Raw genomic sequence first — 287,032 nt, 5'->3', positions numbered from 1 at the left:
GTGGGTTATGCTAGTGTGTACAGTCCCATTGGTCACTCTGTGATGGGCAGAAGGGAGACCCAAGGGAGAAGCATCCTCCATGCTGGGCAGATGGAAGCCTTACTGGATGGAATTGTAGGCTTTTTTATTGTTAAATTCATAAATTAATGGTGAATTAGTGTCAATTTGTTATTGTAATGTGCTGTGGTGAGGAAGTACTGCCTGCCACAGGCATCCAGATGAGATAAGAGAGTCTTCCAGTGTTGAGGGTTATCATCTGGCTTTCTTGAAGGAGCCCATTTTTTGGCAAGGTCATAATCTCTTGCATCTGTTGACAAAACTGGAGGTCTTCCTTGTGGCCTATTGGATGGTGTCTTCCCTGCAAGGGAAGACAGTAGAACCTGTGAGATGCAACGGTGTGATTATGCCAAAGACATAGCATGTTTTCCTTCAACTTCTGCCCTGAACCTGAATGCCCAAGCTGACTTCAAAACTCTTCAGTCTTGTAGTGGTCAGGGTCAGTAAGTGCAGCACTTCTCCGTGCCTGGGATACCACAGCAGCACAGAGATGTTTTGTTCAATGCAGTGCAGTGACCTCTTCTCATGACCACATGTAAACAAGGTCACTCCATCATTCCCATCACTGCAAACAATACTGGGCTTATAAGTAGTGGTCGTTCAGTCTTCTAGTGTCATATATTTGAACTCAAAGGACTCGTTCCTGAGTTTCCAAGAAGTTATCAGTAGAGAATTTGTTGTTTACTAAATAAACTTATGTTAAGCTGCAGAAAAAAAAATAAATAAAAAATCATAGTTTGGGATTTATATTCGACTGTCCTCCCAGAAGATGATAGAAACAGTCAGCCTTGGGGACCTGGGCTCCTGTCTATTTGGCAGAAAGTATGATATGTTCAAGCTGTGCTTCTGTTTTCCCAATATCCCTTCCTGTTCCAAATCTCAATTAGTCACAGTGCGTCTGCATCGTGCTTTGGACTGCTCACGTCTGTTGAAGGCTTAGGACTGGCATTTATGTCAGAAAGTCGTGTACCTGAGACCGAAGGGTGGTGTTGGTATGGGAGTTCAAGTCTCCTGGATACTATTCATTACGCTTAGAATTTCTTTGAAACTTGAAGAATGTATATGGTGGTATTTTTCTATGGTGTGTAAGGCATGTAGATACTCCCAATGGTTTTATAATCCTAAGAAACTTTTTCTGCATTACTGGCTAGATAAAAGTACTTACTACAAAAGAAATGCAGGCTTCTTTAGACTGTGCAAGCAGGAATCTAACATTTGGAGAAATAAATAGCTCTGGATCCCACAGAGGAACCAGTACTGTTCTCTCTGTGGTAATGAAGAACAGGATATGTTGTAGGCACAATATTATTAATAAATAGTGAGCAATGCAATACAACTCTGTAATTCAATTAAGGATTTCAGCTGAAATTGCTCTTTGGAGTTATAGATGACAGTAAGCTTTGAAATTGAGTTACAGTCCAAGCAGGAACTGAGTCATGTGTGGCCATGTTCAAGAGTAGGATCACAATCAGGACTGGGCAAAATGTCACTGACAGTAGTGTATTCACTGAAAAATGGCATCTGGGGGACATAAATTAAATTAAACTAGGCTTATAAATAAATGTCAGACAGCAAAATAGGGAAAAATCAAAGTCAACATTTCTATGTATTGATTTTAAAATGGCAATTTTATTTTAAAAAAAACATTTCATGTTGAAAAACAATTGTTTAAAGGTTTCATTAATCTGAACCCGAGACATGACATTTTGGAGGGGAAAATGCTTAATGTTTCAGTTTGCATCAGAATATATATTTTTTAACTTTCCTATATATCTCCTAAATTTGTATTTTAGTTTAAGCCAACCAACCTGTTTCCCCTTCAGTTTTGCGGTTCAGCCACTGAGCTGAAGATCCCTTTTTCTTTTAGCCATAATAAAAGCTGATGTCCTTTATAAGGGAGGAAAGACTGATTGCTTTAAACTTCACGAGCTGTCCTCTCTAACAGAAAAGACCGGTGTAGTGAGAGCTAAATTCTGCATGAGTTTAACAGGAAAAACAACTCACAGAAGAGCTAGACAAGAAGAGAAGAGTACAGCTGATGCCAACCTCTACTTTTGCCAGAGCTCTCAGATCAAAGGTTATGAAGCATATCATAAGCACCAAGCAGCTCTTCTGCCCTCGTCTGTTAGTTGGTTTTCCTTTACTTTCCAGGTTTTTTGCCCTAGCCTTCATTACTCTGCTAGGAAGCAACAGACAAGATATTTTTTTAAGAAATACCAAGTCATGGTCAGCTTTCTAGTTTGCAGCAGGAAAGGAGCAAAAGGAAGGTGTAGAAATGTATTCACTCTCTGTGCCAAGCAACTACAAATGCAGCTTATTGTTCAGAAGCTATTCAGTGCCATTTTTTCCTAAGCTAAGATAATATTAGTTCAATACTCTGCTATCCTATAATCAAAAATAATAATAATAATAATAATAATAAAAATCCTTCATAAATAAATAGAGATACCACTTTTCCTAAGATCAATCATTCCTATTAATTCAAGCAATTACTGCTTAGATACAACAAGATCTCATAGCTTTTTCCCATACCATCATCATCTCAGCCTTAGCTCTTTTCTTGCAGGCAAGGCAGACAAGGGTTTCGAGTCCCCACATCACACATTAGTGTCAGCGTCCAGGGCTGAAATGAAGAATGTTCTGCAGTGTTTGAAAATCATTATACAAATCCATTTACTTCTTACTGCTTCTCATGATTTTGGGACTGAAAAAAAAATAAAAAATCCCTACACAAGGCAGTTTTTTGCTCTGCAGATTTGATAGCTCTGTATTTTTAAAGCACAGCTGTGTTGCCATGAGTAATGTGCTAACTGTAAAAGCCACATAGAGATACATCTTCTTGGAACTGCCTTTAATGAGGTTAAATCAATTAATTTCAGGAAAGTGTTCATATGCCATGATAAAAGCTGTTAAATAAATAGGATTTTCAAGCAGTAAAGAACAAGATCTGTTTCTTCTGAAGCACTGGATATTGCCTAGAGTAATAAACTGGTGATCCAATAAGATATAGTTTGTAAGCACTGAATTAAGTCTCTAGTTCAGTTCTCTTCCTCTTTTTTTTTTTTTTTTTGACTAGATCATCCTGTAAGAAATCACAGCCACACTACTCTACCTTTTTTCCTGCCAAGTAATCTGGAAAAGCTTGTCAGACAACATAGGACCCTGAAATTCAAGGCTAAATTCAAAGAGCTTGACAAGATCATCTATCTTCATGTACATAATCTACTGTCTTACAGCTGCTTCCCAAAGGAAATGAGACCTGGCAACAAGCTGGAAGAGCTGTGGGTGTGTTTTTGTTATTGTTGTTGTTGTTTTTGGTGAAGGATAGGGAGAGAAGTCTCTTCTTAAACGAGCCAAGCACCAAGTAGGCATTATTACTTTTTTCCGGTTCCCTAGTGAACTTTTCACATGTTCTAATGGCAGGTCATAGCCACTTCGTTAAATGTTTTAGTGACAGTAAACACAGCAAAAATAATTGTCATGAATGCATTATGCCTTAAAGCTCTCTCACTAGGTTAGGAAAATTGTGGTTAAAAACTGTGGCATTTGGATGACCTTCCTTTTGCTGTTCTTCCAGCTAATACTAATACTCAATTCTAATATAAATAGAGGCAAACATTTGTGATAATAAACTTTCAACCTCAGTCACTGACTTGTTTATAGCGAGGTTGGTACTTGAGGGATCCAGTGTAATTTAAAAGGCAATAAATTGAAACAAACTCACTCCGTTTTGGAGGCTGCTTATGAACTCTTTTAATTTGGTGTCATATTTATTTGGGGAGAATCAGATTATCCTATTCATTAGATGCAGTGGCTGGTGATGAATGAAACAACATTCCCCATCAATGGCATTAATTGAATCCTTGCAAGCACGGATAATATCCCTGCAGGAAACAGGAGAAGATGGAAAAGTTCTCCAAAGGTCTGCAAATACTACAGCAAAGAGGGAGCACTACTGGGCAGCCGTGGTTGTTGGCAGCAGTTGAATTCTTTTCATTTTTTGTGAGACTACTTAACAAGTAGTTATGATCTCTAGGCATACAACGAAGACCAGATCCCGTGCAGCGAGGCATTGCACGAGTGCATGTTAAGGGGAAGCTCCTGCTTCAAGGCTGAGTTTAAATAGAAAGATCCCCCAACGTATGGGACAGGTGGTAGAGCTAGCCACACAGAAAGTAAGGGGTTTAAGATGTGGTTTGATGATCCAGTTTAGCTGCTGTGGTAGCTTCCTTCACTCCGTCACTTCCCTGAGTTGGCGATGAGCTGGTTCTGGGGACAAACCAGCAGAGAACCTCTCTCAAGATCTGTAGCCAAAGGATGCAGATTTGTTCCAAGGGGCTGCTTGAACCACCTGAGGCAGAACCAAGGAGAGAGCATAGCTCTCCTGAGCTGCAGGTTAGTGCCATAGCTAAATCCTTTGCCTTGGGGGAAATGTACTTTATCTCAGAGGGGAGCCATAATCAGAAAGACTGGCAGACCTTCAATAAAAACACTTCAAACCTCATGTTTTGTAACCAGACCCAGACTATTTTCTCCTAGCTCATCAGTAATACATGCTTGGGTCTGTTGAAAATTTCTCAGAAATGTGTCATCCTTCCAGGGAGCATGTCCTATTGATGGAACCATTAGCCAGTGACAATCAATTAGGGCATAACGCAGTATTCAAAAATGAGCAGGAGCTATCTGATTCATGTCCTTGTTCAGATTAGAAGTTGTTTGTTACTAGCAAATTACTTTATTGTCAATGAAAGGTGAAAACCAGTCTGAAATATTGATGGGCTTAGGTGCAAAAAGGGAATCCAGACTTTACTAACTTGTGAGTTTCCTGGTTGCTTCCTATGGAAGAGATTCTGCTCCCTTACATCCCAATGGCACAAAGCAGTGAACAAAGGCAAAGTGAAAGAACTCTTCCCTGGGAGTATAGGACCCCCAGAGATCCCCGATGTGCCCCATGAAGCCTGTCCCTGTATTCTGGCCAGATCCTTGCCATCACTGGCATGCTTCCAGTTCTGGGGTCTGCAGGCAAAGTGCAGTGTGTGCCCTAAGCTGCGTGTGCACCAGAACGGTTCTCTTGGGGAATTCAGGGGCAGCAGGTGGAGGCATTTTTCCTGAATGATTTGAACACGTGCCCAAAACCCTCCTGGAGAATAACTGAAAGGGGCAAGGAAGCACTTGTCAGGACAGTACTCATGCAAATAGGAGATGCCAGAGCTGGTCACCAGGATCACTGATGACACTGAGGTCTCCCATTGCATGTCCTCATCTAGGGACAGACATAGAAATGGAGACAAGTGACAGGAAGCAGTGGATTAGACCACAGATCATCAGAGCCCCAGGGAAATCATCCACCCAGGGATGTCACCTTTTCTCTCCACTTGCGCTGGACTGTATTTCTTTCTGACATGCTCCTTCAATAACACAGTCCTGAGAAGATTCTCTCAGCCAAGGTCTCGAAGAGGTTAAAGCAGTAATAGCCACAGAGGGAGCAACATAGGCATCTATAAAACTAACCATTTCAGAACACTAATTTCATCAGCAAGCTAATTGCAAATATTGTATCTAAGAACATTTCCAGCCATCTGCAGGAAGGGAATGTCATAGTGCTTGGAAGGCATGATGTTTTTATGATTGTGTCTTGCTGATAAATAAATGTGGTGCAGTGAGTTTTGGATGTCACGATGATAATCATGTAGAGCAAACATCTCTTGCTGTTAGCTGGAGGTGTTTACATAACACCTTTACTGTGGTATCTGAATACTTCCTGGTGTGTGTTTGTCCTCCCAATACTTCTGTTACATTTTACTTCTGTTTTAGAGCATAGAACTAAGTGGATGTGGGGACTGTTGCTACTCCCTACATTAGGGCTTGGCTGTACCTGTTGTCACATGGGAAACCTGTGATACTGCTAGGAACAAAATCACAGGTTCCCAAGGCTAAAGGTACTTTGCCAGCTGTTTCTCATACTTTTACTGTGGAACCAGCTAAATATTTGCAGTCTTTAAACAACTTCCATTATAATTAGTCCTAATCTGATATGAGGGGGGTGAAGAAAAGGTCTGTGTCCCTTCCCCAGAGTAAGAACAGCAGCAATGTCAGGACAGTGGAAGTTTGTGCTGTCCCTGTCCCTGTGATTCCTGCATTCTGGGTAAATCGAAATCCTCACTTGCTGAAGGTGGAGGTTTTGTCAGACATCAAGTCTGCTGGAAGGTAAGCGATGTTTACAAAGCATATAGGGCAGAACTTACCGTGGTTCAGCTTGGTTTAGTTTTTGGCTCTCTTTGACTGGGGCAATGGAGTTTGAACTCCAAAGAAAAATGCTGCAACGTTGGGTAGAGCTGTGGCAAGATTTGCCTTTCTGTCTACTTGGAATCTGCTCTTTAGGCTTGTTGCTCCCTGGGAACTGAGTTCTGATGTTTGGATTGAGCCTCACATACCTCTCAAATTATCTTGGTTCATAACCACCCCATTTCAAGGACTTGTGTATAACATATAAATAAAATTAGTTATGCACCGTTTTCTTCTCCAGTGCAAAGGTGATCTGTAGTGCCTTGATATGATGCCACCTGATGAAGTGGCAATGCAGCAAATAACCTGTAAAGCTCTGCAGACTCACCTCCTGCCTGCTCACCAGTGAAACAAAGCAGCAGCGACAGCACAACCTTGCAACAACAAATAACTCTGTCTGCATATAGCCTATGGCTTTTGTGGGTTGCCAGCCAAAGAACTGAGAGTTTAACACCACAGGCCCTACTTTGGGAGAGCCGACAGCCTTTCAAAGAGAAGCCAAAATTATTTAAAAAAATATTTGTTGTGAGTCATTTTAATGAATGAGGTTGTCAGCCTTTCCAAGATCTGCAGTAATGATCAATGGGACACTTCCCTCACCTGAAGACCACTGGAAACATTATATTCTGAAGTTTCATAAGTTTGTGCTGATGTGGACAGCCTGCCAAGCACAACAACATTTTTGCTTTGAGGACAGGGTGAAGTTACTACATCTAGGGTTAAGGCTAAGTAATCCCAGGGGTCAAGACATTCAGGACTTGCAACATAGCTCCTAAAATACTTATAATTTTCCTCTAGAATAAACTGGTTTAAAAAAAAAAAAAAAAAAAAAGGCAGAAAACCTCATGTTTCTTGTTAATTTTAGCACGCAAACATCAATTAGACCTTGATGTTGTATGCAAAGGAAATAGAAACCTTACCACAGAAATAACTCACTTTAAAAGGACTCATTACCATCCCAGCTTGTCTGGGCTCTAGTCCTGGCAGGTGAATTTCTCCACACAGATTCAGCTCTAGGGCTGAGGACCATGGATTTTGTTGAAGTTAGGATACTGCAGTCCAGTCAACATCTTCTCAAGATCACGACGTATGGTCATATGCAGAGAGGTGCACGGGACTTTATTTTCTCATTGATTTTAATAGCAGGTGTGGAGGCTAAGCATCTTTACTAATAAAGTGTATGTATATAAAGTGCTTATCATAATAAATGAACAGAAGTAGATGCCAAATTACTGCAATATGAAGGGGCCCTCCAGAAGGATCTGCTAGTGCAACCTCTGGCAGATCACTAGCTGGTCCTGCTTTTCCTATAGCTCGTGTTATATGACTTCCCTATAAACACACACAATATGAGATTTTGACTTCTAACAGTCTAAATGTGGATACCAGGACATGTCCCTAAACGTGTTTTCCCACTCTGTGACTTTGTCCATGCACTGAGAGCTCAGATTCTCTTGTTCAAGGGTCCCATGGGTTATTGTGTGGGGACAAAGCCTTTATGGTTTCTCAAACACAGTGTGGAGCTTGCTTTAACTTCTAACGCACATCTTGGTTTGTCTGAGTACAGCACCAGACCTGCCAAAATCTGAACCCAGGTCAGTAGAAAATTCACATTAGAAGCATAGTTCATGCTGGCTGAAGTTTTGATTCAGAAGAAAAGCTTCTTCTAGTCTTTCATGTCTGTTCCCAAGATGACCACTGTACTAGCAGTGTTTTTGTTGTGGCACATGGAGGAACGAGGCCCCATTTTGCCAAGGTGTGTAAGGCAGGCAGGAAACTTCACCTCAAATTTTGAAGCTCTTACAATGTAACAGAAGGCCTGTTGAAGAAAACAGGGCCTGCACAATGTCTTTTATAATATAATAATGGAAACATTAGCATTTGTCCATCCTACAAGACTGGTAGTATTACGAGGAGTCAACTTTGATCTTTAGACCATGAGACAAGAGGTTGTCAGGAGAAAAAATTCAGCAGGTTCACATGAATGGTGAAGGGTACTCTTAGGGTTACTCCCAAATTATAAGGTAGTTTCTTCCTTTGAAAATTAAATCCTGATTTAAAGAAAAAAAATCATGATAGTTGTGGAATCACCTAGCAATACAAATTTGAGCAAAATTCAACTTCTAGCAGGTGGAAAATAATCACTATTTTGACAAAACAAAATAAGTTTGTAACACAGATACACTTGGTACGTATATGTATTAAAAATAACCGGTTTGTTCATGCCTGAGTTTCCAATTTAGGATGTCTCTGTGAAATGAAGAATGAAATAGCCTGCTAACTGTGTGTGCTTCAGGATGATTCAAAAACTGGTTAGGTCTGGGCCTAACCAGTATCTGAGCTCGAGCCTGCTTCCCCCTGTGGAAATGACATTGCAGAGCTGCAGAGGCCATTTCCACTTAACAGGAGTGAAATGTGTTTCACTGGCTCTGGTGGTGCTCTGCTGCTTTACAGCAGCTGAAGCTCTGCCTTTAATTCAGCCAAATGTTAATTCCCAAAGGCTGGGCAAGTTCTGAGTGCCTGGAAATAGGCTTTGGAAAATAAAATACTCTTCCAGCCTCCCCTACTGGGGTAGCTGCCACTTCATCTATCATAACCTTAGCCCTGCTTTCAAGACTGTTGTGAAGCTTTCTTCATGCTTCCAAAAATGCCTCACGCTTTGCAGAAAGTAGCTTTTAAAGTATGGTGCATTTTTTACTACTTTTTTAATGTAGAAAACAGTCATAAAATCAGGAAGCATATTAATTTCAATTTATTGGGAAGACCTGGGTATAAAATCATCACCTGAGACCTCAGGCCATGGAGAGGTGAGAAAAATCAAACTTTGTGTAACTCCAATCTAAGATAATTAAGCTTGAGTAGTAATTGCTAGGGAAGGTCCCAGAAGATTTGCCCTTTATTTGTGCTATTTCAGGGGCTGGGCTTTGGCTTCTTAGTTGAGTTGTTGAGGAAGGTGAGTCTGAAAAGAAGCAGGAAGCTAGTATAGTCTTTACTACAGAAGTTTAGTGTATTTCCCAATAAAGTAATTATTGTTGGAGATATAACTAAATAGTTTTTTTTTTTTAATGTTTTTATTTCAAAGTCCTGTTCTCAGACACTGGTTGCATACAGCAATATTCATCTGATGGTCTGGAGACTTCGTATGGTTCTATCTAAAGGAATTTACTCTGAAGAAAAATCTTCTGCCCTTACTAGGAGTGAAAAGAGAGTGGTTATTGTGCTGCTGTTGAGAACTGCTAAAAGACTTACACTATCTCCTTAAAAAGGAGGATATCCCAAGCCATTGCTGTTCTGGGGAAGACTGGCCACAGGTGGCTTCTGCAAAATTAATGTATGTATTGTCTGTACATATTAGAAAGACATGGGAAGGTATGGAGCTTTTAGTGACTTGTCAGGCTGGGTTGAAGGAAGGCAGGGCTGACAGTGAGACTGTGCCAGTCAGTCTGACATCCCAACCACTGGGCAGCAGAGCACAGGACTGTAAACTCTTTTAGCCTCTTTTTGCTACATAGAATTGCTGTTTCTCTGATTTTAGTGATATTACTTTGCAGCTTGTACTGGTTTCTGTAGCTCTTTCTTCAGTGTCAACAACTGTGTACTGCATTTTGCATAAAGTCCTAGCACAATGCCATTTTTGTCAACTATTTCACATTTTTTCCTTTATGTATCTTCAAATTGCATTTGCAATTCTCACAGCTGCCTTGTGTCATGACCCCACAGTAACGCTGGGATGGCAGTGTTTTCCTCATACCCTTGGCAAGGTCTGGCTGCTGAGCCTTCTGCCCTCCTTCACACAACTTACTTAAAAACAGCTCTAGGATCTTTGTTTAGGCTTTGCACTTTCCATTAAGTTTCACGGTGTTCTCAGTTGTGCCTTTTCTCAGTATTGCCCTATCCTTTTCCATGTTGCTGATGTCTCTAACCTAACTGTCATCAGCAGGGCTTACTTACACTTTCCCAGGTCTAATGTCACAGTCACAGTAGATAATCTTAAATAAGGTTCATCCAAAAGATCACTCCTGTGGGGGTGTGTATCCAGCCTGTAGTTTTATTTCTACATAACCCCCGGCATCTTGAACTGTCCTTAATAGTTGTACAGTATAGGGATTTGTTTGCTTTATTTTTTACTTAAATTCTCATCTTTCTCCATATTCCTATTAGTCGTTTCTCCTGTGAAACCCTATATAATGCTTCATGTACTTGCAAAGACACTAAATTTGCCACTCTGTCCTAATAAGGTTAGTAATATCGATTAGGCATGCCAGTTAATTTGGCATGTGTTCCCTGTGGTAAATTTGTGTTACGTTTTTGCCTCTTCACCTCCAGGATCAAACTTTACTTTTCTTCAATACTTGCTTAGAAATGCTATATAACACTGAAGCTAATTTTATAAATATTTGAATTGTTTGTGTCCCTGGTTTGGAAAGGATCTACGCATGTTTCATGTGCCAGCTCTTTTATTGCTGAGGGATGGAGACGGTCAGATTCTCCTCTCTTCTGAGCAATGCTAGGTTAGTTTTGTGTGAACTTCCAGACCACTTCTCTTGTGGTAATTTCTGGCTATCATAATAGGCAAAAAAATGAGATGGTTAATCTGTGCCGCACTGCTATTCATGATGAGAAATAAAGTAAAAGCCTTACTTTGTTTTTGGCTCAGGAGATACATACATTTCTTTAGTTTCTGCATTTTCCATACTGGACAGCAGTCCTTGCATCTTATTCTGGGGTTTCTATTTGTATTTATTTATGGCAATAAAATGGTGTACAACATTTATGTGCTTGTGGGACAAATACTGTTGTTGTTTTCCCCTCCAGGATGCTAAATAGATTCAGGGTATTGTTGTTCTTGTCTGATCTGTGTAAGGGCCATTTGTGCTGAGAAGTCTCCTGGGGATTTTTGACTTCTAAGCCCCTTCTGGTTATTGACAATCCAAATGGCTGGCGTTTCTGAGGATATTAAAAGGGTATGGATGGGTCAAGAGTTAGTGTAAACTACTGCAAGATCTTTGTTTTCCCACATACAAAGAAAGTGCTCTGAGGAAAGCATGTTTCTGCAGTACTTCAAGAACACTCTAAATCTATCTATGCTATGTATACAGGATGCATATTGCTATTGCATATTGCTATGTGTAAAGAAAGTGTTTTTTTTTTTTTTTTTTTTTTTTTTTTTTGCGGGAGACCAACAGCAAGCTTGGTACAGCATGAACAAGGAATTGAAGAATTGTTCTCTGGGAATTGCATTGTACTGATCTTATCTGAGGAGATGGCTTCAGTTCTCTAGCTTGGTGTTGTGGTCTGCAGCACCTCAAGGCACCTTGTGTGCTCACCAGTCCACAGAGGGGTCAGACTCTGCTTCTCATAGTTATGGTGCTAGCTTTAAGCCTCCAGGCCCACACGATTACAGCTTCAGAACCTAGCTGAAGCACTGGAACTGCTCTTGCATAAAGGGATATGGCAGAATCGCTTGAGCATTGAGATGCTCAGACGTGATAATGGCAGTCCAGTTAGGAGAGTTGTAGAGAGTTGTTGGAGATACTCCTTGATTTGTTGTAGTCTTTTCTAATTTTCCTGTTTTCCGATAATTTACCAGCTGATGGCTGTTCATGTCTACATTAATTCAGTCTTCATCAGCTAACAGTTCTGAGCCTTTGAGCTTCGTATTGACTGTTTGTTTCTGCTCTTTTGTTACTGAGGCCAAAAAAGTAATTTTAATAACTACGAATGTTTGTTCAGATTTGTTTGTCTGGCTCTCATTACTTACTAAGGGTCACTTAACATCCCTGTAGTGTTATGTAGGACAAACTAAGAAATGAGGTTGTCCATAACAGAGCTGTGTGCCAGCAAAATACAACTATGCCAGCTGGATCATGAACAGCATTGAAAATACACAGTAGAAATTCTCCTTGGTACAGTAGCACTCAAAAAACATACATTTACAATAACTATAGAGGGTTGGGATCTTGGATTTACAGCTCATTGGTGAAAATGGACTTGCTAGTATTTTCACATTTGTACTTATTACCAGACTGTACCTGGCTTCTTGTATTGCTCTTTCAGTATTGTAAGCAGAGAAAAGTCCATGGTATTAACACAGGAACAGGATATCTTTTTTTGGATATTTGTAAACCAAAAGTTCAACATGAGGCACTTGTCCTCCATTTAATATGGAACTTAAACTTTTACAGTAGAGGCTTCTATAGATGCCACTTCTGGGTGCGCTTGTGGTCATATGCAGCATTCATAAATACTGCTACAATTTTGCTGAGAATAGCCAAAATACTTAGTCCCAACTGTTGGCTAAGTGCCTTCTGCCTTATCATAATATTCTCTGTGTTGTCAGTATGGTGCAGAATTGTTCATTTCCTGCCCTGAAAGACTGTTTAGTTCTACTGAACATTGTTAAGCAGATGTAGCATTTCACCCAAGAGCTGGTTGTGTTTCAATTCTGGATAAAGTGGTTCCTGTAAATAAGGCTTGCAAAATGCTTTCTGTCTGAACAAAACTATGGGCCAGTTTTTATTACACGCTATTATTATAATTATAGGATCTTCTGCTTAATCAGGATGTGCTTAATTAGGATAGCCATTTAATTGGGACATCTCCCAAGGAACCAATTTAGCTTAATGACATTAGTACTATCTAATCAGGGCAGCTTAGGAAAAATTTTGCTTTTAAAAAATAAGACCCCAGCAGAGGAAAAAATAAGCTGACATTTTGCTGGTCTGATGCATCTAGTCGATTTCCTAAAGTTTTGGGTTACAGCACAGCACATGCAGCTGCAGGGATAATCTCCTTATTGTTGCAGAAGATGAGGAAGATTGTCCTCTTGTGAAAAGTACCCAACAACACATTCACTACTGCTGGCAGCTGCCATGTTCTTATAGCAGAATACTGTGGCAAATGAGGCTCAGGAACTCATCCTGTGCCCAACAAGAAGGAAAAAATAAGAATAAAAATGGTTGACAAATATTAATAGCAAAGTGGAAAATACCATGTTTTAATTGTGAAGCTTTTCATGTGAATCTGGAGTAAAGACACAAGTAACAGGTCTTAAACATGGAGTTGTTCAGAGATTCTGACTGAAACTATTGGTCACTGAACCTTCATCCATACCTCAGGATAGAAAACCTCTTTTCTTATTCTAGCTTAGCTTTTGAAATTAATCTTATTGTGGTTGTACATTCAGTATTGAGTGAGATATGACTATCAAGGAAACCCTGCTGCTGTAAAGAAGCAGGATTATGCAAGTTAGACCTAGATTTCAGGAAGTTTGAATGGACTATCTTCTGCCATCAGGCTGAAGACCCTGTCTCGGCCTGTGGACTAGCCACTGCAGTTCTATGAAGCATGGTTCTGGCCATGCTTCCCTCAGGACAGGTGAGGAACAAACCCCCAGACTGAGTGCAAGACACAAGGCTGACTTCAGTGGCGAAGCTGTCTTAAAATTCCAGTTCCTAACATTCTCCCTCCTCTGCTTGTTCCCACGCTGCAAGGTCACTGTCTCTAGTTTTGGTAATACAACTATTAAAGTATTAGCTGGATCAGTGATAAAACAAGGTTTAAAATAGATATTTTCCTTTTTTTTTAGAATGTTTTTTTAATGTTATTTTTAATTGCCTATCAGTCCAGCTGTCCACTTGCCAGCTTTCCTGGGAGGTACTGTCATGTCTTGTCTCACAGAGTGATGAATGAGTGGATGGGGAGAAAGCTGGAAAGAGACCAGTATAATCCCTGAATCCAACATATTGGAAAACTGTATACTGACCTACCCTGTCTCACTGAAAGTAGGAATGGCTGTTACCTGATACTAATTAATTTAAAAACTCAGGTCTCTGTCTTCATCTGACTGTACCTCTTGGGTGCTCTTCATATATGGGCAGGCAGAACCAGGTATTCTTTTTTCAGTGCATCTGAGGAGGTCTAACAGTTAACCAAGTAAGAATTAAAATTGCATTAAAGTATATCCTGCAAGGTCTGTGCAGGTATGTGTTCCTCAGGGGCTTGATGCCTCATTAGCAGTACAGAGCCTGCAAGAAGTAAACTCATTCAAACTAAGTTAATTACAAAATCAAGAGACTCCCCGAGAAGGATGAATGTTCTAATTGTGTGACTGCCCATCCTTATTTGGGTCACCTTGTACAGCCTCATCTTCTTTTCAGTGCTCTTAATCCGTGTGTGCCTCTTCTTCACTGAAGATGCTGGGGCTGCAGTTTTCAGAGGTTGATGCATGTTTAAGGTAGAAGCTGGCTTATTAATAAGTCGTGGCAGGTTTGATGCCATGACTACTCCATTGGAGAGCCTGTCCCAGTGCCTGACCACCCTCTGGGTGCAGAGCCTTTCCCTAACCCCCAGCCTGACCCTCCCCTGTCCCAGCTCCATGCCGTTCCCTCAGGTCCTGTCACTGTCCCCAGAGAGCAGAGCTCAGCGCCTGCCCCTCCACTCCCCTCATGAGGGAGCTGCAGGCCGCCATGAGGCCTCCCCTCTGCCTGCTCTGCTCTGCGCTGAACAGATCAAGTAACCTCAGCTGTCCCTCATACATCTTGCTCTCTGGACCCTTCACCATCTTTGTAGCCCTCCTTTGGATGCTCTCTAATAGTTTTATGTCCTTATACTGTGGTGCCCAAAACTGCACACAGTGCTTAAGGTGAGGCCGCCCAGTGCAGCGGAAGACAATCCCTCCCCTTAGCTGGCAGGCCACGCTGAGCCTGATACACCCTAGTGAACAGATGGCCCTTGTGGCTGCCAGGGCACACTTGTGACTCCTGTTCAAACCCCAGACAGCTTTCTGTGGGGCTGCTCTCCAGCCTCTCATCCCCTAGTCTGTATGTACAGCCATGGTTGTCCTGTCCACATGCAGAATCTGGTACTTGTTAAGTTCCATAATGTTGGTGATTGCCCAGCCCTCCCATTTGTCAAGATCTCTCTGCAAGGTTTCTCTACGTTCAAGGGAGTCAACAGCTCCTCACTAACATATTTAATTTGATAGTTCATTCTCTTCCTGGGAGTTAATTACCTGCACATCATTGATATTTCATATGGTGAAGAGCAAGAGCTCTGGAGCTGTGTCTGCAGCTCTGAATGCATGTGCATCTCCGTGTGTGTGCTTGTGGCATGTAGGAAAATGTCTAGTCCTGTCTGAGTTCATGTGCTCCTGCAGCTGGAAATTGAGTTCTCTGTAGCCATTTACACTTAATTTCTGTGTATCATGATGGCACAGAGGGGCTTGGAACTCATTGTGGGCAGGTGTTTTTGGTAGTTATTAACAATTAATACACACAGCACAGGATTCAACATAAGGGTTCTTTCCTAATAGGGAAGTGATTTGTAAACCTCTGTTAAAACACTTGATGGTGTTTTCCTTGATAGGTATTAAAACTGTTATTAAAAAAAAAAAAAAGTTTGATAAAGAGTAGGTATTCTTGGGTGTTGGTACTACTTAGTGGCCTTATACCTCTTATTAACTTATAGTTAGCTATAAAAGGAAATATTAAACATATTTTGCTCCTTAGTATAAAATGGGGGGATTGCCACTGAGTAACACACTTAGAATAAGCATCACACTGCTTATTTTCATTCCCTAAATATAATAACAGACTACTCAGACAAAAATGAGTACAATCAGTCTAGCTGATGGCTGAATCATAGCAACAGCATCAATTAATTTGTTTCCAGGTTTAAAAAACTAATAAAGACTTTACGTAATCTCCTAGATACAAGTCTTAATGATAACATCTTAAATCTGTTCTTTATGCTCAGATATTCTTTGTACACATAGATGCCTGCTACTACCCCTTTCATGTGAACTCTGTTTGTAAAAAGTGATATTGAGTTCAGATAGTTGAAATAAAAGTATGTCCCTTCTATATTATACTTAAGAGAAGCTTAATATCTGGTCTGTATTGCACAAAATCATACCACTTAATTATAGACCAGTCACAATAGTGCTTTCATGTGTGCTCTACAGTCTTCGATGCGGATTGTTTTATGAATGATTTTAAAATATGTATAGTGTACATTTATTATTCCATGCCCCCAGATCCTGAGAAATAATGTGGTAATTATATACATTAATCCTGGAATGCTTTGCATATTGTTGTTCTAACTATTTGTGTTTTGTGGAAAACAGATCAGTGACAATGTCTTGAACTGTAAAGCCTGCCATTGTCCTCACTTAAAGGTTAGCATTTGCAAATCTGGATTGTTCATTCATTTTGCAGTACAAATAATTGAGCATATACTGGATTAAGATTTTTGTTAGCAAATATATTGCCTTTTGCTCTGAGTACAGGTAAAATATTTCCTCTTGTTTCAGCCAAATAGTTCCATGACTCCTTCTCACAAATAGTAAGATGCTCTTTACTAGTACTTCTTTGCCCAGAAGTCTGTAAGCAACTCAGAGAATGCAATTAAACTGCTGTGAAGCTTGCCTTTGCAATGCATGGGGAATACATTCATCCTATTAATATCTATATTCATGGGCTTTTTCTGAGATAGAGGAGCTATATTAGCAGTTTGTAGATTTAACAATCCATTTTGGTTTGCTAGTGACAATTAACTTGCTTGATGTGAAGCTATGCATGCCTGTGTGCATTGTTCCATGTGGGACTTCTGTGATGGCTTGTGAAAATGCAGATTATTGGGAAAGGACACTTTACAATCTGCAGTAGTTTAGCTGTATTTCTGACAAATGAAGTTAGATACATGCTGAATTTTAAATGGGAATGGTGTGGTTAGATGACTTCATCAGCTTTAAAAGTATTATCTGCAGTGCCAGCCAGCGTCTGCGGCCTTTGAATCCCATGAGCCTTCCCAAAAACACAGGGCAGACAGTATATCCACATTATGGTTCAGAAGCAGTCTGTGCATTTTGCAATTATTTTTTTTTAACAAAACCCTATACTTGACTATATTTGCTGTGAGTTTAACATATGTGCTGAGGAGACCAGAACCTTCCAGTATTTTTCAGCTGTCTTCTCTGCTCTGAATGCAGTGTTTTTCAGAAATTGGTCTTTAGAACGTCAGGACCACTTCTAATGTCTGCATTGAAATGAAATAAATACTTGGTACACATAATTATTTTTAGCCATGAAATCAGCTTATCAAGCAGATGAATCAGTGGCTCCAACTCACTATGAGCATAACACAGGATAAATGCATTCTACTTGTAGTCCTGCTGTAATAAAATAGATTCAAGACAAATATTTATGAATGATGAAGTAGTGGTTGCCTGCTAGCTGTTGACAAGGAGGCTTTATACTCCCATAGTCCGGAGAGAGGACACAACAATTTATGAGCTACAATTATAGTATTCAAAAGACAGAGATTTTTACCTGAGAAAGGCCTTAAAGATAAAACAAAGCCCTATTTTTAGGGGGTAATGTGCAAATTTCATGTTCTGAATGTCAGCATAGCTTGCAATTAAAAAAAATTATCTTTCTACTGCCAGGGTTGCATCTTGAGCCTAATAAAATGAAGCTGCACTTGCACCTGTGATATTCTACAGAAAACATTTACTGTTATTATTATGTCACCATGTCTAATATAACCCACCATATTTTGCCAATTAGTAGAAAAAAAATGCAGTGCCATATTTTTCGTGTACCATGACTAAATCTCTTTTCAGTACTACAGCTGATAATCTGTACTATAGTTGCTACTGGACCAAGTATTTTCATGTATATGGGATGAATACTACAGCACTCTATAACTGAATGATTCTTACAAAAGTGGAGTAGAGTCTCATCAATTTAAGATCTAAATAAAGAAACCACTGGTGTTCAATTTCATCCTGGCTTTCCATCATATAATCTCTGTGCTGCTACTGGGCTTCATGTTTACTAAGCATTTATTGGAAGGATAACAAAACAATTCTGACTAAGGCCTAATGAGCATTGTCTGGCAGGAAAAGGCATTATACAAAAGTATAAATCTCAGGCTTATTCTACTTATGACTTCCTGAGTTCAAAGAAGTGACTTTGTTAAGCAAACTGCGATAGTGAGGGAAGGTCATAAAAGCTCTGTGGATGCTGCTGTTCATAAAATTTAAACTCAGGTTACTCATGATGCTAGGCAACAATTTCTATTGAAATCAATGTTCAATACATTCTGAATATCAGCCAGTATTCCATGGACTAGAAATTTAGAAGATAATAGCCTATAAAAGAAATATCAGGTTGAAGTGTGAGAAGACACATAGGTCAAAGTAAAAGCATCCCTTAATGGGTTCTTAGGATGCGATGTCTTAATTTACCATAAGCTGTGTTAGACTGCAACAGTTTGTATGGTTGTGTACAACTGCATTTGAAAATAGCAGACCTGCAGTGTCTACCCTTAGTGACATTGTTACCAACTGCTGCTGCTATCATTTCATGCCATATATCAATAACCCAGGCATGTAACAGGTAACACTGTCATACTTTTTTCCCTTGTGTGTGTATGTAATAAACTGTATGAGTCACTGATTATGTTTAACTTTTTTCTCTTGAAAAACACTATTTGAGAACCAAACATTATATGCTTCATATTATGATTAGTATTATGCTATTTTGTAGAAGCAGAGACAAAGTAACAGAGGTAATATTATTTTATTAGTTATTACAAGATTTCCCAAAGTGTGCCACTTATATTACACCAATAAGTTGTTTTCTTGCTCTGAAAAATCTTACTATCTCTTTACAGCATGTCACAAGAGGCAGGAATGTAAAAAGCATTTTTTTTAAAAACAAACAAACAGAAAATCTGGGAAAAGTCTTCGAAGTGTACGAACTTGTGGTTTACATAGCTCCAGCACGTTTCCCCAACATCATCTTTGTAACTCAGTAGCATGACTTTTTAAAGAGCATACTAAAAAACTGCCATAGGACAAGGAACACAGAAGTGCTTGATCCTTAAATCAAGTTACTAGTTATTTACAAGTGAGTAAAATGTATGTAATCTATTTGTGTCCTGTTACCCTCTTCCATGACTAAAGAAACAGATCCCTTCTTGGTTGTGTTTAAGCCTCAAAGCAACAAATGAAAAGGCTCTTTCAAGAGCCATGCAGGAATAGTTACATCCAGTCTGGTGCCTTTGCCTTCAGAGGGGACAGAGAACAGTTGCTAGAGCTCTTTGTGAAAGATAACAGTGTAATATTTTCTACTGCTTTGTGCACAGCTACAATCTTTGCACCATTATGTCCAGAATGAAGATGTGGTGATAAAGGCACCTTTCCTGTTAGGGCTAATTGTGACAGCATTTTGCCCAGCATGTAAATGAAGATAGAGCTTATATGTGGCAGATATGGTTAGCCCCTTGGAACTTAGGTGTTTGTTTGTTTGTTTGTTTTCTTCTGGATTTACTTTATGTTTAGTTACCTAGGGAATTTTAGATGTGGAAGCATGTGCCTCGGGATGAATAGGCAGCAGCTGACTGGGAATTTTCAGGCTCTGCATTTTGTGCTTAGATGTTTGAGTGGAGTTTAGTGGGTTTTAACGTCTAAACCCTTTAGTTTATCCAGCCCAAAGTCCATTAGCAGTAAACGGTACTTGACTCCAAGCTTGACACTTCCCTTCTTCACTAGAGAAAGATACATTCCTGTTTGTGTCAGTATGGGTTAATGTAAAATTGGATCTGCTTGCTCTGCATACTTACTTGTGACCGTGTACAAATGGCTACATAAATCACAGTTTAAGAAAGAGTCAGATACTTCTTGCCATTGCAGGAAGAACTGTCACTTTATGAACAATGAAAATATGGTATGTCAGAGACCTGCTGTAAGAGCTATGCAAGTTTTCTATCAAAAAGTTTTCACTTAGAACTAGCGCCAAAGACATGCTCATGGAATTAAAAAACCTTAGGGTAATTGTGTTTCCATTTCAGAGTGGTGCTTGAAAAGCTGTACATTTAAGACTATAAGTCAGCTAATCTTCTATGTTCACGTTTAGCAGGGTAGTCTTACTATAACTTGACATGCACATTACTTAATTAAATGTTGAAATTACAAAAAAGAGCAGGAAACAGGCAGAATTACTTGAGTAATTGGGTGAAATGGACCCTGAATATAAAAACACCACAAAATTTAATCAGTATTTAAGCTCTCGAATAATACAATACAGTTTTGGTATAAATAAAATCTATTAGGAGAAATTAATATATTTTTACTACTCAGCATTGCATGGTTATGTCAGCTCTGGTTTCAGTTATAGTAGGAAACTTCAAACTGTGGTTGAGATAAAAATGAGTCCTCTTGTTCTGTGTTTCTAATGGGATCAATGTCCACTCTAGAAATGACACTGAATACAAAGAAATCAAGAGAAACTACTTCTCATACTGCAACAAGTAACAACAAAAAATACAATACAAAAGAAAGCCGAAGTCCATGTGAAAGGAGCAACCGTCTTGCCAGATAACTGAAGAAGATGCAGAAGGAAATCACACAAAAACTCTTACTGAGATATACAGGTCCTGCCCAGAATTAGAAGGGTGGCTGTGTCAGACCAGCTTCTTCCTTAAGACTCTGCATGCAAGAATTCAATGTCCAAACCTGAAGCTTTGCCACCAATTTCTGTGTCCCAGCTCATGGCAAGGGATTACTTGCTATCTCTGCCAGTTGCAGATATGAATTCATCTTTGTTGAAAGCTCTTGCTACCCCACAGCGTAAGAGTTTGATCTTGTTTTCAGATGCTTTGTCCATATTGCTTGTCAGACCACAGCATGGGAAGCTCACCTAATTGTTTACCAGTCATCTAATTGGAGAGCTTCCACCTAAGGGAAGCTTTCTGCATAACTGTACATTAGATAGCTTCAATTCCATGCAATCCCATTGACTACAATAAGTAATGACTACTTAGAGTAACATAATTCGTGTTAGAAGTGACCTCAGTTGGTCACTTAGCCAGTCTTCTGCTAAGGTTAGTTTAACAACACAGGACAGAATATAGTTCCCTATTTCTTTACTATTAGCCTACAGCACCTTAAATTAACATGTTGATATTCTTTTATACAGTTGCCTTCTAATTTATTTATATATATATATTTTTATTTCATTTTTGTTCCTCAGCATGGGTTTCTTGGGCATAACTACTTCTTGGTTTCTCAGCAGTTACTGAGACAGTTTGTGGACAAAGACTAAAAATACCACACATCTTAAAAAGCATGACCCTCGCTTCAGTAGAGCAATTAGACAAAATAGACAATACTATTTATTTACATGTAGCTTGGCTTTAAGATTTGTGTTTCCACCTGACCTGGATTCCACCTTGTGCTATTTTTACTGACCTTCTATTGATTTGTCGGAGCTTCAGCTCCATCTTTGTTGCTGATGCCAGCAAGTGGGACGGGTGTCTGATATCTGGTTTTATTTTAACAGGCAACAGAAAACCTCCATGTGTATGCTTATTTCTTTGGGAGTGTATGCACTCAGAAAATACAGGGCTTCCACAAACAGTTTTCCATGATCATTCAGACTTTCTGAATGAGACACCCTGCAGTTAAAGTACCAAAGAGCTAATTAGTATTATGTTTCTGAAGCAGAATTGAGATCTTGCTATCGAGGTCTGGAACAGTTCCAGTAATCCAGCCACTTCTCATCATCATGGCGTGTACTTTTAGCATTGTGGAGCTCTGTGACTGGCAGCAGCAGGAATTGCAAAATCAACCAGATATGTTTCCACATAGATCTGCAACTGTTTTTCATTTGCTTAAAAATAGTGCTCTGCATCATGTCTGTGTGCTTCAGGAGTTTAATCCACAGAGTAATGTTTTTGTTTGCCACTATTCCTCTATAAGTAACTTTCTTCTTTATGTAATAGGATTGTTGTTCTGTGTCCCTACTTGGTATTGCCAAGTGGCTATTCCCAGGCCTGTATGATGAGAGAGAGAAGTTCCAGGCATCCAGCTTGATGTGAACTAGATCTGTTGATACATTACTGTTACCTAACAAGCTGTCAGAGTTGGTAAAGCACAAAAATGTATATATTTACATATCTCTGTTCCACTGGTGTGTCATCAGTGCATAAAAATCTTACTAATACTGAAAAATGAAGCCTTCACTAATGCGGCTTTTGGCAGCCTGTAGAACTGATATTGGAAGCCTGAGATTCTGTCTCAGTCGTGGTGGAGATGTGAGCTTAGCTGATGAACCCCACGTCAGTTTATGTGCAGCCGCAGCTTAGTTACTGAGCTGGTAGAGCAGCCTGCTATACATCAGCCCAGTCTTCTCAACGTCTGTACCGCCTCAATGATGTGAACAGCTTGGGCATCACAGGAACTACTGTATACGTTTATGAACTTCCTTTGCCTGTTCTTCCAAAAATCAGGCAGCAGTGGGCTCCTGTTTTCATCCCAGCTATAGCATCATCAGTTGCTTTTTATACTCACAGGTACTGTTGGTGTGTGGTGTCAATGCAACCCTCTGAAATGTTTTCTGCTAGCTAAATAGAATTATGTCTGCAGTTCAACATCAGTGAGCCCTTGGAGATTTCAGTCTGCATGGTGGATAAAGGTAAATGATCGTATTCTTCCATGGATGCAGTTACTGAATTATGCTGGCAGCTCAGAATCAGTGACTTCACTTCTTTTTTGAAGTTGCTGTTTAGGAAACCATAGATAACGGGGTTGACACAGGTGGAAGCCATGGCTACCAGGTGGCACAATGAGAAGATCAGATTGTGATGGCAAGGTGAAATGATTTTGTAATTCCAGTCCACAATGGTGTTGAACACATGCAGTGGTAACCAGCAAACAGCAAAAGCAGCAACCATGGATGCTAACAAAATATTTATCCTTCTCAGCTGAACTGCTCGGTTGCTGTATTCGCTCTTCTCAAACATGTCTTTTCTTTTCTGTAGGCGTAAGTAGATACGCAGGTAGCAAAGTATAATGAAGAACAGTGGGATGCAGTATTGCAGGAGAAGTAAGGTGGTGGTGTAGATAAGTCTGTGTTGCTCAGAAGGCCACGAGTCAATGCATATGGCCTTGTCATTGGAAAAATTCATGATGTGTGAAAGTTGCTGGTACACATCATTAGACAAGACAGACGTGGTCAAAAAGGGCAAGGACATGAGACATGCTAAAGTCCAAATGACTCCAATTCCTAGGTAGGCTTGGGAGATACTTGGCCTCCAGCCAGTTGGGTTTATGATGAGCTGGTGTCTTTCCAGAGCAATGAGGACAAGGGAAAGTATTGACACTGTCACAGATGTGCACTGAGTGAAAGAGGTCATTTTACACATGACCTCCCCAAATATCCAGTAGTCCATCATGGTGTAAACAATGGTGGAAGGCAGGCAGACAAGACACATAAACAAGTCTGAAATTATTAAGTTGGAAATTAGGATGTTGGTGACGTTGGTCTTTTCCTTCTGCCTGGCTATGACAGCAATCAGGCAGATGTTTCCCACGATGCCTAGGACTGTCTCCAAGCTATAAGAGGTGGCCAGAAAAACAGTGAGGTCAGTGACATTCCTGCACTGATTAGAAAGGTGTGAGGGGAAGCTTCGGTTTGAGCTCAAGTTCTTACTGTTCAGGAAAGGAAAACCATCATGAACAGACCTTGTCTTATTCATCCTGGACCCCAAAATGTTTATCCAAAAAGGCGATAATCAAATACAGTCTGGGTCTTCTAAAAAGGTTTTATCTTCTAAAAAAGGTTGTATCTGTTCTGTTTGGCTGCAGAAGCTCTGGATATGCCTGCAAAGGAAAGGAAAAAGATTACTTAGTTATGCCACAAAAGACTAGTCAAAAGGGTAGTGGAGGGCAGTGGGACAGAGAAGCAAACTCCAATGACTCCGTGTATCTTCAGCTCCTTTTCATATGGCTTATCAGATCATGACATGGAACAATTTGCTAGAGTGTGATATAGAAGTCTGTGGGAATCTATAGAAATAGATTAACTGTGTTTGCTGGTTATGAGGTTACCCTAGGGATTTAATAATATTTTTACTTCATCACTTAACTCAATGCAGTATCCTAAACATGACAAATGTAGTAGAAAGTTGGATCAAAACACATCTGAGAATAAAAGTCATGTGTGATTCTGGATTTGCGAAGTTCTGATCCCAAACTGAGTGGAAGGCCCTTTGTTAGGGCTGCATTTTCCTTCAGTCAAGCTAAACATCAATGCAAAAACTAAGGCACATTAGCTGCATAAAGTTAACACTATCATATTTTAATGTGAGTTAATTTGTGCACTGAAATCATAATTGCAGCCAGAAACCACATTTGCTTGAGACAGGATCACCATGCGAAAATTCAGGCTCATATCCTCAGGAAGGATAACATGGGACAATTTTGAAAGAGTCTGAAGGAAATCAAAATTCATTATTTTCCAGCTTCTGTGCGGCTGGAATAGGTCATGGGAACTGCGGTCCAAATTCTCTGCTTTCCCTTTCTGGATGAACCCCAGTGTCCACAGGGCACTGATACCTTCTTCTGGGTGGCCAATGTGGCCATCGCAGGGCTTATCAGGGATATATTCCAATCTCCTGATTTTGGCTTTAAGAATGGGTGGTTTTGACGACTTCTCTTACTTTCCTGCAAGAAGCTTCCTTCCTCAGCAGAACTATTCACTTTTTATCTAGGACAGTTCAAGTGTTGTAGCAGCATGTGCTATCTACTGGATGCTGTTTCTGCATAGGCATTTGGAACTGCTGCTTAGCCATGGCTGCAACCCCTGAGCTGAGATTTTCAGCGGGCTTGGGGAACCAACCGCACAGAGTTAATTGGGGCTGTATGTGTTTGGAAATCTCCACCACAGGAATGCCTGGACTCTACCAGAGGGCTTCTGGGAGGCTGCCATGATCACCTGGCACCACCTGTCCTTCCCAGCTCCCTTTCCCACTCTGCATGGGGGATAATATCCCCTTTCGTCTTTGTTACTAGCTCCTTCCCTTCAGCCAGGCATTGGGGTACATTGATGTGACTACCCCTTGCCATAGCTCTATAATCCTGACTTTCAAGTCCACATCTTCCTTGTCCAGGATTAGAAGAAAAAATCTGACCCTGCCCTTCTCAGGTCGGAGGCAGTTACATGCTGTACGAAGGCTTGTAATGTGAAAAGTAAATAAATACACAGGGAATGACACTATTTACCCATTGCACAAGCCTTTCCTCAGCAATAAAATGCTACTCAAACAAGTTTGTGAGGCTGTGATAAATTTCTCAGAGCTTCAGAAAAACAAGTGGTCAGAAAATTAATACATAAATAAAATGGTATAGAGAGCTTATCACTGTTTGAGTAGCATTAACTGCTGAGCAACTACATGCATAAAGGTAACTAACACTCTAGAAAAAAGTCTCCTCCTGCCATGCTAGCCTCTTTTGTTTGCCTTGGTTTTCTTTTTACGAAGCATTGCATCTCCAGAACTGACAACAAAGGCATAGTGTACAGTAAATATAAAGGTGTTTTGTGATGTTGTTCTGTTTGATCAGCAAAAATTAGTAGAGGCAATCCCCCTCCCCCCTTGTTTTTAGACTTGCTGATTTATCTTTCTTTCTGTCATCTATCTGTATCTACCTGTCAGAGATGGTTGACGGAGTAAGATATTCTAACCTTTTCTTACACTTGCTCCTTTATTTTCTCAGCAGTTTAAATTGTAATTAAAAAGGATGAAGGATCTTTTCCAGATTGTGGGTATAGCTGTGACTCTTCCTATCCACTTACTTTTGTGCTGTTACTCAAGCCCTGTGAACAGGCTGATTAATTTTCTGAAACTAAAAGCAGCAGTGGTGATGTGTAGATTGCATAGTTGCATATGCGGAGGGTTAGTGAGAATCTGTCTCAGCATGAAGATGGTGACCAAATGAAAAACCAGTATCCAGGCCCTTAGTTTTTAGTGACTGCTGGCCAGTGGAGATGCTGCATACGGAACAGAGCAGAGGGATCAGCAGCCTGCAATATGGTTTGGTACCAGTTGAAGGAGCTCAGTCTTGGCATTTGGACAGTACAAACAGACTGTGCTGTAAGTGAACACATGGGCCTTTTACTACAGTCCCAGCCCAGTATCCTTAGCTACAGTATCCCAGACAACAAATACATGGTTCTCATGTTGCTTGAAAAATGTGTGCTGTTATTACAAACATCTGTGCCCCACAGAGTAAGCCCTCTCAGGGGTGCCAGACAGCTTTGGACATGCTGAGGGGTCAGTAAGGAGAACTAATAAAGTTTAAACAAGGAAATGAAGTATTGGAGCAACCTGAAAAGTGGAAGCTAGATCCCACAGCTTTAAGGGGCGTATTCCCAAGAGGAACACCAAGGAGAGAGTGGCTGTGCATTCATTGCAGATGGCACTCCCATGTCTCTGAAGGCTCTGTGATGCATTTTGTTGGCTTAGGAATTCCCTCTTTAGTACTTTGCGTTCTGTGGTGTCTCTCACAAAGTGACTGGCAAACATTTCCTGGTCATGCATTCTCATGGTATTGCCCACAGGTATATAAGGAATTATCACCCTCTTATCACAGACCAGGGGACTGATACAGGGAGGTGAGACCCGAGTGTCTCAAGGAAATCTTTGGTACAATGTGCAGGGCTTAAAACTGCCTGTCAAACCTTGTGTATTTGGAAAAGTCAGAGCCTAGATCACCTACATGCAGAGCTCTCTATATCTCTTGTTCTGGCAACCATGATGTAAAAAAACATTTATAGAAAAACAGGAAAAAGAAGTATTGTGGTGACTTATGTGTCCTGTTACAGTATCCTTAAATGACAGGTTCTTGGAGTCAGTTGTTGCAAAATTGCTTGTCATCTCAAAATGTTTGATTGCCATTTGGTTTGGTCTAAATTAAGAGCTAATAATAATCAATACAGACCTACTCTGTTTAGACAATTCAGTCAAACGTTAGCTAATAAACTAAATCACCAATGCACGTGGAAAAGAGTGTTAGCTTCCCTTGCTGTATTAAATGCTTGTCAATTACCCACTGAAATACAGAAAAAAAAATTTACAAAGACAACATTTTTTTCTCCAGAACCTTAGAAATACTGAATTGGATTGTAGGAGTAACAAACCTCGTAAATCAGTTTGGAGAGGGAGTTGGAGAAAGAGTTAGTTTTTTTGTTTGTTTGTTTGTTTTTTAAAGAAGGAAGGGTATAAATATGAATGAATATATATATTCAGAGCCTTTGAACTTCAGGAAAGAGGTCAGTTATAACAGCTAACATGCTCCAAAAGCAAGGTTTTCTAACTGATGCAGCAAGAGGGACATCTCAGAAAGGTGGGCATGACAAAAGTTTGCAGCAACTTGACTGTATGCAAAAACAGAAAAAGGACTTTCCAATTTAATCTTTTTGTAAGTTAGATTCTCCATTTCTGTCTTTTACAAACATTCATCATCCTGTTGGAAGCAAGGAAATAGAGCAGCCAAGGTATGAAGGATTTGCCTTACCGAATAGCACAGCCCTCTAAAGGTAACAAATATAATTCAAAAGGTAACAAATAAAGGTAACAATATAATCAGGCTATATTTAAAAAAAAAAAAAAAAAAAAAAAAAAAAAACACACACACAAAAAAAAAACACAAAAAAAACCACAATAATTACTCAGTTTGAAAGTTAAAGGATAAAGGGATATCCTATATGTCCAAGAAAAATTCATCAAAAGAATGGGAGTTCTGCAGAAATGGCTCAGAGAAGAAAATGAACTCCCCAGTGGGTTTTAAAGAGAGATTACTAGACAGTAAGTGATCCCAGGCAGTTAATACATGACTGCCCTTTAGAAAGACCCATGGACTTGAAGACATGCCATTTAAATCTCTATAAAAACTTCTCCTGGAGGCAGGATGAAGCATGGCACTACTGCTAACATTGCGTTCTGTTGCTAACTGGGAGTAGGTCCTTCTTGCAAAGCTAATCAGCATCAGCCCCTCCCTGCAATCAAAAGTCAGTCTCCATATAGCTGTGATGGACAGAGTGGGTTGATTTCCCCTCCCTGCAATCAAAAGTCAGTCTCCATATAGCTGTGATGGACAGAGTGGGTTGATTTCTACATTAGATATAGGCAGAAGGAAAAAAAAATATACTTGCAGTGTTTGGCATCATTATTTGGTACTCAGAAGGAATTAATTGTCAAGGGCTCGGTGCTGGGGCCGGTCCTCTTTAATATCTTCATCGATGATCTGGACGAGGGCATCGAGTGCACCCTCAGTAAGTTCGCAGATGACACCAAGTTAGGTGCGTGTGTCGATCTGCTCAAGGGTAGGAAAGCTCTGCAGGAGGATCTGGATAGGCTGCACCGATGGGCTGAGGTCAACTGCATGAAGTTCAACAAGGCCAAGTGCCGGGTCCTGCACCTGGGGCGCAATAACCCCAAGCAGAGCTACAGGCTGGGAGAGGAATGGTTGGAGAGCTGCCAGGCAGAGAAGGACCTGGGAGTGATGGTGGATAGTCGGCTGAATATGAGCCAGCAGTGTGCTCAGGTGGCCAAGAAGGCCAACGGCATCCTGGCTTGTATCAGGAACAGCGTGACCAGCAGGGCTAGGGAGGTGATAGTCCCCCTGTACTCAGCTCTGGTGAGGCCGCACCTTGAGTACTGTGTTCAGTTTTGGGCCCCTCGCTACAAGAAGGACATCGAGGTGCTTGAGCGGGTGCAGAGAAGGGCGACGAAGCTGGTGAGGGGCCTGGAGAACAAGTCCTACGAGGAGCGGCTGAGGGAGCTGGGCTTGTTCAGCCTGGAGAAGAGGAGGCTCAGGGGTGACCTTATCACTCTTTTTAGGTACCTCAAGGGAGGCTGTAGCGAGGTGGGGGTTGGCCTGTTCTCCCACGTGCCTAGTGACAGGACGAGGGGGAATGGGTTTAAGTTGAGCCAGGGGAGTTTTAGGTTAGATGTTAGGAAGAACTTCTTCACTGAAAGGGTTGTGAGGCACTGCAACAGGCTGCCCAGGGAAGTGGTGGAGTCACCATCCCTGGAAGTCTTCAAAAGACGTTTAGATGTAGAGCTTAGGGATATGGTTTAGTGGAGGGCTGTTAGCGTTAGGTTGGAGGTTGGACTCGATGACCTTGAGGTCTCTTCCAACCTAGAAAATTCTGTGATTCTGTTCAGAACTTGATCAGTAGCTCAAGCACTATTTGCTGCTTTCAGTCCAGAAGTCTTCATGAGAGAAGTGATTCTTACAGGCAAGTCGTTATATTACTTATTTACAAAGTTATGCAAATTATCCCGAATAAAGTAGCTATGGACTGTCTCTTATAAAGTAGAAACAAATATGCAGGTTTGGAAATATGCATATGGAAAGGTTTACCAGAACTTTGAAATCCATATTGCAGATATTAATGGAGATGGTGGTAACTAACAGTGGTACCCCATTTTTGTCTGCAGTTATGTTATCTCAGTAAAACGGAATTGCCCTGTTTAACCTTATATCTTGGAGAGGGGTTAAAAATCAGGTGGATTTCGTTATAGGCTCACTTGAAGGCAACACTTAACTAGAAAAGAGAACCTGTCACTGAGTATGTACAGACAGGTCCTACAGCAATGTAAAGTGTGTAAGGGATTTGATATAATGAGATTTAGTGGTGAACATTTTGTTAATCTTCATCTTTGTTAAATTCTGTTCCAAAAGTCTTGGGATTAATGATAACCAGAAAGTTTTTTTGGCACACTGCAAGGTGTCAGGGAGCACACCCAAGCCTCAAAGATCTCCCAAGAAGTTGCCATCTCCTTCTTTGACCTTGAAAGTTTGCAAAAGTCCCAGTGTACAGGGGCTGGACCTTTCATGATAAGTAAGACTGGATCAATCTGTCAGAAATAATCACCTGCTTGGTGGCACATGGTGGTTGTGTACCCATACTCTTTGAACTCAAATCCATAGAATAATGCCAGGGTAATTTAAAAAAGTTGTAGTGTAGGTAGGAACTCTAAAACCAGTAAGACATACCACAAAACAATGGGAAAGGAACATTTCATGGAGCTGACAGATGTCCATTCAAATGCTTTTTTTTCTGAATGGGATGGAGGAGAGAGAACTCAGAGGATCACCAGCTCCACTGGGTTAAATACCAGGTTTGGTATCACCATATCCTGTACCAAGCTCAAGTTCTTTAGTTTATTTAAATTAAAAAAAAAAAAAAAAAAAAAAAAAAAAAAGGAGAAGTTCACAAGTTGATTAAAATTTTTTTGCCAATGAAATAAAAGTAACATTCATACCAAAATAACCTTTTTTTTTTTTTTTTTTTTTTTTTTTAATTGCATATGAAAATGTCTTCTTTCCTTTCAAAATTATGCTTTTAATGTTTTGGTTCAGGCACTGACTGATAAAAACAATTGTTTGCACAACCTTAATCAAAGCTGAATGATAAAGTTAAGTATTTATTAAGGACTCCCTCACTTTTATAAACCTTGCTAAATTATTACCATTAATAATGATATTAATGTTTACTGTGGTGGTGTTGAAAAAACTAATTGAGAATAGGTCATTTTGTGCTTGGTGCTATACAGGTCTAGGGGAGGAGACAAGTCTATCTCTTGACAACAGATGTGGACAAGAGTTGGGGAAAGAGCTTAAAAATATGCAAACAGAGCAAAGTATTTATTACTGTTTTTCCTTACCTTGTGACTGAATTCAGAGCGCATTGATCCCAGTGGACTTTGGATCAAGTTCACTTCATATTTCTGCCCTTGTTTCTGTATGGGTTTAAAACCATCAAGAAATCCACAACTTTTTGTGGAACTGGACTATGTAAGAATCTTTTGCTTTTAGGAATTCAGTCTGGGCAAAGCCTCTGAATCCACAGCTTCTGCTAAATTTAAACTTTACATCTCTGTCAGTTCCAATGGCTCAATTTTAAAATTCAAATGCAAATTGAATGCTTTTCATTCTTTCCTGTTTACCCTTATAGTTAAATGAATGAACAATCATGTCAAAACTGGTTTTAATTCATATTCTCACATTCTTGTAAAACTTGTTTATTTAAATTATATTAATGTAATAAGTACTCAGCAACTCTCCTGTAAAAATTTCTGATATACAGTTCATGCCTCACATCCTAGGTTAAATTTTCAGGTGAATCCTTAGTTAACTGACTGATTTCTGACCAGAAAATGTCCTCTAAAACAGAGCAAGATCTGAGCACAAAGGGAATTAATAATGATGGCATCATCTGTCAGCCACTCAAGTGACAGTTGAACAATTTTTGACAATCAAAATTGATAAAGAAATCTGAGCTCTTACAATGCTGAAATAAATACTTTATGAAACTCTTACCTCTCACTGATGGAGAAAATGACTGCTGCTGCCCATTTCTGTCTTGGAAGAAGAGAGGACTGTTGTAGCAGCAAAGCAAGATCTTCTGTGTTTTAGCAATCCAGAGGAGACGCTCTACTCGCTGTTTCTGTAGGTAATTTGGATGGTAGTTCTCTCCCTCCCCCCCTTCCCTCTGTTCAGTTTAGCCAATGAATCCCGTTTCATGGTGTTGGTCTGACTTAAAAGTTCTGGCTCCCTCTGCTGTTCCAGAAATGTAGAAATTCTACAGATACGAGAGATGAAATGCAGCTCCAGGAAAGAGCTATGAAACGATGTGAAACACTGTGTGGACCCATGCTGCACACAAGCATGTACGTGAGTGGAAGGAGAGGGATGAAGTACAGGAATAAATCCTCATTCTGTTCTCCTTCCTGAGGCAAGATTTCTATAGGTTTCAAAGACAGTTTATCCTCATACATATAGAAAAAAGTTGACAGTATCATTTTTTTCCCCTCTCCCCACCCCAGCCCCCATGCCCCCAGGCCACCAAAGACCAGAATTGAAATTTTATTTTAGAATGATCCAGGCTTCAAGTCTTTAAATATCCAGCTTGTGGAAGGGGAAGATGTGCACTGTTACCCATGCAAAAAACTCAGAAATCTGAGAGCACTGAGAAATTTGGAAATGGAAGAAAAGAAGGATTTGCCAAAGTACTAGCTTTCATTGTTTTTCTTTGTTGGTTTTGTCTTGTTTTGTTTGTTTGTTTTGTTCCACCTCCCCTCCCCCCTTCTTGTGAAAACCCAAGTCAGAAATCAGAGTTGCAAATTTTTACCTTGCATTGAGAAAATACACAAACAGAATATTTTCAAGGGCCATACCAGAATAACCTAATTTTTGTCTTTAAGTGTGTTTTAAGCTATGGTCAGCTACTAACCTAGTCTAAGGTAGGTCTACTCTACCTACTGCTGTTCTGGGGCCCTTATAAAGGTGTGATAAGTAGTTGTAGCAAATATGTATTTTCATTTGTAGGCATGTAGTATTTCAACAGAAATAAAACATTTCAATATCAAAAATAACTACAAGCTCTTATCAGCTAAACTATGAAAATAGTCATTTATTTGTACTGTATTCATTTTTTTCTAGTATCAGCTACTAGAGGAGATGTGCCCATCTATTAAGCTCTTAGCTGACATCTTTCTTCATTAAAGAAATACAGCAGAAACAGAAATATTTGAAGTTTTTCTAGCATATTTTGGCATTTCTTGTATCTTATGATGCTGAGAGGCTTAAAACCAGAACCTGTGTGATGAATGATATCAGCCAGCGTGTGGTCCTTAGTGCCTCTTTCTTCAGTGCATGCCTCAGTTGTTTATTTTGTATTATTTATTCTTCCCAGCCTCTTTTTCAGGAGCTTTATTTACCAGTTAGCTTTAAACATCATTTCCCTTTTACCCAGGCCCCTCAGCAGGAGATGACCTTTCTGATCTTCCTAGGAAGGGGACATGAAGCCTGTGCTTCCAGCTGAGAAGTCAGCAGCCCGTGCAGATCCTCAGCCTCCTGCCAGCTCCTTAGGAAGTTGAGGCTTCCTATCTTACTGGAGCCAGAAAAGCAGAAATGATTTGTTTAGCTGGCCTGTTCACTTCTGTTCCTTCCTTAATTTATTTATCATATGTTTATTTGCTCTGCTGTTCAAAGCATTAAAGAAAGGGGAGGGAAACCACTAGGAAACAGACAGTACTTTTCCTGGGGAATATTTTGATTTATGGTGCTGTTCTTCCTGTCCCCTTCAGCTTGTGAAAGTGGTCTGCCAGTGGTAACTCCACACCTCCCAAACAGTTAAAGACACACTGTGTCACATTTATTCTCTCACTTCAGACCTTTGGGCAGAGCCTCCAACCAGCAAATTAACATCTGCTCTCTTCTTATAGGCAAGGAAGAACAGCTGCAGCACGCTTCCTGAAAGGCTGCTCAGGCCTATGCAGCCCAGGGATCGGGAAATGACCTGACTATGGATATTTTCCTATGGTATCAGGGTCTTTCCTCTTGACAGATTTTTGGGATGAACTGATGTATCAAAGATCTGGCCATTTTTAGTGAGGTGAATGGGGCTGCTCTAGAGTGCTATCTGGTACTATACGATGGGGACCACTGAGCTGTTATTTGTGGAGAGTGTCTGTGCAGATCCTGGCCTGCTAAGGCTTTTTGACAAGCAGTACTTGTAAGAGGGTGCCCAAGCATGGAAATTCCTTCTTATCCAGGATACTTGCTGCTGCAAAGCTGCACAGGAGTGCGGTAGGTCCAGCTACTGCAAGTCACGGGCTGGTCAGACTGGCTGTTTCTGTTCCTATCAGTTGGTTTACATTGACTCTAGCAACCAATGGACCAACCTCTGTTTACTGTTGATAGGAAATGGAGTAAAAATGCGGCTGGCATGGCGTTGGCCTGCCCTCCTACCCACAGAGCGATAAGAACACGTGGGCCCATTTGCTGTCCACAGCACGTGCTCCTGTTATGGGAAGGCACTTGGGAACCAAACTCTTTTCTCTACAGGTGTTTTGTTTTGCTTTGCTTTGCTTTGTTTTATTTGAGACAGTTGGGCTCCACAGAGACAACCTGTTTCAAGGGAGGTGCATGGGACGTGGTCCTCTTTGTGATGGCCAGATAACTCATTTCTGCAAGAGGTTATGGTGATAGCAAAGTCTCTACCAAGAAACATTCACTGGGTACAGTAAACTTTCCCTGGAGAAAAAGGAATTGACATAGCACTGGGACTATGACTGCACCTTGGATGCTTCGAGGGTGTCCTCCAACATTCTTGTGTGAGGCTTCCAGCCATATCAGCCTTCTTGGATGGAGCACTGAGGCTCTGCCTTTCTCTCTTCTGAGCCTGGAATGTCAGAGGCCAATTCTCCTATAGTACATTTAGGAAATCTAATTGTGGTCCGTCATCTGTAGTCTTGCTCTCTCTGGCACTGGTAAACAGGCAGCAAACAGTATCCACAAAGAATAGGATGGGCTATTTGATGACAAAAGTATTATGGAAAAAATGCACCATAGTCCATCTATATGCTAAGCTTAACAGGTCTACATTGCATCTTTGTAGGAATTTTGAAGAAGTTTGGTTTTGCTTGGTTGCTTAGTTTTGTCAGAATCTCTCTCTCTCTCTGAGGAAGAATTGATATTTTAATCATTTTCATCCTTCTTCACGTTGTTCATACCCCTCTTTCAACAGCGGGAGCTAGTGAACCTGATTTCCCCCACTCTGTTAGCACAGAAGAGACAATGGGCAATAAATCTGGGACTAGGCTACAAGAGCAGCACACTGGCTGTGGGCTCCATGCCTGAAGATGAAAAAGGCACCCAGTGAAGGTTGGTCAGGGTAAAGATCTGAGCATGGATCCTTCTAAAAACCCAGAGCTATACATGGACATTCGTGATAGGGATTTTGTTTGCAAAAATAGAGGGGCTGTGAAGACTCACAGAAACACATTTTTCAAGAGAGCTGTAAAAGAAAACAAAAATGAGGAACTGAAACAATTTTGCAATATGCTCAATGGGATCTAGTGCACTGAAATATGTAGATATTGGGTCTTCAGTGTCTTTTCGAGGTCTTCAGGCTTCTGAGAGGAAAGTTGTTACTCCTATTCAAATAACTGCTAGCCAGATCTCCAGTTGAACTATCGGGTCATAAACTGGATCACCCAAAAGGTATCTGCTGCAGCAGATTGATAGAGATTTGCTGGGAATCAAGTTTCCAATAGGAATATTCCCCAGGGAGATTACATGAATTCCCCAAAGTTTCCCTCAGCATCAGTGGTGAGACTAGACTAAGCTCACAGTGTTTCCAAGTCCTGCACTCATGGATGCTGTAGGAAACAGGATATCAGGCAGATGGACTTGGGTTTAGCTTTGACTTGTTCGTGGCCTTTTCTTCCTTGCTTACAAAGCAAGAGCAGAGTACTCAGAAATTCCCACAGATAGGTGAAATCCACTTATCCACACTCAGCAAGTAAAAAAGTGAGGGCCTCTCCAGTGTCCTGCTACTTAGAGGTTGGAAGGGGCATAGCCAGATCCATGATATCCACTCCCTTACTCCCAAAAAGGCACTGGGAGATACTGTCTGAAGGAGTTGCTAATCCCAAAGGCCACAGATTTAAGGAGCTACAATTGTACAATTGTATTTCTCATTTTACTTACTTTCTCAAATCACCTTAATGACTTTCTGGTAATCACCTTAATGACTTTCTGGTCGTAGACGGAGTCATGGATGGATTTTCTTCTAAAAACTGGTAAGCTGTTTTCCTTAGTATGTGCACTGCACTTAAAAATAGACCACAATAGTTATGAAAAATATTTTGGTGTTTCCATCAGCTGAAATATTTCTTTGTAATACACTTCAGCAAGATAGAAGAAAGGACATGAAGAGAACAACCATGATGTCACCGTTAAATAAACTCACTCAAATTTATCTGGGCCTTTAAAGTTGTACAGTGCTCTTGTTATAATTGCTTTTTATATTGTATAAATATGTTTTATAGGATATTTTTATATAAACCTGTCTCATGGACTTTGTACCACGCACAGTGTAGCGCCTAAAGTCTACTCTCCAAACATATTTTATAGTCTGGGTTTTCTATACAAACAGCTTTCACAGGGTTGTTTGTCACTGGACTTTGGTCCAAGCAAGATTATTGCAGGAAATTCTACCCCAGTATGGAAGGCTACGGAGCTATTTATATGGCATTTCTTTGCAATAGGTTGGACTCCCAGGAATGAGCTTGCCATTTTTGTAATACACCAGTTATCTCCTGAAAAATATGTTCCCTTGTACATCTGCACTAATGGATTGACCTACAGAAGGCACCAGGTTGGGGGAGGCTTTCAAAGGGCTGTTTTCTGCTTTGTTTTATCCTGTTCTAGTGTACAAGTCCTCGGGAGAAATGTCAATGGGTGTAATAGCATAATGAATCTGTTTGTCTGGCAGCTTTGTGTAATATCTGTTACTCTAATTGCTAGGTGATTTCTAAATCAATAATTAGCTTTGCAACCATGTTTTTATAGACACCATGAATTCTTCTGTTTTCAACAAGACCGCTCAGTAACTACTTGGAAGGAAAAGAAGTAATATGGTATATGTGGAAATTTATTTAACTCTGGATCCCAACAGGAATAAAGTCACAAAATTATCTATGGTAAAGCTTTGTTACAAATGTTCATATAATAAGACAAACCCCCTAGTGTCAGAAATCAGACAGACGTGCCATAATTAGAGCTGGGAAAGGCATGAGGTGAACCCATTCCTTCTGAAACCATGTTGCTTTGATGATTTCCTCTAAATGAGAGATCCAAAACATATTCAACTTCCAGGGACATGCAGAAGAGGAGAAACACATCACATGGACTTAACCAACTCCATTGTAGACTTTGCAGCTTATGTCAGGGTTTGTCTTCTTCACTACTTTGATTGAACAGCTTTTCTTGTGGAACAGACCAACACAGTTCGCTCTGTCGTAGTTCTTGGGGATTACAACCCTGTCATTTGAAAAAGGCAAAGAGAAAAAACAGAAGTTAAGGTATGGACTGAGATATGGATGTTAATTGAGCCACAGCCAATCTGGGGAAGATATGTTATGGTTTGGTTTGTCTTGTAGACTCCATTAATGTAAGCACTAAGAATTATAGTAAGAGAAATAGAGAGCCCTGATCATGTCTGGTCACAGATGAAATGATTTACTTGTGTCCTCAAGTCTTCAAATGCATTTCTCACTGGTCATTCTGTTATGGATTGGTACAAATTCTCGCATATAGACAAAGTGGGGATTAATTCTGTCTTTCTCCTTCAAACTAAGGCTTTTTTGTCGTTATTGTGAAGAACAAACCATTTCAAGAGTGCTGAATCACCCTAGCATGAATACCTTCCAGATGAGGTACGTCACCTTGTCTTATGGCTCAGAAAAGCCAGAAATATTCCCCACCACAGGTTCCTCAAATTGTGTCCTTCCTTATAGACCCTGTATGGGACTCTATCCTTCACCCCCAAAAGTTTTTTTAGCCTTTTGGAGACATAATCAGTCCACCCTATTATACTCAGGAAGATTTCTGTCCTTGATGTGCCACCTGCTATCTATGAGATGGGAACACACAAGAAGATTTAGAAACCAAATGATCAGAGCAGAGCATGTGTGTCCTGTTGTGCTAAGCAGGAATGATGAGCTCAGCAGCACAGGGAAGGGTGTGGAGCAGCACTGGCCTGATTAAATGCTTGCAGGCAGGCACTGGTCTGGAGCACAGTTTCAGGAGTCCACATGTATTTGTGTTATGTGTTTAGGTACCTATAAACAAGCTGCTGAAGACAAGGAGGAAGAAAAATGAGGATAGAGAGAATCGTACATCCAGTTGTCATACGCCCATGACCCCAGTGTCAGAATCAAAAGAAGGACTGGATGATATCCCAAAAAAGTCTGTGTGGTTGGCGAATAATTCTGCTTGGTCATATTTAGAGCTAACTGAGAAACAGAAAGAGGAATTTTGTTGAAGTGAGTATGAAATTCCAGAGCATGCTGTCATTGAGTCTCTTCAAGTCTGAAAATTTTAACCAATTCCTGAATAAGAAAACCCAAATAATAATCTGGGGGAACTTACAAGCTGCAGCAAATCATTGCATTCATCTTACACCTGCATTGGTAACAATCTTCAGTCTTCCACACCGCACCAAAAACATAAAGGTTTCTGTTTGAAAGGCACCCTACATGCACACAGCAGAAAATAATAGTCAGTATGTCAGTACGAATATATATTAATAGACATAATCCACAGTGTCATGTTTGTGGACTGGCAATCAAAGCACTGATTTCCATAGAGTCACATCAGGGAAGAATGTGACACAGTGCTCTGCAGAAAGCATACCATGTCTTTGCTTCTGTAGTGTGTGAGTGTATGACGTCACTATAACGTGGTAGCAATCACATACAAAAGAAGCACTATTCTTCTAGAGAAATGCCTTAGCTGATGGCTATTGTAGGATTTTTCTGCCCTTTCTCATGCTCAACATCCAAGTTTAGACTGTAATTTCTCCTTCCTCCTCCCTCCACAGCTTTTATTAAGCTTCAACTTGTTCTGCTAAACTGATTTTAAAAATCAGTTGTATAGTTTTTGCTTTGATTTTTGTGTCAGGTACCCACTCAGGTTAGTCAGCACTGATTGAAAGTATACGGTTTTTGCCATGTGGGCAAGAACTTCAGCTATCCATCAGATAGTGTTTCTGTCCAGAGATGCTTCCAGATGGGTTGGTACCTGAATGTGTAGCTGTTTGGATCATTCTTCAACACAGAATATGTATTATACTATTCCAACATTTCTAACATATTTAGGCTTTGAATCTCTGCTTCGGGGTTGTCAGGTATTTTTGCCATTACCGTATTTGCTGGATGGTCTAAAGTAACAACGAGCATCACACAGAGTCCCTGAGAAGAGAAGGATCAAGCAGAAGACCAGCAAGAATTTCTACAAAAGAAACAGGAAGCTTTCTTTAAAACTAGGTGGTTTTGAAAAATACTCACTGTATGTACACACACACACACACACAAACATATATAGAGAGAGAATATAAGCTGCTGACTTACCATACTTGCAAGGACTGTTAACATCTCATAGTGAGGGGCAGTTGTCTATTTATATACAGTGAGGAAACAATGGTCAGTGCAAAGGGAGGTGATGTAAATGTGAGCACCCGGGGTGCCAGTGGACACTCTAACCTGTTCCTACCATCAATCAGAAGGTGTCACCTCAAAAAGCCTGCAAAGGCTTGTTTTATGCACTGACAGACATCGGCATCTTGATCTCCACTGTGCCAGTGTAAATCTTAAGAAACTCCAGCAGATACACTAGTTACTCCACATTGGCACAGGTGTCATGGGAAGAATTTGACCCCCCAAAAGCTATGCCTTCAGAGCTGGCAGGCCATCAAGAAGCAGTGGCGAAAGGGCACATGTGAAGCAAGGCAGCCGCACACTATTGTTCGCCTGACCTGCTGCAAGGAGATCACCCTTGGTACAGAACAGGTCATTCATACAGTGCAGTGGTGTGGAGACGTGGCCACTGTTCTCAGACTGATTTATTATAATTTCTATTATTTTATATGCGACACATTATTTTGTCCATACTTAGTGAGCTGCAGGGCCTAGCTGTAGAGTGCTGTATCTCTCAGTTGCTGATGCAAAGCCAGGCTGAGGAGGCAGAGACAGATCACCATGAACAGATAGCACCTTTTTGACAGCAAAAGTGAGATGAGCTGTGTGTGCATTGCCTTGGTCCAGAACTGAATGGAACAGTCAGGATGCTGGTTACTCATAGATTCCTGACAGCAACAATAGTGATGCTAAGGACTGGGGAAGGCAAAGGAAGAAGAGTTTCAGTTTTCTTCTACCTTATGCATGCCCTGCCTCTGAAACAGCTAGGATCTTGCAGCATTATTTCTGGAGATCATGAGGACATTTTACCATAGGTGTCCAGGGCTTTCACAATTAGACTGTTGCAAGACACAGTATGTGAGGCTACATCTCAAAATTAGCCAGGAAAACTTGCACAGATTCCAGACTGTCTGCAGCTGTGTCAGGGACTGTAGGAATCCACTGCTTTGCTGAGCTGAAGCACAGGCATAACAAGTTTTAAAAGTTACCAGGGAATTCCCAGCATAATGAGTTGCAATAATTCTATTAGCACGGGTCTTTCAGCAAGCCTTTCCTTGATTAGACACCTTGGTTACTCATCAGCTTCCACCGACTGACAAACGGAGGAAGCAAAGCTGCCCTGGAAAGGGTTTAGGGATAAAAGGCACAGTGGCAGAGCACCTGCCTTCTCTAGGGGGGTCCAGAGGAAAGGAATGAATGTGGGAAAAGTGGCTGCTGCTTGCTGTGACAGAGGATTTGATTTATGTAAGTTGTTTGTTTTTGTGCACTTAGAAAGAAGTTTTAGAGCTTTTATAGTAGTTTACTTCTGATCTTGTAGCGCAGCTGGTATTTTTGTGTTAACCTTGTGATTGTGGTAGATTACACTCTGTGTGGTTCTGCTTTAGGAAATAGTTGTGGTATCTAATGAAGTGTCTTAAGGAAAAACTTCTTTTGTAATCCTTAAATGAATGAACTTCAGTCTGAAAAGAATGGTTTGTTCAAAATGACTTTGACTCTTAGAGGAAATCAAGTGAAGCAGCAATTTCTCTTACGCTATTAAACCCTTAAACATGGGATCATATTCAAACTTCTGGCCTGTCCCTGATGTAACTCTTAATCTTGTACTGTTTCTTGATGGTTCCCTGTTAAGGTGTATAGTATTGGTAACAATAGTGTAGTTGCAAGGACATGTGATAAGCAACTTCTGACTCGAAGGGCATGGTGCATTCTAAATGATTCACTTAAAATAATAAGTTCACTTTTTTATTTCTTGAAAAGAAGTAACGATGTAAATGACTGTTTTATTACTCCTGTTGTTTCTCTGATAGGCAAGTGCAGTGTGATCAAAGCTATTGCTGTCAGAAGTGCCTGGTAGTGCTATTTCCTTAACCTGGTGTGTACATTTCAAGTGTGCTCTATGCCTTTTTCCATTTTTTTATTATTTTTTGTTTTTATTTATTTATTTATTTATTTATATAAAAAGGCAGCTTAAGGCCATTTTGATTGTAGACTTGAGAATGAAGAAACCAAATACTTCTGAAAGTCTGTAACATTGAGAGAGTCGTTTATGGGATTTGTAACAGAGTAGGGACTGAACCTGTTTCTCTTTTAATGTTTGTGCTGACCTGCTCAGAAATCTTCTCTTGAGGCAAATAAGGTTTTCCAGGTCAAGTACGTAATGAAGGAGCAGAAAGGGTTCTCCATTGTGTAGGTGTCAGTGAACAGTGCCTCTCAGGGCTGTAGTACTATGTCCTCTGTGGGTCCCTCCATTAAGGGATGGCTTAGTTTAGCTTGCCTGGCTAAGGACTGCTCCTCCTCTATGATGTGGCCCTTGTCTATGAGAATATACTCCGTTGTTCATCTGAGTGCAGTAGCACTGGAGTGATCACCCCTTGTGGCAGGTGGTGCCATCTTCCCTCTGCAACAAGGATTCAGGATTGACTTCCTGATGCTTTCAGGTTATGCATGTGTATGCTGCCCAAATCCTGTCCCTAAAGGAAATTTAAAATGAACATTTTTCTAGCTCTAACTTATTCTCCCTATTAGTTCAAAACTCTATTAGTTTGGGGCAGATAGAGAAGGTTTTTGTGTATGTGTGGAGCACAGTGTGTTGTTTGTTGTGTGTTTTTTTTTTTTTACTGAGTTAATTCCAGTTGTTCAGCCTATGAGCATACTCCGTTTTGTCCAGCATGCCGGTGTGTTCGAATGCTCTTTGAAGCAAGAATTGAGTTTTCTAATTGCTGCTCTTGCAATAGGCCTGACTCTAAACTGATCAGCAAGATAACATAAATATAATGTAATAACTCCACTTTGAAGAGAGGTAAACTTTGGCTTTTTCCTTCCTTCAGTTCTGGGCTTGGTAAGGGGAGAATTTAGGCCTCAGTCTACAAGTGTGTGTAGATCCCAAGATTCTGCTTGCCTTCAGCAGGAATTGGCCCTCACATAAACACTGAGTCTGAGTCCAAAGCAGCTCCCTCTTATTTGTTGGTTTTGCTATACTTGTGGCTCATTTCTCCCCCTCTCCTGGACAATGGACTGCAAAGCCCAGGGAACTCCAGCTGGAACAGGCACGTGTGCGTGTCTGCAAGTTGGTGTTATGTGGCATTATGGTTATTGGCAATGCTTAGATGACAGTGCTTATGGGTCACTGCTTAGGGATGGATACTGACTGAAATAAACATCCGTTTCCCTGTTGGATAGGAAAAAACTACTGGAGGAATGGAGTTGCTTTTATTGCATCTGTTACTATCTTTGGTGTAATCTAGCCTGTATGACCATACAAGGGACTAACTCTAGCCTTGGTTTGTCATGGAAAGCTTGTTTGTGCCAGTGATATCAAAGTGCAAAAGGAAGAGAAAAACAAGCTTAAATATTTCCCACCCACCTCTCTCTGACCTAGTGAACAAGAGCTCTGCCTATTCAGCATAGTAGTCTGTAGGTATCTGACCACTGCTTGCCTTCACACAGAGGAGTGTCTCACACCCCTTCTAGGGGGCTCCAGTGGTGGGAGCAGTACTCTGGTTTCTCTTCAGATCATATAAATCATCCCAAAGACAAGAGCAGCCCATACCCTTGAAATGTGGCTGCTTTGCAGGGAGCTGAAAGTAAGTCCTGGTGTCAATGGGATTAGATGCAACTGGTCCTGAACTCTGCAGGAACCAGTAACAGCAGCTCTGGGCAGATGTCCTTGACTGAAGAGAGTCTTTAAACCTTTTGGGTGTGACTTGTTCCACATGTGACAAGGGACTGTGTACTGGCACTGCCATAAAGTACTCAAATAGCTGGACTTTGAGGAGCTCCTTCTTTCTCTAATCTTTCTCTAATGTTACCCAGACATAATTTCCCTTCCCAGACTGCTCCTGACTCAGGCATGGATCTCTAATCTTAATGCTGAGGGAGGAAAATTACTCCTAAACTGAGTCTCCCTTCTTCTCATTGATGCTAGGCAATGAGGCCTTTTTATAACTGATTTCCTGATGCTGGAGCAGGAACCTGTAATATCCTAATACTATCCCTTAGTTTGACAACTTCCAACATTTCAGTACTTATTTCAGTATTTGTCAGCTTTCCTACACTTACCAAGCATGTGGTAGAACCAGGGAAGTTTTGGTCTCTTGACTGACTAGGAACGAAGCCCAACTGCTTTGTGTGCTTGCATACTCACATGTTCCATCCTCTGTGTTGCACATGCCTAGGATCTTGGGTAGATGCAGGTGGCCCCAAATGATTAAGGAATTAAATCCTTTCAGGAAAGAAGCTGAAGCAATACAAATTCTCATTAACAGTGTGCTAGCTCTCTACTAGATGATACCTAGGTAGAAATACAGAAGTCATTGAGCTCATTGTACTTGTACTCCATAGTTCTGACCGTGAGGATCTCAGTCTGTCTAGCAGAGCAGCTTCCTGTAGACTACTCCCCTCACCCCCCACCCCACCCACCCTTCCCCAGTGAGTCTAATCGCCTAAGGATGGTACAGTCAAAAAGGAGTATACTAAAACTACAGTTCTTGATAAGAGGTCTGCAAGAAGGAAGTCTGTCACTGCATGCTTTAAAGCATGGGATCAGTCCCATCAAGCTCTTTAGTCTTTTTTTTTTTTTTTCCCCCCTCTGGTAACAATTAGAGATGATAATACATCTACTCCCCGAATAAAACTTTGTAGTGTTATTATTGAGCTTTCTTTCTCCGCTATCAAGGATGCTTTAAGTTTTTGGACTCTGACAGACTGGCCTACTTAAATTTATTCAGTCCTGTCCATGACAGCTCCTTGGAGTTTTTCCCTTTATTAATAGATTAAGAATACTTCTAAAAAGATGCTTGCATTCCTAAACCTCACTAGAACAAATGAAGAAGCTCCAGTCCGCCAGCAGCATCAGGATATAAGTTTTCGTGGTATCTGTACATCTGGCTTGTTCAGCCTTTCTTTCCAGTACAGGAGCACCGCTGCGGAACTAGGATGCCATCTAGTGACTCCCTGTTTTTTAGCAGAGAAGAGAATGAAATTCCAGATCTGTCACCTTTGTGCATAAACAGCTGTACTAATGTAGCTGAGCTGTAGCTAGCTCAATCTACTCTGCCAAGTTGTTGATACTTCCCACAACACTTTCTGGAAAAGCTAGGTACCCTCTGAAGTCCTTGGCTCCCAATGAGCGGCACCAAAGTGGTATTGGCTTGATACTCTTCATTTCTGATACAATTTTGGTTGTTCTAAGTTTTTAACCCCTTTCTACTGAAGAGGGTTGGAAGAGTCCCCCGGTTCCAAGTGATACTCAGAAGGGAGTGAGGGAAGATGAGAAATATTGACTGATAGAAAGAGACTATATTCTAAAAACCTAGGCTTGATGCAAATGATGTAGCCAAAGTAGATAATGAATTTATAGGTGTTATACTCACAAATGTTCCTTTCAGAACCCAATCTTACAGAACTGATATCTTATTTAACTTATTTTTATCATTTGCTGTTAATATTAGGGAATAATGCTAATACTGCTTTGAATTAACTTGTTCAATAGCCTGCCTTACACAGCTGAATACTAGAAAAAGGAAGAAACAACTGAGATGGAAGGGGAAGAAAGAAGCCTTTAAGAGGTTAAATAATCCCATCTGAATTCAGATATCTAAAGGTTTTCTGAACCATTACTTTTATCAGCAAAACAAAACTGCTTGTTTTGGTAGATTTGTTTTGTCTTTCGTGGGCTAGGATAGAAATGGGAGACCTCTCTGGACTTAGAAACATAGGAGGCTGTTCTTAGAGGCTGACTTCTTCATGGTGGTAAAGGAGTGCAGTTCATCAGTGTTCTATAATGGAGATCTACCTGAAGTAATGATTATGCAAGAGCGCTGAAATCCTGATGTGTAAAAACCCATGTTAGTGGCTGAGAACTACATGCTGTAAGAAACAAAATATTGAAGAATTTGGATGTGGGGGATAAATGTTAAAGTAACCCAGTCTTATTGAGTGTTTTAGATTGGTCATATGACTTACGTGTTCTAGAGTTTCATATAAATTACTATTATAAAGTCCATTAGTTTGCCCTAAAATAAACCACAGCTTGGCTTAGTGAAACATGTGCACAACAATAGATTTGAACAGAAACTTTCAGGCTTTCAAAAGGTGCCAAGGCAAACTTTCCTGCATACCAACAGAAGCATTAATTAAAACCAAAGTGAACATGCTTAACAGTATCTTAAAAAAGGCAGCACAAAGCAGAATGTGAGCAGGAAATTTCTAGCTTGTAATATAAATAAGATATGTACATTCCTTATTTATGATTGTTTAAACTGGATTTTAATTTTAAGGCTTGTAAAAATCTTAATGGGAACAATAAAAAAGGGTGTAAAAACTATTAGGATTTAAGTGATTAACACTCCTTAATTGGAAAATTTCCACCAGATTATGGCATGTGTTCTGTTGTTAGGTTCAAATATATTTGGTAGGGTAAGCATAATATTTTGGCTTTAGGGCAAGAATGTCTTATTGGTATTTAAAAGTCTTGCATCAGAAAGAATTACTGGGATTAGAGGGATCAGGATCAGCCACCTGAAATTCATTTCTTTTTCTAGTAAGGCTAGTGGAAGTGTTGCATTCTTACAGATAGGGAGATGGTAATGGGCGTAGAAGAGAGCACAGTCTCTTTGTTCTGCCTGGGGCTATGCTTGGACTCCCAAGGTTTTGCAGTCTGTTTTAAAATTTTTACATGTCAGGATAATGGGGAAACTCCTATGCAAATGTTTCCTTTACTCTACGTGGAGCTAGTGGTGTTATTACCTAAAGCTTGAAGGCTGGGACTGAGAATGTATTCTTTGTAGGGGACTGTAGCTATGTGGATTGAAGTAGAGAAATGGCAAGACAAAAACATTATTTGGCAGAAGTGGGAGGAGCAGAGGTTTTATGCTCTCTGTCTGGAAGGCTTTATCATCCTGCCCCAGCTAGGTTCTTTGCTGCAGAAGGCAGCCAAGTTTCTGCTGTGCTTCTGGTGTTCTGAAACTAGATGTGATAAGTAACATTATCCTTTCCCATGCTGAAGCTTTGAGCAGAGAAGAGGAGAACAGACAGCTCCCTGGAGATATTTTGGTTTAGATGGGAGTCTTATTTTTGCATAGTAGACAGGGTAGATCCACATAAAACAAAAATTGTCAGATGCTAGAGAAAGGTGCTTGAATGCATTTAAAATATGGTTAAATTAGTTTGAATCCAGTAGGAGTACTGGTAAGGCTGGCTTTTCTGGAGTTTGGGTACATAAGTCATTAGCCTTTAAAAGGAAATTAAATCTTTGGTCACAGCTTACTCAAAACTTGATGTTCTCTATGGACATGCCTTACAACTGAATCTGGAGGTCTCTTGCAGACAGAAAGATGTCCATGCTGCTACCTGTCCTGTGTCATCTCCTATGGATGAAACTACAAAGAGTAACCCTACAATATCCATTGTGCAGTAGTTTTTTTTAGTATCCATTTCTGGGTCCTCCAGACTCAAACCTCAAGTGTTGGAGTTTGTACTGGACATGGTGTCATTAGAAGATACCTTCAAATATGCTTTCTCTTAGCACAGGTGAGTAAAGGGAGGTAAACTGGCTCATGACCCTCATGCTATTGGGGCTGGTGTCTTCCAAGCAATGCCACTGAATGCTGATAGATTATTTTGTGGATGGGAAGTCCTGAGCTTTCCAAGCAGCTGAGAGAGTGGGAAGCAGAAACAGAAGAGGGAAGCTGGTATCACTGCTTGCAGTTACACTATCAGCTAAAGTTTCCCTGAGAAACAGAAGCATGTGGTTTGTGGTAGCTGAATTGAGATTGCATGTGTAAGAGTGCGGGTGTGGTTTTGAAGTAGTTCTGGCCCAACTTCAGTATCCTTGGCAGGTGCCGGAGGAGCTGGGGCTAGCCACCTAGCGCAGTGAGTTGGAGCCCAGATTGTTGGAAAACACAGTCTGGGTGCTGGAGTAAGGCAGGCAGGAGCAAGAGGCAGGCAGGAAACCAGTGGCCTGCACTTGCAAAATTAAAGTGATTAAAGTGAGCTGAAGTTTGAGGTAAAGGCCACTTCATCTTTCAAGGACAAACCTGGTAAGAAGACTGGTTCCTCCTGTGGATGGGGCTCAAGTTGAATCTTTTAAAGATTAGAGAATTGGCTGAGGACTGGGTTTGCTGTGTTGTAGGCACACAATACAGGGTAGGTGTTGGATCATGAAGTCCGTAGGTTGGGCAGGCTTCAGGGAGCCAAGTAGGATAAATGATCGTCATATGAGACACTGTCCTAGAAAAGTGTTCAGAAAGACTTTTAAGCTGCTTTTCATTGTTTTCCCATATCTTTTGGACTGTTAATTCTTTAGGTTTTCTTTCTCCGAAAAAAAAAAAAAAAAAAAAAAAAGTCACATGAATGTTTGGTGCTTCATCTGATTTTATTTTTAGCTTTAAGATACAGCTGTGTGAAGATAACAGAGCATACTCCTTGACAGTGATGTGTGAAGGGAGAATAATTAAAATTAGCAGCTACTGATGATACTTAAAGTCAGCTTTAATTTCAGATGTCAAGGAAAGTATAAGTTCTAACTCCATGGAGAAGAGGAAGGCAGAGAAACTGAGGAAATCTTTTGTGCATACATACTCAATCTTATCACTTAGCAAGTTCTTGAGTAGATTTCTCTTGATGGCTGCATTTTTCAGTGTTTTTGAATTTGTGAAAAAGAAGCCTTGAAATGAGGAGGAAAAAAAAAAAAAGATATTGCTCAAATCTAGAGCTCTTCTGTGTTAGCCCACCATCTCATGTACTGGGCATGTTTTTGAGTGATCATTTTTCTCCACTACTTCATAAGTGCAGGTCTCCTTGTTGAAAATGCTTACACATTTCTCTTTATCATAACCAACTGGTGTTGAATATCTGTCATTGGAAAAAGAAAGAGGTGATGAGACCTAGAAAAAAACAGCTTCTATTTGAGGTTGTATCTACACACTTCTAATATGAAGACACTATACTGAGGCAGTGTTTAGGGGCAGAAAAGGGAGCTCATGTGAATCTCCCAGATAAAAGGTGACTTACCCTGCTGCTTAAACAGGATGAAGAGAGAGTTGTAGCTTACTGATCTGATTTATGACCAAGGGATGTTTGTGTTTATTTGTTGCTCCAATATAAACAATATCATTGCCTTTTCTATCTAGCCATGACATGGAACAAGAATTGCATGAGTGGTTAGGTGTCGCTACAGCAAAAACTACAGGCAAGCCAGTGTATCCCAGGCTGTCTCTCAGAGACAAAAGAGGGGCAATATGTGGCTTGGGAAAGACCTGGATTAGCAGCAGTAGAAAATTCTTAAGCAGCTAAATGTTTCCTCATGAATCAGTATCTTACCTGAAACTTTAGCCCCAAGAAAAAATCACTCTTTTTTTTTTTTTAAAAAAAAAAAAAAAAAAAGGATTATTTTTTAAACATGGGTTTTGTTTTTTTAGAGCAACTTCTTGCATGCTTAGTGATGATGTTGGGTTAATAAGTTACTTTGTGATATGAAAGGAGTGAGAGAAGAGTCATGGTGGTTTCTTAGGGACCCCTTCATGAAGGGAAGCGCTTTGTGCTGTGCTGTGGCAGCAGATGAAACCCCACAGCTGCTCTGAACTCACATGGTGCAGCAGTCAATTCCCTCCCTGGAACAGGAGCACTCAAAGCAGTCCGCAGTCTTCCACTCGGAACCGAATTCGTGCAGCTCTCCCTTTGAGTCATAGCAGCCTGAAAATGTAGTACACAAGCATCTGTTAGTGTCAAACACATTGCACTGACAATGCTATTGCCCGCACAAAGCGTATAGGAAATCTGCTGGCTTTTTTCATTAATGTAGTGGGACGATTATTATATAAAAACATGGAAAAGGATGTCCTCAGCTGCTCTGTTCCTTGTTGTTCTCAGCAGAACAACGAACTTCCAAAACTTATCAAACTTTCTTTATCTCAACCCCTGAGCTTTTACGTTTTTTTTTCCCCCCAATTCTTTCCCCTGTCCCAGGAAGGGAGTGAACAGCTGTGTGATGCTTAGCTGCCTGCTGGGCTAAACCACAATTGTGTGTCCAAATAATTGAGTATTGCTTTTGAACACTTATTTTCTTGTAGCAGCAATCACAGTAAAAACAAGAAGTATGACTTCATGCAGATGAATAAACTAAGCCTATGCTACTTCCCTAGACAAAATCCATGTGCAATTTGGCCTGTGTCATGCTTCTTAGACAAACTTTTCTCTTTTATAATATATTATAAATCCATTACTCTCCATACCCCATTTTCCTCATTTCACAGTGGTTCCTTTCCACTCTTTCCAATTATTTCTAAATTGTGATGAAATGTGCTGAATAGATAAATCAAATCAGGCAGTACTTGTGGTAGTGTGTGTCAAGTTGAGGACAATTGACTTCTTACCTTTTATCTCATCACCAGGATTCACTGGCTTCAATTGTTCAAAGTAGCAAGCAGCATTGGACACTTTCACACTAACAGAAAGAACAAGAAGGCAGGCCAAGAAGGTTTTCTGAACAAGAAAGCAGAACTGTGAATACTTAAGTATATATTAAAACTTCCTGGTTGTAAATACTATTGTTAGAGATGGAAAAATATATTGTGCTTTTGAACCAAAATCGAATTGTCTTGTGCATTTTATACACTTTAACATACAATCAAGAAGCCATTTAGATGAAGCAGAGCATCATTTGAGAAGATAGTCTGTCTTTCCAAGGTGTTAAAATCAGGCACTGCCTGATACAGGATTGGTAGATCCAGACACTGTCTGTGAAAGTAACCTGAACAGGGAATGTATTTTAGTCCTTCCTCCTCCACATTCATTTTTCTTGTAATTATTTTCTCCATAGGATTGATCACCAACTGTCTCTGCCACTAACTGCATATTTGTTTAAAAAAAAAAATCTTCTTCACTGGAGTCTGAAGAACTGAGCGGATGTTTCAACCTAATATTGAAGGAATGAGCTGAAGAACTTTACTCAAAGTTAAACCTTCATGATCTGGCCCTGTTTTAAGCAGGAGTTTAGACTAAATGACCTGCAGGTGTCCCTTCCAACCTAGATAATTCTATATTCTATAAAATTTCAGAAAAAGCTGTTGACAAAGTTTAACTTAAATTCCTCGGTTAGTCCATCATCCTTCAATGTTAGACTGAAATGTTTGAATGGCTTTCAGTGAGGACATGAGAGAAATAAGTGCAAGAACTCTGGGATGGAATTATCTGTGAGTTTAAAATCTTGGTAAGAGAAAAGATAGACGAGAAGTAAACACTGTTTCTCTCTCTCTGTCAGAGAGAGTAGAACTGATGACTTCTTAGAAAAAGAAGTCTTACCTTAGATATGGAAGGAGGGATAAACAAGCATTCAGTTTTACAAAGGTGAGGTTAAAAATCACCAGCTTGTTTGATGGAGGTGGAGGGACAAGTTAAAGAAAATAAACCAATCATCTGGGCACTGAAAACAAGGGACTTATTTGGAGAACAGGAAATCTACAAAGACAATAGTTATTTAAATAATGCAAACTTTGTGATCATTGTTTCCATAACATTTGCAGTGACGCATAGGTATGAGCATCTGGTCACCATAAGCAAGTCAAGTACAAAATATTAACATGTCCTCTGTGTTCACAATCTGTACTCATTTCTAGCTTTCCCAGTAGACCAAACTCTGTCATAGAAGGGATCAGATAGTCTTGAAACAGGAAAAAATTACAAAGAAAAATAAGCCGAAAGCTGCTGATGTTGTTTATGGTCTGGCCCCAGAAAGCAGTATTTTGGTACAGATTTGCAGAACCCTGCTAGAATGGTATTAGTTATCAGGTAGTAGGTATCAGTCTGGTAAGCCTATGAGTACACTATAGAGCTGTGAGCAGTCATACTAAGCAGTAGGTGTTGGATCAAGATTTTAAGCATATCTCCGTCAAATATTTTTTTATTTCTTGAAAGAAGAAAACAAGATTCTAGTACTTAGAGATGAGTTATTTTTTGTGGGGAGAACTCTGCTATATTTGAGCTGAAAAATGACTAAAAATCAAGATAACATTTTTTGAGTTTAACTAAGCACTTGTATGTTACCCAAACTTTTCATGAAAATGAAGGCCAGTGCTAGGTTGAGGCAAAACAGTTGCTTTCTGCCAGAAAAGTGATTACATCTAAACATTCATATAAACATTACAGGAATTGAAAACAGAAAGTTATAATAAAAACTTTCAACTGGAGTCCTGTTAGATGACACCTTCCTTGTAAATCCTGGAATCTTTTATCCAGGGTTCTTACCTGCCTGTACTTATCTTTCTGACTTTTGTTCTTAAAAACACAGTTTCTACTTTCTCTGAGTCATTTAGAATTCTGAATACTCAGAAAAACCCAGCAGAACCTCTTCTAAAATCTGTGGCAACATATCATTGTCATTTACAATGTAAGATGTAGGGACTCACCATTCTTGTAGAATTATGAGGTTTCCAGTAAGGAGCCAGCCTGAAGGAAGTTCATCTTGTCCAAGAACTTATATAGAGAGGCAACTTCTGATACCAGTTCTTGAGCAAACTGAACATACATGAATAACTCCAATAAGGTTTCTGCAAAATGACCTCATGCAGTGGAGATTATTAAAATAAGCCAATTATACTCAGGAACGTTTGGTTCTGAAAGGCACTGATGAAATAGGTGTGGCTTTTGTTCCACTCCACATTTAGAAGGGAGCTATTGGAGGTACTTCAGAAGGAATTTCAAGCCTGAGAGGAATATTTAATGCACTGAAAAACCCATTAGGGACTGTGTGGTTGTGGCTGTTGCTCACACCAATATTTTCATGCTTAATTTGAACCATCTAGATTTTAAGAGACAGATTTTGAGCAATTTTTCATCTTTCTTGTTCATCATATGAAGGAGGGCTCTTGTGGAAAAGCAGTGGTGGTTGAAAGGATTATGTGGAAAGATGGGTTTCTGTGAAGAGTAGCTGGCATCTATGAGTCCTTAAAAAAAAAGGTGCTAGATGACTATTTTCTTCAGTATTTACTTTTCCATCATTTAGAAGACCCAAGTGCTGAGGCCCTCTGTGTGTGCGGTAGGCAGTGTCAGGACAGACACTCTTAATTTTTCACTATCAGTAATTTGATAACGAAGGAGTCAAGAACAGATCTCTTTTGCTTAGTTTTGGTTTAGATCATTCAGGTATTGCACATTGTGTAGCTCTGATAGGAATGGGAAGGTTTCTTGTTAACAGGGCTACACAATTAGCAATACTTCAGCTAGTCTGGCTGCCTAACTCTTTTGCCTCATTGTGTGGATTTGACAGTTGAGGTTAACTCCATGCTGGGGTGACTACTCCACTTCTACACAAATCCAGAGTTGAGAGCTCACTCAGGATGCCCATTTGAGAAAGCCAGCATTATTGCAATGCATGTCACAGTGTGACAACTCATAGGGGCAACCTTTGCTGGCTTTCAACTTGGTAGGCTGGGTAAATTCTCACTGCAGCATGAGAAGACAGTGTTTTTGTAACTTCCCTGCTCCCCCTCCCCCTTTTTTTTTTCTTCCGGTGTTTGTGTTTCTTTAGTTACAAGATCTTTCTTCAGGATGGGAGAAAAGACCTACAGAGTTTTCAGGTATTCTTAGGTTTGATAAAACTGCCCAGAATCAGCTTATAATTAATAAGCTGGATTTGGCAACATCAATGTATACACTGTCCTGAAATGACTAGTACCACAGCCACATGGTTAATGTCCTTGAGCTCTAATCATTAATAAATCAACAGAACATGTTAGTCCATGAGCATAGGTACTGGAAATTTCTTTCCTGACATCAGCAGAGTACAAATATCCACTTTGGAAGTGTCACAAACATATATGAAACCAATTTCACAGTGTCATTGTGGTCTGGGATAATTTTTCAGAGAAGGTATTCCAGACCAGATGCATTGTTCTATTGAAGGAAATAAAAGACTCTGTAGGTTAACAAAAATATATATCCTGGTCCTTGGCCAAGGCCTTCGTTTGTGTTGGTTACAGTGAAGATGGAGAGAGTTCACATTCTTCCTTCCATTGTCCTGTCGCTATGTTGCCTGACCTAATTGCTTGCATCTGAGATGGCTGAGGGCAGGTACTTGATTTGCTTGCCTGTACTTTGCAATTTCTACGTGGTGGGTAAGTAACTATTTGACCTTGGCTGAGAAGGCTGTGGGAGTTAGAAAGGTTAAAGGAGGAAGTATTCTGTGATAGTTCGTAAGAAAAGGACCATCAAATTATATCATCTTGATTCTGTTAGTCTTAGTGAGTCATTTATATTTTTTCTCCTTTCATAGTGTGGAAGCTTGCACACAACATTTTGCTTGATGGATGTCCTGCAGCAGGTTTCGTATGTGAACAAAACTCACCACCAGACATACTGCAAATTGTGACGCAGGTGTGCGGGAGTGAAACCTGTGGAATCTGTTACAGCCAAGACCCATTGAACTTGCTGGTTTGGTGCTGAGTGACAGAGAATGTGTTTATTGCTCTAACTCCAAAAAACACAAAATGGGTGTGTGCAGTCTGTCAACCTTTCAGACAAGTGTGGACTGCCCAGCCGTCCCCATTGCAGGGCCCTTCCCTGATTTTTAGGCACAAGCTATGCCAGGAATGGAGAGAGGCTCTTGCAAGCCTCTTTGGAATGCAGCAGGGTCTGATCTGTCTAAGCCTGTGCAGTGCCTAGGGACAGTGAAGAAGCTTTTTGCATGATCACCTCAGTTTGCAGGATCACCTCAGGTGACCCTTAAAACATGCTGTGTTTCTGACACTGCTCAGAATAGCAAATTTGAAGTATAGTCCATTCATTTATGCTTACTGAGGTCGTCGTACATGTATATGGCCCATACTATGTTGCATTTCTTCATGCTGCTTGTGTGCAGGATGATAGATGCCGTGGGGAATGAACAGATATCTACAGCAGATACTACTCTGTTGAAATTTCCTGTTGTCTACTCAACCAGTTTATTTCTTCTTAAAAACATTCAAAGAATATATCCGTGTTCCACCCAGTTCTGTGCCCTCTTTGCACTCACACTGATGAACAGAGTATCCTGTGCCTTCCCCAGGGAGGGGGGGAAGGGGAAATCTTGGAGGCTTTCTTGAAGATCTATCTCACTATTTTAGTTGGTCATTCCTCACCTGGAGTTTCTGAATACAGGTCACTGATGACCACTGAGATAACTAGGGTAATGCACCCCCCATCACCCTTGTTTTTGTCTGTATTTTTCAGTGGTAGGCAGTCAACAGAGAAATACAGCATTATTTCAGAGCAGTAAAGTTCTTAAACAACCAAAAAAAAAAAAAGTTAACATCCAAGAACAACTTCAAGATAAAAAGAAAGCAGCCCAGGAACCCTGTTTCTTAGCACACCATTTCAGTACCACCCTCACTTTCTTTAGAATGCTCTGCTTTCTGCAGGGGAGAGACTATGTGCTGTACTCCCTATGGAAGACAAGTCACTGCTTTACTCACTGGATATGTGAAGTTGACTGGCACTGCAATTCGAAGGGAGAAAGCAAGAGGAAGTGTGAGGCATATCAGCTCACAGATCATAAGTAAACACCACTTTACAAATAAATTCATGGTGATCTTAAGTGGACAACGCTATGTGTAGTGTATGTTGGCTTTAGAACTGTTGAATGATGTCTTCCACATTTGCATGTGAAACAAGACAATTGTTTAAGGAGAAGTATAGTTAAACAGCAATAAAGAATATGGTGAGCTTTTGACACAGTAAATCTGTTAGAAGGAAGTTTTCTCTTGGTGGGAATGTTTTTGTTAACTCTGAGGCTTATACACACACAAACCTCAAAACCTGTGCCCTCAGATCCCTCCTGTTCTAGGCATTGTCAAAGAGATGTATAAATGTTATAGTCAAAAGACTGATGGTGTGAATGGCTTTACCAGGATGGTATCTGGCAGAGCAAAAATTTGAATTGAAGTCTCAGTTCAAGCTGGAAGGCTTAAGCTGGAGTCAACAACATCATCTCTTCCCTGACTTGAACACCCTTTTCTCCTTCCATACGTAACAGAGTCCCTATCACTGGGCCAAATTTCAGTTTGAATTCAATGTAGTTTCAGGAAGGTGAGAAACACTTCATTATTTCCCGTTTAGTTCTGTGGGAAAGCAAAGATCCCTCTTGCGAAGGCACATGTTTTAAAATGCATGGTAATTCTTCAGCTGGCCCAGAAAATCCTGTCCTATCATGATCGCAAAAATAAAGGATCAGTGCTAGGTAAAGAACATAAAGACAAGAAGATCTAAAGGACAAGCTGTAAAGCCCAGGCTGTGTTTGCAAGAAGGCTACCTCTGTCTCTGCAGTGTGGGCAGCACTGGGGAAGATAACCACAAATACTATGGCAGCAAGGTTAAAAGTCCAGGAGCAGAAAAACAGAATGGTTAAGAGTGGCACAGTCAGCCAAAAAAAGAGCTTGAATTTATGGGAAATGCAGTATTTCCTACACAGCTAATTTTCAGTTCAAGCCATGTGGTAACAAAAATATCTTAGAAATCTTCTGCGAACCAGAAAATCAAAGAAAAGCTTATTCCAGAAATGAGAAAACACAGTATTTCCATAAAACAGATCGTTATCCAAACTCTGCAGTTGATTAAGCAAATGAAGATCATAAGTCCGTGAAAAAGCAAAGATTTTTGATGGAGGTGTGACCTAAGCAGTCAGCTATGAGAAGGGAGACAGGTGGGAGTGTTGCTGCCATTCCTGCCATGGGTGCATTTGGCTTGGTGGAACTTACGTGGTGCAACAGCAGATTCCCGTCTGGCTACACTGACTTTGGAAGTACTCCTTTGGTCTTCCAGATGGTGCCAAACTCAGGCAGCCTTCCACCTTTAACATAATCTGTAACGTATGCACAAATGAAAGGAAATATTCCTGTTTAACTTCAGTTTTGTGCTGTCAATTACTTAACTCAGCAATCTTAGGGCCAGGGCCATTTTTGGGAAAAATTAGTTAATTCTGTTTATATTCTACCTGCACTATATTTCAGCTCTATTTTGAGAGACTTGAGCTTGTTTCCATTTTTTAAAATCTGTTAGTCACTGATTCCACGAAGATAAAAACTCATTGCTTGGATATTATTGCTGCATGGACTCATAACAGTCTGGGGTGGGGAGGGCAGCCACAGAGTGCTTCAGTCAAACTCATGGGATATCTTGGCTGTCTGGATGTTTTCTCTTTTCTTTCTCTGCTGTTTTCAACTGTAATGTATAAAATCCTGCTTCATCCAATTTCCTATTCTCTACATGTATACATTCTCTCTGTTTCCAGTAGGCAACAACTAGAAAAGAGTAACCTAAAGAGGGCTGTTGTGGCTCTTCTGGCAATTTTCACCAGAATTGCTCCTGGGCTATGTAGTTTATAATAACAGCATACATTGCATAGTGATGTGAAGAAGCCAAAGGCAAGAAGGAAGCTCAGGAAACACTGCTGTAAAGAAGCACACACACAGTGCCTATGACTGTTTATAGGAAGCATTTTAACAGTGAAAGCATACTTGTGCTAGAAGAATTGTTTTCCCTCTCTTTGAGAAAGAAAAGGGGAAGCACCTGTAGGGTAGGACTTGGACATTACTCTAAGCTTGTGAAAGTGATAGCATGATGCATATTTTGCAATGGTAAAGAACAGTGCTCAATGACTCGGGATATCATCTCTTCCAGCCCTGTCTCCATTCACCATCTTGCCACTTCTTATGAAGCAGGTTTTGCATAAAACCTGCTGTCTGTCCTGCAAAGCTTGCAGCTACTGAGATCTATCCATGGTTATGGCCGTAAATACATTGAGAATGTTTTACCTGGCATAAAGAACTTCACTAAGAATAATAAAGGAATGCAAGATGAGAAATGGATAATGAAACAACAAAGATATGCAAAGTACTAGTAGCCACATACAGTGCCTTCCATCTGCAACTTGAGGAATAACATGCTTAAATCAAGGGGTAAAGGTCAAGTTTAAAAAAAAAATCATATGCAAATGTACATGCTGGAAAAAGCTGAACCGACTCTATTTCTGGCCCCTCACATTTTCTTCAACTTCACAGGAAGCAATTTTACAGAAACATGGAATTATTGACTGATATCCAGCCCACAGTGCAGAGGACTTTAAAAGGCTAAGAATGTAATACCAGTGTTTGCAAACTGCTTGGATGTTTTTCCCAAAAAGAGGTATCTCAAATGAAGCCATAAGAAAGCTTTAAAACAATGTTCATAGGCAATTTACCAAAAACAACGCCAGAGAAAACATTCCACAAATCCATCTGATTTTATTAATGGCCAGCAGAGTTTGACACAGGTTTTCTTGAGAAGCCAGTACCTCTGCTGAATGAACATAAGGTGACAATTTATTTTAGGCCAAGCAAGGATCTCTGTCCTACCTAAGAATGCTCACTTTTACAACACAACAGACTCTTCATGACTGTGAAGTATCATTAAACAGTGCACTTACCCTGGAAGATGTGTGTGTTTTCAAACCACACACCGCTTAACCACAGACTTTTTTTTTTTTTAAATCAGTTCTGGAGACAAGAGACTGTGCAGAAGCAGCATTTTGGGGGGGTATTGTTGCCTGGTCTCTTATTTGTGGGCAGATGTAGGCCATTAATTAGTGGGAGATTCTGTTAGAAGCCCATCAGTGGCTGAAATTCTATCCCCAGTGATAGGCAGAATCCAAAATTCTGGACTGCAGAAACACAGGGATTTGGGAGGCCCCAGGCAGGAGCTTTGCATGTAGCAGGAAACTGGGTTTGAGGTGGCCTTGGCAATGGGTTCACAGGCAGGACAGGGAAGCAGAAGCTAGTGTCAGGGCATAGCACAGCTGTTCAAATGAAACAGGCAGAAGAACACCTGCTGTCTGGGGAGCGTAAGGCAGTGTCATGATAAGAAAAGAAAAAGGAACAAGAGAAATGAAGCTATTGTTCCAGTACAGAGGGCAAATGGTGGCAAGGCAGAAAGCAGCAATGCTCAGCACTTCCTACACTATACAGGAAAAGGTTGCCCTTGGTGAAACTGTGGTACACAGTGGATTAACTCACCTTGCAGCATGTTTTTCTTGCTATTTCCCTTGTCAAATCCCAGCCACTCATTAATTTTGTGTTAGTTTGTCCATTCATGCAGACAGGATTTTACCTCCCCAAATTCCAGCCCAGTGTAAGTGTCATTCAGCAAAAGTCCAAGTTTGAGTTTTACAGGAGGAGACTCTTATTGTTCCGATGGCTACATTAAAAACCCAGAAAAGACATTCTCAATGTGTTACACAGGACTCCAGCACGCAGCTGCATTGGTCTGTAACTTGTCCTTGCAACCTACCCTGTCAGTCAGAAGGTTGTTTCCACCTCTCTGCTATCTTGGAGATTCTCCAGTACCAAATTGGTCCTAGAACCTGCAGGCTGTATTTGAATTAACAAGGACTGCAGTGTTTACCATTTTTCCTTCCAGAAGATAGAACATGGAGCAGTAGCTGGGAAGACACAATTTATACCTTGTCAGAAGTGGAAAATAAGATTAACTCCCCTCTGCTTTCCCATCTGAAGGGTATGTGATGGATGCTAAGTCTAGATCTATTGCAAATGTGCATGGTGAACATATTTAGGCACACAGATTCGCTCGTTTTAGTGGGAAGTATTCAGGAAGAAAATCCCTGGTTCTTATTAGCAAAGAACTACCTGCTCATAGAAGAAAACCCTATGCCATGAGGAAGCTGTGGCTCAGCACGTCTCCAGGAGCTGACCCAGCTCTCTTTGCAGTGTGGGCAAGAACCATTAAGCAGTGCAGTGTGTACAGGCTTCAGGAGTGGAGCTTGGAGGAGGACACCTGGCAGCAAGTCAGAGGGGGCTGTGGAGAGGAATAGTGACTGCTATTGGGTGGTGATGTTGCTGGAGAAAAAAGCGAGAGAGAGAGGGAGGAGGAGAAAAAGGGCAATGATCTGTCATCCTCACTGATTTTTCAGAGGTCATGGGTTTTAGCAGCATGGGTCTTGCCAAAACTCCTGCAGCAGTGCAGATGACCTCCACGGGCAGTTCATGAATGCTTTAGGGACTTAGGAACTCACAGTGTGTACTTGTCTGAGCTACAAGGTCCATTTTATTTTACAGCTTGTTACTCCCTGGCTGGCCTGGCTGCAGTTCCTGTGAACTGGAACCAGAAAGTAGTTTGTCAAACTGAAGCAGACCATTGTTGAATGCTCACAGCAGCAGACCTAGGTACTAGGTCCCCCCAGAATGAGCAGGGCAGGTGGAAAGGATGTTGCCTTGGAAAGTGAGTCCCTGGCTTTGGGCTGATCCGCGAGTTAACTGTCAGAGGAGTGGCAGGTTGTGAAAGAAAACTGGTTGCTTCTCTCCGCAGCCTCTTCTATCTCCTTGTGTCCGAAGTCTGGCTGAAATATGGCAATGAGCCAGGGGGAAATGTGTCTCCCTCTACTCAGCAGACATTGCCCCAGAAGAAAGAAGATATAATAGGAAGACAATGGCTCAAAAATCTGATGCTTTCTACTTGATTTGTAATTGCTGGTGTTTTGCCTACTACATAATAGAAAGGCTTGTTAGCTTGGCTGAGTGTGACTCCCTCCCAAAGAATTACACTGTAGTTTGAAGGCTTGCACTTCTGGCTTTGGTAGTAGTGGTAGGAGAGTGTATGTTTAATTTAGCAAGGTGTTTTCTGGATCTTGGCAGTAGACAGTTCATGTGCATGTCCAGCTCTGGCAAAGATGTGACACAGGCTCTGCATCCCAAGAGCATACCTTGAGACAGCTAAGATTATGCTGGCATTGGGTTCTCTTCAAACTCTGTGGATTCTCAGTGTCTGGCAGGTGGGATCCAGCTGTGCCAGTCACTAACAAGATATTGAAAGGTTACCCTCAGAGATTGTGACATGAAGGAGAGAGCATACTGAAAGGAATCTGGTCCAGTGTCCTCCTCCATTCCCTAGGCCTGGTGCCTGGTGTAGGAGTTGTGGCAGAGCATATCCCAAACAGTGCTTCCCCTCTAAATTTTGACACATGGGGAGCTAATATGGCTGCTCTGATGCTTGGCAAGAACAGAAGCTGCAAAGCATGAGTGCAGCTTCTGCCAGGGCACTGGTGTATGGCACATTGAAGTACTGAGACAAATGCGTTCCTCTCTCAAAGAAGGTGATGTTCCCCAGGATTATTACATAAAAAGAGCCATCATTATGAAGCATTTCTGGATGTTTCATCTGGATTTATTGCATTCAACAAAGCTCAGTGATACCAAAACAAGTAATGACAGAAATAAGACTTTGTATCTGATTATGCATCTTGTTTACTGAATTAGAATAATTGGGAGATTAAAAGTGAGCTGCTGAAGCACTCTCTTTCATAAGATCTGCCATGTCTTTGAGCATCTTTGATGGCAAAGCGTCTGTAGGCTTGGAGCAGGTGCATTGTTAACCCACACGACTGTGGACAAAGCACTCCTTGGAGGGGTCATTCTTCTCCACAACATCATAGTTGCAGCTTCTCTTGTTGAAAACAATTTTACATTTTTCTTTGTCATAACCAACAGGAGTATGAAAGCTACCGTTGATAAACAGAAAAAAAAAAAAAAAAAAAAAAAAAAAAAAAAAAAAAAGAAGGAGGAAAAAAAAAAGAAAAAAAAGTTAGACTGAAAGCAATAAAAGATTCAATAATTCAGTGCTTTGGTGACTATATATTGAACTACCGAACTAGTGCAGAGTCAGAAATCTCTGAAACTGTGGCTTAGACCAACCTAGCTAGCTTGAGCACCCACAGCTACAGCTTCCAGCACCTCAGCAGATGTCCTTCTGCAATGACATGTAGATGTACCAGTATGGGAATTCTTTTAGCACAGCACTCTACAATGTGAGATAAGCATGGTCTCAGCATGTTTTATCTCTTTTCCATCAATTTTCATTATTTTCAGTATGCTTAGAGTGTGGTTTCCATTTCCTGAAAGTGGGTGTCACCTGAGAAAAGGCAATGATCATAATCTAGACATTTTGGTATTTTGAGAAGGTGGGATAAGAGGAAAAGAGGATGTTGGAAAGAGATACTTCAGAGCAGAGCCATGCCACTCTAATGTCTGCATGTTCAGTGAAGAAAAGCATCTCTGAAAAGGGATTCAGATCATCATGATTTCTCTAGAGGATCTGCACTTAAGCAGCTTGTGGAATGAACTCCTTTCTACTTAACTACAGTGTAAGAGGGGCTCACAGGTGGCTTAGCATTAAAGGCAAGCACCAACTGGATGTGCCTGGAAGGGCCTGTGTCCACCCCCAGTCAGCAGAAAGTGAACTAAGGTAACCACAGCCAAGGAGTCAAGTCATCTGAAGCCGTATGTGGCTTTTATCCCTCTGTGAGAGGAAAGGCTCTCTTGTGCCTTTAGAGCCTCATTTATTCCCAGCAGATGGAAACCTGTGGTCTTCCTATGGGCAATGATGCTGCCAGTGAGTTCAGACTTACAGGGAGCAGCAAGATATTTGGCTTTGGGTGCAGGTGCATCGGAAGCAATCATCTGTCCTTGAGATATGTCCAAATGGGTACACTTTTCCATCCAGGACACAGCCTGCATAACACAGGAACAAAACAAAAGATGTTCTTTAAGCCTCCACATTAAAGATGAAAGGTTTAAAAATGCCTGTATATTTTCTGAAAATGTTTTTCCTGATAATGATTAAACAGAAGTCATTTTGTCCTCCTGGCTGTTACCTGGACGATTTTGAGAGCCTGAACTTGTTTCTTCTTCTTAGAGACAGTTTCAGTGTTACAGACCTGGGGTGAAAGTGAGCAACCAAACAGCCAGATTTGCCATCTAGAACCACACTGCAATCAGAAACGCTCTCAACTCCAGCAGCAGCTCTGTGTGCTGGCACAGCACTAGCAACCCACCACCAATAGCAGTAGTATTGCTGCAACTATACCCAGTCCAGGTGAAAATTCCATTTTTCCCTAGTTTTGGAACCTTAGTGGTGGAACATCTTATTCAGGTCTTTCTGACAACTTCCACCTCCCCGATATTTTGGGCCCTTCCCAGCAGTTCTATATAGAGCTGAGCCAACAAAAAACTATCAAGTGAGAGCACTTTCCCTGTTCTTACCTTTGTCAGACTCCCCTGGCTTGTTTATTTTTGTAAAGCAGTATGCATCACCAAGTGTCACAATGATGCCCATTGCAAGAAGGAACGTGAGAAAGCTTTTCTGTAAAAGAGACATGGAGCACATGGCATGAATTTAATTCAACTTTGATTATCTTTGTTTTGAGAAGCTAAGTCATTGAACCTGAAACAAAAGCTAGAAAGAACCTTATGTGCACACGAAAATGTTGGAAAAGGGAACTCTAGATACTTCACTGCATTTTTCTTGTGTGGGAAGAGACAAAATGGTGTAATATAAATGTGTCTGTAGCATGGCTCCCTGTCAAAGTCCAAGCTCTATAAATCACCAAAAGCTTCCACAGTAGCGCAGACTTAAAAGCCCTGTCAGATTCTTATTAGTGCTTTATTTATTGCCTTTGAGTCAGATTTAGCTATTTCTCCTGTAAATCACTGTCTGTGTAGCATCCCAGCATCACTTCTGAGCACAGCAATTTCACCAAAATTTTGGAAAATTTGGGGTCTTATAAGATTAGATTCTGGTAAGTTTTGTGAAATAGGTGGCCAGATAGGGAAGAGACACAAATTAGTGCCTTGGGGCAGAATCCCTGTGTTGTACGTTTGTGGTGGTTTTACCGTGCTAGGCAGCTAAACACCACAACCGCTCTCTCACTCCCCCTCCTTAGATGAGGAAGGGGAGAAGTAAAGTAAAGAACAACTCTCAAGTTGAGGTAAGTTTAATTTAATTAAAGGGAAAATAATAATAATTATTAAGGAGACATTATTATTAACTAAACAATTTAACTAAAGCTGCCTGCTTTATATTAGTTGTCCAGAGCATGCTGGTGGTGGTGCTTCCTCTGAACTGATGCAGAAGTTTGCAGCTGCACAGGCTACTTCTACCAGAGGTCTGAGTGCTGTACTCATGTCTTTATAGTACTGACTAAAATTTGTCATTTGCTGTCCTGGGCTGTCTTCTGTGAATGTTTTGTCTTTAGTTTGCTCCAACATCTGTCCTTATCTTGCTATTCAAAGAAATGTCAGTTAGGTGAAACTGGGCACACTCCTATGTCTAAAGAGCAAAGTTCTGGACCCTCTATTGGATCAGAACAGAAAGAGAAGGGGAAGTGTGTGTTGTCTAACCACTTCTGAACTGACCTTTTTCTGGAACAACCAACGGGTACACCAGCTAAGTAACAGTTAGCTAGCAGTAAAGGTCCCACATATAATCAGGCTGAGCGCAGAAGATATCAATGAGCAGTGCCAGAAACAATACCCTTTATTAAAAAATAGGTTACTTTATTAATGTCACAATAATGCCAAGGATTTCTAGTTCAACATAAGGGTTGCGTTGTTCTGGGTTTTCAAGAGCAAGGCACATCAGGGAATACTTTTTGCTTGTTTGCTCTCTTAAAAAGGGAATGCCACCAGTCACATCTTGCAGAGCAAGATCTTCTGAACTGGATTTAATGGCCTTTGCAACTGGATGAATTAATGTGAAATGAGGTGCCAGATCACCTTGTCCAACAAAATCTTTTCCAACTGATTACAGACAAGACAAGCCCTAAGAAAAGCTTAGCAGAGAAATAAGTAGATGATAATTTCTTCCTTCATCTCCAAATCTACATGTATTAAAGAAACTGCTAACTCTTCTTTAAAACTTATGCCATTCCCTAGACTATTGTCAGAGGTAGTAATTGATGTCTGTAGTTTTGGGGACTAGGTGAGCACAAATTAGAGGATAACTGGGCCATAGGGCTTTGTCTATCTATTTAGCAATACCTAACTGTTGATTCAGATTCTGCAAACAGATTTGGAGGCTTGAAAAGCTGAAACAGGACATTGCTTGATAAGAGAAAAAAGAGAAAAACAGAAGGAGTACACTGTATTATACATTTTTCTTGTAAAGAGGCTATGCTTTATGCTTTATTTCATATCTATACCTTACAAAATTCTGAATATTATCACAAACGATTCTGAGAAAAGGATAACAGCAGGAGAAATACCCAGAGAGATATATGTAGTTGTTTGTTTTTTTGTGTGTTTTTTTTTTTTTTCCAAATCATTACAAAGCAAAACCCAAATTCACAGTAATCTTCATAAATGTGTCTTTCTTTGCATCTTCTGTCAGTTTTTAATGGAATACATCCATATCTAATAGGGATGTAGATATAGGCATAATTAGGTGGACCTTTCAAATATCCTTCTTTTGCGGTTTTAAAACATATAGTGATCTGTACCTTCCTTTTAAAAAAAGCGAAGCCTTTACTCACCATTGTGTAACGTGTGGCTCCCAAAGAGCTCCACGTCCCCAGAAGATCTCCGCAAGTGCTTCGTTGTAGAACCTGAAAGCAAATGTTTTATGGTGCGTTTATGTTGAGCAATTTAAGTCTAGAAAAATAGCTTGCTCAACTCAAATGCACTTATGTTGAAATTTCTGAAGAAATTACTGAAACTTTGCCAGCTGGCAAAGTTTGATTCTGTACAGCACCAACCTGAGTAAAGAGTTGAGCCCAGAATCAAGTATTACTCGGAAGCATTATGATTAGAAAAAAATGTCCTTCTGACAAAATTCAAGTATTGCTAGGTAAGCTGTAGGCAGAACTGTACAGTTAGTCCAGGTAATTTTCAGGAGTGGGAGGAATGCACACCAATCATTTCTTCTATCAGGGGGCTGGAACATGCTTAGAATAGAAAACAAGGAATTAATAGCTTAGAGATCTCTTGCCAGATCGTTGGATATGCATATTTAATGCTACTGTGTGTACTGCAAGATAACCAAAGGTACTTGGAAATACCACTATTAAAACCTCTTAACATTCAGATGTTAATCAAAGCTGGATCAATTGCAACATTTCTTTCTCCTTAACTAAAAGAAGTATTTTCTAACAAATCAAAAGCCACCTGCTGTTCTTGTGGGACTGTTCAGGCTTTGATTTGAGTAACTGTGATAAGAGTATGTGACCACTTTCATATGTGCAAAATGCTTTCACAAGTGAAAAATGTTAGAGTGCTAATCAAATACTCTGCTTTCTCTTACTCCTGCAACCTCTTTTCAGAAAGAAATAATAAGCTGTGGCCTACCTATGTTTTAAAAATAAATACTTTGCTATGGATGATAGCAAGCAATAGAAAATTCATTCCCACATGAGAGTGATCACCAGATAAAAGAATTTAGCCTATGGTTTTAAGATTACATTTAGAAAGTTTGGAATAGTAAATAAAATTTGGCTATACTATAAGCTAAACAATTTGGGGCTTATTTGTTGTAAGAGTCAATTAAACTATTCACAGAGTTTTAGATATTTTGGAGTGGTAGCAAGAGAATTTGTCATTCACATACCTCCACGTACTGTGTATTTCTGAGTACTATTAATAATTAATTTAGCTTTTGGATGTGTTCATTCCAAAGAATTCAGCAGGAAAAACAATAACAAAATTGTAGTACATCACATCATAATTCCACAATCCCCTTAGAGTAAATGCTGAAGTTGAAGTCTGTGTGGGTTTAATAATCACTTAGTAAAAAATACATAATTCACGAAAAGTTCATAAGGATTCAGTTTTACAGACTATGCACCTGTCTCTTTTTTGTTGTTGTTCTGCTATAATCACTACATGTTTTAAAACTTTCATTTCATGAAAATCCTGTTTATGTTGCTGAGAAAAAATGAATAACTTTCATTTTTCATCCTTCGCTTCCTGTATACCTGATAATAGTCTTTTATCATCAAAATCTTCCTCCTGTCTGTGCTTATAGGCTGTCAAGTCAGCTTATAACTTCTCTCAGATGAGTACACTGTTTTTAGCCATCAGGTGTGCAGGTCTGACTTCCTTTCATTCCTGTAACCCATTTCTGAAGTTTCCAATTTGACAGTATCTCATCTTAAAACTGAATAGAGAAAAAGACATGGAAATTTGCCTGTGCTGTGAAAATAACCCCAGATATTAAGGAAAGACATAGTGCCTTTGCTGTATCACCACTGCTATCTTAAGCACCATATTTTTCTAGGTACCAAACTTTGGGTTTCCATCCCTGAACTCTTTTCAGACCAACTGATATTCATGCAAAATTCCCATTTCTACAAACTGTAAAAAATCTCTAAAGCATTAAACAAGCACAGTTTATTTCACCATCAGCACAACTTTAATCAGTATTTGACTCATTAAGCATTGTTTGCAAACTCTACCAAAAACGAATTTGTTTTCACCCAGATCACTTGATATAGATGAATCACACAAGTGTAGAGGAACTATTGACCATGTGTACCCACCTATGGCTTGCACCAGATTACATTACATTATTCCTACCTTCACCTACCACATTCAGGCTTTGCTAACCCTAGGTCACCTTGGGCTTGACAAGAAATTTTATGCCTGTCCTTTTGTGATTTTTCATAGACAGCTCAAAGCAAGACTGCTTTTGCTTTCAAGGCACTTGTTAGGCAGAACACCTTATTCTTCTGTCAATGAGCTCTTGATAAACACGTTGGAGCCCTGCCAGCCATGCTGCTCATTGTCTGCTGGTAGGCTGGCATTCCTCCGAGTGTCTTTGAACCTCCCGTTTCAGGATCTTGCTTTAAGAGAATTGTTTCCCTAGTCTCTTCCTCAAGTCTTAGATCTTGCTACATTTCTAGTGAGATTATTTTAACACACTTTTTGCAAGAATGATTGCTTCCGTAATACGGTGCTAATTTGCTTTTCACCAGTTGTCATACAGGAAGAAGAGAGACAAAACTGCCTTGAAGGTTGGCCCAAGACTACTAAAAATCAGGAAACATTTGTAAGGCTTTGCTGGTATAACAACTGCTACTTGGACCTTTCTTAGCTTCCCAGTTGAATGCTGCTAAACATGTCTGGTCTCTTTCAGCTTCTCATGTCTCAGCACTTTCTCAGAAGTGTTGACACTTAGAGAAATACCTGAAAAGCTCATCCTGCCCAGCTATCATGGTATTATTTTTCTAGATGTTACGAGTACTTCTCTGGGACCTTCCAGTAGGCAGCCCAGTATGACCCAGTATTTATCCAGCCTGTTGTGGACCAGCAGCAGGTATTCAGACCGTCGTTTGCCTTTGCCTGGGCAAACTGAGGCTGGACAAGAAGGTCTCCCAGAGCAACCAGACCACTCAAGGGGACTCAAGAGACAGCAAGAGACACAAGCCAGCAGCAACAGTGGAGAGCAAGGTGGAAGGGATTCAGTACAAAGGAGCTGAATTCACCTTCTTTCAGGGGTGTATGAAATCCTACCGGTCTGATTTGGGGTGATGGAAAGAGGGTGATTTGCTGCTGTTGTGCCATTCCTGTGTGCCAGGATTGATGCATACACTGCAACAGCAATCTATTAACAGCAATTAAAAAGCCCTTTAATGATCCTTTAATAGCAGTGTTGCTTATATGAATATGCATATACAGAACCTAGCATGAATTCTTTGGTATGCTTCTAAACTATCCTGTAGCTTTATTCCCTTTGTAGCTGCTTTCAGCTTCTCATCTAAGTATGTATATTTTTGATGTATCCAAATTCACTTAAAAAGCAATATGACTTTCCCTTCTTTTTAAATGTAAGCTGCATGTTCTTACTTCCTATCATCAAAGCTTTCACTTTCAGCTTCTGCCCAACCAGAGGACATCTGTCCTTGTTGGGGGCTAATCCTCGATGGGAGAGCAAGGATTTTGCAATGCTCACTGCAGATTCCATCGAAGATATATATACTATACAGACAAATATTTGTACAGAAGTCATACAGAGAACTAAAGTTTACATACGTTGGAAATAGCAGTTTTAGCTTAACTAAGTTCCAAGTCCACTGAAGAAGGCTGGAAAACACCTGTTAACTTCTGCATTCTTCAGATTAGATCTTAGGGCTTGAATCGAGCAAAGCACTTCAATATGCCCCTGGCTTTAGACATGTGGGTAATTTAATTGTCTCCAGTGAAGCCACTCCTTGTTCTCAAGCATATGCTTGGTAAAGGCTTTGCTGGATCAAAACCAGGGTCATAAGGTGGGAATATAAACTCACAGTTTTCCTGCATCCTTGTTGCTTTATCAGGTATGATATATCAACTGATATGGGAAGTATGATTTCTTGACCTATTTACAAAACTGGGAGGTTAGAAATATTTTACTACTCATGTGAGTTTCATATTTCCATTTTTTGATAAAGAATGAACAGGACTACCATGGGACTATGATTTAAGAGCTTTTTTTTTATTATTATTTGTTGATTCTAATATTGACCTGATGTATTACTTGGGGTGGCTTGCTTAAGCGTGTCAGAGGTTACAAGTTTCAGAGCTTACTACCTGACCATAGAGGACTTCGGACCCCAGAGATGAAGCCCAATACTCACCTTCCCCCTTCCTCCTCACACTAGGCGATCCTGCCCTACTGCGAGGGAATTCCAGGGTAATGGTCATCCTTCTAAGACCACGGTTTTACCATGAGAGGTGAACTTTTAGGATCAAAAACCACATGAGATAATTGATGAGCCAGCAAAGTCATGTGTGTCTGAGCCCAATTTCTTTTAGAGGGCTAGCAGTTCTTCTCTTTTTACTTCTTTAGGACTTCTATTTACCTGAAATGAGTTTATCAGCCCTGTTGTTTTTTTTTTTTGTTTTGTTTTGGTTTGTTTTGTTTTGGTTTGGTTTGGTTTGGTTTGGTTTGGCTTTTGGTTGTTGTTTTGTTTTTCCTGCTTGTATGACAACTCATTTTATCAAGAAAAATCCATTTAGTTTGACAGAGTATCTGGCAGCAAGGTCTTTTAGGTAATGGGTAATCACAGTCTGCTAATTTCTGACACACGGGTTATAATTAATTATTTTAAAGGAAAGGTCAGCTGGTTTTGGATTCCCTGAGATAAATTCTCTGATACACAAGTGGTGTAGTCTGTCATGCATTAACCAGGAGAGGTGGAAGGGGGCTTCAGGCAGGTCCAGTGCACGTACTTATTTCTAGCTATAGACACTCCTTTCTACACTGTGCGCCAGGCACCAAGGCATCCTCCAGCCCTGACTTCAGTAGCCAGCCCCAAGTTCTAGTAATTGCAGGGCTTTTAACTGCAATTACTGCATCTCAATCCATGTCTGTACCAACCTACACAACACAATATATGCAGAAGAATGAGGAGTGGCAGGAAAAATAAAGAACAATGCATGAACTGTGATTTTTTTTTTTTTTCCTAGAATGATAAAGGAGCTTATCTTCTTATTGTAAATGAACTGTTTCTTTTGTTTGCATCCTGTTCTAAAAGTATAAAAAACATATTTACTTTGTGTTAGGAAAGCTGGTTGTGGTATTCTTTTTTCTTTTTTTTTTTTTTTCTTTGTAAACATTTGTGAGATTAACCAAATGCTGTGTCTGTTTAAGCTTTTGTTAGCATTTCAAATTTAAGGCAACATAAAGCAGTACTTATGTCAAAGGTTTTACCTACAAAAAAAAAAAAAATCCAGGCTAGCTGTATGGCATATAGTTACCTCGGATTCTCAAGAAGAGAGAATTATATTTAAATTGATATAAAATTTCACATCAAGATCCTAAATCTTTGTCTACTATAAGCTGTAAATTCTTTATGAGCAAACATTAATATGAATTTAGCAAATGCTTCATCCAAAGAGTTTAAAAATAAATAAAAGAAAAAAAAATCAGACGATCCTTTTAATAGTCCTGTACCAACTCAGAATATATATTTTTATTTCATAGTCAGCATATGTGGTTTAGAAATTATTCTGTGCCTAAAAGAGTTGCTTATGGTCTAGAAGCAAATAAATACAGCATACACAATATCTCCCTTAAAGCTGGCCATGTTGCTTTTGGGATATTTTCTGGATAAAGCAACCTATTACTTGCTCTGAGAGTAGTCGGGATCCATTCCAAATGGAAATGTTTGCCCTCAGCTCTGTAGAAGTTGCGCAGAAGCAATAACTGTGGTCATACATATCAAGTGCAAGCCACCGGCCTCCAAATGATTTTCAAGGTTCCATCATCTTGTCTTTAGCCTTCCGCAGCTGCAAAAAGTCCTGTGCAGTTCCATGAGCCTGTGGAAATCATTGTGTATGCTATTGAAAATGAGTTGTCAGCTTGTGCAAGAGTATGAATTCTGTATTTTCTCCTTTGCATTGCAGTTGCTTTTTGTACCGATGCTTGCAGATATTTCTTTGTGAACATAAAGAACATGCTTTGTGGTTAGGATAACCAACACTTAAACTGGTGGATTAAGGAGTCTTACTGTGCTCTTTGGTCTGAGTACCTCCAACCATTTCTCATACTTATCCCACCCTTTTTTCTCCCCAGCCTATGCCTTAGTTTCCAGAGGAAGGAAGTTTAGGGACCTAAGCCAGGAGAAAAGTGTCCAGATTGCTACAGCACAGAATACTAATGTGTGCCAGGATGAACTCTCCACTGCTCAGTCTAAGCTCAGCTAATTTCATTATCATATTGAGGAGGCAAACTCCAGACACATATTTACATCTGTGTCTCCAGCTCAGTTTGGGAAATCCCCAGAGCCAGCTGTAATTTCATATTCCTGGTGCCAAGTCTGTATGTAAGCAAGCTTCTAGATCAGAACAGCAAACTTTCATTGCTATTGCCTCCAATCCTAAGTGTTGTTTTACTAGAACCAACCAGAAGATTCATGAGCTGGCAGCAGTCTGGGATAGTAAACGTTTAGAGACAAGGCTAACAAGCAGTTTCCGGATGGTCAGTGACTTTTTCTGCCATGGAGCTTCACTACAGAAAACAGAGTGAAATAGGACCGGGAAGAGGTCCGTGAAAGTTTGTTTCCTCTTGCATCGTGTCTGCGTAAATATAGCAACCTGTTATACTGTGCCAGTTCTTCACCAGAAACTGGAAGGATGTCCATGAGAAGAGAGCAGCAGTTGCAGTGTGTGCTATGTTTCTCAACTCTGTTTTGCACATGTTTTCTTCAAACTTTTTGTGCCCTGTATTCTGGCCCACCTTTGCAATTCACAAGGACTGCAGTAACATTCTGACTGTTTGACCCCACCTTAGACACTTCCACTGCAGCCTTTCAGAGCCCCACCAGAAGACCTCTGGCATTTCTCACACCACTGCAAATGCACAAAACAGACCAGTGGGACTGCAAGAATGGCAAGGAGCTGTAACTTCTGTCCTGGTGACCATGCAGGAAAGAGCTTGCCCCCCAGCCCAATTCCAGAAGCACTCTGCCCTGCTCTGGAAGGTCCTAGGGAATCTGAAGTACACAGATACAGATCTCAACGTCACATAGAAATAGCAAGCTATGCCACAGAGCTCAGGCATGCCTGTAAGCATGGGTATCAGGCAGCTCAGATCTGTGCAGTCTTACATGGTCAGTTTCTTATCGTGTAGATCAATCCCTGATGATAAATGTGATTATTGGTACATTTACATTGTATACTTATATGTAAAGTTCTGAGGAGAACAGCGAGTGATTTTTCTTGTTGTCATCTTCTCTTTAACCTCGACAAGGAATATGGCAAAATTCTTCTCCAAAAGGAATTTTGGGATTGAAATGTTCTTTGGGTGCCTGACAATAATGTTTAGGTTGGACCTTCTAGAAGGCAGATTTTTATTGTGCTCTTTGTAACCCCATCTGCTCAGAGATCGGTGTACGTGTCTCAGAAACAATTTTCCCTAAGGAACATTTAGCTTCCATGTTGTTGTCTTTTTTCCCAGTGGAACCTAATCCACAAGGTCCTCAGACCTGAAGCTGCCTGATTGTAAGATGCCCATTTTTCAGCATCACGACACAGAGAGCGTATAAACCCCACGTTTTGTAACGCACACAGTTCTGTGCCAGGCAGACAAACACTTCACATTAACAACCAAGAACTTGTTGGATTTAATCCCACATTTCAATAAATATGGAAACTAACTAAAGGCTTTGCTGCTTTTTGGAATGCTGCAGAGGAAGGAACTGCGGCAAAACACCAAGAGCCTGGAGAATAATTTTAGATTAATCCCATCTGTGTAGCATTTTTACAACCTTGCTCAGGACATTGTTGTGAAACGACCCCGAACAAACATTTGTCTCCTTGCACTTTTTTTTTTTTATTTTATTTTCTGCTTTATTACGTGTATTAAAATTCTTGAAGTGCTACGGTTTGGGCCAGCCTAGTGGTGGTGTGTTTATATTACAGAGCTGGCACTGAGGAGGGCGGCTCGTTCCCCTCAGCCACACGCCCCGAGGCCTGCGGCCCGCCTGCTGCCGCCCGCCCCGCGCCCTGCTCCCGCGGCGCCGCCGCGCCCCCTGCCGGCCCGGCCGGGCCTCACGCAGGCCTCGCCCGGCTGTGGCGGAGGCTCCGGGCCCCGCCGGGCCTCACATGACCGCGCTCAGCTGACTGCGGGGAGGGGCCCGGCCCGCGGTCAGGGTGAGCGGCGGGGAGGCTGGAGGTGGCGGCCGCGGCCCCCCGGCCCCTCGGCTCACGGCCCTTCTCCCGCAGATGATGAACGGGGCGCGGGACGCGGCGGAGCCGGCGGCGGTGTGGGAGCGGCCCTGGTCGCTGGAGGAGATCCGTAAGGGCAGCCAGAGCTGGTCCTTGGCCTCGGACGCCGGGGTGAGCACCGGGGCCGGGGGTCGGGGCCGGGGCTGGGGCCAGGCGTGTGCGTGGCGGTGAGGGCGCGATCGCAGCCGGCTGTGGCGCTGGGGGGCAGAAGGAGCTGCCCCTAGCGCTGCCTTCCCCTGTCCCCGGCAGCTGCTGCGTTTCCTGCAAGAGTTCTCGCAGCAAACCATCTCCAGGACGCACGAGATCAAGAAGCAAGTGGACGGGCTGATCAGCGAAACAAAAGCCGCGGACTGCCGCCTCCACAATGTCTTCAACGACTTTCTCATGCTGTCAAACACCCAGTTCATAGAGAACGTGAGTATGGTGGTGTGTGGCGCCGAGCTTGTGCTTCAAACCCTGGTGGGTCCCCGCGCTGCAACGGGTAAAATGCTTTCGCTTTGTGGCAAGTGGTGGTTTATAAGCCACTCCATCTCTAAACACTTTGTTTTAAAAGGCCTCCCAACTCCTTTGTGAGTGATGCACAGTCCAAGATGTGTGGATTCCCTTTTGCCTCTTCTGCATTACTTGCCATGTTTACATGTGATGTGGTGACTGGGATTTCCTTTCCATTTCTTGGTGTATCTTTACAGGTAGCGTGAATGCAGCGCTTGGCTGCACTCGGTTGTCTGTCTAAGTATAAAGAATGCTGTACAGTGCTGTAGGCTTGCTCAGTGCTATTACACAAACTGCTTTTAACATAAAATTAAAGGTGCTAGTCTGCAGGTGGTTGTCTATTAATATTTGGTCAAGAAGAGCTGCCTGTTAATGAATTGTACCATTTTGTGATTGTTGCTATTTTGGAAGGGTTACAAGAAAGATGTGAAAGCCCCTTGTGATACTGTATTGCTAAAAGCTAGTGTGTAATTAAGATGTAGAGCTTTAATAGTTTTACACATTTGTGGGTTTTGTTTTTTTCCCTATCACTGGCCTTTATCAAGTATTTTGTTTTGATCAGCATTCCTCGCAAGCCACATGTATCTCCTCTGAAGCCATGATGCCATTATTGGAAAGATGCTGGCAGAGGACAAGGCAATGAAAATCTGGGTTTCTGTTGTGGGTGGCTTTTTTTCTTTTCTTTTCCTTTTTTTTTTTTTTTTTTTTTTCTCAGTACAGCAGTGTCTTTTCTGGCCTACCTTCACTGTTCAGCGTAATGACTTCACTGAGAACAGTTTGTACCAAATGTCTTAAGTCTTGGGTGCTTCAAAATGTTTGTGCCCAAATTTAAGTGCACAGAAATGGGTCCTCACTTCTAGTTCTCAATTTAGCAATAGAAAGAGATCTGTCTCTTCCAAGAGGATAACTTCCATCTGTGCTTGAGAGATTCAAGGGGTACTCTTTATTTCGCTGTGTCTCCTTGTAGCTGTTCCTACAAGAGAGTGCCAAAAGTGCTGGATGGAGGAACCATCAGAACAAACTGAAGGCTGAGGGAGGATGTGACCTTTCTCTGTAAGAACGGGAGAAAGATACAAAAAAAGGAGAAAAGCTGCTGGGTGACCAAACCTGACTGACCATAAATAAATTTAGTCTTGATTTTTGAAGGCTTCTGGAACAGCTTAATAATAGAGGGTTAAACAGTGTTGTGTGTATTTTTTTCAAACATATTTAGGTCAATCTGTGAATGGGATTAAATGCTCAACTTGTCTTCTTCTACTGTAGTGACATTTGCAGTCTTGAATCACCTCAGTTGGCTTGAGAGGCTGCATGATAGGAACTTGATAATGACTGCAACGCAGGAAGGAAGCTATGAAGATGCCTGGCATCATCTATGGTTTATTTCTTTTTTTAATATTTCATGAATTAATGTATAGTTTAATCACATATTAACAGTGTATTTTATTTTGTTGGCAGTGCTCATGATTTAGCCCTTGCAGCAGTACGTTGTTCTTGAGTTATTTGTGCTTGAATTTTTAGCGAGTCTATGATGAAGAAGTGGAAGAGCCTATTCCCAAAGCTGATGTTGGAGACAAAACAGAACAGGTAGTTAACTTAAGCTTCCATGAGTATTTACTTCTATGAGCTTACAAAGCAAAGTGTTTCCTTTCTCCTTGAAGTCTTTCTACTTTATAAGCTTATGGCATTCAAGCATAACATTGAAAAGTAGTATTGAAGCTTATGATAACCTGTTAGAGCCCCCCCAAACTCAATATTGTAATCTAGTAGACAAGACTTGTGTTGATATCTCAACAGCTATGCATATTTCTTCAGCAAGAGAATTGAGGCCTCAGGCCGTATTGAATTCAGAGGTAGTGAACTAGGGAAGCAAAATCTAACAACAATTCCCAGGGAGAGAAACTCAGAGCTTTTTTATATATCTTATAGTCTTAGTGTGTTATACCACAAAGGTTCCCTTGATGAGCTGGAAGCCCAAATAGGATAGTGCTTTGCTGGTGTGGGTCTTTAGAATGTCTCAGTTCACCAGGTTGATAAAGGTGAATTAAGGGGGGGGGGAAGCTCATGAAGGTCTTTCTCCTGCATATAGTGAAAAAGCTTTCTCCATACTAATCTGACGTTAAATTTTTGCATACGTGTTGCAGTGAGATTGAGTCTTGAATAAAATGCAATGACAGTGTGTGTTTTCTTGTTGTTAAAGGAAAGGACACGGGAACAGAAAGAAGCTGATCTGATTCCCAAAATCCAAGAAGCGGTGAATTATGGGTTGCAAGTTCTAGACAGTGCTTTTGAACAACTAGACATCAAAGCAGGCAACTCTGACTCGGAAGAGGAAGAAAGTAATGAAAGGGTGGAACTGATACTTGAGCCAAAGGTAGAGAGACCTGTTCTTGCTGGGAGCATTGCGTTTGAGTTTGGTTTTGTTGGACTTGCTCTTCACTTCTGCAAGCAGTGTCACTATGTTGATATAAAATTGATATTTTTTATCTAAAAAGAGGATTTGGTGACTATATCTAAAGCAGAAATGCTCGTTGCTGAGCTATTTTCTTGTGTAGCCTGCTTGTCTTGCAGTTGGGTTTATCTTTAAAGAATGTCTCACTTTATGGAATTATTTCAACAGCGATGAACTTGGAAATGAAAGTCTGAGTTCTGGGTGGAAGGGCACCTTTAAATGTCATGCTTTTTAGGTACAAACAGTGTCTTTCTAGTCATTTTTTACTGTACCAGTAATGAAGAATCCTAGATGTAGGATTTGCAAAGATATTTTTATGTTGTTAAGACATCTAGAAAATGTGCTGGGACCATACAAATAGAAGTAGCCCATGTTCTTTGACAGCGTTAAAAGGAATAAATCTCAGTTGGCCCACCTAACTTGAAGTGTATGTCTGGTGGGATTCTCATGAATCTAGTTTGTATCTTCCTTGCCTTAAAATAAGGGTTGTAGGATTCATTAGCAATGTAGAGCTGTTCCTAGATATCAGAAAGACTTCATGTTGTCTCTTTCTAGGATCTCTATATTGACAGGCCTTTACCTTACTTGATTGGCTCTCAGCAGTTCATGGAACAAGATGATGTTGGTCTTGGAGATCTGACTAGTGAAGGTATGTGCTGGAATGACCTTTTATTTCAATGGGAGTAACTAGCTCCTAATTTAAGACTTTGGTCTTTGGTTTTAATTTAATAGCTTTTGTTATGCTGCATAGTGTTTTTGCACGTTTAGATGCATACTGCAGTTAGCTGGCGAAACATGCACTAGGCTGTAACAACCACCTTTCCAAATATGTGAGTTATCAGTACCTTGTGCTCTGTGTTTTGGAAACACAAAATGCTAGAATTTCAGCAGACTACAAAGCACTTTCAAACCGCTCTTTTTAATCTGATTTTTAGTTCTCATCGCAAAGCCTTTAAAGTTGCAGTAGGTGTGTCTGCTGACCAGCAAGCTCTGTGTGCAGATGTCACGTCTGATCTTAACTTTTCTGTTTTCATTTAAACTAGAAGGATCAGTAGATAGTGATCGTGGAAGTGTGATTGACAGCGAAGAAAAGGATGAAGAGGTAAGCAACAGAGTACTAGCTACTTTGCATAGGTATTCATGAGTCCTTGTTTGCCTGCGAGGCCATTACCTACCTTGGTTTTCCGTGTGTGGTATCAAGACAGTATTGCAAGGTATGCTCCCTGTGTCAGTTGTAAATGTATTTTTCTGTTACTATTCTTACACAATAATTTCCTCTGCAGCCTTTCAGAAGAGCAGTAAAGTGGTGTTGGCTCTAACTGCTGTTATAGTAGAATATTTCAGACTGAAATTTTTTATTCCAGTTTAGTTTCACGTTGTGAAGCAAACTCAGCTTGAAGCTTTTGCAATGAACAATTGAATTGATGGAGGGCAAATTTGTTGTAAGTTACAGTGACAAAGAATGGAATGGAAACTAACAGGAATATATTTAAACAGGTTTCAGTAATGCACCTCCAGGCTTTGCCTTATGAATCCACTGCATTGGAATAACAAATTCTGATATTTTGTCTGCCTTAGCTGGAATGTTTCTGGTTTATGCATGTGTTGTAGAAGCACTCCCTTTTTCCTCAGGAATTTGCTTTTGGTATCTTTGTTCAACTAAAGTTTAATCCCTTTTGGGTTACTGAAATGGAGCTTGCTCTCTTTGCTAACTCACTGATGCTTTACTGAGCTCCTTTCATGAAGGTGGTCAGTGGTGGGCAAACAATCATGTGTTTGCAGTGAAGAGATGTGAATTTCTAAACCTAAGCAAGTCCAAAGTTTCTGAGCCCTATCCCTTAGCCACTGAATGAAGCAATGTGTGATGCTTGTCTTTGGTCTCTTATGTTCCAGGAATCAGATGATGAATTTGGAAACCCTAGTGAAGATGACCAAAAGACGGTATGATTATACACCTTGGTACCACCTGAAAGACTCACTGCTTGAGACAGACTGAGAATGTAATAAAGAGATCAGAGCTCTAGACAGTTAACTATTAAAAGGCTTGTTTAAGCCTGGTTTGTATAACTTTGTATGGGTAGGTTGTCCTGACTAGGTGGCACTATATTGTGCAGTTGAACCTGTACTGGGGTTAAAGACATGCTTGCAAGCCATCATTAGATGAAAAGCATATGTGCAATAGCATTGCCTGATATGTGTTTTCCTCAGCAATAACTTTGGTTCCAAGAGAGTTGAAAGAATCAACCCTAGGAAAACTAGGTTTCTGAGGGATTATTATGTCTAATTAAAGTTCTGAACTTGCAAAGCAAGTAGTAAGGAACAACGCAGTCTGGGTATGACATGAAATGAAAGATAAGAACAGTATGAAGCATTTGGAAAGTGTGACTATTTGGGTAACAAATGAAAAGAGAAAAATAAATGTTTAGGTTTAGAAATTCAAGCCTGACTTCAACTGTTGGTGCTAGGGGAAGGAATCTTATCCATGTTAAACGTATCAGTGAAAAAGAGACTTATACTGGGGACCCACCCGCTGAGAAGATGAGGGTCAAAAGAACAGTGTTTCAAAAACTAACCCTTTTTTAAAATTGTTAAAGCAATGTTACAAAAGCACTCAGATGTTAGTTACATGAAGTTGTATTGGTCTTCATAGGGTAACTTTGTATGCCTGATGTATTTTTAAGTACTTAGTAACTTAGTACTATATTTAAGATACTGCTATCTACGTTTGGAATAGCTCAAAATGGCAAAATTTTGTACTAGCTAATCTCAGTGTTCCAGATATAAGGCGTAATTACTAGGTCTTTGGTGGAGAGCAGTTAGTAAACTAAGGGAAACTGGGCAGACAAAGCAGTTCAGGCTTATGTACGGTAGCAGTACGCTCCTTGTGAGGACAGCCTCATTGTCCTCAGTTGATCCTGATTGAGAAATGTTTGGTGATGCACCATAGAGCTAGTGTACTAGAGAATACATTAAGTTACTTACAGCTAGAGGCACTCTGTTCTTACCTCTAAAAAGTTGTGTGGTACCTCAAACTGGCTGAATGTTTCCATCCTTTCAGTAAATTTGCTTTGAATATTTTATCGAAGCAGGTGGATTTTTAATTTTTTTTTTTTTTTGCTTATGCTTTTGTATGCCAACTTCAGGAGAACACAACAGAGTATTTATTTTTTTTCTTAGAGGACGGCACAGATGAGTGATGAAGATGATTATGATGGTGGTGATCTCTTTGACTCTGAAAAAGAGGAAGATGAGGATGGAGACATAGAGGTAAGCACAAAGACTGTAAGTAAATGTTGCCTCTTTGTGGGAATAGATTTTTTTACTTCTATCATGAAAAATCTGAAAGGTGTGATTATAACAGTAACTCTTGGTTACATGAGATGGGATCCTATAGAGAGGGCCTGTAAGAATCCTGTATGGTCTTTCAACGTGATTGTTCCAGTTTTGCTTCTTGAACCCTAAATTGGCATCAAAGCTGTCTCTAAATGTCATTAAGAAATTGTTGCATTTGTGTGTGGCAAATGCTTCTTGCTGGTCATGTTCCCAAAATAAGGTGATATTAAAAACTATTATCATAAAGGACTAGAAATGGCTTTTCCTTGATTCACACACAATCTCCTAATTCCTTTCTTAATAGAAAGTTACATTGCCTCTTATGAGTGCTTCAATCAAATTGTGGATAGGAAATTGTACAATTGAGGCTGTAGAATACAATACTTGCAATTGCAATTGCATCAAACTGGTAATGGGACTGCATATAAGGAATATGCTGTTATTTTCCATACTCCTCAGAAAAAGAAAAGACCGACATCATTTGCCGATGAGCTTGCAGCCCGAATCAAAGGAGAAGTACTGGTCAAAGAGGATGAAGACCGTTCGTGTAAGCTAACTCTTAAGCTTTGATACGTGATTGTGAAATAGTGGGATGCTCCTGAGAGTGTTGGACAGGAAACTTTGTGTAACAATATTTGAAATTACACAGATCTATTTTTGAGCATATATTGGGTGAAAGCCTGACAGGAGGAATTAAAGACACTATTATAATGGTTTTGTGCTCTGAGAAACATTTTGGTCATTACTTATAGGAATGAACACAAACCTACTGAGAGTTATAGTGGTAAACTTACTGCTTTCAGGTGAGAAAGGTCACTCCCCAGGTGCATATATTATAGTACAGGTTTTCTCTCTAATCTGATTCTCCACTGGTATGTAAAACTGCATGTTTGACCACATGTGCTTTGTGCGGTCTCTGTGCGGTCTTTTTTTTTGGTCTCTATAGTCTCTATGGTCTTTTGGTCTCTATACTTTCTGTGGTCGCTGTGGTCTCTTGGTCTCAATAGTCTTTTGGTCTCTTGGTATCGATAGTCTCTGTGGTCTCTATAGTCTTTTGATCTCTATATTTTCTATAGTCTTTTGGTCTCTGTGGTCCTTATAGTCTCTACAGTTTTTTGGTCTCTGTAGTCTCTATAGTCTTTTGGACTGTGTAGTCTCTATACTCTCTTGGTCTCTATGGTCTCTGTAGTCTGTACAGTCTTATGGTCTCTGGCCTTTTTTCGGTCTCAGTGGTCTCTCTAGTGTTTTTTTGGTCTCTGTATGGTCTCCTTTTGGCCTCTGATCTCTGTGGTATTTTTTTGGTCTCTGTGGTCTCTATAGTCTACAGTTTTTTGTTCTCTGTAGTCTCTATAGTCTTCTGGTCTGTGTAGTCTCTGTGGTCTTTGGTCTCTGTAGTCTCTGTAGTCTGTACACTCTTTTGGTCTCTATGGCCTTTTTTTGGTCTCTGTGGTCTCTATAGGCTTTTGGTCTCCTTTTGGTCTCTATGGGCTTTTTTGGCCTCTATGGTCTCTGTGGTCTTTCTGCTCTGTGATCTCTATGGTATTTTTATGGTCTCCATAGTCTCTATAGTCTCTGGTCTCTTGGTCTCTATAGTCTCTGTGGTCTTTGGTCTCTATACTCTCTACAGTCTTTTGGTCTCTGTGGACTTTATTTGGTCTCTTTTTTGATCTCTTTTTTCTGGTCTCTTCTTTGGTCTTTTTTTTGGCCTCTGTGGTCTCTACCGTCTTTTGGTCTCTATGGTCTCTACCGTTTCTTGGTCTCTGTGTTCTTTGTGGTCTCTTGGTCTCCATAGTCCCTATAGTCTCTGTGGTCTCTATAGTCTTTCGTTTTCTATAGTCTCTATAGTCTTTTTTTGGTGTATATGGTCTCTATGGTCTCTGTAGTTTTTTCGTGTTTATAGTCTCTATGGTCTTTTGGTCTCTATGGTCCTTACAGTCTTTTGGTCTCTATATGTATTTGTTCTTACTTGGTTCAAGCAGTCTACCTAGGATTTTGGATGTTGGAGTACTAAAAGCTATCAGATTAGCTTCTTATTGAGTTAGAGGCAAGTCTTCTGTTTATTGAAATAACCTTGTTGAGTGATGAGAGAGAGGGAATAAAACTTACAGATTTGTAACTGAATCATGGGATGACATATGTCTGGAGCCATTTGAGGTGCTCAAAGGTTCTGTATGCCCCGTGTGGGAGCTGTACCATCTGTAATGCTGCATTGCTCTCTGCCGTCTTGGGTGACACTAGTCAGTGTGTGGGCAACCATGTTGAACCTATAGTGTCTGCCAGAACGATGCCATTATGATTTCAAGTGTGTATTTTAGAATCTGTACCTTATAGAATTGCTTCAGTGGGTTGATTATACATATGTGAAGACATATAATCCAGTTTGATTATATTACTTTTTAAGGTTCTTTTTACTATAGGTTGAGCACAGGTTATAATGAATTTTCATTCATTTGAACTTTTCTTCTTAAAGCCCTGTCACCAGAGACTAAAACAAGGAAAACCGCAAAAGAGAAGAAGGAAGCTAGAGTTCCATCAGATGGTAGGATTTCCTCTTGTTTTTCAGTCATTGGCAGGGTTGTAAGACACTGCTTTAGAAAATGTGGTATCTGCAGTAGAAACTGGGTGGGATATCAGTGAACATCCTTCAGGGTGAGTGTGTACACAAATCTAGGTTGTGCTGCATGTGCAAAACAGGGCCAGAAATAGGCCTAGTGAGAGTTTCTTAAATGGGACATTGTGGAGTAACCATGTACAACCTGATCCATCTACAGCATCTTCTCTGTATGTATCATCTTTATAAGAGGGAGGGGCTGGAATTATACTAGTTTTTGTTTTGGCTGTCCCTTTATCCCATTTCCTCAAATCAGGTCACAGCTCTTGGTTCTTGTGCTTTCTAGATGATGATGACGACATCTTCAAGCCTCCTAAGCTGACCGATGAAGACTTCACACCGTTTGGTTCTAGGGGTGGACTCTTCAGTGGTGGGACAGGTCTCTTTGATGATGATGAGGTGAGAATGGAAGAGAGGACAGGAATAGCAATGTGTGTGTGTCTTACAAAAAAAACCACAACCTCAGAACCCCATCTCTGGACAGCAGTGAGATGAAGCAACATTTTGTTGCTTGGTAACATTCAGGCATAATAGAACAGTGTTATCGTTCCAGTGGAGAAAGAAAACCACACAAGTAAGATGCTTGTGTTCCCTTTGGCGCAAAGCCCTCTCTTCTGCAATGGTGCTGATAGAAATTCAAATGTTGTCCTGACATTACGCTAGAGTGCTTCTGATTCCAGCAGAGTATGCTCAGTACCTCACTTCTGTCTGTGGAAGTAAACCAAACACCATATGGTTTGTTCATCTTAAAACAAAGGATTTATATTAAAATTAATAAGGTTTAAGAATCTTACTGTAAAGCTGTGTAAAATAAATTATTGCATCTGATTCTATCATGCAGCTGATACTACTAACACTTCAGCTTTGTCCAAAATGGTAGGTAAATCACTGCATTTGCGGGGTGTTATATTTCTAGTTATAACTAGAGGAACAAAAGTTATATTTTCCTTGGAGCCAAGGAGGCTATTGGACTGAATTTGGGAGGAGACCTCATCTACAGCTGACTTAAAGCTTACCGTGCCAATCTGCTGGAATATATCCAATAAGCACTGGTCAAGGGTGTTGTGTGATGGGAAGAGGATAGTTGTGTGCAATGCTTTCCACTCAGGTGTGGCCATTATTTGGAGGAAAATTACCAAAACAAAACAAAACACAACTAGCAGGCTTTCTTTTTAAGTGGCAGCTAACAGCTTTAAAAAAAATAAATCTGGTACTGTTAGCCAGCTTTATGTCAGTGCAAATTCAGATGAAGGTATCGTTAAACTCTATTGCTTACTTATTATCAAGACGGTTTTCCTTATCCTGCTAGATACAGGACAGCCCAGTAGACGTCTCTGAGTGTTGCCTGCCCACATATACATAGTATTTTTCTGTTAGCTGCAAAGTGATCGTCTAGGATAACATATCTTCATTTACCTTATACAATGGAGGAGGCCTTACTGAACCAGAAGGCAGACACAGGTTTCTTCTGGGTTTGGATGTACTAAAAATGGGTTTGTTTCAGTTTAGCTGCTGTTCTGTGTGCTGTAAGAGTTTGCTACCCTGGGTTGTGAGGAGAAGGGGAGTGACCTGTGATGTGTGCTGCTCCTCAAAGACTCTTATGCAAGGGTCTTGCAATGTTCTTGAGCTATAATGTATATATCTGCACCAAATTAGTGTTTTGGAGACTCATTGGCAACAATATAAATAATTCATCCTATGTGCATGAAATTCAGGAGTATTTTTATGTGTGTCATGACCTGAATTCTTCCTTTAAACCTTACTGTGTAAGCCTCAATAGGAAAGGTTGGAGGAGTGTAACCAGGACCTAAACAGCTGTAGTTTAATTAGTGCAAGCCCTTGAAGAGGTGCAAATGGAAGTTCATTCTTTCTCTTTGGTAAACAGACTGATAATCAGAGTGAATTGTAGTGTAAATTAAACTTTAGAAAAAGCTACCTTTCTGAATGTCTGTGCTCAGGTTAACTCTTGAGTAGCTGGGTTCAAGTATGTATGTGCAGACATACCATTGGGAAGGGAGTGGTGGTTACCTCTGTCTTGGCTCAGAAGGGGATATTCTGTGTGGAAAAGTTGACATCTGTCTTCTATAACAGACAAATTCACCACTCATTTTTGTCTATTACTAGAATGATCTTTTTGCTGAGGTACCACAAGGAGAGGAATCAAAACAGCAAGAGGAACAAGTCATGATAAATGAAGGTAAGAACCAACTCTGCAGTCCTGTCTATGCTGGGATTTATCACAGCTAGCAGGTAGTGTGTTGTTCTTTCTGAATTGGGAAGTCTGAAGTAGCAATTGTTGGCAGCTCTCTTCCCCAGTCTTAATAGAGAACAGCTATGTTTTCTTTGAATTTTACACATTTGTTCACTGTGATCGTTTACACATACCAGTTCTCTTGGAGCTAAAAATGAGGTCTTTGCTGGTGTTGGCAGAGCTGCATACAACGGGTTCCTGTTGCTGAATAGTACTTTGCAGTGTCTGGTGGTGGGTCTGAGTGGGGTCAAGATTGATCCTCACAGCTTGATGAATGTTTAAGTTTCACATTAGCTATATAGCCAGATTCTTCAGGAATCTGATGCATTCTGTACTGCAGTGGCTTTTGTTGAAGCATTGTATTAGTTGAATTTTCATATATGGCTTTGGTGACTAAGCCATTTTGGTTTAGGCACATTGTGTTGAAGTGGTTTCAAATATGTGAATGTCAACCCTTGTAAATACTGCTGTGTGTAGATGTGCCCCATATTTGTAAGCTTTGGTTTCATAGGCAAGTTTTAATGGACCACGGAAAGCTAGACTGTTCTTATATGTATCTGCAAAAAGAAAGAGGTTCAAGGAGAATGTCTAAAGACTTCTGGGCCACTGAGCAAAAACTGGAGCTCAGAAGACTTCTCAGATTCCTATTTCTGTGGTAGAGTTCTAAAGGCTTTGACATTGTAAAGCAAGTACATCCATGTATTGTACTTCCTATGATTTCAGCATCCTCTACAAAGTCCTTAAAGAAAGTTCCTGCAGGTGCAGTGTCTCTGTTCCCAGGTATGACCTGTTCAATAGCAAATTGCTTCATGCACAAAATGCTCTTTTCTTTAAACCATACTGGAGAGCTCTTAAAGAAGAAAGCTGCGAAAATACAGCAACACTGCATTGCTTGATCATGTGCTTAATGACCAATACAGGCGCTTCTACCATGCTAAGCCTAACTTGCAGCATGCTTTGTTTAATCAAGATTCTGTAGGAGCTCTGAAGGTAGGTGTCAATGATGGGAGATAACTTTGGAAGCTGACAGCTGCTGCTATGCTAGCTTACTCTTAAAGATGTGTGTTGCTTTAACTAGTAATATACTGTTTAAATCTGCAGTACACAGTTACACCTTCCCTCTATACTTTGTGAAGGAAATGCATTTTGATTTTTCAGACTAGATCATATTCCCTGAGATTATAAATACAGTATTCAAGTTCCTGTTTTTGTGACACAAGTAAATAAAATCACTCATGTTTCTTCCATTTTGATTATGAGGATCTGCATACATGGAGAAGGAGCAGATCTGTAGCTTAGAGCTTTCCAAAACCAATCAAACAAACAAAAAATAACAAAAAATACAACAACAAAAGGCTAAGGTGTGTGTTGCATATACAACTTCAGTCTGAGCCATGAAAAGAAGTATGTCCTCAGTCTTTCTGAATTAACTGAGTTACTGTCTCTGTGCAGGGTCTTTGCCTGAGTTAACTCAGCTTTAATTTTTCCCATTATTAATAAAGGCCTGGTTTAATATAACAACTTTAGCGAACTGAGCCTTCAGCACACTTTAGAGTAGGAAATATACAAGTACAGCCTTTTTACTCCAAGATCAAAGGTACATGTCAGCACTGGTCATTCTACATAATTGTAAGACTTGATAGCAAAGCTCAAAACAGCAAATAGCAATTTTCTTTATCCTTTGCTCTTTCTTGGAGGTACCATTGCATAAGCAGTGAATTTGCCATCATTCTAATCATGGTCTGTTCATTAAGTTCTATGTAGTGTTTATTCAAAGTGTTCTGTTGCATCTTTTCAGTACCTTGTAGACAGGTTAAAGTCACCAGCTCATTTACTCTTCAGAATCACTTCATGAACGCACTCCCAGTGAACAGCCCGTTTAGGAACAGAAGAATATATAATAACTATCTAAACAGGTTCCCTGACTGTATTCCTGTAAATCCTGTGGCACTTTCTAGTTGTGATATTTATTTTTTTAAATGATGAACTGCTGCTGTGATTCTAAATTCATGCAATCAGCAGAGTTCTAACCAGATAGCAGTTCTACTCTTTCTACCAGGCTTTCAATGAGTCTCTTTTTTTCACTGTTTCCAAATATCTATATATAAGGAGCAAAAAGATGACTTAGAACCAGACTGCTTATTTTACCAGAAAGGCTAAAAGTGTTTGCAGACTATCTGTCTAAAGTATTCAGGGATCTTGGGACCAAACTCAACCAGTGGTAGTGGTATCAGTGATTTTTACATGACAAGATCTGCTCCTTGGAAGAGCTCAGTCATCTACCCTCTCCTCTCCCCAGGTACCTTATCACTTCTATTTGTCCACGTTTTTGTAGCTTACTGGTTTGTAAAGTACGGTTCTGCTTTGGGAAGTCCATGTAGAAAACAGAGTGGGACTGATGGGTTTGCTACTTTTAACACAGGAGCTGACTGTTGTTTTAGGGGAGATAAGCAGGTGTTAGAAAGAAGTGCTTGCAGCGTGAGTGAGAGGCCATCAGTCTGCAACTTGATTTTACCATGAAATTTCTAGTTAATGCTTTTTGAAGAGACATTGTTGCAGGAATGCATCAAAAGTTGCTGTGATGGAAACTATCAGCCTGGCTTCACTTAGGAAGGAGTAGCTTTTCAGTAACTGGTAATAATTGTGTGTGTTTTTTCTCCCATCTGACCTGCAGGAGGGAGTGATGTCTTTAGTTCCCCTGTAACTGTGGAAAAAAACAAGAAACCTGCAGCAAGGAGCACAGAGAAATCTCCAAAGCAGCCTGGGAAAGTTGTTCTGTTTGATGACGACGACGATGACTTCTTTGGGGGAGCAAGTAAAAAGCCTCCAGATCCAGGTACCTCTGTATGTGTGTGGTGGCAGGTTAAACATTAAGGGTCATCAAAATTCAAACTGATAGGAACTCAGTGAGCTCAGTGCTTATCTCCTGTGCTCAGCACTACGTGTTAGCAGGCTCTAGGCCTTTAGAGGTGCCAAGATAATGCAAAACACTGTATTCAGGAATTTAGAGGTGCCTGCTGACTACAGCTCAATGGATGTTGACTGCATTGTCTGTTACTAGTGCTCTCAGGTAAATGATGTTTCATTTTGAGATCATGGCTAGTTTTTTCTCTTCAAGATCTCTGGTATTGGTCAGCTTTAAAAAGGGAGCATGGTATCTTTTACAACTGCTGTCTCCTCTTTTTCAGTAGTGGCTGTTCTGTTCTATTAATTCCCTTTTTGTTTTGTCTCTTAATGCAGTCAAGTCTACAGCTGACCTATTTGATGATGATGATGAGGGTGACTTGTTCAAAGAAAAACCTGCCATTTCTCCTGGGGCTGCCAGCACAACTAAAGAAACAGAAAGTCACAGGGAGACAGTCACGGCAAAAAAGGTAATGGAATATAAATGGATCATATCCTCAAGGTTTGAGGAAGAAGTTATTACTGCAGCTGAAGTCATCTTTCCATGTAAAATGATATGCAAGTGCCATATTTGTGAGGCAGAACCGTGTTCATAGGGTCTTCTGTGACCAAACTGCTTCAAGTGTCCATAAGTTACTTTTGCTTCTCAGATTTTGGGTTTATTTAGGTTGTTTGCAGGGCAGACAATGATTAGAAGAATATTGTTAAAGCAGGACTGAAGTGAGAGCAAAATGAGGAGTCTCAGTTTAAGGACAAATCAATGACAAAAACAGTTTATGAAGTTCATGGCTGGAAAAAAGCCAGCCTGACTTAAGAACCTTTGGTGTCATGGTTCTGTGTAGAAACTGTGTTTGCACTTATACAGACCACAGATAGGAACTTTACTGGTAATCTGTTGCTTGTATATATTTTAGAATAGGAGTGTGGGTGTCACAGTTTTACTGAAGCATATACAAAACTTTGAGTGTTCAAAAAGATGCTTTCAGCTGAAAACTGTAAGTTTTAGAAAGCCTTAAATGCTGTCCTGAGGACACGTGTATGGAATTTTAAGACCTTCCTAATTCACACTCCACTTTCCTTTTCAGAGCAGTGTCTTGAGAAAAGCGGTAATGCTCTTTGTTTCTGTAACAAACTGTATGTGTTCATGCTGACTGTCTAAGCAGTACACGAGCATAATGAGCTACAGTGACTCTTCTCCCCTCCACACTGAGAAGTATACAGAGCTAGGCGTGTGTGATGCAAATTGCTGTAGGACTCTCTCCATGCAGCCTTATAAAAAGCACTTGAGCACAAGGCCCAAAGCCAGCTTCTGTTTCTGATGTGTTGTGAAAGTATCCGTGGTCAGTGGAGCAGGAGCAATGATGGGAGGTCATCCATAGCCATTGCTCAGATCTTGTGGCACTTCGCTTTCCTCCAGGAGAGCATGACAACTGATTCAGCAGCACTGTCAGGAAGCAAGGGCTATTTTATCTTCCAGGCTTGTTGACAGTAGCGTTTGGGTCTGGAATCATTCTGACTTTAATGGCAGTATAGCTGGTGGCAGGCTTGGGCTGCACACTGCTAATAAGGGAAATGATGGTTGGCAGAAACTGCCCTCTTTCTTTGCTGAATATGGCTTTAAAAAATAATTTTCCCTTTAACGCACAATGTGGCCTGATATGAGTTGCTGCATGCATTCTCTGCTGAGAAGTAAGGTGGAGGGAGAGCAGGCCTATGTCAAGATCTGCTTTTCACCTTTACATAGTTCTGGCTGAGGAAGAGCTGTTCACATAGCACGTGGGACTTGAGCTCTAGGATGGCAAGCTTGTGTCCCTTTGACTGCTGGGATGCCGTCCTGTAGAAAGGGACATACAGGGTGCCTGTCCTTACTAACCTCAAATGGGTGCAGATGGAGTTTCTCTTTTTTTGTCTTAAAGAGTCAGCCATCTTCAGGTGATGACTTCAAGCCTTTATCTGAAGCACCTCAAAGGAAACAGAGGGGCCTCTTCTCTGATGAGGAAGATTCTGAAGTGAGTATCTCTTAAATCACTGCAGAAATCCTTGGGATCTGGGTCAGGCTAACTTCAGTTCACTGGTATCTAGGGGACTCTTAGATACCATAAGGTATCTTTACCCATAAGGTTGAGGACATCTGTGCATCTATTCCCGGTCTTTCTGAAAGTTCACTTTTGCTCCAAGGGTGAAATCTGTCAGACTTTGTTCCCCAACACTGGAAACCTGAACTTGTGTGGTACAAACAGGTATAAATTAAAAGTCTGATGGGGACAGGGGGAGCAGCAAGTCAAGAGCAAGAAGCATGAAAGACTGCATGTGTTTACCCTTGTGTCCTGGACTTCCAGCTAGCAATTAATCTGCAAGGCTGAAGGAAATCCCCACGGAGTTTTAGATCATTGGCACACCTGAAAAACAGTCTTTCCTGACTTCACAGGATTACTAAACATTTTTTTAAGGAAGAACATAAATGTCCTTTTTAGAGTTCTTAAGTGTATAGCATGGCTTTACAAAGTGATGTTTCTTTGTGATGTTTTTGTGCAGGACTTGTTTTCATCAAGTAAAACTGTGAAGCCTAAAGCTCCATCTCTTCCCACCAGCAAGTCCATGACAAAAGCTCCGCTCTCTTTATTTGATGATGATGAAGAGGTAAGTGCCGCTTCCTGATCCGGCCTGTGTATGGGAATCCTCCTGACCAGCCTTGCAAATGCAGCAGGAAACAGTCAGGTGTTTAAAAATGCTAAATTTGGAGCACCAAATTGGTCATCTTACATTGTGTAACAGTTCTGTGCATGTGGACAGCATCACGGAGGAGAATTGAGCAGGTACTCTTTTGGGTTCTTAGTATTTTAGTCACTGCATATTGTTTCTGGACCTAAACACTAAGGATACTGCCACTCTTGTGTGGCTAAGGAGCACTGAGATATAGAACTGATAAGAACTTGGAGAAGCTGCTTTATCCTGGCCTGTGGTAGCTAACCATATGAGGACTTCTTGCTTCCTGTTTGTTGTGGCTTTTTTTTCCTTTCTTTTCAGTATGTAAAAATTGTGGCCGCTAGTGCAGAGACTGAGATGAGAGCACAGTTTGTGCAAGAAGCTTTTCAAATCTGGATTAGTGTGTGTTTTCCTTACCTTTTGTACCCTCTTCTCCCTCACAAACGCTCTCCAGAGAGATTTCAACTCTGGACCTGCAGCCTTCATGGTGACTTAAGGTTACTATATAGTTTTAACATGAGGCAAACAGGAGGCCTGTTCAGAGCTGTAAGACCAGGAACATCTGCATACTTGAGGTAATGGTCTCCTGTTCAGGGAGGGGCTGCTTCCAGCTCACTGCCTTTCTGACTAGGGGCTGTTTGCAGAAGTAACTGGCAGGGTAGTGAAACACTTTCTAATGCAGTTGTCTCTGCCAGGAAGGTTCCACTATTGAACTGATGTTCAGGTTGAATGGGGCAAATCATAACTGAGTGTTATGTAGCGAAGTCAGCATCTGTTTTTGTATATTCTGATATTTGTATAATAATTGGCATGCATGTCTTCAGGTGAAAGTTGCGGTTCTTGCTCAGTGGTAGTGGTTCAGCTTGCCCATTGACCATCCTTGTAAAATGGGATTCATTCTCCATACCACTGCATAGATGTAGAAACTGTCTATCAAATGCTATGTGCACGGAATTCCCTTAACTACAATATACTGTAACGTGCTTGAGAAAGCCTTCAGAAAGGGTTAATGAAAAAGATGTTTGTCTTTCATATGAGACGTAGGTGGCAACAGTGTCTTGCATGCTAATGACTTCTCAGTGAGCTTTCCATCATGGCTTTGTTTTTTAATTTCTTTTAAGGATCTCTTTGGTGTGGTACCTGCCAAGAAACAACAGGAAAAGCCTCTGGAAGAGAAAGCAAAACAGTCAGAGCCACTCAAGAAAGCTTCCAGCTTACTGTTCAGCAGTGATGAAGAGGTAGTGAAGAGTGAGATTTGGGTGAAAGGAGTTACTAGGTTTTATTAATGGACAAAGCATAAAACTGTTGAGATAGGAACCACAGCCAGACTCTGATTGTGTTCATGTGCCATGGCTACCTCATTCCTCTGACTTGTTTGCAGCCAAGGAAGCTGATTCTTGGCTCAAATTAACTCCGGATCTGGGTAACAGAAGTTATGTGGAAGAGATAATTGTTATTTTCAATGTAATTTATAGAAAGGTCAATAATAAATGGAGGAGGCTGCTGCCAACAAACCTGACTTTAAAATATTGAAAGAGGAAAAAGTGGGTTTGCTTCCACTTACTGCCTTAATTTCTGTGAGGAAAGTTTAACAGTTCTAGATAGTCAGGGTGTTTGTTTGTTTGTTTTTTCAAGTGTGGGGATGGGAAAAATGAAATATAAATGACCAGCACTCTTAAGTGGTGTCCTACAACTTAATTGAAAATCAGAGGCACTAATAACTAAAAAAAACGGTCTGGAAAGCCTCTGAATTTACTCACATGAGTAGTATGACTGCAGTTTGCACCGATCTCACTTCTTGAGAGCAACTCTCAAGAAGTTGAACTAAAGTTGAAGAACTAAATATAATAGTAAAATATGTGTACACTGTTGTGCTGACAAATACTATATACCAAAAGGTGGCTGGGCCCTCTGCAAAGCGTGCACAATGTCAGTAGCTAACACAAAGGCAGGAAAAGAAACTGGTAGAGAGATGCAAGGACTGCCAAGATGTTGAACTGTTTCTGTTTGTAGAGAAGATGTGAAAGTGGCTTTGACCAAGACAAAAGAAACTTAAATGTTCCTTATTTTTCAGGAACACTGGAATGTCTCCAAGCCTTCTAAACTTCCTCCTTCAGAAGATAACCGAAAAGAGGGACCTACAAAATCAGCTAACACCATCAGTCAAGCTAAAGCTGTGAAGAAGACGAGCCTCTTTGAGGAAGAAGATGAAGAGGATTTATTTGCAATCACTAAAGAGAGGTGAAAATCCTTTGGGAGGAAACGGGAATGCTTTTTCAGAACAATTCAGCACTGTCCTCAAAACCTGACGGAGTCAGACATATTGAGTGTTGTCTCCTGTTAGTGTTATTGAGGAGGAAGTGGAGATGCTTGAGTGGGCTGGGCTGGGCTCTTTCACCTCTTTTATGTCTATGATGGATTGCTTTCCTCCCTACCACTGAACTGGGCAATCCATTTTCCTGCCTTTGATACCTTTTGATACTCTCCTCTCTTCACAAGAAAGCTGTGCGGATGAGAGGGGTGGTGGTACAATTGTTGACATGGTGAGGAAACATAGTCCTAGATCTGAGACCAGACCCTGCAAATGAAGTTATACTTAAACAGATGCAGTACATGGGCCCTGAAACTTTTGCATTGATCTTCAACTTTTCTCTTCCTCACCTGCAGCCAAAGAAAGCCACAGAAGGTATCACTGCTGTTTGAAGATGATGCTGTTAATGGAGAGTCACTCTTCAGTTCCCAATCAACACTGCTTCCCTCAGCTTCAAAGGCCACAGTGGTACCTTCTCTTTCTTTTAAAAATAATACAGAACACTTGCACAGTGTTTTCATAGGATATCTTCCTTGATAGATAATGTAAACCCAAACTGTTCTAGACAATAGTAGTTCTAGCAAACTTGGAAGGGGATCAGGGCAGACTGAATTCATACATGTAAAAATTTCTAACATCAGCCTAAAAGATTTCAAAATTGTCTTGATCACCAACCCTACACTTGTTTAATTTATGTTAAATGCATGTGCGTGTGTTAAGAGTTTTCAGCTGAAAGGTACCGCTAACAGGAACAGATAGCTTACTGCTGACTGTGAAGCTGGGATTTCATCCTTTGTGCCACCTTGGCCCAAGCTGACTGGCCCTCTGTGGAGGGCACTTACGCTGTCCTCTGTCTTGTGAGCTTAACCCACAGTGTGCTGTCTGTCTGGTTGTGCTTTGAAATATCAAGTAGGAATTGCAGAAGTTGAATTCAGCTGTATCTGTTGGACTCCCTGAACTTGTGTGCCCCTGCTCCCCAATTTTGCTTTTCTGGTTACCAGGAAGACAGTTGCGATGAACGTAATTATAATTCCAGGCCCTGTCTTTTTCAGTTTGGGTTCAGCATAGGCTTGGGAATAGAAAAAAAACAAAAAAAACAGGCAAGCCATGGTCTGGCTGCTGGAAGTCTCAGGAACCAGTGCAGTAATTAAACAGGTTTCCCACAGCATCTGCTCTAAGCTTGCAGCTGCACTCTTCTCCTGGCACTCTTCATTCAGTCTTAAGAGACTATAGCAATAGAAATCAAAAGTCACAAATCAGAAAGCCCCATGGGAGCAAAGTAAGAGATGTCAAGCATGTTACCAGTGTCCACATAGACCCCTGCAGATAGCACACTGGGAGTCTGCTATCCCACAGCAATAAGTGCATCCTGTACACCAAGCAATTTTGTGTCAATAACGTTCTCTTAATTTTGCAGGAGAAAGTAAAACCAGCACAAGCACCACCTTTGTTCAGTGATGAAGAAAAGGAGGAAAAGGAAGATCTGCCAGATAAGGCAAAGTCTAACCAGGTAGAAGATACCTTGTGGTCTTTAGAAGAGCCTGGAGCAGTTCCCGTGTCTAGAGGAACAGATGTTGCAGGGCAGCATACAAAGGAAAAAGTGAGCGATTTTCTTACATTAATATGAAGCTTGGCAAACGTTCAGTTTCAAAATTCAGTGGTGCTGCTTCGGGACAGAATTATTTTTCTGTATTGTGTCTGCTATTGCTAAAGAGAGAGTAATTCAATCTTTCTTTAGCAGAATTACTTGATCAAACAGACCAAAAATTGAGTAAATTACTTTTAAATTTGTTTTCCAGCTGGCATGCATGAGAGATTTCTGTTTGGCGTTTGTTTTTTTCCCCCTCCATACTGGACAAGGCAATCTTTATTCACATTCGTAGAGCTCTCCTTTCCGAAAAGCAGCCTATACTGATGCATAGGCTTTGTAAAGCTCAGTAACTTTATTTTTTGAGCATACTGTTTGGTGAATTATAAATGGTTTGGGTAGCTGTAGAAATGTGTCTCTTGGAATCGTGAGTTTCTCCTGGGTTCCACTGTTTACAAAATGAGATTTTAGTGCATTATTGAAGAAGCTTCAGCAGAATTTACTCTTGGGTATTCTCCTACTGAGTGATTGCTGGAGAATTACCAGCTGATGGGTTTCCAGGGTGCTATTATCACACTGTGTTTTCCTGATCACATTCGGTGTTCAGGTAGTGCTGCCTACTCCAAGGAATCTCAAGTTGCATGAACTCGGTGCCTCATAGATAATATCAAAACTGTTGTATGCAGCTTCGTGGAGCAGAGACAGCCTGACTTATAGATGGGGAGGAAACCTTATGCAGAAAGCTGCTTATCAACAGCACTGTGGTGTTAAGGTACCAGGAGGAAGCCTTTGTTCCTTTCAGAGCCATAAAGTGTGTCCTTTATATTGAAATCTACCTTGGTAATCTGCGTATTGCTATTCTGTCTGTTTAGGAAAAATGAATTGAATTTAGTAGTCTGATATGATACCAGATTACAGAACTCTGACCACTGCTGGCATTTAAACAGTAAAGTTTAGTTGTTTGGGGGGGCAAACCTGAACTAAATAAAACTTGATGTTTTTATTTATTTTGGTGGAGCCTTTTGCAGCAACATCTTTGGAGCCAGAGAGCAATTCAGATTTGTTTGCAACATCACCACCAGCTCTGGAGAAAGATGTCAAGACCCAAGCTAAGAAAGTGTTAAGCTTGTTTGATGAGGAGGAAGAGGAGAGACTGGAAGATGATGGCACTAAAAATGCACAGAAAGAAATTGGTGTGGTGAGTCTAGAGACGTTCTTGAACAGAGAAACAATATTTCTGCCTCTATACCTCTCCTATTATAGGCAAGGTTTTGTTTTTACCCTCCCTTCTCTGCAAGTCATTAAGTTCAATCTCTTTCGAATTTTAAACTTCCAAATTCTTGGATGATAAATGATTCCTATGCTTCCCTATGATCCCGAATCTCTCAAAGCTTTCCTGGAAAGCATTCAGCAGTCAGCATCTAACATCCATGGAGTGATTAAGGTGCTGAAATGCATAATCATGCAAAAACCACAATAGATGATTTAGGAACCTAATCTTTTTAGCAGGGAAATCTGAAAGGTACGACTATTTTGAGTGTTTGTCTCAGTCTAGCATGTGTTTTGTGTATGGATGCTACTAGACCTGTATCAGGTCTACATATGTCTAGGCATACACAGCACATCTAGCTCTCTAAAAATTTGACCTGGCTTTTGATGTAAAGTTAAAACTGATGCATGGAAAGGCTGAGAATGGAGCAGTTATAAAAAAAAAAAAAATGTAGAACAGGAAGAGTGGACCAAATATGATATGCTGGAAGCTGCTTAGATAGCAGCTGATACCAGTTGGCTTGCCAGATCATGGAGGGCTGATAAGGTGCTCTATTTGACTGTCAACCTTCCCTACCACTCAGCAGCGAAGTTGAAAGTACATGTTTTTGCCAAAGGCAGATGTTATGTTATTTTCTTCATGATGGGGGTGCTTTTGCTTTAAAGGGAGGAGAATGGGAACTCTGTCAACCAGAACAGCTTTACAGGACTTTGTCTTTTGTCTTTCTTCTCCTTTTTTTTTTTTTTTTTTTTTTTTTTAATTAAAGGTAGCTCAGAAAAATAATTACCCAGATTCTCTTCTTTTCACTTCTGTCCTGCACCTTCATCTGAACAATTCAAGGCACAAAAGTGTCTTGCTAAAATATAAACCTTCCTGTACAGTCATGATACCATACTGAAAAAATTTTCCTCCTCCTAGGGACATGTAATGAGTAAGGAATAGAAGCTGGCTTTCAGGTCAGCGGACAGGGACATTTTGGTTAATGTCTTCTCATAAAAATGAACTATTAATACATGTATTTACTTTGTAGGTTTTTCAAATTTAGTCAGTGAAAAATGCAACTGATAGTTAACGTATTTTTGTTGCTAAGGCTGTAGTGCAGCCTCGAGTGAATTATAAGCTGTCTTATTACTAGGCAAGTAAAACCATGAACTAGATGCCCTCAGCAGGGAGGGGTTTTTTCATAGTGCGGACCTTTCTCTTCCTTTCAGCCTTCCAAGAAAAGCACTCGTCCCAAAAGCACTGGAGTCTTTCAAGATGAAGAGCTTCTTTTCAGTCACAAACTTCAGAAGGACAATGATCCAGACGTTGACCTCTTTGCCAGCCCCAAGAAGTCGGTGGTGAGTTCAAAGCCCTCCTCTAAACCTTCTACTTAAAAATGGTCTTTGAAGTGTGCAACCTACCAGTATTGCTTGTTTGTACGTAACTTAAAAGTCCCTGATCTCCAGGGACGGCCAAATGCTAAAATCAGTTCAGGCATCACAGGCAGAAGGAGACATGCTTTTGATCAGTGACACTGTTATTTATTTATTTTTATCGTCTCTCTCTTCAGTCTGCAAACTGTATCCTGAAACCATCATCTGGAGGAGGGCTTTTTGGGGATGATGATGAAGATGATCTCTTCAGTACTGCTAAAACAAGCCCTCCGGTATCTGGTCCTCTATTATAAATGACTTTTGTAAAAGACTTTGGAAAGACGTGTATAAAAGGGATTTTTTCCATGTGTGTTTCCACAAGAAATGAAATGAATTAATCTTTTTTAAGAGAATAGAAATGTCTCCTGTGACCCTGAAGACCTAAGTAACAAATAGATGCAACAAATCTCCCAAAATTGGGATGTGAGGAGTAGATTATTTTCATCTTTGCATGCCACTGGGATGGGCTTAGGTGTTAGAGAATATACCTGAGCAGAAATCATAGTGGAGTTATGTTTGTATTATTCAGGGTCTGACTGGTTTAACAGGCAGGGAGATGGTAGGACTTCAGCTTACACCTTCTCTGCTCCAAAGGGCAACGAGGTTCTTTAGGCTCAGCATGCTTTGTGGGAGAGCTAGCACAGATGGCCAGACTCAAATCTGCCTTTCCAGGTTACAGATTGCCTACAGATATAGCTTCACAACCAAACTGTGGAAAACAGATTAAAAAATTACACTTCCTTCCCTGAGGCATTCACTATTTGTATGACACCTGATTTGTCACTGCAATAAGAAGCAGCTTGAACCGCTTCTATAGTAGTTCAGATAAACCTGTTTTAATTTGCACTGTAGTGGACTAGCTGTGTAGTTACCCTTTTAGATGGATAAGGGCTGTAACCTTATTCTGGTCTATCTTCCTGTGACCAGCTTCTTCAAGGAATAGCTACGCTTTCACCAAAAACTACTGAGATTCACATACTTGCATATCACTGAGAGGTCTCTTTGAGTAGACTTAATTTTTTTGTTAGTTTCTTATAGAGTTTAGAACTAAGGGGTTTTACTAACTTTATAAAGGTAACAAGGGGAAGCATCTGTTACTTCAAAATAACCTTTTAAATGCGAAAGAATAGACGTGATTATGTTTTTCTTTTCAATAGGCATAACAGTTTGGATAAGAAATCATGATTGAATATCTAGTACAGGAACTGCAGATCATTAGTACAGTGGCAGATTGTTGATCTTAAACCATAGCTGCCTGGCAGCATTGTTCTGGGGAAAAAAATAAGCTGACTTTCCTACCCTGAAGAATACAGACTGTAGAGAGCTCATTTGTTCCTTTCTATCTTTACTGTTTTGTCTATTAAGTGCAAGAACCCACATTCAGTAACTACTGCAAATGCCCTGGTTTTAGAAACAGGCCATTTACGGAACAAAACTAGATCTCTACTTTTCCATCTTTCATTGTGTTTGTCTACCCAATGATATTCTTGCCAACTTGTAATATTAGCAACTGAAGTCTCACTTTCTTCCCTGTGATTCATGCATGACTGAGCCTTACTTGATAACTTATGCTGTTAAAGTCTGCAGATTGGTTTAATTTAAGGTAATGAATGTGTTAAAATGTTCTTGATCACTGGATTGTTTTTAGAGTGCAAGCAGCTGCAGTAATGAACTGGGCTGCATTACGGGTGGTTTGAGGTCAAAGTCCTAACATGCGTTCTAAACTGCTACTCTAAATGTATTTACAGTTTAATTTAATCTATTTTCAGGTTGTTAGCTGAAAGTTAGGCTGGAAAACTGGCAATATTTCCTGGAAACTGTTTCTCTGAGGACTGTAGAAGGGGTGGTCTTAGTTAATTAGTGCTTGGCAGCTAAGTACAGAGCCTGCTTGCTTGAATCCATAAAAATAGCAGTGTTGCTTAGCTATCTTTGTACCTTTATTTTCCCCACTGTCCTGTCTATGAGGACAGCATATATATGCATTCAGAAGCATATCCAAACTCACTTTATTTTTTAGTATAGACAACAAAGGCATGGGTAGGTTAAAAGTATGGTAGAGTGGAAGGCCCTTGCTATTGTGACCAAAAAGCAATGCCTGTGCATTGCAGACTCAAAAGATGTTGGTAGTTTTCTTTGCAAATGGAAATGAGATTGTAAAAATCTTTGCTTGTTTTGTTGTTCTGCTGATTGTGCTTTTTACCAATTCATGTGGATTTGTGCGCTTAATGTTTTCAGAAAACAGTGGAGAAGAAAACAGTTAAAGCCAGTTCGAGCCCTCCCTTGGAAGATGCTTTAAGTGCCAAACAAGATGAAGGTCCGAAGACAGTTACTACAGAGGCAAGTACTGAAATCTTGTGTCTTGAACAATATGCACAGGATAAGGAGATGTTTTAAGATCAAAACTAATGCCTGAATTCACTGGCTACAAAGCTGCAGAAATGCAGTAATGCATGGCCATACTTATCTCTGCTTATCAACAGCAGCATAAATTTAAGTTAACTGCTAGAAGTTGAAATGCTGTTGACAGTGTTTTATTCGTTACCCACATGCTTATGAGGGCAAAGTGCAGGGTGGTGAAGAACTAGGCTTCAGGTGCAGTTTGATAGAAAAATGTGTGATTTGATCACTTAGTCATTCTTTGAATTGCCAGTGTCTGATGGAGTGAATGTTATCTTTAAAGTACAGGTAGGCTTCCTCAGAAAGGAGATTATGGCATATGGTACAAATCTGTGGCTGTTGAGAATCTTTTCTTGAAGGCTTTATGAGGAGCAAACGAGACTCCTACTCCTGTTCTTAATCTTGCAGAAACAGCATATCACAGAGAGGCAGTCTGGATCTGAAGTCTGTCTTGTCTCATCAGAGATGCTTGTTTGATTTCCAGCTGTAGGAAACGAGCTTTTCATCTTCTGGGAAAGGGGGTGGCTGTATTTTGCCTCCTGGGTTGAGGAACACAGAGCAAGCCTGTCTTCCCTTTTGGTGAAGTACTCCTTGACGTGGAGAACCACACTTGTCAGGCCTTTTTTTGTAGCTACTGGTAAGGTTCCTGTGCAAGGTTCAACCAAATCCCATGTGCATTTAAATGGAGAATAATTTCAGGTAGCAGGGTTCTTCTGTCATGCTATGAAGTCCCCCAAAACAGTGTACAAACCCTCAGTGACCAATCACACCAATGGCAGTATGGCCCAGCTCATAAAACCAGTTAGATCAGACACTTGTAGCGAGCAAACCCTGGACAAACACCTCTGTTGATCTGGTTTATCCCCAGGTCCTAGAACTGATTCAAATCTTCAGACCACCAAGCTGCTCTTGCTCATTTAGTCTGCTGGTCTTATTTCTGGTACTGATGGTCTGCCTTCTGTAGAGGAGCACTCCCTTCTTAGAAGCTGTTTTCCTTTTGAGCTAAGAGGTTTTATTCTATAACCCTCTTCGATTCTAAGTGTGCTGCATTAAAGTCTGTGGCCCTATTATAGCTGGTTACAAAGAGAAGACAAGTTCATTATATCATGATCTGGCAGCATGGCCTCAGAGGATCTTAGGGGAAGGAACAAGCAAGGAGGAACAGTGGCTGTCAGAATTTGATTTGACAAGAGTCATGTGTGACATGGAGAAGATGGAAGTTGTAGAGTTACTATGGTAAAGCATAATATCAGATTCAAAGAGGGTGGAACAAAGATGCCATAATGGCCATAGGGCTATGATGTTGGGAACTGAGAAGTTGAAAATTGAATGACTATAGCTGTGGTACTGGGATGTAATGAGATGCCTCGATAACAAGGTATTCCAGAAGAAGCTGGTAAGCAGTGAGCTGGTTTCTTTATTTAGATATATTAAAATGTAAGCTATGGTCTGGTTGAAGATGTTGATATTAACTTGTCCAGCTGTTGTTTAATCCAGTGTAATTTTGTGCAGAAATCTACAGGTCCTGTTCCCATTAAAACCAAAGAGCCCTCATCTCGGATTGGAAAGTTACAAGTAATTACTTTATTGGCATTTTGACTTTCAAAAAAAAAAATTTAAAAAATCTTCCTTGCCTTACTGATGGCTCTCCCTGAAACAAAATCTTTTTACTTCCTTTTACTTCCCTACCTTACTCTTGCAATTTTTTTTCAGATTACGTTCTATATTGCTACTTTTTTTCCTGTATTGCATGTTTAACATTATTTCCCCCTTCTCACCTTTCAGAGTTGACTATGAGCAATGCTATTTAACTCTATCTGGGGGCAGAGGGTGGGCTGCTTGTTGGCCTGCTAATCTACTCAGCACTACTTTAAGTATGTTCAGAGACTTTTAGGGGTTTTGAGTTTTGGTTGCTTCCCTCTCTGATATGAAAAATCTAATAACTATCTATATTACTGTATCACTAATGTCAGAGCCAGTCTTTTCCTCAGACAGGATACTGAGACACATAGATTTTTGCCTGATGTAGAGTGGCCATGCTGTTCTTGGAGCTTTATACAGGATAATAGTGTTGAGCACTCAACAGATTTAGTGAGACAGATGACGTGGGAAATGCAGAAGTGAGTAGATATGAGAGAGAGGCCAGGTACTCTTAGGAGTAGAACTTGAATGCCTAAGCACGCTTGCTGCTTCTCTGGAGCCATGCCTGCTCTTGAGCAGTATTAACATGATTTCTTTGTGTGTGTTTGTATGTTTTTTCTCTATTTTGTAGGCTAACTTAGCTATTAACCCTGCAGCCTTACTTCCTGGTGCAATGCCTAAGGTCTCCAACATAAAGTCCCCCTTGCCGGTTTTGGACACTCCACTGAATGAACCCAGCGATGTACAGAACAGTGAAGCCTTCCCTGCTGCAGGAAACAATGAGGAACTGGGTGTAAGCTTTGATCAGCCTATGCAAGCGGATACCTTGCACAGTGCCAATAAGGTAACCTCGGTATTTAACAGGATAGAAAAGGGGATTCAAAACAGGCTGTTCTCTTTCGGAAACCTATGTTTTGCCATGCAAATTCTGCTATCAGTGTAGTCTATCTGAATAAAGGTGTGGAAATCTAATCCACTGTACCAGGCCAATGAAGAGAAGCACAAGTTTACTGCATTCTTAGCTCTGTAAGGGACTTACACATATGCCCAATTCAGTCCCTTTTTAAGGCACATGCATACAGCACCCAAACACATTGTTGTTCCCTATAGGTTGAAGGTATTTTAGTCTAATACCTTGTACTGTCTTGAAGGGTGCCAGCATGAAAAACATAAGGCATTTCTCTAGGCTAACTATAAAATACATTATAGACAGCTGCTGTAGCAAGATGTCAAGGACATGTTACTGCTGGAGGTTGAGCTTTATCCCCTCTGTGGATAAACATGTTGTGCTGTCCTGAACTCTCAGTCATAATTCTTTTTCAGACAAAAGTTCAAAAAAAGCCCTTAAAGACAAAACTCAAAAGAAAATAAAACAACAACAAAAAAATACCACACAACCCCCCTAAGCAAACAAAACATGCAAACCAAAAAACAAACAAAATAAACCCAGCCACAAACAAAGAAGTTACAGCTTTTGAAATGGTAGATCTGTCTCCTGGCTCACTTGTTTTTTATTCCTACCTTTTTCTTAATGGACTGCAAAAGACATTCTACTTAAGGATTTAACGGTTCTTTAAAAAAATCTTGAATCATACAGTTAAGACTTGGTCTGGGTGTTAATAACAGGGAAGATGAGGTTGAACTGATGTTTACTACTTGTGTGCCCATGTGGTGTATCATAGAGGCTATAATGGAAACTTGCAGGAGGATGTGTTTTCATAAAAAGCAATGAAATTAAATGGAAAATGTAATTAGTCATGACCTAGACTAACTGTGCACCACAGAAGTTTCTGGATTAGCAAAGTGTCTGATTAAAGTAGTGCCTAAAGTCAGAAGGTTAATGTGATTTGCTGACCTGTGTTGTGACTCTCTTCTTTCAAGTCCTATTGCTTTTGCACCCCCGTTCTACCTGCTGTGGAATGACTAGCAAATCAAAAGTCCTGAGTTATTTTCAGAATATTTTCTTACTGCAAGCTACTCCGAGCTTGAATGTCCAGATTCCTTCCTGCAAAATAGGGAGGGTGGATAATGCTGAGATGATGATGGTTCTTGCTGCTTCTCTCTCTGAGCAGATAATGATTTAGTTTCATCATTCCTTGCTCAGAATTCACAACTAAACACTTGCTTAAATGTACAGGTAGCTGCTGAAGTTACGTAAACCAGCATTATAAGCAAAACTTGGAGTTAATTTGGTTTCAGTGTGCTAGTATGAAACGGGTACTGTGTTAATTGGATGTGTTATGAAGGCAGAAAATGTTATAAGGGAACAAAATGTGAATCCTAATGTCTCTTTCATAAATTTGTTGTTATTGGTGTTTTTTTTTTGTTTTATTTTGTTTGTTTGTTTGTTTGTTTGTTTTTTTGTTTTCCTTTATATATAACCCTGCTCTTTTCTTGCAGACCAGGATCAAGGTTACAGGAAAACGAAGACCTCCTAGCAGAATGGCCCGCCGTCTAGCTGCACAAGAGTCTGGTGAGAGTGAGGAGGTAAACAGCGCTAAAGAACTGCAATTCTCACTACCAAAACAGAGGTCACCAATAGAGAACGTAAAGGAGCCTCTTGTTACTGAAGGAGAGTCCAAGGAAAATGGCTTTCTCTCTGGCTTGTCACTACCGGCTCATGGCAGCGTTCTTTCTGCTGGGACAAACAAAATCCTTCCTCCAGAATCCACGGATGAAGGAGATGATATATTTGAATCAGAAGACCTTTTTGCAAGCAGCTCAGCATCCAGAACAGCTGCACAGTCAAAGCTGAAGAAGGAAATTCCAGACAATGTGTCTAACGCACCTATTAAGGGCAGAGAGAAAAAGCCTGATCTGTCTGTTCTGGGTAATCAGAACAGCAATGATCTCTTCCAGTCTGTACAGAAAAAATCATCATCGAAAAGCAGCCCTATACCCTTTTTGGAGGAAGAGGAAGATTCTCTCTTCACCAGTCAGAAAACTGGAAAGAAGGAGTTGAGATCTTCTGTCCGGCAAGCTGTTGACCCTACTGCACAAGACATCTTTGAGGTAATGGTTGAAGCTTGCTGGAAAGAGTAGGATGAAAAGCCTGCCATGTTGGCCTTTTTGATCCCCAGGGTTTTATGCAGAAGTTTCTACTTAAACATATGCTGAAAGGTGGTTGTTGTAGGACTGGGGGTGTGCAGGAGAATGAGTGAGGTAAATTGTCAATTATATTTTGATATTGGGCAACAGAAACCCTTTATTTGGATGTTCATCTGTTTATTAGCAAAGGTGGATTCTTAACACAGAGCAGACGCATCAATGAATGTGCTGTGATGACATCCCTGTGTTTATGACCATTTTCAAAGTAGTGAAGTATTTGGTTCCTTTTTGTTACTTGCCTGTTCAATGCACATTAGCTCAAATAGATCTTTAAAGGAGGAATGGATTTGGCAGACTGGAGAGGTGATACAAGTATCTCTGTATTGTACTTGACCTGTGCACAATCCCACACTAGGGCACTTACCCTTGGGGACAAGGGACTGAAAATTCTCAGGTTTGTCAATGCTGTCAGTCTTCTAAACATCTTAGCTGCTGTGTACAGGTAATGACTATTCTTTTGAAGTGTAGTGTGTGTTGATGATCTCTCTGTACTTTGCTCTAAGGATGATATATTTGCTACTGAGGCAATTAAACCAATGACGAAAACAAAAGAGAAGATGCCAGAGACTAACCTGTTTGATGATAACATTGATATCTTTGCGGATCTCACCATAAAACCAAAAGAAAGGAACGCCAAGAAAAAGGTGGAACAAAAATCCATATTTGATGATGATATGGGTAAGTGTCTAATGTCTTGTTACTAATCTCATAATATTGTCCAGAGTCATGTTTTCCAGAGATGTTTTAGAACCCTTTGCTGTCCTTAACTATGAGCTGCTCTCAAGTCTCTGGATATATTTGGATTTTACCCCTGGATGAGAACTTCTTAGATCTGTAGAAACAGCACAGGATCTAAATGGTTTAGGAAAGCGTATAAAAGTCCTCTTTTGAAATGAGGAATAATTTAATTTCTGTAGAGATTTTCTTATCTGTGGGAATTAGAAAATTTCTCATCTGGAGTAAGAGACTAATCTCATCCTGTTACAGCACTAAGAGATATGCTCTCTGTTTAATTTGCACAGCTTCTTGTATCCTGTTTTCAGATGAATCACTAATGATGTGAAGAGATCGGCATCTTTCCTCACATCCCACCTATTCAGATTGAATCTGATTCATCACAGTTTTGCTTGTGCTACTCTTAAGCACGCAAATGTGATGGAATGACCTGGCTGAAGTCTCTAAAGATGTTAGAAAACTTGCCAGAGAATGAAAACATTGAGATTTAAAAATCTTCTGAATTGATATAAAAAATAACACAGATTTGCAAGTAAGATATTTGAAATATGGATGGGATCAACAAAAATATTTGTCTGTTTTTTTGCTATATGTAGCCTATATCAAACAAAAGGACTTCTGAAACAGCTACCCCTTCTAAATAGTTTTGCACAAAAAATCAGAACCTCACATTGAAAAACAATTTGAGAGTGTCACTTGAAAGGAACTTGGAAAATTAGTCACAATAGAGCCTGTTTTTGCTTCTGCTTTTGACATCTACTCTGGTCCTAGAGCTTGTTGTCTCTTACATGTGATGTTGATGCCTACAAGCAGCTACAGCATCCTGTTATCTGATAGAGTTTGTTTTCCTCTAGAGCATTGACTGTTTTGTGGTGCAGCTATAGGTATGCAGCTTTTTAGTGCCCAAAACTGTGGAGTTTCAGAAGCCCAACAGGAGCATAGGGAAGATAGTTGATAGTGAGGATGCTCTCTTGGCTGTAGGTTAGTAGAACGGGCACTTTCCTACCATGTAGGTTAAGGATTGGCTTCAGGGATTGTGGTAGCACTTCATTTAGGCTGAATGTTGCTGTCCTAGAAAATCCTTTCTACTGCAAATAGCTGGATGCAGTTTGGTAGGGTGGAGGAGGCAAGCTGCTTGCTTTCTTTGCCCTACTGCAGCTTTGTGTCATTATTTGGTACATTTGTGGTAAGCTTGTGGTTGCACATTAGGAGGAATTTGTATTTCACATCTTTATTCTAGCCTCCTCAGTGACCTTATGGCTGATGACACAAACAGCTTAATCAACAGCCATCACTGCCCATCTGGGACAGTCCAAGAAAAATGGAGATTGAGCTTTTTTTGTGCATTGACAAATGCTGTTTTCCATGACCAAAACTCTCTCCTCTTTCCTAAACCTTGTTATAAAATGTGAGTGATGCCACTTACTGCTGATGTCACTCACTGTACTTCCCAGCTGGCTGTGAATCTAATCCATGTGATAGGTTTTTGCTGTGGAGTGATGCCAGTAAGGGATTACTTTATTTTACTGCTGTTCTAAACTGCTCTTGTGCTGAGATGCTTTCCTGGATTATTCCCGTGTAATCTTTTATGATAATCACAACAGCAAACATACCAGAGAGGAAGAAGCAGTGAGGACAGACAGGCGAGTGTGCTGTGATAGGCTACTTCTTGCTTGGCCTCTGCTCACGGTTAAGATATATGTTGAAGTCTGGAATATTGGCATTCATCCTCTGGACAAGTAAATAGCTATGAACCTCAGTGTAAGGTGTGTTTTCTAAATAGGGATTCATGACTAGCCTTGTGAATTGCTGTGAGGTATCTGACTCACTAGTCACTTCAGTGTTTGTACTGTAGAAACTGTCTTCTTCCAGGAGTATAGCCACACACGAGCAGCCCTAGCCCCAGCAAGAACTGCAGGTCTATGGGCTCTGCTGCTGATACAGGGTATCTGTGTTGGAGGGTTTCCTCTTACCTGTTGTCCTTTAGGATAGCAGTCAGAGCAGTCTGCCTCCTTGCATCTTAGCTGTGCCCTATTCTCAAGTGATATATGCTGTGTTTTTATTCTGCCATAGGTTAAAGATTCTCTCTATGGCTAGCAGATGCCACAATAGCTCCTAGCAAGTACTGGTTTTCTCTTGTGATCTTCTTTGACACCAGTCTTGGCTACTCTTGGAGTCTCTCAAGTTCTTCAGACACCAATGTTCTAGATAAGTGGAAGGTTATCTGGAACTTGCACAATGAAACTTATTGTGGAGGTTTAACTTATTAGTATTTCTCAAATGCTTCTGAGAGTTCAGACGTTATAAAATACAAGTATTATTCTACTTTACCGAGAAGAAAAAATGTTCTTGATTTGACTTACAGCTAACAGCTCCCACGTATGTCCTTACAAATAGATGTAGAATTGCAAGCAGCAGGAAAGCATTTGTTTATCACAGAATGTCCTTGGCAGTCCCTGTTGTGTGTTGGGGACTTTTCTGTACAATGTTACTTCTGTTTAGCAGTTAATTCCCATTAAAAGCATCTTTTTTTTTTTCTTCCCCTCTAGATGATATCTTCTCTAGCAGCCAAACCAAGATACCCACTCCCAAAAGTAGATCTTCCCAGACAGCCTCGGAAGTGAAGTCTGAAAGCAAGGCACTGAGCACATTTGATGACCCACTGAATGCCTTTGGAGGCCAGTAGCCAAGGGGAATGTGTTGCACAGAGGAGGCCTTCCTTATGCTCTGTCTCATACACTGGATTCCCTAATCCAGTAGAGCTGAAATGAGAGCTGTGGATATGTAAATGACAGATTACCCATTATAAATAGTTAGTATGCTCTTTTACTGGGTTTAATTACTCTTAATGATATATTAAAAAAGGATGGTAACCTGCTATTTTTTTCTATGGTGGCCAGATGAATATAGCCTGTGCAATACCTGCGACGAAGTAATCTATTATGCAAAGTATAGTTTGTTTTATTGAACAGAGCTATAGAGAAAATCATTGATATTGTTAAATAGTAAATGGAGTCTGTTAAATTAGATCCGTCTGTACGTTTTGCTTTCTACTTTACCACTTGTTAAGGACATCTACATTGTGCCTGGAAAATAACCCAAACTACTGCCATGCTTTGTCTAAGCCTGCTATCAGTCTCCTGAGCTAATGTTAGCATAAGGCAGGATTCTGTCTGTTATTAGGTATAGCTCTTAGATATATCTAATCAAGCACTTGGAGCAGGAATTGATACCAGGTAGAGATCAGTTATTTCATACTGGCAGCTAATACAGTCGATAAAAATAAATGCTTAAAACTTCTCTGCCATTGTGTGTTACGGAAGAGTACCTAGTGTTCTATGAGAACCATAGAAACCTAACGTTGTCTTCTATTCAAGTTGTAAGCCACTAAATGAGACTTCGGCCTGCTTGGATTTGTCAAAGCTTTGCAAATAACACTTCCCCATCAGTCCATCTATACTGAGCATGCTTGGTCACTTCAGCGTTGACAAGCTTATGTGAATTCCTTAATGCAGCGGCTCACTTGTGGCAAAGGCTTGGATCACCTCTTACTGTCTGCTTTTCTTTCCTATCTGTAACACATCATAGGCTGTTTACAGGAACTTGTTATTTTGTGTAAGCTCTCTAACTCTCTACTGTATTTGGCTTAACCTTCTTGGTTTCCTTATTTTCTAGATTATCCTTGTGGAAAGGATGTAATTAATCATATTTCATGTCCAAGCAGAGCAAATGTATAAATTTTACTAGTGACTGCCTGAATTTCTAACTTTTAAACTAGGCGTGCTGTTTTTATGATAGGAGTGTCCTACCTTAGCTCTTAGCCTGTTCTATTTTCTGTGAGTTTAAAGCAGGTGCTCAGAGGATCTCTTTAAGAGCAATTCCTGCTGTCACTGAAGCCCTTGTTCTGGGACACCTGCTTCCATCTACCCTTACTTCAAGGGCACAGAAACTACAACAGACGGAGCATCTAGCATTAATGAGGGTAAAGCAGAAGGGAAGGGTGGAAGGGGTAAGAACAGAGAACTATCATGTATCGACTTGCAACAGAGGTGGGCCTGGTACTGACTCACATTAAGTGGGGGTAAGCTGGGAGTAGCAGCTTGGAGGAGAAGGGGGGAGATGTCTGCAAACGGGTGCCTACAGTGAAAGCGCTCGCGATGTATTTATAGGCACTGCATCTGTTGCATATGCCTCATACGTGCCTCATGCATATGTTTGGACATCCTCTTTACTCCTTTCTTTTGTGCTTAAAGCAGACTGAACGACAGCCAGGGGGGAGAAAGGAGAAAGATGGGGGATTCTTCTCCTTCTTTTCTCCACCCTCCTTTCTTTTGCTCCCTTTGCATTAATAATTGACACGAGTCTGGCAGAGCCTGAGGCTCACGAGCTGAGCACCCCAGGGGCTAGGAGGAGGTGGAGTAGGAGGTAAAAACACGCACGGCAGGGGCTTGAGGTTCCAGTGGAGAGGAACCCTTCATGAAGCCTGGCGCCACAGCCCAGCTCCAACCTGTCCTACCCCCCCCACCCAGCCTGGGGCATCCCTGAGGCGTGGGACTACACTACCCAGGAGCCTCTGCGGCCTCCCTGTCACGTGCACGCCGCCCCCAGCGGAGCCGCTGCATCCGGGCCCTTCCCGCGCCCGCCCCGCCCCTTAACGACCACAACAAGCGCCCCGAACGCTCTCGGCCCCGCCCTCCCCGGCGGCACCGGGAGCACCGCCCCCGGAGGGAGCCGATTGGGCGAGCCGCCGCCGAGCGGCCCCCTCATTGGCCGGCAGCTCCCCGGGGAAGGTCATAAAGGCTGCGCCCAGGCGGCGCGGGGGCTGCCGGGCGGCGGGGGGGCGGTGGCGGGGCGGGGGGCTGCTGGCTGCCGGCTGCCACCCCTCGGCGGCGGCGGGTCCGTGGCGGCGCCGCTCCGCGCGCAGCCGCCGGGCGAGCAGCGCGGGGGGAGAGGGGCCGGGCCGCCACCCCTCCGAGGGCCCGGCGGCGGCCGCAGGTAGGTGGGCAGGGAGCGGGCCCCGCCCTGCTGCCCCGGGAGAGCGGCGGGGCCCGGGGAGAGGCCAGGCTGAGGTGAGGGGCGGCGGGGGCGAGCGGCCGCTGCCCTCCTTTGTTCGCGGCCCGGCCCTGACGGCGCAGCCCGGGGGGTGGCCGGCGCCAGCCAGGTGCTGGCTGACCGACCGCCGGCTGCTTGGGTTTCCTTCCCGGTTGGACTGGGACGGCTGCGCCCGGGCGCTGTTCGAGCTGTGCCCGTCCCGTTGTAGGTGGAGGAGCCCGACCATGAGCAGCGACACAGCGCACCTGTCCCCCGGGCTGCCCTGGCTGGAAGCGCAGCGCGGTTTCCCGGCGAATCGGCTCGCGAGGAAGTTGTAAATCCTTTGTGATGGCCAACAAGAAGGAGCCTCCCTTTTTCAATGAGGATAACATGGGGCCGTTTCACTACAAACTTCCTTTCTATGAAACTATGGAGCTCTTCATCGAAACGCTCACGGGAACCTGCTTCGAGCTGCGAGTTTCTCCCTTCGAAACAGTTATTTCTGTGAAAGCGAAAATTCAAAGACTGGAAGGTACCCTTATCTTTTATTTGAGCTTAAACTTTACCACTTTAGAGTAAGTCTTGTTCTACAAATGATAATTCCTAAAATCAAAGCAGAAAATTTAAGTGACTCATTCAGTAATAGGCATAAGCAAGGTGCTCGTTTTATGACTTCAGTTTAAATGGATTTTTTTTTTTGCTATTGTTTCTTTTGTTTTCCTATCAGCTCATATCTTAGGCTTCATTGGAGTGGGTGTTTTCCCATTTTTTCCTCTTTTTGTGTGTGTTGTTAGTAAGATAAAGCATAAGAAATTCATAACAAATCATGAATTGTCTTGATGTTATTTGGCATGTAATCTTTGTGTTGTTCAATGGATTATGTGACACAAAATTTGCTTGTTAACCAGCAAGGGCTCTCAAAACAGAGGTTATAAGCTTGAGTCTCTCAGTATGTCTTTACTGCAGCTCCGAGGACACTTAAAACTTGATGCTGTAGCTGTCGCTTCTTAGGTTCGTTGGTTTGTGGTAGTTTGGATTGTCCGTGATACCATAGTCCCAAGAGCAACTGCTGTGCAGGCCAGCTACCAAGACAGCTTGAAGTTACTGATTTGAGTTTTGTTCAGGTGGCTGATGTGTTGCTGGCAGGAGTCTGGCTGAGTGCTGCTGTGTCTTTGTGTGATGAACTTGGCAGGCATCTTGTAAAGTGATAACCTCCTTTAGTTTATGAGGCTGGTCTGTTGGTCTGGCTAATGAAAGCAGAAAATATGTGTTGGATTAGTCTTCTGTCACCCCTTTCTCATCCTGCATGGAAGAACATGATTGCATCTTCTTGCTTTGTAAGCCTAATAGATCTCTGCACGAGCTGACAGTTGCTTATTTCAAGACAAGGGATCCAGTTTACTGAGTCTGCTCGTCCATGGGTTTTATAATGCTTCTGTCTGTAGAAGCCACCTTTTGGGAGATGTAAATATGATGCTTTAGACTTAAATCGAAGATATTCTCCTTCTCTTATGGAAATCTGTGCTAATGAGCTGAAACATAAGAGTTGCAACAATAAGGGTGATATTTTGCTAGGGAGATCACATACTAGAAGCTCCGATATGCAGGTAACATTAACTTTACAAGGTTCAACAAGGCCAAGTGCTGGGTCCTGCTGGGACACAACAACCCTACAGACTGGGGGAAGAGTGGCTGGAAAGCTGCCTGGAGGAAAGGGACCTGGGGGGATTGGTCAACAGCTGGCTGAATGTGAGCCAGCAGTGTGCTCAGGTGGCCAAGAAGGCCAACAGCATCCTGGCTTGTGTCAGAAATAGCATGACCTGCAGGGAAGTGATTGTTTCCCTGTGCCCAGCTCTGGTGAGGCAACACCTCAAGCACTGTGTTCAGTTTTGGGCTCCTTGATACAAGGACATCGAGGTGCTGGAGTGTGTCTGGTGAAGGGCCTGGAGAACAAGTCTGATGATGAACAGCTGAGGGAGCTGGGGTTGTTCAGGCTGGAGAAAAATGAGGCTCAGGGGTGACCTTATCTCTGTAGTTACCTTAAAGGAGGCTACAGTGTGGTCGGGATCAGTCTCTTCTCCCAAGCATCAAGTGATAAGATGAGGAAACGGCCTCAGGTTGCGCCAGGAGAGTTTTAGGTTACATATTAGGGAAATTTTCTTCACCAAACGGGTTGTAAAGCATTGGAACAGGCTGCCCAGGGGAGTAGCTGAGTCAGTGTCCCTGAAGGTATTTAAAAGACACATAGATATGCTTAGTGACATGGTTTAGTGGTGGACTTGGAAGTGCTAGGTTAGGTTTATGGTTGGACTAGGTGATTTCAGAGGTCTTGTCCTATCTAAATGATTCTCTTCTGCTCTATTCTATAACTAGAGTTTACATTAGGATAGCCATGTGGACATGCTTTTGTTTCCTGTGGACAAGGCTGTAATTAAACATGAATCAGAGAACGTGTTGAACTCCTGGAGGCTAGAGGTGAAACAGGACAAGGAAAGGTGTTGTTTTTTTCTTCTCTGGTTGATTGAACAGTAGGAGAGGTGTGAGCAGATACGTGATACAATGCTACAAGTAAATTGAAAGGGAGTATAGGCAATAGAGTACAGGAGAAGGCAGTCTATATAGACAATACAGATAAAGGAAAGAGCCTGGAAGGATGCATGAAGAGACCAGTGGGAAATGTGAGAGAAGAATTTGAATTTCTTGTAGTTCAAAACAGGAGACTGCAAACGGGCACACTGAACTATATCTACAGCCTATTGTTGGGGGCTGGGTGAGCCTAGCTTAAAAAGGCATCACAATTACATGTGATCAGTACTAAGGTTATAGCGTTGTTTATTAGGAATTTGGTTTACATGTTGTAGTTCTCCAGATGATAAAGCAGTTAGTGGCTTAGCTGCCTGCTGCGTTGAATTAATTATTAATAAGTAAATTTCATTAAAACACAGAAGAGCTTGCTGGTGCTTACCACTGAATTGTTAGAAATCAGATGAAATACTTAATACTCCAGAACATAGTTAAAAGATCTGCAACTTCCCAAGTCATAATTCACTATAACTTGGAGGGGAGAAGGCAGAAAAATACTGGTTGTGTGCGTAAGTATGAAGGGAACAGAGGCTATGATAAATCCATTTTATGTTGCATTTGAGGCTACCATTGCGTGATTTTAAAAAACAAACAAAAAAAACACAACAGCTTCTCAGTATCGAAGTTTCTGCTGCAATGTACAAGTTGAAACAATGAATCACCCATGTGAAGGGAAAATCCTGAAATAATTTCGTGGTTGTGGTCTAGCAGGGGAAGCGGAATGCTTACTTCTGTTCCTGTTGCAGCAGTGATTTTTCACTTATTATTATTGTATCGTTTCAACATTCATGGGGTGTGAACCTCCCCAGGCATATCTGCCTGCAGAATGCCTCCTACGTACACTGCTAGGAGACACTACGGGGCCCTGAGCGTGCGTGTTGTCTCCATGGACTGATCTATGTGCGAGGAGGATGGTAGAAAAGCATGCAAAATAAGTTCTGGAAGATGATTAGTCTTGCTAACGTCTCCAAGCACAAAATTTTGAATCATATCAGAAGTTACCAGATTTTATTCAGTTGTCATCAGCGCCTCTAATTGTAGGAGGCTAATACTAAAACTAAATTAAGAAGAAGTGACCTGTGTCAACAACTGGAATATCAATAGCTGTGGACAGTAATAAGAATGGATAGTATGGGTGTCACGTAAGGAATCTTCAATACTTCTGATAACATTTGTCATTCTCGGTACCTCTTTAATGATCTGATGGGAAAAGGTTTGTTTAGAGAGCTGCAGTAGACATTGGTATCCTACTAAAACAGAGCTCCTTTATCTCTATCTGTCTCATTCCAGTTGGTTTTAGGCGGTGAATATGGGTAAAAATGCATCTATGGGTTCTAGCACATCTGAAACTTCAATGCAAATCAACTTGTAAATTGGAGTTCAAGCAGACCCAGTGTGTGTATTTGGATCCCCTGCAGGCATTTGTCTCAGATACGTTCCGTGCAAAGTAAGCGCTCAGTTACCAAAACTTTGGTTTGTTACAATGATGACTTTGGAGCTACCTGTCACGTCGAGTCTCACATTCACTGAATGAGCCTTTTTAGGTGGTGTGCTAGAGAAGAACTAGCTCCCTTTGTCTCTGCTGGTGGCATAAAAGCCAGAATACTCAGTCAACAGCAGGATGTGGTATTGTGAGCAGTGCTGCTTGCTCCCTTGGCTCTACTCAGTATTTTAAATCAGGACCATGTGTTGATGATCATAGGTTGGATGCTACCTGGGTTTCAAGGTGTTGTGAGAGTCTGAGACATAACTTAGAAGTCAAGGTTAAAAGTAGCGGGAGCTCACTAGAAGAGGAAATTGCTTCTTACTTAGAATAAATGCTTTGGTCACTCCCTCAAGTGATCTTTTCTTGCTTCCTCCATTGCACAAGTCTTTGTGGCTGCTGGGCTGGGCAAGGTTTAGTATTCTTCATTCAGAAACACATTATATTGAATTTTAGGAAGGAGCATTTAGACAGCACACGCCTAGTAGTGATTAATTTTTTGATCTGTAAAATAATTGTGGGTAATACCAGGAAATATGTACGCTAATGTAGGTTACTGTCATGCAAATGGTATCTGGGGATTTTGACAGTTATAAAACCAGTACCTGCTGCTGTTAGTTGTTGGGAATCTTTGCAGCTATTCCATAATGTAGCTAGGTAATGGGGCAAAATCAAGACTGTGGGCCCAGCCTGGCTGTAAGCAGGAACACAAAGTAAATATTTAAGAAAGTCTCCAGCAATTTCAACATTAGATGAAAGATAAGTACCAAGTTTGAACTTTGACTTTGAAATATTTGTGTTTTTAAACATAGTAACCTTCTACCCACAACATAAAATCAAGCTTACTCTGAAATCTGTGGGTTTTTCTGGGTGTCAACCAACATCCATTTCTACGAGCTTACTTGGTGTGCCAGAAAGAAAAGCAAAGGAGTGAACCTTAAGGGTGTGACTGACGGGATGATTCAGAGACAGAATCAAATCCCTACTTCCCTCTTTTTTGCCCCCCTTGCCACCATTTTAGTAGGTTGTGTTGTCTATTGAAATGGCTGCAGATGTGCTGACAGCCTGAAGAAACTTCTTTTCTCTCACAGCATCATTTGGCTTGCCCCCTTCCATTCGAGCGTTGAGCTTTAGCTTTTTGCTTCGTTTTCCTTTCTGCTCTGGACCAATTTAGAGCAGACTAGTGATACAGTCATGTGCTGCTTAGGGAGGAGGGGATAGCAGATGAGTATCTTGCAGTTGTCATTATGGTTGCCAATTCCATGTACTGATCCCTTGTGCAAATGTCTCTTCAAGAAAGGCTTACTATAATCCAGAAAAGGAACAGCTGATGCATATTTTCTTGCACTTGAACCTGTAAAGCACATCCCGTTTCATTTGTGTATAAGTACAGAATTCTTAGAAAGCAGCATAAAATGGAATTAGTAATAAAGACTCATCTGTTTCCCATTACACCAGAGTATAGTATTTTCATCTGTTCATCAAAATTACATTGTCATTGTTGGATGAACAAAACCATGCTTCACTGCAGCACTGCCAGTTGCGAGGCAGCCTTTTTAACATAGACTCTCTCAGTTTATCAAAGTAATTGGAAATTGCTCCTTGGAGGCTGCTGAAACCATAACAAATGCAGACAGTAATGACTGTTTGTAATCAGAGGACTACAAAACAACAAAGAAAAGAACTTCACTGCAGACTTGCTGGCTCTTGCCAGCGTGTTCTTGTTTTGCTTATGCTGCAGACTTGAAACATAACCAATAACCAGTTATTCAATAGCTGGCAGGGTAACAGCTATTATGTTAGTCTACTATATGAACACATTCCCCTCATAAAAGTCTTGTGTACTTCGGAGAATGCGAGACTCGTTCTGACTGCCTTCCAAGTGCGGTAATGTGTCGGTCATTCATAAACGACAAAATCTAGATGCTAGCTGTGGTGAGAAAAGAACATTGTGATCTTCTCTAAAACTTACTAAAAACTCTGGTAGTTGCACCAAAAATGCAATCTGTGTTTTCCACGGGGGTGTCCACTTAGCAGGTTTCCTGCTTGTCTGTTGAATCTGCTTGGATTTTCACCAGAATTTGGCCCCCTTTTCGTCCTTGCTGGTGATGGGCGTTGGTGCCCTTTCTCCAGTGTTAGAAGGGGCTACTTAACAGGCCTCTTGCTGTTGCAAGCCTCAGGAAGCTGAGAGGTTTTTGGCAAAACAACTGGAAGACTGATCTTTGCATTCTCTTTTCCCCAGGTATATTTTGAGGAGTCTGTGTAGTACTGCTATTTACATCTCCTTTTAAGTATCTGAGCATGCAACTAGGCAGTGAATGGCATGATCTGACACTGAACTGTCCAAGATGAAAGTGTGTGATTACTTTAATGTAACCTTTTGGAAAATATATTTATAACTTTCGGTGCTTAATCTGTGGAGTGGTGTTTAGACCATTTTCAACAAATAGTTCTTGGCCTCTATAGATTCCAATTTAATTAAATTTTTTCAGGAACGCACAGTGAAATCTTAATTACCTGGGTTTCACTAGGCAGGCTAAACGGAATTTACTTCCTTTTGATGCTGAAGGGAAGATTTTTTATTTTTTTTTTCAAAGGCAGAAAAAGCTATTCTTCTTCTCAGTAGCCTTCATGCTTTTTGGTGGTCAAAGATGTCTCATCCTTTCATAACTATCCTGGCTGGTACTCAATTCAAAATGTGGAAGGTGGCAGCATTTCAATAAAACTGTGTGAAGACCTTGGGTTCTACCTGCTTGTGCTTATTCTCTTTAATGTGTGTTAAGTCTGTATTTAAATTACTTGACTGTATAGGCAAGAGGAAACAGATAGTCATTGTGTAGACTGTGGATCCTTAATAAGGAACAAATAGTTTGTATGCTTGCCTCTTTTTAACAAAAGTCATTCTAAATCTGTCCCAGAACTTGAGCTGGAAATGAGTATTACTGGATATAAACAATAAAGCATTCTGATGGATTAAAAGAACACTTAAAGCAAGTAAAAGTTGTCTAGTATGAAGTTTATTGTACATGTGAACTTTCAGGTTCCAAGTCAAACAGTGATAAAAACACCTTTAACACCTGAGCTGTTAACTGAGCTGCCACCAGTTACTTAATGTGACCTTGTCTTTACCGTGAGTAACACAGAATGTCAGCCAGATAAATTATTCAGCAGCTCTGTAGTTAGAAATTTTATCCCATTTTTCCTGTCAGAAACCAAGAAACTGAGGTGCAGATTAACGTTTGTATGGGAAGAACACAAACCAACCCTCCCTTGACCAATGTCTGGAAAAGAGCAGGTATTCAATAAGTCTGAAGCAACTGAATGCTTCTACAGACCTCCTGAGCCAAGTGATTGAGCTCCACGTGCAAGCACAAGCTTACTGAAAACCTTAACTTTGTTCTTAATAATTATTCAGTAGGTTGGATGTCATGACTGAGGGCTGCTGTCCAAGTGCATGTCCTTGTCCTGCTTCATTCCTTCTCTTGTGATCCCCTTTCTCGCTTCTTTTCTATATACCCCTGTTTCTTCCAAAAGCAAAACTCCCCCAAAACCCTCCCATCAAACTCTAATTTTAATCTCTTTTCCCCCTTTAGGTATTCCTGTCTCTCAGCAGCACTTAATTTGGAATAATATGGAACTGAAGGATGACTATTGTTTGAATGATTATAAGTAAGTATAGAATAAAATTGCAATGAATGTTTCTATATGATTGTTAGTATAGGCAATGGAAAATGTTATAAAAATGTATTTATTGTTATTTACAGCATTTCAGAAGGCTGCACTCTGAAGTTAGTTCTGGCTATGCGAGGTGGACCTATTAACACTAGAAGAGGTATGTGTTAACTTGGTTAAAAATTATGGTTTTCTTGTGACATAACTGTAAATGGCGTCTTGCAGCTAAGTATTTCAAACAAGCAGGTTCAGTTCCAAATTAATTGGAAAATACTTGACAAAAACAGAGGGATGTTTTTACCATCTTTTCTTCTTCAGCATAACAAGCGCACCATCTCTTTCGTTTTGTTTGCCCTTAGTTTAAGAAATATCTTTGGATGTACAGCATCAGCAATCCTTCATCTGAAAAAAATGCTCCTTTAATGTCATCATATGATTACATTTTAAAATTTAGTTAGTAAGAATCAGACATTGATTTAGTCTTGGTTAAGTGAATCATCCATTGAGAAGTGAAAGCTGAAAGTGAAGAAATCTCCTTGATGTTTTTTTTACTTGGAAAGCACTCAGCGTAACTTTCAGGTTGGGAAATCCACTTGTAAACTGAGCTGAGCTCTCAAAGACAATCAAAATGTTGTGAGCATTTGAGTGCTTTAATGGAATTAAGCCTCAGTTGCTCTCAGTGTAGTTTACCATAGGTAGATTTTGTAAAACAAGGCATATTTAAATTGTACGCTTAACTGAATTAAAATTTTAAGTTTTATTATTGCAGGAGAACTATGTTAATCTTTGCTTCAAGAGAAGTCAGTACCATGAGAGGACTGATTGTCATCTAGTAGCAGTTGACAGTAGGATAATTCCAGCTGTGAAAAGTTTTCTGAAAATGTTTAGTTGTTCTTCTTGAAAAACATCCCGTTAGGAGTCCTGAGTGCTAATAAAAGAATACAGGGATACACTTGTTTCCATGTAAAATTAAAATGATTGAACTAAATTATGTTTTGTTTTATTCTGCAGTGAGAGAATTACCCAAAATGAGGCTCTTTACAGGGAAAAAAAAAAGAAGTGATTCCAGTAACTTTATTTTAGACCCATTCTTCTGACCATGAAATAAACTTACCTCTAAAATGTTTTAAAATTATTTGTGGGAGGGGCTGGCCTGCCTCCTATGTTACTGCTTCTACTTAACTTGATATCTTTGGGTTATGCAACTATAATTGTACCTTATTCTTAATGAACTAGAAGTCTTCCAAGCTGTTTTGTGTCATACTTCCCATCTCCTATTTATCTACAGCAGAGCTTGAGAGAGATGCTTAAAGATGTATTCTATAATCACCAATATAGAAAGAATTTCTCCTTTCAGCTCTTCGAAATCAGGGAGAGGCATAATGTGATGATCTTACTGGGCCAGCTATTCAGTAACTAGCTGATTTCTTAGGCTATTCCTTCCTTTCTTTCACACATCTCAGTGTTGGTGGGACAGCTTTTTGTGAAGTGGCATCCTATACATTAATGGAACAAGAAAAGATAGTGGTAATGTGATGGTAAGGAGGAACAGCTAATTTAACATTCAAGATGAACCAGACTACTTTAATTCCAAAGTTCAGATTTGTATTCATCAATTCAGCCAGCCTCCTGCATATGGGATGTAAAAATACCTCCCAAGCACTCTCCAGAATATGTATGGTCATAATAAGGTCTTCTGTTGCTTCTCTGTATGGTTTGGTAGGTGCTACTACATTTTTCCTCATTTGTCTGTCAGAAGAGGTAAGAGTAGGACAGTTAGCGTACCTATGGAACAGAATAAATTATAGTTAGGTGATTGAACAGAAAGAAGTTTTCAGAGGATGGATTATTAAAACAATTAAACTAGTTTAGAATATAACTACTAGTCCATTTACAAAGACTTCTTTGTTGTTTCTTAGTCTCCGTTTGCTAATAAACAGTTTACTGCAGTGTAGAGCTGCAAAACTGGCAGAGAGGGACCTGAGCCAGATGTTTCGTGTGTACATATTTAAGCATCTAACTTGAATCTAGAGAATGCCACTTACAGATCAGCAAGAATGTTTGAAACTGACTATTTCAAGTTGAATCTTATTGCTGTTGTTTTCCAGGGGAAAGGCCTGTTAAAATGCTTTTGTGTCATAACTACAGTTGACTTTAGGCATGGTCTGAAAATGTGAGGGGTTTGCCAGAAATATGGGACTTCAAAGGTGCAATAATTTGTCCTTATTCTGTTTTTCTCTGTAGTTCCTGTAGAAGACCCTATAAGGGAAATGGCTGAATACATGGATCCTGGTAGAGATGAGATCTGGGAGAAAGGGCCATCTAACAAACAAGTCACCTTCTTAGTATATCGAGAAGGAGATCAGCTGAATTTCTTCCGCGTGGTAGACCGGGGAGATGGCACTTTAACACCATTATCTGAATCTTTGAGGTAAAGTTGGTTTTAATCTTACTGTTACTCATCAAGATGGGGATGCTGTGTTGACTTTGTCAAAAGAATATCTGGAATTTTGGAAGAATGGTGGCCTAAGGGCTACCAAATTGCTGTAACTGAGTGGCCTAACTATACAGTAGGACTTTATGGTCAGTGGTCATGCTAACTGTTGTCTATTTGTGTGTGTCAGTAAAGTGAGGTAATGCTGACCTTGTGCTTGAGGCAATTCCAGCCCCTTCTCAAAGAGAACTTTACATAAGAGAGTCAACTTGGCAATAGGGATATTAAAAACTTTTGAAAATCAAAAAAAAGCTATAAAAAAAAAAAAAAACTTTTACATCTTAAGATACTTATTTAGTATTGTATAGATTTCTCTGTTCACGGGGGTAAATCTTTTCCATATGGATATGGCTTGACCAAATATTTAGTCAGGAAGATAACTGATTAGCAGTGCAAAGTCCTGGCAGGGTTGGCCTGAAGTTTCAGAAAAACTGTTTTTATTTTTTACTTGTTTTTATGTATACTTAAATGATTACTAATAGAGCTGGCCCTTGGACATAACTAGACCTCAGATAAGTTGCAGTTGAGACCCCAAACTCGTCTTGGAATTGAAGTACTGATATAATCAAATGAATGAGACTGTCACGTATGCTACTGTGTTACAGTAAACAGACTGCTAGTCTGTTTCTTACTGAAGCTACCAAAATTGATAAAATCTATTGGAGAAATATTAGGCTGTCTTTATAGCGCAGCTTTTGGTCAAGTTTTTTAATCTCCTGAAGAACATAATATTCGTACAGGTGCAAGAAAAGAAGTTGTACTGTTGTAGGGACTATCTGCATTTTCTCCATGACCAAGGCTTGCAATGTTATAAGTAACTCTTCTTGCTCCCGTTTGAAAGCAAAGAAAACAAGGTCAGTTTGTCTCACATTAGCAGAATTCAGTGACTACAATTTATAAATGGTTTTGTTTTATAGTTCTCCAGATCATTTTACTTTGCCTGCAGTTGAGTTAACAGTTAAAACTTGACAAGGTGTAAATACATACAATGATTACTGTCTCTGGGTTAAAATAAAATACCTGAAATTGTGGTAGAGCACTGATGGCAAGAAAAAAGTTTTTTAACAAGATATGGATCATCTTTGAAGCACACATTTTATGAGCAAGATCTCAGGAATGTTGATACCTGTGGACAAAGTCAGTTAAAAAATGGACTATAAGTATCATCAAGAGCAAAGATCCCCGTCCCAACTCTCATAACTTTACGATCATGTTAAAGCAAAAACTCCTTTATTAGCCCTTCTTTGGTGTTTTTTCTCTTATTTAGTCAGAAAATGCAAGAAAGAGTAACAGTTCTTTTTGCATAAAGAGGAAGAAAGGAGACATGACTGTTGCATCCCTCTTCTTTCTATCCTTTTCTTGAATGAAGGGGAGTTCAAAGAATGTGTTTGAGTTGATAACTGAAGTCTTTGCAGATTTAAAATTCTGAAATAATTCTGTAGTATTGGTTCTTTACCAGGAGAGGTATGTAATATTTGTACTGACCATTTCCATACAGAGCTGTTCAGTTTCTGGTAAGAAATGACTGGACTGTTCTGCTGCCATCTTGTTTTTAAAAATCTGTCTCCCAGCTGTGTTGCCTTCAGAATTTTGCTACATTTTAGGAAATGGATTGGGAGAGTCAGTACATAAACACTGGCTCTTGACTAAAGCCAGCAGAGTATTTCCAAGAATAAGGTAAGATGCCAGCTTTAATTAGTGAAAAATATTTTTTTGGTACTGACTTTCCCACAACCTTTAATTCTTCCTTGGTCTTATTTGGAGAGAAGAAACTTTTGTCATATCTACTAAGACATTTGTATGAACACAAGGGAATCGCCTGATTGTCACCATTTCTAGATGTTGACAGCCTAATGGAAGAATTAAAACATTCTAAAATGTTCTATATACAGTGTTGAAAATGCATCAATTTGTAGTGAATAGACACTCCTAATGGTTCTTTTATTTCTCTGTCAAATGTTGGATGTGTGTTGGTGATTAATGCTTCATAGGAAAAACAATCCAGATAATGACTTTAAAACATTGTCTTTTTCCATTCTGTATTCTAACAGAATGCAAAACTTCAATGTGATGCTATAAATTTCCAGTGACTACTTGAGTTAAAATATTTTGTCTTAGGTCTAGCAATTCTAATCTGTATAATTTTTTTTCCAAATGTGAGACTTTTTGGAAACCTAAACTGATCCTTTTTTATTTTTTGTTTTTATTTTGAAAAGGAGAAATAGAATATCACATCCACATGGGTGACCCCTCCATTTCCATTTATGGTGAGAACACCCCTCAGGATGGATAGAAATTTGGACTTTCCTTCCATGCCAGTGTCTGGTTAATTGGAAAACTGATCAGCTTGTTGTCTGAATCACACTGTTAACAGCTTTGGCCATACCTTCAGGAGACACTTGTGGAACTGGATATTCCCTCTGTGGGGAAAATATATAGTGAGTGTGAACCAACTGTATATGGTATAACAACTTCCCAGAAGCGGGGCTATGTTCTGGTTTCAGCATCAGCACTTTGTGTGAGCACTCTAATAAGGAATGCTTATTTTCTAAAATAAATGGATTCGAAATGTCTCTGCATACAGTTTTACGTAATGCTTTGTCAACAGATCACCTACGGATTTGACTTTCTAGTTGTCAGAATACTCTACATTGAAAACATAATTAAATTGCTTAGAGGGTGAAAACAAATTTTCTTTTATTATTTTCAGTGGTGGTTCAGTGTATAACTTATATGCCGATGATGAAGATGAGACGGAGGCATCACCTTCTGGCCAACAGATTATTGAGAATTCAATTACTATGAATAAAATGAAACTGCTCAAGGCAAAGATGGAAAACATGAATCTAAGTAAAAAGGTAAAGCTGTGATTTCAATTCTTTTATAATCAAGTAGTTCACACTTTCCCAATACTGGCTTTTCTAGAAAACAGGTCAGATACTTTACTGTCTTGGGAAGTAGAGTGATAAAGGGTATATGATTTAATATCCATTTAAGAAAGATGAATGCTATTTTATTTATGTTCTTCTGTTGTGAGGCATAGGCTTTACCTGGATTGACCTGTCAGTATTCGAAGAATTCACTATGGGTCCTGGATTTGTGTGTTTTTTTTTTTTTTTTTTTTCCCTTCTTCTTCTTCTGATGCTTTAAGTAGTGTTATTTTGCATCAATCCTCTGGTACAAAACAGTGTTTCTCTTAAATGGAAATTCTGGACTTGCTCTTAAGTGGAACTTAATTTTTAAATGGGATTAGAAATACTGTAACTAAAAGACCTATAAAGTTAAATACAAGGATGAGATTGTCTACCAGATAAAACATACAGGTGGTGTTCAGGAGATCTGGATTAGTAAAATTATTTAATGTCTGTCTCGGTTCCCTAGATGCTAGATGAAAATGTTATGCTTTTTCTTTCATGGTTGTTCTTGGCTGAGACCCTAAGCTCTTCTGGATAACTTTGGCATTCTGCTTTCCCTTTTCTAATCCCTATGATGTACAGCCTTTTCAGGTTGTAATGTTTGATTCTAATATTCTGATGGTGGTGTGAAATTTTGGTGGTTAGCAATACGTGGTGGAGTAGAGTGAATGGTTTGGTGGTCATTTCTGGCCATATACTGTCAGAATTCCTGAGAATATGATTTCAGCAAGGCCTCTGAATGTTTCCATAATTCAAATACTAACTGTTGTTGCGTTGTTTTTTTTTTTTTTCTTATTGTTTCTTAATAGCCTAAAAAAACTGTCAAAGTGAAACCTCGTCCTCCAACAGCTCCTCGACCATCTAGTGGCTCAGCAGCTGCTGCTCGTCACCGGTTTTTAAGAGTGCTCCCCCATATTGGACAGTCCTGCCTACCTCCTCCTGGGAATTCATATCCTTTGGAGTCTTCCCAAAATGCACTTTCAGCTTTGGCTTCTTTGGCCACTGCTGGTAGAACAATGCCATCCACAACTAATGACTTTCTTAAGGAAGATGACACTTGGCAGAGTGCCTCTTGGTCTCATTCGGTTAGTAGCATCAGGTTACCACCGAAAATATCTCGTGTTGAACTAGAAAATGCAAAAGTACCTACAAATAGTATTCTGACTCCTGTTTCATCTCTGTCTGCAAACTTGGAAAAAGTGTCTGAAAATGTGACCTCAGCAAATGAAGAGGATTCTGTTTTGTATCCGAATCTAACAAATGTAGAACTGTATGGAACAGAAGAAAAACTTTTATCTGAAGCAGATGCTTTCGCTTTGTTAACAGAAGCAAGCACCACAGAGCAGTGTAGTGAGATATATGATATGGGAAAGGTGAACCCAGAACTTGAACTGTCTGATGGAGATGAAGAATCTAAGGTTTTAGAACAGCATAGAAAACCTATTAGTAAAGTGCTGAGCACTGCAGCAATGGGGACTGGACTTCTCAGTACTCGTGAACTAAGTCCTCGGAAAAATACACTTTTGTCACCTCTTCGTTATTCAGCACAAGTGGCACATCACAGTTCCCTGAAACCACAAACACAACCCAAATGCTTTGAGGCTGATAACTTGAGATCTACAGCCTCCCCAAATGTGCTTCGATCTTTGGAAGTCCGTAGTATAGCAGACTCCTCTTTTTCTAGGACTACTAGATTTCATAGCGTGAAAGTAGATTCACTTGGCAAGAGACCTGATGTAACTGCTAAAGCAGAAGCTAGGGACATCACAGATGTGACTAACAAGGCATCCAAAGAACCTGTGTGTTCTGTAAATAACTTAGGATTTCTAGCTTCGCTGGCCCGAAGCACAAACAGGGAAAGTTTACAGAGTTCCTGTGGGACAGGCAGGTTTCGGACTTCTGGTATTGCACTACCTACAAATCTTCAGCATTTTCAGGAAGAAAGCTTTAGGAAAACTACTCCACCAAACGAAGCTGCTGATTATATTCTAGTGAGTACTAATACCCCCAAAGGAGTTGGGGTTTTCCTGTCTCTTCTGGTGTTGGCATTATGAAAGCTGTATTTTGTGTATGTCTGTGTGTCTTTTCAGGGAATGCAGATGGGGTGGGGTGCATATGTAAATCTCTACTAGTCTGAAACTGTTTTCTAAATTCCTGTTGGTATATTAGCTGCATGCTTATCTAAATGGATCCTAGAAGTAATTTTTCTTAAGAATTAAAGTGGTTGTTTAGTTCACAACTAAAATTATTAGTTATTGTAATGACAAAATTACGACTATTTGAAGTGTCATCTTAATTCTGCTGCTTGCTAATTGTCACTTAATCCAAAGTTTTCCCTGTGACTGGCACCATATGTTCCCAGCTTCAGATTTCTAATGTACTTTGTTTTGTATGTTGTGAAGTACAGGAGACTATTAATTTGAGTAAGGCTTTTTATTGTAGAATTTTAATTTCTTCATATGGAAGTCTTGGACTGTTTTTGTAGGTATATTGATTGATACAGCATTGGTTTCAAACAATCTGATATCAGACTGCCTAATCTTTCATTTAATTTCCATCTGCTAGTAATTTCATTGTGGAATTTTTTTTTAGTCTGCTCATACGCTTGGAGTGAATGGAATTAACGCAGCTGTAGGGAAAAGAGTAGGTAAGTAATGTGACTTAATAATTTAAGACGACTCACTGATAATTCCTGATTTATTACATATTTAGAGGGCAAGAATCATATTTTTGTAAGGCATACATTTTTGAAAGTCCTTGCTGTGTTACACTTCTGTAGCATGGTATAACCTTAAACATTTTAAGCAATTATTTGATATACAGATGTCATCCTGATCTTGGGTAGATATGGCTGTGGCTTCCCTAGCATTTTTTTAATACTTAATGCTTGTCGTCTTTAGAACTAAAACATGACTTTCTGCTCTGAAGTTTCCAAAAGACCAGTTCTATGAATACTTCTGAGTACACTAGAACCAGAGAGACTACATTCATTGGTAGCATTTGCTCTAGGACTACAGCCTTGACAAAATAATTCCGCGAAGGAAAGCGGGGAGGACATGGATACTGAAGGCTGTTGATATCATGCTGATTTTTTTTTATAATTTTGTTCTTTCTACCCTAGTCTTGTTAACTGTATTGTGTTTAATGCTTACCATCTACTGAAAAAGGATATTATTTGCCTAAATATGAACTTATGTGATTAGTTCTCTCAGGAGGAATAAAGTTGTATAAAGGAGCACTTGAAAACTCTTAATCCGTATGAGTTGGTCTCTAGGCTGAAGCAACCAGGCTGTATGTCTGGGGTAGAAGAATGGTCATGAGTCTAGACCGTATTATCTCTTTAGGAGCATAAACCAATTCAAGGGATCTATCTCCTGACTTCTCTGTGGAAAAATACTTGGCCAAGAAAATAATTGTCCTGGGTGTGTACAAATGCCTATGTAGGTAAAACTGTACTTGCTGAATCCTGTGGTATTTTTTAACCTCTCCCCAAGCATATGTTAAATTGGTAAATGCAGTGGTTTGCTTCCACATCTTCTGCAGTCAACATTAATAAACACATCTGTCCATAAATTCTCTGTGGCCTAAGAGGTGATGCCCTAACGGGCATATCTGCAGTATGGGGAAGCCAACCTTTTTGTCACCAGCTCCATTTTGGATAGAACTGTGATGAAGAGACTACTCTGGTCTATTTTGTCAGACAAAAGTGTATTTTCCGAAAGGTTTCAGGCACATGAAAGACTAAGTGGGTGTCATTATGTCCAGTGGAAAGGGACCTGGGGGGATCGGTCGACAGCTGGCTGAATACAAGCCAGCAGTATGCTCAGGTGGCCAGGAAGGCCAATAGCATCCTGGCTAGTGTCAGAATCAGTGTGGCCAGCAGGGAAGTGATTGTTCCCCCGTGCCCAGCTCTGGTGAGGCCACACCGTGAGTACTGTGTTCAGTTTTGGGCCCCTTGCTACAAGGACATCGAGGTGCTGGAGCGTGTCTGGTGAAGGGCCTGGAACACCAGTCCTGTGAGGATTAGCAGAGGGAGCTGGGGTTGTTCAGCCAGGAGAAAAGGAGACTCGGGGAAGACCTTATCGCTCTCTAGTTATCTTAAAGGAGGCTACAGCGAGGTGGGGATCAGACTCTTCTCCCAAGCAACAAGCAATGAGAAAATGGCCTCAAGATGCACCAGGGGAGGTTTAGATTAGATATTAGGAAAAATGTCTTCACTGAAATGGTTGTGACAGGAACAGGCTGCCCAGGGGAGTAGTTGAGTCAGTGTCCCTGAAGGTGTTTAAAAGACACGTAGTGGACTGGGCAGTGCTAGGTTTATGGTTGGACTAGGTGATCTCAGAGGTCTTTTCCAACGTAAATGATTCTGTGATTCAATATCATGCATGCTCTTGGGAGAAAGGTTATTGGTAGTAATCACTTACATGACTGGCCAAAGGACAGATTCAGGTTGTTATCTTAAGGCCTTGATTAGTTACTTCTTGTTATAACTGCTGTGGAGACTGTAAATTAGAGAACAGGTGTAGCGTTTTTCTTTTTAGGTATGGTTCACCATGAGGACTGTCTTTCAAGCTCTCTCTTTCTCACAAACTGGGCTAACGTGCTTCTGGAACAGTATGCTTTTAGATGATGAAGTAGATGGCACTGACAAACGTTGCCTGGAAATTTCTATAACGGATAGCAGTGGGATGATAGCACTGCTGGTAAACAGGACTGCAATGTGTAGTGACTACCTGGTGTCAATTGTTGCATGCAGCTGCTGCACCTCAGCTGAGAAATGACTGTTAGGATGAAGGTGCACTGCACAAGGACCACTTCTCAGCTCATGAGGTCATTTTTTTGGGCAGCATCCTGACAATATAGTGATTCAAGTACTGAAAAATGTTTGAGAGAATGTGTTGCTCGTTTTCATTATCCTAGCATATGGTAAGCATGCATGAGTAAGAGCTGCTTTCTGCAGACGGAAGAAAGATGCTTTTTCTTTCTGTGCTCACCAGTTCTGAAGCAACAGCCAAGAATTATAGGACAGAAAGAGTAAAATAAGCTTCTAAGTACAGAAGTCTAAGGAACATCCACAAAGTGTGTTATGAAACCACAAAGCTAAATGGAGATCTGTAGTCTAATAATGCACTTTTGTTGCAATTATGAAGTACCAGCAAGGTTTTAAAATGTTACTATTATTTATTTGATAAACTTGAATTATTAGTTACTGCATATGCTAGATGCTATGTACTTAAATGTCCAGTTGATTCTTTGGAAAGCTGTTGTGTGGGGGTATTTTCCCGATTGCATTATGTATTTTTATTTTTTGCATTTGAGAATAGTATTAGGAGTTGTTTGACTTCTTCTGTAATGTTTTGCTTATGTGAACTTTTAACATATTACAAAAATATGTGTTGGACTCCTGCATTACACTGCCTTTTCTGAAAGTTCATAGGCTTGAGGTGTGTTCACTGTTCTGGCTTTTGTGTTTTTGTTCAATATTTAGGCTTGGGGGTCCCATCTGAAGTATCGTAAGAAATGCAGAATGAATCTGGATTTCAAAAGAACATTTAATTAGTTTGTGGTCAGGAATAAATAAAAATAAAATGTCTTTGCTGTCTCTCTACTTCTGAAAGCAGGTGAAGCAACCCATCTTCCACCTGTGAATGGCTCAGTTCAAGCAAAAAAGAAAATTGCAAAGCATTGCTTTCTTTGTGGCAAGAAAACTGGATTGGCAACCAGCTATGAGTGCAGGTAGGCTGAGTATATAACCAGCTGTTGTTTAAAATGGATAGCTGGGTAAACCAAAAGGTTTTCTGGGCTGCATGATACTCCTTGAACACAGGAAATCAAAAGAGAATTTACAAAAGAAGTTTATAGAATTGTTTGCAATTCTCAGTTCAGCAAAAACTGCAAGAAATAAAGCTCAGGAATGTTGTACTTGTTCTGCTGTTGAGGTGTACATTCTTCGAGGAAAATCAAGAAATGCAAGTTATCAGGAAATAATGAAAATAATGAACATGTCATGGTTCTTTGTTTGGTGATCATATAATACAGAAGACTGGTGACGGGAGAACTTCCTACAGACTTATGTTCTGCAAAGTTTATCAACAATAATTATTAACAACTTGAAGAAAAACTTTTTTTTTTCAATTTAACAAAATCTACCTCCGATTTGGCCCTACTGTAACACATCTGCACAGTTTGCCTCTTACAAATTTCTATTTGACAACTTGAAAATTGATTGTGTTCAAATTCTTGTGAAACTTCAGTCATCTTTAAGCACCTCAAAAGCAGAATATAAGAGTGCTGCTCCCCCAAGTCATGGTTTGTAGATAATGTAATGAGATTTGGTGCTTGATGGTGATCACTGAGATTTAAAAAAAAAAAAAAAAAAAAGGCAAAAAGCACTCATTTGTTCTCAGTCCTCAAAGCTATATTTTTCCCAAGATAGGCTTTTCTTGGTGTCGTTTCCCATGACCTAGCTAGTTCATGCCAAACAGGAGCAAAATAGAAGATTTCTGCCATTGGGGAATTGTGATGGTGAGTTTCAGGGTGAGGAAGTACCTTCTTACAGACTCTTCAGTTTTTATTTTTGAAACAGTTTTGGACAGTATAAAACTTTCTACTGAGCAAATAGATATAAGCTCTTCTAGAAATAACTAAGCAGCTTGCTTAAGGTTAAAAATGAAGTACATCTCCAGCCATGTGACCTCTTACTAGAATGGAACATCAACCAAATGAAGAATACAGTCATATGAGAGAACTGGTGATTACAGGACCAAGAACCAAAGAAAAATAAATTTGTTACCACGCACACAAGCCTCAGGAACAGCTGCAAAGTTTATTGTGAATGCAGACAGATAAATAGAGAAGTACAGTCTAATAGTGTGTTACGTTAAGGTGGATAAGTAATGCTCAGTCTGTTTAAAGAGCATTCTGATTTTGGATGATGTCATTGCTTTACTGTCAAGAAGTAACTTAATCAAGTACGTCAGGCAACAGGACACTAATATTGATTTCCAAGCTCAGATTAGGTACAGCATATATAGTATCATTTTTCCTGTTAAGAGTCTTCACTGGTGAGCTGTCAAAGCAAAATTATCATATTAAGTCATTCAATTTGCAACTGATTCTGGAATGATGCATGCTTAGCCGATCATATAGAAAGCTATGTTCCCTATAGTTAGTCCATCTGTCATCTTTACAGCTGACTAAATTGGTAATTACTAATCTGAGTTTATGCCAGGCAGAAATCATGCTGAACTAAACATCTATTTTGGTGGTCTCAGTGATGTGGTGTTTTTTAATTGAAATGCATTGCGGCTTTCACCTAATGCCATTATGTTAGTTCCACGTTTTTGTCCTCCTAAGTCTACCTACTGATGTTGTGTGAGGTCCTTAAAAAGAAAAGGAGGAAAATAAATGAGAGCCCATCATTCTTAATTTATGTGTTTGTGATCCTTGCTAGCTGATTCCTGGTATACTGCTATGGCTTAATTTACAAGCTGAAGAGATTGTTGGGTCAAAACTGCAGCATTCCGTGACAACAATGTCATTTTGATTACCAGTTAATGTTATCAGTCAAGGATGATTGGAATCTAAGCAGTTATGACAAAGAAACAAGACATGATTAAGCCAAAGGGTTCCCAGCATGTCAGAGAGTTAAAAGCTTCTAAAAGCTTGTAACTTCTAATATTCTTGATTCTTCAGATGTGGAAACAACTTCTGTGCAACTCACCGCTATGCAGAGGCTCACACCTGCACCTACGACTATAAGAGTGCAGGGAGAAGGTATTTGCAAGAGACCAATCCCGTCGTTAGTGCACCAAAGCTTCCCAAAATCTAACATGGTTGTGCTGCATGTGGCCGTTCTGCCATTGAAGAATTATTACATTGAGAGAAGCACTTGCTTAAACTGCATAATTTTGCCATGCTCGATATCTAAAGATTTGCCAAGTAACAAAAGCACATGAGGATGCATCCTATTGAAGAATAATGTGAACACTACTGCAGTTAAAACTTTTCTTCTTTTGGTGAATGAAAAGTTAAAGATAGTTTTTAAAAACTTACACTATGAATTAACTGTTACTGCACGTCTTGTGTTGTGTTTTATATTTGGAAAAGCTATTTCACTAGACAAGTCTTTAAAAGATGCACTTTACTAACTTCATTTACTGTATAACCAGACTTGAGGGGGTGTTGTAATGAGGGTGTCATGTAATGTCTTCTGTACTCTTGCGTTTTTTGTCCATTGCGTGGTATCTAAGTTATTTCACTAGAAAGATCCTCCTCCCTCCCCTTTCTTCAAAGAGCCTGTTTTGAGATATCCGAGGTGGTAGTGTATTCTGCCCCCTATTCCATTCAGATTGGTATTCATACACTGTGTATCCATTCTGAAAATAACATATCATGTTAATCACGTTTTCTTAAAATAATACTGTTTATATGACAGATTTGTTTTTAAATAGAAAATCTTCCCCTTTGTTGACATTAAATATAAGGAACAACTTATTTTAACTTTTTTTGTAATCCTAGATTTTTTTAAGATTTCACAGCCTGGTTTGTTAAGATGTCGAATGCTGTTACTGGAAGAAATTCTAATAAATATTAAATTTTATTCTGGTTTATGATCTTATAGATGCACAAAATAACTTCCTATTTCAAAGCACATGCCTAAATTAAAAGTTGGGCTTTGCTGGGGTTGGGGAGAAGGGGATATTTTTACATCTGTATTTTTCAGAAGCACCAGCTCATCTCTGTTCCCACTGAAGATGGTGGAAAATTCCCACCTACTTCATTGGAAACAATGTGACCAACAGTGTGTGCTTTAAATAAGTAAACCTCCTGGTTTTATTTTAAATAAACCTCCTGGATGTGGTAGCAAAGGAAAAACGGGTGTTCAACAAATGGCATATTTTAATTTTGAGAATTTATCACCACCTCCTGATACTGTACAAAAGGCAGTTCAGTACTTACTTGCATGAGGCACCTCTAATGAGCATTTAGCTGCTTTAGCAAGTGGTGTTTGGAGCCATACCTGCTGAAAGCCCAACCTAAAGCTTGTCCTCTTTCATTCACTTAACATGTCTGGAGTCTTTATAAGCTTACGTTGCCCAAGGTGTTATAGTATGAACATACATGTACCTCCACATTGTATCTAGACACTTAAATGTCACGGTCCCTTTCTTAAAAGTTTCCTCAGTGATTTGGTTGTTTGGGGTTTTAAAATGATCTATGCTACTTTGTAGTCAAACAGTAGCATCTGATGAGCACAGCTGTTAAAAGTTCGGCCAATAAAGAAAAGTAGATTGAAAGAGAAATAACTTGAAGAATTCTCATCCTTGGAGAAATTCCTTTACATGTGGTCCACCTGTAACTTCTTCCTTTGGAATTTTCAGAAAGTGAGATCCTTGGAACACAATTTTCAAATTTGTTCTTCTGAACAGTTACAAGGTAAAATGGTCATTCTGTGTGTGATCTCTGGGCTTCTTTTTTCTTACTAGAAAAAGCTGCACTGAGTGCTTAGAAGTGTATGTAGTTTTTCTTCTTTCCAACACAGGATAATACTTCATGCTGGAGGAAAAGAATAGGAAACTGGGCAAATATATTGTTTTCCTAGCAATTTGTTACTTGTGGCTCAGCATCTTTAAGACAGCAGTATTGTTCTCTTGTAGATAAAGTACAAGTTCTGGTAGGAAGTAGAATTAAAACAATGTAGGCTGTTATCACTTAAACTTAATCTGATATTGTTCAAGTATAATGGCAGGATATATATTTTTTTTCTGCAGTGTATTAGAATGGCCACACTCAAATTTTTACGAAGAGTGTACAATTGAGATTTGTATCAGAAAGTGTGAATAAAATCTCGGTTGTGACTCTTTCTGCATATGCATAATGACATTCTGAAACGCATAACCATACTTTTCAGAAAATATAGTATAGTAATAATGTGTAAATTCTGTGTTTGTAGCCTCTTATCATTTCTATTTTAGCCCATTTTAATTATACCTGATAAAGGCTTTTCTTGAGCCTGCTCGACAATACTATGTTATAGGCAGTCCTTATTTCCAACCAGTAATACAGCCCTAAGAGCACTAACATTTTTAATTAATGTTTCAGTTGCTAATCTACGATGTCAGGTTTTACCAAATCCTGTATTGAACTGTGCTATGGATTAATTACTGTTTACTGTGTAAACTTGCCTAAATGGTTTGGTTTTCTGAACGTTAGTCAGTGCTCCGAGGTGCTGTGCATCTGCTGTAGACAACCATTTGGTTTCTGTGTACTTGTTCATGTAACTAGATTGTATCATAAGACTTTTACACAGTGGGAGTTTAATAATGAGTTTGTGTGCTCCTCTACTTTCCTTTTGTATTGTTTTTTCTTTTAACGTGAGGACCTTTAAGGCATAACCAGGCTGGTCTCTTGTTGAATGACCTTCAGGATTCTTGTGTCGAATTATTAGGTTCTACAGAGGTGTCAGAAGTGCTTTTGGATCTTGAATGAAAGATTTCCGTTCTCAGAAATCTCCTGTGGTGATAAAACTCTGCCAGCTCGCAATTCCCATCTCTACTCAGCTGGCATTCCCTTGAGATGTAATTGCACTGATGCCTTGCACTAACAAACTTGTCACAGACAAGGCTGGAATTGTTAATGCTTTTTATTATCCAAATGAAGTCTTTCTAGCTTTTTTACACACGAGGAATTCGAATTCTTTTCAAGCACTTCCAACTTTTGTAGTGGGGCACTATCTCCTGGGTATAAACTGTGAGTTTGGAGTTGCTTCTACCTCCAGGAATTTGCTTTCACTTACAGCCTTTGTGTTGGTCAGGGTTTTCTTTTTTATGTAACTCAAATTGATCTTGAAATATTTCATTTCATTTCTTGTTTTCTCTGGCATTTATGTTAGTGCTGAGTCACAGTTACTCATGTGAGAACGTTCTTGTGACTAAGAGAGACATTTGCAGCTATGGAATAGTTGTGTGAGCTTCCGCTGCTTATGAATGCTGTAGTTCTTAACCTGATTTTAGTTTGGGGTGAGCTTGCAATGTTTGCAGTGGATGGAGTGTTGGAGAGAAAACAATGAAAAAAAGCAATTTCCTTTGTGTAGTTGTTGTCCTGTTTAAGATTATTGCCTATTAAAGTCATAAGATGTGCTCAATAGAAAGATGAACTCTAGGATTTTCCTTGTGAAGCAAATGTGTTTAGAGCCATTGTGATTTTTTGGGTCGTAATGCTTGTTTTTTAATACACAGAACTGTAATTTTTTCATGTTCTCAGATGAAGTTTCCCAAAACAGTCTCCTGTTTAGCTGTTTTCAATTCCTGTTTTATATTTTATGTTCCCAAGGTTACTTGAGAATACCATTGAGTATTACAAGCATATCTGTACATGAGTGAAGGGAGGGATATTCCTTTTTGTGGTATTAGTTTCAATTCTGCTTTTCCCTACACACTGAGCAAATACAGAATGAACAATTTTGCATGCAAAACTTTACTGCTAGTCAGAAATGCTTTTCTACCCATTAATCCAAAAAATAACAATTGCTTGAAAAGATAACAAGGGTCGTGTTTCTACTAAGGAATGTCATGCAAAGCCCCTAGGTGTCAGTGGAGATGCCAGTTTGAGCAGGTTCAGAATAAACCATTCAAACATACCTTCAAAATTGGACAGAACCAGGTATTTCTAATAATGCTTAGGTGTTTGCTGTTTTGACCTATTTTATGTTCATAGCCTATCTTTATTTCCTCATCAGTGAAGCTTAGATTCTTTTATTTGTCAGGTGACCTTCTTGGGCCAAGTATTTTAGCAAGCTGTGTTTTATCTTCCTCTCCTTGCTCTGTTTACAGTAAGGTGGATGCTTGCCTTATTTTTTTCTCATGAGGGAAGTCCACCACTCCCTTTTTGTCAGAGTTTACAGCCGTGGGTTAAAGAAGCAGGTCCTCTACTGTAGTTGTTAGCTCTGGGGACCTCCTGAGATTCTGTAGGGTTATTCCTGATGAATCTTTCCATCGGATAAGAGTTCCACTAAGAAAGTTGTGCAGTTAAAGAACAAGCTACACTTAAAGCCTTTCCAGTCTTTAAAGATTGACATGCCAGATTTTATGTGTATTTCTCTCAAAAGAGAAATAGCCATGTAATCCCACACGTGGATCAAAAAAAGAAGAATGCACCATTTAAGAAAACTACGGAATCCAGTGTGCATCATCCTGAACCAATATGTGAAACTGTGGCTTAGGTAGGTTCTGTCTATTCCAGCCATTCCTTCTCCCAGCCATAATACTCTTGGTGACGTGGAAGTTTTGTGTTTTCAGCTCTTCTGTATTTCAAACATCATCTTAATCTTTTAAATTATAGCAAGTCCATAAATAAGCCAGTATGTTTGGGTTTCTTTATCACTCTTGTCAATGCAGCCTTGTATATTTTTTTCCTCTATTTTTAGGGCTATCTTGTGCATCTGTTATGGAAAATAGTTTGTCATTGCTTCAAGTTTCCCATTTAACAGTTCTTTAGCCAAGAAAACATATGCTTACATCAGCAGCAATTTAATAGCATGTCTGCAGAAGTTTTCAGAAAAGAGGAAACCAGCCATTTCCCAGCTTACTCTCAAGTCATCTTCAGTGCAGTCCGGGTTAGTCTATTGGAACTCCAGCTAATTTGGAGTAATTTGGTCTGGAAATGTTCAGCATAGGACATTTTGGTTTTGTTTGTTCTTCGGTATCTTATTAGAATGAATCTTGCTTAGTAATTTTATCTTTTTTAGAAATTATTATAAGCACGCCAAAAAAAATAAGTGTCTGAAAGTGTGGTCCACTGTTTTGCAGCATAACTTTCCTCTGGAATACGGCCTTTCTGGCAAAGAACTATGTGAGGTGTTAACTTTCTGTATGAAGCTGCAGGAAGAAGACACCAGGGGGCAGCGGAGGATTTAAGAATGGGAGAAATTTTTGGTTTTATCCAATGAGTTCCGCAAAAGAAAACCATAGATAAGACAGCAGTTTTTTATGACCCTTATTTAGCCCACTCTGAACAGACCTGAGGAGGGTACCTTGCCTAATTCTGAAGTGTTTCAAAAAGCTTTGAAAAGAACAGAAGAATGATGCAAAAATATGCTTGAACACTAATAGTTTTTCTTATGACGAAAACTATTATCTAATTTTAGTATACTGCAGAATAGAGAGGTTTCCTCTGTTCCTCCCTACTAACCACGCAAATGTGTATTTCAGCAGTGTCTGCTAGCTAAGTCATACAGGATGCTGTATACATAGTAAAAAATATTAACTGTGCCCATAATTTCATACTGCAAGGAGACAAATATTGTTGTCTTACGGATACAGAATGAGAATATGAAAGAATAAATTCAATGGTATGTGAGGAGTGTATGCCAATAACAGGTCAAACAAGCTCTGACCGTCTCTTGCTGCTTGTCATTTCTGCCTTTGCAATTCAAGAAATTTTACAGGTCTTCAGCAACAAGAATTTATTCCTAATCCACACTTTCAGGTTGTTTTCAATCCTTTTTAAGCCAGTCTTCTGTAGGGTTGATGACTATGTATCTTTAGATAAGGATTATGCATTCTGATTGCAACTAGATGGTGAATTGTTACGGAAATAAGGCATTCTAGCTGGCATCAGAAATTTAAAACAAGACCTAATCACTAAAATAGTATGATTTACATGGTATATCATTAAGAGGGTTAATGAGTTGGAAATAAAAACCAATAAAGTTTTTCAAAAAAAAAAAAAAATCAAGGGCTTCAAAACACCCTTTTCTTTCTCCCTTGTTTTATTAATTACAACTTTTTTTTTTAAAAAAAAAAAAAAAAAGCTTTTTTCTCTCCATAAACTTTGTGCAGACAGGTTTTTTGTTTTTTGTTTTTTTTTTTTACTTGAAAATAAGTTGTTTGAACACCACCAGATCTTAGATTTATTTGACATGAACCTATTTTATAGTTAATGTCAAGTTCTAGAACTGTTGCCTGTAATGGGCCACAATGGTTTGCTTAAACTCCTGTGCTGGCCAATGCAACGTTACAGTACAGGGATTTGTAATGAAATATCTTTGATTTTACATGTGATTGAGAGTTCAGTGACAGGATTTCTTCCTAGCATTGCTGTTGCTGGTCTTGCTGATCATCCTAGGTAGTTTGCTTCAGTGGAAACATAGGATTTACCAAAATAAGCTGGATTGGCTTGAGATCAGTCCAGCACATGTCTCCAGGAATAGGAGCTAACAGACACCTTCAGAAAAAGGTGCAAGAATTCTTCAGTAACTAATGTGCAGGAACCTGTTTTCAACACTGGATCTTAATCTCCTATGCTAGAGGATGGTGAAGAATTTACTGTCTATATCTGCAGTATGAGATTAATTTGGAGGTCTATAAAAATCCAAAACAATCTTTGAATCTTAGTACTAATTGTGTGTACTGTGAAAATCATTTTCTTTCACTGCAGTTTTTACTTTCCTACCATTTTTTAATTGAAATTAATTTGGTCTAGTGCTGTGAGAAAGCATGAACAGTGTCTCCTAAACAATTCAATTTGTTCTATGTATTGCATTTCCTCTTACTCTTTTTTTTTTTTTTTTTTTTTTTTTGTGGTACCAATTCACTGTCTTTGCTTTTCCAGGGCCTTAATTGTGCTTGCTGTCTGCTGAATTTCCTCTAATTTTGCAGTACACTTTCAGAGATCCTTCTGTCTTCTTCAGTTCCCTGTTTCCCATTTTCCTGTCTTGTATATTAAGCTTCAAGTTGCTCAAGGTAGTGACTGTCAGCTACTAGGTAATGGTACAATGGAAACCTTTAAAAACGTGATTCAAATGGTAAAATATACCCAGGGTTCTTCAGAGGGAGGTCCTACAGAAATGCTTAGTATTAATCTGTCCTCTCTGGACAGGATATAAATAGCAATGCAGTATGGGGAGAAAATGTAAGGGGAACATCTAGCTGAGAAGCTCAGCACAATAGCTGTGCTTAAGAGGAAGATGATGTCTGGGTTTTGTTACACAGAAACGGGCTGTCTATTTTTATGTCTTCACTGCATGCATGTGTTAGATGCATACAAGCTGTTCGTTACAGTAGGAGAGACAAATCTGCAAACTAGATTGCTAAGAGAGGCTTAGCAAGGACAAATGTCTTTCCTCTGCATGTTTGAGGTTGGGAGGGGTGAGTTTGCATACCTTTGTATGCTCCTTAGGAGTCTGAGTAACAAACCTGGAACTGCAGCAGACCAGTCGGATCCTTTTTCCAAGTTCCGATCAGCAGAGCTTGGAACTTTTTTTGCATGTTGCAAAGTAGAAGAATAGTGAGCTGTAGGCATAGCTGCAGCACCATCTGATCTCTGGAGATGCATCAGTTCCCACTGAGCTTCCTTTTTATTTTTTTCCTCCCCTGAGTGGTGTATATCCTACTTGAACAAGCATTAAATTTATTGGGGTGCAGAGAAGGGACCAAGGAGAGCAGACTTTTTCCTTTCTTTTTTTTTTTTTTTTTTTTTTATGGATACCAGATAGCTTGTAGTGCTATAAGCCTTAATCAAGTGTGATGCCTTAATGTTGTGGTTTGGATTGCCCTAGAGCTGGCTCACCCATACCTAGACTTTATCTAGAGAAATTGCCTTAAAGGTCAATTTGTTGCATTTGCCAACCTTTTCCTTAGTTTTGAGGTTCAATAATGAGAAAATTCCTGTTAATACTTCTACAGAGGTTAGCGTTTATGAGGCCTGGGTTAGGCTTTATGACTGCAGAAGCTTATCTGCTCTGAGACAGATTCAAAGCTGTATCCAATCTTGTCAGTCTTCAAAGGCACCCTCACATGACTGTAAGGCCTGGCTGAAGCCTGCTGGGGTGTGTAGCCGTACGCCTGTTTGTCACGCGCCACGCCAGATTAAACCCACTGCGTGTAGGGCTGGCTGCAGTCATTGTCTGCTGAATGCACAATGTACCAGGGTCTTTCATCCCTGTACTGGGAGAAAGGTTACGATTTGGTTTGCAGGCAGGAATGCTTTTTCTTCTGTTTGCTTTCCAAGTGAAACTTTAAGGGTAGATGCCACTCAGTCTCAGAGATGGATGTCAGATGATCTCAGCTTAGTGATTTTTCCAAGGCTGGGTTTTACTGAAATGTATTACTGCACTGCTAATTTACAGCCAGCATCCAAGACAGAAGAAAGTCTGATAAATTTCAGGCACTTAGGAATGCACTGGTTAAGATATCTGCAAATCACCTACTTGGAGCTCTGGCGGTGTTTTTATTAAAGGTGATACAAGCTTTGAAATCTGGTGCCTCACTGGCTAAAGCTGCAAAGCAGTCTTTAAACAAGCTTTGGTGTGTTCTGTTGGGTGCAAGTCACAGACAAATGTTGCTCTCAGACGATCTAAGAAAGAAAAATGGTTTACTTCCCAGTGACTGCAGCTCTGGATATGTTGCCTGTATATATTTAATGAGTAACCTCACTTCTGGACTTCCTTTCTTCCCTCTTTTCTTACAAACAGAGGCAATGCTTTAACACTGTGTGATTCTTGTTTAGTATGCAGTACCTTTCAGATGCCTGCCATGCAATTCTCATGCATCATCTAAATTCGCCTTTCATTTCTAAGCTGTTACCCTTTACTGGAGCAGAACAGTTTTCAGACAGTGAGCATCTTTCAGTCATTGTATGTCTGAGCACTGCTGGTTCTAACATTGGTGTTCTGGGCTGGTGAAGAAGGGGAGTGGTACTTGTTCCTTTCCTGTTCTCGAAGGAATTAGAAAAAAAAACAACTTTCTATACTCTTGAAAAAATGTGAGCAAATAGTATTCATCTTGAAATTGGCAAGAAAGGTGCATCTAGCTTTCTAGCTGGCAGAAAGCACTCCTGTTTATACTACAGAGCAGACTGAAATGTTGCTGTGTGAAACACACGAGTAACAGGTGTTAAGGAGTTCCAGAGGTTAGAGAGGTAAGTAAGGTGGTGTTTTGTTGTTTGTTTTTTTTTCTCCTTTTTCTTTCAGAACCTGAAATCATCTTTGCATGGATAAAAAGATGGTCAGAAAGGACATAAACATTATTTTTATTTCCTTCCATCCTTTCACTTAGATTTGTCATTCTTTTCACCTTCACGCTTTTTCTTTCTTGTACCAGAATCTGTTTTATTTAGCACAGGCAGATAATGCAGAGACAGCAGTGCAGGAAGTCAGTCCTGGGTTCATCTGCACCAAGGGCCTTCAGAGAACTGAAGAAATTCCTCTTTTCTCTGTGAGTAGTGTGCATAGCAGAGAACAAACAAATGGGGTAACACAGCACAGGATATGCAGATGGAAGGAAGTAGAGGAACTGATCTGACTTGGAGAAAAGGTAGCAAAGAAGGTTTGGGAGGAGATCCTGTCTCATCTGCATGCTTGCATTTGTACATAATAAGCACATACACAAAGGGAGGCTTGCATGTTTCTAGCAGCCTGACCGGGCACTGTCTAGATTTAAGGCTTCCAGGGTACACATTCTTTTCTTTTAGTTGTTATTATCCAGTCTAATAAATCTGCTGCTATACTTTTTTCATTAATACCCACAGACGGGAGAGGTGATGCACATGCATGTGAAATGAATGAGCATGTATGTACTGGAGTGCATGAAGGTACTTACACCTGCCTATTCTTTTCCAAGGGTCTTTTGGGGATGAGGTGGCCAGAAGGATTTATGGGAATTAGTCCCCCATCTGCCCCTCGCATTTGTGTGATCCCCTGCAAGACATCTGGGGCTGCTTCCAGTCCTGAGTTCCTAATGGCTGCAACACTAATTAAGTACAGTATTACCATATTGCATGTTTTTGTGTAGAAAACTGCAAGAAAATGTTTCAGTTTCTTAAGATAACAGACTGGTATAGCTCATTAAATATGTGGTAGCGATAATTTCAATTTATATCAGGAAACAGATTTTACCCAGAAAATCTGAATAACTTGGAGACCCAAACCACAGTGGAATTCTGAAGTAATCCCTTGAAGGCTTGTGCAGTTTCTATGGAAACATGCAGGTGCTCAGGCTGAGTTTGTGGAATAAAATAATCAGTTATAATTATCTGGGAAAAATGAGTGATTCTTTTCCACATAAGAACTACTGTGTGTGTTGTCATAACTGAAGACAAAGAGGAGTGCACGATTGTCCAATGCATGTTTTTTAGAATTCAGCATTTCTGCACCACAAGACTTGTCAGGCCTTCCCACTGAAAGGAGTAAAAGTATTTCTGGAAAGCATAGTCTTAACAATTACGTTAAATCTGTGCTGCACCTGCAGAGAATTGGAGTCTCGTGGGCACAGGGATAATTCTGTTATTCTGACTTTAAACAAATTGTATTTATTTTTTGATGGCAAGTATATAAAGGCCACATCAGTATGCTCACAGTCCACATCCCATCTGCAGGGCATCAGGACAGCCCTTTTCTGCAGACCTAACACTATCTTCAGCTAAGTGTGACATGTGTTTCTAGGAATACGTTGCCCAGCTACAGTTTCCCCTAAACTTTGAGCCAGTGGTATCCAATTATCGAGATGGAGATGTTCAGTTTCCGTGTTTTGTTGTGTTGTAGCATTTAAAATGTGGGATTGTCAACAGCAATGCTAGCTGGAAGAATGTAAGTTTTCCACTCGACTAATGGCCTTAAGTTTATAGTTTCTTCCTTATTTTTTAAATTAGTTGCAAATTTTGAGGGAAAACATTTGCAAGCGGTTTGCATTTTCTACTGAAGGTCTGTCAGGCATTGAGGGAGGGTGTTCCCAGTAGTGCTCCTCAGTACCAAGGCTTTGGTCCTGGTTCTGCAGTATTGCAAGCATGGTGATGCAGGGACTTTTAACTCCAGAACAACACGTTTAAAATACTAGACAAGCTTTCTGGGGAAACAAAAAGACTGTGGTGTGATAGTTGCAAAACACTGGGAAGGTTTAGATCTGCAAAGGAATTTAGGCACCTTGCTCTCCTTTGGAATTAAGGGGGTTGTACTGATGGTTTATGGTGGCTTCTTTCAATTCAGAAATTTCAATTTCCCGTTTACCTGGGAAATCTGCCCTCTATGCGGCTGGGTTTCTGTGTAATTTCTATTCAGCTGTATCAACAGTTGCCCTGTCTAGTCTGGCACACTGAGTACTGGGTGGTGAGCTGTGCTGAACCCATAGTGAGATAAAATCCTACCCTGAAAAGTAATTAAAAAAGAAAAGGACTGAAAGTATGAAGGAAGAAAACAGCCTCCTTTGAGATTTCCCTGTGGCCTCAAGGTAAGCCAGCAGCACATCTGAGAACAGAAGCTGGTTCTCTTTACCAGCCGGTGTCATACTACACTGCCTACTAACAGGACATGGTTATCATCACACACAGACATCACCACCCCCTGTCTCCTAAAGGGAAATGAACTGTCTGATGTTTTTTTTTTTTTTTTTTTTTTTTTAATTATTTTTTATTTCAGTCTATGTAGGACTAAATGGGAGCTGTAAACAGGCTCTCCTCCTCCCAGGAAGATGCACTGTATACTTGTAGGTGGTGCTTCTCACTCCTTCACTACATGGGTGTGCTGGGTCCTAGCTCTGATGTGTAATAACAGAATTTCAGCCCGGCATCTTTGGTCTCTGAAAACCTATCGTGGCACATTTTTATGTAGGGGGTGGTTGTGCTCTGCATCAAACGGGGTTGCCTTGCTCAGCTTATTCCTTTTCACTGTACTCTAAGGGTAAATGTAATCTCCCTGGAGCCCTGTAAATTATTGATGTGAAAAACTGCAGACTCAGGAGATGAAAAACTTTGCCCGGATTCAGTGAATGAACTTGCACGTCAAGTCAGGAGCTCTCCTTGTTTTCCGTCTGGTTTCTCTCTTAGCAGTGCCTGCTTTCCTGTCTGGGCTGCACTGACGGGAGCAGTTTAGCAGTGCTGCCCATATTCCTGTTCTTTTTCACTTATTCCCAAGTGTGATACATACCATGCCTGGACAGGGGAGTCTCTCCCTTGGTATTTTCTCATAAACCTCTAATTTTTCTTTCTCTGCATAGCTCACCTCTGTAGCATATACAATTCACCTGTTCCTGCAGATAACAAGCAGATGTTTATTACCAGTTTTCTGTCTTTAGGAGGAAACGACGAAACGTGCAGCATGCAAGTGTAAAATAGCTACAGCATCTGGCACCCAGACAGCTCTGGGGCAAGCTTCATTAGTACTTGAACCTTTTCATTTACGTAACCTTGGAAAGGATAAATTTACAAGATAAATTAGTAAGTGCATGTTAAAAATCAGCAACGCCGTCAAGGTGGCTCTGAGCCACCGCCAGGCTTATAGCATATGTAAAATAAAAAAGTTATAGGGCAGCTCATGGAGGTGGGGGAACGACCCCAGCCGAGCCATGCCCCGAGGAAACGCCCTCAGCACCTCCACCGGGGGCCGAGGTGAGCTCGCGGCTCCAGGTGAGGCTTCCCCCGGCCGGCGGGGCAGCTTTCTGCGGGCCGGCGCCAGAGGCAGCAGAGGGAACCCGCAGCCCGAGGGCTCCTCCCGGGCCCTGCCTCCCCCGGGAGGGCTCCGCGCCGCCCCCGGCCCGGCCTCGCTTCCCCGGCCTCCCCCGGGCCATGGCGGCGGGGGCGGGCCGGGGCGGGGCGGTGCGCTGACAGGCAGCCCGGCCGCCCGCCGTAAACAGCAGCCGGGCGAGGGAGCCGGGGCTGCCCCAGCCCAGCCGGAGCCTCGCAGCCTCCCCCCGGCCCCTCGGCAACGCCGCGGCTCGGCCGCCTCCCAGGGGCATGGGCGCGGGCACGGGCAGCAGCCGCAGCCGGAGGAGGAGCCGCCGGGCCGGGCCCTGCGCGGGGCACCGAGGTAGGCTCGGCCGCCGCCCCGGCCGCGGGGAGCCGCCGCCGCCGCTTCCCCCGCGGGGGCCCAGCGAGCCCCGCCGCCCCCCTGCGGGCTCGGGGAGGCCGGGCCGGGCGCTGCGGGGCTGCCCCCGCCCGGCGGCCGCCGCTCGTCCCCGCCGGGCCCCGAGGAAGGCGGCGAGCAACAGGCGGCCGGGCCGGGGGCTGCGCCCAGCACGGGGAGCGGGCGCCAGGTGCAGCGCTAAGAGGCTTTGCCCTCCGCCGCCGGCTTTGTCTGCGCAGCCTGACCTCGTCCTGCGGAGAGGGAGGGCGCCGGGGGTAGCGGCGCTGCCCGGGGGCAGCCGAGGGGGAGAGGCGCCGGCTCGGTTCCGAGGGGGACCCCGGCTCCCACCCGGGGAGCGGAGCGGGGAGAAAACTTTGTGCGAGGTGCGCCGGTCGTGGCGTGACCGTAACGAGCCGGCGGGCTGGGAAGCCGCATCGCCGGGCGGCTGTGGGAGCTGGAGGGTGGCAGCCGTCCGCCGGCTGTCTCCCCAGGGTAACGCCGGCTCCAGCGTGCTGGAAGTGCGAGCGAAGCCAGGCGTGTGAGATGCTCACCTTCCACGCTCACGCCTCTGGCTCTGGCACTGCACAGTCCCTGCGTGGTCCTGAGCAAAGCAAACGTGCGGAGCTACCGGCGGCATAACCGGCCGGGGACACCCAGGGTAGGGCCCGGTGGGTGTGCACAGAGAGCTTGGGAGGAAGGTGGGGCTGGCAGAGGAGCCCTAGTCTGGCAGCAGCACTTCAGCACTCTTTAAGAGCTTGTGCTGCCGACTTCAGTTCTGGAGTAGTGTCAGGTCAGGCTGGGCTTGAAGCAGTAACAGCCCTAAAATAGCCCGAAAATTTTCAGAGGAAAGAAGTTTTCTTTGGAAAATGCTTATCAAGCCCAAGATGTTTGCTTTGAAACCTGTCAATGCTGATGAATTTTTCCTGACACAGAGTTCAGCTAATTTCGTCTCTGGACCAGGATTACTGGAAGCAAAAGTCCTGGCTCAGAGATGTGCTCAGGATAACAAACTGTGCCCAGGATAACAATACCTGCTGAGGGGTGCTGCAAGCTGCTCAGCTGTGACCCACGCTGTTGGTGCCAAACTCCCTGGAGCAACCTGTAGCTGCACTGTGAGAGCAAGACCTTCCCCAGCATTTAGTGCTGCTGCTGGACACCCAACAACTGTCTCTTCTCTGTGAGCTTCACCTAACTTCGGTTACTGTCTGATGTGAACCTGACAAATCCAGCATTCACTGACTATTTGGTGTTGTGGTGCTGTTTGTGGATTTTTCTCTGGCGTGGCTTTCTGCTAGCCCTAGTCAGCAGTCTTGCTTACAGAGGTAGACTAGTTGAAAAGAAGCAATTTTCTGTTTTGGGGTGTCAGGTTGGAAGAAATGCTATAACCTTTTTCATAACTGAGTGTACGGATATGTAGTCAGAACTGGCGGAGGTGTCCAAATGAAGCAGTTATTATTCTAGTACCAGGAAATCCACCTGTTCTCTGGTTGGTTTTGCCTAGTCTTAAGCGTCACAGGGACGTATTAATTCAGCAGGCTGGCTGAACTTCCTATATTTTCAGAAAGTTTTTCTGCTCTCATAGCTCTAACCCTTTGGACAAACAACTCTCCCATGTTCAAGGGTGAAAGGACTCAATCTTCCCAGCTGCTGGGGCTGTCAACACATGCCAAAGTCTCTTCTCTGCCAGCCTGGTTTCCTTATTGCTCTTCCAAGCACTGTTACTAGGGGAGGAGGCAGGTCACTGCAGGAGTGTGGCAGCTCCTAGTCGCGATGCTGCTCAAGGAAGGAGAGGTAGGTTCTTATAACAAGTCCTAAATTGATTCAGCATCCTGAGAAAAAGGAGTTTCCTGCTCTGGGTCTTTCCTGTCATATCTGTCAGAAGCAGTCAGCCCGAAGGTGACAGAGTGATAGCCAACCTCATAAATAGTTACTGAAGACTAGAGTGAGAAGGGTCATTTGCCAGGAAAAATGCAACCAGGAATTAAGTGTCCTTCTCTTTGTTCTTTTTGAATTTTGCTTTATATTTTCTTTTGCTATTGTGTCTGTACCTTCCTTGCCCCCAGTTAGATATAAGGAACTCTTGAGCCTTGTAAGTGTCTAATGAGCATTGTGTAAGAGCTCAAAGCTCTGCAGTGCTTTGGATGTGGCTGGAAAGACAGGGAGGTGCTTCCACTCTGTTTGCTGTAGAAAGAGGTGAAGTAGAGGCAGAACTTCCACTTTTTATTTGTAACCAGAGAGCACTGAAAAAAAAATACAGAGGCACTGTATTTTTATCATGGCACTTTTTGGAAAAAAGTCTTTTCCATTGTTTTTTTTTGGTCTGATTTTTACTGTATGTTCTCAAATGAACAGTATGTTTATATAGTGTGTTCTGAAGAAACGCGTAGGAAGTAGTTCAAGTGCCTGACTTCCCTTAGATGTCAAGGCAAGTTAATGTTATCCACGTCTCTGGAAATCCACCCCAAAACTTTAATTGCATTATCTGTTTGTATATAAAGGTTTGGAGATCGAGAACTTGGGTAAGCAGCAAAGCAGAATTTAAGACATTCAGCAATCCAGTCAAATCCCCTTGTGGGAATGCTGTCCTGTTTTCTTAATTATGGTTGTTCTGGCCTCTGAGACCCTTGAACTGCTCATCCTCTTTTGAAACACTGCTTAGGAAAATAGGTCATCTCTGGTCTTTAATTTGATTTGATTGGTTCATAGGACCCAAAGATGTTTGTTGTTCATGGATAGCTGCCTTTCCTGGGTGCTCTTGTGGGTTTGCATACTGGAGAATAAGAACACTTGTAATTCTAAACAATTGCTCTTGTCTAGGTTTTGCATCCACTTCATCCTTCCCTGTTTCTAAAACCAATGGGAGGCTCATTTGTCACTTTGGGTAGCATGGGCTGAGCAACATAAGGTTCTTCTGAGTAAGACTTGGTCATGCAAAATTTTTAGAAACAATGTGCATTGAGCTTGAGAGGTCAACGACTGTCACTTCTATGGAAATGGCATTTTATTCTCTTCAGAATATGCTGAATTAATTTAATACATAGTATTTATGCATACAAATACTGAATAGCAAAGCTGTAGAAGGCTGTAAAGAACGGAAAATTAGAAGTCTGGGAAAACTTCAAAGCTAGGACATATTAAAGGGGCATTTTTCCTAGAGAACAAACAATGTTGTTACTGCCTCCTCCGGTGCTTCCTTCTCCGAAGGGTCAAGGCTGGCTGCTGCAGCAACAGCACCAGGGAACCACATAAACCACACGTCTAATTCACTGCATGAATTCTTACAGTGAGATACGGAAATAGCAGTATTCATGGAACTTGTGCGGCGTTTGCTGTGACTTGTTTTGTTAACTTGTGCATTGGCTGTAAAGATCTGGTGGCAGCTTGTTTGTGCATTGCAGAGCTGCATTCAGCTTGGTGGATGGGTTTTGTTAGTGGAGAAGGTCCACAACTCCAGGGCCTTGAAACCATCTTCACAAAGCTGGGGCCAGTTTTACTATTTCTGTTGTGTGGCCTTTCCTGAAAACATCAGCTGGCTAAAGAACTTGTAATTTCCAAAGCAGATTCTCTTTCACTGCTTACCACAGTGTTTTTGTGGGTCGTTTATCAAGCAATCTAACCACATTGCTGCGAAGCACTAAACAAGCATTTAACAGATTACATTGTGTTTATTGATTCTGGGTTAGGTAAATGGACAAGATGCCTTTGCACAGTCTTTGCAAGCACTGTTTTTTTCACCTGTTCAATGCAATTAACAGTACGATTTAAGAACTGTGTTATTCTTAAATGTAACTCATTGCCAGACAGCTCACAAACAGCAGCAGAGATCCGTCTCAACCATCAACGGTTTCTAGTGCTTGCAATTTCTTTCCCCAGGGACCAGGGGGAAAGCCGGCCTTTATTCTGTGCCCAGCTGGTTATCAGGTTTGGGCTGCTGTAAATAAAAGGTGCATGTAAATGGCTGTTCAGTTTCTATGTCATTTAAAGTAGGTGCCTGTCTGGAGTTCACCTGGGAGACCTCCAGACGAGTAGGGAATCTTGGCAGCGCATCTCGCGTTTAACCAGAGACCTGACAGAAAGTCAGAGTTGATTGAACTCAGCTGAAAACAGTGCTGGGATTTGTGGCACCAGGTATATCTCTCATGGGTTACAAAATATTAACAGATCCTGGAAACTGTGGTTGAGATTTTCCAGTGTTGGATGAAATGAGATGCTTAGTCAACTAGGAGGTGAGCACTTTGCTCTGTGAGGCTCATGTAAGGGTCCCAATTTTAAACCTTGCAGAGCAGGTGGCCAGGATCAATACAGAACACGAATATCATATACATGTATGTAAGGATGGGTAAATCCCATGTTTTAGTTAGGCATACCTTGATACCTGCCATTAAAAGTTTCTGTCCTTAAAGCGCAGTAGGAGGGCAGAATACATGTCAGTGTATTCAAGGGCAACTTTGTCCCCTACTTTGACCCCAGTTTGAATAAAATCCTTCTTTTACACACCATGAAGGGTAAGAGGTTCATTACAAGGAAAAAAAATATTCCCAGCTGTTCATCCCTACCTAAGCAGGTAGCTTGACTTCTGTCATGTTTTGGACATGCAACAAGAACTTGACCGTCTGAACCAGGAGGGGCAGCTGAATTGAACAGAGGAGAAAAAAAAAAAAGAAGGAACTTGGGTGCCAGGCCAAAAATACCTATATATGGATAGAAGCTCGCACACATGGTTGCTACTTTTTAGAAAAGCAAACCGATCCCTTCCTCTCAAACATACTTTATTTTTAAAAAGCCTTTTGGTTCCTCTTTATCATGTGTGCTGCTCCTGCAAGGAAGAGTATCTGGGGGGGTGGGGTGGGAGGGGAAGGCATTTCTTAATAAGCAGTCAGGCTTCCCTTGGGTCTGATCTGCTGGTTCCGATGACCAGAATAATCTGTCACTCTGACTTACTGCTAATAACTCTGTGCCATGGGTGTAGCTTGAGGATGGGAAACGTTCTTCTGTTCTTATCAGCGGTTTGTTTATAACTTCTGGTCTCCTGTTATCCAAGAATTTTTGGGGTTGCAATGGTGGGGGTCCAGGCATTGCCGTGACTCAGCACCGAAGGCTGTTCCTTCTTCACAGGTGAATTTTTTGATAGGTGATTTTTGCCTGTAGAGGGTCATTTGAATAATATCAGCTGAAGAGGAAGCAGCAGGCTCCCTGTGTACGATCCACCCTGCAGCACCAATTAAGCATTGAGGAAGTGTTCAGGCAAACCTTACTACGGTAAGTGCTTCACGTGGCAGCAGGCGTGAGTCTGGCCTCCACCTTCCTGCGAGGAGGAAGGAGATGTTATGCGGGTCATTGATGGGAGTGCCTACTCTCCTGATTACTGCAGGAATTCCTTTATTTTGATTCTTAATGGCCTCTTAAAGCATATCATGCTGACAGAGTCTCCTTCAAAATCAGCTAGGGGGGTGCTGTATCAAGGCGAAGAACCATCTTTGACTATTTCTATTTGCTTTCACTGTCCACGCTCCTCACGTCAGCCAGGACAGAGGATTAATCTCTCTGATCCCTCTATTTCTAGTTCTAAAAGCGCAGTGTGCTATTGAGGGTGATTCACTACTAGGCCAATCCTTGTTATAATCTATTGTAACTATGAATGCATCAGTCAGAACAGGAAGGCTAATGGAAAAAAAAAGGCTTATTTCTGTGTTGACTGTATGTGTGTGTGGGAAGATGGATGGTTTGAAACGCGCAGTCATGCGATGCAGGCTCTGCCGTGCTTTCACACCATGGGCCATGTTACAGCATCAAATTCCTGCAGATGCCTCATCTTGCCCTGTCTGTGGTTTTGTCTCCTCCTCGCCTGTTTCCCGTGGCTGCCTTCAGCAGGCTGCTCTTAAGGGACTTGCTCTGAGCAGCCGGACAAACTCTGCTACAACAGAGAGAAAGTGAAAGTTCGCAGTGGCTTTACTGTTCTTAATGAGCCCGGTAACATCTGATATTATCAGAGCAATGTGAAGAGCACTAGGTAAAAGTTTACTGTAGGTGACAACAGAGTGCAAATTGCACATGGAAACAGTCCGGGGGGTTATCAGTAGAATTCAGTTTTTCCTTCCTTTCTGGTAAATGAAGAGAACTTCCCTTTTAGTTCTGCATCCAAAAAGTTGTCCTTTTAAATGTGATTATCATCATCGTAGCTTTCAGGGTCATTTTCATACACAGTCTGCCTGCCAGATCTGAACTGGAGGTGCCAGAACAATGAAGGACAGTTACCATTAGTGTTTTTTATCTAGCTCAGTCCATAACAAGTCAATTACATTGCAGCTGCTTCTGTAAAGTGTATATGTGTATATTCATAAATACATACACATAATAGAAACCAAGGAAGCTGAAAGCTTCCAGAGGAGCTGCAGCTCTTTGACACTGAAAATTATCTCTAGGTGAGAGAGTTTTCTTATTCCACACAGCATAAATGTAAAGAACTAAATACTGTCTTGTTGCAAAGGAAAAAAATGTCTGCTTAGCTCTATAAAAAAGAGGAAGGTCACTTGCAACTAAAGGTTTATTTTGAAAGACAGGAAATCTGAGTCGTGTTCTGCTTCTGCCCTGTATATTTCTGGTGTAAGCTACCTCACCTATGCATACGTTTACTTTCTGCAGATCATTTGTCATCTGTCCTATGTGTTTTGTAATATTCTTGGATTTTTTTAGTCTGCTTTCCAATGGGAAGTGTGCTTATGCAATTGCACTGCAAGTAACTTCTGAACCTGTTGGCCAAATGTCAGATATTTGCTGAAACTGTAGATGTAACAGGAGGAAGGGAATGTAAATTGCAATGTCATGACCTAGAGCTGTAGCCTCACCCTGCGCTGAAGCTCACAGAGATAGCACTTTTTTAGACACAAGGTATTTCACATGGGTGGATGACACTTAGGAACACTGCAACCACAAGATACCAAAATGTATGCTCTGAGGGTGCTGATCCTTCTGTCCAGTGGATGCCCTTCTTGTTTTGCAAGGTGTTTTGAGAGTGTAAGGGAGGGAAAAGGTTAAGAATTGTTAGTAAATTAGAATTGGCACTGTGCATCGGACTCTTCACAAAATTAATGTTTGATAACATAAGGGGGTGGAGGGAGGAGAGATTCCGTTGTAAAATTACAGGAGTCTTGTCAGACTGGCTTGATCTGGAGAGTTAACAAAAAAAGTAGCATGTTTGATTAAAAGATAGAAGGGAGTTTTAACTTAGCACTTGTCATGACAAAGCAGAAGCCAATAAAAATGAGATCAGATTTCAGCCTTCTAAAAGTGTTTGTGTTCTTATGCAGTGTGTTAACACTGTATTGTTAAAATATCTCTGCTTTGGGGTATGAAAACTCTATAATTGCTGTTTAGCAGTTCCTTTGCATGAGAAGTGTACTGTGTTTCTGTGATTCCCATGACAGTGGTGTTCAGCTATTTTGTACCCTTTGCCCTGGGGTCAGACCTGAAAGAAGAGGATAACCTCTAAGTGAGACCCCTGGAGTTAAGTCTTTCAAATGTTGTGGAAAATATTCACCGTGTTGTTTTCCTTGTAAAATTGCAAGGCTTGAAAGGTCTCTGTGCTGTTCTATACAAGCTGCTACATGTTTTGGCAGGTGGGTGAGAAAGAGCCATGCTCGGGTACACCTGAAGAGCTCTGCAGCTCCAAGGCATTTTAGAGATGAGGTTCTTTTTATATCCCTTCCTGGGAGTGTAGGAAAACTGCAGTGTGGTGTTTTCCAGGTGAATTGCTCAGAAGGTGAGGTTTGCAAGGTCCTGTTGTATTTTCTAAATATCTAGGGTTTCAAGATTATTCCTCTTTGAGCTTTCCTGATATAATTACTTTTTTTTTTTTTTTTTTTTTCTTTAATGAGGTGTATAGCTTTGTTTCTAGCTGGACATTTTGCAAGTGAAAGATGAGAACTTCAGCTTCAAGGCTCTGTTCAGAGCAGCAATAGACAGCCCTGCCAGAGCCCTGTGGCTTGTACCAGCATTGTCTAAGAGCTTCTTGCATTTTGTGTCTCCTCACCGTAGATGCTTGTAGTGAAAAGTGGGTGCATCTCCTCTACTTACCTACCTGCCACACGCAGTTGGTTAGTCTGATGTATGCTTTGTAGTCTTTTGGTGGTTTTATTCTTCCCAGGATCTGAGTCTCCCATGGTCAACATCTGGTGCGTAGGGAGCCCTGAGACACTTGTATCTGCACCAAGCCCAGGCTTTTATTCACTGCTGGTGTTGATATCAGTTTTCTCACTCATTTTCCTCCATTCAGTGATACCCTGTTAAGAAGCAAGTGTGGCATTGTGTGGTTCAGCTGACAGGGATCCTGAGCGCAAGGAAGCTGAGTCAGGATCAGTTCCTTACATAGAAAGGGAATTAAATACATCATGCATTTGACTCTTGGCTGTGATCTTCCATTGTGTGTGCATTATACATTTGTTATGGTTGCTTGCTTTGTCTGTGTACTTGAGCTCTGCTTGTCAGCTGGGACACGTGCTCCATCTCTGAATGCCCCCTGGGGTGTATACCTGTGCAGTGTTACAGGTGCTGTGCTCAGACTTGGCAATGAGCCCATGCTGCCATCAGGGCATCCTGCTGGTGAGGCTGCTGGCTGGCTGCTGTCAGCTCTCAGCTCTCTTTTCATGTCCTTCCTAGCTGCTGTATTTGGGCTCTCAGCTTTGCAAGTCCTGCATGGGTTTGGCTGAGCCTGTCTTAACTGGCTGAGCCTGTGCAGGGGTGGTGTGCTTGTGGGTTTCACACTCATACTTCAGTATTGCTGTGCTTTCCACAAGACCTCACAAACCGTATACTCATCCCTTGTCACACAGTTGTAACTGGCATTATTTCTTGTGTGAGTAAGGGAAGGAGAAACGGCGGATTGATTGTCCAGACTCTGACTGGCCTCCTTTGAGCTGTGTCCTGTGAGCCTCATGGACAGTTCTTTGTGACTGATGTAATCTAACTAATGCATATTAGAGACATCTGAGCCAGAATAGGGAATTTAGTGAGATGAAGAAACTGTTGGGTTTCAAGTCTGGAAGCAGGTCTTGCCAGCAGAGGATGGGGTGGAAGGCAGCATGGCCGCGCACAGCACGTCCTGCCAAGGCCGGTGGCATGGCCGTGCTGGAGCACAGGCCTGCTTTTCCCGGGTGCTGTTTGTCCTCAGTGTCCAGCAACCCCCGTGAGTCAAGGGAGAGCTGGCAAATTTCTGTGCTGAGCCTTTCCTCTGCTGGAATGTGCCAAAAAAAAAGGTGGTGGTGTGGGGAGAGATAATGACTGGCGAGCCAAGTCATGCTGTAACCCAACGAACAAGAACACAGTGCAGTGTACTGTCGCTGGGCCTCACAAGACCCCTTGTGTAGGAGATGCCACTCCAGCACGACAGCTGTCAGGGATAGGTTATTCGAGCCTGTAACTGTCTTCAGCACAGCTGTGAAGATGGCTGTGCCTCTCTGCAGAGCTCTTTATCTCCCCTTGCCCTTCTTTCTAGGTTTTGAACGAGAATCCTGAAGATCTTAAGAAGTCTCTTCTGGGCTGAATGATAGCTGCTTTCCCTTTTCTCTGTTCCCAGCAAAGACGACTGATAGATGATGGCCTTTTGAAGAGCTACTAAATGTTGCATTGGAAGTTGGGGCATAAAATATAGTTCTAGGAAAGGCAGTGACTCATAACTGACTGTGACACTGGCTCAATCAGAGGGCTGCTAAAAATAATCCACCTTCTAATCCCATCATTGATCTCTAATTGAAGAGGTATTCTAATTTACAGCCTGCAGATGGAACAAGATCGGAGACTGAAGTGAAATCTTGGGTTTGTCAGTCAGGAAGAAAGTCTGGGCAGAATCAGTTTGGAGGGGGAATTTTGAGGGGACATCAGCTAAGGGTAATGGTGCTGATCTTGCACTGAACTGCTGAATCTTGTCCCCAGCTAGATACTGTAGGGTGCTGTTTCATCAGCAGTGCCTATTTTTCAGGCAGAGGAGATGCCCTCCTTGGTGTGTAGCCCTGAAGGAAGTGATATGGTTTCCCCCAAACACTGAGCATGCAAACAAACCTTCTCACGTTGTGTGTTCGTGGTATCCTTTTCGTTTCCTGTTTCAAACTGTTACGTAGCATTGGTTTAGCGTTAACAAGAAAGCTGCCTGGTTTTGCTGCAGAACCAGCATGTTTTGGCAACAAGGGAAAAAAGAGCCTTTTCCACTGGGTTATTTAACATCTCATAAGATTGGGATTTGAATACTTGCTAGCCTCTTTTTTGTTTAGTTTCTAAGTTAGTCCCTGTCCTCTATAAGAGTGTAGTGAGAGTTGAGCTGACCTTGCAAAAGTGTGAAACTTCCGTTAACTTTGCAGGAAATGCAGGGAATGTGAGATTTGTGCCAAATTACTTCTTCAACAGGGGGTGGTAAAGGGAGCTTGTGAAAGAGGAGCTTTGCCATTGCCAGCTGATACTCTTAAGCAAATAGCTTGTGTCCCTGTGAAACAGAAGTGTGACTTCCCATGGGACCAAGGTTTAGTGCCTCTTTCAGAGAGCACAGCTAATGCGGCAGTGTGCAAGGAGGAACTGGGCGCCTTATGGCACTGAGGGCTCAGCGCCTGAGGTGCTTCCTCTTGCACCCGGGCGCTGAAGGAGAATGATTGGGTTCTCCGAGGAGAAATCAGAAATGTTTTGGTCACTTGCAGGCTCCTGCCACTTCCAAACTAACAGAATCCATACCCTGCAGCATGAAGTACTTTATGTTTGCCTTGGTGCCGATGTGAGCCTGTACCGAAGCTGGGGCTGTCTCTGGGGTGGAACAGGCCAGCTGGCCTGAGCGAGCAGAAAACTGAGGGGATTTTGTCTTGGTTCTCTGACATCATCTGTTGCACTTGGAATAGAAAGTAGTTTTCTTTTTTTCTTTTTTCTTTTTTTTTCAATTACAAAAAAAAAAAGAATCTTACATTTGTCATTTAAAGCTGCTTAATAAAGAAATATGTCCTTATTGCTCTATTAGGCCAGTTCAGCAGACATTCAGGTTATTTGTCAGTAGTAATTTTTTATCTACTTTTTGGAAGAGCGGATATGCCTGGATACTGTTTTAATTCTGACTACTTAAAGAAGGAAACCACATGAGCACCAGGTGTAGGTTCTGGAAAACATGAAGGAAAGCAAGATGGGCTCTTTTTCTTCTTAACTGCAGCTTTGGATGCAGCTGATGTAAAATTCTGATGCAACCTCAACAGGTTCAACGCTCCCCTCTTTCCAACAGGATGTTTTCTTCTCAGACTGATGAAATTTCAGTTAAAAAAAAAATAAAATGACCTTTTTCTTCTTGCCTTCAGTTTCAGTAGATGCCTGATGGAAACTGCTGTTCCTTCCAGTTTTTGTCCTCATAAATGTTTCAGGTTTTGTAATAGTGCTCACATGCACCAGAATTGCATGGGCTCTATTCAGCACACTTGTCTTATCTTGATGGCTCCTCTCTAAACTAATTTAAAGGAAAACCCATCTATTAGGGAAGAAGACAGAAAAAACACTTATAAATGTGATAGGGTTGAAAAATGTGACCAATTGGTATCGGTGCTGTGGTCATGATCCTGAATTTTATTTTAAGCCTTTCTCCGTATGGACAGCTTCCCATATTGACTTCCTTTGCTTGCCCTGTGGATATGCAACTGCATCCCAGAATCCATTCCGCTGCATTGCCCTGGCTACTACCAGCTTCATCTAAAACATGTTTTGTCTGACAGTTTGCTGCTCTCTAATGGCCTGGGTTTCTTCCTACCTTTAGTAGATACCTGAAGATTGGTTGGAGCATCTCCTGGGTGAAAAAACAGAAGCCATTTTGGCACTATGAGTCAGCCTCTTCCCAAGCAGCAAGAAACAGACCTGTACAATTCTCATGGTTTCTCATGAACAGGCACAGTTTCCGTTCACCTGCACACTTGCTGTCTTAGCAGCCTTTTGCATCTGCCCGTGGTTGACAGATGGGCTTAGAAATCCTGTTTTAGTCCTGGTAGATAGCTGCAATAGATTTTTTTCATAAGATTATATATAGAGCTTGTATGTGCATAGGAATGGATTGATGGAGTTTTGTTGTGTTTCTCTAAACTTCTTGTAAACTGTTTTTCCAGGCATCTAAATGTTTGTAGAAACAAAGGGACAAATTAGGGGTGGGACAGAAAGGGTGAACACTCGGTTGCAGAACAAAGAACAAGGACGGAGGGTGAGGAAGTAAGCAGTGGACACTAGGTTTCTTGTAAATATAAGAAAGGAATCCACAGTCGTGTATTCATCTCATGACCGCATCTAGCAGCTATTTTAGGTACAGTGGGGATGAATGGCCTTTTATAGACCATGGTGAGGAGTGCCTTGTCTGGGGGGCTCAGTAATGCCAGTTCCTTCTTTTCTGGTGGCACAGAGCACAGTTGAGGGGGGAGGACACGCAGACCCGACATACGCCTTCCAGCACACTTGCATGAACCAGCTTGCTAGTGAAAGGAAATTGTTTTTGCTGACACTTCTCTGCTGCCAGTGCGCGTTGGTGTCAGCAATGTGTCGCGTGGGGAGCTGGGATGCGGGGAGCCCGACTGTTTGTCAGCCCTCTGAAATCACTTGCCTGGGCTTTAAGCTACAGTATGGATACTTGAGATAAGAAGAGAAGGTGCAGGGTTTTAATCTCGCTGCGTGCACTGTGACAAGCTTGTAGCTGGGAGAGACTGTCTTGTTCTGGCACTGGAGGGGAATTAATTCTGTTCAGACCTGCACCCTGTTTGTAGGCTTTATGCAGTTTTGCTATTTAATGATAATGCTGTTACACAGAGGTTCTTAAACTCTTCATAGTGCAATTTCCATGTTGAAATTGATGAGAAATACCATATTTGCCTCGCTAGCAACTATGTCAAATCAAGAATCGCAATGGTGGCTGTGCAGGTGTAACCCCTGCAGGAGTGATTAACACACATCCCGCTGTTATTGCAGGCCTTACCATAGCGTCTGGGATTTGGTTGTGCCAGGTACTGTGTATTGCCACAGTAAGGAGCGATGCCAGTCCTACAAGTTTTTTGTGTGGGTAAAGCATCCAGGAGGTAGGGAAGTTGGAAATACCATTATCCAGCCATGAAGTAGACGTGCTATCCATGAATATATCTGTAATAAAAAGTAGTGACCTGTAGCATTCCCTTGGATTTAAAATGTATTTAAAATTTAACACTCTTAACTTCAGGGCATAGCAAATGACTTCATGTACCTAGTTTTGCATCAGAAGGTCATTTTATTCTAAAGCATGGGGAAATATGCTTGAAAATGATGTTATGTCATGCAAGTTTGTGGAAGAATCAGGTACAAAATGCTAGGTATATTGACAGTCTTGTTTAATGCTTGAGCTTTTGAAGAAACTGGTTTGGGGCTCTCCAATTCCTGTACTGTGCAGGTTCTAAGGAACTTTTATAGCTGTTTCCTTAAAAAGAGCCTAATGGTTAGGCATAATGAGGCAGAAATCTATATTTGTTTGCTTGTTTGCTTTAAAGATTTCCAGAGAAAAGATATGTTGTAACTTAAGCCTGTAAGTAGTGATCTGAGATTTAACTCATGAATCATTCAAAAGAAATGCATTCTGATGTGCATCAGTTTAGAAGCTTCTTATTCACCCAGCATCAGAGAAACAACGATTTCGTACTTCTCCAAAATGCAGAATAGCTTAGTCAATACTATCTTCTTTTTACTCTGGCTTAGGATGAACAGTTTGCCTGGTAGCAGTTAAACAATGGTGAAAAACGTTGCTTAGGCGCCTGTTGTTCTTAAATAGCTTTCACAAACGTTAACTTCTGATGTACTGGAAAATAAGTGATGTAGTACAGGATTACCCTAAAAATGCATCATTGTTATCCATGCATAATACAGAATGTGAGCAATGTCCTCACTGAACAATAATGAGATTGTTTTGTTTCTTCGCTATCTTGTGCTGTAAATATTTACATTGTTTGAGAAAAACAGACTTTCATTATCTTTGATGTAAATTTATGTATTTGTTTTTAATAGTCTTTATTAATTATGAAGATCAAAATATAAAGCAATTTTTCTTTGGATTTCAGAACTGAGTTAGTTTCATGAACTTCAAAATGATTGCGGCAGAGAATGGGAGGTGATCATAAATTATAGGGGTGGCAATCATAAATTATATCATGAGGACTTCTATCCTAGACTAGAAGCTTGCCTACAAATCTATTTTGGTGCAGACTTCTCTCATTGGTCTGTACGTGTGTTAGTGTGTCCCTCTTTCCATTTGACTGCAACCTTCAACAAAATTTTCTTTCAAAACTCATCAGTCGTCATAGGGAATGCTTTGCCTAATCGTGCAGATCATGTGGATGTTTTGCCTAAGAGATTTCCTGTTACTCCGGGGGCCTGCGTTATTGTGCTGCACTTGATACCACTTGCTGTCTTTGCCTGGCATGTCATAGTTCTGTGGGCTTTGCCTTTTTCCAGTAGTGGGGGAAAGGCTATGTTTGTTTGTATCCAACAGATCGGCTGTGGACCCCTCTGTGCTGATCGCAGGGTGATGGACGATTGCAGAGGACTGACTGTGGTGCTCTTTACCATTCCCAAACTATGTTTGCAGTAATCTTTTTTTTTTCCCCTTTCATTTAAGAAGTTCAAATGGTATGAAACCTCACCAATAGCCATTCCTATGGGTTAGTAAGGAAAAGATGCACTGGCTATCACCAGCAAGAGCAAGCAGCCACCCGTGTGGCATGGTGTAGATTAACGCTGTGCAGTGATTTTGGACACACAATGAAGATGTAAAAGCTTTTCTTAAAAACTGCAGGAACAGTTATGGTGCGGTTGCATGATGAAGAAGCAAGAAACTGAATATGATGAAGAAGCAAGTCATCATCCCTATCTTTAAGAAAATATTAATTTGAGCCATGTGATCAAAACAGGTGAATTCTTGCTCTCAAGTGTGCAGTCAGTACCAGATCAGAGGGAGAAATGTCTTCCCTGGAGGAGGGCATTAATTTCTCAGAAAGCTGACCTCTACTTATTGTGGGAGTTGACAGGATCATGGCTAGGAGTGATAACAAGGCACACCCCATGAATGCTGTGATATTACATCCTGCTTGAAGCAAAGCCATGAAGAGAGGTTGCTGCACAACCGTGTGCTAGACTTGCTCTATTTGAAAGCACATTGGAGCAGGAAGGTGTTTGATGTGAAGGGATGAGTGAAATGGTGATGGTCTAGGCACGAAAATGTGTGGTACTTCCTAATGCAAATGGGAGTGGAAATTGAATGGTGCAGTTAGAGACCTCTGCATGCTGGCTTAGAAAACAGCATCCCTCTAGCTCTTGACCTCTCCCCCCTCCATCCTTAGGGGTTCCCAGTGTGGAGAGTGAAACTGAGGCTTTGCCTCTTTTTGCTTGTGATAGTTAGAGACTGTCCCAGGGATTATTGCTGATATTACAGGAGGTTTCATCAACACATATGCAAGGGGAATTTCTTAAAAATATGTACAACCTAGCAGAGCATGGATGTAGTCAATGAAGTTGGGCCTCTGTAGCAGGAGCTGCTCCCAGCATGTGCACTGAGTGCTTGGATGGCTCTGCAGGGTGTGATGATGCCAGTGGTGCAGGTAAGTCACTTCTAGGATAAGCAGAAAATAGTAATTTCTATGGTGGGTTTTTTGTTTGTTTGTTTGTTTTTCTCAGGGGAACATAACGGCTATGTTATTTTCTTACGGGAACAGAGAGAAGTGACGTTTTCTTCTCAGTGCTGCCAAGCTAGTTCGTAATTGCACTTAGCAACTGATTGGATTTGAAGGGGACAGCTGAAGGAATCTGTTCATGAGGTGCAGACCATGCTCGGCTTTCATTGAAGTCAAGGGAGGGGAGCTCTGGGACCATAATTTACTGATTCTGTAGTTTAACAGCTTGCTTGTCTAGTTCCATTATGGAGAAATGTTTGTAAAACCAATCATTTTTGTATTTAGAGAGTAGTCAGCCAGAGCTGGCAGATATCTCTGTTTTTCTATGTGGTGTGTGTAGTCTGCAGCTGTATGTTCCTGTATCTTGGGAAGCTTTTAAAGGGAACATGGAGAGCATGCAGAAGGATCTCTTGTCCCCTTTCTAACTTTCTTTTCATTTCAACTACATAATGTAATTCAAAAATATTAAAAGAAAAATATTTTTAAGTCTTCAAGTTGATTATTTTTAGTACACGTGCAGGTGGAAGAAAGGAGGAACTGAGATAACAAAGTGAGAAGTTGCAGCTGAGTTAGTAAACAATGCAAGATAATGTGTACAGAGGCATAGCTGTAGATAGCAATAATTCAGAATTATCTCTGTGTAGAGCAAGGTCCAACTCTGGCAGCTCTTTTCACATACAACATTGAATGAACCCTAAAATGTGAAAGGTACTGCAGGGAAAGAAGTGCCAGTTTTTCTTCCCTCTCAGCTTAAGCTCTCTTCATTAGATTTGTTTGTCAAGTTAACAAAAGCATGTGAAGTACATAAACCATGATGACATCTCTTAAATGATGCTGTTAACAAAGTACTGATTGAACTACAGTAAAACAAAATGAAACGCAGATGCAGGATCCTCTTTTTGAAGATGCACATCTGTCATCTCTGGAAAAGAATTATGTAAGCCACATTAGTAGGGGAGGAGTCCTGACAAGCTCAAAATAAAATAAATAAAAGCTTGAAACTAGAGCCAACACAAGCTAATAGGATTGGAAGTATTTACAAATATGGAATATACAGTGTACAGAAAGTAGATATAAGCCCTATCCAGTTCAAATGTCAAGGTAGGTAAGCAAAGTAAGATGCACACAGGCATTTGCTAAATTCACTGGATGAGTGCTTCTGCTAACTTCGGGGGGGAGGATAAAATTTTATGCTTATGGGAACTTCATCAAGGCCTTCAGTAGAAAAACAGATTCCAAAGCTGCATTAATAGATTATTTCCAGTCTCACCTAAAATAAGCGTTATGCCATCTTGCAGTAGTCAGAGGGTGTTTTTCAGAGGGTTTCCATTCCTGTTTGGGTTGGTTGTTTTTTGTGCTGTGCAGAGGGGAAGTTTTAGAAGATCACAGTTCACATTGGTGTTCCACCAAGCCTCAGGGCAGCACTTTCCACCTTGCAGCCAGTGCATCCCCTGAGCTCTATGGACTTCAGCAGCTTCGAGGCAGGGTATTTGTGGCATAACACAGTGCTGCGCAGTGTCTGGATTATCTGGACAGCAGTGATCTGTTTCTTTATTTTTAACTTGCCCATCCTCCCAAAGATTATCAGACCACTGACCTATGTGATACAACTCACAGCCATCAATGGGGGCTAAGGGAATTGAATAAAGTATCAGAAGCCTTGGAGCAAACAGTCAGGAACAACTCGCAGGTGAAATTCCTTCTAGTTACCTCTTGCTTCATATTTTGCTTACAGTGCAGGTTACAGGGTTTGTCTTTCTTGCATAGGAAGTTGGTGTTTTTTTGTGTTGTTGTTTGTTTTTGTAATCCTGAGCATCTATTATACTTCAAATAGTAAAACAACAGAAATGTGAGTCTCTTTTTCTCCTCCTGTGGTCAATGTAAAGCATGTGTGCACACCTACATACATCCACAGGATGCTTTCATTTCGGTATGGCCTGCGAACATCTGCAGCCACTGTTACTATAGCACTAGAGCTTCTGTTGGAGGTCTCCAACATAGGCTGTGTAACAACCAAATGTGGTGAACTTTGAAGTTTAAATGACCTAATGTTTAAATGACCAGATTTTTAGATTCTGCTAGATACTAAACCACGAACAGGAAACCAGCATTTGTGTTCTCTTGCCACAGTCTAGCTGGGAATCTTTGGCAAGGAGCTGTTGAGCCTTTATTTCGGAACATGTAATAGAAAAGTTGCTTTGGGTGGCGGACAGCAGAATATCGGCCTTGCTTCTTCCAGTGGCACTTCTTGCCATAGCAGGCCATGAATTTGCAGAGCATTAGGGCTCACCTCATGGCTGATGTGTTCTTGTCTTGTCAGCAAAGTCCTGATGGGGTAGATGATGGAAGCGGGGCTTTAAACAGTCTCCCAGCTGCTTTTGCCATGGTGAGGTTACCTGTCGCTGTCAGTTGTCACCTCTCATGTACTTAATGCTGGTGACTGAAAGGAATGTAATGCTCTGTTGCCATCAGGAGACTGAACTGCCCTGGGGTGTGCCCAGCCTGCCAGGCCCTCCTCATGCACATGCTTTTCCTTCCTTTCTTCTGGAGTACCTTAAAAGACTTAGTCTCATTCCCTCTGAATCTTACTGATCTTGCCATGGTTCTAGCAAGGTAAGGAGGGGCAGAGCATTACAACTGAAGTGGTTCCAGGTGTCTGCTGGTGTTTTTAGTTACTGTCTGCATGCCCTGCAGAGAGCAGAACTGGGCTACCTGGGTGAAATCATCCCTCTGTTGAGAGCTGTCTTGGGGGCTCTGAGGCCAGGATTTTCTCTGTTGAAATGATTCTGGTTTCTGAAGGCTCTCCACAGTTGGCAGCATCGCTGGAATCCAGTTTGCAGGAACCGGTATGGCTGTGGATGGGGGGACAGGAGGGCTTCCCCTGTATCCTGGACAGGTTGGTGGGAAGCCTGGGGCACGAGCAGCAGGCTGTGGCTTACAGGCTGTTGGCAGTATCAGTAAGGAACGCTCTCATGGGTCCAGCTATGAAAACAGGATTAGCTCATTATTGTTTGCTGAATGCCCAAACTCCTTAGAGGTTTTCTTTAAGTATTTTCTTAGAGTGAATGATATGTTACCAGCCCTGGGGGCAGGAGAACAGGATCCCTCATCCTTTGCAGGCAAATGTCTGCGCTGCTTACAGGACCTGGCTCGTGCATGTGCCCTATCTCTCCCTTTCCTGCCATTCCATGATTAATTCAGCTTTCCAGGCAAAATGGAGCTGGAAAGTCCTTCCTCCACAAACAAGACACCTATACGAATGGTCATGGGGCTTCCCTCGTGTGTGGGGTTTGTGAGACGGATCCTGCACAAGGAGGAGGAAGTAGACGTGTTATCTGCCTGGGTGTGTGTGCTCAGCTGTTGGGTAGGTGGGGAGAGGTGCTGCAGCAATAAAGGATTGCTTAGGCTGTACGAGAGAGGGCTTGAACAGCTATCTGCACAGTACTACTTACAGCTGCAAATCCTGAATGGAAGGGAGCAACTAGGAGCAGTCCCCTAGCCTTAGCATTGCCTGCTTGGGGAACCTTTCTGGCTGGTCCCCCATTTGACGTGCCTGAAATTTAAATCCTTGTTCCCAGGTGCCCAGCTCCTCGCCCCCCTGGGTCAGGGAGCCCTTGGTGTTAATTTAGCTGTGGGAAAAGATCCCACAGAGCTTGCTTCAATTGGTTGTGTTTTTTGAGTGGCATTGCTTTTCTGGCACCTGGTCTGTTTGCACTTGGTTACTGCAGATGATCTCTTGACTCGTGTAACTTTATCCTTTAATTAGCACTGCAGAGCTAAGGTGCTTCAGGTTGAGACCAACAGGCTTTGAGTCTGTGTTGTTAGGGTCCCTTCTGGCTGGAGATGTTACTGTGTGGCATCTGGGTAAGTTTAGAGCTTTTTCTAAGCTCCACTTGAACAAAGGCAGGCTTTATTGAGTGTCTGCCAGGCTACTTTACCAGCGGAGGGCTGTTTCACATCGTCTTTGAATATCTAATTGGATTATATCTGCTGGTTGGGTTCTGGCAAAGAATTCTAACACGTGCTATCCTCGAAGTACCTGCAGAAAAACTGGTCTGATGTGTTTGTCATAATCAGGAGGGTTTAGCTGTGTTTTCTAATAAGTTTCCTTATTCTTTTTATGGTAATAAAATGCCCCTGCCTGCAAGCCCAGGACCCTTCTCGGGGGGGCACAGAGCAGGGTCTGTCTCCTTGCCCTCCTCCCCCTTGGTTCAGCCGTTGCTGGCAGTAGCACAGAACACGTTACCTGACATATTTTCATTGGAGCATGACGCTCTCTGGATTTCATTTCCTTATGTTTTCTTGGGAAAATACCTTCCATTCCTGCTTTGTTTACTTCAGTTTGCTATTCCTGATTCAGCCCATGATTATCTCTCCTCCTGGCACTTATGGATCAGCTCCTTTAGAGGATGAAACTAAACAGTTGTGGAGGACCCAGTGAGTTTCAGGGTTTTTCTCTTTTTGCTAGAGCTGATTTACAGTCGTGCTGATAAGTTCCATGTTTCCCTCTGTCATCCAATAAGGAAGTGTCCTTGTTGCCTATTCATGCATATAGATGTGCTTTATTGTTAAGATCAGTGGTGTCTAGAAGTTATGGAGGCATTGCCTTCAAAGCTTCCATGAATGCGTTATGATGTGCTGTCTTGGCACTGAAAGTAATAAAAATCCTGACCAGGTGTCAGGAACGCTCTTGAATTTGGCTGAGCGCTCTAATGGGCAAATGGAGTGTGTGATTGGGAAGCAGCAGGCATTGCCTTTGTTTTTGCTGGCGACTTTCTGTATGACCTCTGGTTACTCTTTTCCCCCTCAGTGGAAAGAGGATGCTGAGCTATCATTCCCTGCATAAAGTGCCTTGCGATATGTAGTATATTTTTCCCTATTTAATCAAAAGCAGTCAAAGATCATGCAGGACTCCTGTGGAGCCTAATGGTAATAAGACTGGACCAGGCCAGCATCTTTCACAGAATCAAGAACCTAGGAAGTTTGGCCTATCTTTAAAACCTAAAGCTAAGTAAATATTCAATAAGAAATGTGTGCCCTATGTGCTAAGGGTATACATTAAGTGCTGGCTTATACCTCTTCCAAACTGTTTAGCAGCGTAATATATAGGCTATCTAGTCCTTGTTTTCTGCTGGGACAGATTCATGAGCAAACAAAAAGTTGATCTGTTATGGAAACAGAAGAACAATGCATCATCCTTTTGCCCCACTTATATAGTCCCTCCTGTGTTAATTCCTCTCTAATCCTTTCCTTAAACACAATTGATTGTTTCTAATTTGCAACAGGTTAGGTTCCAATTAAACACTCCATGATCCTACATGTTTCAGAAGGCTTTGTATTTAATGCAACTTTGCTAATTTAATAAAAGGTATGGCTAATTATGCATGCCTTTCAGATTACAGCTGCCAAATTTGGATAATTTATATCTATTACTGTCTTTCTTGTGTGTAATGCTCCTCTGTGTAAAGTTGTATTAGTGAGGGGAGGAAAAATATGTAATCCAGTGGATTCTGATTCCTAGCAAGGGATTTGGATTATAATATTCTCCAATGACCCTAAGAAAGCATAAGCTAACATAACGTGTCTTCCTGTTGTTGGTACATATTTGAATGAATGTCAGGAGCCAAATGCAGACCAGAGTGTTTTTAAATAAAGCCATGGCACTCAGCCTCATTCAGGACTGTTTCTGAAGCACTTTGATCTGGTGTGGTGAAGCTGGCAGCTCAAGAAACTGCCCATGCCAGCTTTGCTTTCTGTACCTCCAGGTAGCACGCTCTGGCTGCTCAGCAGGGAGAGCTGCTCATTCTCCTCCTCTCTATCTACGCATGCTCAAGCTTGAGCCTTGCCCTCTGTCCCGCTCTGGGACCACTTCCAGAACTGTTGATAACTTACTTAATTATTTGCATAAACTGTGCTCTGACCTGTCAGGTACCGGCTCCTGAAAAGTCCTGTGTCTTTTCTCACCCAGCCAACGCACCGAACTATTTCCTGTTCAGAAACCAGAGGGAAGGAGGTGCACCTTGGTTTACTTGATGGCTTAGCTTTGGTTTAGAAATAATTGCATTTCAAGCTACTTTAACATCATGTTTTTTTGTTGTTGTTTTAGGTGCAAGGCCTGACAATGGCACTGAATGAGTGCTGCCTTCAAGCCTCCTTTCTGTAAATGATTGGACCAAACAAGGCGGTGTGATGAACATGCCACTGCATCAAATCTCTGTCATTCCAGCTCAGGATGTTACCTCTTCCAGAGTCTCCAGGAGCAAGACCAAAGAAAAAGAAGAACAGGTAATGTCAGATAACTTCCTGTGAAAGTTGCATATGTCTGAACATAAAATGCTACAAGTTACTAAACAGTTATGATCAGAATCAGACTCAATTCTGATTCAAAGATCCAGCTCCTTACATGGTTACTGCTCTTAGTGAAAATGAATGTTACCTAATTATCTCTTCATTCTAATATTTGCCATTTCAAAGCAGCTGGCTGCAAAAAACTAGAACTCATTGCTGAATAACTTCAGCAAAACAGAAACTGACTTTTGATTTTGCATAACAGTTCAAGGCACACAGGAGTTCTGTATAACAGGTCTAGTAACGCTGTCATGAAAGCTATACCAGGTGTATTTTACCTTTTGAAGAGCAAAATATTATGGAGTATGAACTCCTACATGCAGCCATACATTCTGTTTTTTTTTTGCAGCATCTAGTAGCCATGTCATGGTTCATATTGACTGGAGTATTGTAAGAAAGGAAATATACACCTCTGTGTATATTTGCTGTGGTGTTTCCTGAAGATATGGTTTGTATTCTTAACTTGGGAGTGAAACTTGAGTGAAATCATTTTGAGGTCTTGTGGTGCTAGAGAGAAATTGAATGGAAAAATATCTGAAGCCTACCAGAATTTAATTAATAGACTACTTAAAAAAATAATGATGGCATATTGTGTCTGATCTTTCTGTGTCAACCTTATTTAACCCCTGGGCTGTGTCTTTGGTCAAGCCCAAAGATCTTGGTGTGCATCACACTTTAGTTGATGTTTAGACTAGCCCTTCAGATTCATAGATGAGTAATTAATTACCTGGACTCCTGAATCCAGGTAGGCTGGAGCAACACTGCTTTTGAAGAAGTTGTCTTCACAGCTGAGGTGCTTTAAGTCAGTGAGGCATCTTTTCTTAGGTGTCTGCTGGATCTCTTACTCTCCACTTAGAGCGCTAATGGCAGTCTGTGACTGTGCTGGGAAGCTCTCTGGGTAAGAGGGGTTTTTTTGTTCGTTTTGGTTCCCTCCCATATGGAAACTCTGTGTGCTGAGAGAGCGTGAAACAGTCACTCTGCAAATACACAGCAGTTCTGTGAACTGGCTTCCCTCCAGTAGGGTCATGCGAACTGAGAGGCCAGTTGGATGAGAACAACTCATGGCGACTATTTCAACATGCCCCAAGCCCAGAAGTGAGAGTCCCAAGTCTCTTTCTAAACCTGTTTGTTTCTGACACAGCAACCTCAGTGTTAACAAACCTTCTATATGTTTTCTTGGAGGTAACTCATTGAAGGGTTGATTGTTGTTTTCCTCACCAGGCCACCACTGTACTTTCATCTGTGACATCTAAAACAGAACAGAGTATTACAGTCAGGACTGGAAAAAGCTGCTGCTTTAAATATGTGAAATATTGTGGAGAAAATAATAGAGGTTGAGACTATACAAAGAATAAATTAGACTAACCTGGAAACACTTCTTGTTTCCCAAATCTTGTCCTTCCTGTCTCCATTAGTATATTCGTTCAATCCCAAGTGTCCATTCTTCTGCCAGACCTGCTGCAGGAGCTCAGGGTGAGCAGCCCACCACCCTCAGCACACAGCAGGCACTGCGGGCAACGTGCTGTCCCCTCTTCATTCTTCCCCTCTCCTGGAAACTGCCTTACTTCTGGTGTTAACCTTTAACATTGGATCTAATAAATGAGCTGGAGAGCAGTCAGGTTGTTAATGTGTTGACTTTGACCAATCCAGTTAAATTTTCATACTGCATTGGTGAGCACATCCCAGGCCACTTGCTAATCAGAGTCGCTGTCAACTCTTGGATGCTATCAGGACCTGCTGGCCATGACTGTGAGTTTTGCTTATATTTAAGGTAAAGGGGAGATAGAGTGCAAGAAAATGAAACTGTGGATCATTGCTGACACTTTTAAGCACTTCAAAATGCCTACATTTGAGGTAGAAACCACTGCAAGATGCAGAGCATGATTCTGTATTGAGCAAACTGTACTGAGCAGTAGTAGATGATTTTTGTGTCCTGGATAACATCTGCAGTTGATGCAAGAGAAAAGACACTAGGCAAAACTGAGAAAGAAGGCATTTTTGCTTCAGTTTTGTAAGTTTATTGTAAATTCAGTGTAACATCGATACTCTCCAATTTCAACAGTGCAACTTTTCATTATGTAACACAGCTTACAATTATTTTTCCATGTTGTGGCTGACATAGACACAGTTTTCACATGGATATCTATGAAAATATATCATATTTTTGGGGGGAGTGAGTAAAACATTTAACAGTTTGTTTTCCAGTACCATAACTTTCTTAACGTTACCTTTTTTATGTAATAGAAATACCTCTCTATGTAGGAATAGCAGTGAGCACCTCAAACCAGTGTGTACACATTGTGTACACTGTGGTCTTAAGAAGTTGTGAGTTCTACAAAGCCACTTGCCAATCTGAGCAAAATCAAACAAACCTCAAATCACAATCAAAACCAACATTACTTTTTTGCAGATAATATGGAGGTTTGCTTTATTATACCAAGTTCTTTTTTTTTTTTTTTTTGACCAAGTGCAGGTTAATGTGTTTTGTAGTCTGAGCAGACTCTGTACATATCTGCCTTGTCTATTACCAAGCTCTGATTAAAACCAAAGTGTATAAAGGTATAATGTCAGCTAGCAGATCAAAAGTTTTTCTTGCTTTTATTCTTGTTTTGATTTACTTTTCCTTTGGGAACTTGATATTTCAAACCAGACCATTAGCTTGTCTGTACCTGCATTGTAGTGAGCCTGTCAGAAAAAAAGGTTGAAGAAGTACAACAGCAGAAAATGAAACACGTATGTGTCTAGAGAGGGAACTTTGCTGGTATTTGAAAAGTCTGTGTTTGACTTATTCCCCAGAAGGAAGATGCTTTATATCCTATTCTTCTATGTTTTGTGAATATAGACGTGTTTAATTTTCCATATTACATTTGTAATAGAAGTGCAGAGGAAATTTTCTCCAGCTGAATAGTTCAGATCTTTTAGTGTTTCTTCTTTCTCTCTTGCTTCTGGTCAAGATATAGCTTCGATATTTCAGGTTAAGGCTTGACTGGTTTTAGTAATAGTTTTCCTTGCTACAAGAACAAGTTTTCTGGACTAATGATTTGGGACTAACAGTGAAGAAAAGCAAGAAATCCTCACCACCATTATTGCACAACAGTTTTTAAAATGGATAATCTGTAGTCCCTGGGCATGTCTACCACCTGCCTACCATTTCTGCATTACGACCTTAGAAGTCAGGGATACTTAATAATAGAGGAGCCTGGTAGAATTTTATTCCAATTAGTGTAGTTTTCAAGGTTTAGAATAGTTGAAAACTGGTTAGCAACAATCTTGGATGAAACTTTGTCCCTTTTCATAGTAAAAATGGAGAAGGTCATAAAGGGATTATTATTCTTGCATTTAACTCAGATGAACTGTTAGCTTTAAGAGCTAATAATAACAACCATTAGCTTCTTACTTATCCTTCACTGGGAATAGCTTCATACCTACCTGATTTAAGGGAGAGTTGCTCTATTGTTTGTGAGGTGCAACACACCCTGCCCATTTGGTGAGCATTGTGCTGGCAGTGATGTTGCCTAGCCCAAAGCCAACAGCCCTCAGCATTTGGAATGAATATGGGGCACTGATGCTGGCATGTGATTAAGGTGTTGCTTTTGTATTGTCTTGTGATGGAGCATTGCCTGTTGGAGAGTTTTGTACAACACGAGTTGTTGGTAAAAGTTATTGTGGTGAATGAAGCTCCTTGAGGAATAGCTTTTTACACGGCTCTTCTAAAAATCTGAGTAACTTCACAGCACTGACCTTGTGTGCTGTGATCTCCACAGATCTCATAAACAGATTGGAGTGGACTGGGTCGGTGTCTGAATGGGAGATGCTGGTGCAAATCACTTTGGGTGCACAATGGCCTGGACTCGTGAAGAAATACTGAATTGCTGTCAAAGGTCATGTAGCAAAGACAGACCACAGAAGCAGATAAATATGCTACTCCCTTCTGTCTTCTGTTCTCAGAGGAGCTACCTTCTTGTCTTTGAGTGCTGTGAAATAATTACTGGCTGCTATGTGCTTAGCAGAGATTTTCTGACAATCTCAAATATCTCCAGGTGCTTCTCAAAGCTGTTGTCTTGCAGGTACTATGACTACCCAATTTGTCTGGCTGAAATTATGATGAAAGAAGTGCATTGTGCTGTGTCTTGCTAAATTTATTCTGTCTTCTTAACGATCTCTTGCATTCTATAACAGGAAAAGCACTGTAGCCTAATAACTCACATAAGCCATGTCTTACTGGAAAAGAAGGACTTTTAAAAAAAAAAAAAAAAAAAAGAGGCAATAGATGTATTTGCACGAATTTTTAGTTGTAGATCAGTAGTGTAATAAAAGGTGAATGCTTTGTGTTGTTGAGTCTAGCATGATGCTTTGTGAGCTCTTACATTGTTCTCAAGGTACAGAGGCACTCTTTGGACTTTGTGTATGTGGGCTCTGTCTGCCTGAACTTGATTCAAATACTTCTGCATTTGTAAGGCAGTGTGTGCTTAGTTTTGCTTCTCCATTGAATTAAACCAGTTATTAAGCAGCCAAGCTGTGAAGCCTCTGAGAATTTCTCCCCTCATTATTCTTATACCAAGATCTGTGTGTTTATGTGTAGCTATGTACTATATTAACACTGTCTCTGGCATTTTTCTTTTATTAAATTCACTTCCTATAGAAACCAGTTAACTACAGAAGATTTCTTGTTCAAGTATATTTTAACTCTTCTGTGGGAAGCAAAACTTCTCTCTTGCTGTAGAGAGGCTTATAAACTTACCTTCAAAGGGGGAATTGCAAAATCCTTTCCTGGCAATACAAACCTTGGCTCTTATTTAGTGTGTTTTTCAGTGGATCATAAAGCTTTTCTTGGAAAAAGCTAACATCACACTTCCTATCACACTTCCTTTTTAAAAAGTTGCAGTTAAACACATTTTACCTGACATAACAGCCAGCCTGTGACAGAAGCACACCTGAGGAGCTGCAGTGAAAATGCTTTTTTTTTTTTTTTTTTTTTTTTTGTGCGGTATTTGAGCAGGTAGGAACACTTTCCAGACCTCGTGTTTTTGAGAGTACATCAGATGATGGAGGCAGTTGTTCAGGCAGCTGTCTGAGTTCTACCCCTGCAGTGATGCTGTCATGCTGAGAGTCGGATTTCCATGACTGATTTCTTTGCTAACACAGACTGACTTCTTCTGACATATTAGTACCTGTTTACATAGAAGCACGTGCTGAATGTACTCCCACTCAGCAGGTAAACACTCTACTGAGGAGCACTGTAGAAAAATTGTTTGAGACTGCTTGACACCAAACACCTCTCTTTTCTCCACAGGAGCACAGGTAAATACTTCAACGCCCCTCTGCCTGTGATCTCTCCTGTTGTTAGGAGGGTCCTTGTGCTTGTCATGACAGCTGAGCCTCGCATCAAACCCCAGTTTTTGCATTAAACCTGCAGACGTTGGGATGTAGGGTATTTCTTTATTGCTACAAGCATCTTGATGTTTGGAGGTGGTGCTTCTGCCCTCACCTGCCTTCCTTCTCCTCATGGGCACTTGCCACTGCTTCCATCATTTGCCAGCTTCAGGGCTTCCTTCTCACCCCTGTGTTACTGGCAGGAGCACCGCTGACCTCCCCCTTGAGCATGGTACCTGGAAAGCTGGCAGGAAGTGCACTGAGTGCAGCCAGGCCTGGATTAAACCACTGGTCTGGAATTTGGGATTTAATTAGTCTCTTCCCACCCTGCTAGGTGGAACTGGGCAAGTCCCTTCAGTGCTGACGCTATCCTTCCTGCTGTCTGTGAAAGAGGGCTGGCACCGCTGACTGAAGCCTAGGAAAGGGCGTTAGGTTTACAGATAAAAGCTGAGGAGCCAGAAGTAATTGTCCTCTGAGATGGCTGTGTTGCAAGAGAGACACTTTGCAGTCAGTTGACTGTGACCTTCTGAAATCCCCGTAAGTGCCCTCTGCACTCATTGTGCTGAGTGCAGGATGAGCAGCTTGTCTTTGCAGGCCTGCTCTTGGGAGCTGAATGCAGGAGCACGCAGCTTCCCAGAAAATTTGACAGCAGAGGAGGAAGAGAGGAAGCGGGAAGTGGGAGGGAGCTGCTCTCACTCGAGCAGTCGTAACAAAAAAAAGTGAGATCACGCAGTTAGATTCTGTATTGTGCTCGCCTTGGAGTGTGCGTAGCGTGTGTGTGAGGAAAGGAGCAGATGGCTTCTGAGTGGAGCTGAATTATGAAAGGCGAACTGTGGGAAGTGGTTTCTGAAAGGGATTTGGGAGAAGAGGAAAAAGATCTTAAAAATTCAGTAGACATTACAGAAACTAGCAGCAGTTGATACAGCAGAGTTTTATTTTATGTAGTGATACTTCAGAGAAGAAACTCAAAGTTTCAGGTTTCACTGATTGCCTGTAATTATATTCATTTACACACAGTCTCAGTTTTGACTTTTTGTCTGCTTATTGCATGAGAAATCCTTGCTTTGGTGTCTCAGGACCAGAAACTTATAGTTAATTGTTATCATCTGTAGCTGTTGCATTAACCTGAATCCTTAAACCAGCTCTCTGATATTAACACAATCTCTGTCTAGTTTTCATTTGCAGTTCATGTCCACAAGCTGAGCGTCATTTTAGAAAAAGAAAATTTGATAGAAGGAATGCTGGCACTGTTTAATTGTGTGATAGCCAAATGCATTTAGTCAGTGGTTTGTAGGTATTCGTGATCCTGGAGGCTTTTTTCTTCCCTGGCAAAAGCATGTTTGTTTCTTTGCTTTCTATGAAATGTGTGTCAGCCATGATGCCACACTGAGCTGTATCTGCATATAAATGTATGTGTCGGGGCAGAGTACTACTGAAACCATTGCAGTTCCATAAAGACATGGGTCAAGGCCCTAAACATACTTAACAGTGATTTTCATTATCCAGGGGCTATGCTGTTTATTGAAAGTGATGCTGTCAAGCAAGCTTCTTGCAGAATGATTTTTAAAGCTCTTTGTTTATTATAGGCAATTTCTGTAAATGAGAGAACCAGAAATGCAGGGACTTGTTGTTTGTTTGTTTGTTTTTTCTTTTTTCCCCCTGTAACATGTTTTGCGTCATGCATTGATAGGTAGTGAGTGCCTTTGGTTTTGCTTTTTCAGACAGGTCTGTTTCTTTACTTGATGAAATACTTGAAGTGGGTTGGATCTTGTGTTTTCAGCTTTTTTTTGAGAGAGAGAAGAACAAAGCCTAGATAAAAAATTGTGCCAGGGAGGCATAAAGTGGTAGAGTATCCTTAAAGTATTTGTACTCCGGATTTTTCAAAGCTGCATTTGGCATTCAAGTTGCTGATTTTCCTTTAAACTCCCCACCCCAGTTTTCTGAAAAGTTATATGTGGCCTTAGATTTGCACTTCTGACTTTAAGTAATTCTGCATAGCCTTTATGCTATTTATGAAGAATTCTTGCTGGCAGAGGAGGGACAAAAAAATCCACTTCATTCTTCAGAAATTGCTTCTCTGCTCTTTGCAGAAATCTAACCTCTTAGGACTGTGGCCTTCTGAGTCAGGAGTCCTCACACCTGGAAACAAAATCCACCTTTGGGATCCATTCAGCTTCTCACAGTCCCAGAAGCAATGGTCTCTCATCTGCCATTAAAACCACATGTTTCTCTTTGCTAGTTTACATTGCTGCTGTTCTAGAAAGTCACCTAAGGAGATTTTTTCATGACAGCCGAAAGACCATGGATTTTTTTTATTATTATTACAGAGCAATCCTAAATGTGTTTTTATGAGGTTAGTGGCTGAAATTCAGAATTCCATTTTCTGTCAGTTGAGAACTGAATTCTGTTACCCTCAAAGATAAAGGGAAGAATGGGATCATGTACTTGTGGAGGTTTATATTAATTTACAACTCAGTTCTCTCTTTTTTTGTAAATGAGCACTACTTTGATGTTAATGCAAATGAGTGGAAGTAGCCCTTTTATATTTATTTCATATCCTTGAATGCAGGATGTATCAGTTTCCTCATGGACCTGACGACAGGTGGCTTTGTGGATCAGGGAGGGGATTGCCCTCATGCCTGCAAAATTTGGCTTAGCCTTTGTGCTATGTACATGCTGTGTGCTCCTGGCACATTCTTCGAGGGTGCAGCATGTGCATGGTGTTCCTGGAGGCAATACTTGGAGACTGTGTGACTAAACACACTGCACACACGTTATGCACCTGTCAGTGAAACCACAAGTGTGTGCATTTAGTTTGGATATTCACGTCCTTAGATTCTGAGAGCATCTGGAAGCAGGTTTGGATATAGCGTTAACATTAGAACATTTTCAGTATTAAATTTCTATCTTACATTTCAGGTTTTTCAGGAAGCTTGTAGCAAAGAATTGTGACATACATCTTATTTTTTGTATAACTTAAGGATATATCAAAGGTGGGTTTGGAGGTGCAGATTTCCAGTGTGCCCAGCTACCCGGAAGGAAAATGTGCATCATTTGGCATATTAGCTAATTACAGTTATCTTAACCATATTTCTCTGGGTTTGTTTGTACCAGTGCTGTGTTTATCCTTCATTGCAACCTTCTTGGATAAGCTTCAGTACGGCCAGGAAGCCAGGCAACACATAATTAAATACCTCCCCCTCACACACACACTTAATTTATCCACAGGATTTTCTGCTGCTCCAGGAGTACCAGATTTCTGCCTGCCTGAGGATGCAAACAGAGGTGGGTGACAGCCAGTAGACGGGAAGATTGCAGAACGGGTGATATATGGGGAAAAAATCCTTGAGATGCTATTCTTAGCTCAGGTGCACTTGTTATTGTATAGTTTTGGAGTCACAGCATTGAACTGAGCAGATGCTGAGGGCTGAGTTCTGAGTGCCGCGCAGCCTCAAGGCTAGCTCAGGAAAGAGGTGATCTCAAGTGGCAAGGCCAGTCCAGGAGGCATTTCAGCAACAGAAGTAGCAGGCTTGATCATAAGGGGAAGTGAGAACGCAGGATGAACATTAGGAACACCTCCGCATACCTGAGATCACAGCTCCTGGGGATGCTGAGCCCCGTGAGCGTGGTTGAAGCTGGCCTGATTCATGAGGCGGGTGAGGAAACGAGTCTGGGAAGGAGAGGTCGTGTGCAGCAGAAGGATGTACGCTCACTGGCAGGCAGGCGTGGATGTTTTTTCCTTGACCTTCTGTTAGTCATGGAAATCTTTTTGCAACGAAATAATTGACCTTTCTGCAGGTGGAGCTTTATACAAGCTATTACATTAATAGATAAGTTTCTGTAGAGCTGGCAAGGGTGGACGTTAAGAGCTTGCTCCATGTCACACCACAAATCTGTGTAGAAGCTGGTTATTTTTTTTCTGAACAACAGTTTTCTGAGCCAGTGTATTAGTCTTTCATAGAAACACAGAATGGCTGGAAGGGACCTTAGTGACCATCTGGTTCCAACCCCTTGCCATGGGCAGGGACACCTCCTACCAGTACAGGCTGCTCCAAGCCCCATCCAGCCTGGCCTTGAGGACTAGGCCTTAGTTTCTTCTGTACTTAGTTACTAGGAAAATAAGAAGTGACTTAGAAGAATGACATGCCATGCTGTCCCTTTTTATTTTCAAGCTATTTCAGGATAGCTTTTCAGCCTGTACCAGGACTCCTTTCAGAGGTGGCTACCAAGTTTGATCTGTTGTGTATAATCTCCCATGTAGACTTCTGCTTCCCCGTGGGGGGATGTTGACCTCTCTTAAACAGAGATAAAGATGCTTGCCGGAAACCAGAGCCAGATACATATCTCACGTGTATCTTCTAGAATTTGAGGAGTAGCTGTACTGAATAAAAAGTTGTAATTCCCACAGTTTACTGCTGTCTTTCCAGGGCAGATGTAAGTAGGCGTGTCTGTAAATTCTCCAAGGCCCCACGGGAATGTTGATATCAGATTTGACTATACAGCCCATGGAAATTGTCAGTCTGCAATATTTTGTTTAGCTTTTCTTTCTTCTTCCTAAATTATAGTTTAAATCCCACGACCTCGTTGTTCAGAATTAGGGATTGGCACTGAATTCTTAAAGGAAATACGAGATCATCCTTTTCCTAGGAACTGGAGACAGAAGCCCCCCAAAAAAGTCAATTGATTTACTTTTTTTTCCCTTTAAAGTGCTCAAGGGAACAGCATTTTAACATAGATTGATAGCTTTTCCATAATGGAAAGCTTCAGAACAGGAAACTTAGTCAGTTCTGACTGGATGCACAAAACCCATACCAGTTGTGAGGTTTCTTTACTGGCAGTTGTCTGCCTGCCTATTTCTGATAACTATTCCCAACCAGTAGATGCCAGACGAATAGGTTTCTGGATTGATCAGCTTGAAAAATCACTACATTTTTACTCAGCAAGTAGCTACATTGACGGTTTTTGGTTTCAGTTTTTATGCACAACAGTGGAAATTTCTGATTGACTCCAGAGAATAGGAAATACAGGGGCTCTCCCCTACCTCCCAGTTTCCAGTCCTCTGTAGCTATGTTTACTGTAATGTGAATGGCAGAAAGCACATTATTTGGGTAAAGATTGCAAGGCAGGCTTGTAGTCAACCAAGTGAAACGTTCACTAATTTTTGCATCTTAATTTCTATGAGCTGATGAATATAACAGCAGTTAAATAGATTTATAACACATGAAATCCTGTGCAACTTCCCTTTTGGCTGCAGACAAGCATCAGGCACTGTAGAGCCACTGGAGTTACTGAAACATCCACAGGAAGAAATGTTGAAGTGACCCCCTAAATAGGATGCTCTGTTTTCAGATACCCAGGTTAGGATACTCGGGAAAAGAGAAGCACAGCTACTGAGTACCTGTAAGCTTTAAACCAAAGCTGTTTTAGGTTAAGCACTTAAAAGGGGAGTGTTAGGGTACATCACAGAAACATTTACCAGTTAGGGCCACTGGGTACTTCCAGTGTTACGTTGTGCTTAAACTAATGCAAGGTACCCTCTTCCATTACAGTTGGGAATAGAACAGAACTGGTTCTCTTCTGTGATTAATATGAAAACCTTGTTTATTGGGCTTACATTGTGTCAAGTTATCAAGTAAAAAATCGTTATCATCATACAATAATAATAGATGCTGGCTTACATGGAAGAGAGAAAGGCATGCTGGAGTACAGATTTTTATTTTAAAATCTATTCTAGTTGAATTTTTTATGACGTAAAGTAGAACATAAAATAAAAATATATTTATGTCCTTCTAGGCATTGCTAATAAAGGACTGATTGTCCTTTAAACTGAAGTCTGCAGCACCTTCCACCACCAAACCCTTTCCCACAGTCAGGTTGAGAATGCCTTGTTTTATTTTAATGACTTCTTTGAAGTTTTTGATGTTGAAGGCCAGCAGGGATGGTCACATCTGACTTGCAATGACCTCTGTTACAGCACTAACCAGATGCAATGTACGTTAAGCTTGTAACTCTTGGTAAGAAGATGAGCTTTAGCCAAGCCTCCAGCCTTGAGTTGAAGACAAAGGGGTAGATCTTCCAGTTTAGTTGGTAGTTTGTTTCCATGCCAACCACCATCACAGTTTACAGAAACCATACCTGCCTTGTATTTTCTATGTTTTTAATTCTGAGTTTATCTGTCTCTATCTCCTAGTAGCTAGTTGTTGGTGCCTCCTTCTCTATTAATTGAAACAGGCTTTAAATTGTGCTCTTGGACCTATTGGTTGTTGCAAGCCAGTTAGGTTTCTCTTTTTAGAGAAACTTACAGATAAAGTTCTTAAATCCCTCCAGTAGGGTGTTTCCCGCAGCCTTAAAAATGCTTGGGGGCAGGAAAATAAATCCTTTTCTGCCCCCTCTCTTTCTATTTGAAAGGAAAGATTGGGATGCTGGAGTTGCGTATGCAAGAGTCTCAATTACAAGGCAAGCCACACTTATTTCCTGTTAGTGTTTTGTTGCTGCTTCTGCTGTACTCTCTTAGTTCTCCAGCACATTACTTTGACAGTGTTGTGTTTCAGTGGGAAAACCGATCCCTCCTTGCTCTAACACAGCGGCGAATTGTGTTGATCTGGTCCTTAAACTCAGTTCCGGTTCTCATCTCCAGTTCTTACTTCACTGCAACTTCCTAAATCCTTCAGTGTACAGGAGCTTTATGGGTCGAAGCCTGTATAACTGCAGTTGCAGTTTGGTGTCACTGACTTGCTGAAAGTAAAACACAGTTTGAGTTCTTTTTTTCCCTCCCCAAATCAATTTCAGTTGCTCAGTGGCAGTCAGACTCTTCATTTTTACCATCCTGCAAAGGTTTGTGTCACCTGTAAATGTAGCTGCCAGTGACTTTTCTACATTTTTTATTAATTTCCACATGATGATTGAAAATATTGACTGATGCCTGGTGTGGGACCAGTAGGAAGATCTTTATTTGATTGTATATTAACAAGGCCAACTTCAGATTTGCCAGGAGCCATCTCTTAACCATTTAGCATGTTTTCTGTTAGTATTGCTTTTAATTTTTAGATGGAAAATCACATAATGTAAAGCAATTGTAAACTTCTACTTGGTAAAGTTACCTGCCTTCAAAAAAAATTCATAGATTTAAAGAAAGAGGTGGGGATCATTTGGTAACATCTCTCCTCACCTTCCTTCTCTGATGTCAGTTATGCCTGTGAATAGCGAGTGTCCCTTTCTGTCACTTGGATGCAGAATGACGTCTTATGCTAACTCAGAGCTTTGCTGTCTTGTACCCTTTACAAAGGGTCATCAGGCACTGCAGAAGGCTTCTCACAAAATCGTGATCTGAACTGAATGGTTTTAATGAATACTAATCCAGGCAGACTTAACAGTAAGGTAAGAGTTTCATAAACACCTTGGACAGAATTGCTCCTCTTCTTATGGACATATTTTTTCTCTTGAACACAGCAAATCAAATCCTCATTGTTTCTATTAATCTACCGTGGAAAATACTTCTAATAACATATGGCTTCCTTACAGCTCTTGTCAAATGGAATCCTGTTAGTTCATGCTGGTAATTGGAGAAGACACTGTTCTGTTCCTATCTCCAAATATTTGCATGTTTCTAGGGATAGCAACTAGTTAATGTAAAGACTGCAAAAAGAAAAAAAAGATACTTTGCTGTGCGCTGGGCAGCATCTGACCTTAGACTGCTGTAACTTGTGGAGTGCGCTGGAGGCAGGAGCACTCTACCATTGCAGGCATAATAAAGGTGGGAGTTTCAGTGGGCTAAAATAGGCTACTAGGGAATGTTAATAGGAGGTGATAGGCTGGCAAAAAAATAGATGGGGAGAGCACATTTCCAGCAAGACAGCCTTCCCTCCCTTAAAGTGTCCATAGTTTACATGGGAAATTGGTACGTGTCCTCAGTGGTAGGGCTGTGTTGTCCCACTCTGAGTTTTGGTTCCCACTCTTTTGCGTCCATGTCCTGCTGTTGTTTTTTTTAAAACCCTTTGTCTATAAACCTGTTTCGTTCTGAATGCAAATACAGCAAAGATCATGAATCAGTGCTGTTGCTCCTGGGTATATGAACATTTTCACAGCCCTCTCTGTGTCAGGATTGGTATCAGCTGCTTATTGTCAGAAGGCGTTCCTTGTTGTAGTCCTCAGTTCTGCCCCTGAACTGCCAGCAATCCCCCTGCTGTCCTCACCCTCCTGCCAGAGCTGTATTTAGGTCTCTGGGATTATTCAGGCATTCAGGATGCCAGGGAAGCTTTCCTCATATGTGTCTCCAAGTTACTGCATGACTGTAACTCTTGCTTGTGTTTGCATGGTGTAAGCCTGAGTTCACTGAGACCCTGAGGCTACCATGACATTAAATACTTAAATAAAATAAAAATGTAGTGAAGCCACTGGAAGCTTGTGCTGCTGTGAGGTGAGTAGAACCGGTGAGAGTGAAATGCCCAGGCAAGTTGTCTGGCATTGCAAGATGGCCCCAGCACCCTCTGGGAGCAGCACAGATGCAGTCAGCTGCTGGGGAAGGGGCTCAAAGCATGCTGTGCCATCATCAAAGCGTGCAGTGTTTTTGCTCGGCTCTGGTCTGATCTGTTTTGGGTCACTGACTAATGTGGAGAGAGCAGAAGTATGTATTGAATGTGCTAGGCGTGCTCTCCAGATACAAATATTTGCTTTCAAGAGCTCCGATATCTGGGTCTGAGTGTTTTGGCAACTTTGTTGGTTTCAGTGTGACCTTTGCAATATAAGCCCATCTGTAAAAACAGCTAGAAGATAACTATCCATTAGGAAAAGCCCTTAAAGATTTCCCTTTGACCTCTCCCTAACTCTAGTTGCTGCTCTACTCTACAGCTGCTCCTTTAAGGGAATTGCTTTAAAAGTGCTGTTCCCCAGGCCCTAACCCAACCAAACCCAGATGTGTTTTCCCTGTCTGCCTCTGAAATGCACTCTTACTGTTCATCCTCTGCTAGCAAAGGTCTTGCCGTGCCTTTCTACTCGTGTCTACCACCGATGAGTCAGCTGCAGGCTCTGGTGCCCCTGCAAAGCCCACCAGGATGGTGTGGGGTAACCAACTGGAACACAAAAAGTCAATCACTGAAGGACCTGAAGACTCGCTTCAGTCTTGCTGCCTGTAGTAAACCTGGCTGAGGCACGCAGACAAGTCTCCATGGATTACAGGGTGAAGGAAAGCAGACGAGATCAACTGATTTCATGGCCCTGCTGTTTTTCAGTTCATTTATTAAGACAAATAACTTGAAGTCTGAAGTTCTGGTTTATAACCAGAACTTTTGGAGGTGTTCAGTGCAGAGCGCTGACCCCACGTCTGTTGCATCTTCTCTGTTAAAATCTTGTGCAATATTTAGGTGGGTTTCAGCTGTTGCTAGGTTTGAATCTGATCTCATTTGTTTATTTATTTATTTATGGGAGAAGTTCTGAGGAAGCTCTTGCAGTTCCTCTTTATTACAAAGTTCTGTTTTTTACTTTTTCCTTAGATTTCTCAAATGGTTGTGAAAGTGTCTTAACTAGTTCCTGCATGTGTAGTTATGTTGGGCAGAACTTGTGTGCAATCCGCTATTCTGAACTCAGCATGGTTTTCTGAGGCCAAAAAGCAGAACAAGGAGCCAAAACTGTAGATGTGAGGGGAAATAAAACCATTCAGGAAGCTCAATACGCCCTTTAGTTGTTTGGCCTTTTCATTTCATGTTCAATCACTAGATTTTCTCTAGTGTGAAGTGCTTTTTGTGTGTGTGTGTTTTTTTTTTCCTTTAGTCTTTTAACGCTTTTTGGGGAAAAAAATCTGCAGACTGTATTGTTGTATCTCACTCTTGTTTGGTAGGTGCATTAGTGACACCCACAGCCCTTGGAAGGCACCATTATAGTGCTCTGCAGAAGTGTAATTTTACTGTGGCAGTGACAAACACTTGAACTGGGCACAGGCAGCAGCCAAAAGTCAGCTCCTACCCGCAGGTGCAGCTATCTTTCTGCCTGCCGCATGCAAGTGTGGGGTTTTATGTGGTGTTTGTTCATGCTCGGGAGAGAGTTTGAACACTGGTGCTAATTTCATTAAAAATAGATACAAACCCCTCACTTTCTAACACTGTGAGACACACACAGGCTGGGAGAAACATCTGCTACATCAGAGTGTGTTAGCTCCTTCACTGACTGCTGCAGCTCCCTCCTGCCTTGTTTGTTTGGAAACTGTCTCAGGTAGCATGGGCCCTGCAGTGCTGCACAAACTGGGGAGCAGGGCGGCTTTGCACAAGCATGGCCATGCAAATTCACAGATAAGAAACAGTGATATTTACCATCTCCTTATCTCCTCTTTCCTTCCTTACCCTTGTGCCATCCAAATTACTTCTTCCTTCCCTTTACCCCCCCCCCCTTTGGATTTGGACATGGGTAACATTGCATCCATCAGCTGTAAGCCCCTCTCCCGCTGCACTGGGGTAGTTCTGGGGTCAGCAGCCAAAAAGCTGAAGAGATGCTTGTGGGCAACTCCTGCACTGCTCTGCAAGGCTGTGCGGACTCTCAGGTGAAAATATACTCAGCTAAAGATGCAAGGTATGTTGCCCGTGGATCATGAATGTCCTGTCCTAACCTGTGGCCAGGAAGGACCAGAAATGCTTCTCTTACTGAGGATGTATCTGCTGCAGAGAAATGACTGACCTTGCTGTCATTATTTTACTGATCAGGTGATAACTTTTTGTACTGCACGCTTCAGTTCACAGTACTTTTAATTTTTTTTTCTTATTTCCTCATCACCAACTAAACATCAAAGAAGTTCTGATTGGCAGCTTGGAAATTTGCGTAAGGTCTGAAAAGGAGATTTATAGGAAACAAGCAGATGGTCTACGAGAGAATTTCCCCAGGAGGTTGCAGTTATTTAAAAATGGGAGAAACTAAGTAGACTGTACAAAATTTGACTGTAAAATTAACTGGCCAGCCAGCAGCTAAGTACTTAACCAAAACAATTCAACTTGGCCCCTAGCTTAAGCATGTAATGAAGTGATGTGTCTCTGAGCTGACACTGCACACGTTATTTCAAGTTTCACCTACTAAGTGCGCATGAATGAAGGATGATTGTGCTCTGCATAGCTCTTGTTGGGGTGAGGCATCTCTTGCGTCTCTTTTCACGGTGGCAACATCACTCTTCAGGCATGCAGGAGAATGCGACGAAATGCTCCTCAGTTTAAATGAAATGTAAAGTGCCCCCAGATGCTGTGGTGCATGGGTGACATACAGAAATTGGGGGGTTTGTGTATGGGTGTGTGTTCTTAAATGGAAGATGAGATTTTTAGTTAAATGAAATTATGGGTTCAGGGAAAAAAAAGTGTTCATTATTCTTCAAAAGGTTAAGAAAACTATATTTTTTTTAATTTATCTCTCTGTGATAAAGTACCCTTTTGGGCAGGAAGATAGGGTAGAATTCTCTCATGCTACATTTTAAATTGAAATACCCAACTGAGAGAACTGTCTGGAATAATAAACAGCATTTAATTACTCTTACGTTCATCTGTCTGTGTTCTGGTTTGTCTCTCCCAGAACTGTACTCCTAGCAGCCAGTGCTGTGGGAGCAGCCCTGTGGGCCATGTGCAGACAGCTCTGGGATAGTCCTTTGGCATAACGCTGGTGCACTGGGTGATTAAACTGCATTTCTCTTCCAGCTTGCCATGTTTGCACAGTTCTTTGTAATGGTAGTAAGATACCAATTAAGTTTAGAAACCGACCTTCATAACCTTTGACCTAACCTCCTGGAGTACTTAGAGGAAGAGGGCAAATATCCAAGGGATTATGTGAAGAAAAAAAAAAAAAAAAAAAAAAAAAAAAAGCAAATTCTTTACTAAGCCTGGGTGATGTATACTTCCTTCTATACAAAGCCCGACAACTGTATGTTTATGACAGATTTTTTTTCCCTCCCCTCCAGTAATCCCATTAGCCCCAGTAAGTCAGAGCCTCTGAAAAACAATCTCAGAACTCAGTGGAAAACAATCTCAGAGATCAACTCCAGCTTCCATGTCGTAAGCGCAGATATTAAAGAAAACATCTAGAGAGTGAAATCATGACGGTGCAGATGCCCAGGCTTAGCGAAGGCAGAAATTTTGCTTGCAAAGTCCTTGTTAGCACTGGTGCTAGGAGAACCAAATCCAGGTATTGCTCTGCATGCACGCAGGAGTCTGCAAGGCTGGCCCTGAGTGGGAGGGGGATTCTGTTGTTTAACTGTAAAGGGTATGAAAATAGATGGGTTTTGAACCCTGCCATTGATAGAGTTAGTCTTGCAGTTGGATGTTTAATGCTTGCTAAAGTATATGAGATCAAGTCAAATATATAGAAACAAACGTAATATGTCCTGTTTCAAAGCTAGGAAGTGTATTGCACTCAGAATGATTAATTTCAGTTGTTTGTTTCACTGTTTGTTTGTCTTAATTTCACTATATTCACTTAATTTGTAGTGCAGGCTTTGAGAATGCCATATGACTATGTTTTCCCTAGCAAGGTGTATTTTTTTTGGCTTCCTTTGCAGAAACAGAAGATCTCTCTATAAAGTAGCTTTCCTGTACCTGTCGTATTCATCAGCTTACTTACCTGGTAGTACGTAAGGTACAGGACTGGATTCATGCACGGACACTGCCTTCTGACTTGGGCAGCCCTGCTAATTCTTTGGAAGCTTCTTGGTTCCCTTTTTATAAAATAGTGATGGAGGACCTGGAGGAGACAGTTATGGCCCCAGCTTTTAGGTGTTTAAAACCTTAGCCTCCTTGAGGTTTATCTGGAGAATTTTGATAAGTATTTTCATAACCTTTGTTACGGATTTGGTAAATTTTTGCGTGGGTTTGATTTTGCACAGGACTTTTCCGTTTTAAAAAGGGATATTCTACCTGGGGGAAGGAAGAAAGAGAGAGTTAAAGGGAAAAATCCTCACCTCACTGTTAGAGGAGGTGAAAGAAGAGTCCCTTTAAAGTGAATAACCAGTCACAACTTAGCACTAGGTGACTCTTGAGTGCGTTGAGTATCATTTTCTCTTTGGCCCTTCTCAGTTGTCTTCAGCCTCGGTCTCTCACTTTCTGCCTAACTTGTACCTGGGGCACTGAGAGAAAGCAAGGACTGCCTTGAGTTTCAGTATGACCTGAGAGGTGTCTGTGACCTGAGAGTTACGTCCCAAATGAACAGCCATGGTGCAGGGGTTAGGAAGTTGCAAGTACTCTCTCGCTGTAAATAATGCATTAAACCTGCATGCCCTTTACAGGAAGCTAAACATTTGTGAGAGCCTTGACAGTTGCGTTTGGATGGCTCTGTCGTTTGGATTGCAGCAGGTAACTGATAAACAGATGCCAGATAACTTGTGTATCTAACAGAAATCAAAACAAAACAGTTCTGATAAATAGTACAGAACCTGCAAGTGGCATTTATTGATATTTGCCTGTTGCAGTAACTGCACTCACAAATAAAGTACTTGCAAATTAGTCCTGTATTTGTTCACTCTTTGGAAGAATGTCTGAAAGTAAGTGATTTTGGTAGTCAGTTTGCAAAGTTGTAGTAGGTGGTGGAATTTATTGCTCAGGAGAAGAACCATGTGAATTTATACCCCATATTCTTCCACCCACTAACTTCCCCTGACCTCTTTTCTCTGTATACAGCCAACTGAACTCGCCAGCTAGAGCAAGTATTTATTTTTCATCTTCTTTTTGTTGTATTGTTTTCTGACTTGTCCCACTCTTTCTGTCTTCAGTGTTCATCTTTATATGGCTTCTCCTATTCCCTTAGGAATAAGAAAAAGTCATTTCAAAAGAACTGACTGGTATTGTATAGTCCAGAGATGTGGCCCTGTGCTTATCGTTCTTTCTTTCACTTCTACCTACATGGACTTGTAATATTTAAAAAGAAAAGAAATCACCAGATTTATTGGTTTCACTAAGTAAAGGAAAGAAACTGGATCTGGGAGAGGCTCCATGCTCTTTGAACACAGGGAAAACTGCTATGCTTCATAGCACAAAAATTGTTAGGGATTGCTTTTGGGAAGGGGGAAGAGGTGGACATCAGCTGCAGCAAGGAATGGAGCGTGTTCATGGGAGCTCTCATGCATTATTCATCACAGGCTCCTTTCACTTGATCAGCTGGAGGATGTAGTTAGTCTAGTTCGAGCTCCACTAGTATTATATTTAGGGGGCTTAAACAAGCCCGGGCAAGCACAGTACCAACTCCTTCTCTTCATCTGCAGGCAAATGTAGGGCAGTCAGCAGCTTTGCTTACACAGCTCCATCTCTTTAGTCTGCCTAACAGGAGTCATGCAATCAGGGGAAGCTACACTGAGGATGCACACATGCATTCGTGCTGGAAAATGAAGCTTCAGGTAGGCGAATGCCTTGTCAGCAGAGTATTGTGGCTTGCAGTTTGTTGTAGGGATGCTGTTAAACCTTGCGGAATAAATATGTATGTTAGGGCAGCCGGTTGAAAGGCTGCTGTAGAGGCTCCTCATTAGAGCGCTACATGAGCGATCCCTTGTAGTGTGGTACTTTGTTCAGTCCTAATTGTGAAGCTGCGTTTTGTTGTTATTATTAAGCACCTTTCTTTCATGCACACTAGCATTCTTCTGAAGGTGCTGGTTATTAAAAGTAGAGCGGTAGCTTGCTGTTGTTTTTTTGTTGTTGTTGTTGTTGTTTTTTTTTCTTCTGCTGATGGTTTTGGTCTTTTTTTTCTTTTAAACTCAATTTTTAATTGTACTAGTATTAGCACTTTTATTTGGGGGGAGGTAACCATAAGAGATTCTGCTAAAACACAGCTGGGTGTGATAAGCCTTAAGCTTCAATTGTGTCCTTTCAGAGTGTGTGCATTTGAATGGCTGCAGTATTTACTACTTTTTTTTTCTTTCTTTTTTATTTTTTCTGAATAAAGATGTTCAGAAATGGTGGCTTGCATTCTCAAAAGCTTGTCTATATTTTCTAATGATATCAGTTCTAAAAGAAGTCTGTATTCCTTCTCCGTACATGCTTTGTATATTTAGATCATCATGGCTCAAGCAACACCACTAGTTCAGTTTAGACAAAGAAGGGGATTTTGCAAAACCTTATGGAACAATAACAAAGGGTCTTTGTTCGGTTCTGTGAGCATTATTTGCTCTGTAACGTGTGGGTTTGTGCATGTGTGAGAAAGGGAAGAATGCAAACGCGTAATGTCGTTTGGCAAGAATGTTCAAATGTTTTTTGCTTTGTGTGTCTTAAGTATGGATGCTGCTTCTGGCAGTGAACTGCACGGGTGCATGTGCATGTGTCCTGCATGCCTGCCTTCCCTGTTGAGGGGGGTGGTTTGCTTTGGGGGAGAGGCTTTTCATTGTTTTTGTTGTTCATGTTGTTTCGGTTTTTGTTTTTTGAGAGAGAGAGGGGTGGGCTGCTGAAAACTCCAAACTTGAGAGTGCAAAGATTGAGTCCTTGCTGGACAACTAGGGTGAAATGCTGTGCTGTGCAGACAAGCTGCTTTCTTTTAAAAATGGTAGCTTTAAGTCTGATTCAGTGTTTAGTAAATAAGTATTACTAGTGGAAGCAGAAATTGTCAGCTTTAAGTGAAATCCCCCAGGAGGAGATTAATGATCACATGCTTTTGGTGAAGCTTAAATGTACACTGCCTGGCAGTATGTTTTCTTTCAAGATTACTTGATCACCTAAATAGAACTTGTGTGTACACAAGAATGTGGTATTTAGTGACTTCTCTGTTTTCCTTTTGCTAGCAACTAGGAGTGACTGTATTTTGTCACACACTACCACCTGTGGTTTTGTGGGGTGGGGCACATCAGTACTTCTGAGAGTCCTAAATAACTTGAAATCTTCAGTTTTTAAAAACTTTCAGCTCCTTTGCACTTACTATGTTAAAGGTCCTTAAATTATATGCTGTGCATACAGCGAGAATTGATCCATCACTTGAATTATGCAGATGTTTCTGTATTTTTGTAAGGTAAGGAGAAGGACAGTCTAATGCTCTTTTGAAAATAGACTGTGAAAACTTCCAATGTGTAAGGTCCTTGCTTCATGGAAACTCACTACCAGGGCTCTTTTTCTGATTTCCTGAGACTTCGGAGGTTCCAGGCGTTCAATTACTTGATTGAGGTCAGTGGAATGAAGAGATAGGTTTGGGGTTCTGTTATTTAAACTTTAAGGTTTTGTTTTGGTTTTACATTACTAGCATATTTTCCTGCTGCACTACTTGGTTAAACCTGTAGTCTAGAGCCCTGTTGTCTGCCATCAGGGGATAGAGAAGGAAGTTATTTCTGCACTTTCATATTTAATGCACTGGGATAATGTGTTGATAGTTCCTAAAAGCATCTCTGTGTTGTTCTTTTTCAACTATCAACATTCAGGTTTTGCATAATTTTTATTTTTTTAATTATCAGATACTGATTTAATACTGTCACTTTAGAACAAAATGGCAATTACAGCCTTACTGGTAAAGAGAGGACTCAAGCATGCTCATCTCTGGTGTAAACCAGTTTGGGCCCAGACAGGAGAATTATCTTTGACATGGCATTTGAAGGCACTCAGGCTTTTGCCTGTGCTGCAGAAATTTCTCAGAATCCTTGTGCAGCTGAGGCATAAGGAACCTAGATGGACTATGACACTGCAGATCGCAAAATCTCATTCCTGAGGAGAGGAGGTTGCTTTATTTAGGTGCTTGCAATTTTCTAATTGACTCATTAATAGTAATAATAATAAAATAAGGAATTGTCCCATGTCTGGATCAAAATGACTGCAAAGGTTCACAAAGATTTGCTCCATTATCAAAGAATGAGGAAAATATTCGGACTGAGCAAGAGTACTTCAGGCATTACCTACAATCCAGGAAGGTGAGAGCTTGCACTGAACAAAAAAGTTAACTAATGAATAAGGTGGAAAAAGGGTTTAACTCCAGTTTTTGCTAATTCTTTAATGGATCATGGTGAAGAGTTGGAATCAAACTAGAAAGGGAAACATGATACTCTGTATTGAGACTGAGGTGAGGAGGAAACCTTAAGATTTTGCTGGATAAAACTCCATATCAGTTTTATTTCCAATCTCAGCATGTCTATGTAATGGAATATAATGATTCCTACTGCTACAGTAAGAAATACAGTGAAAATATACAAAATTTGGCAGCAGCAAGAAACAACACAAACTAAAATGAAAAGTATGCTTATGTTGGTATTAAAGTAGTGAATGTAAGAGGTGTTATTAACTAGTTCTGTCATAAAAAGGCAACATCTTATTGTAATAGCATCTAAATGAAACATTTGCAGCTATGATTTCCTTGGGAAAAGTGGGAAAAACAGATAAGGCCAAGTGTGGAGTGGCCTCTTTTGTTGGACCTATCAAGCAGTGAAGAAACTTTGTTTTTATATTTCTCAGCTGACAAGGAATCTTAAAGGTAGATGAACAGATGTACATTTGTTGCCATTTCATTGTGTTTTTTTTTTTTGTTAATTTTAAAAGACATGAAGAATAAGCTTAGATTGAAAATGAAGTTTTCAGCAGTGCAAAATGAAACAGCTTCTTCCTTCTGAAGTGCTGGGGCTGCAGGTGGGAGGCTTCTTTGCACAGGGTTAGTAAGAGTAGGGACAGAGGCTGCTTGTCCCAAGCAACACTTCCCCAGACTTCTGTGTCTCATTGTCCTAAATGCTTACTACAACCACAGGATGTGCTGATACCATGAAAACAGAGCAGTGAGGAATGAAACCATGTCAATCCTTTTCCTCCTTTCCAACCTTGAAAGCCTTGGAGATTTGTTAGGAACTGTGAATCTGTGTTTCTTGTTTGTGAAGGACATGAGTGTGTGTTTCTGGTTCAGAGTAGCGTATATTGTCCTAAGGTCAAAGGGTGTTGTGGTCTGGCCATCCCCATGACCACTAGGAAAATAAATCATACTCAACCCAGACTGGCTCTCCTCTTCTTACTGGTGCAGTGGATTTAGTCCAAGACATCAGTAGAAGGATGCTGATGTCTTCATGTGGTTACTGTTGTGAGGAGGAGTGGTTTCAATAACAGCAACATTTTACTGTGTTCTCAGGAAGAATTGCTAGCAGTTGAGGGAAAGGTGGGCATGTGGCATGACAGTGACGGGACTAGAGGTCCTGGTGGAGAAGATTTTTATAGTAGATACCCCACTTGATTGTCATCTAATGGTGGCATACGGTGGTAGAACTTGGTGAACAGTAGAGTGAGCTGTCAGTGATTGCCACAGCAGGATGGGAATGACTGCAATGTGGGCAGAGGTTACAGTAGGATACTGACCATGTGCACATGGTTGTCTGACCACACCTTACACCTCGGTGGACTGACTGCAAGTCAGGGCTTGACTGCTGATGCAAGCAAACTCCAGTCCAAAAGCTGTGGAAGCATATCAGTGCAGAGCTTTGCCTAGCCACGTAGTCTCTGAGCAAGTCCTGGGCACAGTGCGCAGTGATATGCTATCTTGGTGGCACAGCTCTGGTTTGCTCTGACGTTATTTGTGCATTCCTATTAAAGTAACGGCAGAATTAAGAGGTAGGAGGTAAAGTAGTGTTCTGATGCTTTGCAAGGTTTTGTGTTCAATAAATGGTAATGTGGCGTTGCAGTTGTGCCGTGGAGCTCCCCAGCCTTGCATTTACCTCACAGTGAAGTTTAGAGACCAGTCTTGTGGTGAGGTGACTGTATACCAGCACGGCATCCAAGCTTAAAGCTAGCAGAAAGACACTGCAACACGGTTGGCAAATGTTGGTGTAGGGATGTTTACGACTTTTGGTTTAGATCCAAAATCATGAAGACAGGCCAGTTGGAGCTGTAAACCTTTCCAAGTCAGACCACCTCCATGTCAAACTTTCAGAGCTTTGGCCATTGTGCCTTTCCTGTGTTTCTGGAGGAGTTTTTGTGAAGCTAGTGAACACTGGCTTGAAAGGCACTGAGAAAATTGGAGGTCAGGAAGGAACTGACAGCAGCTGCTATTGCAGTTTGGGATTTGGGGAATGCATTTTTGTTTTATCTTCCTGCAGAGGAGAGCACAGTCCTCTATAGGATTGTCCCAGGGTATTTTTATCTAAGGGGGTCTCTGCACCACATGTATCTAAGTCACTGCTGGTGGCATTTATTTTTCTACTTGCTTCCTGTTATACATCGTTGGTTTTCTGATTTCTGTATTGGTTTTTGTTTGTTTTGTTTTTTATCCTAAGGGCCTAAATTCCATTGCTGGACAGATTTGTCTCCCATATGGGAGGAGAGAATAGTGTTCTCTTGAATCCTTCAGGACTAAATGCATGTCTCATGAATGATGATTATTCCAGAGAACCGACGCAAAGAACAAAATTGTCCCTTATGTTCACAATAGAAGGAATCCTGAAGTTGTCAACAAAGTTGAAATCACAGATAGAATTGAGAACATAACTGCTGTACCAGGTTGGGCCAAAGCATTTTTTGTCAGTATGCAAAGTAGGTGCTTGGAGACCAGAATAAAAGCAGGCATATAATTATGTAATATGTCTAAAAGTAGTTATATCATCAAGCATATGCTTTTCCCCAGAAAGTTCTCCCGGCCTCCACTGATTTATAGCTCAAGGACTTTTCTGTATTCGTATTTAATAGTTCTTACTAGATTCCTCTTCCACTAATATCTCCAACAGGTTTTTGGACCCAAATAAAATGTTGAGAATCCACAGCCACATGGGGCAAAGGGTTCCACCATTAAATACAGATTGTACAAAAAATTGTCTCTCTTGTTCTGAATAGCTCATTTCATTGGCTGCCTCCTGGGAGAAAAGCGTGGTAGTTTCCTAGTTGTTTTCTCCATGACTGTCATGATTCTCTGTGTGCTTATCACATGCAGCCTCTCAGTTATCACTTTTCCATGTTGAAGAGCCCCAGTCTCTCTAGTCATTTCTTCAGTGGAAAACATTCACACATTTAGTCACCCCATTACCCATTTTGTATCCTTTTCAGTCTTACTAACTCTTGTTTGATTTCTGTGGGATTAGAATGGCACGTGGTATTTAAGGTGATATTTCTGAAGAACATGGGGATTCCCTGTTTTATTTTCCATCCTTTCCTTAATAATTACAAATACTTGTGGAGGTTTTTTGATTTTTTTTGTTTTGTTTGTTTGTTTTTGTTAATTTGATCACTGCTAAGCACTCAGCTGATGTTTCTCTAAAATTTATTCTAGAACCTGAAGATTGTATTCCTAAGTTCCTGGACCCCAGCCTCGAATATGTAAAATTCAAACTGTCACTTCACATTTATCCATCCTGCGTTTCATCTGCTGTTTTAGCAACTGCTAAAATTGTTGTTTATATTTCTGCACCTTGTCTTTGTTAAAGACAGGAAGCTCTACAGGAAGACAACTTTGAAACCTCAGTATCTTGCTTTTCAGACTGTTTTGTATTAAGTAGCATGGGCCCTGGCATGGATACCTGTGGCACTCTACTTGGTGACTCCCTTTTGCTATGAAAACTTTGTTTTCTTTATTTGTAGTAAAACAACAACAACCATAACAACCAACACCTCTCCATTTACTTTAGTCCATTATTTGCCTTTCCTTTTATCTGTGGTAGCATAGAAAACCCAGAACTAGTCAACCTACATTACCTGGATTACAGAAAGAATTTGACAAAATTTCAACCCTAAATATCCTGAAGTCTATGTGTTTATTGAGGTGCTTTCAAGGGAAGTGGGGAAGGATCCTAAACTATTTAATTTGTGAAAATAACTTTCTTTTACAAAAGCAGTAATGTATAAAATTTATTCACTAGGTTGCTGGTGCTTTACTCACTGATCTTGTGCAGTATAGAGGTTGGCCTTCCTACTCTATATTTTCCTCAGTACCTCCTGGGACCTTTGCTAGAAACAAGTATGGCTAAAACAGTTTTAAGCAGGAGGCTTGAGGAATATTCTGACTTGGTACAAAACTTGTCTTTTCTGTACAAGTGCCTTTCCTTCTCAAACTAGGGTTGTTTTTGCTGGGGTATCACTGTAGAGCTATCTAACACTGTGCTTCTTTATAAATATTAAACCTTGGCATCAGTCATGGCAAGGTAATTCATATTGCTGTTGATTTATCAAGAAATATTTTTTTTTACCTTATATGTTTTTAAGTTTTCCATATATTTCTTTGGACTTCTAAGAGCTGAACTGGGCTGTCAGTATGGTCCTTGCTTGTGCCACCTCCAGTTTCTGGTGGCATTTAGAGTCCCTGTGGTGTTTATAGCAAGACTTCAGTTAAAGTAGCTTTTGGGAACATGTACTTTCCCTCTTAAAACATTATTTTTTGGTACTTTGGAGTGATATTGGCACTGAAGATAACTCATATGTCTCATTTTACTAGGTACTGTAGATATGTAGGTAAAGACCACCTTTGTTCTCAAAACTTACAATCTAAAAAAGTCCACAGGGCAAGAGAAGAAAGTTTTGCTTGCTCCATTTTACATCCAAGGAACTAAATTATAAATTGAAATGGCTTGCCCAAGGAGCATACAAAAGCAGTGATGAAACCACGAACTGAAAGTGCGTCTCCCAACACAACAATCAGCGATATATCTGTGACTGCTTCTTTCACGGAAACTTCAGAGTGTTTTCAGTTGGGCCATTTCCTTCTGAGGCCTGAACTCTTTAAGCAGAGGAGATGCTAGGAGTACCTGGAAATGGAGGGAAAGGCTTATCTCCGGGTTTGCTTTGTTCTTCTGTTAAAAGCTTTCTGTTAAATGGTCGTATGTGATTACTGTAATTCTCAAAGCTTTGGTACAGATGGTATATTGATTTCTGAGTGGCATCAGTGGATTTTAACTACACCTAGTAAAGGCATCCTGACACTAACTAGTATTGGTGATTCCAATTAGCACAAGTTGTCGTCTCTTCATGATGATTACTCAGCTATACTGCCTTCTGGCAACACTTTTTTTTTTTTTCAAGAGTTAGATGTGTCTCCCTGGTTTGAAAGAAGGGTGTCTAGCAGTATCCTTTTTAAAAGATAATAATGTGGTGTGACAGAGTTGTCTTTCTCTCTCATACACATCGTGACCATAAGTGTTGTAGCTACCAAACCATATCTTTTGAGCTTGTTAATAATGCTTTGAGGGCCATGTTGAATCTTTCTTTCTGAGATGTCTGAGATGCATCAAAAGGACTACAGAGGTTTTAGAAGAGTAGAAAGCCTATCAACTACAATAGAAATCAGTCAGCCCCAGTGGGGAAACTCTACTTGACAATGTTAGAAGAGCATTTGGAGAAGAACAAAGATAGTCAAAACTATTCAGTTGAAGCTACAGAACAGGCCTCAACTTTGCAAAGTTACTATAGTGTTGATTTCCAGAGGAAAAACAAGACCAGGGGAAAAAAAAACAAAACAAAGGAACACCCTTCTTTCTGGCCTTTTAAAACCATAAACCTGTAAGGAACAGAGAATTTCAGATTATGTTGTTCTTGCCTCTACCTCTCCTTTTTGATGTCTTTTTGTGGCTTGTTCTCCTTCCCTTTCATGTCTTTTCTTGATGTGTTTTTAACATCAGCATTTAATTTTTGTTAAATATCACTTCTGGATATGTTGTTTTCACTTACGGATTCTTTTCATTTGTTGCTAAAGCTACCCACTTCTTTCCCATAGTTGCATTTGCTAAAAATATTCTTTTGTAATGTTTCTTAGAATCCATGTATTTCTTAACTAGCAACATCCCTTTCTCATCTGTCTACTATATATGGATGATGGACAAAGATCATGATTAGGGGCTTTTCTGCTTCTGCTTTATTACCTTGATTACAAGCTCACCAGATAACTAATGCTGCTAGATAAATATGCTTGATGACTTACAGGTGTGTGGGAACCTTACATGCCTTAAACATGGATGATCAAGAACTGCCAAGCCATCAACATCTCGCCGGTGTTCTTAGAAACTAAGATTTAATGAGTCAGAGGAGCTCAAGTAGCAGTCCAAAGACATTTGTTCTGAAGTTCCTCTACTGCCCTTAGGAGCAAAACCTATGAGATTCATATCACCTTTCAACTCTTGTTTTAGTCATTTACTTTCGTGCAAGACCAGTTCCACAATAGGTTTGAAAGAAGTGGCACTTGTCTCTCCCAGTATGGCTTCATGGTGCTTTTTTTGTGAAGATACCTGTGAGGAAATCAGACGGGCCCAGCTCAAGCCTTTTGTCATACAGCCAGACATGCATATCCCCAGGTGTTTCTTCCAAGTTTTCTTTTTTGCTATTATCTGCAGACAGCAGAAGGGTGCTGTACAGATGGGCCTAAAGACATAGGATGCGCTCCAGTGAGCTTATTGTCTCAGTGAAGGTGAGATAATGAAGAAGAGTTTTCGAAGAGGGTGATTTTTCCATTTCTTCAGTTAAGCAGTTCAGGACTGAAAGACTACACAGGTTTGTTCACTTTTTTCCCTCTATCTTATCCCTCATTTCTCCATATTCCATTGTTGAGGGACTGCATGCAAAGGACATAATGACTTGAACCCGTTGGCTATGTGGAAACCTTAAACAGACAGCCTTGCCTCTGCGAATGGCAGCCTTATTTGGCAAAAAATAAAATAAAATAAAAAATCCAGAATTTGAGTCCTAGAAAAGAAAATGGTGATATTTGCCTAAAACCAAAAAACATATGTATTGCTTCTGAGATTTAACACTTTTGAAAGTATAGTCTAAACAGGGTTAATAAAATATTTATATATATATATATATAAATATATATATAAATATAAATAAATATATATATATATATATATATATATATATATATATATATATCAGGAGCATGGAAGCACCATACCTATGCATCTGTCTTGCATGAAACTGAAAGAAAGGCTGTGAAGATAAAAGTACATTTTTTAACCTTATTCAAATTCTTTTTTTTTTTTTTTCCATCAGATGCTTAAAACTTGCATTTTTTCACGTCTTTTGCAGTTACTAGGCAGTGTTGCAGACTTATTTTTACCATGTGTATTTTGGTGTACTCAGCCTCTGTGATTGGGGATGTGCACACTCATACTTGTTTTTATGAGTTTAGAGCTAATCTCATCATTTTGAAACTTGAGTCATGTTTTGTGTGTATCAGAGGTTGACAACGTTGAATTGTAGTTGTTTAAAAAAAGTGGGGAACAGTTTAGCTTCTGAGTAATACATCCAGTAGTGCTTCAGTGGCACTTGGGTGACTTGAATTGGCATATTACTAGACCAACCTTATCCTAGGTCCTAGTCTGGACTGTGGAGATGCCATAATCTTTCACTTCATTTTAGTAAATCTCAGGCTTGTCAGTGATAGATTTGTAGTTCAAAAGAGAAGGCACTGGGGTAGCAGGGAATTGCTGGGAAGAGGTAGAAATGTCATTAAAATGTTCTTCCAAGGCCTGATTCCTGTGCTTTTTGTTGGGTAGCTAGGTTGCTGTCAACATGGGGTTTTGCATTTCTCTTGTTTGAGTGTTTTGTTTGTTTCCCCTCTGGATAATTTAATGTCAGCTTAACCTAGCGTAACAGGAAGCTATCTCAGAACCAACCAATTTAAGCTCCCTTATGTTGACCTTGATGGGTGGTTGGTCTTTGTATTGAGATGTTTTGTGGTTACTACACCCTGTTACTTCTTTCTCTTGATATTAGGTTAATAGTTTTCTTTGAATGGTTTTTGCCATTCCATCTGGTTTTTGTTAATAGCTAATTTTGTTGTTGTTTCTTGTCATCAGATTCTCTCTTGCTGTCTAATGGAAAATTAATGTTTTATGACTCATTGGGGTGCTTGTTTTATCTTGATTGCCGTTCACTGGTTAGCGTTATGACTTTGAAAGAACGATGCTCTTCCCCAAGGAAGCGTTTGTCTGTCTCAGAGGGGTCAGACGAGTTTGAAGAACCAGATGTAATACCTTAGGCTATTTGAGGCACCAGCTCTGCTTTCAAATCCAGTCTGGGCCGTTGTGGTTAGGGTAATAATCCGTGCATATTCTGTCTGCTTTGTCAAGGAACTAATGTTTCTGCTAAATTTTTTTTGTAATGCTTTCTCCTCCCATAACTGTGGCCCTGCAACCCCTATAGTCTCCATGAGAGCACTGACTGTGCATTGTTCTCCCTAAAAATATCCTTTGTTTGAAGTCAAGTTAATCTCCCGACTTCTGTCGAATCCCCATTTCCAAAGTTATGGTCAGAGTCCAGAGAAGGAGTTGACTCGCTGATTGTCTGTCTTGTAGCCTGATGTAGGTATTACAGTTGGTCAGAAGCTCTTAAATGTAGAAATGGTGAGCCTAGCTGCAGTCATCATCCCTGAAATGACTTACTGAATGGAAAAGCTTGGAAACTACTGGCCTCAGTGGTGAAAGAGTTCACAGCTGTCCGTGTTGATATGCATCAATCCTGAAGCATGAACTTCGGTGGTGTGCAATTGTTACTATACCCCATCCTTGCTATATAAGCATTTAGCAAAAGAGAGCCTGCCCCCATTTGACTAGCTGGTTCAGGCTGCCAGTGTATTTCAACTGGAAGCATTTTTGCAATGAAAAGACTTACCAATTTTTTCTTATAGCTGCAGGGCTAAAAACACAATTTATACTTCTAAGGTTCACAATTTAGCACAATGCCTGCACACAAATGGCAAATACACTGTAGACAAGAAAGAAAAAGTCTGTCCATAAAGCTTATTTTGATTGGAGGACTAACACTGGCTGCACAGGACAGGGAGTTTTGTGTGGGTATAAGTTTCTGTTGCACCACGATTTTCCTGGCATACCTGCATTTATACAAAACAAATAGAACAAAGGCCAAATTTCATATAATGCCATAGAAAAATCAAGCTAAGTACATGCAGTGCTATTCTAACACAAAAGCAGACCTGTCTCTTTCTCTCTCTTTGTCCATCCTTCCCCAAAAGGCATTTTAGAGGCATTTCAGGGAACTTTGCATATTCTGCAAACTCAGTCTGGAAGAGCAGTGGGAGCTGGTGTTGTTTTCCCAAGGTATTCCTGAGAAGCAGCAGCTGTAGGATGGACGTGAATGTTCTCTTTTCAGTAGCCCGTTAACTTGAAAGTGGGCAAGGTACAATAGGGATAAGGACATCTCTTGGGTGGGAACAGCTGGAAAGGGAAATCCACATTGATCGTTATTAGATATTTTCCCCTATCCCATGAAAAATCCCATATAAAGCATGCCCTTCAGTCTACATTTTTTTGATGCTTCAAACCATTAGTAGCTTCTGCAACTTGACTTTCATCAGAAGACCTACATTTCTCATACTGAATTCAACAAAGAAATGTAATAGTTGCCTTGCCATAAAAAAAAAAAAAAAGATTGTTTCTTTTTGTTTGTTTTACTGCTTCTCAATTGTATTGATTGTAGGCTATATTGCTTATTGCTTGCTCTATCCTCCTTTCACCTTTTGCTCTTCTGTTTTTTATTTAAGAGATTTCACTTTTGCTGTGCCATGCCATGTAGCAGCTGCTTTTGATTTGTGGAAGCACAAGCGGAAACCTTCTCACATGTCTGACTGCAGGGAAGATGTTAACATACTTTTAACTGAGAGGAAAAGAAAGGTGAACACAGATTATTTGAAATGAAAACAGAACATCTGCAATATCAAGAAGTGTGAATTTAACAAGGAGGAAATTGTGAGGTCATGAACAGCACTGGGAAGAGAATTTAAGTACACCTATTGTAACGCTAGCATTTTTGCAGGTCGTCCTCCGTAAGAGAGGCTTCTTTACCATTTATAGGCATGAAGTAGTTTTACCGTCAGTGCCTTTCTGAGGTGAGGTCTGAATATTCTATACCATTCTTTTCAAATGGCAAACTTGAGATTCAGAAAGGTTTGGTATCCAAGGTCATTAAGGTCTGACCACAGAAAGTGCATCTCCTGGTTCCAAAGCCTTGCTCAGTGGTCATCCTAACCCTTGCTCTTACTCTAGGATTCTGTCTGGGATGTGGTCGAATGAGATCAACTGCTCTGTCATCGTAAATCAGCAGACATTTCAGAACTTCTCTTTTGAGATAGTTTCTTTGACTTATATTTTACTGTGTCATTTGGGATTTGGCCTGGTTTAGAACTTTTTTTTTTCCCCCATAAAATGAAACAAAAATGTAGTTTGTAAGTTTATATATACAGTATACATATATACAAACACACGCACCTGTGTGTATATATATACATATGTATTTATTTTAATGCATTTGACATTAAATACTCCTGGCTGCTTTTACTCATACATAATAAACCAGTGTCCATCCCTCTTAGTGTTTGTTGTCTGGGTGTTGTAGTCACCTTTATATTTTCTTGTATTGGCTTATAAGCTTTCTGAAGCTATTGAACCTTTTGCTGTGTTTTATAATGCCTAGCACCAGAGTCCTGCTCTTGAATTCTGTTCTTTCTTGAAAGCATCATTTGAATTTGGCACTGTTTTCTTATTTCTAAATTGCATCCAGATAGGGTATTCAGTCCTGCTAGGCCCTCTGGCATTTGTAACTCTTGATAGTGATTTTAACTCTGTATCATTCAGGGAGCAAAACTCCTGCTTCTGTGAGTATTTGTTAGGAAAGCATATTTAACTGGAAGCCAAATCTAATGCTTCACCTTTGAGGAGCGTTAGCTAGCATAAAAATAAAATCCTCTTGGATTTAAAAATGATTACAGTCCTTTTTGCTAAAGCTTACAGGAGTTCCCTTGTACCCAGGATTAGATCTTTTGAAGACAGCTACATTTCTGCCTGTAATTTCTTGATATAGAAGTTGCACTCCTTTATATAGTATTCCTATACCCTTTCATTGTGTAGAATTGAAAAGTATTTCCAATTTGTTTACCAGCGGTGACAGGAAATGACACAGGATAAACGAATGCAGGCAATACAGAGACAGGAGAAAATGTCTGGTTCATGTGGTTGGAGCTGCAGCTAAGAAGAAATAAGGGTAATAAAAGGCACAAAGAAACAGAAAATTCAAGTATGATATGAGCTAAGATGGTGCTGGGGCCAGTGGAGGTGGCTGAAGATGCAACTGATATGGTCACGGGTTCATTTGCTTTTCTGCTTGCTATATCTCATTGCTGATGAAGAATACAAAGCAATGCTTACTTTCAGGCAGCGTTTGTGTGGGCTTTGCTGTTTCTCACCCTGTCACTCTCAGAAGCAGCTCCTATCTTTTAATCCCCTTAAGCCTCTAGTCTCTCACCAAAACATGGCCCTCCTGGAATGTAATCCTCTTACTTCAGTTCCACAGTCACACTGGTTATGTATGCATGCGTGGGAGCGTGGGCAGCAAGGGTTCTGATTGCCAAAGGCTGAAAAAAACAAAATATCGGTATACCTAGATGAGGATTTCCAATAGAACTACTGTACAAAGTACTGTGTATTAGTCTTGAATCCCAAGATCCCAAATTTTTTTTTGGAAAAGCCTGTAGCTGCCTTGTGTTGTGGTGCCATGATAGTTTTACACCTTTAACAAAAAGAAGGCATCTTTTGAACGTTACTTTATTATCTATCTATATTAGCCTCAGTTTGCTTGCCTCCCTGTGTGGGAATAAGGGCATGGAGTACCACCACCTGCGTTCTCGAGAGCTATCGTGCTTAGAGATCCGAAGGCTGTTGTACAGCAAGGGAAGTGCAAGGAGAATTTGGGATCACATTTACAGGTGAATGGGACAAGCAGTGTAAAGTTTCAAGGAGGAAGACTGGTGGGGTGATTGAGACCATTCTTCTGATTTCAAGGAAGAGCTTAATAAAGTGTAGTTGGTCTTTACCAGGTGGCAGCTCTTCAGGCAGATCCCAAAGTCTGATACCCTATGAAAATCAATGCCCTGACGAGTTCTAGTTTGGAGACTTGTGTTCTGCTACTGAGAAAAATGAAAGAGATCTCAGTGACAGTCTCCTTGCTTTGGCACAGTTTCACTATACGTAAAACTCACCCTGTGCAAAAGTACTATGCAAAATACATGCAGTGTTGTGCCACACACCTGTTAGAGGGCACAGCTGCTGCCTGTGACACTAAGAATCATTGTGTGTAGGTGTAGGACAAGGAAGGACAAATTTTAGAGGGCAGCAAAATTTCCCTGTGTCTCGGGTTTCTCAGCTACCAAGTGACCATTACATTTGCCTACTTCAAGATACTGGTATAGAGTGTAAGGGGCTGTAAATTGCAAACTGGCTTCAATTTCTCTCTTATAGTTTATCAAGTTGTTCAGTTCCTATTTTGAGCTGCTCCCTACTGCTGGTCAGCACTAACCAACTGCAGTATTTCACTTTGGACAACAGTATTTTGCAGGAAAGGTGTTAAACAAGAAGCACATTCATTCTGTGCTGAAGTTTCAGCCCAGTGGTCCAGCCTGATTTTCATTGATGATTTGGGTGTGTTACTTCAAGCCATACTTGTATTATGAGAGGTTCTTCCAATTTTACACCCTCTTCTTGGTATCATCCATTTTGTCCTCCAAGGTGCTAGTGGCAGATGTTATTGACAAACCCCACAAGAATAGTGTTGTGTTGTGTTTTTTTTTTTTTTTTTTTTCTGATTGTGTTCTTAGAGAAAAGGCCATTTGTCCCTTTGAACTCTTGCTTTTGTGATTTACCGTTCTGCTCTACTACTTCGTTCTTAGCTGAAGGACTAGACTGCCTGTTTTACTGGTTTTAGGAGCTTTGAGGTTTTTTTCTTCCCTTCCATGTGCTGAATGAGAGCTCACAAGGGAGGCTTATTTAGAGCCTACAGGGAACATTTCAAAGGAGCCACAGGCTTTTTCCAGACCTTGTATTTATATATCCCCATCTCCCTAATTTGAGGATTATTAAAAATTAATCAGTTAAGTTTTGCAGATAGATATCATAACTGCAAGGCCAAACAGTACCTTGTGACCTTCCTCTGATCTGTTTTTCAGTGGGTACCCTTTCAAGGTGCCCATCCTTCCTGCTTTTATCTCTGAGTGGGTTTCAGTTGTTCATGCGGCTTGTTCTGTTCCTGGAATCTCTGCTTGCTAGTCTCAGGTCTTGCCTGACCTAACAAATAATTTAATTAATGAATTTCCTCCTGGATGCCTGTGAGAAAACAATGATTTCTTCAAAACAAAGCACTTACGTATAGGATTGTGATAGAGAAGTACAGGGCTAAAATGCAAAGGACCCAGTATAAACAATATCTAACCCTTAGTCTTTCCTTGTAAATTTAGATCAGTCTTGTTCACCTTTTCTAACTGTCTGTGTTTGGAAACAAAGAACTGGGAATCTCCAGTATGCAAGTCTGAATTTGGACCAGGATGTTCTCGAGTCTTCATGCTTTTAGGTCTTTGTATTTTGGAACAAAGTCCACTTGTTCTTGCAGGTTGCATCCACATCCCATGCTGCTGTTTCATCAGTCTAACTGCCTGCACTGCGAGGTGCAGCTCAGCAGCATCTAATACTTGCCCCTGCTCTTTCGCCTCTCCCTGAGGTGGTAATCTGGCCATATCATCTATTGCATCTTATAAAGAATGACTATACATGATCTAATTTATTTTTTTCACTGTGTCCCTGCTGAAAGACCCATTTAAAACTAAAATATCAGGAAGAATTTTGACATCTTGTTGATGTCTAGGTAGGCAATACTGTTTGTCTGGGTTTTGGCCTTTAAGGAACATAAATTTCCAAATCAGCAGTTATTTATTCTTCAACCTCCTGGAAAATACTTGAGTGGTCATTGCAAACTGGAAGGATAGCATTCTCATTCTGGGATAATTTTATCTTTTGTATCTTCAAAAGTAAGAGAAATCAAAAAGGGATTTAAAAAAAAAAAAAATAAATATATATATATATACACACACACACACACACATATATATGTAGAAGTTCTCAATCAGAACTTTATTGTAATGGGATCAGTAAACACTGTCAGTGTGATCCCTGGGGCATAAAAGCTTACAATCCAAGGATCCTACCCCAAGCATGAATCCTCTCTGCTGGATTCTAGAGCCCATGGTGAGCCCCTTCCTTTATTGTTTGAGTTTCTCATTAGTTCAATTACAAGCAGAGAACCTAAGAGAAAACTTTACATCCCTAGCAGTCAGACTTTATGTATTTTTCAGAAGGTATACAGAAATGCCTTTAGCCATTTAGCAGTTCTTTGTGCTCTTAAAAAAAATTGCTTCTAAAAACTACAAAATGTATTTTAATAAAATCTATTATCTTCTACAGCAACTGCAGATTTCATAGATGTGCAATATGATTTCCACAGATAATGAATGTGTACAGCAGTGAACAAAGAGAAGATTGAAACTAATTTTTAAAACCTAGCTTTGGTGGGAGTAAATTTAAAGCAGTTTGACAAAAGCAAATCATATAAGCTAATACACTTTTTCTGAAAACTTTGCTGCAATTTCCTGTGACAAAAACTGCCCTAGCTCAGAGCTCTCGGGAATGAAGGACAGGAGATTTACTGTGAATATGAGACTTATTTATAACCCTTTCCCCTTAGGAAATAAACTTTAGAAAATGCTCTGTCAGCTCATGTGCAAGAATGCAGTACGGTCCCCGATAGGTCAGGCTCTGACAGCTGCAGCTCATTTTCTGTTTCATGTGAATAAATGCGAGAGGCAGAGGAGCCCAGTGAAGTGAATTGTTTAATACTACTCACATAATACCAGGATTTTTGAGCTGATGCGCATGTGTTTCCAAAAAATAAATTCTGAAACCAAGCAGGATTTTACTGGAACTGGAGCATGAGAGCTGAGGAATAAGAATGAGTAAATGTCTTCAGTTAAGTGGAAAAGCTTCTATTTCAATAGGCTAATGGCCCTGAGATTTTATTTTAGCAGAAAATGCAAGCGTTCCTGGGACTGTGGTGATAAATTTAGTTCTTACGCAGCTGCTGGCATTCAGCTCGTTCAGCAGGCACACAAAAACCTCAACCCTCCTCATTAGACTGTGACGGCTCTGAAGTTTCCCAACTGGGTGAAGAGCAGTGCTCTTTTTGAGGGCTTCCTCTGCAGCCGGCAAGTTTTATTCGTCTCTCGTCTGATTGCCTCAGACAGTCTTCCGCTGTAATCTGACATGACGATTTTAGGATGACAGTGATGGGAAACGAGGACGCCTACACGGAGCGTCCCTTTCTCAGTTACGACAGCCCTACACAGAGATGCTTAGAGATGCTCCGAGCACCATGCTGCCTGTTCACACCACCTGCTCATAAAACTTCATTCCTTTGCTTCCTGTTTGTTGGCCTTTAGGTTATCTGCCCTGCCGTGCTGGGTCACTGGGCTTGTCCCTGCTTTATTTAGCTCCGTGGGCTGCAGCACTGCTCAGTGTTAGCAGTGCACACGGGTATGTTCCTGTGTGGGGTTCCTGCTTCTCCCAGCTGAACGTCAAGCAAACATAGATTTCCATGTGCAAGGTAAACACGTCTTTTTCTAGCTAGCTCCTGCTGCAATTTTTTTCTCTGTTTCTCATACTGTAAGGCAAGTCAGTATTTATAAAGTGCTCTAGGTCCCAATATGCTAAGGTATGCCTTATGCCAGTTGCGGTTTCTGAAATACTTTTTTTCAGATCAGGCTGTTGGTCATGGCTCAGTTCAAGTCTCCCTGAAACCAGCGGGATTTCTTGTTGGCTTCAGTGGGACCACTATATCTACGTGGAGAGTTGGTTTGTTGCATCTTCCAGGAAATAATGCTTGATAAGCCACGGCAAGTGTATGTGCCTTAGTCTGCAATAACTGGCTTGCATCACCTACTTCCTGGTGTTCTGCTGAAGGTGTGGGACACAGCTGTGATGTCTTGTTTCTTAGCGGCATGTATTTTCTTCATCTTATTTATTTACTTTCTCTTTCAATAATATATTGCTTCAGCTGTCCTCATATAAAGGTTTGTCTATATTGTTCACCCCAATTGTTGCTCTGAATTCTGCGTTTCTGCCATAATATATCTCTGTTGATATCTGCTCATATCAACAGAGGCTGATCTCCAGACCTGATTGCATTATTGGTGGAATTTCCATCAACTTACATAAAGCCATGATTTAAACTCTAGTGACCATACGCAAGTTGGCTTGCCTTGTTTTTTATCCTGGTTTTAATACATGTATTCATTTCCACTCATTCTTTCTCTGTGCTGGCATTTTGTTGGCCGTGTTGACTGCTGCTACATTTTGAAGAGAGGAAATACCTGTTAAGGTCTTCTTTTTCAAGAAGCACTACTGCTGAATACAGAACGAAAAAAAAATGCCCCTGACAAAATGGGGATGATGATTTTGCTTTCCGTGCCTTCATGGAAGAATATCCGTTTATTCTATATGGCAATACCATCTCTTTTTTCTTCAGTAACATCTTTAAACAAAAAGTTGACCTTCCTAAACAAACAAAAGTCTCCTGTAGGATTTTTTTCATCGTGTTTTCTTACTCAGAAATGGTAAGCGTAACTCAGAGGCAAAGTATCAAGAATTTATAGAATCTAAGTCTCCTGAGCACTTGTCTTCCTCCCAAAAGATTTCTGTAATCAATTTTCATTGGTGAGCATAAGCTATTGTGACAGATGTAGGAGAAAAAGTGGGAACATGACGTATGCATATCCCAGTGATCAATATCAGTAAACTGGATAGCATCAGCTATTAGGTAGGCACGGATCTACGTGATGTTAACTGATCTGCAGATAGATGCTGAATTCTTGTCCTGCTCTTACTTCAGGGACCAGTTTAATGAGTGTTATATATAGGAACAAAAACCAGAACACATCAAAATTCTGCTTCTTTTTCTTTCCCTACATTTTTGTTATTTTTCCCCTTGATATCTTGGATGTGTGGTGATATACTTCCCCTTTCCCTGCTGTATGGTTGGAAGGTAACCAGAATTGGCTGGATTTTCTTTTATGAGTAACAGGTCCTGAACATCCTTTGCATGACGAAGTGCCAGAATATCTGCTTGCAGATGAACAATGCAGTATTTCTCAGTGTAACCCACATTTACCAGTTTCTGAAACTTGTTTATTTGTGACTCTTGGGAACTCAGCATTCTGAATTCCCTTAATGTTGCTAAATATGTTGATGTGTCAAGTGCCCTGACTGTTGTTCTGAAGTAAATGAGTACAGGTTTTTAGGCTACAGAAGGAGTAAGTACATTTACAGCATGTTTTATCTTCTGGGTGTAAGGAGAGGCTACTGTGTAGCCTTCTCTGGGCATGCACTGCTTGCCTGTGTACCAAAGCATCAGGCTAGTCCCAGGCGAGACCAACTGTGCTTACCTGACGATGTGATGGGTACGAAGTGTTCTTGAGTCACTGGCTGAAGTAGCCTGCTGCACCTAGAGAGTTCTTTGCTTTGTTCCTTGTGTACAGGGGCTGTGCTTTCAGGAAGGAGAGGGTAGTTTGCTGTGTGTGTGTGCTTGGTGTAGGTTTTTTTAGTTATTATTAAGTTTGAACATTAAAACCTTAATGTATGTGTGTGTGTTCATTCACAGGCGCACATATATGTTCTTAAAATGATTGGGTGTAAATAATCAGTTGCTGGCATGATTAGCTAGGAGCTCTGAACTGATCGCTTGATACAACTTTTATTAGCAGACTTTTGCTTTGAGGTTATTGTTCTGCGGTTTGAATGTGCTGCCATTTCAGTGATGAGCATACCTTTTCTTTCAGCTTAGACTAGACATCTTTCCTTCCAGAGAATCATTTTCCTTAACTAGTTTTGAATTACTTATGTAAGGATGGTTAAATGTGTTTTTTCATTTGTGTGTTTTCTCTTAGATAATATTATGCACGTACTCTTTCACCTTACAAACTATCATTAAAAACAATTTGCTTAAAACTCTACAAAACATCACAGGTCAGATTTTTACAAGGATCTCACTGTAACCAGTGTTTGGCTAAATAACTTTATTGGGTTCTGTAGGGCCCAGTTCCTCATTTAGCTAAATTTGTGTGGTTGTTTAACACTGAGTTTGAAATGCTGTGGTTCAGAATATTTTGCAAACTGCACTAATAAAAATGGGAAGATGAAATTTCAGGCAAAACCAGGCTGGTATGTAATAAGTAGGTATTACTAAACAGGGCTGATATCTACAAGTTCTCTTTCAAGAGCTTTTTGTTGCATGTTTTTGGCCATATCATGTTAAATGTTGCCAAAAATACCCCAAATGCTTTCTCAATGTCATTTTTGGGAGGTTCCACAGGATTAGCAAACTGTGCAACTGAGCATGGGGAACGTGTGGTATCAAGCATGTAAACAACTGAACGTACAAAGCTAAGTAGACACTGAGAAAGTCCACCTCTTCTGAGAGTTGATGTGGGCTGCAGTCTTCCTGTGTCTGTTGGCAGCTTAAGAAATTACAAATTATCAGTTGCCTAGGGGTTTTTTAATTTGTGAATGTTTAAAATTGTCAATTGCTTTGGCATATTGACATGTTTAGTGTACCATGAGAATTCTGGTAGTTGCATTCAGTGCATTTAATCTACAAAAGACAGTATGTTATCCCTTTTAATCTGTTCATAATTGCTGGCTTCTTGTGTTTGTATCCCTCTTTCTGCTTTTAAATACATGAAATTGTTTGAAATGGCATTTTCACACAGGTAAGCTTAATGCATATTGTTTCCATTACCATGAAGGGTGTATATTTTAGGATCAGGTCTTCTGTAGTTCATATAACTTGTTTCCTGAGGGAAGGATTCATTTTTATGCATTGCATCCCATAGACGTGCATCCATTTTAGACAGGTTGTCTGGCAACAGCAAGATAAGAACATCCATAAACATCTTGGATGCCAAACACTTTGCAGTTTACTTTTTGTTGTAAATTGGGCACATGGCATATGAATGCACAAATGGATGTGATGTTAGTGAAACATAGCAGGCTTATGGTCTCGTGCAGAAATGAAAATTTGTGCTTCCAGGCCAGGCAGCCTCAGCTCAGCAGAGGTAATGTCCAGAAGTAAATGCGACACAGGAGCAGAGATGCAAGGCTCAGATGCCATTATTTTAATAGCTGCATGCAAAATCATTGATGAACCTTGATGATACCCGATTATATTTCATAGATTAAAAAAATTTGACAGGAGGAAGGACTAAGAAGTTTGTCAAGCACTGGCTTTATATAAACTATTAAGTTTATTGCTTTTCCATGATGGCCTGGTGACTGCCAAAGAAATAAAAGGCATGTTCATTTGATATGATGCAAAATACCATTTCCTGCAGAAATAATTAAATGTTAGGTTCTGTCAATCACAAGATCTAGTGCTGACAGATCTTTTGTCATTTAACAATCCATCAGCTCTGACAAAAGAAGAAAGTAATTCATAAAGCCATTTCCCATTTCTTTCCTCTCATCGTAGGCACTTTGGACAATTAAGTGCATGTGCTGATACAGTCGATGACAATAACAGCTCCCTGCATGAACTAAAAGCACATGTTCTTTGTTCTTCCTATATCCCAGGTGTAGGATTGCAGTGCAAGATTGCATAAACACTGGGAGAGGTTGCTTAGAAATCTGGTCACAGTTATGAAACCTGAAACAATACCTGGGTGTGTGTGGCTGCGTGCTTATAGAACAGCTGAGCATTCATGCTCTTGTCATGGTGCTTGATAGAAGAAATGAGTTTCACTCTTGGATGACTTGCAGCTTGACTGTGGAAGGGTCATTCAGCAGCTCAGTCCTGAGTAGTTTTGGAACACAAAATCCAAACCATTTCACAATTTTCTCCTTCTGTCCTGGCAAGGGACATCCAAAGCATTTTTCTTTAGGGTACCCACTTGCTAAGGCTGCATTGAGTCTACAGCTGAGTTTGGAGAAAGGGTGGTGTAACACATGGGTGTTGTGAGTGCACGAGAGCACCTCTGGCTGCTTGAACTGCTGTGAAGGAGTGGACAACCCTCCTGGCTCAGGCAATAGGAACGAGTGCTTTGGGGTTTGCATGGCTGTGTGAGTTACATAGCTGTTGCTCTTATTGGAAAACAGGTGCATTATAGTTGGGAAGCAAGGGTAAAATAACTTAAAGTAACAAGTATGGGAGACAGGTGGATAGGAGGGGAGTGGCAGCTTTGAGGTCTCTGAAGAGAGGCAAGCCATTTATGCGAGAGTAACTGAGGAGTGGTGGCAGAGGGAAAAGGAGCTGTCCAGGTGGAGGAGGCAAGGTGAAGGGTCCTGCAGGGGAACAGATGTGAGCTGAAGTAACTGTAGAAGGGATAAGACAGCTCTGCTGCCGCAGTAGCGAGTGAATTCAAGGAGAAGAGAAAGAAAGGAAAGTTGGGAGGGGAATTCAAGCAATGGCAAGCAACTGCATCCAGAACTTAGAAAAACGTGCCACGGTAGGAACTGGTAGCAGTTCTCCTATTTGTAATTCATTTCCTCCACTCCTGCTTTCCTCTTTATTTCCGTGAAGCCTGGCTCTTATGGGGACCTCAGAGCAGCAGTGGGCAGTGAGCGACTTGTGAGAAGTCTTTGCTGCTCTTGCAAGCTTTTACTATCTGGATGATGATTTTTTTTTTTTTTTTTTTTTTTAAGTGCCTGCGAGGTAATTCTATTTGAGTAGGATGAATTTTGAAAGGCAGGTTTCCCATTATCCCATGCAGAAAGACTGATCTGTTTAAGGAGAACCACACTTGCTTTGAGTGGTGATGACTGTGTGGTCCATGCTGGCAGATGCTGAGTTCATCCTGAGCTTTCCATTCAAGTGCGAAGACTAATGCTTTTGCAAGAAGGAAGGATAGCTTGTTTGGAGCTGTAATTACTGCACTGGAATGTGTTATACTGTGCAATGAAAACATATTGGGAATAGTCTCTGAGTACCTTTATTTGTTGAATAGTGAGAGGAGTAATGTCATGGAGACTTCGCCTTTTCAACTCCTAAGTCAGTGTTAATTTGTGAATGATCTAAAAGATCCCAGGATGAATGTATTGGTGATGGTTATAGTGTGAAAAGTGAGCTTTTGTTTGCTTGCATTGAGCCTGTCATTAAAATACATCCATTGCAAAAGCTCCATCTATGGCTTTTCAGCTGTTTTCTAGCTTAATGACTGGAAAGTGTATACCTTATCCTTAATGTACTGCAGCATGGAAAACACCATCAAGTGCTGTCTCTATGTAATATCTTCCACAGTATTTTTTTTTTTCCCTTAAGGATAGATTTTTATTATTTTATTTGTAAAAGAGAATTAAATGGTATAGCTAGACCTCATGAAACATATTACTTAGAGGTGTTTCTGTTGCTCTTTTTTTATTAAAAAATAATCTTTTTGGTTCTTTGCAGAAGTTGGAAAGAAAAATACTAAGAGCATTCAGTGGAGATGCTGTTTGAGTGGTCATAGTGAACTGGAAATTGCTGTTACACGATGAAACTCAGTTATTTATCTGTTTTCAGCCCACCGCATTTTAAAGTCTGGGTGCATGTAAACTGGGAGAGTTGGAGCAGCTGTTTCAAAAAAATGTTAGAAGGTGGAAGAAGGCAGGGCTAATTGGTGACCGAAGGTTGAAGCAATTTTAACCAGGTGAGGGAGTTGCTTGGTCATTGGTAGGCCAACCTAACTGAAAAGATTGTGTGTGGGTATTTGCAAATCCATGTTGGATCTGGTAGTGGCTGTTGTGTCAGTTGTCATTCCTTCAGCACATGCCTGAGTTGGTGCTCCTCCTCTTTGCCAGTACAAGTAGCCCTTAAGAGGACAGAATTTGTCCAGTCTGGGCTAAGACTTCAGTGATTTCCTGTTGACTTTATGGACATACCTGTTTTATGTGGTAATGGAACAGAACCATAAAAAAACATTTACATAGCCGAGTCCTTTAGAAATATCTCAGATACTTATATATGTGTACGTGCACTCTGTATAGAGGAATATTTTATAAGCCCACTTTTTGTTTAGAAATGATTACACATGCAATAACAATACCAGCTGTTCCCAGTCATGTACTGACTAGGACCTCTGATAGGTACATAGCCAACAGTAGACCAATAAAGATGATACGAGCATCTCTCACACTGCTGGCATCCATCAGATAAAATCACAGTGCTGGGAGCAGAGCAGAAAGACTAGTTTCTGCGGCACGGCTAAGAGTGTGTTTGCTCTGCATCACTCACTGTGTTGTGCAAATACAGCTCTTGTCCTCCAGCCTCTTCAGAGTTACTGAGTTTTAGCACATGCTTTTCAACACAGGTGCCTGTGTAAGCTCAACCGTGCTCCCTTGCAGGCATTTTCTTCAGCTAGTAGCAGTATTTGGGGAGTGTTGAGTTAATGCAAAGAGCTCGGCTCTGTTTGATTTTTGTCTCCAGGAATTTCACCTGCAAGTCTTTGATGTCTAGGGCTGGATTTCAGACTGTCACCTGCGTAGGGCTCTATGCGTTGCTTCAGGCAGAGACTTCTTGGCCGCAGGTCTCACTCTTCACTACCGTTTCTTCTTGTCCCACATAGCTGAGCTTTGTTTACCTCCCACACATCCCTGCAAGGCCAAGCACAGCCTGCTTCCCCCAGCACCTCACACGCAGGCAGTGACAAATCTCCGTGCTTGCCAACTTGCGTTGCTCTCTCGTCGTCATAGCTTGAGAACACATCCCTGCCCCCCTTCTTTCTCCTGCATTCTGTAGCTTCAATGAACTTTTTTTTCTGTTGCTATAGTTACAATGTCTTTGATGAAATTAGCTGGGTCCTTCCCTTACAGTTGGAGTCAGTTCCTAGCAGTGCTTCTTCTGGCAGGAGCCCAGTCCAGTGTTAGTCATCACAGAAGCATCATGTCTGTATTCTTTGGGGGTCTTTAGCTGTTTGTTTCTGTTCCAGGGACACTGATATCCACATAATAAAAGCTCATAGTCATCTCTCAAATCAAGTTCAGCATTGCAGGATGCAGATCTGGCATTCAGGTCAATGGTAATTTAGGCCACAGCTACACCAGACCTTACATCGGTCCTTGCTGATTTTTGATTTGGCTATCAGTCAAAATTTGTCACTTCTCTGTTCTTCTGAAAGAGTATTTCACTGCCCTTTAGGTACTCAGACTCCTACAGATAGAGGATTTCAGAACACCTTGTCTGCTTCCTCAAATTTTTAAAGGAGGAAGTGCAATTTATATCTGTCAACCACGGCAGTGTCCATGACCGTGCGGAGAGGCAACCAGTGTTGTAAGATGGAGCCTTCCTGCTTTTGTAAGCATATGCAGAAATTTTTGCTTTGCTTTCACTTTTTCTCGGCACAGAGTTCTCAAGCTGCTCAGGGAGTGTGCTGTAAGGAGAAATGGCTGGGGGTGCAGAGATCCCAAAGTGTGGGGGTTGCATCTGGGTGCCCAGCCACCCAGGTGGGCTTGATGCAGGATTTGGTCACTGAAGGTGACTTGAATTGTGACAAATTACAAGCCTAAGATCTGAAACCATGTGTGTTTTATCTGAGCTGACCTAGAAGCAAGTGCAGTTGGCTTCCTTTTTTAAATGTCCCCGTTTGTTATGTATGCAGGACTTCTGTTCTTAGTCTCTGATCTGTTGGTGCCAGAGAGAACTGGAAGAGGGTGCTATCAAAGCATCTCTGTTAGGTTCCTGAAATACCAGATGGAAGGGTGCACTTCTAGAAGCTCTTAGCCAGCACAGAGCCCATAGGAGGAAGTAGTAAATGTGCCCTGTTTCGGGAGGTTTAAGTCTCAAACAGCTTTTCCTCCCAGCTTCACAGAATTAGAGAAGCATTGATACAGATCAGTAATGAAATGTTATGACTGGCTCTGTTTGTAATATTTTTAGGAGAACGTTTTTGTTGTTGGATTTTATTCAGAAAATCGAGCAACAAGCCTTTGCAGATCAGTTTCTAGGTTCATACCTGTGGAATAATCACATCCATTTGCACTGATGGTAAATTGATGTTCAGAAAGCAGGAAGCCATAAAGGATGAAATATTTTGGTGAAACTTGTAGTTTATTTTGGTAGGAGATGTTTGTTATCCGTCAGGGCTTGCATAGTGAAAAGTAACAGATATGTTCGTCACCGACTTCAGTTTTAAGAATTGTGGCTTTTGATTTCCATCTTGTATGATGTTTCCAGCTTAATTCTGAGTTCTGTGGTAGATAAGAAGTTCCTCAGTAGTTCTTGCTTCGTCTCCTGAAATGACATGCATGTGGTTATTCAGAATTGTTTCCAGGCACCACTGGGATACTTCTGTTTACATCACTGGAATGTTTTCTTTAAGCAAGAGCTTTCAGTTTTAGTGGTTGGATGTTTGCCTTTAGATCTCGATGAGGCAGGGCTGAAAAATATCCTTTCCAAATCAGGTGGCATCTGGGGAAGGAGCTCTGCAGTACAGATAGAAGAGGTCATTGTTCTAGTGTTTCTCAGTTTGTATTTGTCTTGCCTATTTGATTTTCAGCAGCGTAATAGCTTGTTAAGCAAACAAAACAGCTTAGTAAATGCGGCAAATCAAGCTGATGTCAATAGAAGCAACATCCTTAAAAGTCACAGCTGTAAGACTTTCTCCATAATACTTGGTTACTAATACCAGGTTTAAAATATCCTCATAACTGTAATTTGTTCCTTCAATGATCTTCTTCTTCCTCTTTCAGAATGAGAAAGCTTTGGGCCATTCTGTGAGCCGCTCCAGTAACATCTCTAAGGTATGTTCCTCGATATAACTGTCTTTGATAAATTTGGGGATACTGGGTTTTCTTTCATTTCAAAATTGGGGTGGTATATTTTAGAGCGTGACCAGTAGAAAGTGCTGCTCATGACAATCTGTAGTTGATAGTCACTCTCCTGAAACAGTAGAATCCTCTGGTGTTGTGCAGATTGTCTTTACAGGTCAAATGAAATGGAAGCTACAGTAGGTTTTCTCTTTCACACTGTCAGCCTCCTTAGCTCAGTAGGAGCAAGATAGATGACACATGCCTGAGATTTTATCTTGGGGAAAAAATGCTCCAAAACCATCAATCGAGTATGTTCTTTTTTTTTTTTTTTTTTTTTTTGCATAAGCTGTCCAGTGTAAGACGCGTATAGCAATATACCCCATAATATGTATTGGATACGTTCTTGAGAATTACTTATTGTCACTTCAACATTGAATTATATTGCTAGTGTCATGACGTGCATTGCTATTAGGTCATGGCTATGTAAGTATTTTGAATTGTTTGCTATTACAATCTTGGTCTTGTGAGGGAAACATGATGCGCTGCTCCTTGTAGTCGCACTTCAATATAACAAATGGAGACCTCAAAAGCACAGTTGCTTTGTTTTTTCATCAGGAAAAGAACGTCTTCTGTCCAAGACAACCTATGGCAATAACACACCCTATCCCTACTTCTGCTTAACAAATAAGAGGACTTCTAATTAGCTGAAATCTAATTTGCTTTGAGTTTACCTTTTTGCTTGCATGAATACAATTGTTTAAAGCCTTCACGCAAGCAACATTGTTCTGGCTGACCAGTATTTTTCACAGGGTGCATAAACCTTATCCCTTCTGTTTCACCGCTGTTGCTGGTAGTAGTGACTTCTAATGGCAGACTCAAATCACTTTATGCCATTTGGGTACTTCGGGATATGTGAAGCGATTTGTGCCTATCTGCAGCAAAAGAAACAGTGGCTGTACTTAATTTATGGTTTATATGGGCACAGATAACTTTCACTTTGGAATAGAAAGGCAGGATTACTAGATGTCTTAAATAACAAGCAGGGCAACTGGCTGAGTGCGTAACATTGACCAAGCCAAAGGTGTTGTTATTGTGGAGTGATGTAGGACTGCATTTTGCATTCAGCTTCAGAAAATGTGTATTCACAGGATTTTGAAGTAAATATCAGGTGAGTATAACTTTTTATTTGTACTTTTCTGAAACGGCACTGTTGCTATTCCTTCTTGCCCTTGCTATTCTCTTCTTAGGGATCCTTACTGTTAGTTTTTTTTTTTCCAGGCATTTTTCATTAGAAATTTCATTTTTTTTTATCAAGTATCATTATATTTTTTCTTCGTGTGTGTGTGAAATTCAGCACAACAAGCCTTTTGACAGCAGCAGTTTCATTCCCATTAGGTTGTTCTCACAGAGGAGGCCAGTCCCAGCAGAAGCAGCATACGCAAAGCTGGCTGCACAGTTCGTTCTTAATTCATCAAGAGCTGGTGGCGTGGTAGTGCAATGGGAAGGACCTTGTACTCTGGCAAAGCTCTCCCTGGTGAATGAGATGCCAATATTTGCATTCTTCTTGGAACACTGAAATGTTCAAAGTGATTGCTGCGTGTTGCAAAAGTTCTCAAGGGGATCTAAAGTCAGCTTTGCCAGTTCAACTTGTGAGAATTTTTGTTTCCAAACATGAGCTTCCCAGAGGTACAAACATTCTTGCTGACCCTCTGTTGCCTGTGTCTGATCCACAACCACTTCACTCTGGAGGTAGCTCCTAACAAGGGCAAGAGGTGGAAGTCCTGCCGGTGAAATCAGTCACCTGATTTGCCTCTTCCATCTGAATGCTGCCTTGTGCATCCAGACAATTCAGTGCTAAGCTGCAGTAATTTATTTTGCAGTTCACCACTGGGATGGCTGTCACAAGCAATTTGTGGGGCAAACCAGGAAGGATTATAGTAGCGGGATGCTGTGGGGAATCTTGAGTGTGTGAAACATTTTTCATTAGTTCCAAGGTTTAATATGAAAGTGCCTTTTATTTTTATTTAGAATAGTGTAACAACCTAGAAAGTAATTCAGGTTGAATACATGTAGAGGAAAACGTCGGGCAGTGCTTGGCTGCCTATATAGACCTTTCTAGAATCCCCAGAGCTTGCTGACACTGCACTATTTTAAAAAGAACCATTTAACTGAAGTTGAGTTTCATCAATTATATGCTGCTTTACCAGATATGTTGGGGTGTGTGTGTGTTTGTGTGTACAGAAATAATGATCACACTTTCTGCAAATGACTGTTTCAGCTGTTATTTTTTCCATCCAAATCTAGCTTACAGTGTAGCAGAGCTGCTACAAATGCTTGGTGCTGGCACTTGATTCAAAGCCCTTTCTGGTGCTGCTATGTCATTATGAACCTGCTGTGATTATTACTGTGTGTCTTTCCACTGTTCTCAGTTGCACAGTACAACCTGAGTGGAAAGGATTGAGTCAGAACTCAGCCTCTAGCCAAGAGAGGATGCTGTGTTACTCAGTGTGACCAAGGAAAGGAGTCAGTGCCCTTGGGCTAAAAGTGATCAAGGAGGGAGGCAGACAGATGGTGCCACTGAAAATAAAATCAGCTGGTGAAGGTAGCAGGACCTCTCCGAACTTAGACCTCTAGTGTTGGGGCCAGGTGGAGCCCTCCCTTGGGAGGAAGGGGCAAAAGGCAGTCCTCCAAGGGGCAGATGCTAAGAGAGGCTGAAGAGACACTGGTACATGCGTCCAGGCCAAGAGAAAAGAAGAACATTTGGCTGGGGATGGAGGCCAGAAGCAGCAGAAAAAGAAGTAGGGGATAAGATGTAGGAGGATCTTCATATGGTGCTATTAGGTTTTATGCAGTCTGTTGCACGCTGGGGGATGTGGCATTCCTCCAGGCCCTTCTTTGCTTTTCTGGTGTGTATATTTCAAACATTCTTTTTAAATCTGCTCCACAAGAAATGTTTGAATTTGTGGAATCTGTTCTATGTTTGTTTTGAAATTAAAAAAAAAAAAAAAAAAAGTGTTGGAGGGAGGTTGAATTGATTCAGTCGTGGGACTCGGGCAAGGCGCAATTCCAAACTTGCCCTGTTCAGGAGCAGTGACACTGATTGAAACATTGCTGGCTGGCACACAACTACACAGTCAAGGTTCAAATCTCAGCTGCATACCCTAAGCCAGCATTTTTGTCAGGAAGCCACCATTCATTAGTAAGTACCTTCATCATACAAGCCACACAGAAATAATTAAGTGTAATAGAAGTTTCATCCTCTAAATATAGATAAAATTGACCCTTAAACGCAGCTAGTCACAGAGTAGCTAAAAAAAAAAGGATTTGCATAGTATTGGTAATTCACATCCTCTGCTTTTAAATAAAGAAACTGAAAGAAACTGTGCTAACTAGCACAACTGGGGTCAATAACAAAGCTGGGCTGTAAACAGTTATCCTGATGTTAGTGATATTGTTTACCTTTAAAGTGTCTGATAGGCCCCGAAACTGATGACATGATACAGGGAAATGTCTTAAGGTCATCTGCGTACTGTTCCTGTCACCTGATTGCTGTGGAGGGCTGATTTTAGCATAGTGAGGAAGCACTTTGTAGTCTTATTTTTATAGCCCTCTGAGAGGTAAATTTTGAAAATGTTAATACTGGGATCACAGCAAAGGAATCAAAAGTATGCTCCTTAAAAAATGTAAATGCTTTTGTCTTTTCTGAAGGCCTGCATAGCTTTATCTTTTGAGCAGAAGCATGCTGTAAAGTATTAAATTATTCTTGGGCTGAATGGCAGCCAGTGCAGATGCAAAGTGGTAGCCTAAGCTTGCTATAAAATTTAAAATCCATTTAGGCTGTTCATCAGCTTGGAACAGATTTAGGAAAGCATATGAATACACACGTCCACTGTTGCCTGCAGCTTTGATGGATTCAGTGAGCGTTTGCCCATAGAAAAGCAGTCCAGGTTTTTCAGTCACTGGGCTTAGCTGTCCTGTAGTCTATCAGCTGACCAGGGCTAGCTGAAAGGTCTGCTGCTCAGGTACATCAGTCTGGGGGGAAGGAGGAATAGGGAAAGAGAAGTTGCTTAAACAAAATAAATCCTGATTCTGTTGAGCTGCTAGGGATAGGATAAGACAGGAAGGAAAAAATGCCTGACCTGAAGGGTAAGGTATACTCTTTTCCCCACTCAGAAGAGAAGTAAGCTTGTGCTGGGGCACAGTGCAGTAATGTTGGTAGGGATGTAATAGTCTCCTTCTGCTGTGATGCCCCTCCTGGCGCCAGATTCTTACTTCATATAAGTGTGAAGGGAATCCTGTGAAGGAGAAACCTGGAAGAGTTTTCTTTCCCCAGTCTATTCAAGGTATTTTGAGGAAGCTTTTATAGTTGATGGGCTGTTTTTTTTTTCTCCCTGCAGAATCTGTGTAGTTGTTACTGTTTTCAGTCAACTTTAATCCTGTGCTATAGGCAGGCTGAATTATGCCTGGGGAGATTTTGAAAGGATAAATAGCCTGCTTTGTGTTTCCTACGGCTCTGATATCTCTAGGAAAAATTCCTGCCAGAATTCACCTTTAGAGTTCTTGGGGAAATGTGAGGAGAAGCTGACTACACCATTACTCCTAGTTTCTAGATGTAATTTTAGCTCATGTAGACCAGATGTTACTGATGTTTGATCCTGACATGCTGGTATTTAGAAAAGGCTTTCAAAAACAACATGCCATCTAGGGCTGCCCACCCTCCACAATGCCTAGCCTGCATGCAGGTAGCCTGTTCTGGCCACCTCAAATGCCAGGTTGGTTGCACAAGTAGCTGTCACTGTCACATTGCACTGCTGCATGGGTGTGCTGGTTCAGCTGGAGGCCTCCTTTGTCTCATGTGCAGCAAAGCTGCAACATCTGTTCCACAAATACGTGCCGGAGACTACAGCTGCAGTGCACTTCTGCAGGAGCCCTCAGCCAGTGAGTAAAGGGAATGCAGTGCTTGCTGAAAATGTACAAACACAAATGCGTCGCATCCTTGTGAAGTCGGATGGCTCCAGCAAAGCAATTATTTCTGCAGTGACTCCGATGTAATGATGGATGCATCTCTTGGGTTTGACTGAGACTTCCCTGCCTGCCCTCAGCCCAGGCTCGGGATCTGTCAGGCAAAGCTGAATTTTGCCACTTTGGTTGAGATGAGGCTGGGGCAAAGGAGCAAGCAGAGAATGGTACAGAAGTGGCCCACAGAGAGAGAGGATTGGGAGTGTGTGGTGGAGGAACAGTTAGACTGGTTGCTCCTGTTGTTTCCCTCTTAACACGGGGAAAAAAGCAGAAGAAACGTAGCTGATAGGTAACGCAGAGGTGAGAGCTGGGTGTTTGAGCAATGGCTGTATTGCAGAGCCTAGATCATAGCTAGCTGCAGTCTTTCTTGGCGTGTGGTACAGTTGTGTAATGTACAAAATGGCATCCCCTTCTTGAAGAACAACAGATTCCCTGGGTCTCTTCGTAGATGTCGTTCAAGTACCTGAAGAGTAGCCAGGTTAGCTATGGAGTGTATTGCAGTGGCACTTAGGGCCTCTTTTCACAAGGTCCCCATCACTGTATGGACTGTACCTAGATCCTGCCAGGGAACAGATATAGGGTGGTGGTTTCTGGTTTCCATGGTCGAAGTTAAGGAGGCAGCAGAGCCTGGGGCTTTTACTGCCTTTGGAGATGCACAGTGCAAGATAAGTGTCTGCCATGTCCACATCTAGTAGCAGCCTTGCCTTTTTAATACATGTTTAAATGGGGTCTGCACAAGAGAGATAAAATAGCTCTTCGGTAATGAGTTCCTCTAAAATACAGCACACGATGACCATCCCTCTGATTCTGTCTTTCTTCTGTTTATACCACATTGATCACTGTGATGCGTTAATGCCAGCAGAGATGAATCTGATTCAAACACAAGTCCCTGTGGCCCACTGCAGCACTGTGATGTCCGGCTGAAAAAACATCACCGTGCCGAGGCTGTGTGGGGTGGGGAGTAATGTGGTGGGGCTAGGCCTCTGTTGTACCTGGGGCACAGACAACTCCAATGCAGTGGTGATGTCTCTCCTTAGCCAGCAGCTACCATGATTATCTGTGTCTCCTTAAGCCCCCGGAGGACCTGGTGGTCACTGGATTTGGCTCAGTGGAGATAACTATCACTGTCCTCCCATTTTATTATTTATTTTTTTTTACAGGGAAGAGAGGCAGACAGAAACAGCTGCAATGGTCTGGTGGCACTTGACACATCTTGTAGCATCAGTCTTTTTGGCAGCAGGTGCAAGCTACCTTTTGAAGCTTTTTATTCCTTTTTTTTTTTTTTTTTTCTAACTCAGCAGGAGAGTAGTTTTGAAATGGGTTCATCACAGTGTAAAATAAAGGCAAACCTATAATCAAAACGCCAGGTTGAGATTAGGGTTGTGGAGTGTTGGGCTGCTTGCTCTATTGTTACATTTGTATTTTCCTGAAGCTTCTTGTGCTGCAGTTCTCATGAGCGGAAGATTTAAGATTGTGCTGCTTTTCTTGAACTCTTTGTCTGCCTTAACATCAGCTGTATACCAAAGGAGAGGTATGATCCATTTTAAAATGTGTGTAGTGCTTGTTATGTTAATTGCCGGGTCCTTAGCTAAGCCTTCTAGATGATTTTGTAGGACAAATATTAGGGGCACAATGTTATTCCTATTCATGTGGCACCAAGAAATAAGGTTTGCAGGTATGGGGGAAACCCTTTCTTTGCTTCCTTCAGACTTTCCCTCAGTGGAGAAAAATACGCTGGACTGAAGTTGTTTTTTAACTTTCTATCATTAATAAGTAATGTAATTACGTTGTTAAAATGTGTCAGGCCCTGCTCTTTAAAACGAGGTATAACTACTAGTACAAAAGCACAGCCCAGAGTGAGACAACAACAACTATACCCAGAAGTGACATCTCAGGGAAGCAGGTTGTTTGCGAATGTACCCAAGCCCTTGACATGTTCACTGTGGCTGACTTCAAAGATGACAATTTTTCTGAGGCAAGGTGGGGTGTGGTTTTTTTTTTTTTGGTGTGCTGCATGGGGTCACAAGTAGGTAATCAGAAAAGACCGAGTTACTTTACCAAGAAATCACAGTTTGCAGGATAGGGTGAGAATGAGGACAACCAGCTATGGCTGCACACACACATGCATATTTATACATATATATATCTTATACATGTAAGATATAAATATTTATATAAGGTATGTAAGATGTATGTATATCTTCTTGATGGCAGCACTATAGAGAGCTGTAGTCTTCCAGGGATTTCTGCCTTCAGAATTATAGTGGTTATCCAAATACCAGTGCAGAGGGCCGCACTGTGACCTCACTGAATTGCATTAGATGGGAATGTCAATATACACAATTAACTATCTATTGACCTTTATTTCTGAGCTATTTTAGGCCACCAGTCTGGCTGTACAGGATAACTCTCTAGCACATATCTCCTAGGGCTTGTCATTGAAGCTGATATTCACCCAGAGTGAAGGGCATGAAAGTCCACAGTGATTCAGCAAGTGATTCTGGGGTTAGACGGGTGAAATTCAAGCTTAGGATACTTGTCAGAGAATGAGCATGGCAGAAACTCCCTATCATAAGGAGTGTTTTAAAACCTATTGCTGCTGTCCACGTCATAAGTAGCTAGTTTACCCAAAGGTGCTACCACTTGGGAGGTTGCTTCTGATGCATAAAGGATGATGGTAAAGGCTTTGATTGCTTATTTTCTCAACCTTTTTAGAGCTAAGCCTTGCATGGGAGAGCTGTCAGTGCTACAAGCTAGCTGGATCCACCTCTCTGCTGCATTCTGCCATAACATCACCTCTTCTTTGTCCTGTTCTGGTCCAGGGCTGCTGGTATTTCTTCCTTTATTCTTTGCTGTGGCTTCCTTACTTCTTGGGCAGCAACTTGCATTTTTTTTGTGTTCTTCTCACTGTTAGAGACTCATTGCTGTAACTAACTAATGTTCCTCTGGCAAGTGAAGCCAGGGAAGTGACTGACGTTAAACAAGCTCAGCAAAATAAGTGGTTAGTTTGGCCTTACCTCAGTATCCTAATCTGATCTGCAGTGCAGCTGTGTAAATAGTTTCACGAGTGAAAAGTATGGGAGGAAAGGAGGGTGGGAGGTACGAGAGACTGGAGGTACACTGAACCACGGCTGTTAGCGGTAGCCACAATTACATCAGCTTCAGCTGAGGGTGGGATATAACTTCCTCCAGTACCTTGTTGTTCCAATTTGTGGTGCCTTTCCATGAGTGTTATCTTATGTTCATTTTTTGGCTGCATTTGCATTTTGTCTGAAGATGGAGTAAAAGACCTCCTGTATAAGAGAAGCAGGAAGATAAGAGCAAAAGGAAAGTTGTTTCACATGTGTGTTTGTGTATGGGTGGTTTTTTGGTATGTTTGTTGGTGTTTTGGTGTGGATTTGTGGTTTTAGTTTTTTGTTTGTTTGCAAGCTATTGTGAACAGTGCTGGCATCTAGCCACAGAATAACAATCCTGAAATGTAAACAAAATTTCATAATTTCTTGCTTGTCCCAGCCTTTTGATTTCCCAAGCAGTGTGACTTTGACATTCTATCATGGTGACAGGCATTTGGATCAAGAAACAGGTAACATGGGTTTGGAAGGGAAATTTTGGATTACTCAATCTAATCATCTGCTATTAGACTGGCACATTGTATACACATCTGTCTTTTTTAATGCTTCATTTCTAAAATGAAGAAGTAAAGAGAGTGGATTCTTTACAAGCAGGTTACCTTTTGTGATAGATTCATAACAAAAAAAAAGACACAGATTTATTAATTGATTTGTCACTGCAGTTCCAGCAATATATGACTCTGTTTCCATGGCAGAATGCGATGTGCTGTTTTACTGGTTCAATATTTTGTTTTTAAAAGATTGCTAAATATGTCTTTTTAAATAATTCATTACTTAAGTCATATTAATTTTCATTTGCGTAATTACCGCACCAGATTATAGTGTGTCAGCTCTTTCGCTAACTTGTATGTCGTAAAAAATAAATAAATAAATAAAAAATTACTGCACTCTTTTTAAGAAATAGGAGTTGAGTATTTGTAGAATAGATTAAAGACTAAACAGAAAAAATCCAAGTAATAGCTGAATTCATTTCCCTGTATGATCAACATCCTGTATCATTAGCATGTGCAAGCGGTGTAAAATATAAGAACCATACTTTCCAGGATAAAGCCCAAACTGAACTTTACATGTTTAATTTGTTTTGTCACAGTCAAGACATTGTTCAGTTTGCCTTCTAGAACGAGGTTATCCTCCTCTTTTTTTTTTTTTTTTTTTTTTAATTATTTTTCTCTATGCGTACCTATCTTGGTAGGATGGGAAACAAGTTCAGGTGTCTCGCTGCAGACCACGAGGTGTGTGTTTGAGCCTTGCCCTTGATTCTTGCAGGCCCAGCTGTAAATGGATACATGTTTTTTCAGGCCTGGTGTACCTGAGACATCCTGCTGCAATGCAAGGCACATTGCCCTCTTCACTGCTGGGCTAAAGAAACAAAACCTTAACAGATGAGTCACGTAACACGGAAGATGACGGTTGTGTTTGTATTTATAAAGTAGCATAAGTCTCCCTGCATACCCACCTTCTCAGACAAAGAAAGAAGAAAATATTGTGTGACAAACATTGTGTATTGTAAAAGCCCACAGTGGTCCTGTTTAAATATACCATGGGGTTCTTCAATTAGTTAAATACAGAATTGAAGAGACCTGAGAGAGGTGATAATGTATGCTTGTGTACCAAGAACAGATGCAATGCAGTGGTGTGGTGTGGTGTAAACAGTTTTGTTGTGCTGAATGCATTCCTCTATTGTGGTTTTCAGGCTTTGCTTGGGCAGGTCAAGAGAGCTATAAAGCGTTATTTGAACTGGGATGTGAGAGCACAGATTTGCAGCAGCGGGTAAGCTGCATGGCATATCCAACAGCTGTGGAACATGGGAAAAACTGCTTCAGAGATTCTCTGCCCATTAAGGGGGTTGTCAACATCAGTCTCATTCTCACCAAAACCTTTGGGAAGTGTCCTGAATTTTCAGATAGTGACCCACAGCGTATAGCAGCAAAAAAACCCTGTAATAATAGGCCATCAAGTTCCAACTCTGAAACAGGATGCTGCTTACTCTGAATTCTTTGCTTATTCTATTTCACACTGTGATCTTGTCAGGTCCCCTGAGCGTGGCTGCTGCCACACCTTTTCTGCAAGTAGGTGGAAGACCCTGTCAGAGTAGGAGCAGGGATGAAAGGCCTCATGAAGTACAAAGAGTACTTCAGAGAATGGTCTGTTTTGGCAGACGGTGCTCGTGTACATATGCTAGTACTGAAAATATGTCCCCATATAGTGCCTGAGTTGTTGAATTACTGATGGTGATGTCTTGTGGGGAGAAAAAAAAAAAAACAAAAAACAAAAAACAAGCCACTAATCTCTTGTATTCATTGTGAGTGGAAGGATTAGCTATTATGTGGTAGCTCAATTACGACTAGTCTATATACACACCTCCGTCTAATTATGCTAATTACTGTAGCATTGCTCATTTCCTGAGCTATTGTTCTGTGCAGTGTCTGACAGCTGGCAGGTTCTGCTCCAGAGATGGCTGAATTTGACCTTGGGGAGAAATGTTTCTGTTCTGATTTCTGTTTTCCCAAGGATGAGGCTTTGTGACCTCCCTTCTTAGCACTTGACAATGAAGCCTCACTTTCTTGCAGCTCGCCCTTGAATGTGATGTAGAGTGATATCTGGCTCTATATGCTGTGTTTAACCCTGAAGGCGACTGCTGTGCTTACCAAACTCTTCAGTTTCTGACTGTTTTTTTCTCTTTGATTTATTTCACTGCAGGCTGGAAGTCCAACCTCTATCTCTGCTCCTCATAGTTTCTCTCGGACTTCTGTTACACCATCCAATCAGGACATCTGCAGGTAAAGTGTGATGTTTGCGTGGCTACAGCAAGGCTCGTGCAAGATTCAAGTTGAGAAAAAACAAAAACAAAACTGAAAAAGCATGTGTATGGGGAAGTAAGCAACACGGGGTTCTGATCTGAAGCATCCCATTTGTTTGACTCAACTGCTTTCTAACACTGCTTCATTGAATCCCACTGACTGTTTGGCCCGCTACGTATGACATTCCCACACTAGCTGTAATTCTCATTTCTTCACTTTTAATTACATGTTCTCTTATGTAATTGTGTTTTACTTTCTGTGCTTTTATTCCACTGTTCTGCATGCAGTTCCAGTGCAGTGTTTTCTGAATGTTGTCATCACAGTCCAGTGCAGTCTGCTGTTGTCTTGAAAAATCCTCACTGCCAGAGCTCTCTGACACAAGGGGTCACTGTGACAGTAATCTGTCAGGACACGTTACATGCAGCAAAGAGAAACTCCCGTGGGCAGGATCGGGGCCAGGCACTCAGGTCTGCTAAGAATGTAAAGCCCACCCGCGCCATGAAATTCTCCAAGTCCCTCAATGACGTGGACCAGAAGGCACAGAGCACCAGTGAGTGCTTTGACTATGTGGAGCGAACATGCTCAGAAGGCAAATTGACCCCGACTCAAGAGCAGTATTTGAGGATTAACAAATTTCATCTTAAAGAGAGGAAATCGTTGAATCTCAGGCCTCTTTCTTTTAGCAATTCTAAGCACTCCTACATCCCTTCCCTTTCCAACTATTCGAGTGCATCGGGAGGAGCAGAGAACCGCAGCGCTGTACACATCCCCTTGCTGGAGGACAAAGTGGACCATGACACCTCAAGAAGCAAAAAACTGTTGCGTTACCTTTTTTCCTTCTCCCACAACTCTAGCACCAGCAGCCTGCATAAGTTCCATGAACTGGAGAGCTATTCCAGTCACTTTCAAGCTGAAAAGTCCTCCAGCATGCTGGTGGAAAGCACGGACTTCTGCTCTGATGATATGGGAGATGATGACGTCTTTGAGGACAGCACCTCAGTGAAACTGAAAACAAAAGAGCAGCGGGCGCCGCTCTGTTCAGTTGAGAAGGACAGTGACCTTGACTGCCCTTCCCCTCTCTCAGAAAAATTCCCCCCTGTCTCCCCTGTGTCTACATCGGGGGATACCTGCAGGTTGGTTTATTGGAGAACCGCCGACCTTCGAGCCCTCCCGTGTGCGGTGGTGACCATTCTGCTTTCCCTGCCTTTGTGCTGTTTGTCTCTTCCTTCACCCTGTCACCTTGCTTTAATTTGTGCAATTTGAAGCATGCAACCTTCTCTCTGCTTCCTTTAACCCCTCTGATGCACTTAACAAGTCTACTAAACAAAAGAATTTCCTTGGGAGTCAAATAAATTGTCTTCAATTTGTTTCAGGTTCAGGGTTCTGAGGCTGTATTTTTCTCTCATCAGTGCCCAAACTGGGAATATCATGAGAGAATCAGCTACGCATACTAAAAGCCAAGCTGAAAATTCATTGGCTTTTAATGAGCAATGTGTTTTCCTGACAGCCATTGCTGGTTTGTGTCAGAGGGTGGGAAATGAGGAGGAAAAGAGGCTGCTTGAACATTGGTTCTGAGATCGGGTCCATATAGCTTAAGATTGTTTTCTTGACTTTTTACCTCCCAGTTTGTATCCCAACATGCTGTTTTATTCATAAAGAGCTTTCTGGATGCCTTCGTTGAAAGGGAGACCTAAGCACTGGGTGCTAGTGATGAGCCCATGTGATGTCTGTAGTATAGGGTCCAAAAAGGATGGGGTGTTCTTGTTCTAGCTACAGAGTATTAATCATATATGCAGGTGGTAAGAACATGCTACTCTGGACTGTCTTCGTGGTGAATTGTCTGCAGGTCTGCCCCATCTCAGCTCCAAAGAATGTCTGAGGAGCAGGAGACACCAAGTACAGGAGTAACTGTCACATCCTTCTACCTAGCATTTTACTGTCCTAATCTTTCTCCTCCCTGACACCACTTTCTGAAGCTGGCTGTGTTACTACCTGCCAGTTTGTGGTGCCTCCCCCCCCCCACACACACTACACCACGTTACCAGCAATATGTAGTTCCTTACTGGCTTGTCATCAACAAGATGCTCTTGTAATCTGCCTACTCCTTCAGTCCCACTTGCTAGCTATCAGCAAGGTCGTGAGAGGCAAGATGCTACACATCAGTAAGAGATTTCAGTAATAGACAGGGATGGCAGCATGCCAGGATGTACTTCACATATGCTTAGTAACTTATTTTCATTCCCTGAGCTCCTTACCATCCCCCTTTCAATTCATGACCACTTCCGCATGGTTAGAAGGAGTTAGTGGTGTCTGATGCAGCCCAAGTGCTGTGTATAAATTAAAGCTGGAAATCAAATGCCATCACCTGGCAGTAGCACTGTATCAGGTGTCCCTTCTGTCTGCATGGTTAGGCAGTAAGGGAAATTGGGAATTTTGCAGAGCTGTTCCTTCCTTAGCAGCTCTTGCACGGTAGGAATTGAAGAGCAAAGCCATTAGTCCTTTTAGAGTAGGTGTATTTGAGGAAAATCGATGCTATAGCTTTGCAGCGTGGTTCTGTTTCTTAGCAATTGGCACCAGAAATAATCATTTCCCTTGTGCAAAACCCAGGCTAAATTAACTCTTCATGATACTGGGTTGGGCTTTTTCACAATTCATTTGGGATTTTTGTTTCATCTTCTGTGTTAGATCATAATCCATGAGTAGATAGCAGTGCCTCTGCATATTTTGTCTTGGGAAGTGCTGTCTGATCTGTTTAAATACTATTTTCAGTTAAGTGCTATTGTTCTGGTAGATGAAAGGTTGTCGTTTTGTACACTTTTTTTTTTTTCTTTAGGATACCAAATTTCTGTCAGGCTGTGTGTGTCCGCCTCATCTATTAGTTAGCAGTGTCTGCACTCAATTATTTTGCGTGTATGTGTGTGCTTGTGCAGCAAGGGAGTTCTCTAGTTGTAGCTCCTTTATGAAAGATGTTCCTTTGATATGTATGTCTTAGGATCCTCAACGGACAGCCGTGTGTGATCACAGATATTACATGCCTCTTTCACATCCTTTCTGCTTCCTCTTCTAATGAGCAGCTTTGCTTCTGATTCAGGATATGTCACTGTGAAGGAGATGACGAGAGCCCTTTGATTACCCCCTGTCACTGCACGGGAAGTCTTCATTTTGTGCACCAAGCCTGCCTGCAGCAATGGATCAAGAGCTCAGATACGCGATGCTGTGAACTGTGCAAGTACGAGTTCATCATGGAGACAAAACTGAAGCCTTTGCGAAAGGTAGGCTTTGTTACACATGCATCCATGCTGAAAGGCTGTCCTTGCCCACAGTCTCACAGAACCAACGTATTTATCATATTTCTATGGCTCCGTAGCAAATCTGGTCAGTTTTGTATAGGTGCAGAATTTAAATTGCTTAACACTCAGCCTCGCAAATTCAACATCGATGGAATCCAGCTCTGAGAGGCAGCATTTTTCTGCTTTAACCTTTGTCGTGATATTTCTGCTTTGAGAATTTAAGGTGGGAATACTGTTCAACTGCCCAACCTGAAACTGAAAATGAGTTCCAGCCCTTTCTCTTGTTGCATTGCCCCACATCTAACAGGAAAAAAATAATTGAGATTTATTGTAGCCCAGCAGCTCTCTCTGTGTAAATGTAAGTACATACATGCTTGCTCATGCGTATGTGCATGCAGCAACCTGTTTTTTCACGTCACATTTGCATTTCTGAGCTAATGCACAAAGGCATTTGCTTTGCAGTTATCCATATTGTTGTTTTTTTATTTCTTGAAAGACTGAGCTTTGTATTACTTTGTATGTACTGAGGTCTACATGGCTTTTAAATTCTTTTGAAAATATGAAGATCTCAGTTTAAACTTCTTTTAAATCATACATTCCGAATATAATTCGGTTGAAATTTGTAGCATTTTTTATCAAGAACCTATTTTAGTGTAAGTAGAAGAAGGTTCACCGATAAATGTTTTATCTTTTCTTTGTGTGTGACTAAGTTTTAGTACTTCATGTTGCTAGAACCTCTGTTTTTGTTTTATAAAATAGGAATACCTTTAATAAATCTGGTGATTTAAAGTATACGTACTTAAACACTATTTGTATTGTAAGTCCAGTTTTGTGCTTGAATTCTTTTGTTCATGTCCTCCAAGCTTTCAAATTCAGTTAATCCTCACCATTGTGATTTTGAGGTGGAAGTCACTGGTATTCTTAGCACAGACAAATCTTGCCACATCTACCAAAGTGAAAGAGGTTAATAGAAATAACCTTAGTCTGGAGCTCGAATAAATGAGAGACGTCACAATCAAATATGATGATCTTAAATCATATAGGGTGGGAAGTCTAGACAGCAGCCATCTGAAAGCTACTGTGAGGACTTGTCCAGTTTCCACAACCAACTCCTAACAGAAAATGGAACATAATTCAAACACTCTCATTTTTTTTTATTTTTTATTTTTTTTAAGTGGAGGTGTGCAGTTTGCAGTATATATAGCATAGTGTCTCCTGTTGATAGGATGACCTCTGCTTATGACTGGAGCAAATCATTGCCTTCGAAGAACCGTAGCTTTTTCCTTGGTAGCCCCCTTAGCACAGAGCATTGTCACTCTGAGCTGCAGTACTGGTTGCCATAGGTTCTGTTATTTCAACAGACAACTCTTTGCGCAGCCCATTCATAGGGCATGAAAGAAATTATTCTAGAGAAGCCTGAGTAAAAAGAGGTGCGATAGGTGCCAATTAGCTGCTTATTCTTCTATGCTCATTCTGCCTGGAGTGGGCAGGGGAGGCATTTTGTGCGTATTTGTGAGAGAAAGCTGTTGACCACCTTCAGAAATGAGTCATTTGGCATCATTAGTTATATCTGAACAGGTCATCCATGGAAGAGAGACCAGATGCTAGAAGGATAAGAAGGAATTTACCTTTCAAATACGTCTAAAGAGTCCTGTAGAGGTTCAGCTGCAGCCAGAAGACAAGCTGCCTCTGCATCTTCAACTCATCCTTTCTGGTATCCTGTCAGTGGGGACAAAACAGTGTGGAACTGGTGATTATGAACAGGATGGAACAAATAACAGGGCTTGTGCATATTTGTAGGGTAGAAATGGAATCTAAAATCCTCAGCATCTTAAGGCTGTATTGCATCACCGTCTATTGGCCTGTGGCGTGTTAAAACAGTAAGTTACAAAGGGAAGAGAATGAGGAACAAACCATGTCATGGTACAAGTGAAAGTGAGGAGAGAGAGAGGGAAGCTTCATTTTTTAATTTAATGAGGAAAAAAAAAAAAAGACAATTAGACCTGATTTTTCTGTGTTTTTATTATTATTATTACTATTTTGTTTGTTCTAGCAACACTTTAAAAAAAAAAAAAAAAGAAAGAAAAAAAAGAAAGAAATATTGAGTGTTGTAATTGTGAAATGCCATTTGCTCTGTCATCAGAACAGTGCACCAGGGGCTTCCAGATTCTAGTTTCCAGTTGGGGATGAGGCAGAACAAATAATTTGCAGAACAACTTCTCTGATGTGGACTTGTATTGATGGAAGAGATGGAGTGATGTGGGTTGGTTTGGTGACTCCGATGGCAGCAGTTCACAGGATATATAGCCGAGGAGCTCTAGCTGCAGAACTGAAAAGAGGAGCATTAACTAGTCAAAATTCAAGACCTTGTGACTCTGTAAGAGTCTGTAGAAACTAAACATCTTTGTTTAAATACACAATCTAGTTCTTATTTAAAACATAGCATCCAAATGGAATGTTTTGTCCAGTCTTTTTCTAAGGAAGTTGAAAGAATATAATTTTGTAGCATGGCACGAATCTTTAACGTCATTGCTAGAAGTCTTCAGTTCTTGTGCCATAATGAGACTTGGACGCCCACTGATGTAGAAATATGTCTTGAACTAGCCAAAGACATTATTGGTAAGACAGAGGATCACAAAGTCTCTGTTTTGTGGTTCAACCATTCTTGCATTTGAAGCACTGGTAACAATAATTCAACATGATGGGTGATCTCAGTCGTATCAGTAAGGTCATCTTCATTATCTTCCACACTTTCCCTCTTTTTCAAAGTCAACTTTTTCTATGAGTTATTTCAGGAGACATCAAATGCAGCTCTCTGTTAACACATGGGTATGTATGAGAAGCTTAAGTACCCTGGTATATATTTTATGGAAGTGTGAGGGGAAAAAAAAACAAAACACCTTAACACTTTGTTCCAAGCAAATACACTGAAGGATGCATAATAAACCTGCAAAAGTTTTCATCATACAGAGAAAATGTGTTTAAAAACAAACAAACAAACAGGTTCCAGGTGCCATTGGTTAATAAATAAATAAAAGCTGTTTTTGAAAATTTCCATGTATTTTATGTTAGAAGCATCTATAATAATTGTCTACATTCTTTCTATCCTTCCTAAATGTCAGTGACCTGATTTTGTGGTTTCTATTGCGGCTGTAAAGACATTGCTGAAAGATGCAGGTCTGGGAGTTTAACTTGATGCATAATCTCACTTTCTAAAGCTGTTAGCCCAGTTCTGCTGTATATTCTTAGGGCACGTGTTTAAGTGCACTTGAAACACTGAAAATAAAATATGGGTGTTGCTGCTGTAAGTAGCATTAAATATACGTGAAGATCGAATGAAACCTCCAGAGGTAGGAGGTGAGAACTAAACAGCCTTCAACTGAGAGCTAAACAGCCTTGGCTGTGCACCGGGGGCCTCTTAACAGCTCAGAGTGAGATATCTTACACGTACTGGACGATTGGATCATGTACTACTCTTACTGCTGTGTGTTATTGAATGCCTGCCTGAGCAAGGCAGCCCTTTCGCCCTTCAAGATGTTCATTTTTGAGTGTGAGTGCCTGCTGCTCAGTTACGAACGCACTGAGAAGCAGCCTTGCTTGTGGATCCCGCTGTGCTGGAGCCTGTGTGGGTGAGCAGGGTGTGATGACTTTGTGCTGAGGCTCCAGGTGAGAGTTGAGCCCTGATGTTCCCGTCCTGCACCAGGACCGATTGTTCCTGTCACAGCAGAGCAAGCTGCCAGCCATCACGTGCATGCTGTGGTCAGGACAGTCGTCGTGTGACTTCTAAAACTGGTCTGCTGTCTGGTTTTGTTCTTATCAGTGTTTGGTTTTTATACTCTCTGTTAACTGTGATAAATACTTAATCTTTTGGTCTGCTTCTGGATTTCTTGACAGTGGGAGAAGTTGCAGATGACAGCCAGTGAGAGGAGGAAGATCATGTGCTCTGTGACATTCCATATCATTGCCATCACCTGCGTTGTGTGGTCTCTGTATGTCCTCATAGACAGGACTGCTGAAGAGATTAAACAGGGACAGACTACTGGTATGTTACTCGGTTATCTTCCCACTTATTCCCTTGGAATAATTATTGATCCTGAATGCAGAGAGGGTGTACAACATGAGTGTGCAGGTAATGCTTTTACTTAGATGAGGCAGCTTTAGCCTGAGGTTGGGTTGGGTTAAAAGCAGTTTTTAAATGACTTAGTTAAATTGGTGTAAATTTGTCTGTGGGTGCTTTTAAGTCTATTTCAGAGCAATTTCTTTTGCAGTTATGAAATGCACAGATACGGGAACCAATCCACTGTAGCAGACACAAAATTGCATTGGCTTAGCTAATGTAGTTTTCAACTGCAACACTTACTGAGCAGATAGGGATGTAAGCATTTGTTTGCTGCTATGGCTACCTTTAGCTGAGCAAAATGAGAACAGTTTAAAAAAAGAGAAGAAGAAAGAGGAACCTAAATCCAAATCTTTGAGCCAAACTAACAGGATTAGTCTTTCTATTCAGCCATCTGTGAGATGGGTTAGCACAAGTTTCCTGTGAGAGACATGTTCAGCTGGAGAAATTGTAATTAGTGGTTGTACATGAAGCAGAAGAAATTCAGGTTGATTCTTAGGACTCCAATTCATGCAACTGAGATGAGACACACTGCAATTCATGCAGTGGTTGCCACCCCACTGCAAGGATGTCTTAACTTCTTGAACAGTAAGTTTTCTTCAGAATGCCAGCTGTAAATTTACCAAATTGAAATCTGTTTACCTTGGTGTGCTGGGCCATGATTTCCATCTGTTGTAGAACGGTTTCTCAGGCAACTGAGCTCCCCCTGAAGGCAGGGATAGGAGGGACAGGGTGTATAACAAGGCTGGGAGCGATTGTGGCTGATTCAAAGTAAACTGTACTGGCTTGCAGAGCGCTGGATGCCAACTTGATAAGCAGTTGGAGAATGCTTAGCTTGTGGTTGAAGAGCATCATCTGTGGAGGTAGCTGAGCATCAATAGGCCTGCAAACCCACAGAGCCATTATTCTTTTCAGAACAGAATCACACTTTAAACAGAACTGTTTTGCAGTAATTTTTAATTTTAGCTGTAGTTAGATTGTTCATAGCTTCAGTCAGGAAGCTGGTTTGAATGAAAGCTTGTAGTTTTTGTTCTATCCAACACTTTTTTCTGTGTATGGTAAAAATTGTTGTTCTTTCAATGTAAGGTTTCCATATAATAATGAAAAGCATATGCTGTCAAAGATTTGTAGTCTTCAGGTTATTTTAGCAAATAAATATATTAGATGAACATGACTAGGAAGAGTAACGGAATATTTAGCACGTGTTACAATGCTGTCTTTGCTCCCTTCATTTGGATTCTAAATCTGGGGAGTGCTCCGAGGAGCTGGGGTGCATGTGGGGAGTGTGCATACATTTATGAATTCATGTCTGCACAGTGGCAAGCGTAGGCTATTGCTGCCTACAGATAGCATCAGATAGCTCACCTGTGAGTCAGAGGTTCAGATATTAATCACTGGTGGGATTTCATCAGTAGTCATGTTGCAGTGCCCTTTGGGTTTGGGGACTAAAGCATTTTCCATCTTTTCACACTACCATGCGTTTCCAAAAGAACAGTGGCCTGCACATTGGTAAAAACTTTGAAGACTTGTCTGTGATTTTGCTATGCTGCTGCTGATTCTGTGAGAAACCTGGAAGTGTGTGATTCAGTGTGGTTTCATATCCATCTTGTGATGCTTATCTTTCAAGAGGAGAGAGACTGAGTGGATTCAGGACCTATAAAAGAAGATGTATAAAATATGTAATCCCTCATTTAAATGTAGGCGATAGAAATGTAACAAGATCCAGTGGCTGAGTGTTCAAGCCACACAAATTCAGGAAAAGTACAGGTGGTTGTTCTTAATATGGCAGATAAGCTTGCTAGAACACTTCAGTATCTTCAACACTTGCCATTTTGCACCAGAAGAGATGCTGTAGTTCAACTAGAAGATACTGGGTCTGATGAGGATAAAATTGTCTGCTCATTCAACATGTTATGTGAACTCAACTAGCTTAGAAGCCTGCATATGTTTAACTTAAAGGGAGAAACAAGGCAAAACAAAAAAAAATTGGCAGAATACAAACTCTGTGATAGTCTCCTTAAGGAATGTTTTTGAGAGACGCCATATTGTCTACCCAATATTGACCTGGTCCTTTTTATATATTCATTTTTTTTTCTTTCTTTCTTTCAGGGATTCTAGAATGGCCATTTTGGACTAAGTTGGTGGTTGTGGCTATTGGTTTCACTGGAGGACTTCTGTTCATGTATGTACAATGCAAAGTGTACGTACAGCTATGGAAGAGACTTAAAGCTTATAACCGAGTAATATATGTACAAAACTGTCCGGAAACTAGCAAAAAGAATATTTTTGAAAAACCTGCACTAATGGAGCCAAACTTTGAAAGTAAAGAAATGCTTGGGGTTCACCATTCAGATACAAACTCTTCACATTACACAGAGCCAGAAGACTGTGCTGCAGAAATCCTTCACGTCTGACTGCTGGGTGGGATGGGTGTTTCTGTATGTCCTTGAAGATTTAAAATATCATTGTTTACTGCAAACTGCTCTACCTTTTTAAAATTGGCTAACAGCCGAGGTCTGGCAGATGAAGTTTTTTACATTTGCGTTTTGTGGGAATTTTTTTAAATCCCTTTGGCGTATCTGTCAATGTTATCATGGTTGCATACCTCTCAACGTTTCGTCTCACGTACTGGGCTGATCGAAGAGCCACAGGTTACTGAGTAGAATGAGCCTTGGTTGTGGTATTAAGCAAGCCGCTGGTGAACTGTCATCAACTTCATGGAGTCTGTTACTTTAGAAGATGACTCTAAATGATTCTGGAAAACGTGTAGAGTGTTGGTTGTTGTCTTTTTTTCCTGTCTTGTGTTTTTTTTTTTTCTAAGCAGGATGAAGGAGGCTGTCCCAGAAACTGAGGGAAATGAGAAAGCTAGAGTCTAATCTACTGCTAACACTGCCACTAACATTTTGTCTTAGGCAGCAAGTGTAAAATTATGCTTTACATATTGTGATGAGACTCATAAAGCATATAGCACTTTTAAAAATCTTTATTTTGTAATATGTATGTCCAATGAGAATGAAACTTGAAAGAATGTGTCATTTTTCAGAACATTTCTTCATTCTCTACCCCATCCATTCTACTGAAACGTAAACCTCTTGCCTTATTTAAAAAAAAATTAAAATTCCAACCTGTGATTTCCAACACATGAACACATTATCTTACTAAACATAACACTAAAAAACTGCCTCTTTGGGTTTCCTTTGAGGAACAATGTTTTTTTCAAAGAATGTTGCACTCGTGACTTGTGTTTGGGAAGTAGTGGATGTGTACAGTGTTTGTTTTCAATACGTAATGGTTTCAATGCTCTGGGGATTGGTTTTGCTTTTTTTTTTTTTTTTTTTTTTTTTTTAACAGGTCAGGCCATCAACAGACCTGCACCTATATACCTGATGTAACTTTCATTCCGAACCATTGGTTAAGATTTTGTTGGTATATTAGTAAAAATGTGAGCTGTTATGGAAAAAAGATACTTAGTCAATACAGCTGAAATTGGTTTTCCTTCTTTAGTGCTGTGTCATGTGTGAATTACCCAAGAATTTGGCATTGTGAGGGGAAGTACTAAGTTCAAAGTTGAGGAAGTGAACGTTACATTAAGTGTATGAGTTTAAACATGGTTTTAGTCCTGAGGCGATGAATTACATGGTCAGAGAATTGCTTTGGCTATTGCTTTGAATTTGGGACTTCTTTTTAATTAGTCAGCTTTAACAAAAAGAGGGACAGTGTTAAAATCTGTTTGCAGAGCTTTAGACAGACTTACCCATTTACTTGACCGTTCTGCTTCACTGAACCACTGTCCAGTTTCAAGTCATTTAACCAAAGTCTCACATCAGTGTGACTGGGGCAGGCCCAAAGCCCCACTAAAACTCAGCACATGAGGCTTCTGCATCTGAAAGCTAATTTTCTCTACCAGAGCCTAGTCTGAATCTCTGTAAAGACAATGATAATCTTCTGATTGGTGTTAGTAGGAGTTGCCTGGACTTCTCAGTTAGGTAAAAGCTTCTGCTTATTTACTGAGATACTGAATTAAATCCTGAGGTCCAGTTCAGGTTTTACTTTGTCCTTTCCAAGTACAACTTTCATTGGGCATAATCTTCTCATACTAAAATTAGTTGCTTTAACATATCCCAAAGAATAAGAGATCAGTGATTTATTTTTTTCTTAAAATGTAATATTAATTTATTTCTAAATTAATCTTAAAAAAAAAATAAATAAATGCCTCAGAGGGGTGTATGGTAAGAGAACACACACTAAGAGCTGTTAGAAGAAAAGTGTGTGCGCGCCTCTGTATGATCTCATGCTTGAAGCTTACTGGCTGTGATCTTCATGAACAACATGGTACCTTGTTCTTGAAATGTTTTAAAATATTAAGATTTCTGGACAGTCCTAGCAAAGCTGCGCTGGCATGGGTTTGCATACTGTGTGAGGTGTCAGGATATCCCATACTTATGTGATAAAGGCAGAGAAGCCCTGCTAATACCTGGGCAGCAGTCTTCATGGCCACGTTCATGTAGAGTTTGTTGCCTACACCTGCCATATTTTAAAGTGCAATTACTTGGACCCTTTCTTGAACTCCACTGTGGATGATCCTGCTCCGAGAACTCAGATAGATAACATTGAGTCTTGGTTTGGTTTTTGTTCTGTGAAAAGGTTTACTGGATAAACTCAGGTGGGTTGATCAGGTCTTATACACCTTCATCGTTTTCTTCTGAAATGCCCAAGTGCACACGGCTTTCGTGTCTGCAAGATGCACAGAATCAGTTGCAGACTGATGCTGTGTGTGTTCTCATCTGATCTGTGGCCACTAAGGAAATGAAATGAAAATGGACAAGTTCTGGTATGAAACCTGTGTGTGCTCCAGTTCACACCTGAGAAGCAAAAGTGTCTGACTGATGTTCTGACAAGCGCCAGTATGGCATACTGTAAGATGCTGGTCCTGTTTCAATCACTGTCACAAATGATTCTTGGTAAAGCATTGTGAAATCTCATTTGGCATTTTGGAAGCTCCATGCAACATATGCCAGTTGGTGTTCAGTGTATTCAGGATGCTGAAGTTTTGTTTTGTTTGTTTGTTTTTGCTGTAACCCTATGTATCTTCAACTTGGGAAGAAAAACCATCTCTAGTAAAATCTTCTGGGGAAAAATAATTGCAGATAAAATTGTTCTAGCCAGTGTTGCTGCTTACCGTTCCCTTTCCACAGTAGCTTTTTTCTGAAAGAAAAGCATAGTATTTAATTCTCTGCTCTACTGAGGATTGCTTAAACCAGCAGGAGCTGGTTTGAACTAGAAGAGATCCATCTGTCAGGATTTTTTGTTTATGCCGATCACACTTGTGCTAATTCTTGCCTGATGTTAACAGGGGGCTTCTGGAGCTGCAGTTCTCTGCTTCTGCATGGTGCTATCAAATGGTGTAAGAAGGCTGAATGGTGCTTTTTCTTTTTTCCTCCTTAAGGAGATTCTGTTGACTTGTTTTCAGCTTCTAGCTGTGAGGCACTGATGCTAGCTCAGGTGAGCACCGTTCTTTCTGCCCAATGTTGGTAAGGGAAGCGATCATGCCCCCCATCACACCAGGCATTCCAAAACTTCCTTTTGGCAGCTTTCGAAATGACAAATAAAGTCTGACTTTTCTGGTCCTTGTCCTTTCCCCGGGATTAGCTCAGATTACATGTGACTTCCCTGAGATGAGAATTTAAATAGGAGGGAATGTAGGCTCAATACCATCTACCACAGCCCCTTTGCTAGATTGCCAGAACCTTTACTGGTATGGCCCAGACATCTGACCAGACTCCCTTTGCTATTGACTCCTAAGTCCTGTCCAAAAAATCACTGACTATGCCAAGGAAATCTCCCTGCTATGTCGTGTTCAGCGCATCTGCCAGGTCATGAACATGTGTTGTGTTAGAAATACAGGCATATGCTGCATAAGATTGCTTCACTTTATGAGATCATGAAATGTTAAATTACTATGATTTCTCAGGACTTTCTTCAACTGTAATCCAGTATTTTGCAGAGGAGGTCAGTGTTTAAAATGTTTCCCTGGGCTCTGAAGAGGTGGCCAGTTCCACCACCATTACCTGGTGAATGTCATTGAGGTTGGCTTTGCTTCAGCAGAAGGGACTCAACAAAGGTTACACCAAGCCTGCAAGGAGCTAGACAAGTCCTGGGCCTCTGTCCCACAGCATGAGAAGTCCTGGGAATCAATAGTAACTCCCTGTCCAGCCCTCCTACTGTGTCCCCTGTGCTGATCAGGGCATCCAGCCTACTTGTGCTGGTGCTGTATCAGGAGCAGATTCCTTCTGCCCTGTGTTTTCTGGGTAAGTATCTATTACAAACTGGGACTTGGCTCCCCTAAAGCTGAGGCGTGTTAAGATACAGATTTCCAGTGTAGTCTGCTGTGGAGGTTGCGGCCAGCAATGAAAGGGAGGTCTGTGTTTCTGGTTGGATCCCTCTCAAATATGCGTGAAACAGGGCAAATACAAAAGCAAGGATATTGCTGGCTGGATTTTCGCAGCATTATATTAGATATGCAAAGAAAACTTCTAAACAGGACCTTTTATTTTGTGATTATTTTCTAGTTCTGAGATATTGCAGTGTCTGTATATTCCAATGAAGTACTGAAAGCACTTGTCTTTGTATAGAAGATAACTGTTTAAAAATTGCAGCTGATCTTGTACTTAGGTAAAACATTTGTAGATAGGTAATTGTATAACATTAAACAACTTTACACTGGCATGTGTTGTATAGTTTATACAAGACACTTCACAGTTCTGCAGAATTTTTTAGCTAGTAAATTTCTAGTAACTTAAATGTATAGTTTTGTATACTTTCATGTATGTTCATTTTCTCAGTATTGCCACTTGCAGAATTATTTTTAGTTTCTTAAACTGTAATTGGTTATTTGTGTGTGATACACAGGGTTATTGACTGCAGCAATAAAGTGTTTCTATAAAAAAAAAAAAAAAAAAAAAAGAAACAGAACAAACAAAAATCAGCATAGTATCCATTTTGTTTCAAACAGCACTAGCAGCCCAGCCTGGAGAAAAGTTGAGCTTCCCAGTAGTGGGATGATCAAATGAAGTGAGTTAATTTCACCAGAGTGAACCCAGGACCACATGGCTCTTCAGCATAGGGCGCCAACATGCAGTAGGATCCATGACAATTAGATGTCATAGATCATAAAAGGTTAGTTAATCACCAGAATAAGTGGGTGACTCCTTCATTGCAGTGAGAAGATAAAACTTTGTATAGGTGCTTTGGGGTCAGGTGTAGGAATCGTGGGAAGAGTTGTCTGTTTGTTCCATGCAGGAGGTGGAGAGAGGACTCCTGTAGGCAGTAAAATCTGTGGAGCTTCTTGAGTCAATGCTGAGTGTTGCTGTGAGTGATGTCTGATATCGTCATTCTCATGTGCATTGGTGCCGAGCAGATGATGCTCGTTACACTGATTCATGTCTAAGAAGAAAGTTTGCATAAGCATCAAGTGGTGGACAACTGCAATAGCTGTTCATTGCATAAAGCACAACTGCAGTGCTATATGTGCTTTCATGGCAAGACCAAGCCTCAGGCATGAAGTCTTCAGCAGTTTGTATAGAACAGGTTTCTAGCACCGGTATATCAAGGAAAACTGCTATATGCACTGATATGAGACAGCTTGTAACAAAAGCATAAGTGCCAAAGAGTAAATAAGATCTGGAAAATTGGCAGTAACAGACACGGGGGGGTCTCAAAGAAACTTTAAATTTATCTTTCTTTTTTAAGAGTGACTAATTTTGAATTTTATTTCAGGTAAGGAATGGGAGGATATTTAATACTGCAGCCCTAGAGAGGTGTTTTTCATGCAAAGCAAAAATGTCTGTGTCCTGTATTCCTTAGTGAAGCACATCTGGTGATGGTACATGAAACTGCTTGTATAAAGCTTACTAAAATGCACCAGCAAATCTTATATACAAAAATACCTTGCTGGAGAGATGGTAAGTGAGATACAGGGCCTGCCATTTGATTGACAGTCTCTGGGCTAAAAAGCTGATAGGCTTCTTAAGGAGCAGAGCCTGTAGAGCTGTTTGGACTCTGGTTTAAAAACGCTTTTGGCATCAGGCACCTCAAGTTAATGACAAAATAACTTCTTCCCTCTTGCAAACCTCACTTTGATCTGAGAGTCTTGCTGTCACTGTGTGAAGCGTGCCCATCTCCAAGGCAGAGCAGAACAGTGGCACAGCTGTGGCTCCAGGGACTGAATTTTTCAGCTGACCTCAGGAGCTGAAGCCATGTGGTGAGTAGTGACTGTCAGCTGGTGGACAGCGTCAGTGTGAACTGCGTCTTGCACCAGGACAGAGGGAAGCCATATGAGGCAGGAGGGCAGCAGCAGGGGTTGGGAAGATCCACCTGAGTGTCTTCTAGGAGCTGTGGAGGTGTTAAATGGAGACTGCAGCTGCTGCCTCCCAGCTCCTCAGAAAACCAAGCCCCTTGAGAGCCAGACTTGTGCCTGCTAGCCTGCTCTGGTGGGACCCCTAGGAAAGAGGGCTGAGGGAAGCAGAGGGATGAGGTGCAGAAAGCAGGGTTCACAGGACGCCCTGGCTGGAGAGGAGATGACCTCTCTGCAAGGGCGTTGTCAGGAAGCCACTGTCCAGATTTCCCCATCCTCAGCCTGTTCACCCGTATCATAGTGTGTTTGCCCTTCCCATTCATTCTACTCATGCAACCCAAATTTCCTTTGTCTTCCCTCCAGCCCTTCCTCTTTCACCACTGTCATTATTTTCTCAGTCCTCATCTTGTCTCTGGGCAAAGTAGGGCAGAGAGGGTTGTGTCAGGAGGAGTCAAATTACGTCAGCATGTGATTCATAAGGATAACTATGGAAGTACTCGAAACTGGCACTGTGTATATAAAGCTCAATGTCAGCCTGACATCCCAGTTTTTCCTGTAAATCATGTGTTTGGCTCCTTTCTCTGATGTGTAGGATGCTCTCTGATGTTTTGGGATTGATGGGGTATGGTGTTACCACAATCCAGACAGTGAGAAGAGGATGCTTTTTCACAGCCTTAGGATGGATGGATGACATCAGAAAATCAGGCAAAAATATCTCATAGAATAAGAACCAGAGGTTTAAAAAAAATAAAAATCGTCCTGGCCACATGGAGAGGAGTAAGTAATTCAGAAGGGAGGCAGGGAAGGTTTTAAAAATGATAGAGCTCTGCATAAAGGAAATATGGAACAAGTTCAGTGCATTATTACTCAGGATAGAATAATTGAAAAAGTAATACTACTCAGAAAGGGTCAAGTGATGGCAAACTTTAAGAATACTCTTTTAAAGTGTATTCTAGAGAAAAGGCAAGATTGGTGACAGAGGAACTGGTAGCTGAAAATAGAGAGGAGACCTTGGCTGGCAGTGTTAAGGGGCTGAATGAAGTTGTCTCAAAGGCTTTAACATCAGAGGAGGGTTTGAAGTAACTGAATAAAACAACCCTGAGGCTGCACAGAGCGGAGGAGGGCGATCACCACTCAGGGTGCGCTTGTTAAATCCCCAAACTTCAAGGAATCGGGCTTGCAATTCCTAACATTTTAAGACTTCACTAAAATTAACCTCCCAACCATTTTTGCTGGGAGCTTGGTGGTGTGCTGGTTTTCTCTGATGCTCTCTTCCTCAAAGACCACCTGCAAATAGGGCAGACCATGCAAGCTTAGGAGAATTCATCACTATTAGAGCTGTAGGGTCTGGTGTTGGGGAGAGCATGTTCCTTTGTCAAGGGAAATGGTTATCCTTGTGGTTTGGAGAGAATAGGAAATGTCTCTGACTTGATTCCAACTGAGAAAACAGGTGTCTTAGGCAACATATATAGTACTTCATATGGGCTTTTTACCCCTCTGCATCCTAAATTAACTCATAAAGTTCCATTGCTCCCTTCCTGAGGATGAACAGGAAGTTCATCCTCAGTCTTTCTGGAGTCTATCTTGCCACTTGTCTTGTTCTCATGCTTTACTTCTTCATCCTGAAAGTGCTGTTACAGGAGGATAGATTTTTTTTCCAGGACCACAGGATTACCTAAGTCATTCTTCTGCCAGCAAGATGATGGTTAATTTTATCCCAATAGAGCACTTTCTCATGAAAATTAAATCCAACAGTTGAGCTTTTTGGTAGCACGGGGCCAAAGTAAGTGGAGGCAGAAGTCAAAGGTATTATTTCAGGGATGAATTTGGACCTGCCTGCCCTCAAATTAGAGCTGATATTGCACGTGCCTCTGTTGGGACTGTCGCCAGGGCTTGGGACATTTGCACCAGACTTCAGTCCCCCACAGCTATTCCAGTTTCATGATTCTCAGATCTCGAAAGGTTGGCCCCAAATGCTGCTGCATTCCTTGTCTCTCTGCCTCCTTTCCTCTCTCTTCTTGCAAAATGCCAGAGCAGCACGGCTACATCTGCAGGGGCAGTGAGAGGATCTGCAGATTTCGGGTAAGTGCTTAAGGATACACAGACTGTTTAAGGATATTGTGGTAAGCGTTGGTATAGCAACCCTGCTTCGGGTTTGTGATAGACTCAACTGGTGTCAGCGTCGCCACCACCTGGATAGCAGAGCAAGGACACCCTGTGCTGAGCTTTGCCGTCCTAGAGTTGACTTCTGGTCCCTCTAGCTGGGACAGAAGCAGGCTTGTGAACAAGGAGCTGCTGCTTTCTGGTCTGGTGGAGCAGTGCAGTTAGCACTCGTGTGTTCTCAGCTACTAAGCCAATGCCCCCTAGATTACTTATGTAGCTTGTAAATTTCTGCAGGCTCTGCTGATCACCTCCATCATTTGGTAATTACCATGTTGCATCATTCCTCCCCATCCCCAGTCCTTTATTAGCATACTTCAGGAGCCATCTGCTGATCCAAATTATCTGTAGCCTCAGGGGAGCTATAAGGGATGTGACATCTTCACAGTACAAACCTGTTTCTCATTGGCATTGCAAGGAGATTGAGAGGGACAGCAACTGCCCTCCGCTGGGAAGTTCGACACAGTGAATCTGAGCACTACTTAGAGGAACAGGACCCATGAATAACCCTCCTGTCCCTGCAGCGGGCTCATGCCCTGCTTCCAAAAAGGGGCAGGGAGTTTTATTTCACCATTCTGGGTGTTTTCCCCTACTGCAGGAACAGGGCTACCAGGCAGAGGCAGCGCCTCCTTCCCAGGCCTGGCCAGAGGAAAGCAGGCTGCCTCTGTCTGTGTGCCTGAGCAGCGGGCTCGCTCGTCCCTTGTCCTAGTCTTTAGGACACTCACCTTGGATGCAGCCAGGTGATCCAACTGCCTTTTCCAAGTATGGTTTCCTTGTCCGACGTCAAGCAACCATCAGGTAAAACACAGAAGAGAATCATGCAGGGGTCTCATATGGTGCGGTCTCCTCAGGGGTGAAATAAGGTAGTCTCTTGGTAAAAGGGCTGGTTTTTCTTTTTGCACATAGAAAAATGATCTATTCTGTTTGGCAGGATCTTGATATGAAGCATGTGCAATTCTACCAATAGTAAACACTATCATTAATAAATCACTGCAAGTGGAAATTGAGATAAAATTGAAAGGTTCTAAAGGAGCAGACTAAAAAGAGATAGAGTTGTGAAGGGGCTGGAGGGAGAACAACACACTTCTGTGGATTTCAGATACAGGACCAAACTCACCAAGTATTTTCTTTACTGTGTTGGTAAGGGAAGTTGCAGTACTGTAGGGAGACTCCACAGGCAGATCTGTGCAGAAGAGGCCAGAACAGTCTGAAAACAAAACCTAACACCCATGGGAATGGGATGGGTTCAAACGCTGCTTGGGAACTGAAATGCAAAGAAATGTGGAAACCCACTAAACAAGGTTTGAACAACGCTTTGCTCCGTATTTGCAGCAAAACCAAAGGTGCCCAGAAGGTGGCCTCGTGTCTGACAAAAGCGGGTTCTGAGGAACCGATGTGTGAAAAGATTTTCAGGTAGCTCTGAGTGAAAGCTGACTGTCAGCCTAAATTTAAGAACTTTAGTGCTGGTGGCACCTGTGCAAAAATGATGTGTGATTTATTTGAAATATGCTATAAAGGGAAAATCAAAAGTAAGGAAGGACTTAGGAGTTTGTGGTGCACTTTCATGGGATCACAGTATCCTTGGAAGGGATTGCGGTGTAGCAGGATGTCGTGGTTCCGCTCGAGTGGGCAGCTGAGCTCCACCACAGCCGCTCTCTCACTCCCCCTCCTCAAAGAGGAATGGGGAGAAAATATGTGAAAAGGGCTCAAGGATTGAGATAAGGACGAGAAAATCACGCAATAATTATTGTAACAGGCAAAACAGACTCGGCATAAGGAGATAGTAAGATTTATTGCCTATTACTAACAAGCGAGAGAAGTGAGAAAACAAAGAAAAAAAAAAAACAAACCAAAAGCACCTTCCCCCCCCATCCACCCTCTTCCACCTCCTCCCCCCGAGCGGCGCAGGGGAACGGGGAATGGGGGTTATGGTCAGTCTACAGCACTTCTTCTCTGCCGCTCCTTCTTGGTCACTCTCGTCCCCTGTGCTGTGGGGTCCCACCCACGGGATGCAGTCCTTGATGAACTGATCCGGCGTGGGCTTCCCACAGGCAGCAGCTCTTCCAGAACTGCTCCAGATATGGGTCCGTACCACGGGGTCCATCCCTCAGGAGAAAACTGCTCCAACCTGGCTCCCCTACGGGCAGCAGCTCCTGCCAGATCACCCGCTCCTGCGTGGGCTCCTCTCCACGGGCTACAGGTCCGGCCCGGAATCTGCTCCGGCAGGGGTCTTCCACAGGCGGCAGCCTCCGTCGGTGCAGGGCCACCTGCTCCACCGTGGTCTCCTCCACGGGCTGCAGCGAAGAACCCTGCTCCACCGTGGTACTCCATGGGCTGCAGGGGGACATCCTGCTTCACCATGGTCCTCACCACAGGCTGCAGGGGACTTCTGCTCCGGCGCCTGGAGCACCTCTCCCCCTCCTTCTACACTGACCTTGGTGCAAGGCTGTTCTCTCACTCCTTTGACTCTCCCGGCTGCTGTGTGGCGCAGCGTTTTTTCCCTGTCTTAAATATGCTCTCACAGAGGCGCAAAACAACATTGCTTATTGGCCCAGATCTGGAAAACAATGGGGCCCTTCCCAAACATGGGGCAGCTTCTAGATCTTTCTCACAGAAACCACCCCTATGGCTCCCTGCTACCAAAACCTTGCCACGTAAACCCACTACACAGGAAGCCACTTGCTGCTTAAACCTCAGGAGGAGAGATCAGAGCTCTGGGCTGGGGTTCTGCAGCTACCTTGGGTGTGCAATGTGACCATTGCCAGTCTTGCACTTCTGGGTGTTTTAAAATTTAAAAGCAGCAGCAGACTAGAGACTCACACTGAGCAATTCCATATAGCCAAAGAAGGCACAGTGATTTTTTTTATTTTTATTTTTTTGTGCCTACATGTAAATACATACTCTCAGTGTGGAAGAGCCTTGATATCTGATGGTGTCACAGTATAGCAAGTGGCTGAGTCTCTGTACAGAAGAGATGTAGGAGCTTAGCCCAGTGCCGTCACACTTCCCAGATGGAAAAACGGGGCATTGCAGGCTGTCCAGAGTGCTGTGTGGCCACTACAGTGGGTAAGCAAGCAAGCAAGCCACGATCCACGTGGATAACTCCAATTTTAGCAGCTGAAGCAGAGCCTCAGGAAGTGTATCTGCAGTGGTGCCCAGCAGCCCAAGTTGCTGCAGCTCACTGTTCGTGCTGGAGGGGGCATGAAGCACTTTGCAGCCCCATTTGCCAGACCAGAAGCAGGCAGAGCCACTGCTAACTTCAAGCTGCTGATGTCTGTCACTTCTGTCATCTGTATGTGATGGCTGGGGACTGATAATGAGTGCCTCAGGCTGTGAGGAGTGGGTTAATGTGTGTGAGCACAGCAGCTGGGGTGCCAGTGTGCCATGAGCAAAGCTGATTTTAATTTATCACTCCTCAGCTGATTTTAATTGTTCTTGCTCTGGGTGCCTGCCACAGAAATTCACAGCAGCACAGAAACCTGGCTGGCAGCGATGAAGCAAGGTGCTTGGTCTGACTGCAGAGTAATGGAGGCAGGACACTGGGATTTGCAAAAGCCCAGCCTGGCTCCTTTCAGCACGGCATCAGACGGCTGGGTTACAGCGTGTGGTTTTGGGTGAAAATAAAGGAGAATAGCATAGGAGAATAGGAGAATAGAATAGGAGGTTTTGGTGCCTAAGGGCCAAGTGTACAGCATCAGACAGCTCTTCACTTGTCCAAACGCTAGCATCTTAATTGTAGCAGAGACTCGGTGCTTGTTCTAGGCAGGATGTGGACTGTGAAATTATGGGATTTTTACCGTGGAAATGGTGTGGGATGTGTGGATGTACAGCGCTGATAGGCAGCTGTGCCGGGACAGGAGGGATTTTGACAAGAGGAGAGGAATTCCTTGCACAACGTGTGGGGTGCCTGGAGCCGACAGCCGGGTGCCCCGCGGGGACCTGCGGCTCTCGGGTGCGCACAGCGAGGGCGCAGCGCGGCTGTACCCGGAGCGGCCAGAGGGCGAGGAGCACGTCCCCATGTCCCCCCCGCGGGGGCGGCCCGGGGGGGCGGGCAGGGCAGAGCCGGGCCGGGCTGCGGGGAGGAGGCGGCGCTGAGCAGCGGGGAGCGGGCAGGAGGCGGCTGGGCTCGGCTCGGCTCGGCTCGGCTGGGCTCGGCGGGACCATGCCGTCCTACACCGTCACGGTGGCCACGGGCAGCCAGTGGTTCGCCGGCACGGACGACTACGTGTACCTGAGCCTGGAGGGCACGGCGGGCTGCAGCGAGAGGCACCTCCTGGACAAGCCCTTCTACAACGACTTCGAGCGCGGCGCGGTGAGTGCGCGGCCCGGGGGTGGGTGGTCGGGGGGCTCCGGTGCTTCCCTGTGAACGCTGCTTGTGCGCTACCTGCTAACGGGTGGTGCTCCGGGGCGGCAGGCAGGGCTGTGCTGCCTCCGAGGTACCTCCTGGTGGGAGCTTCTGGGGGGAAGCGGGATGCCTGCCAGGAGAAATGCCCCCCCAGCTCCAGGGAAAGCTGTAAAAGAGCAAAGAGGTGAGGTGGGCTGGGGCTGGGCAGGTGGCTGGGTCACTCTTGCTGCCCTTCGCTACTGCAGCGTGTGCGTCCTGTGCTCTCTGGGGTCTTGGCACCTTGTCACAGTGTCACAGCTATCCGTCTGCAGCCTCATATGCTTTAGTTTATCCTCACCGTTTTAAGTGGTTTTGAAAGTTTTAGCATAACTCACTTTGGAATTGAGACCTACAGCTACACGTACAAGTGGGACTTCGCTGTCACGGTGCTGCCTCGCATTGAGGCTTATTTCTACCTATGAGGTTCACAGCCTAAGTCAGCTATCCGGCCTCTTCTGCATTAGACACCTCAGATATGGTTAACAGAAGTCAGCATTTTGAGGAAGGGTTGATGGTGTATGTAGATATGGTCCACGAATATTTTTAGTGAAAAGTGCTGAGGTAAGTGGTCTAGAAGGTTCGGAGGTGTGGGCACTTACCAGCTGCTGCTGTTGAAATTACTTTCCTTCATGATTAAACGTTCATTTGCATAGAGATTTTGTTATCCTAATCTCCCAGATGGGTATCCTCTTATTCTTCTTCCTTTATCCAGTGAACAGTCACATACTTACCAAAGTAAGTAACGTTAACCAAAGCTTAGCATTAGCGAGAGAGGTTGTAGAAGGCTTCAGAGTATTCTGCAGACGCAGGGTTAGGGTGCTCGCCCAGGAGTGAGCCCTTCCTGGCTAAGGAGATGAGCACTGAGTGATTCCTGCAACCAGGCAGTCTGCTCTTATTCCTAGGCTCCAAAAGAGGGCTTCAGGATCTTTGAGAGGTGGCTGGCAGTACTTTGAACATCTAGGGAGACAGGATCCTGTCACAGGGAGCAAATGCCATGATGTGAGCATCAAGTGTATGCCCAGCAGCTGTCCAGGAACTGCTGTGGGAACAGGTCCGGCAGGGACAGATGTGTGAGCATTGGGCTCTGCAGGGCGAGGGGGCAAGGAGCAGAGGTTGGTGGAGCTTGGTAGCCCTAGAGCAGATCTGTGCACCTAGAAAAAGCCTTTATGTTCACCTCAGGATTGTAGCTTTTAGGTAGATTTGAAAGGATTTGTCTGTGTAAAAGTGTTTAGCTAGCATTTTAGACAAAATATTTTGTTAGCTAAGTAAGTTTTCAGTGACAGGGTCCATCTTTTGTTTTTCTGAACTTGTTTCCAGCTGCAAAGGTCCTTGACAAAAACCTTTACTTTTCCTAGTACCCAAATTAATTATTTCCGTTCATTGTTATATATTTGTCTGATATGAGAACTATGCAGTCTTTTCTTAATGTGGTCTGTAGTATGCCTGGTTTATGGGATGTTTGCAGTATGATGTGCTAAGTTTTGTTGCTGCAGGCATTTTCTTGGACAGCGCTGTGGATTTCTCCAGGCACCTGTTCAGGTAATGCTATGCCCAAAACACTGTAAGTCTTACTAATACATTGTGCAAAGAGAGAAGAAAAGAAAAAATACAAATACACAACAACAACAACAGAAAACCCATCCTCCCCCCCCCCCAAAACAAAACAACAAAAACAACAACAAAAAAAAAAAAAAAAAAAAAAAAGAGAAACACACAGAAGGTAAAAAGAGTTTCGGGTTGGTTGGTTTGTAAAATGCAGCAATTGAAACCAGTCCTGTCTTGGTGTGTCACTAATATCCCTATAACTTTCTTTTTCTGTCAAGCAATTTAAATGTGATCACAAAAAAAAAAAAGGGGGGGGGGGGGCATTTTTCCTGTGGATAACAACAGTTCTACAGTACTGTCTTGTAAGGCTTTGTCCACTTTACAGTTTAGTTGCTAAATGTTGGGCCAGTCTCAGTAGTTCTGGTAATGGCTTCATTTAAATTAATGCAAATTGTGACTTTTACTAGATACAGTGGATGAGGGGCTCCAACCACTCCTGAATGGAAGATTTGTGTGCCAAATGTTGGTAGAGGGAGAGGGGTGAGGAGAAAACTGAGGGGGCTTGCACAAAGGCAGCTCAGTTTTAGTTTTAGTGCTGCCAAGTGCTGGACGCGGGCAATTTAGAAAGCCATAGCTTCTCTTCTTCACTCACTGTTTTTTGAGTAAGTTCCTGTTGGTGCAGAGCAATTTCAGCATGAGTGTCATCGTGTCCCTCAGTTCTGTTTTCTTCCTGTTACCCCTTCATCTGCTTTTTGCTGAAACTCACTCACAACTATTTCCAAAAGGGAAGTACAGCTCTGTCTGCTTTGAGCTTCGTGCTTACAGAAAGGGTGCTGCTCTGTCATCCCTGCTGCAGTATTAGGCTGGTCAGCAGGAGGCTCCCCTTAATCAGAAAGAGATGAGGTTTTACAGAGAGTAAATAGCTGGACAGGATGCTACAGGAGTTTGGAGAGTCCAGCAGCCGTCACTAATTCTGTTCTTTCACTCTGAAGTCAGCCGTATAAAAGCTCCTGTCACCTCTGGCTCACTGTGCAGACATCAAGGGCACCATGTGTTTACCAGGAGACCTCATGCAATGGATACAATAAGAGCCTTGAACAACTAACCTTCAGCGTTTTTCAGGACCTTGCACCATCTCTATCGCCTGATGTACTGTTACTGCAGTAGCAAAATTGCATTAGTTAATCTCAGTTATTCCTTAGTCTTCCTGGCTTAGAGGTAGAGAAAGCTGAGTGAGGAGGGAATCCTTGCTTCCAGAATTGCCATTGACATGGAACCATGATGGTCATAAAATGTCTAAAAACCCTTGGGAACATTTAGGCTAATTGAATGTCCTTTTTGCATTACACTGACAACTATTTAAGGGCTCTTGTAATATTCTCAAAGAGATTTTTACCAGAGGAATGGGTTTATTCCCATTCCAAAGGCTTGGCTATCAAATTGACATTTCTATCAACAGATTGAGTCTGGTTCACATTGCTGTTTCATTTTTAATCCTAGATGTATTTATATAAATGTGAAATTACAGGAACTATAGACATAAATATATGAGGATTCTTTTTTAATGGAGGTTAGCTAAACATTTAGAGAAGAGCAATTTTAAAAAGAGTAGTCAGGCCTTGAGCAACAAGGATTTGGGGAAACGGTTTCAGACTTTCTGTGCTATACTAAACACTTGACAGAAAGAGGTTTTCATGAGGACTTGAGCTAAAAATGGTGCAGTATGTTTCCCCTGTCCAGACACTGTCTTTGTTCAGACTGTGTTTCTTCTGTACATGACTAACTCTGGAACTGGAAATTAGTGAAAAGTTGGAGGAAAAAAAATCCCAAATAGCAAAATACAAAGCAATTCCAATCCAGATGTAGTTTACTATTGCTCTATAGGTTATTGCATTAGTCTTGATGTGTTTAAATTCCTTTTGCAGTAATGAACACAAGCTATTTGCATAGCTTTGTGGTTTCATTGGGTCTGTGTCTCTGAAAGGTGGTTACTTCCAGCTCTGGACTACCAAATGCAACAGGATTGTGTTGAAATTGAAAAGAGAATTAATTTTGTGTTGTAATTGTGTAAAGAGGTGCATGAGCAGGAAGTGACCAAGTTTGAGATAAATGGTATGATAGCCTGAGACTAGCGGCTCTTTTGCAAGGTGCTGTCTGGTCTTAGAAAAGGCATACGGAATTGCAGAAACACTGACTCAATGCGAAACCTGAGCCTGGTGAAAAGTTTGTTGTTACAAGCTTAGGGTCACTCCTCTTATTGAGAAAATGAGAAGTTGCAGGGAAATGAACCTGAATTAGAAACAGTACGAGTACTGCATTCTGGAAAGAAGATTTGAAGAATGGGAAATAATCTGAGCCTATTACCTATGTTTTCTAGGCATCATCCAGAATTGCTTGTGTCGATCGACAAGTGAAGCTGAGAATGTTGGACAAGGGGAGATAGGCAAAGATCAGGGTGATAGTTGCAATCCGCATTTGTGGGAGGAAGGCATCTCCATCCATTTAGCCCAGGAGTCTTGCAGTCACAGATCACCATAGCGGTGGCTCAAGTCACTGTTAAGCAGCTTTTCTCAGAAATCACCATAACTTTTTTCGGTCTCCACATCTGGTTCAAAATCTTGAATCATCAAGGGAATGGATTTACCTGTACACATTATGTTTCTAGCTGGTCTGGGACAGTGTGTGTGGGAGGGGTGAAAGGGCTCAAGATCCAGCAACAGAAGCATTCAAAATGTTTAGGATAAGTTTATTATCTCTGCTAAAAGAACTGTTTCTGTTCTGTTGGGATATGCAAGAAGAAAGAGAGGCATCATTTTAATATGCTGACTGAAGTCTTAGCTCTGGGATTTTCATCTCTCAGCTCCAGTCCTGGCAGGCAAGCTGTCGTTCCAAGCTTGCCAAGGACTGCCATGCTGTTTGTGAAGCACAGTTCCCCTGTTTGCTATCACCTTGTTTGCATGGGTGCACTGTTGACAAAAACATTGCAAATTCTGTTTTAAGACGTGATAAGCCTGCTTTTAAAAGAAACTGTTTGATATCTTTAGCTTTAGTAGGAAAGGGGGAATATAGCTCAAACTGAGATTAGTCTGTTAAGTCTCAGCATATCAAAATGCATGATGCTGATACTAATTTTAAATATTGGAGCTTAAAGTGAAATTAGGCTATGTATTAGAAGAAATTCATTATATTTGTTGGTTTGAAGCAACTTCATAGGAGTTGTAGTGTAGCAATCTGGCTTGAACAGTTTCGAAGCTTATCAAAGAACATCTTTTGGGGAAGACAGACAGACAGTCTTTCATTGTCTGCAGCTTGGACTTCAAAACCTAAAGGGTTTGGATATTTATTTTTCTCTCATTGCTGTGAATCAATTAGATGTGATGAACTTTATGAAAGCTGGTAGTTTCATGTAGCAAGTTGTGAGAGAACTAAAGTCTGTCATCCCAAATTTTTGGTGGACAGATAGATGTCTTCATCCTGAAGTGATTATCACAGATAGTTATTGATGCACAGCTCACAGAAAAGGGTACTTGGCATCAATAATGTGGGAAACTTGGGTTTGAATGAGAAAGAGAAGGATACTGAGGGGTCCTTCTTAGCCTGCGTGTTCTTCTAACTGTATGAGTGCTTTCATACTTTCATAAACTTTCATACTCTTACTTTCCTAAGAGTTGAAATAACAGGTACCATCTGGAGACATTTACAAATTATTATTATTATTTTTTTCCCTGTCTGGAATTTAATCTTGCTTCACTTTTCAGTTTTGGTCCTTATGTGAAATAGCTGCTTTTTTTTTTTTTTTTTTTTTTTTTTAGCAAATAAGACAGTAATAGTGCGTATATATCAAATGCCTGTAGAGAGCTTAGAAAGTCCTCCTGAAAAGAGCAAGTAGAACACGGTGTCTAGGCAGAGAGCCAAATGACAAAGCACATGCAGGCAGGTGAATGCCTAAAGACCCTGCAGCTTATAGAGAAAGAGTAGCTCACCCTTTCGATATCAGCAACTGATTTGTTTCCAAGATTATTGTCGGCATTTAGAAAACACATGACAGAATGCGGTCTCTACTTGTAACCACATTATGCTTAGCAGATCATTGCGCAGAGCGGGGTTTGTCTGCTGCCCTCCTGACTGCTGTAGCCAATTCTGCTTTGCTACAATGAGCACTTGGCTGCTCCTATTTGCCCTTAGCTGTTTATGCTGTTGGAAAGTGAGAGTCAATTTTCATTCTCCAGAACTACCTAGTACCATGTGGTTCCTTACTGGTCATATTGGAAATGATTACTCATTTCTTTCTGTTCTGGTAGTTCAAGTGCTACCAGAACTACAGTTTGCTCGGTGCTGTCCCTGCATGCAGTAAAAGACTGCATCTCATGGGTGGACTGAAGCACCTGTCTTTGGGATAAGAGTTCACCATCCTAAATACACTAGGCCAATTAGTGAGGCGCTTAATCCTCATTCATCACAGCCATTGCTCTGGGTTGTAGGTGCTTAGCATGGGCAAGAAGTGCTGAGGGGAGCAGCACGTTCACAACCAGCTTTCTCCCAGGCCTGGTCATGCTGCAACACTGAAAGTAGCATTGTGGGAAAGAGGATTTTCACAGTAAACTGGTGCCTGACCTTGGTGGGTATTTTGCTTTGTCTGGGTAACTGCTTCTTGGTGGTCCTCAGTGAAGCCACTCATCGAACCTCAGTAGCTAGAGCACTTGGCTGCTTAGGTTTGCTATTGCACATGGCCACAAATACACACTTTCTGGCAAGGCTGAGCAAGGTGTCTTGACTTTCCTTGCAAGGCCTATAGAGACAGAACCACGGTTTCTGGGTCCTGTCCCCATAGGCAGCTGGTGAGGACACAGCTGAAGGGGGAGGGGTGCGCAGCCCAAGCCTTCGGTACCCACTCAGTGGAAAGCTCCTGTGTATGGGAAAGGACTAACCAAACTAGCTACTGTGCCACTCTGAGGTCTCTACTCATTGCGGGAGTTGAGCCTTTGAGCTAACTCTAAACTAAGGAACTAAGCCACATTTCCACATGCTGACTTGTTTTCTGTGAAAGACTGAGTGCCTGAAGATCCTGAAGTACATACAGAGCTAGATGGGGTTCTTGTGAACCTTGCTTTCAGTTAGCTGCTTATATTCCTTCGTGAATCTGAGTGATACAGACAGAAAATTCATCATTGTCCTCATTTTTAAAATGGAGAATGGAAGCAGACCAGCCACAAGAAGCAAGAGGCAAAAGGAATTCAGGTGATCTGGGTGCTGTCCTGAGTCTGAAACCCATCTGAATAATACACACCAATCTTTTGATTCTTAGTCCAATGTCTTGGTCTCATGATCATCCTTACAGTCCAGTTGTATGAATAGACTTGCCCAACCAATGTCTCTTTTGGCTTTTGCTAGGGTAGTAGCAAATGCTTTCATGGTCTGTAGGGTTTTCTCAGACTTGCAAACAGTTGAAGGAGTAATACCATTTTTGCTTTGCATGTGAAATGTTTCTTTCTTTCTGGAGTGCTCTGCATGTTATTTGTTCTTTTATCCATCTTTCTATTGCATTTCAATTCTATAACGGCCCTTCCTTTTCTCAACCAGTGGAAGCGAGAAAGTTCTGTTGTACCCATGCCATAGCAGGCCACTGGGAAGGCCAGGTATGCTTGTGTAGTGCTGGTTGTGCTCCCTGTGTATACAGTGGACCATTGACTGTATTTCTGCTCTGTAGGTTGACTCCTATGATGTGACAGTGGAAGAAGACCTTGGAGAAATTCAGCTAATAAAAATTGAGAAACGAAAATATTGGTACCAAGATGATTGGTACCTTAAGTATGTCACTGTAAAAACACCACTGGGTGATTATCTGGAATTTCCATGTTACCGTTGGATTACAGATGAAAAAGAGATTGTCCTTCGAGATGGAAGAGGTGAGCACCTTAAGAAACCAGATTTTCTGTGGAGTTCCCAGAATTCTCCCACTGCTCATTCCTTCTTCCCACTGTACCTCCCAGTCTTCTCTATCATGTGGAGAACCATTGCCAGAACCCTTCTGCATCCTAGGGAATGGGCAGTCCCTGCTGACAAGCACCACTTTCTTTGTCAGGCTGGACACTGGCGGTTGAGTTGGATGTTTTGGGAAACACACGCAAGGGAGCGCTTTTTCCTTTGCTCAGTACGCTGGTCTTGAAATTGAAGGCTGACCCTAATGCCAAATTTTTGTCTGTTCCACATCTCTGTAGCCCTTTTGAGCTAGTATAATTGATGTCCCATCTTTGTTTCATGGTAAGCCCCTAAATGGCCCATGATTAATTGATTGGAAATTGTCTCATTTTCCTGAGAGTAAAATAAAATCCCAAAGTAGGTTGTTCAGCAGGTGCAAGGACTGACAGGAAACAACAGCTCCACTTTTTACTCCTTCTCTTTGCATGTTATCAAGTCCAGGAGAAAGCAGGGTGAGATAGATATGGCTGCTGAAAGTAGCAAAGACCGACTGAGAGAAGTGTTATAGCACTTCTGTGCTGTGTTCAGAGTAGCCTGCTGGTCCTGAAATTTGTGTTTTAACAGTCTTCGATTACCCACTTACTGTGATCAGGGTTGGGGCAGGTTTTTTTCACTGGTGTTTCCTTGTTCCCCTCTGTGTTTTCCTAGTATGTGTTGCTGTAGAAGGCTGCAGCATGAATGCCTGAAAACAGCTGACAATATACGAAGTGATTGAAATAAATGCTTGTCTTCCCATTAATCTGTTGGCTGTCTGGTCAGACATGCTGCATGCTGAAAAACTGTGTTTAAAGCCTTTTGTCATGTCATGACAACTATGTGTCAGTTTCCTTATTTTTGTTCTTCGGGGGGGACTTTCCATACTTCATAGTTTGATTTGTAGCAACTGCAACCTTTCCATAAAAAGCAGCTTTTCATGGCATTTGGAGTATGGTGAGGTAGAGGACAAAATCAAGTGAAACCCTGTAACTTAAACACAACCAGCTGGAAATTGTTAGCCATATGTGTTAACAATTACATTACCTCTGAAGTGTCCAACCCCAAATACCTATTTCCGTGGAACTCCTAGGGCTTTATCTGCCTTTTCATTTGCATATGTAAAGCAAGCCATATACCTTGCCCTTTCTCCTGATCACTAAGGAAGTCTCTGTTATTTAGTGTTATAGTGAATATGTGGCCAGAAGAGCAAGCTGTCAGGGAACGAAGCCTCCCTGTTTTTCTTTCTGTTTTCATAGCACAAAAATGTGCTCATTGCCCCAAGCTGGTCAAGGAGAGTACAGTGTAAGGAGAGAAGGTAGGACATGTTTCCCAGTGTTGTTTTTTAACTTAGAAGATTTGCTAGAATAATGTGGTTGTGATTTCTTTGATCAGTGAAAACACCCTTACATGCTGAAATATGAAATTAATTCCCATGATCCTATTCAGACCATTTAACACCAGATAAGTGCAGCAAGTGTCTATGTTAGGAATCCAGGTTTTATATAGAGTTAAGACAGATGTTCCTAGCTTATCCAAATTTCCTGCCTCTTGGAGGCACCAAGTTAGGAGCTTATCTCCTTCCACAGACTGTGTAGGGACCTGCATTTCTACTTGAGGTACTCAATTGGATCATGTGAGCATTTATAGAAACTTTGTAAAGGTATAGGTCAAAAGTTTGAAGGTTTGGAAACATTGCTGTCCTCCTCAAGACCTGCATGGGAATAGAGAAACCTCATAACCCTGTCTTTTTTCCCTGGTTCACAGCAAAGCTCCCTCGGGATGATAAGACCCAGATTCTCAAGCAGCACAGACGTAAAGAGCTCGAGAACCGTCAAAAAATGTATCGGTGAGTCTCTCATAGCTCCCCAGAAAGTCCAGGGCCTCTTCTCATCAGGTGTCAGGGGTTGGAAGATCATCATATTCCTCTAAATGTTGAATTGCTGGGTAAAAAAAAAAAAAAAAAAAAAGTTTGCATGTTGGCCATTTATGATTTTTTTACATTAGATGGAATTCATGTAAATGACGGCCATGCTGCTGCAAGTGGGGTTACGAGATACTTGAATCCCAGATAAGCCTGTCTGGAAGATTTAAGCTGGAATTCAATGGTACAGTCTCTACATGTGTACAGCCTCTGACCTGCAGTTGTTCTTTCAAGAATGGTCAAAGTCAGATTTAATTTGCATTTTGCAAGCTGTACTCCAGTTTTGGAATATCATCTAAGCATGTCATCTCTTAGCAGAACTTCCTTGGCTGCTCTAGCAAGTTAGTTTTAATTGCTTCTTGCACAAGGTGCAGTGGAAGATCTGGCCCTGTTTGAGTGGTCTGGAATGTGCCTTCAAAACACAGTTGTATGACCCACCTCTATACTGTCATGGACCTTCCTAATCAAGAGAAGGTCACAACAAGAAAATGCTATCTTTTATCAGTGGGCAATTCCAGAAGACATGCGTTTCCTTTCTGTAGAAACATACTCTCTGTTAAAAGAACAAAAGTTTCTCTCACTTGCCCCTCCTTATCAGTAGAGAATAACACTGGGTCCATTCAGAATTGCTGGATTGAGGTTTGGCGTATGTGTTGTTTATATCATTTGACTAAGAAAAGATCTTGAACACAAATGATGGGAAACAGCAGAGGAAAAGCTAGATCAAAAAGATGGATGGCACAAAATGTTATTTATGTATGCAAAAAGGAAGGCAAAACCACTTTTAATTCCAGGAAAATAGCGATTTGCAGTTCATGTGCATTAACTGACAGTGCCCAATGCAGTCTGTGTGCGGAAGGAGGTTTGGAAATATCATCAAAACCTTCTTTACAAATTGCCCTGCTTTCTTTTGAAGTAAAAATGGAGCACAGTGCAAGATCCTACATTGCCAAAAATGAGTGCCATGAAGGTGAGGCTTTTCTGAGGAGCTGAGGCAAGACTGTGTGTATCTCTGGTAGAGTTGCCTTTTGGAGGAAACTAAATACATGTCTGAGTATGTTAGATGCTAGTAATTTCACAGTATTTTTGGCAAATTTAGGGCAGATAATATTCCTGCTTAGTGATTTCTGCAGTGCCAGTTGGGTAAAGCACCATTTTTATCTTATGGAGGTAGCTGTCTGAGCATGCCTTTGGTCAGCAGAGACTTGTGGTACAAGTCAGTTACAACCCCTGTGTGTTTCTGTGTCTGTCTTCCTGTGTCTTTCCACTATACAAATACAATTAACAAAACCTTAACACATCACTGCTTACTCGAAATCTCAGGTTATTCATTTCACACTGTTAGGCTGTATTTCGTGAGGCTAATGTGATCAAACAGTGTGCATTACACAGCTGTCTTTCTTTCTGCCCCATCCCCTCCCAATAAATTTGTAGCTACTGATATTTTCAACCAAATGTGACAGGTGTTTGGAAATATCACAGATAATAAGATACTTTGGGTTTTGTGAAAGTAGGTGGCCAAGTAGATGCCTTCTATTGTACTTCAGGTTTCTGTAGGTTACTGGTGGGTATTAATGTAGCGTAAGTCACTATTTTTGTCCCAGATGAGTCTGCTGCAATTTTTCTTTATAGCTGAGTCACAGAAGCAGTGCAGGTGAATGAATGATACAGCTCTCATGCTGGTAAGGTTATGTAGTTAATCCAATCTCTCTTGTTTTCTCAGCTGGAAGGAGTGGCATCCTGGCTTTCCACTGAGCATTGATGCCCATTCTCACAGTGAACTGCCCCGTGACATCCAGTTTGACAATGAGAAAGGAATTGACTTCGTCCTGAACTACTCTAAAGCGTAAGTATCTGTGGAATTTTGCAAAAACTTTTTTAGTGCAGGATAAGGATGTGTTCACCTTCTATGTTTCATTGAATCTCAAAATTGCATTTTTTTCTCCCAGCTGGACCTGCAGTCAAATAAAATAGGAGAAAAAAAAATGAAGGAAAAATTGTCTTGTTTTAAATCAATTTTTTAGGCTTTTCACTCTTGGAACTGCCTATGCCTCTGCATTCTTGCTAGACAGTTTTGGGTGTAGATGGGGAGGAAAGGCTCTGATGAAATGCACAGGAAGAAGAGTCATTGTCATGTTCTACCTTAGGCATCTAACTTAGTGATCAGTGTCACCCACTGAAGATATTCTCTCCTCTGGCTATTTGGGAAAATTAGGCCTTTCAGTCAGATACCAAAAGATGGTATCAGGGTACCCGTGACACCCGGCTGAAGAAAAACTGTTCGCAGCAGCTCCTCACTTAGGTGATGATAGGTGTGGTTAGCCACATGGGAGTGTGTTCTGCCTGTGGCAATAGTCACGACCCACCCACTTGCACGTCTCATGTCATTGAAAATGGAGTCCAGACTGTTGGATGAGCCTGAAAAATCCCACTGAACTCTTTGAAATAATACAGGGTTAATGAGGAAAATAGGAGCCCTTTGGCCTCTGAGTCTACTTTGGAGCTGTCTCCCAAGGCCAAGCAGCATCATGCTGTATCAAATGGTGAGGTAGCCTGTGGTGAGACCAGGCTGCTCTGAGATCACCTACAATTTCTACATCTGTGATTCTGATAATGTGCTGGTCCTGCCGTGTTTTGGAAAGATGTGCCTCCCAGGACATCAGATGGGGGCTTTGACGTCAAGCATAGGTCAATAAGAGAAGTAGGGAGCTTAACAGCCCATCTAGCCTCCTTCCCTACCAGTCTGCAACATACTGTCAGAGATCCTGACTCACAGCCAAGTAAAACTTGCAAAACATTTAACAGAGTGCGGGGACTTTTGTTGTGGTTTTTGTCTTTGGCTGTAAGGGCACATAACTGTGAAATAGAAATCTGAAGCTTTATTGTAGATAGCCAGCCATTCTGGAGAATTGGTATTACACAAAAGACATTTTCCCAAGGAACAGCAATGTTCTTGACTGGCACGTTTGGTTGAAAATCTACACTTACGTTTTTGGCTGGGTAGACTGAAAAGCTCTGGGGAATTAGTTTGATAGTTCCTATCTAGCTACCCTGTTGTGCTCTGGGGGCTTAGGATAGCTATCTGCACAACTGAGGTGAAGGCATGGGGTCTTCCTTTAGGTTGGATGCAGTAGGAAGGAAGACACCTGAGGTGTGTTTGAAAACCCAAGGGCAGGCACAGTGGAACAGTGGACAAGGGTACAAGCTTAAGGAACAATGTGAGAGTTGTGAGAGTTATATGGGAATAGGGAGTAGTGGAAAAGAGGAGGGAAAATTCCGTTTCTTGGGACATGCAAAACTGAACTTAGAAAGAAAGAAATATAGCTGGGAGATTCCTTCGTCTGTTGCAGGGTTGGACCTTCAGATGCTGTTGGCAGTGTATAATTCCTTAGATTTGCAGAGTATTAATCATGTGTAGGTGGGGCTAATTCTGAAGGCTTCAGGTACTTATATGACCTATACTACCAGCAAGCAGAGACCCTCACCCAGGTTTTTTGCCCTCTTCAGCCATTTCTAATGCAGTTCATTTTAGTGTTTCCTCAGTCTTAGTGTACTGTTTATAACTCCAGGCTTCTGGAGTTGTTCATCCGTCAAATTCTGTTTGGGAGGATTTCCTGTGACGCTGTGGTCTTTCTTTGCTCTGTTATCTTCCCTACCAATCTTTGCAGTGAATGTGCTTTTCTTTGCACATTTGAAGTGTTAGTGGAAAGTCAACCTTATTCTATATCCACTGTCATCTAATCAAAATAAGTTCTTTCTATTTAATAACAACAAGTTTAGCATTTATGTAGCATTTATTCAGGACTTTGTTTTGTTTTTAGAATGGAGAATCTTTATATCAACCGGTTTATGCACATGTTCCAGTCCTCCTGGAGTGACTTCGCGGATTTTGAGAAGATCTTTGTGAGAATCAGCAACACAATCTCTGGTGGGTTTACCAGCATTTGCTTGTGTTTGCGTCATCAAATGACTAATTTGTTGTCGAGAATATATCTGATTAGGATGGAAGTGGCTGATCTACACTTCTGTTCTCACATTATTTATCGTAAACAGACTCTAATGTTAGACTGCTGATCATAGTAACAGCCTGAAAGACCAAAAGATGAAGTTACTGTAGAATCATGGAGCTGTTTGGGTTGGAAGGGACCTTAAAGGTCATCCAGTTTCAAGCCCCACCCCACCACGGGCAGAGACACCTCCCACTAGATCAGGTTGCCCAAAGCCCAATCCAACCTGGCCTTGAACACTTCCAGGGATGGGGCATCCACAACTTCTCTAATTTATGATGTCATACAAGCTAAAACTGCTGGGGATTGCTCAGTGATGTTCTCTGTCCTAAGTTATACCAGAGAGAATATAAATGATTGTAGATATATAAATATATAAATGAAACGGGGGAAAAAAAAGGAGATAAAATAGTCTCTTCTGGCTTTTAGAAACCTATTTTTCAGATCTGTGCAAGTCCCGTTGAACGAATTTTCAAATGTATTTAGCATTTAAACCTGAAGATAGTTTAGTGGGGTTTTCAGAGCATATTAACTATTAAGGCCTTTTTGAAAGTTTGCTTACATATCTCCCATTTCAGCCACCTAAATACATGAAAAATCTGCCAAGAGCTCTGTTTGGAAATGTTCTTCAGTAAAAGTTAGTGCTAGGATTAGCCCTCTGGCCTCTTGCATAGTTCAAATTAAAGTCTGTTACCTAACATCCCAGCCATTTGCCTGGTCCTGGTTATGCTTCTGCTAAAGCTCCTGGCTCCTCATGCCATTTCCGACATGGGGAGGTTACCACTGCCTCAGTTCTGCTGTAGCTCCCCTCTGTCAGTTCTCGTGGGCCATCTGCACCAGTTATAAGGTGCAACTCAAATGCTTTTTGTGGTAAGTTGTTCCTAACAGGTCATTTTGACAGAACTTGTTCTAAGCATGAAAATGCACGCCATCAGTCCAGCAGGTCTGGGGATGGGTTGTGCAGAGCTGAGAATGACCTCGGAGCTGTAGCTTCTTTACCTGGTTCTGCTGCAGACAAAATAGGACATCAGACCACAACCAGAGGAACCATAATTCTTACTGGAAATTAGTGCAAGTTAGTGCTTAAAAAGGCTTGTGGCATCTACCCCAAATGTTACCTCTTTTAAAAAATGTGTCAGAATTACTGGTGCATACTGCATTAAATGTGGCACTGCATTTACCATTTCATGCTGGCATCTTCTTACTAGAAAAAAACAAAACTGTAAGAGCCTGAGTTTCACTTTTGTATTCATGCTTATTTGGTTTCTGGAGTATCTTTGGTACTGCTAAATCTTCCACTGATGTAGTATTCAGATACAAAGAGAAAATTCTTCTTTTCTTTAATCCTTCTCAGTATGAAATCTTAGCGGTTATTTGAAAGCTGAGTAAAAGTATTGCAGACAGAATGGGCAGATGGTGTCACTTCTGTAAAGCAGGGCTGGGATGCCTTTGATTTGTGAGCCAAACCCAACCTGATACTATGGCTGGCGGTTATATCACTTGGTTTTATTTTACTGTGTTACTGGATATAATAGGTAAACAGATACTATTCAGTAGTTCCTGTGTGGCTCCTCAAGTGCATGTAAGTGGCCTGTTCTGACTCTGCAAAAGAATATACTTTTCCCTCCTCCTCTGAAGTATTTCCTCTCTTCAGGCTGGCTAAGGACCAGTTAAGAAAAATAGGAGGAATTTCTACAGTTTCAGGTATAAAATAAAGCACACAAGGAGTCCAGAGCTATTAAAAGCTAATTACAGGAATTTGTTACGTTTAATAAGATTGCTTTCTAAAGTACTTCTAACACAAGGCTTAGATATAATTTATATTTAATTTAATTGATAATATTTCCATGTCCCTGAGGAATACTCCAATTCTGCCAGTTTTAAATTTTTAAGAATCAGTCTCAATTATATTAAGGTAACCAAATCTCATTATTTGCAAGCCATACACAGCCAGAAACAGGTTCAAGACGTTTTTTAGTCATGCAGTTTCTGTCCAAGGAGATGAGTCATTTTTTACTCCCTATAGACTTCAGATACAGCTCCAAACCCACTGTGCAGTTGACAGAGATGATGTAAATATAAACTTTAAGTAAACTCAACTTTTCTTCCTCTGTTAGAAAAAAAAAAAAAAAAAAAATTTTAATCATCACTGCATTCCTCCAGACCTCTCTTTTTCATCCTTTCACCTTTCCTGGAAAAACAAATTGAGTTCAGAAAAAAGTTTTCTGATTTTTTTTTTCTGAAATTTTTTTTGGAATTATTATTATTATTTTTTTTTGATAATAGGCCATAGTGGGAAATGTTACTTGGTTAAGTCTTTTGTTTTTCCCTTGAAGATACTGATGGAATTTTTTATGTTAATCATGTTTTTTCTGGCTTTGAAGTTGTAGGCTGAAGTGGCAATATAATACTAGGAGACTGAGAACTGCAAGTTTGGAAACATGTAGTAATACTGCATTATGTAATAGTAAGAAGATGGAGTACCTAAAGCTACCATTTTATTCAGAAGAGTTGTTAATCTAGGTTTATATTAACAATTGAAAAATAAACGGGGAAAAAAACAAAACACAAAACACACATTAAAACAGCCAATGAGAAGCCCACAGCCAAAACCCTTCCCCCCAGGAAGCCCTCACCCAGCTCCAGGCAAGTGAACTGCTCCATTTGCTGCTGTTCTTTCCTTTCCCATGTTGAATATTTCCCTTCCCCTGCCAGTGCCGTTATTTTGAGGCTTATTTGTCTGTACCCTGAGAATTTGAAGAGTGAGGTTTAAAAATGCTGTGGAAGACCCGAGAAGGTGGTCTGCAGATGGAGAGAGTATTTTTCCTTGGAATGGAATATTTTACTCTTCATAGCTGCTGTGTATGGAGAAACAAGTTATTATCAATTCTGTTCTTCTCAAAGAGAAAAGCAAAGATTGCGTTGTCTGTTTAAGTGATTTTAAAAAAAAATCTACTTTGGGAATTCCTTTCTTGCAACTTTCTTTAGTCAAAGTTGCAGTGGAGTATAACAAAAGGTGGAGAGGAAGGCAGAAATTCAAAATGCACTGATACTGAAGCTGCAGACTCATTTTCCTTTAGAATATGTGATGCAGCACTGGAAGGAAGATTTTATGTTTGGCTACCAGTTCCTGAATGGCTGCAATCCTGTGCTGATCCGGAGATGCACAGAGATACCCAAGAAGTTGCCAGTGACTATGGATATGGTAGAATGCAGTCTGGAGAGGAACCTGACCCTGGAGGAGGAAGTAAAGGTGAGGCTCCAAGTGAAGTTGGACTCTATCTGCTCCTTCTCATGTTCTCTAACATCCCAATCCTGTTTTAGCTGCTTTCAGCTACATCTCCTCTCTTCGTCTGCAGGCCAGATTGCAGAGGTGTCACCAGGAGGTGAAGAGCCCTTTTCAGGGGCTTTGTCTAAAAGGCTAAAAGGTTAGGGAGCTTCAGAAGGACAAAACGTCCTACCCTTCCCTAGAATAATCTTAACCTCTGTCACCTGCAGAGCTGAACTGATCTTCTGAAGAAGGGTTGGCAGGGATGGTGCCTTCCTTTTGCCTGTACAGTAAGTATGGGGGATGAAGCAGCACGAAACTTGTTTGCACCTTAGTGTCCCCGCGTGAATGCCAAATACATAGCCACTCCTTGCTGAAAGGCTTGTTGTCAGGCTCAGCAGATACAGGTCAGGTAGTCTGTGTAAAGGTGCTTGCTTTGCCAGTGGCAAACATCACCCTTGGGCCACCATGAGCAAGGGTGGGCCTGCAGCCACTCGTAACTGCAGGGCATAAGCCAGTCTCTGGCCAAGACTTCCCAACTTTTGTTCTGAGCCTTGCTGCATGTGCCTTTCTGCTTTTCTTTCTTATCTTCCCTGTGTGCTGTCTTTTTCCTTTTTCTTTGTCATCTGCCTTCCAGCTGCTGCCCTGCCCTTTTTCTGTCCTTCCCACCAGGAACACTCTGCTGTGTTCTTTCCTCTTGCCCACATCTGTTAAAACACATCAGGCTTTTTTTTTTTGTTTTCCAGCAAGGAAACATTTTCATTGTGGACTATGAACTACTGGATGGTGTGGACGCCAATAAAACAGACCCATGCACAATACAGTACTTGGCTGCACCCATCTGTTTGCTGTACAAGAATCTGGAGAATAAAATTGTACCCATTGCAATCCAGGTGGGGTTGCTGTCAGGGTCTTTAAAGGAGCACATTTCTTATTGTCTCATCTTAAATGTGAATGACTGAGGTTTTGTATTCTTTTCATGTCTTTCAGCTTGGTCAAAAGCCTGGGCCAGAAAATCCCATATTCCTTCCCTCAGATGCCACATATGACTGGCTGCTGGCCAAAATTTGGGTTCGCTCGTCGGATTTCCACATCCACCAGACAGTGACCCATCTGTTACGGACACATTTAGTCTCAGAGGTGTTCAGCATAGCTATGTTCCGGCAGCTGCCTGCTGTGCATCCCCTCTTCAAGGTTGGTTCTTGCATGAGGGATATGTGGAGGTCGGGGAGGTTTTCACATTATCTTTAACAAACCAAAAGTTAAATCCTGGTTGAGATGGTTCAACTAGCTGCCTTGCAAGGCAGCATACAGCTAGCTCCTGTCATCCAGGACATCAAACTCTATACATGGTTGCTGTTAAGTTCAGTCAGAGAATTTGCTTTCTTTCATTGTTCATCCCATTTTACAGCTCTTGGTGCCACACATGCGGTTCACAATAGCCATCAATACCAAAGCCCGAGAACAGCTTATTTGTGAATGTGGCCTTTTTGACAAGGTAAGTAATGCCCTTTGCATATTTTCATTATTCTTCATGGTTCCCAATGTGTTTTAACTCCTTACCCATCGCATACCACATTGTTTCTTGACCTTTCTACTAAAAGGGAAACATAACCAGCATCATTTGAGACACAGAGGTGGTGAATTCATTTCCTGTTGTGCTAAAGATGGTATCTTTCACCTCAAAGTCACCAGTTCAGAACTGTGTGAAATCTGAATGTCCAATCCTGGACCTCTGCAGTTTGGTGCTTTTTGTGTGTGGAAATGTGCTTTTCTGCTGGTAAAAACAGATTCACCAATGTTGACTGCCATCTCCTGGGGGTTTGGAAAGCCAACCTCAACATGAAGAAAATATTATCTATGTTCATGTCTTGCCATTCTTCCTGCAGGCAAATGCTACAGGTGGAGGAGGACATGTTCAAATGGTTCAGAAAGCAATGAAGGATCTGACTTACAGCTCACTCTGCTTCCCTGATGAGATCAAAGCTAAAGGGATGGACAGCAAAGAGGATATCCCCTACTACTATTATCGGGATGATGGCATTAAAGTCTGGGAGGCTATAAAGAGGTAAGAGACTGTGGTTCTGGAAAGAGCCAGTAAAGTCACTGTCCCACAGGGACAACTCTGTTTTCTCACTGCACACTTTGCTCTTCATCACAGCCTTGTGAGCATGGCACCGGCATGTCTTGGTAATGCCTGCACTGGGCAGTAAAGGTGCAACAGGGGATCAGTAGGTTATACTAGCTGCTGCCTTGCACTCCTCTCTGGTGCATTTGGTTTGAATGTTTTCTTTGGAATAGATGTGTAATGCCCAGCATCTGATGTGTCTGCTGTACATGTGAATTGTAACTTGTCTGTGGTGGTTCTTCCCTTCAGATTTTGCTTCCTCAGGTATAGACCTTTGCTAGGAAACACCAGTTTGTCCTTTCATGCGTCCCCCCAGAATCGTTAACACATCAGTGCCCACATCGCCACTGCTCACATACAACCTCACAGGCCAAAGGCTGTCAACATTCCTCCCTGTTCTGTTCTTGAGTGACATGCTGGTACCACCACTCTGCACTGGATTAGGTCATCAGGAACTGTGTGAGGTTGGAAAAGAGTGTGTGGACTCAATCCTGCCATAGCAGAGCTGGGAGGACCTGTGAACACAGTGTGCCTTCCCTCACAGACAGACATCCGTCCCCTGAGGAAGTGGAGAGGCAAAACCAGCAGTATGTCAAACAGTAGCAGTGGCGTGGCAGCAACAAGACCCAAACCACAAAGTGAACAGTGTGGTTTTGGAAAGTTTGGGGCTGATGGTACAGAGTCCGGAGGGGAAAAATGAGAAATTCAGAGTTAGCATTGTTTACGTCTAGAGGAGAGAAGATTGAGGGAGGGCTATTCAGAAGTTGTTAAATGTTTCTAGAAAGAATTTTTCCCTTTGTCTGTAGTGGAAAAGAAATTAAAGGCTAAAATTACAACAAAGATGATGTTTGCTAGACTTCGGACAAATAACTGTTTGATAGAGAGGAGCACTGGAAGAGCTCATCTGAAGAGCCTGTGAGGTCCTCAAATGTGGAGGCTTCCAATACCATTTTAAATAAAGAACTTGGAGGAGTGGTATAGGTAAAGATGATCCTGCCCAAGGCAGGGAATAAATGACATCACATGGGGTGTTGTGAACCCATCTCGAAAAACACTTACGAGTTCACAGCTCCTGCTGGGTTTCCTATTCAGTGTTTTCTGCTTCTCTCAGGTTTACTTTTGTGAGGGACAGCTGAGCAACTGACAAACAGTCCCTTACCTGCAAAGTACTGTTTGTCTTCTGCCTAGTTTTGAGCTTGTACTGGGCTGGAGTCTGACAGCCATATCTGTAGCTTGCATCTCATCCGAAGAAAAAATATATAATGAAACACACACTCTTGAAAGACTTCTTATTCCTGCTCTTTTCAGCCCTGTTTTCTTGCATTCTGTATTTCAGAAGCCCTGAAATAGGAATTCTATAGGATTTAACAGGGTTTAGTGAGTTGGAGCTTTGCCTTGCAAAGGGAATTTAACTAGTTTTTTTTTTTTAGCTATGCATGAGCCAGGAGAAAACCCAGTGGTCTGTCTGAGCTACCCACATGAGCTTATCAGGGTTCTTCTGGAAGCAGAAGTGTAAGTGTGGCTTGCGTGAGAGAGTTGTGTTTTGAAATCCAGTAAACTATCCATTAACCAATTTGAACAACTTTCTTAAAATGCCTTAAAATTGCAAGACCCAGGTTTTGCCAGGAAGGGCAACAATTCTGAATCTGGAGAGGTCCTGCAAGGCTGCCATGCAAACATAGCTCCTTTTTGGAACTGAAATCCTAAATCAGAATGGACTACTTTTTTAAAAAAAAAAAAAGTTATTCTCCAATGGCATTTCATTTAACAAGCAATGTAGTTTTGCACCATGTATGTTGCTTGCTAAGTATACAGCTGTTTCTGATCCTGTGGCCTTTGAAAAGCATGTTCAGTAAAAATCAGATCATTTGTGTACATGAAGTAGAGTGGTTATATCTTTGCCTCATATGCTTTTTCTGTGTCTTGGCAAAGTGTTATCTTGCGATATTTCCTGCAATTGTTAAGTGCCCATTTGAGAGAAAAGGAAATTATAACTTTTCTGTGGTTGTTTTCTTGATGGAGTTTCCCTGCCTGTGTGTGTTTGTTCCTGCCACTCTTCTCTTTCCTGTGTTTTCTAGTGCTAACTGAGATATGATGCCTTTTCAAATACCAGACAGTGCTTAACTCAATTTAGTTTGATTGCTTGTATGTGTTAATTTAGCTGGAGAAAGGTATTACTCTGCCTCAGATGTGATTGAGAGATTCTTTATAAGTATTTGGTTTATAAATGATGTGCTCTTTAGAGCACATGATGTCCAGACCCCTGAATCAACAGTAATGCATCTGGTCACCACAAATCTGTGTGAGCAGTGCCCTTTAGGGTGTGTGAAGACACTCTGAAGGGGTGTCAGTCTCCACTCTTTTGATGAAATAACTTCTGTCTCCACCATTGCTTCATAGGAGGTAGGTGGTTTAGCCTTAAGAAAACTGCTAAGTGTGTCCCTCTAGAAACACTGAGGGTCACACAGCAAATTTTTAAACCTCTGATAGTCAGCTTTTTTTATTTTCTGATCTAACTGCAGATCTTGGCAAAAAATATTCCTTCCCAAAGACCTTATCTACACTTCATATCCTAATTTGTGTTTGCATGGAAGGGGGGCTAAAGTGTTGCTGCTGCATAAGACAAGGATTACCTTCTGTATGCATTTGGCACAGGTGCCAGGTGATGGAGGCAGAGGTCAGGCAGGGCAGCTTTATCTCTGTATGTTGCAGGATTTTTCTTTTTATTTGGTTTCCAATGGAAGCAAAAATTACTAAAATCCTTTCTGTTTGTGCAGTTGTCTGTCTGCCTCCACAACAATTTTTGATTTGGTTGGCTAACAGAAACCACATACAGATTTGTGAAGGTCTCCAAATAGCTATAAATTGATAGCTTATTAGAAGAGAAGTCTGGATTGGATAACAGTTCTTAATCTCATCAGTGAGCTTCTGCAGTCAAATGTTTCACCCTATGAGTTGTTGTCAAAATATTTAGAAAGAGATTATAGGTACCTGCAGAGCTAACAGAATTTCTCAGCACAGCGCATGTAATCATGAGATGCACATCTGCAGGAAATCGGGCTTTTATGTTTTCACTGCTTCCAGAACCGTTTCTGTTATCTTAGTGTTTTCAGAGCTTTTCTCCCAGAGGTGAGTTAGCGTGGGCAGGCTGTATAGAAGGAGGGATTATGACAAGAGGGACTGAACAGCAAGGAGGTGTCTGCTGTGGGCATGGGAAGAAGCTCTAGCCCCTGTTTTGTCCCTAGCAGTAATATCCTGGGCCACCTCCACTTTAGAGCGTACCACCTGAGTTTTGTGAAAAGTACATGTGGTAGGAGGAGATAGGCTGTCTGAACGATATTCAGGAGCAGCTTTGGAGTGTCCCCCATAGAGGGGACAGTGCCCCTATCACAGCTTGGGAACCCTTGCTTGCAGTGCAAGAGCCACATATACAAGTAGGATGCACAGAAGTCTGTGCTAAGTGAAGGATATGGACATGAGGAAGAGGTTTGGGCAGGAGCAAAGCTCAAGTAAGAGAGTAAGGAGCACAGAGAAGCACTGGAACTGGTCAGGGTACAGAGTGTGATCTAGAGCCTTTTTGGTGGAGCAGGAGTGATGCTGCAATTAGAAATGACTGCACTCCCACTGCTTTTGGGAGCATGTTGAGTCCTGCTCTTCCCTCCCTTCTTCATGCAGTGTCCATCCTCTCTGCAAGCTCAGCAGAAGGCCTTCGGGAGTGGCAGGCTTTCTTTCCGCTTTTCGTTTCGTCTTGTTCATTTGTTCCTCTATCCGCAGTTTTGCAGAGGATGTGATTCACATCTACTATGAGACCGACGAGGTGGTGTGTGAGGATGTGGAACTCCAGGCCTTCGTCAAGGACATTTATATGTACGGGATGAGGGGCGTGAAGGCTGCAGGTAATGTACCTGGCCAGGTCTACAGCTTGTCAGGTCACTAGTGACAGCAAGGCTGTTTGCACAGCACATCTTGAACTGTTGGAGAGCCTCTCCTTTGGCCCAAAGACTTGCAGTTTTATGGGCGAGACCCTGGATCAGGTCCTCCTTCCCTCCCTCAGGAAACTACTCATTCCTCTTCCACAGATTCTCACCATAAGCTTGGGCAACACATGTAATCTCTCTTTACATGGGGGATTGGACCTTTGATCTTCTCTGTTGAGGCTGTAAGCTTGTCAGGGGAGGGGCTGTCGTTATGTGTTGTTGGCACCACCGACAGATTGTGATAGAAATCCCGAGGAGCAGTGATACCCCTTGAATCCTGCCCTACAAAGCTTGCATCAAATAACAAGTAAGAACCTCCCCAGAACTGTCATGCTGCACTTCGCATTTGTTTAGCTTACTAGTTGTGGTCAAGCTATTCTTTTCCCTGCAAGAGAAGGCAATAATTCTCATAATTCGTTAGAGGTGTTTTCTTTTGCTGTCTCCTCTTGCTGCCTCTCATTTCTTGCAAACCATTACTTGACTGTAGGAGCTCTCACCTCTAATATGGCCCTGTTCTTCCACATAAGTTAATACTCTCCAGCCTTTTCCTAAACATGTTATTTTCTTCCACCCACATATTTTGTCCAAGAGGATTTTCAGGAGCTAATGCATGTGGGTGGGGATTCTTTGTACTGTCCTGACTGACTTAAATCTGGAAACACCTTTTGGCTGGTGATCTGTGTCATATTGCTTTGGCATTACATGCACATACGTTTATATGTGAGAACTCCAGGCAAAACTGTGATGTTCCCACTCATTTTAACAACCTCCTGGAGCCTACATGCCTGGACAAGCACAGGATTGAATGATACCTAGTTATTATCATTTTAATTTCTCCAGCTGTCTCTTAGGGTTTAAAAATAGCCCGCAAGTGGGAACTTTATGCTTGACCTTAGCATCTGGACAGGGGACAAGTAGCAAGTATGTCCAGGGCTACAGCTGGAGTGGGGCAGTACAAGCACCACTGGCAGCAGGACTGCCACTATAGGTAGGAAAATTTCCAGGCCTGCAACATCACCTGTCTGCACTGCTGCCACCCGAAGGGTTGGGTCAGAGAGAGCAGGATGACCTGTCTGGGTTTGTAAAGAAGAGAACAGGCATAAATGGGGGGTGCTGTTGCACCCTAGACTCCCTTTCCAGTCTCCACTTGTGCCCAGGGAGCACTGCTCTGACTGGGAGCATGCTGAGCCCCTTTGAAAGAAAAGCACAGTGTGCTGAGGATAGGAGGGTGCAAGAAGCAATGGTATATCCTCTCCTCTTTGGGTTTGGTGGCTGGCCAGAGTTATCATGTCCTCTTGCCCCTGTCAGGTTGAGTTCACATCTGCATCTGGTTCATGGTGGAGATGTGGCAGCAGCAGGCACAGGCAGGCTGGGCAGAGGCAGCTCACCCCAGGATGCTGTCAGCTCTCTAGGTATCCTGGGGCCTGTGGTCATGCTGGGCTGGGACAGCGACAGGGGGAGGAACACAGGACCATGATGTAATGAGGATAGGAGAGACGCAGGCTTGGGTGTGCTTTGATGACAAAATATTTCCCTTGTACCCGACTATTCCTTTCTTCCTTTTTGTATAGCTGTTTCATTATTCTTCTCTCAAAGACAGCTTGATGCAATTATTTCTGTTCCTCATTCTGCTGTTTCTGTTTCAGAAGTTCTCATTTCCTCACTTCCCTTTTCAGCAAATAAGCTCTCCCTGCACTCGTTCTTACAGAACGCTTGGTAGCTGAGCCTCGGACCTTTACAAACACAAGCACACACAGAGTTGCTCCTTGGCATGAACTTTCCCTGCTTGCATTGCAGATGGAAGAAAAAGGGAGCACCTGAGGCCCCTGCCCTGTGGACTCTCTGGGTTCCTTGCTGCAGGGTAGGTAGGGTGAGAGAACAGGGAATACCATATATTCTAAAGGTAAAATTGCGCTTTGCCTTTCTGTTAAGGAGTGCCCCATACTTACAAGGAGTAGTGATGCCTCAAAAACCTGAATGGGGTAAGGTAGGATCACTCTGTTTTTATGGCTGCACAGCCAGGATGCAGACATGTTGAATAACTCCTGATAGAACGCATGGCAGAACCATAGCAGAGTCAGAAAGAGAATGCCCTGCTTTTCAGTGACAGTTGCGTGGTCCTCTAACTCATTTCTTTGACTTGCTGATTGCTACTGTGTAACTGGATTGTTTCACGGCTGGGTTACTTCAGTTACTTCTTCTCTGTCATTCAGGGTTTCCTAAGATGATCAAGACACGAGAGAAGCTAGCAGAATATCTCACAGTGATAATATTCACCACATCAGCCCAGCATGCAGCTGTGAATTTTGGACAGGTAGGAATTTCTGGGAAGACTGTTCTTCCTTCTGGTCTGGGAGATGCATCTACTGGGGCAAGGTATGAGAAGTTATTGTTAGTAGATAAACAGCTTTACATAGTTCTTTCTGGCCAAAATAACTGCAGGGCCATCTGCATATCCCTGTGAAGGTTGTGGAAACAATTGTTTTGGAGGCTTTTGTAATTATTTTGAGAAAGACATTCTGAGTCTTAAGTAGGTACCAAAGCTCAAGTTTGGGGGCTATAATTTCTATATTATTTTATATTTAAATTTTATTATGGGGACCAGGTTTTTTGTTGTTGTTTGTTTGTTTGTTTTTAAAGCATTTAAACAGGTTGCTAAGACCCATTTCAGAAATGCTGAAGGGTTGAGGTGCATAATCTCGCTATCACAGCCCCATACCTTCCAGACATCACCTGAACTGCCTGGATGTGTGCTGGTAGTCTGTGGCTCAAGATGCAACAAAATGCAAAGAGTTAAACTAAGTGGCTTTGCTTTGCGTTTTCCATGAGGGTGTGCATGGGTGACTACCATGAGTAGCTGTTGTAAGCAGTATATCCTTATATCCCTGAGGATCTTGGCTTTTTTTGATAGTTTATGGTCAGGTTTTTAAAAGCAGCTACATGCTTAATATTCCCAGTGCACGGATAGGGCATTGCTGCTCATTTCTCATGTTTGTGATCCAACTGGCAATTTCTCTGTGATGTTTAACGTGTCATATGCTGATAGTCTGTGTTATCCCTTCACTGACACATATCCACCCTGAAATTATAGTGGCAGTCTGCTTTTCAAATGCTGTTTCTCCTAGCATCAAAGCATTTTGGAAAACAGACTTCACAGCCAGAAGCAAATCTCTTTGTCAATCTCTTTTGCACAGAGCTTTCTTTGGTACATATTCTGGCTTCAGGCACAGATAACTTCACAGATAAGCAAGAAGACCCTTTTTCCCAAACATACCCCACATCACTCTCCAATGCTGACCCTCCTGTCCTCCCCTACAGCTCAGAAGCCCCTGGAGCAGGTCTAGAGCCAGGTGTTAAATGAACCCACGCTGTTCTTGTGCCACAACAGTGACTGGGGATCTCTGCAACTGTTTGCTTCAAATCCACTGTTACATGCGATCCTCTCTTCAGAGACTGAGAGGGGGAGTTTGGCATGCAGAGGTTATTCAGCTTGTCAGCAAAAGGGTCTTCAGCCATAGGAAAAAATGGCAGGGAGAGAGGTCTGAGGAGATGGCTGTGCAGTGTGGAAACAGACTGAGAACAGTGTAAGCATGGCACCCAGCTGAAATGGGACTTAGCATCAGGCATGGCAGGGAATATGTATGAAAATAATGAAAAACTACTTGGAAAAGAAGGGGTGAAGGTAACTGCAGCATCTCAGATGGCAGCAAAACTCAGGGTCATATCTCAGGCAAAATAAAATGAAGCACCACCATTCCACAACATTGGAGCAGCCCAGGAGTGAGACTGAGTTCCCAGTCTGGTGCTCAGCATATCCATATGCCATATTCACCATCAGCTGCTTCTCCAACCACCTTTCCCCAGTAGCCTGGCAAGGAAATGCTGGCTTGTGGCCATGTCTCACTCTGAGTGGGTGCCTGTCGGGAAACCAGAGCCCTGGTTTGACAGTGCCCCAGCACGAAGTGCGCATGTAAGCTCAGAGATGTGGTACTGGAGTCACAACCCCAGTAACAAAGATTATCAGCAAATCTGGGGATCTAAGAATGATGCATTATGACTGGAGGAAAAAAAAAAATCTCCTCAAAACACAATAAAAACTGCAGGCTTGTTTTACCACAATACTGAGTATCTTCTCTTTCTTGAGGGGCTCGTATTACAGAAACAAAATCTCCAGGGCTAAGACTTAAAATTTTCTGTGTAATGTTCCTAAATGGCAACCAGCCACTGTAGCTTTTCAATGTGCTTTCTTGCCTTGTGCAGTATGACTGGTGTTCCTGGATTCCCAACGCCCCACCAACAATGCGCTGCCCTCCTCCGACACAAAAGGGAACAGTCACCATCGAGCAGATAGTGGAGAGCCTGCCAGACAGGGGACGTTCTTGTTGGCATCTTGGAGCTGTCTGGGCCTTGAGCCAATTCCAGGACAATGAAGTAAGTCAACTTCCCTTCTCCTGGTGGATGTAGGTGAGACCCCAGGGACCATGGCAAGACCCTGTGTCTGCATGAGACTGTAATGCTGCTCCTGGCTCTGTGTTTGAATTCAGCATGAGGAGATGTGTGGGTTTGCCCTTGTTCTGACAGATACAAGCCAGCTCTGAGCAAGAAGTCGTTTTTATTCTGAAGCTGTGTTTCAGCCAAGATGAAAGTTTCTGAACTTGGGCATGGGGTTACCGAGTAAGGATGCTGGTGTGGGAGGAAGAGAGTTGCTGGGGCACAACAGTTTTCTTCAGTCCTTGCCCCAGTAGAGCTGGTAGAGAAGCTGTGGCACTCTTTGTCCCTTTGTGTCCTGTCCATTTGGAAAATCTGCCCCAGTGCCATGTGCAGTAGAGCTGTGGCTTATGTCTGGCTGGTGTGGACTGCAAAAAAAAAACAACACTATAGGAAGCTTTGTAGGCGTGGTCTATAGACATTTCCCTCATGTAAAATGATGGTAGGTTGTCTCACCCAAGGGCTGTATCTGGATGTCTTGTTTTGAAGTCCTTAAATGGAAGATACAGGCGAGAGGGTGCTTGATTTGAAGTTTCTAAGGATAAAGCAGATCTCAGCTGAGAATCACACAGAATCACAGAATTTTCTAGGTTGGAAGAGACCTCAAGGTCATCGAGTCCAGTAGTATGGGTAGTCTTATGGGAAATAGTTACCTATCAGCTCACCCTTAGAATCCAAACTGACCAAAGCAACTGTACGACTGAACTTCAAAGGACAGTTTTAAGTCAGAAGTAACTTTCACTGTCACTCAAAGAAGCAGTCGTCCTCTTTTCTCATCCCTGGCTGCTCATTCCCCTCCCATGCTGCTCCTTCCTTTAGCAGCACAAATGTTTGAGTGGCTCTGCAGGGATCTGGCTTGGGAATCTGGTCTGGCTGACCACTAACCTTAAAAAAAAAATAAAAGTGCTGATTTTTTGAGTGGATCAGTTCCTTGCAGGTGGAGATGGTTCCAAATAATCACCTGTACCAGCATTGTAGACGGAGACATGCAAGGATGAGAAGCAGCAACCAGGGTGGGAGGGAGAACAGGACAGCACCTTTCACTGTCAGTGCTACTGTAGGCTAGGTTAATAGTGATTGTACCTAACAGTAGCGTTCCTGAAGCTCGGGGTGTGTGTTCTACTGGGTGAGGTAACATTAAGACAGAACAGTATTTTGCTTTTTTGTTTTGTTTTAAATCTCAAAGCATGATTTCTTGGTGTTTTCCAATTAGCTGTTTCTAGGCATGTACCCAGATGAACACTTTGTGGAGAAGCCGGTGAAAGAGGCCATGGCAAAATTCCGCAAGAATCTGGATGAGATTGTCAGCACCATCACCGAGCGCAACAAGAGCAAAAAGCTCCCTTACTATTACCTTTCCCCAGACCGCATTCCCAACAGTGTTGCTGTTTGAGCAGATACCCAGGAGAGCTCAGAGGAGTGTAAAGCTAATGTATGCTTTCCTGTTACATATGCTTCTTTCTCACAGTGACCTTTTAGAAATGGGTAATATAACATACCCTCTCCATCGGAGCTGATCCATAGTCTATTTTGGGTTTCAAAACAATTATGACTGACCTTACTGAAAAGCGAGTTGGCAGCTCCTTAGGTCAAATTTATTACAAGCTTATTTTTCCAGGATTTTTGTACTGTTTAGAAACATGTTTCTGTTAGTTTTCCATTTTCCAGTCAAAACAATGAAATCACAGAAATTGTTGCTTTCAAGCTGAGCACCACCACGTTACATGTGAGAATTGAACAGTAACAGTAAAAACTGAATGAAGATGAGTGTCTTCATATTCCTCATGTCACTCGTCTTACTCAATGAAAATAGTATCAGGAGCAATAAGCAAGTCATGTTTTAAAAATCCATCCTATTTTTAATAGATGACACTGGTTACATAATATCATAAACTTCAAAGTTTATATATCATTTTTTAATCCGATTAAAAGGCAAATGTTAAATATTTTCACTACAACTTTGAATGCTTCCATCAAGATGAAGGTAGAAGCAGGACATTTTGATAACATAGCTGAGGGGTTTTTTATCACTTCCTTACTGAGTTCAAGTGAAATTATAAAACCTGATACATAGGAGATGAAAACTTTTTACCTGTATGGACGTATGTATTTTCTACATAAAACTAGCAAGGTTTGTTTCAGCCTCTGCCAGCAGAGTTTACTGTCATTGATACATATGGACAAATATTTTGCTTAGCACAGTAACAAGTAAAGACTTAACAGTGCTTATGCTCAATTTCTGTTTTGTTGCTGAGGCAGCTGGGTTTTGTGGATAGTTCCTTTTGTTTTGTGGGGAAAAAAAGGCTACATGTATACAAAATATGGAGAAGGTTTAAGTGACAGTTTGTAAGAGGAATCCTTGGATTTGTCCAAGTAATCATTATCTATTTCACCTGAGAAAGTCATTTTTTATTTCATATATTTTTCAAAGAAATTATTCATTGTAGTGGTGTTGTAAGCCTGCAGTGTGTTTTTTCAATAAATAAGAAAGCTTCATATGCTAATAAAACAAAACTGAACAAGAAAATCTAGCTTTTACTTCTTAGCTTAATTTCTAATGCTGTATGTTTTGAAAATCTTTCAGGAATATGCACAATGTACTGTGTAGAAAAATGAAGCTTCAGCACTTCAAGAAATGCAGTTATTTCTGTCTTTCATGTGAGTTTCAGAAAAGGGTATTACTGAAGTGAATTTCCTTTCTGTTTCACAGCTGATTTTAGACTCTGTACAGTAGTCTGATTCCCTTTTTCTCCCACCAGCTGAAGAGTTACAGCAAAAATGTGGAAGGTGAGACCACTTCCTTTTCTTGAGGAAGTACATATTCCTTTTACCACAACACGTAAGAAGTGATGACTGCAGACACCAAGGCATGCAATTGCTTAGTGACGTTGAAATAGTACCTGGGGATCAGAGAACATAACATGCGAGCCAAAAAAAACCCACACAACCAACAACAACAACAAAAAAAAACACCCCTGAATTTCACAACAAACTGATGCAATATATCCAACTTACTAGCCCTTACATATGTTCTTTACCTGTGTAAAGTGAATGTCCTCTTGCCTCAGCTTTTATATGATAATGATCTGTATGGTCAAGCACCTGTCTAGGAAAAATATGGGAAGAGAGGCTGATGGCTGTTCTCTTGTATCTGTTCCCTTGCATTCCAGCCTGTGGACCTGGGGGACACAAGTACAGCTGATGGGAAGCATGGGGAATTGATTGTAAAACTTTGAAGGTTGATATTAGCAGCCTGATTCAACTGCAGCTGAGGTTGTGGAAAGAGGGGAGGAAGTTATAAGTGTAAAAAAAAAAAAAAAAAAAAAAAAAAGTGCTCACTCTTCAGATGGGTGTGGGTCATGCACTCAATGTGAGATAGACAAGGAATGATGCATGTTGAACAGTAGTATCTAACAGTATTTGAAAGTCAATGGTATGTGTCTTGGCTGGATGGCTGTTTTTGCTGGCCCAAGCAAACAAATTTAACCCGACTTTTCAGCTTGAGCTTCCTTGCTGTCTTTTCCAATTGTCGTGACTCTCAGTTGACTGGGAGACGTCCTCTGCAAATGTCCTGACAGAAAGTTGGGAGGTTCAGTTGTCTCTGCCCTTCCTATTGGCATTTGGTCACAGAAGACTATGCTCCAGCTGTAAAACATGATTAATGCTAGTGAGAAAGGGATGCCAAAGTGTTGTTGGAAGCTTTCCCCCTTAGGCAGAGTGAGACTTCAGTTAATTTCTAGAGCTTTCTTCTGTGTTGCATGAGAGAGGCCTCTCCCAGTCACCAGCCCAGTCAGGTTGCCATTGCTCTGTCACGTTCCTCTGCCCAAGGGGAGTGCCTGATCCCTGCTTACACTTACAGTTTGGTTCTAGAGGGCAGACAACATGTTCAAGGCTGGGGACTCGGAATTATTTGCTCTGTTGCACACAGGGCAGAGCATGGAATAGTCCCCAAAAGACCTGTTCATGAACAGTAACTTGTAATCAGCAGTTGACCTTTCCAGCCACAGTAGCAGCTAAGTGGTACCTTAGGAAATAATTGCACATGCTACAACAGCAGCTCAAAGTGCTTGGTTTGTTTTATTTGTACTATAAACAAGCATAAATACTGCAGAAACAGGGCTGGTAAGTTTGGAGGTTAATTGAGTCATGGGTTTTTATGGCTAGAAGATGTATTTATGATTGCTTAGACTGATCTCAGCATAACACAGGTCTTTGTGTTTCCCTGAAGGATTTTTCTTTTCAAATTCAACAGGGGATGCTTTAATTAGTAAACTATCTTCACTGAAAACTCACGATTTACCGAAGTACAGGATTCACCCTTTTTTCACTTGTCTCACTGGTGATTCCCTCTTGCTCTTAAAGTTACGTGACATGTTTCCAGTGTGCACGCATTCAGTTTTTCCTTCTTGCAACAGACAGCTTCTTGCAGTAGCTTTGTGTGACTGAAGATCCTTCTCTGACTTCTTCCCTTCTACATCCTTCCCCTTTCCTTTGCTATACTGAGTAGATTTAATTTCCTGGAGCCTTTTGTTGTAAGAATTTCTTTAAATCTGTTATCAGTTCACATCATATCTTTATTAACACTCTGGACAGCTGACAGCTGCCATGATTTAATGGTTATTTCAGTTATTTCCTAGGTTGGAATTCCCTCTGTTTGTAACTATATGTCTGCAGTTTGTCCCTGGATTTAAGTCTCTGATGTGTCAAATAAAAACCATGGGTTGCTTGCTTACAGCCAGCAGCTCAAGAGATCCAGACCAGATGCAGATCTCAGTGGCCCAGCCTCACCAGTTCCAGTTATGAGGGCACTGTTGTGTTCCTGTGGTTTATCAGCAACCTCTTCCTTGCATCAGCTTCAACACTCAAATCCAGCTGCTGTCGCCTCCCCCAGCCTGTGATCTCTGCTAAGCTTGGTAGGTGGTAGGAACCCAATTTGAACGCTGCAGTTAGCACAAGCTGTGGACTCTGAGTGCAGAGGGCATTGAAAGTCAGGGTAGGTGCATTGCATCAAGGCACTCAAACACTCTGCAATAACACATCAGTATGCAGGGGAATGGAGGAACTATGTGCTTACCAGCTTGTCTTCATATATATGCAGTTGCATATATACAGAGACATAAATATATCACAAGGATACAGGCAGGTGACTTCAGAGGAAGTGCAGAGTGATGAGGCAAATCATCACAGATACAGGAGGGACTTCAGGTGAGCAGAAAGTTGCTGTCCATGTTTTGGGGTTTTGGCATCTAAGAGGTTTTATAAAAGGTTAGACAGGCCCTCTCACAACTGTGAGAAATTTAATGCCATCTTGAAAGGTGGTGCACATCACAGAATGTATGTCAGCTATGCAGGCAGAGGGAAAGTATCTGTGGAGATCTGTCCATAGCCTCCAAAAAAAAATAGATGCAAAACTCAGAAAAACAAGGGTGCTAGTTCTGTGATCTGACCACAAGGCCTGAATTTCCTTTCTGTATTGCTAGAGTATCCTTACAAAGCTAAAGCTGATGATTTGTTTGTCTGGATGCATGGACAAAATAATGGATAAAGTACTGCTTGTCTTCAGCAGTGGCAGGAGAGGATAGGTTTGCTAGTTGAAGAATTAAACTCCAGCCTGAATATTCCTTTATCTGACAAACATTGGGAAGGGTGGTTGTCCTATGCAGTGACATGGGGATTCTGAAGAAAGTATTCCTGCTACTGACAGAGCTCCCCAGATACCAGAGATGTACAGTTTCAGTTTCTGTGAGCTCTAACGCAACTATATAAACATATACTTCTTTTCATATTGAATGGATATACACTAAATTGCTTTGAAAGGGAGAGTGGAAAGGGAAATGCAGCTGAAGTAGTCATTTTGGGCTGCTTTTCACAGATCTGTGCTATCATTTCTAAAACCAGAAGCAAAAGAGTGGTTTAAGCGCTTGTTTTTTTTTTGTTGTTGTTTGTTTGTTTGTTGTAAGCATAAATGCAGAATTTTAGACATATTATGTCTTAATGGATTCTCTGTAGCCATAGAACAACACAGCAAACACAGAGGTGTGTGTGGAGAGTATTTTGGAGGTTATGAGGAATGTTATGACAGCTGACCTGAAGTTATCATTGTGGTCAGAAAATAATTTAATGTTTATGGCTAGTAGTTGTGGGCAAATTCTTTTCCAAAGCACAAGAGGGTGGCAATAATATGCTAAAAACTGATCTTTTGCCAGCCCTGGAAAAAGCCACCAAAATAAGCCCTCCTGTCTCCTAGTCCTATTCTTCAGTGGAGCTGGTAATCTTGTTCATCACAGTTCTGACCACTAGGGCCAACACCCTCTCACTGAAGTGTCTTTCTTTGTTTCACTGCAACAACCAGTCCTCATTCACTCTTTGCTGTACATGCAGTCAGCTAATTGGATATGGTGTGGTAGCTTGTGCTCAGTACTTCTGCCTTTGCATTGGAACACCTCTTGGTTTCAATACATGCTTAGATGGAATGGCGTGCAAAAGCTCCTTGGTGTGCACGTCACAGTACAGAAGATCTACTTGTCTGAAGCTTTCTCATTGTTCTTCCTGGCCTACTCCTGGTACATAGGCTGTCCCAACAGCACTGTTAAAGGACAGCCCTTACTGATACCAAGTGGGAATATCATTACTGAGCTGTTGCCATCTACTTAGCCATATCTGATATGAATGTTGCCTCATCACACTCAGTACTTCTGGTTTTGCATGCTGGGTGCCCTTCTGCTTGAAGCAGATAGTAACAAACAAACCTTTGGGGGATTCTGAACAGGGTATTCACATGTCAGCCCTCAGCGTGGAGGGAATATAATTTTACTCAGTGCCTCACCTGCTCTTGAGATTTCCCAGGTGGAAACTAGATGCTTTTCAGGTTATCTGGCATTAATGTCCAGAAACCAGAACTTTGAGAGTGTTATCTTCTTCTGCTTCATATAAAACAAAGAAAGATCTCTTTGACTCAGACAAGGCCAAAATAGTAAGAGTTTAACATTTTAGGTGACAGAGAAATGTGTAAGTAGCTAAAGTTCCTAAACACTGCGTGGGTCTGAGGGTAGTTGTAGTAGGTTTCATAAAGCTTATGCTCACAGTCAGTGAGAGCAGGAAAAGTCAAGTTGGATTAAGTCTTCTCAATGTCAACAGATCACTGAATGTCTATACAATATACCTAGGTACAGCCTTAGGTTCAGTAGGATAAAAATGTATCCATTCATCGGTATTCAGTGCCTCCTGTGGAGCTCTCCTCTAGTTTTCACCTTAGGGGTTGCATCCTGCACTAGAAAGGCTGTTGGCTTTGCTACGCAATCAACACAGCAATTTTCTGTGCTGTTTTTGTTTGTTTGTTTGTTTTTGGTTTTGTTTTGTTTTTCTCTAACATTAAATTTCCTAGTTGAACATATGCAAGTGGTGAACAATGCCTGAATGCCTTCAGTGCAGTGGGAGAAATAGTAGGTAAGCTGTTGTCCACATAATTTCCTGTAAGAGCTGGGTTGGAATTTGATATCCTAGTTTTAACATCTGTGCTTTGGTAGGTTTCTGTCCAGTTCCAAATTCAGCCTATCTGGTGAGCACAACTAAAACTTACATGCAGCAGCCTTTTAACTTCAGTTCTGTGGTGTTTAAAATCCACTACTTGGTGATTAGGCCAACTCTGTAATTGAATAACTGAATTCTCACCTCAGAAAGCCAAGAAAAATATAAGAAGTCAATAAAGTTGACTTGTTAATAAGCTGTCCAGTTCTTGGAAGACCTCTGTCAAAACTAAGGTAGCTCCATGAGATGGCAAGTGAACCTGCCATGTTTTGCTTATCTATTGCAGGAAGAAACAAGATACAGAGTTTCTTGATAAGTGAGTGCAAAGTTCTTATCTCCACATTTTTTAGTACTTAACTGGACTGAAGTCAAGAATGGGTGAAAAAAATAATAAATAAAAATAAACTAAGGAAAAAACCATGCTCCAAATCAGACATATGCCCGGAACACTTTACCACACTTCCCAGGAACTAAACCTCAGATGGATTTGCTATCAGACACCAGCATTTTCCACTGTTTTCCCAGGCAGCTCCTGATAAAAGGAATTTGGCTTTGTGCAGAGAGGAGGAAAAGAAAAGGAATTGGCAATGGGAAGAACCAGGGAGGATGTTTCATTCTGTCTATAAAATCCACATTCGAAATATAAGAATGTGAAGGAGCAGACATTCTGATGGGGCTTGTGGTAAATAATATACTTTTTTTTTTTCTTTTTTTTTTTCTTTTTTTTTTTTTTGTGGAGGCAGTAAAATATATACCGCTGCCCTAATCGCTGAACTCCTCAGTGATTTTACAGGATAGATGAATTTGTCTCCGGCTTTGCTGACTTCTTCACTCCTTCCTTCCTGACAAGCTACTTGCAGGATGAATGGCACTGTTTGGCTCACCTCCCTGAATCCAGGCTGCTTGTACTCTTTGGTGTATGGGAACTGCAAGACAAATGTGCTTGGGAAGAACATCACTCAGTGAGACTAGTTGGCAAGTTCAGCCAAGATCCCACTGTAAGCAGATAGGTATTTGTTGGTACCAGCTCTGCTTTTCTTTCTTTTTAAGCCACTTAGCTGCAGATTAGTTAATAGTGTATTCACCTACTCAGACTGCTGCTAGATCTGTTTTACAGGTGTTGCTCCTGCAGTTTATTTTCATTTCCATAAAGAGCAGGCCTTGTGACTGCAGATTTGTTTCCTTTTTGCTTACTTGACTCATGGCAACATTCAGAAACAGAAAGCCATATGAAAGAGTAATTAGTGCTCCCTCAAGTTACCTGTGTTTCCAGGCCAATAATGGAATCAGGTTATCTAGGAGAAGGTGATAAATGAGATGCTCTGGAGCTCATGGGGTCTTCTTGATGCTTTCACACTCTTCACCCTTATTAATAATTTTTCATTCCAGGCTGGGCTCAGTGAGAAAACATACAGGAAACCACCAAGGTTTAGGTTTGAAGTCTTTATTCTCAGAAGTCATGTGGGTATGTATGGTCACAAAACCACAGTTATCTTTCAAATATGCCTAAACAAACAAACACAACTGTAGAAACAGCTGTCTCATCTATAATGTTCTTAATTTGACTATGGCAGAAAAAGGTCTCTACCTGGCTTCATTACATTGCCAAGTCAGAGCATTTGCATGAGGACTGGCAGGCTACCTAGGCCAGGGGTATATGTGGTAGTTAGGACCAGAACCTGTGTCTGACAGGATATTCTCCAAAAGTCAGGGATATCTGGATGCATATTGTTGCTCAGGGACAGGAGATTTGTATGGAGTAGAAGGATACAATACATTGTCAGTATGCAAAAACTGGACTACAAAATGTGTCCTTTTTGGAGGCTACCCATGGTTTAGGTCCACTGGCTTTTCACAAATTCTGTGGTGGGAACTGGTGGCAATTATTTGTGTAGTGTTGGCTCCTGAGCAGAACTTTTTATTCATCTACTGGCAGAGAAGAATTGTTTCATCTGCCGAAGGACATTAAGCATTTAGGACCCACTAAGAACTAGTGGGAGATGAACTTTGGTAAATTCTACATTTCAGGACTTGTGGTAAATTCCCATAGATGCAAAGAGAAGCCATGCTAATACCCTGAGAAGAATGAGTATCAACAGCGATACAGAAACCTGTCAGCAGTATGGAGAAAAAAAAATGTAGTGTGAGGGTCTCCAAAACCAGTACATCTAGGCTGAAACCTGCAGCTGGTCTGCTGGCTCACAGCATTGTTTTCTTGACTGGAAACTTCCCTGAAACCCACTATTACAAGGTCAATATTGTCCCAGGTCTGTGGGGTAGATCTGAGAAGACAGAGAAAGGGAAACACTTGAAAATGATCAGTCTCTCAGAGGAAATCATCAGTAGAGAACTTCAGAGCAAACATGGGTTACTCAAGTCTCAGAGCCTTGATGGCACAATATGTAAATTTTACCTTTACTTTACAAATGTGGTAAGTCTAATTTTCAACAAGAACCAAATGCAAGAGGAACTTCAAGTAAAACCTCGCCGTGAAATACATTTCTGTTTTCTTCCAACGCTGGAGTTGTGCAGAACCTGAGTTTACTCAGGGCTGTTCTGAACTGCAGTGTCGCTGCTCAGATTTTCTAGCAATTACACCAACATCTCTTGAGTCAATGATTAGTGAAGGTACTGGCTATTTTTACTTCAGTTACTGTACCTTTAGGATCAGTTCTTTGGAGCCTCAAAGCACCAAGGGGAAGTAGTTTTCCTCTCACAGACCTTCAGCTCACTTTCAGGCTATCATATTGAATAAAATTGGAAGAAAAGACAATGACCTGCTTCATGAGAATCAGATCTTGCTCCGTACTCAACCTTTTTTGCTAAGCTAAAACTTCAGACAATCCTGAAGAGAAATGCAAGAACCCAAAAAGCTTATTCAGAGACTGCAATCACAAACTAACCTAATAGGCATCTTTTTCTTTCATACAAAGTAGATGCTTCCACTCAGACTCTAATACCTGTTTATACATTGCCAAGTGCATCTCCAGTAGGCAAAACTAATGCTCTTCTTCCTAGTGAAGAAACAGTCATTGAACTGTAAAGTTAACTGGGTTTCTTGGAAGGATGTTCCCATATGGAACCAATATTCCCAGCTGAGTGGAATGAGCTGTATGATTGCTGACCTTGTATCATTTCAGGGGACCTTATTTTTCATAAGTTATATTGCTACAACCTCTACAACCCATTTGCATCTGCACCATGGAACAAGGAGCAGATGGATGTTGACAGCTTTATTAACAAGAAGATTGTTGAAGTCTTGGAGGATGATGATTACTGCTGTTACTATAGTTGCAGGAATTTTGTTGGTGGAAATACCATCATACAGGCCACACAGAAAACTATGAAGACTATCCCTGTTACATGCATACCAGTCTTCAAAGACCAATGCATCCTAACTCTTTTAGACGTGTGTAAATGGTTTCTAAGATAGACATCGCTCAGGTTGCATCAGCTAGAAATACAGACAGAACAAGGTCACACTATCTGCACTTGGTGATAATATTGCCTGATAGTCTTACCAACACACATCTATAGCAGTTTAAAATAAATAAATAAATAAATAAATAACAATCAATCAAACAAAAAAACACCACTTCTAACTGTTTAATCTACATCTTTTGTCACAGAAGTAGGGGAAAAATCTGATTTTGCAGCCTGAGGGTTGCATTTAGGTCTTTAGTTGACCTGAAATGTCTTTAAAGAATTCCAAGAAATCTTACTGCTCCAGTGAGATTTGAGTATCTTGGGAAGATGAAGTGTTTTCTTTCCAGTAATACAAAATTATCATTTATCTTTCTAAATAGCCAGTGGAATGTAGGATATGCAAGCCACCACTGTGTAGAACTGATCTTGACTTTCTAGCCATCAGTTTGGTATTCAGACAAAGGACACATTTCTTATGTTCAGTATCTGACTTGACCTGGGGAAGTAAACTCAGCAGTAGGCACCAAGTAAGTGATGGCCATGGACTGATTTCCTGTGCATAGAGCACTGGTGGGGGATGGCTGTGCATGCAGACCTGGAGGGGAGAGGACGTGGAGAGGACAGATGTGATTCAGTTGCAGCAGGGTTCTGGTTTGGGGGAGTTTAGACTGGTGAGTCAATGAAGAAAAACAGAGAGAAATATCTGACATAGGACAATGTGAAAACTGACATGAATCTTACACCTTTAATGCTGTGGTTCTGCCATTGGTTGCCACTGCTATTCTACTGCATTCCAGAAACAGCTCATTTCTGGTGGAAAGTTGTTTGGTTTGGAGGTAGCTTTGTGACTGTGTTTAGATAGCCCATTGTGCTCTGGGAGAACATCAGGAAAAAGAAGCTTCCTTCACAGAAAAATGATGAGAGCAGAGAGAGTCTGATGATAGATTCAAAAAATGTGAGTCCCAGTGGCAATGACCTCTCAAATTCTTGTTATAGATAGATCATTGCTCAGGATGGGATGGTGTGGTGGGTGGCCTGGTGTGGTGGTAGTGGGGCAGTTGCTGGGGAAGCATTTCTTGTCTTTTGCCAACACTGTAGATCTTCACTACTTGGTAAAGAGTAGTATGCTCTTTAAAGAGTAGTAATGCTCTGGTATCCCACTACAGTATTCCTATGTAGGAATATGCTATATGGGATTTTCCTTCCTGATAGATTTTTACTTCTGACAGCACAAAGGTCTCCTCCTCTCTTGACTCCCAGCAAGTCAAGAGTCCTCTCATGACTCTCAGAAACGCATCGGGTGGTCCCTAGTGATCTCTGCTGGTCTGATTTCCCTTGGAATCAGCCCTGGGCTCACATTCAGCGTGTTCAGAAGGTTATGTGCTTGCCTAGACTTGTCTGACATTCCCCTGGTACCATGATTTTTCCAGTTATAAATATGCAGACATGGCTTTCCATGGCTGATTACCAGGTCATTATCATCTGCTATTCCATGGTTATCAGTATAAAAACATGGAGACATTTTGTGTAGACAGCATTCCCACTCTGGGTAGGCGCAGCATTTGTTTTTATCTCAGCGAAACAAGTTCACTCCTCATTGTCTGAGATCTTTAAATATGTTGCTGACATTTTGTCATTCAGGTGCAATCACACAAAAGGCTTTCTTCCTTTCTCAGACACAGCAGAAACATCAGACCAGTCATTTCTGAAGTTAGCGCAACGAGATCCCACGGGTAGTGATAAAAGCTGTCCCAAAGCAGCAGTGATGTGGCCATGAGGTGCAGGGATCAGTGCAGAGCCTTCAGGTCTATCCCAAGCTCTGGGACTGTAGGAGTGCTCTGTTACCAAATGCAGGCAGAGAAAGGTCATTTTTCCTTCTCTCTGAAAGCAGAGATGGAAGCTTCAGAAAGGAGTATTCACAGTGCTAATAGGGAGCTATTGAATATGTGTGCTTTTATTTTTCTTGTAAGCAAGGAAAGTGGAGGTGTAACTCCACAGCATAATGATTTTCAGCCTGTCATCAATGGACTGGTTTCTCTCTAATTAATAGATGTTCATAATTACCTGAGAAATAGATCATAGAGTGTCCTTTCCCAGGAGTCCTCCAGGCGAATGTTGAAAATCTGTGTTTGTATCATGGAGATGTCTTTGGGCAGATGCTGAAGACGTTACTGGATAATTCTTCTCTTATTCATTCCTATACTAATCTGGAGTGATTCTCCTGAATTTAAGAGAAATTCTGCATATTTATACCAGTGGGATGGAGCAAAGAGTCCTTTCTCTGTACAGAGATTTTCCTTGACTTATTACCTGGGTTTGTTATGTCTTGATGTGGGATCCCAGACAGTTCCTCTGGGTTGATAGAGGAATGAGATCTGGGGCAAAATACAATGTCTTGTTATTCACTCCTGGAGAGTGGGAAGCTGGTGGGTGGGACACATATGGAGGCAGAGTTCTGCTTTGTGATAACTTGCTAACAAGCATTTGCTCTTTGACAACACTTCCTAATTTTCTCATGCCTCTCTTTTGCAGAGCTCTGAGCATCTCCGTGGCAATCCAAAGTTCCAAATAGAAATTGTGGCAAGTCTTAGCATGGATGATGAAAATTTATCACTTGCCTGGAGCTGGGGGTTTCTGCCATGGCCTATCTTCATTCTAGGAAGGTCATACACTGCAATCTACAGTGAAGTTACATCTACTTTAACTCTGGTCATGTTTGCCTGGAGGTATTTGTGCTTTCTACTCATGCAGTCTTGTTTCAGATTATTCCCTGGCTTCTTTTCCTGCCTCCACTTGGCCCGCTGCTGCCTGCAGCCACAATCCACTTCCACCCAGGTAGATCCCTGTCCAAAGTAAGCCCTCAGCAAATGGGCAGGAAAATACACAGAGAGGGACATTAAGGAGCACAGCACTATAACTATAGTCATAGATGGTTTGTCACATGTTGAATGATACAGTTTTAGCTGTGCTAGAACAGAGAAGTTTGCAAAATGTTTAGTTGTTTTTCTTAATCAGATGGTAATGCAATGAGGAATGCCATCCCAGGCAGAGATTCATCATAAGCCAAGGTAGGTTTCCAAGACAGAGGTGTCTAATTGTTTTCTGGAGATGCGCAGCTCTGTCCCGTGAGGTAAGCTGTGTAAAAAGCTTATATTGACTATCTTAACTTCTCAAAGGTTAATTTGGATGAATATCAAGGCCATGTCAATCCATCATTATTCATCCTTGCACTGAGAAACACTGGGGCTTGTTGCTGTTAACTGAATATAGAAAAAAACTGTCTAGTAAGTCCTGCATTGTTGTAATGCTGCATTTCCTAAACAGTGGATAAATGCCATGGATTTAAATCTCCTCTTTCCCCCACCCTTTCTCTTCTCTTTTGAAAGGTGGTGGCAAAAGTTGGTCACTGGTGAAGAGCAGTCTCATTCAGGGACTGAAGACAACCTGTTTGAGCCTTCCGTGAACAAGATAATGCTCAAAGTTAAAGATTCAGCTAAATGGTAGGTGCATTTTTATGTTTTACTTCCCCTTTCTTTTCTACCCATTTTCCCACAACAAACTCTATCTCATTCATCCACAACTTTAGCACTAACTTCTTTTACAATATCTTTTACAATATCTATGTCTTTCTAATTGCTCCTGTGGAAAATGGGGAAAATGTGGAGTGTTTTCTTTTAAAGATGTGTTTTCCATATTCTATATTTTACCTGTCCAAATAGAAGAATGTATTTTTTTCTTTCTTCAGAGATACTGTCTTGTAGCTTGCTGACCAGC

The 287,032-nt window shown here is 41.4% G+C and overlaps 7 protein-coding genes across 13 annotated transcripts; 4 read left to right on the top strand and 3 right to left on the bottom strand.

Moving 5' to 3' along the window:
• Positions 1-22,700: 22,700 nt before the first annotated feature.
• Positions 22,701-23,897, bottom strand: NPY4R2 (neuropeptide Y receptor Y4-2). The gene has a single exon (XM_032191719.1). It carries the CDS (start codon positions 23,884-23,886, stop codon positions 22,753-22,755), a length of 1,134 nt encoding a protein of 377 aa, XP_032047610.1. The 5' UTR covers positions 23,887-23,897; the 3' UTR covers positions 22,701-22,752.
• Positions 23,898-47,906: 24,009 nt separating this feature from the next.
• LOC116491310 (beta-microseminoprotein J1-like) lies at positions 47,907-49,976 on the bottom strand. The gene is made up of 4 exons (XM_032191174.1): positions 49,809-49,976; positions 49,557-49,665; positions 48,771-48,876; positions 47,907-48,036 (listed from the first exon to the last, which is right to left on the bottom strand). The coding sequence occupies exons 1-4, from the start codon at positions 49,974-49,976 to the stop codon at positions 47,907-47,909; spliced, it is 513 nt and encodes a 170-aa protein (XP_032047065.1).
• A 10,372-nt stretch (positions 49,977-60,348) lies between these two features.
• LOC116491442 (beta-microseminoprotein-like) lies at positions 60,349-64,748 on the bottom strand. Its single transcript, XM_032191394.1, has 5 exons — positions 64,730-64,748; positions 64,508-64,579; positions 62,241-62,340; positions 61,607-61,709; positions 60,349-60,700 (listed from the first exon to the last, which is right to left on the bottom strand). Exons 2-5 carry the CDS (start codon positions 64,508-64,510, stop codon positions 60,571-60,573), a joined length of 336 nt encoding a protein of 111 aa, XP_032047285.1. The 5' UTR covers positions 64,511-64,579; positions 64,730-64,748; the 3' UTR covers positions 60,349-60,570.
• A 7,826-nt stretch (positions 64,749-72,574) lies between these two features.
• LOC116491181 (WASH complex subunit 2-like) lies at positions 72,575-107,634 on the top strand. Of its 4 annotated transcripts, none has more exons than XM_032190950.1 (31): positions 72,575-72,602; positions 72,675-72,788; positions 72,927-73,091; positions 74,688-74,753; positions 75,367-75,540; positions 76,174-76,267; positions 76,662-76,720; positions 77,512-77,559; positions 78,796-78,885; positions 79,411-79,498; positions 81,422-81,490; positions 81,849-81,961; positions 83,687-83,759; positions 84,537-84,593; positions 86,488-86,649; positions 87,054-87,187; positions 88,634-88,726; positions 89,253-89,357; positions 90,545-90,661; positions 91,498-91,664; positions 92,091-92,202; positions 93,152-93,334; positions 94,335-94,520; positions 95,804-95,932; positions 96,145-96,240; positions 98,243-98,344; positions 99,917-99,979; positions 100,677-100,889; positions 102,446-103,057; positions 103,657-103,831; positions 106,438-107,634. In XM_032190950.1, exons 2-31 carry the CDS (start codon positions 72,675-72,677, stop codon positions 106,572-106,574), a joined length of 3,996 nt encoding a protein of 1,331 aa, XP_032046841.1. In that variant the 5' UTR covers positions 72,575-72,602; the 3' UTR covers positions 106,575-107,634. The 4 variants fall into 4 exon arrangements, with proteins under 4 accessions (XP_032046841.1, XP_032046842.1, XP_032046843.1 ...); XM_032190951.1 differs by having other exon boundaries at positions 94,341-94,520; positions 106,438-107,622; XM_032190952.1 differs by lacking the exon at positions 84,537-84,593 and having other exon boundaries at positions 106,438-107,622.
• A 1,197-nt stretch (positions 107,635-108,831) lies between these two features.
• Positions 108,832-130,673, top strand: ZFAND4 (zinc finger AN1-type containing 4). 2 transcript variants are annotated; one of them, XM_032191530.1, is made up of 10 exons: positions 108,832-108,883; positions 109,149-109,451; positions 116,579-116,654; positions 116,750-116,817; positions 118,902-119,088; positions 121,862-122,009; positions 122,876-124,057; positions 124,659-124,713; positions 127,688-127,802; positions 129,762-130,673. In XM_032191530.1, the coding sequence occupies exons 2-10, from the start codon at positions 109,268-109,270 to the stop codon at positions 129,895-129,897; spliced, it is 2,151 nt and encodes a 716-aa protein (XP_032047421.1). In that variant the 5' UTR covers positions 108,832-108,883; positions 109,149-109,267; the 3' UTR covers positions 129,898-130,673. The 2 variants fall into 2 exon arrangements, with proteins under 2 accessions (XP_032047421.1, XP_032047420.1); XM_032191529.1 differs by having other exon boundaries at positions 127,685-127,802.
• Positions 130,674-142,709: 12,036 nt separating this feature from the next.
• On the top strand, positions 142,710-233,426 carry MARCHF8 (membrane associated ring-CH-type finger 8). Of its 3 annotated transcripts, none has more exons than XM_032191328.1 (8): positions 142,710-142,863; positions 164,683-164,861; positions 211,702-211,752; positions 222,612-222,691; positions 223,000-223,845; positions 225,804-225,984; positions 229,897-230,044; positions 232,229-233,426. In XM_032191328.1, exons 2-8 carry the CDS (start codon positions 164,766-164,768, stop codon positions 232,531-232,533), a joined length of 1,707 nt encoding a protein of 568 aa, XP_032047219.1. In that variant the 5' UTR covers positions 142,710-142,863; positions 164,683-164,765; the 3' UTR covers positions 232,534-233,426. The 3 variants fall into 3 exon arrangements, with proteins under 3 accessions (XP_032047219.1, XP_032047222.1, XP_032047220.1); XM_032191329.1 differs by lacking the exon at positions 142,710-142,863 and adding an exon at positions 144,132-144,690; XM_032191331.1 differs by lacking the exon at positions 223,000-223,845.
• An 11,342-nt stretch (positions 233,427-244,768) lies between these two features.
• ALOX5 (arachidonate 5-lipoxygenase) lies at positions 244,769-274,809 on the top strand. Its single transcript, XM_032191724.1, has 14 exons — positions 244,769-244,944; positions 252,269-252,467; positions 254,281-254,362; positions 256,161-256,283; positions 258,259-258,365; positions 261,525-261,697; positions 262,459-262,605; positions 262,703-262,906; positions 263,124-263,210; positions 263,602-263,780; positions 267,615-267,736; positions 270,031-270,131; positions 272,078-272,248; positions 273,519-274,809. Exons 1-14 carry the CDS (start codon positions 244,795-244,797, stop codon positions 273,696-273,698), a joined length of 2,025 nt encoding a protein of 674 aa, XP_032047615.1. The 5' UTR covers positions 244,769-244,794; the 3' UTR covers positions 273,699-274,809.
• Positions 274,810-287,032: the final 12,223 nt, after the last annotated feature.

This window comes from Aythya fuligula, chromosome 7, assembly GCF_009819795.1.
Source record: "Aythya fuligula isolate bAytFul2 chromosome 7, bAytFul2.pri, whole genome shotgun sequence".
NCBI classification, from domain to species: Eukaryota; Metazoa; Chordata; class Aves; order Anseriformes; family Anatidae; genus Aythya; species Aythya fuligula.
Note: the sequence above shows the minus strand (reverse complement) of the source record. Positions and strands in the feature narration are given on the sequence as shown.

Bases quoted from the DNA above. Each gene is read 5' to 3' on its own strand.
- NPY4R2 (XM_032191719.1), bottom strand. From the start codon at position 23,886: ATGAATAAGACAAGGTCTGTTCATGATGGTTTTCCTTTCCTGAACAGT.
- LOC116491310 (XM_032191174.1), bottom strand. From the start codon at position 49,976: ATGAATGTGGAGGAGGAAGGACTAAAATACATTCCCTGTTCAGGTTAC. The intron at 48,877-49,556 runs GTAAGAAGTCAA...CTACATTTTCAG, and splicing joins TCCTGGTGATGAGATAAAAG to GCTGCTATGACTCAAAGGGA. The intron at 48,037-48,770 runs GTGAGTTCAGAG...TTCCAATGACAG, and splicing joins GGAATTGACTGCTGCACCAT to ATATTCAACACCAGTTGGTT.
- LOC116491442 (XM_032191394.1), bottom strand. The intron at 61,710-62,240 runs GTAAGAACAGGG...TGTGTTATGCAG, and splicing joins GCCAGGGGAGTCTGACAAAG to GCTGTGTCCTGGATGGAAAA. The intron at 60,701-61,606 runs GTAAGTCTGAAC...TATCAACGGTAG, and splicing joins CAAATATCTTGCTGCTCCCT to CTTTCATACTCCTGTTGGTT.
- LOC116491181 (XM_032190950.1), top strand. From the start codon at position 72,675: ATGATGAACGGGGCGCGGGACGCGGCGGAGCCGGCGGCGGTGTGGGAG. The intron at 88,727-89,252 runs GTGAGTATCTCT...GTTTTTGTGCAG, and splicing joins CTGATGAGGAAGATTCTGAA to GACTTGTTTTCATCAAGTAA. The intron at 92,203-93,151 runs GTACCTTCTCTT...TTAATTTTGCAG, and splicing joins CAGCTTCAAAGGCCACAGTG to GAGAAAGTAAAACCAGCACA.
- ZFAND4 (XM_032191529.1), top strand. From the start codon at position 109,268: ATGGCCAACAAGAAGGAGCCTCCCTTTTTCAATGAGGATAACATGGGG. The intron at 109,452-116,578 runs GTACCCTTATCT...TTCCCCCTTTAG, and splicing joins GAAAATTCAAAGACTGGAAG to GTATTCCTGTCTCTCAGCAG. The intron at 127,803-129,761 runs GTAGGCTGAGTA...TTGATTCTTCAG, and splicing joins GCAACCAGCTATGAGTGCAG to ATGTGGAAACAACTTCTGTG.
- MARCHF8 (XM_032191328.1), top strand. From the start codon at position 164,766: ATGAACATGCCACTGCATCAAATCTCTGTCATTCCAGCTCAGGATGTT. The intron at 211,753-222,611 runs GTATGTTCCTCG...ATTTCACTGCAG, and splicing joins GCTCCAGTAACATCTCTAAG to GCTGGAAGTCCAACCTCTAT. The intron at 230,045-232,228 runs GTATGTTACTCG...TCTTTCTTTCAG, and splicing joins TAAACAGGGACAGACTACTG to GGATTCTAGAATGGCCATTT.
- ALOX5 (XM_032191724.1), top strand. From the start codon at position 244,795: ATGCCGTCCTACACCGTCACGGTGGCCACGGGCAGCCAGTGGTTCGCC. The intron at 261,698-262,458 runs GTGAGGCTCCAA...TTTGTTTTCCAG, and splicing joins CCCTGGAGGAGGAAGTAAAG to CAAGGAAACATTTTCATTGT. The intron at 263,781-267,614 runs GTAAGAGACTGT...CTCTATCCGCAG, and splicing joins GTCTGGGAGGCTATAAAGAG to TTTTGCAGAGGATGTGATTC.